General features: G+C 42.0%; 1 protein-coding gene across 4 annotated transcripts; it reads left to right on the forward strand.

Moving 5' to 3' along the window:
- Positions 1-76,953: 76,953 nt before the first annotated feature.
- RAPGEF5 (Rap guanine nucleotide exchange factor 5) lies at positions 76,954-218,009 on the forward strand. Of its 4 annotated transcripts, XM_061469194.1 has the most exons (25): positions 76,954-77,037; positions 79,899-80,020; positions 86,439-86,607; positions 91,808-91,874; positions 98,878-98,926; positions 124,565-124,641; positions 130,260-130,385; positions 151,653-151,759; positions 152,094-152,182; positions 179,497-179,590; positions 181,219-181,348; positions 183,187-183,284; positions 184,043-184,073; positions 184,996-185,074; positions 191,990-192,139; positions 194,722-194,819; positions 196,564-196,686; positions 197,272-197,450; positions 200,723-200,813; positions 203,496-203,546; positions 204,626-204,713; positions 208,464-208,528; positions 212,884-212,938; positions 214,333-214,413; positions 216,252-216,389. In XM_061469194.1, exons 2-24 carry the CDS (start codon positions 80,002-80,004, stop codon positions 214,404-214,406), a joined length of 2,109 nt encoding a protein of 702 aa, XP_061325178.1. In that variant the 5' UTR covers positions 76,954-77,037; positions 79,899-80,001; the 3' UTR covers positions 214,407-214,413; positions 216,252-216,389. The 4 variants fall into 4 exon arrangements, with proteins under 4 accessions (XP_061325178.1, XP_061325176.1, XP_061325177.1 ...); XM_061469192.1 differs by lacking the exon at positions 214,333-214,413 and having other exon boundaries at positions 179,497-179,575; positions 181,204-181,348; positions 216,252-218,009; XM_061469193.1 differs by lacking the exon at positions 214,333-214,413 and having other exon boundaries at positions 151,656-151,759; positions 216,252-218,009.
- The last annotated feature ends 39,192 nt before the right edge of the window (positions 218,010-257,201 follow it).

Genomic DNA, 257,201 nt, shown 5'->3' on the forward strand with positions numbered 1-257,201 from the left:
GGGACTCTGGAGGAGTGCCAGGAAGGGGAAAAGGGTCAAGCTGAATGATTTCTGTTAATTCTGCCTCTACAGAAGGAGTGCACATACATAAAGAAAGAGGAAAAACTGTGTCTGAAGAGATGAAAACTAACATAATTTTTGAAAGGAATCCATGTCTGAACTATATGTTGCTGTCTTGCTTTCTGGTCTCATATATTTTCTCCTATAGCTTCTGCTGATACACTGTACTTCCAGTCTTAAGGTACAGATATGCTAGGTCAAGTTGCTCAGCAGCCATTGCATGTGTACTCTGTTTATGGTCATGCATCCTGCAGATTGCAATTGCTGTGTAGTTTACCTGTGTGAGGCAAGCAACGAAGAGTACGAGCTCTTTCAGGCTGTCATGAAAACCAAACTGTAAACAGCATCTGAAAAACATCTTTAGAACATTGGGATCTTGCAGTAAAGTTATAAAAAGTCTGGTCTTGGAAAACTGAGACTTAACTTTGATTAGAATTAAATGAGCAATTTTATGCTGGTGGGGTATAGGCAATGGTTATTAATTATTCATTTGATCCCCTTCAAAATGCTTTGAAACTTGAAGAAGCAGAGTTGCAGCAGTAAGGCCTCAGCCATCTATGCGTTGGATATTTATAATATTCTGTTTTGTTGGGTAGTTCCGGTTGCACTACTGAATTCTGATTTCTTAGGAGTGTTGCTGCTTCAGCCGGGAAAGGAGGGACAGACTGCAGCCCTTTGTTTCTTGGTTCAAATTCCTTAATTGCCTCTCTTTACCTTTCAGAACAGTTAGCGCATGGATGGTGCTTTAGCTGAATGGCTCATATTTGAAACCTGTCTGTTATTTTGTTGTTAAAGAACATGAGAAGTTGCTGTATTGAAAACTGGCAGACTTACATTGCAGTCAGCAGGAGTAGCCACAAGGAGATCCGGCAGTTCCCAGGGCCTCATCCAAAATGTGTGATTTGTTTAACGCTGTAGTCATGCAAGCAGGCTAGTATAGAAGGAATATATATCGTCTTCCACCACAGCAACAATGAAGGGAAAACCAAAAACTTTTCCCTTAGTGAGGCAGTGGTTCATAAATGAAGATGGTTTCCTGTACCGCATCCACCAAACACAATGCTCATTGAAAGGAGCCGTCACAGATTTTTGGATGAGATTAATAGGCTCAGTGACAGCAATCTGGCTGCACGACTGGAAATACTGACACCAGGATGATGTGAACTCATAAATAAAATGTTCATGGGAACTTCATGCACTGAACTGACACTTGAGGAAACACTTACATGTAGGTTCCTTGACTTCCCACATGAGGAGCCAGCCCATGGAGAGTGTTACCTGTCAGGAGAACCAATTTTCCATTTTTAGGGTATCAATTTTCATTCCAAAGAAAGATACAAAAGAAGGTATGTTACCCTCTCTCACTCCTTCCACCTCCCTAAAATTATTTCTCATCACTTGCTGTTGGGAAGACAGACAGAAACAGAAAGAGAATTGTAATCCTCAAAGTGATGAATTAAAATTAAGGGAACGCTGTTATGAAGACTGGAGACATCACTGACATTGTTTATTTTAATTTTCTTTTAAAAATAAGATCTCACAATTTCAAGTGTGGGATTTCAAGGAAGGCATCAAGATGACCGCGTGTCATGTTAACATGTACAACAGGACCGTTGTCTGAACTGGAACTATGTGTTGGGGGGTTTCCGAGTTTTGAATGTGCCCACATTCTCTAGAGCTGAAATGTCCTCACTAGGCTACTCTTTTTGAAAAGTAACTCATTGCCTAGTCACAGATCCTGTGAACTTCTGTATGTCAGTCACTCCTTCATGATGCAAAAAGCAAGCAGGGCTTCCTCTCTGGAGCTATTCAGCAATAGCAATGGAGTTTCATCAGGTTTTCATGGAATTTTGGTAACTTTATGTTGTCTATAGTGGCAATGCACTGTGGGCTAAAATCTCTACTACAGTACATATTTGTCACCTAAACCAACTTCTAATATAGACCAGGAGAAAAAAAATGACGCAGATTTTGGAGGGAAAGTTAATATTTTTCTTAGATTGGTCAGTGAAGTTGAGAGGATTAAGAGCAAAAATTTCAGGCACATATACAAATGCTCCTTAATCTTGGCAGCATCTTGAGAGGAAGGAGAGATGAGAGCAGCATGGAGAATGGTGCAGAACTGGAGCCTACAGTGGAAACACACACTGCCCTATGATGAACAAAAAGGGATGAGGTACTCCAAAGGCAAAAAGCTATATTCAAATGCCATTTTGCTGAACAGGGGGCTGGACCAATTGTTTTAGTTAATTTTCAGCTGGATCAGTGTTTTAGCCTACTCCACTACAAACAGTAGTGCTGGCAGCATAAAGCGGACAGTGGCATCTGAGAGCAGGAGTGTCTGACTATCGTGGCTGTGCCAACTTATGTCATCCTAAGGAGATTGCAAGCCTGTGTCCTCGTTACAGCTGATGGCATGCTTCTGATGGCCACAGGCAAGCTAACCCTGTATAAGTGTTGCATATACCACAGTAAGTCATTTTAGTATCTAAGAGTATACAATGGGAAGCCCTTTCCACTATTACAACAGTATAACTATAACTTTAGCAAGGTAGTAATTGAAATGAAACATCAAAACATATAACCTTCTTTTCTAAACTTCTTTTTGACCTCTTGTGTAGAGGGGGTAATCACTTCAATCTGGTATTGTTTCTTGCAGTTTTAAAGGTGTCTGACAGGCTGGAAAATATTAATTTTCTCCCTATGCTTTGATAAACTCATTTATGTGGGAAAAACATTTGGAGGTCAAACATAAGACCTGGCTGATATTTTCTGACTGCCTCAGAAAATGCGAAATAAAAGTTCAGGGTTTGTTGTTTTTTTTTTTTCCTTTGGAAATATGTTCTGCAGAAACACTGAGAAACACCCATTATTCTATTTTGGAGGGCAAGGAAAAATGTCTGTTACTTTCAGTGCATTTTGCTTGTCTGTTAATTATTATTTATTATGCTCCTGTTGTAGTGCAGCATTTCCTACTGAATTCATTCTTGACTACAGAATTTATTTAACCACAGATTTTAGGAAAGTTTTTAGACATCATTAGTCTATACTAATGACTGCTTTCAAGGTAAACATAAAATTTTTGTAGCTGGCTGAATAGCCTTTAGGGAGTCAATTATAGAGAGGTTTTATGTTTAAGAAAGGTGTTCTGTGTTCTGTTAACCAGGGCAGGCTGATCTATAAGAGTATGGTTTTTTTTTTGCTGCTGGATGTTTCTTAAACCACAATTCTGACATAATTCATTATTTACTTGAGATGATATTAGAATGAATTAATATTAAAATATTTAAATGTAGAACAAAGAGTTTTAAAAGTTACAGAGATTACTTACCTGTGATGTACTGCTGGTGCTTCATTAGTTGTGACTCTGTGTGTTGTCAGGCTGAAGTACTTCTGTTTCACCTCATTAGCAAATTTTTTCTTTAGTGCCACCTGGACTGTATTCAGGCTGTTTTGTGTTCAATCTATTTACTAACGACTCCTATCAACAGCCTGATGTGCGTGGGTCAAGTTGGAATAGTCTTCACCTGCAAGCTATAGCAGTCTAAAAGTTTATAGAAATAACAATAAAATCTTTATGTGACTTGATTTTTCTCCTTGCTGGAAGTTTGCATTTCCAGATTTCAAGGTGTGTTGATGACATTGTTCATTCCAATAGAAGAGGTTTTTGCAAAAATTCAGATTTTTGTGATTAGCCTAAAATTCGGGAGTAGTGGTATCAATGGAGTGAGAGAGGAATGGCTTCCTCACTAACAAGGCCAATATTTTTTGCCATCATTGGTGTCAGCCTCATCTCATGCAAAGAGAGAAGGTTTCTTAGGTTCTCGAGAAACTTGGCCCATGCTAAAGCAATCCATAGTACAGCCAGCCCACCTTGTTCACAGGTCTGAAGCTGGGTAGAGAAATCCCTTCTCTCCTAGGGACACACTGCTCCCTGAGCAGCCTGCAGTGCTGGGGCCAGGGCAAAGGACTGGCAGGCCCAGCAGATGGCTGGAAATCCTTAATTCCAGTAATAATACTAACACAACCATATGGTCCAGAGCTGTAGCAGAAGCCATTTTTCTAATAGTAGGCAATATCCAGAGTTCACCTGGGGAGAGGGATGAGGGAGAACAGAGAAGCTTTAAGCAGTTAAGCCCTTTGCCATATTCAGCAGCGAAAAAGACCCCTGTAGCTACTCTGAATCATTTACATGTTGACATGTAGATATTAAGCAGCTCAGTTACAAATTATTGTGCTTTTTGTGCTGAAATCTTGTTCATCATCTAAACTAGGCAACGTTAATCCTGTGGACAGCTGTCGGAAGGGATGAGAGTTGGTGCAGGCCATGAAGGGAAGCGTTCTGCTTTTGGGACATGTGAGCTGGACATTGGCACATGGGGAGCGAGAGTCCCAGGGGGACCACAGTACCCTAATCCTTTCAAGACTGGTTTTACCTAAACTAGATATTAGCAGAAAGGGACAGAGGAGAACCAAAGCCCCTCCCTCAGCAGTGGCTAAGAGCTGCAGAGAAGGTGTCACCACAAAGATGACTTAACTATTCTGCAGTGTAGCAGGGATGCAGCGTGCTTACCTGGCAAATGTTGCTCTTACAGCGCTTAAAGATAAAGGGAAACTCCAACTTAGGACCACAGACATAAATCTGAGCCTGGCTTTCTTCCCAAAGGCTCTTTGTAGGGGCTTTCCTCTGGAAAGTCCTCTGCTTCCCATCACTGATCCCACCTGGCCCAGGGCCTGCAGGCACGATGCAACACAACCTTTCTGGGGCATCAGAGTTAAATCTGCCACGTCTACAGGCATGGAGCCAAATGCAGGACAGTAGCTAGCAAATGGCAGAGGGAACGGGGCAGGGAAAAGTGTCTGCCACTTCCACTTGAGGCCACCTGGTGTTTCTCCAGACCTGAACTGCCAAAGCTGTTTGTCCTTGCCTGTTTCTTTCCAGCAGTCAGAGGTGGTGGAGGGAAGTGGCAAAGGCAGTGGTGGCTCCTCACCTCTGAGAAGGTAAAATAGACATGCAGACATGTTACTTCGTGTTTCTTTGCCTCTCTTTCTAGAGGTTTCTTCCAGTTTTAGTTTGTGATTGCATGTGATTCTGGCTTCACCTCTGTTCTCTGTGTGCTTTTAAAAAATAGAAGTTATGAAAAATACACCTACTTGTGGTTCTAAAAAGTCCTTTCTGCTCGGAATTGTCACTCCCATTATAGTTGTTATGACATATTTACAGTCTTTAAATCTTCAGCAGAGAATCTGAAGGTTTTGCATTTGCAGCTGCATCATGCTAATTCAAAGATAGCTTTAAAATTAACCAAGTGGATTCAATGCAGGCAGAAGACTGAGTGACTTGTTTATGTGTAGGTACCCAAGGGATGTAGGTGTCAGTGACTAGGCCTGATTTTGATTGTGTGGGTATTGTGGGGGTCATCATATGCTAAGATACAGTGCATGCTGCAACTGAGTCCTATTTTAGCTTTTGCCTGAGGTGAGATATTGAGGATGCTCAATTCCATAAACATGACAGCACAGCCCGTGAAATGTGCCCACAGGCTTTCTAGTGTTCTGGAAAGTGCAATGTGCAGATGGGACAAGCACAGCAGGTCAGGGAAGTTAGTAGATTAGTGGTTTGAGTGGTATGAAGGGTTAAGATGAAGGTGAAGGCTCCCTTCTCTGCTTATAGGCATGTGGTCTCAGATCTCAGGCTGTAGGGAAATAAACTTTCCTGGGAAGTGGAGTCTCATGGGAAAAGCCTTCTGTTCCACAAAGCTCTCTGGTCTAAGGGGAACATAGCTGAGGCTTTGTTGTAAGCTACTGCATAAGAAAGACAGTTTGATGTTGTCTCAGTGGACTCTATCACCCAGAAATTACGAGAAACCAAATAATTTTTAAATGAGCTTTAATTTCTGTTATTCTCTCCCTTTTCCAGACATCACTTAAGCATATGCAGAATTATCTGGGGGGTTAATGACTGCAGAGAGAGCAGCAGGATTTAGAGAAGACACCCACGGGAGGAGGAGGACTGCTGAGTGTTTCCAGGAGACAGATTACGCAAACCTTTTTGCTTTCATGAGGCAAAGCTAGCACTGGTTGCACAGGCGTGGTGGTGGAGATCACAGGAGTAGGGGGAATGAAATGGGTTCAAAATGTGCAGCCAAAAGAAAGCTTGCTGGTGGGGAAGAGGGAGTGTTCAGATCCACCAAGTCTTCACATATGTTCCCTATCAACCCCCTGCATGAACATTATGTAGTTAATAGACTCTGCATGCACTTACCTATCTTAGGTACCCAGCAGGTTAACTTGATTAAAATACTCTGCTTTTCTCCACCCCTGCAGCACAGAAAAGGTTTTTTATCACTTAAATGCCGTAACAAATTTCAGAGCCATCTCCTATGTGCCCTTTCTGTACCACAGTTTTATCAAAAGCTCATGGTTTGTTTGGGAGGTGTGTTAAGAAAAATTGGCAGCCCATTACTGACTAATTGTTTAATTTAAAATGGTGAAACAATGAAGTTCCAATTCAAGGCTGGGGGGCTCCCGAAGAGCTGCAGGTGTTTCCCTCTGGTTGCTGGGTTTTTTTCTTCTTTAAATTTATGCTAGCTGGCAGAGCTAATATCTATAGAATAAAAATCCAGTTGGTTCCTACTTTTGTTTGTTCCTCAACCCTATACTATGCTTAATGCAGCTTTTCATAGGTCCACTGCACTGGACCCATGTTTCTTGAGCTGTGCAGAACATGCTATTAGAAGGAAGGAAGACCCTGGAAAAGCTGCAGCTGAATGTTCTTTTTGCCTCTTCTAGTCTTTCTGCCTTTTCTTCATAAGTGTATCTGAAGTATATTGTTATTTCCCTCTTGTCCTTACCTGAAATATGAGAAGAATTTTGGAATTTTTATGCAATGTCACATTAAAAACTTAGATACCCTATTCCACAACTTCTGTTGGAAAATGTGAGAGGGCTTCATGGTTACTTAGGATTGGAATGGTATCGTTCCAGCGCTTCTAGGGAGTATGGCAGGAAAACCAAACATGGTGTAGGATATAGAAAAGCAGGAGCATGTGGCTCATTGCATGAAGGTTGCAGCAGAGGAACAAACAGTGCTGATCTGCTCCTCCCCACCCAGAGAGGAACATTAAGCACAGCTCCCACTGGAGTGACAGTGGCACTTTTAACAGGCAGAGTCAGGTGCTTGTTAGTGGGGGTTATTATCTGTCGTGAAGAGGTGCCAGAATAGTTAATATAACTTAGTGGAGGAGGTAAGTATGCAGCTACTCTGAGCAGCGTACCCTTCTGTCTGCAGAGAGTATCTGTTCCATCAGGATGTTACCTATTTGTAGTAAACTGCTGTCTATGTTAAAGATTATACATTTGATGTTGGGCTTCAATACTAAAATAGCTGCTTTCTAGGTTACAAAACTGAAGTGTTGGCATAATAGAATGCTTAGTACTTCAGCCACAAGAAAACCTGGGAAGATTTCTTTTGTTTCATGCTGATGCTGTGAATGTAACACTTTTTTCTTGACTTTAATGGTTCCAATCTTGCCTAATGACAGACCAAATCCATGGGATGCCCTAGGGAGGCTGCTGCTTGGCAGGTGCCAGCATTGGTTGTGGGGGAACTTGGCTGCCTTCCTGTGTGGAAGCTGGAGGTCGGAAAAGCACTTATTTTGCTTAAGGGCTTGTTTGTTCTTCCCCATTTTCTTCTGAGGATGCTGAGTTCTGGGCCATTTTTAGGGTTTCTAAGTCTCCTCTCATCCAAGACAATTTCAGCACAGATGAAGTTTGTTTTTTATCTAAATCCCTCATGAAGTTTCAATGTACTTTATTTTTGCTTGGTTTGTTATCAATATAATTTTTAAGCCATACTAAAGGAAAATAATTGCTTTAATCTCTCTGTGAAAACCTTTGGGGCAGTCATGGGAACTTGGAATAAGTTCTGAAGGATCATGTTTGTAGAGTAAGTCCAATGGATCTGATATTGGGAAATAAAGGGTTAACATTGCGCCTGCTTGCTTAAGCAGTCGCTGTGCTTGGTGAAGCAGAACCGTAGGAGTCAAAGTTGCTAGAATGGTGAAGCAGAACTGTAGGAGTTACAGCTGCTAGGCAGAATTGTAGTAGATAAGATTCATAGCTTAATATTTAAGACATTCTTGTTTAAATAGTATCTTTAGAAACAAAAGGAACAAAACATAGCCAGAGTAACAAAATTTACAAACAAAAATTTACAAAGTTTCTACTTTAAGATACATAAAACCGGCTTGCACCAAACCTGACATTTGGATAGGAGCCGAAACCCTATTGAGTCTGTGTGAAAGCAAGAGGTTACTCGCAGTGATGAAGAGGAACTACAGGCCTTCATCCTCACAACCCCCTAACGACCACCACCAGGAGGCACTGCGCAGGCGCACCAATGGGACAAATGCCAGAAAACTAATTATAATACTAGACAGGAATAGGTTTTGCATACGTATTAGGTGTGAGGCAGTCTCATGTTTAGGTAATCATTATATGTAATATAAACGAACTGAGTGGCAAAGGGGGGGTGCGCATGCCTTTGGAGGAGAAAACCCCATGCGCCTCAGCTGAATAAAGCATAACTATTTTACAACTCTAACAAGTTGTGGAGTCAATCCACGTATCAGATCAAACAACATCTGCTTTTCATTTTTAACCACAGGCCTGAGATAGAATTAAGGATCTCTGAGCCTTGTGTCTGTTTTCATCTGAATCTCTAGGCTGAAAAGGACTGATACCTGGAAATAAGGGGTTAACATTGTGCCTGCTTGCTTAAGCAGTCTTTGTGCTTGGTGAAGCAGAATCGTAGAAGTCAAAGTTACTAGAATTGTGAAGCAAAATTGTAGGAGTTACAGCTACTAGGCAGAATTGTAGTAGATAAGATTCATAACTTGTGTGATGAACATTTAAGACATTCTTGTTTAAATAGTATCCATAGAAAGAAAAGGAACACAAGATAACCAGAGTAAAAAAATTTACAAACTTGACAAGTTTCTGCTTTAAGATACATAAGACTGGCTTGTACCAAACCTGAGGTCTGGATAGGAGCCAAAACCCTATTGAGTCTGTGTGAAAGCAAGAGGTTACTCGCGGTGATGAAGAGGAACTACAGGCCTTCATCCTCACGACCCCCTAACGACCACCACCAGGAGGCACTGCGCAGGCGCACCAATGGGACAAATGCCAGAAAACTAATTATAATATTAGACAGGAATAGGTTTTGCATACGTATTAGGTGTGAGGCACTCTCATGTTTATATAATCATTATACGTAATATAAACAAACTGAGTGACAAAGGAAAGGTGCGTATGCTTTTGGAGGAGTGATCCCCCATGTGCCTCAGCACTGAATAAAATATACCTAATTTACAACTTTAATGGGTTGTGGGGTCTATCCTTGTATCAGGACCTCTGTAACCATTGCTCTACCACAAGACATAGATCAGCATTTCAACCTTGGATTTACAGGGAATTGATTTATAATGGCATTGGCACTGCTGGGGACCCACCTGTTCATGACCTGGACGCTGTTTTCAGGCCCTCTGTCCATGGGGAAGAGCATGCTTTGATCTTCTGCTTTAAGCAGGTTAATGTACGTGTTTAAATAATTGATTTATTGTTTAATTATAATTTTCATTTCCTATTGTTACTTTTACAGTTTTACACGTAAAACCTGGACATTGTGAAGAAAGCATTGCACTGAGAATCTGCACAAGGTCAACAAGTGTGTTTGTGTGTGTGCTTTTAAAGGAGTTAAAGGTAAACTGAACTCTGTATGTTGAGAAAAAAGTAGAAAATGTGTATTCTGCAGTGTCTTTTCCTAAGACAGTATCTTTTTAACAGCAAACAACATCTCACTATGCAGAGGATGTAATACTACTATTTTCTCACCATGCAAAGAAAGCAATGAGAGCTGCCCATCAGAGTGTCTGGTATGGGCTCAGTGTTTGCTGGTATCCCCTGCCACCCTTGTCTCTGCTGGGAGCTCAGCTTGCATGTTCCTGGTGTGGGACCAGAGCTGGCCCAGGGCACGGAGGAAACAAGCAGCTCTCTGGGACTGCCAGGGGTAGTTCTGCACTTGCCTCTTGCTGCAGGAAAGGGTAGTGTGGAGGAGAAAGGCAGGTGTTTTTAACCTATGCTTTAGAGGTGTCCTGGGTTCAGCAGCAGCAGTCATTTTTTCTCCTTCTTAGTAGCTGGCGCAGTGCTGTGTTTTTGACTTGCAGCCTGGGAACAGCACTGATAACGCCAATGTTTTTAGTTGGTGCTCAGTAATGTTTACTCTGACCAAGGACTTTCTGAGTCTTATGATCTGCCAGGGAGGAGGGGAAGACAGGAGGAAGCAGAGACAGGGCACCTGACCCAAACTAACCAAAGAGGTGTTCCATACCACAGCACGTCATGCCCACTGTATAAACTGGGAGCAGTTACCCAAAAGGGCTAGATCACTGCTCGGTCGGGCTGGGTATTGGTCGGCGGGTGGTGAGAGGTTGTATTCTCTCCCCTTGTTATTTCCCTTATCATTATTATTATTGGTGGTAGCAGTAGTGGTTTGTGTTATACCTTAGTTACTGGACTGTTCTTATCTCAACCCATGGGAGTTACATTCTTTTGATTCTCCTCCCCATCCCTCCAGGAGTGGGGATGGATGAAGTGGGGGAGTAAGAGAGAGACTGTGTGGCTGAGTTTAAACCACAACAGGAGGTGAAAAGGGTCTGGGGTGTTTTGGTACCCTAGCTAGCCACTGCCTTCCTACAAGATGTGCATTGTCAAATACATTGTCAAATCTCTTTTTGCCATAGGAACAGCACAATTTTTTGCTGTTTTCTTTTTTTGTTGTTTTCTTTTTGTTGTTTTTTTTTTTCTTTTTTTTTTTTGAAGGGACCTTAAATCTCATCCAGTTCCAACCCCCGTGCCATGGGCAGGGACACGTTCCACTAGACCAGGTTGCTCAAGGCCCTGTCCAACCTGGCCTTGAACACTGCTGGGGATGGGACAGCCACAGCTTCCCTGAGCAACCTGTTTGAGGTCCTCACCATCCTCATAGTGAAGAATTTTTTCCTAATGTCTTATCTAATTCTCCCCCCTTTCAGTTTAAAGCCATCCCCCCTGTCTTATGACTACATGCCTTTGTAAAAATTTGACCTTCGGATTTCTTGTAGCCTCTTCAGGCACTGGAAGCTGCTCTAAGGTCTCCTTTGAGCCTTCTCTTCTCCAGGCTAAACAAGCCCAACTCTCTCAGTCTGCCTCCATAGGAGAGGTGCTCCAGCCCTTGGAACATCTTTGTGGACTCCTCTGAGCTTGTTCCAACAGCTCCAACTCCCTCTTATATTGGGATCCCAGTGCTGAAAACAGTACTTCAGGTGGGGTCTCTCAAGAGCAGAGTAGAGAGGAAGAATCACATCCCTCAGCCTGCTAGCCACATTCCTTTTGATGCAGCCCAGGATGTGGCTGGCTTTCTGGGTGCAAATGCATGCTGCTGGCTCATGTTTAGCTTCTCAGTAGCCAGTACTGTCGTGGTTTAAACCCAGTCAGGTAATTCGTTCACTCACTTCCCCCCCTTTCTTGCCCTCCCCCTGCTCCCGGAGGGACGGAGAGGAGAATCGAAAAGAATGCAACTCCCATGGGTTGAGATAAGAACAGTTTAGTAACTAGGGTATAACACAGATCACTACTGCTACCACCAATGATAATAATGATAAAGGAAATAACAAGGGAAGAGAATACAACACCTCACCACCCGCTGACCGATAACTCGCCCCCCAAGCCCGACCAAGCTCCGACCGATACCTCCTCCAACCCTGCAGTCTCCCAGCCCTCCCGGCTAACTCCCAGTTACATCCTGGGCATGACGTGCTGTGGTATGGAATACCTCTTTGGTCAGTTTGGGTCAGGTGTCCTGTCTCTGCTTCCTCCTGTCTTCCCCTCCTCCCTGGCAGAGCATGAGGCTCACAAAGTCCTTGGCCAAACCAAAACATCCTTGTTATCAGCTCTGTTCCCGAGCTGAAAGTCAAAACACAGCACTGCACCAGCTACCAAGAAGGAGAAAAATGACTGCTACTGCTGAACCTAGGACAAGTACCCAGAGCTTTTCTCCTGAGGGCTGCTGTCAATGCAGTCACTGCCCATCCTATATTTATGCTTGAGATTGCCCTGACCTCAGTGCAAGAACTTGTATTTGGCCCTGTCGAACTTCATGATGTTTGAGCTGGCCCAAATCTTGAGCCTGTCAAGAGACTCCTTGTGTCTAGTTATGAAGAGAAAGCTCCAGGGTATCAAGCCATACAGCAAAAAACCCCATGTTACAGATTAAATGAAAGTGTTTAACCCTACTTGAATGTGTTACTCTAAATTTCATAGGATGAGCTCCTTATTTGGGAAGAAAACTTACTGCATTTGGCTGAAGAAAATTATACGTTTTCTGGACTTTTGGGCTGTCCAAACAAAAACAGGAACTTTGATCCTGGATCACATACAGCAAGTAAATCTATGAAGACATTTCCATCACAGTTTTGATAGTTTTAATATCTGCTGGACCTATTTTATTGAACTGTGGTTAAAAATACATTTATCATAACTTGCTTATCAAGATGCATGTCACTTGCATTGTCATGCTTATCAGCCTGATATAGAGCAGTTTCTCAGCTGATAATCTGCTGTGTCACAAGAAGGGCAGGTTAGAAGTCAAGACTCCAGGGATGAAATTGTTGTTCCTTTGAAATAGATAGGTATCTTGCCAATCACTTTGGATTCTGCTCTGTTTTGCTGTTTCACATGGATTCTGTTCTTGATTCTTACCAGTGACTTGCTGTGGGATTTCAGCAAGTTATTTAATTCTTCTAGTCTTTTACCTTCTCCAGCAGTATTTCACAACTCTTTATATAATATATGACACAATATGAGCAACATGTAAGTACATTAGATAGATGTGGTTTTAAAACATTCATATGACCAAACATTCCTCTGCCATCACTCTCCTGACACTGATTTCCTGTTCAGGACTGTGGGTAGGAAAGGCCAAAGATATTTCCTACATGAAGAAATATGGCTTGTGTAGGAGAATATTTTCCATTCTGTGAGTAATTTTCTGAACGCTTGTTTGCATAGGTTCTGTGGGCAACCCCACTTTTGAGGTCTGTCAGGGTCCAATTGGAGAAAAATCCCAGGGCCAGACAGTGTTTCAGTTTATGATCCCAAGAGTGAAGTTAAGGCACAAACGAGGTCAAGTACTATAATCAGACAGTTTGTTTATTACAAATTGCAGAAAGAAAGTTATTATAAAAAAAGGAAATTATTGTAATAAAGGAGATAGTGATAGGACAGATTGGAAAAATGTTAGAAAATGAAGCAAGAATTTGGGATGCAGAGAGAGAGAGTCACCACCAGGGATTCAACAATGTCCTGGGGATCTGTTGTCATCGTCATTGGTGGTGGGAGTTCTTCAGGGTTCGTAGTCTTGTAGTATTGGAGCAGAGTGTCCCACAAGAGTCCGTCAGTGAGGGGTGTCCTTGTGGAGGCGTCCTTCTGGAGTCCCCTTGGAGGTAACCCGTGGAGGGTGTTTTGTGGAGTTGCCCTCATGGCGATGTCTTGTGTGTCCCTCAGGGTCTGTAGTAGTCACTGGTGGAGAGTGTCTGAGCTCTGTGAATAGAGCCTAAGGACTTCATTTGGCACTTGATGCACAGAGCAGGATGCTGATGGGAAAGGTGTGCAGATCAAGCTCTATAGCGTCATGTTTTCTCCAAGCATTGTAGGACACAGCAGGCACCATTGGCGCAGAGGACAGCAGCAGCCATGTTATTTCCCAGGAATTGCAAATCTCACTTATTTCTCCAATTGCACTTCTTGTAAGACAATTCATCTGCTGCCTGCTGTGGAAAGGAGCGTACCCTTTCTCCTTCACACCATCTTTGGCTGCATGTCACACTGCTTCCCTAACAAGACACCTAGTGATCATGCCCTTGTGATTGGTGTTTGGAGCCACCAAAACTGATGTGAGGGGGGTGGCAAGCAGAACCATCCCAGTGGAGCATAATGCTAATTTCATAATTATGAAATTATGTTCCCAGAATTATGGTAAAATTCAGTCTCTGTTTTTTAAAGTACTTGTGTGCCTGAAATCAAAGGAAGCTGAGTATTTGAATACCTTTGGCTACATCTATGCTGCTGGAGGCATCTGACCTTGTTCCCAGGTGAAGGCATGTGCAGTGGCTCACATTCAGAGAAGGGCACCCCACATAGTAACCCTGATAAGCAAGTAAAATGGGCCATGTCCTTGCCATCCTGAGGGGCTCCTGCACAGCTGATGGATGAGCTCTTTCACTGCACAACAAGGTGGCCTTGACCATCTTCTCTCTTATGAATGGTGACTACATTATGGTGTCCCCTGAAGTGAGCCTGGGCATTGCCTGGGAGACACAACTTAGAGAGCCTGTTGAGAATACAACAGTATGGGCAGTGCTCAAGTTCATGTCCTGGCCCTGTTTAGGTCCTTAGTATCTGCATTTTTTTCATGACCCAAGATGTCATTATTTTGTGGTATCTTTGAAGTTCAGAGTGCCTGAGTGCAGTATCACAGCCTGCCAGATGCTGTTTAAGTAGCACAGGTTGCACAGCTGTTTGTATCCTGTGAAGTGGCAAGCGGACATCTGTGGGGTGTTTTCAGGTTGCAAAGCCAGCTAGGGTAGTGTTGGAAGTTTGTTATAGGAGGAAGGACCACATTTGTAATTTGTTTCTTTTATGCTTTCAGACTGGGAGATGATTATAGTCATCTGGGCTGAGCCAGCTTTTGATGCAATTATGAGGTATATGATTGAGCAAGGTAGGAAACTACATTATGTGCAGCAGAGATGCCCCCAGATTTGTGTTGGTATGTCTTTCTGTGCCCTGGGATCCTGGAATGGATGGCAAGTGCTGTGTAAGTGCAACACAAGAAGGGGTGAGGACAGCAGGAATTTTGGGGAAGCTGGGGCTTGCCCTGTGTGCTGCTGTAAAGCTCCAGGTCTGCCTGTGTCTGGCTACTCGCCCATCTGAGCCATTTGGCTCTCTTTGTTTCAACTGAGCAAGAGCAGCAGCAGTGTCCCCCTGTCTTCCAGGCCCTACAGGTGCTGCTCCACAACCCAAACTGGAGAAAGAAGTGCACATTTACAGAAAGTCCTTTTCCCCTCCCTTTGCCTTTTAAGGCTCCTGGCTAAGCTGTGCAATTCTTATCTGGTCTCTGCAGAGCCTTTAAGTGAGGTCATTCAGGAAATTTAATTAATCCTGTACAATTGTTGCTACATCCTGCTAGGGCACAGCCCACTACTACAATGCATCTTACGACAACTGAACATCTGTTTAAAAACTGATTGCCAAGAAGTACTTGCTAAGCCCAGTTCTCCCTCTGGCTCTATGTATGCAGTTCAACACAATGTTGTATAACAGTGTTGAGAGAAAAAACAGAGTCCCCCCGTGCTCTTGGGATCAACTGGTAGAACAAACTAAAATTATCTGCGAAATGCTGGTTCTGAACTATTAGTGGCAATGAAATGGGCTGGCCTATACGTGTCCTGCTTGCTTTATTTGCCAGGCTGGTGCTGTCTGGGGCTCTGGGCTGTGAACTGACACAGCAGGACATGGGAATTGTTGGGATGCTGCAGTGGGTACCCCTTGGTTCACCAGGGGCTTCAGTCCCCAGCCACTGCTGCTCCCCTGCCTCAGATATGGGACTGCACATCCCCGTGGCTGTGCGCTCTTCCACTCCTTACCCTCTTGGTCTGCGGTGAAGGACAATGTGTTTCTTCTGCTTCTCCAGTGAGCAGAGTGATATTACACATGTGTACACATAGAGATACAGTCTTAGTTCATCCCAGCCTCCCAGGACAGGCTTTTAAAAAATAATGATGTGGAAGAGGAAGAGAAGAAGAAAGAAAATGATAATGAAGAAGCAGGGGGTGGGAAGTTGAGGGGAATTGCAAATCCTTTGCAGGGGAGAAAGAGAGTGATAGCTGCTGGGAGAAAAAGCGAGCAGGGGATGTGAGCACCAGCAGAAATATGAGCAAGCAACACCCAAGACCATAAGGACAGAGTAAGATGATGGGACATCTTGAAGGCATAGTGTCAGGATGTGCCTTTATCTGATAGGATGCTAGAGAATTCTTGGAGCCTTTTGTTCCTTCATTTGCTCCTATCCCTCTCTGATTTTTCCCCAAACATCTTAGTGGTGCAAGAATATGAGGAAGCCTAGGATAAAATTCTACAAGGAGTTGCTTTTTGTAATGGTAAGCAAGTATCAGGGCCTGAAATGGCACAACTTGTCTTTCAGGGAGAAGCAAAACGTGTCCCCGCTCCTTCATATTTAATGTGCTGTGCCCCAGAGCCCGCTCACCTGGGATAACCACTCCTGTTTGAGAAAGGTGAAGGTGGGCTGGTGCAGTGCCTCATCCCCAGCACTCACCTTTGTCCCACACCAGCCACGCTGGTCCCTGGCCACTTGCTGGCATGGTGGGTGGCTGTGGCTTGCTTAGGTATGATCTGACATGAAGACTGTTTAATTTGGCGTCTCTGGTGCATAATGGATGGGGAGAGAGAAAGTAGTAAAAGAAAGACCTTTTGTCTCCCAAGGCAATAGTCCATGCTTCCAATATCCTGAGTGGTGTTCTGCCTTTTGGTTCAGTAATGAAATCTATTTTTCATAGTATGGCCTTTTTGACTTCCTGATTGGTTTCACTCTTTGCATTTGTTAAAAAAAAAAAAAAAGAGAGAATTGCTTTCTTTGAGGCTTTGCAGAGTGATTGTGCAGCTGAATGGATAGGGAGACATGTTTATGTGCATGTAGAATCTTCAGGATTATTAATTCCAGGATACTCAGACTTAACTCTGTACAGGGGCAATCTTTTACTTTGGAATCAGCAATACTAGTTTATCTCTAAATTCCTCTGATATCAAGAGTGTCATTTCTTAGGGCTATAAAATAATAGAATTTAGCAGCATAAGAAAATTAAATTAATTAGTAAAATTTATGCACTTGGTTTGCAAATACAGACAAGTTCTAAGCAGTAAACAGCTGTCATAACCTGTAATATATAAAGGTATCTTCTATAATTATGATGAGAGAATATATATAATTTTATATATATATATAATTGGTAATCTCCAGAGAACTGAGATCTGTCCTGACTTTGCATGCAGAAAGATGCCTGCCATGCATTATCTGAACAGAAATGCCAGGGGGGGCTGATCTTTCCCATTGTTGTCTGTGTGCAGATGTTAAATGGATGGCTTAGGTGGTGTCCTCCTTAGAATGATTGCCGGTCTCACTACAGTGTAGAGGAATAATTGTGTGGCCAGAGACCACTATCATGACACAATGTTCACTGGCAGTTGTTTATCTGTTCTCACCCTTAAAGCACTTCTTTGTAGGACAAAACCATACTCAAAGTCACTCTAGGGATGCCTCACTTGTTTTGGGCATAAGGCTTCCTGCTTTATAGGTATACTGGAGAGCTTTACACTCAGCTTTTTGTTTAAGAAACAGGTGAAGGCCAACTCAAAGGAGGGTATAAATACTAAGAAGGACTAGAGGTGTTATTTTTCTGGGAGGATTTATATTTATTGACAGCTTTCTAGACAGTATTTTTCTGCCTTGACACTGTCCTCTCAAGTACACTTATGGGACTACCCAGCTTGCATTTTAGGGTGTTTATCTGTCTTACCTTTTGACATTGGCACAGATACGTCTAACTGATTTTTGTGCAGAACTGTTAGGAGCTAGTGTAATCTGGGCATGCATCTTTCATAGAGTAATGAGTCCCCTGTTATCCATACCACTATTCTATAGTACTTCAGCCATTTTCATCTTTTGCATGTCTTGGAGCTGCCTGAGCTTGTGCTTCCCTCTGAATATCTTGTACTGTTTTATGGCTTGTGTGGAAATTGTAGGTGAGAGAGAACTGCTTCCTGTGGGTGTAATACACCTCTTGTTTGTATAAGAAAAATTTGTTTTCTCTGCTTTGGCACCAAATTTAAAGTCAGGAGGAGACAGCGGATGGCAAAAGTAGCATTTTTAATGTTTAAAGGCCAAATTCTGTTCTGGTATTGCGTTCAGTCTTTATTCAGATCTCACACTGGTGCAGTCAAGTAGAGAATATGCCCCTGAAATAAATAACAGCTGGCACTGATATACACAATGCCACATTTCTTCAAAGGGCTTACCAGACATTGACTAATTAATCTGATAGTGCTTTTATTTAATGAAGTCTGAGCACTGGAAGCTCATGGAAGAAGTTTATTCTCCAAGTGCTGCTCTCTGAAGAACATTGCCTTTTAAGTGCCACACGTAGTAGTCTCTTATTGATTACTGGTTTTCTCCTACAGCACCGTAAGGCTTTTCTGTAGCAACATGCCATGCTGGAGAGCCAGCTTTACCTTTCATGGTGTTAGGTGTCATGACGTGGTTTGTTCGTACTTGACGTTTCCATTTAAATAGTGTTTAATGCTCCACAAATTCACAGAAGTGGAAGAAGGAAAGAAGTAACTAAGAAAACCATCAGTCTCAGGGAAATGTATCCTGTCTCCTGTCTCAGAATGGCTCAGTTTGCTGCAGCGTGTTGGGTATTTTTAGCATAGTGGTTTAGGCGCTTGAAATACAATCCGACTGAGCTGAGCTTTTGGCTCCAGGCTGAATCTTTTGTCCTTCCTGGGTGCTGCCTAGGCCTGTGAGGTTTGTTCCTCCCCCTAGCAGACAGCCCTTGCATGACATTAAAAACAACACCCCAAGGCTGCCTGCAGTATTTTGAGGCTCAGCAACATTGTTGCCTGCCTGTTGTCTGAACAATCCTTGGCCTTGGCAAGAATGATGCAGCTCTGAGGATGGGAAAACAGCCATGACCCATGGTGGGGTGCCTGTGGGTGTCTGTCTGACTTCTCTGGCTTCACATCCTGCTCCAGGCAGTGGTTTTGCAGCTAGGTGGGAGAGGCAGGCAAGCTGCATGCAGCAGGAAAGGTGGCTCTGTAAGCATCCGGATTGCTCAGAGTCACGCTTTTATCTGTGCACGCAGAGCTGTGGTTATCAAACATCCAAATAACTTGGGAACAAGACAGATTTCACCAGACAAGTTAAATTGTGTCAGATGGGTTGGGATTCTGCTCATTTACCAGCTGAGGTTTGGTTCATGTAGCTGCAGTGCCACTGACACACCTCATGATTTATAGTTACAAAAGACCACTGAATTCCCAAACTTTTCAGAAGCTTTATAAATATGTAACATGGGGAAGATCAGTTAAAAATATGTTTCTGGATGTAGGCAGCATCACATACTCTCATTATATGTTACCAAACATACTTTATCCTTATTTCTTCTTGCCTCTCCTAATCATAAATTCCCTAGCAGGCTTATTTCTGGAGTATCACATATATTGACAGGTTTTGTCTTGGATTGAGCAGTTATATTTTCACATGATGGTTTTAGTGTTTGTCCCAGGAGCCTTAGCACCGCTGTTCACAGGATGCAGCGGGTTCTACTTTCTCTCCCTAATCCCTACTCCTTTTTGCTAGCTTTATGCTGAACCTGTACTAGCTAAAGGTGGCCGGTTAACAGTCTTGTATACCAGAAATTTCTGTGTATCAATATCATAATTGCTGTCAGGTTCCTCAAACTTCCATTGTTCTCAAAGCCATAACTCAAAACAGAGACAAGGAAGCAAAGGGATTTCTGTCCATTTCTGTCTCTCTGAATTGTTCAGTCTGGGGTGTGTGTGGGACAGGAGTGAACCTATGAATTGAAGATGCCAGTGCTGGGACCCCTCCACCTCCACTGTACTGAAACTGCCCCTTTACTCCAAAACAGGATCAGGTTAATCTGGTTCTTCAAGTGAATGCCCCAGTCATTCAGGTGGGTTTCTGCATTCCCAGCAAGGATTAAGGTACATATTGCTCTCTGCACATCTAGATCACAGCAATTGTTTCAGCTTCTTCTGAAGGCTGATACGCAGATTGACTCCACAGCTCGTTAGAGTTGTAAAGTAGTTATGCTTTATTCAGCTGAGGCGCATGGGGGTTTCTCCTCCAAAAGCATGCACACCCTCCCTTTGTCACTCAGTTCGTTTATATTACATATAATGATTACCTAAACATGAGACTGCCTCACACCTAATACGTATGCAAAACCTATTCCTGTCTAGTATTATAATTAGTTTTCTGGCATTTGTCCCATTGGTGCGCCTGCGCAGTGCCTCCTGGTGGTGGTCGTTAGGGGGTCGTGAGGATGAAGGCCTGTAGTTCCTCTTCATCACCGCGAGTAACCTCTTGGTTTCACACAGACTCAATAGGGTTTTGGCTCCTATCCAAACGCCAGGTTTGGTACAAGCCGGTTTTATGTATCTTAAAGCAGAAACTTGTCAAGTTTGCAAATTTTTTGTTACTCTGGCTATCGTTTGTTCCTTTTCTTTCTAAAGATACTATTTAAACAAGAATGTCTTAAATGTTAAGCTATGAGTCTTTTCTATTACAATTCTGCCTAGCAGCTGTGACTCAGACCTGTACAATGTACCTCCCAGGCTCCCTCCCCACTGCTCCTTTTGCATGTGCTGGCATTGCCGGCCTTTGCTCGCACACGCCAGCCTTTGCTCCCCCTGCTGGTGTTCTGCCCATCTACTGTTCAGGGTGTCTCCCTGACTAGTTGTCTTGGGTATGACTGGACTAGTCGTGGGCCAATCTTTTTCATTAGAAAGTGGAAGCTATCTTGGGGAAGGGCTGGTATTACACAGTCTTTATCACACATTCGTTACTGCAGATAAGACAGCTCTCAAAGAATTGTGATGTTCTGTGCTCCCCCCCCTTTTTTTCTTTTTATTTGTCTACTGAGTAACGAATAAAAAGTAAGCTTAAAACATTCCCTTTTTAAAAACTTCCAAGCTCCTTTGATGTAGGCAAAAAAAAAAAAAAAAAAAAGGTAGGTAAAGACTTGGTTTTGGCAAGAATAATATAAGAATAATGCACATTACATCCAAAGGAATTTGAAGCAATAGGTCAGCTACAGACACATGTACATGCTTTAGCCATGAAGGAGAGCATCCCTTTGGGTATTTGCTGCCTATTTTATGCCCTTGGATTTCCCTGTTTCCTTGATTCTCTCAGCATGTATGAATTTTGGCGGCCTATCAAGTGTGTAAATACCAGAAGACGAGGCCAGTTTTAACTGGGAAAACTATGAGTGGGTAGTGATATTACTTTTTTTTTTTCTTTTTTTCTACAGTATTGAAAAGGTTTGGGTCTTATTTTGCTGGAACAAATTACTTTAGCTAATTAGTGGCTGGCTTTGGTTTGCCTTGCTTGTACATTAGTCATCTGATGTGAATAAGAGCAGAGAGCCAAGGGAGCAGAAAGACTTATCACATTCTTTTAAAATATCTCAATTGGCTTATCTTTAACACATGGTATGCAAAAATGTTTGACAGCAAATGTTTGAAGAAGTATGGTCAGTGATGTAAGACTCAGCAGTCATTTGCAAATTGCAGTTACTAAATCTTTTGTAGTAGACAGTTTGGCTTCTCTAAATACTAAGATGAATTCAAGTACAGTTTCCAAGATATTTTTATACTGTGAGATCAGCTACTGTAACTTGCAGTGTTACAGCTGGAGTGTTTTTCTCTTCCTCCATCCCTTCCTTACTGCAGAGGAAAATTCTTTTTGAAGTCTTAGGGCATGGTGCTTCAAAGCAAAATTATAACCTTAAACATAAAGTCCTGCAACTTGAATACCCCTGTGTCTCCTCAAGGTGATGAATTCTAATGCTATTATCTCTACGATGATGATAAAAATTAATAATGAGCTGTCAGTCTCATCAGCTTTTTTAGAGGAATGATGAGATAATTTGCAGAGTGAAGCAGTTAAAAGTTGGAGCAAAAAGACATATATTACCATTTTGAAATCAATGCATATTCCAGAAATGTTCAGCAATAGGCAGTGTGCTTTGAGCAGAGCACTGTGCTGATAGATTTCTGAGCCTACTGAATCAGAATTTAAATGTGAATGTGCACGTGTTGAACTCCAGTAGGTGCCTCTAATATCTAGAAGGGAATTGGTAAAATTAATCTGCAAACGTCACAAAAAATCTGTATTTTCCCAAACACCGATCCAGACCAGCTGTGTGGTTTGGTCCAGCATCAGGCGTCATGTAGGAAGTTAAAACAAGTATTGTAATGTATTCATTCATCAACAAAGCACCTACAAAAATATTCGGAGCACAAGAATTCTTTTCTAAACTAAACCTATTAGTATCAGTAAGTGCTTTGAGGCTGCTGTTTCTTGATTTGTGTTCCAGCTTCTCTGTTTAGATTGTGTCAAAAGATGGAATTTTATATGGCCTTTCTCCTGGCCGCTTCTCTTTCTCCTTCACCTCACCTAATTTTCATGTAAGAATAGATACACTGGGCACCAGAAAGCTATTATTTTGCTTCCAATTTCATTTAATCCTATGCTTATGATGTTGAAAATTCACAGAATCTCTAGAGAGCTCTTGGGTTACAGGGTTTACGTTTACTGTTGGCTTGGGAAATACTCAGGAAAATGAGGTATTTTCTCTGCCATAGAAAATACCTTCCTCTGACAGCTGCAGAATCCTTTCACATCCTTTTGGGGGTATGTTATCTGTGCCTGGGTGCTGTATTTGTAGCAGGCTCCAGTGAATGATTTATTTTGTACTGACTGTCAAAGAGGAAAGATTATATCAAGACCCTGATAGCTAAACTTTCCTGATGGCTTAGTTACTGGCATTTTGGAGAGAGGTGAGAGAGGAAGCATGGGTACTGGTAGCCTCAGAAGTACTCTCCAAACACATGGAAAAAGATAGGGGTGTGGGGTGAGAGAGATTTTCTTGCAGTGTGATAGGAACTGGGCAGTTCCCCTGGCAACGCTCTGCTGCTGAAGGTGAGTTTGCATCATCTGAAGGGTCTGTGTCCTTGAGACTGGGAGGCTAGAACTTGTTCCCAGCTCTGTCCTCAGACCAAGTTGTGTGGTGCTAGTGAAAGGCTTGGAGGACATGCAAAGCAGAAAACTCCCTTGGAAGTTCTGCTCTCTTCAGCCAACTGCATCCATACCTGTTTTCTTGCAAGCCAGGTGACTGTGGTCATCGTATTATAACTCAGGAGACCACAGTGCAATGGTCAGGTGTGTAGCACTATTGAGCTGCAGCTGAGTGCTGCAAAATATCTCTAGAGGCCTAAGTGTCCCTAGGAGAAGGCTGTCACCTGTGTAGCAGGCATAACTGGAGCTCTGCTACAACACTGCAGGCGGGGAGAGAGAATGGTTTTGTTGTGCCCACTGAAGGGTAAGGAGAGCGTCCCTGTTTATTGTCATCCTCAGTGAGCTCAATGGGTTTTTCACCTGCATTCTGCAGAATATGGGAATCTCTACTCTGTCAGCTCTGTGCTTAGTGGCTTAAAATCTGCTTCTCCATGTAGGGCTGAGTTTCTCCTCAGCAAGCCTGCCTGGAAATAAAAAAGCAGCCATATACCAGTTTTATTCTATACTTCTTTGCAAATTAATGACATGACTTTGTGGACACTCTCCAGGTCTAAATTCTCAAGCTAAACCCAGCCATTTTTGGGGACCAAGGAATGTGTGGGCAAGACTAAGAATGGGTTCAGAAGGCAAGGTCTCCTTCTTAGGCTGAGGAAGGCTAGAGAAGAACTGTCTAATGTCTGCAACAATGGTGGAATGGTTTCCATGACATGGCAATGATGGAGAGAAGAGGAGCCTGCTGGGCTTTTGACATCTATTTTGGGAACTGTCAGCAATTTCAACTGCCTTCAGTGCAGCCCAGGCTCCCATCATGCATGATCTGTTCCTTCACAACAGGAGGAAGGGATTACTCTGCCTGCTATAACATATCAGATACAAAATTTTTTCAGGGTAGCATTTTGATTAGAGGCAACCACAATGGATGTATTGGTTTAAAAATGAAAGTGGTGTAATTATTTTTCCTTTTCTTTCATGTGAAGATCTTTAAACGTACCTCTCATCTAACTAGAACTGAGCTGGGGTCATTCAGGTGACAGTTACTGTTGTGGTTTAAGCCCAGCCTGTTGCTCAGAAACCATGCAGCCATTCGCTCACTCCCCCCTTCCTCACCCCGCTCTCAGAGGGATGGGGAGGAGAATCAAAAGAATGTAACTCCCACGGGCTGAGATAAGAACAGTCCAGTAACTAAGGTATAACACAAACCACTACTGCTACCACCAATAATAATAATGATAAGGGAAATAACAAGGGGAAAGAATACAACCGCTCACCACCCATCGACCAATGCCCAGCCCGACCGAGCAGTGGTCTAGCCCTTCCGAGTAACTGCTCCCAGTTTATACAGTGGGCATGACGTGCTGTGGTATGGAATACCTCTTTGGTTAGTTTGGGTCAGGTGCCCTATCCCTGCTTCCTCCTGTCTTCCCCTCCTCCCTGGCAGAGCATGAGACTCAGAAAGTCCTTGGTCAGAGCAAACATTACTGAGCACCAACTAAAAACATTGGCGTTATCGGTGCTGTTCCCAGGCTGCAAGTCAAAAAACACAGCTACTCAGAAGGAGAAAAATGACTGCTACTTCTGGGCCCATGATAGTTGGTTGGCATTCAAGGATTGCTTTTTCTGAGCTCAAGATTGTAGCATCCCGACACCTAGGAAGTCAAGGAAGAGGGCCAGGAGACCTGCGTGGCTAAATAGGGAATTGCTGAGTATGCTCAAGTGGAAGAGGAGAGTTTACAGGTCATGGAAGGAGGGGCTGGCCACTTGGGAGGAATATAAGGCTGCTGCTAGAGGATGTAGGAAGGCAGCTAGGATGACTAAGGCCTCCTTAGAATTAAACCTGGCGAGAAGGGTCAAGGACAGCAAAAAGAGCTTTTTCAAATACATGGCAGACAAAACTAACACCAGAGGCAATGTAGGCCCACTGATGAACGGGATGGGTGCCCTGGTGACAGAAGATACAGAGATGGCAGAGTTAGTGAATGCCTTCTGTGTCTCTGTCTACTCTGCTGCAGGCAGTCCTGAAGAGCCCTGTACCCCTGAGACCTTAGATGAAGTCAGGTCAACGGAGCGGTTTGCCTTAGTTGATGAGGAATGGGTTAGAGACCAGTTGAGCAATCTGGACATCCATAAATCCATGGGTCCAGATGGGATGCACCCGCGGGTGCTGAGGGAACTGGCGGAAGTCATTGCTAGACCACTCTCCATCATCTTTACCAAGTCTTGGGAAACGGGAGAGGTGCCTGAGGACTGGAGGAAAGCAAATGTCACTCCAGTCTTCAAAAAGGGCAAGAAGGAGGACCCGGGTAACTATAGACCGGTCAGCCTCACCTCCATCCCTGGGAAAGTGATGGAACACCTTATCCTTGGTGCCATCTTAAGGCATATCAAGGATAAGAGGGTTATGAGGGGCAGTCAACATGGCTTCACCAAGGGGAAATCGTGCTTGACCAATCTCTTAGCCTTTTATGAGGAAATAACACGGTGGATGGATGATGGCAGAGCGGTGGATGTGGTCTACCTTGACTTCAGCAAAGCATTTGACACAGTCTCCCACAGCAACCTCACAGCTAAATTGAGGAAGTGTGGTCTGGATGATCAGGTAATGAGGTGGACTGTGAACTGGCTGAAGGAGAGAAGCCAGAGAGTTGTAGTCTATGGGGCTGAGTCTAGTTGGAGGCCTGTAACTAGTGGAGTGATTTAGATGAGGGAATTGAGTGTACTATCAGCAAGTTTGCTGATGACACTAAGCTGGGAGGAATGGCTGACACGCCAGAAGGCTGTGCTGCCATCCAGCGAGACCTGGACAGGCTGGAGAGTTGGGCAGGGAATAACTTGATGAAATATAACAAGGGAAGGTGTAGAGTCCTGCATCTGGGCAGGAACAACCCCATGTTCCAGTATAGGTTGGGGAACGACCTGTTAGAGAGCAGTGTAGGGGAGAGGGACCTGGGGGTCCTAGTGGACGACAGGATGACCATGAGCCAACACTGTGCCCTTGTGGCCAAGAAGGCCAATGGCATCCTGGGGTGTATTAGAAGGGGGGTGGTTAGTAGCTCGAGAGAGGTCCTCCTTCCCCTCTACTCTGCCCTGGTGAGACCGCATCTGGAATGCTGTGTCCGGTTCTGGGCCCCTCAGTTCAAGAAGGACAGGGACCTGCTGGAGAGAGTCCAGCGCAGGGCAACTAAGATGATTAAGGGAGTGGAGCATCTCCCTTATGAGGAAAGACTGAGGGAGCTGGGTCTCTATAGTTTAGAGAAGAGGAGGCTGAGAGGTGACCTTATTAGTGTCTATAAATATATAAAGGGGGAATGTCATGAGGATGGAGCCAGGCTCTACTCAGTGGCAAACAATGATAGGACAAGGGGTAATGGGTACAAACTGGAACACAAGAGGTTCCACTTAAACTTGAGAAGAAACTTCTTCTCAGTGAGGGTGACAGAACACTGGAACAGGCTGCCCAGGGAGGTTGTGGAGTCTCCTTCCCTGGAGACATTCAAAACTTGCCTGGACACATTCCTGTGTAACATTATCTAGGTGTTCCTGCTCCGGCAGGGGGATTGGACTAGATGATCTTTTGAGGTCCCTTCCAATCTCTAGCATACTGTGATACTGTGATACTGTGAACCCAGGACAGTATCCACCCCTTATTCCATACCATTCACATCATGGTCTGATCCCACATTTCTGATATACCATCAGTCTTATCTCATATATATACACATATATACATCCACAGAGAGAGAGAGAGAGAGAGAGAGATCATTTCTTAGTGCATGGACTATAAAGATGCTGAGTCCATCCTGTCCATGATGTTGGGCTCCATCTCTTGTAACGGTCTTTCAGAGCAGGAGAGGCTGTGTGCAGTGTTCACACTCATGAATAACCTGGGCAACAGTGTCCATTGCTACGTCCACCCCTCGATCATGAGTCCATCTTTATGTTGTATCTCTGCCCTGATGGCCTGAAGTGTCATGGGCCCACCAGGCTCAAAATAATTCACCCTCCCTTTCAGCAGTTTCTGCAGCTTGTTGCTGGGGACTCCATACAGCTGCCTTCCATCTCCGACACTTCCAAAGCACTGGAGGGGCCCAGTGGACTAGATACTTGTCCATACCGTCCCACACACCCTGCCACTCATGACTGTCCAGCCTTGGGGAAAATCTCTTGGTCCTCCTGTATCTAATAGTCTAATCCTAGAAAAGACCCAAACATGACTCCACTTATTTGCAACTTCCACACCATGTTGGAAGGAGCTTTTTTTTGATGGCAGTGCCATACATCTGTCAAAGAAATCCCACCACATTATTTAGTGTCTGTAATGCATGTGTACATTGCAGTACACCTCTACGACATATATTCATAAAGTATGCCCTTTGAGTACTGTTGCTGTAGGAATTATCTGCACTCATACCGATTGTGACAAGCTGCTCTGTGATGCTGTGGCTGTCTCCCCATCCCTCTAGCAGAGACTGCAGGGTGCCACAGAGATGGCCAGGAAATTTTCTCAGTGGTCAAAGTTCTGCTGTTTCAAAAGAATTGTGCTCAGGTTTGCCAGGATTCAGTTTGTGAAAGGCTGTAGTAAAACTAAATGTCATTGTGGCTATTTACCAATTAGTATGGAGAATGAGATAGTAAAAGCCATGCACACAAAGTGAGAAGGCTGTTGTGCAAACCTGTACACAGCAGCATATGTACTGTGTGATGGTTAGTGGCTTGGGTCAGTGAGCCTTCAGATTTCAGCTACCTGATCTCCCTCTCAAACACCTTCCTGCCAGAGTGATTTTTCACTGTCCAGTAGGAAGGATGTGTGTGGAGGAAAAGCTTATGTTTCTCTGTGCCCATATTCCCATTGCAGGGTGTCCTACTGGTTTCTTGGCTCCTGCTTCTTTGGAAAGTGTCATCTTTCTAGTGGCTGCCAGTTGCTAGTGATTGCTTCTCAAACAGCTGCTCTCCAACAACCCCCGTGACCAAGATTTCATTTTCATGCCTGTTCCTGCCCCATCTGCCTATAATTGTAGCTGAGCAGCCAATTAGAACATCAGAAAAGTCTGGGAATGCCAGTGCTGCCATATTCAATTGCCTGCATGAAATGAAACAACCATTTTGAATATGTGAACCTTCTCCTACAGTTTACATGACATGGCATCAGTGCTGGCGTGGTTCTGCTGTTGCCTCCTAATGTGATTCTGTGCCATATGAAATTATGTCGTCAGGTTCACAGAGTACAACAACAGCAGCAGACACTGGCAAGGCCAGGTCCAAGCTAAACCATAAAAATTATCTTTCTTTTCTTTTGCTTCCCTTTCATATGCCTTTTCCCCTACAACTTCTTGAATGTATCTTCAGTAAGACAGGCAATGTTCTGTTCAAAATATTTCTTTATTCTATTCTGGTTCTTATGCCACCCACATCAATATGGTGTCTATCTATCACATGCAGATTTGAGGGAAAAATGGGGAAAACAGCCCTGCTAATTAACATTCCTGTAGTGATGGAAGGGAGAGAAATTGTTCTGTTAGCATCTAATTTTTGAAAAGCACTCAATGTAAAGGTTTTGGGAGGAACTTTGTAAATACTTTGCTTAATAAAGCAGCAATTATATGAAAATGAGACTAGACAATGATTGCAAAGAGAATGGAATGTGATTTCCAGAAGAGAAGGCTCCAGGGACACCTTACAGCAGCCTTCCAGTGCCTAAAGGGGGCTGACAAGAAATCTGGAGAAGGACTTTTTACAAGGTCATGTAGTGATAGGACAAGGGGGAATGGCTGTAAGCTGAAAAAACAGGCAGATTTTCATTAGACGTCAGGAAGAAGTTCTTCTCTGTGAGGGTTTTGAGGCGCTGGTACAGGCTGACCAGAGAAGCTGTGGATGACCTATCCCTGGCAGTATTCAAGGCCAGGTTGGATGGGGCTTGGAGGGATCTGGTCTAGTGGAAGGTGTCCCTGCCTGTGGCAGGGGGGTTGGAACTAAATGATCTCTTAAGGTCCCTTCCAACCCAAACCAGTCTGTAACTCTATGATAGTCACTGCCATTTCTAACAGCTTTTCTTGTGTCTTATTTTAATATTCCAAATAAATACAGACTAAAAAAGAGAGAAAACATCTTTTCTCTCATTACAAATTTCTCCCACAATTATCAGTTGCAAACCAAATAACTTTGGTAGTACCTAAAAAGCATGAATTACCTTTGATCTTAGCTCTGTACTTCAGTACAAGCCTTCAAAAAACATCCAGTACTGATATATGTTACCAACTGCCAGAGAAACAGGCAGAAATAAACGAGGCTACAGAATGTAGGATGACATCACAGAAAGAGATGTAGCATATTGCAACATGATGTTAAAAGTATTTTTATCATAGCTGTACACCTACTTCTCAAAAAAAGCCCAACTCTCCTCTAGTGCAATTTCTTCTTAAATGTGTATTTAAAAAACTGATTACATTCAACAACTTCTGCTTCAGACTAAAGGAACTGGAGGAAAAAAACCAGCATAAAAGGATAAAGGGTATTACATGAAAGGATAAAAGGATACGGGGTATTACATTTTCAGTTTTAATAAACTCACTGGCAGCTTCAAGAAGCAACAATGAAAAACTATTCTCAGCACAATTTATGTCTTGTATCTGATGCCAGGTAAAAACAACAACTGAGACACTAAAATATGCTAGGTTAAAGTATAAGGAAATGAGGGCTTTTTCCAGCTCTACCCATAAGTCTAAAATTGGAGTTTATACCTAAATAATACAATGAAGGGTGCATTAGAGGTAGCATGTGTATTTACACAACTCAGAAACATGTAGTGAAGGATTTCACGCTGGAAGTGCATAGTAAAACAAGATCTGACTGAACAGAGCCAGGCTTGCCTGCACAGAGATAAAAACAAACATTTGGACAATGGTACTGCAGCTTTTGTATTATTAAACATACCTACAATTTAGAAAAAAGAAAACAATCCTCTTCCATGCTGGAGAAGTCTGTTCTTCCTAGGGAATCCAGCTGAGTTTACTTCAATGTCTTCCTTGAATCTTGTCAGGGCAGATTTTTCTGCTATTATTGTTTGCATCGAGCATGGGACGTTACATTGTGGAGGGGGTAGATGTATCCTTTGAAGCCTCCTTTTTTGTTGTTTTTGGGCTTGAGGGGGTTGCTTTGAAGGCTGGTGCTAATATGTCTGTGAGCATGTACCCTTGTGAGCTGCACTGATCTGAGTTAGTCTTGCTTGAGCTATGTGAATGTCAACATCTTGAGAAGAGAAAGAACCAATTCTTTCAACCCTCAGATGTGTGCACAAGGGTGAAGAGCTGCAGAGATGCCTCCTATAGTACAGAGGATATTGTGCAAGAAGGAGGATTTGGGGTAGTAGTACTCCTATATCCTCTGTCTCATGGTTAGTGGGGGGGACCTGTTCAGGCAACAAAGTTGCTGGAGAGAAGCAAGGGACCTGAGGAAGGAAGGAGCATGCCTGACACCAGAGAATCTACTTCTCCATGGCTGGGCAAATTGGTGCATGTCCACGTAGTATCTCATGTCAAAATCCCTGTGTGTCCTCAAGCCATAAGATGAGTAGATTGGACATTTGAGGGAATGCAGGAGCTATTCATCTGAGGAAGACAGTTGTACCTTCCCAGAGGGACTTCCATGTGCTGCCTGTGGGAGAGTGCTGGCATGCAGCTGTGTCCCTGGGCAATCCAGCAATGTTGACCTTTTCCACCCTTGCTGGCTTACTTCCCACCTTGGCTTGAGATTTAGATTGGTTAACTTTGGCCATGCTACCACACACCTGCTGCAGGACAGGTGATGTGGCAGGTCAGGCAACATAGCATGGGCAAAAGAACTATGCAAGGACTACATATCACTTGCAGATCTCAAGAACTACATGTTTTCTACCCTTACAGGACTGTAGGGTCTTGTGATCCATGAGGAGACAGCATAAAGGAACCAACCTCAAGTCTCTTTCCCTTCTGTATGTCTTCTACCCCATATCCAGCCCAAACAGCAGGTACAGCAGGCAGCAGTCTGCCCTAATTACCAAATCTAATGCACAGCAGACTCCACTGAAGAGCAAGTGAAGGGCCCATTTCAAAAAAAGATTTAGGCACCATCTTGGTGCATACTTTTGATTTGTACATCAGGGAGCTTGCACTTGGGAAGAAAAAAGGTGGGGAGGAGGGCTTTGCTTTAAGTGACAGCTTTTTCTCTTCTTCATTCTGCATTCAAAAGCCGAAATATATTTTCTCTCTCTCTAACCTTGATTTATGACCTTATAAAAATGACATAGAATCAACCCAGAAAAAAGGTTAGGGCTTCCCAGATCCCAAAGACTTTCTGTAAGTCCCTGAAGAACAGCTATGCAAATTACATTTGCTGCTATCAGATAAAGTGGAGACAGCAGTTTTTCTAGCAGGATTTGGACAAGATTCCATTTTATTTTGTCATTTGAATGCAGGTTTGATTTTGTTTGCTAGTAATCTCAGCCTTTAATGTCACCTTGCTAAAAATGGCTATTGCAGGATGAATTGCAACAATATGATATCTGTAAAGGCAGAAAGAGAAACATCCTGTTTATGTGAATGTCCCTAACAAAAGGAGTCAAGATCTAAACAGATAAAAGAGAATGCCAGTAACCATGAAACAAACTACATGCCAGATGTTAGTCATGTTGCTTAGAGCACTATGAGAAGTTGATCTGATACTGTGTTGATGAGTGCAGCTTATGAACCTGTAGAGAAGGGAAGCAGTAGTTGTCATTTGCGTGATTAAAGGCTTGTGTAGTACTCCTACATTAAATCATAAATAATTTCATTTGATTGTATGAATTAAAATGTATATCTTGAGGCATTCACTTTCCTTTCTTCACAAATTTATATAAAGTGCTTTAAAGCAGAAATTAGTTTTAATTTATAGATGAAAAGAGTCACAGAATCACAAAAAATATCAGGTTGAAAGGGACTTCTGGAGGTCATCTGGTCCTAGCCCAGGCAGAGAGCAGGGCCAGGTACAAAGTTACATCAGGCTACTCAGATCCTTGTCTAGTTAATTTGGAGTATCTCTATGGAAACCAGACAACCTCTTCCATTGCTAACCACCTTCACAGTGAAATTGTTTTCCTTCCACCCAGTCAGTTTCCGTTAATAAAACTTGTGTCTGTTGCCTCTCATCCCTTCACTGTGCACCTCTGAAAAGCGTCTGTTCCCATCTTCTCTGTAATCCCCCAAAGATGCTGTCATGCTGCTGTTAGCTTCCCCCTGAAGCCATCTCTGTTCCAGGCTGAACCAGCCCAGTTCCCTCAGCCTTTAGTCATGGGGCAAGTGCTCCAGCCCCAACTGTCTCAGTGGCCCTCTGCTGCGCTCACTCGTTATTTTGATCTCACTTCTGTTCTATGGGATGTAAAACTGAACACAATGGCTTCACAGAACAACAAGGAGAAAAACTGGTGTTTTCCTTCTGCATATTGACTACACTGGTCAGATCTGTGTGATTGCTGAGGGTGTACTCCATCCCACCATCCAGGATGCTAATGAAGATGTTTAACAGTGCCAGCATTGTATCACCATTCATAATGGATGCTAATTATATTGACTGTTGAACGTGGTCTTTTGAACCCAATGGCCTAGCTTCCCATTTATCTTGTAGTAGTTATTTCTGAACTGTGCATAAATTCTGCTACTGCTTCTCTCCTGTGATGGAAATAACTTGGAGCAGAATATTCAGCACTTGCTAAATTTAACCAGCTGTCTGAAAAAAATCAAATTCTGATTATTCAATCTGCTTTCCATTTTGAGACTCTCTTTGGAAAGTAGCTGTTTTCCTCAAAGACTAATAGGAGTTTATTTTTCTTGTTTAAATCTCCTTTGGGAAGCAATCTTTGAGGAAGCGGAGGGTGGGAAAGACTAAGGCCTAAAGTGAAGAGACTGAAGCCAAACCCAGCAAAGTATGGATTCGTACCTGTCTCATCACAAATATATCTGTAGCTAGCAGATGCTATAAGCACTCTTACTACTCACTTATATGACTTCACTGTTTGACTAAGGGAGAACACATTTCCCCTGCAGCGGTATATCCTTTTTTCAAATCAAAAATTTTCACAGAAGCCTTTGGATTTTGCTAGAACCTTCGATCAGGTTGAAAAGAATAACCTGACTTTGCTTGTTCTATCAATATAAGGCAGATTTTTCAGTAGTATGAAATAACTTGCTTTGCTAAATGAGTAAAGATTGTTTTGGATTCCATTAAAGGATACTAGGAAGAGTAGTAGCATTATTGTAATATAAAATAACAGTGTATCTGTTTGATAAACAGGCTGTGTAGTCGAAACCATTTTATAATGTGAACCCCAAATCTAAGAAAAAAATCCCCACAGTGTTACATTGGAGCTTTTGAAACATCAATTTTCTGTTTCAGGCAGTTTTATAACTGGCTAAAACTTCTGAGGGCTGAGGTAGACCATATGCTTCCAAGATTCACAATTCATAACACGTATGGTCCATGGTTTTGACCAGCCCAGTGTGGTGGACTCATTGTTCAAAGCAGCATTGGTGGGTAGCTAGCTATACCAAGGTTACAGTTAAGCCTGTCCTTAGACGTAATGCAGACTGTAAACTGTAATAGCCACGTTGAATCCTATAGACTGTTTGAGGGTGCGAGCACCTTCATGGTGGTTTAAACTAACATGTTTTATTTTGCAATTGGGGCATGCTAAGAACATGCAAATGGTCAATTATTGTGATTCAGCTGATGGACTGCTTGTGCCATGGGAGCTCTGTTGTTTTTAACTTAGTATCTCTATCCATACCATTTTTTTTGTATAAACCTTTGATTAGACTGCCTTTTGAGAAAGAAAAGGTTTATAATGGAGATTGATGTCAATTACATAATCCAGGTTGATGCATATATAAAAGGCAGGATGTTTATATATTCTGTAGACAATTTATAGAGGTAGTAACGGGTAGACTTCTCAATGACTTAGAGATACCACTGCAAAAGATGCTTTCTTAACACCATGGATATTTCTCAGTAACATGGACAGAGATGAACATAGGGAGTTTAAACATATATATAAATAAACATAAATAAAGGGTAACATGCCAAAAAAAGAAAAAGGTAAGAATAAATAAAATTTAACATGCGTACAAGGTGCATATGTTGTGTGAGTATATCTGTGCATGATCAGTGTGTTCATTGCACATTTTTCTCAGTAACTTCAGCCTCAAGAGCTGAAGGGTGAAAGGGAAGGTGACATTGTAGCGCGATGTACTTTTCTAGGTGCCTGTCAATGGGGGTTTAGATTTCAACTCTTCTCCCTATTGATACTGTCTTGAATATGAAACAGTTTCTGGTTGGGCTGTGTAAAAAATGCATAAGCAGAGTCAGATTCATGCTGATGATTCATTTGTAAAGCTTGAGGTGAGGGAAACAACAACCTGTAAAGAATTTCCAGCAGGAAAGTGTATGTGAACAAATATTGATACTATATGGATCAAAGCCTTCTGCATGGCTGAGTGTAAAAACTGCAGCAGTCAGCCTGCACTGACGCCAATGCTGGTATTTTATGAACTGCCCCTTTGTTCATTACAGCAGGCGAATGAAGAGCTCTGTGAACTGGGTTTTTGAAACCCAGGATGTAGAATTTAATCTTTCAGAAGTCAAATCATCAACAAAAGACAGTGATTGCGCTTTACACCACCTGGGAGCAGAAAGAGAACACATGCTTAATGGGCTGAAGTTCTAGCTCTGCTGATGATTGTGTGTTACAGTAGTATGATTCTCACTACATCCACAGATTTACTCCAATGTTTGTTTGCTGTACAAAAGTAATTATGTGAAGGTGACAAACCTGAACTGGAATATGGCTTCAGGTTATCTTAAACTAACAAAGGCAAACCATTTATTTCCATTGTGTGATCCTATGCATCTATTTAGGTGCTCTGAGCCACATGCTAGAATCCATATCTTTCCCTTTGGACATGCAGGGAAGTTGGGCTCTTGGGCTTCCTTGTTCTGAATCACATTTTAATTAGATGATTAAAATGCTTGTTATAAATATCTTTCTAAAAACACCAACGTTTTAACTGTGAACATAATTGAGTGTTGGAATGAATTTCAGAAGTAATTTCAATTTGTTATCACTTGCAGACTTTCAGCTGGGCATGGATGTTTATAAATATATGTTCCCCTCTGCTTGTGTGGGGTTCTTGCACTGGAGCTATATTGCACATTCTGGCAGTGTGCTGAGCAAATTCAGTCATGTCCATGGTGTGCTTTACTGTGTTTCTCCTGAGGAAAGAACAGTGTACAACAGGATGGCTTCTTGTGGCAGCAAAGTTTGGCACGATTATTATTGCCTGCATTTCTGAGAAGATACGGCAGTATTTTACAGCCATTTTACCTGCCAACATATACTGCGTGCTGTAGACAGATGATGGATGATCAAAGCATGATTTACTAAAAACAGATTATAATCTGCCATGGACAAGCTTTCTAGCCAGCCAGGAATGACTGTAGATGATGCTATTCAAGGTCTGATTTCAGAAAGGTGATACAAGTTACTTTCTAAGTAATAATATGGAACTTGAGTCCTGGTTTTCCAGCTGCTGCATCTAGTGATTGTTTGTACATGTTGAACAAGAGCATTGTGAAAGTTTGTGATAAAGCTGCAGTTTTCTCTTACTACTTTTTGAGTGCCCTGCTGCAGAAAGAGTTCATTTCATATTGTTACCCTATTGCCCTACCCTTGGACCTTGCCTTTTTCTCGGGAAAAGGAACTGAGTCTCTGAGACAGCATCAAATGCTTTAGGCAGTTCCAGGAGTGTGAGGAAGGATGTATACTGACTGTCCAGCCACTGACGAGAGGAGATTTTACATCTGCTAAAATGGCTTCACATCTGAGTCCCAGATCTGAATGTAGACATGAACCTTCAATTATACGAGGCTACACTTCATCTTTGGTTATTTTATTTGTGAGCTTGCTTACAACTAGAGTGGAGAAGAGTCCACCATAGCCAATAACAGGGTGTTACCCATGCACTCAGAACACTTTACATGCCAAACTGTGCTTTTGAAGAGAGCCTTCTCCTGTGGGTTCCATGTCAGCTACTTTTGTCAAGTGGTACCTGATTACCATGACAGAGGAAAAGCAACTCTTGTATCCAAAGTTGTTGGTTTATGCCCTCTTCTTAGTATGTAAAACTTTGTGCTCATTGAAGGGAATGGGTACTGGGATCTCTGATGGACTGCTGGGTATGGTGGTGTCCTTTTATGGTGCCTTGCATTTCTGATGCTTGTTTGATTATAAGATCTGTCTGTTCAGAACAAATTAAATCATCTCTGAATCACAGGAAGGCTTTGGCTGAGATTTGGCAGCATCAGGAGGTGGGCAGGAAGGTTTTGTGGGAGTGTGGAGCAGCCTCAGCTTTTATTTCTACTACTTGGCACTACGCCTCATGCCTTTGACAAGAGAACACATGCAATGCCAGAAAGGTAGAGGTGTATGTAGATGGTAGGAAGACAGAGCCATACGGCAGTTGGTATGCTGATTGTCCATGGTGTCAGTGGTAATGCCTTATGAGCATGTTTTCCTCTGGGGAAAAAGACATTTGCATTCTAGCAAACCTTGGTGGTTGTTGAAGTCTTTGTGACCAAGTCAGAGGCTTTGACTTAGGGCTGGTGTCCTAATAAAATGATGGTTGTGATATCCATAAACATGATATCTGGTCTGGTGAGCAGTGTCTGACTAGCTACCTGGCCAGAGATTATCTGTGGCAGTTCTAAAGAAGAAAGAGGGAAGAATTTTGTGGGTTTAATTCAGAAGCCTCACTGCAATGTTGTGGAAACTGCATGAGCTGTCTGAATTATTTCACTGTCTTCACAGTATCAGCGACTTATGCTTGCTGGAGTCCGTGGCAGCACGCAAATGTATGATTTTACTCCCCCTTCCTTTGCTGTTGTTCTTCTCCATTGTGCCTACCAGCTGGAGAATGCAATGAGTCCATATGGTGTCCTCAGACTAAGTGCTGTTTATTATTATAAAGACATAACAACACAGCCTTCAGAGAACAGGTTAAACAGCAAATGGCCTGTTTGTAATTGGCTTACCTTAAAGTTACTGTTTTCCCTATAGCTTAGATAGGACAAAGGTTTCAGACATGGAGTCTGTCTTGTGGATCCTATACTTGTAGTGTGTATATATATATATGTATAATTATATATATAAGTATTTATAATTTCCTTGTAATTTAACGAAAGTGAAGGACTACAGAGCCCTGGGAGAGGTGGTTAGGGGCTCTGGAGGTCAGATAATCTTTTCATCAATTCTCCAGGATAAAGGGGAGGACCTTAAAAAGGCTAGGTGGATTTGCCAGGTTAATAAATGGTTAGAACAGTGGTGCCATAGTCAGGGGTTTGGGTATTTAGAACATGGGACTCAATCTGGGAGGCCAGGTCTACCGGAGGCTGGTGGAGGCTGGCCTACTGGAGGCTTTGTTGGTTTTGGTAGGAAGCTTGCTAGGCTGGTCAAGAAAGCTTTAAACTAGATGGGTTGGTGAGGGGGGTATCATTCCATCCCAGCACTCCCAGTCAGTTGCCAGCACCTATAATAAATGCTCAGAGCAACATAGAGAGATTTCAGCTGCTCCAGCCAATGAGCTGGCTTCATTTGGAGCTCTGCTCAGATGACTCTACACAAATGCCCGTAGTATGGGGAACAAACAAGGAATTAGAGATGTGTGCATGTCTATGGGGATATGATATAATAGGTATCACAGAAACATGGTGGGATGGCTCCTATGACTGGAGTGTTGGAATGGAAGGTTACAGGCTCTTTAGAAAAGACAAGCCTGGCAGACGGGGAGGGGGAGTTGCTATTTTATGTTACAAATAGGCTGGAGAGTATGGAACTCTGTCTGGGGACAGGTGAGCAGTCAACAGAGAGTTTGTGGGTCAGGGTCAAAGGGAGAACGCTATGGGGAACATTACTGTGGGGATCTGTTACAGACCGCCTGATCAAGAGGACTCTGTGGATGAAGCGGTCTATAGACAGATAGGAACAGCCTCATGCTCGCAGGCCCTTGTCCTCATGGGAGACTTCAACCTCCCTGATGTCTATTGGAGGGATGGTATGGCCCGGCACAAGCAATGCAGGAGGTTCTTTGATTGTGTGGAAGACAACTTCCTACTGCAAGTAATAGATGAGCCAACAAGGAGAGGTGCCATGCTTGACTTTGTGCTCACCAACAGGGAAACAGTTGCAGCGACCCTGAGATGGTTGAGTTCAAGATCCTCACAAAAGTGAGGAGAGCGTGCAGCAAGCTCACTGCCCTGAACTTCAGGAGAGCAGACTTTGGCCTCTTCAGGAACCTGCTTAGTAAGGTTCCATGCAATATAGCCCTAGAAGGCAGGGGGACCCAAGACTGTTGGCTGATATTCACCTGCTACAGGCTCAGCAGGGTTTTGTCCTGACTAGAAGGAAGTGCAGCAGGAGGGCCAGGAGACCTCCTTGGATAGATAAGGAGCTGCTGAGGAAACTTCAAGGGAAAAAAGAGGGTTATAAAAGGTGGAAGCAAGGACAGGCAGCCTGGGAAGGATACAGAGATGTTGTCCGGGAAGGTAGGGACCAGGTTAGGAAAGCTAAGGCCCAGTTAGAATTAAACTTGGCTAGGGATGTGAAAGATTACACAAAGGGATTCTACAGGTTGATTGATTGATTGATGGCTTGGCTTCGCGAACGAAGATTTGGGAAGGGCTTTACCCATGCTTACTACAAGCACGATGACCAAGGGCATGTGGGATATACAAAACCAGTTGGAAAAAAGGCTGCTTAGGCAATCAGGAAGTGTCCAACCAGGACTGTCATCTCCTGGGCAATCGCAAGTGACCCATGCCCTGGTCCGCCCGCATGCAAGGTTGGATCTGCAGCTTCCCATGCACCTTGTCACCTGCCATTTTGGCACTGTGAAGAGACGCGAGAGGTGTAGAATAAGGGGGAGCCCGGGCACTCGCTCGGCAGTGCAGGCCGACCTGCCCGCAAGCATCCCGGCCATTGGTGAAATACCACTACTCTGATCGGTTTTTCACTTACCCAGTGAAGGGGGGAGGCGAGCCCCGAGGGGTGCTCTCGCTTCTGGTGCCAAGCGTCAGGCACATGGGAACAGTGACCCGCTCTGGGAACAGCGGCAGGTGGGGAGTTTGCCTGGAGCGGTACACTTGTCAAAGCATAACGCAGGTGTCCTAAGGCGGGCTCAGGGAGGATGGAAACCTCCTGTGGAGCAGAAGGGCAAAAGCTTGCTTGATCTTGATTTTCAGTGCAAATACAGACCATGAAAGCGGGGCCTCGTGATCCTTCTGGCTTTTTGGGTTTTAAGCAGGTTTCTATAGGTACATTGCAAATAAAAGACAGACTAGGGACAAGTGGGCCCTCTCTGGAAGCTATCAGGAGAATTGGCTACCCTAGATTTGGAGAAAGCTGAGGTTCTCAACAACTTCTTTGCTCAGTCTTCACTGGAAAATGCTCTGACCACACCACCCAAGTCTTGGAAGGCAGACGCAGGGACTGTGAGAATGAAGACTTTATGCCCACTGTAGGAGAGGATCTGGTTTGAGACCATCTTATAAACCTGAACGTACACAAGTCCATGGGACCTGATGAAATCCATCCGCGGGTCCTGAAGGAGCTGGCTAATGAAGTTGCTAAGCCACTGTCCATCGTATTTGAAAAATCATGGCAGGCAGGTGAAGTTCCCAATGACTGGGAAAAGGGAAATATAGCCCCCATTTTCAAGAAGGGGAGAATGGATGATCCAGGGAACTACAGAGCAGTCAGTCTCACCTCCGTGCCTGGCAAAATCTTGGAGCAGATTCTCCTGGAAGGCATGCTAAGGCACATGAAAATCAACAAGGTGCTTGCTGACAGCCAGCATGGCTTCACTAAGGGGAAATCCTGCCTGACCAATTTGGTGGCCTTCTATGATGGGGCTACGGACCTGATGGACAAGGGTAGAGCAGTTGACGTCAATCTACCTGGACTTGTGTAAAGCATTTGACACTGTCCCACACGACATCCTTGTCTCTAAATTGGAGAGACATCAATTTGATAGATGGACCACTCGGTGGATAAAGAACTGGGCTGGATGGCCGCATGCAAAGAGTTGTGGTCAATGGCTCAATGTTCAGCTGGAGACCAGTAACAAGTGGTGTCCCTCAGGGATGGGTGTTGGGACCAGTCTTGTTCAACATCTTTGTCAGTGACATGGACAGTGGGATTGAGTGTGCCCTCAGCAATTTTGCCTGGAGGGAAGGAATGTCATCCAGAGGGACCTCGACACACTTGTAAGGTGGGTGATGCCAACCTCATGAAGTTTAACCATGCCAAGTGCAAGGTCCTACACCTGGGTTGGAGCAATCCCAGGCACAGCTACAGGTTGGGCAAAGAAGAGATTCAGAGCAGCCCTGCAGAGAAGGACTTGGGGGTGCTGGTCAATGAGAAAATGAACATGAGCCTGCAGTGTGTGCTTGCAGCCCAGAAAGCCAACCGTATCCTGGGCTGCATCAAAAGGAGCTTGACCAGCAGGTCGAAGGAGGTGATCCTGCCCCTCTGCTCTGCTCTCATGAGACCTCACCTGGAGTATTGTGTGCAGTTCTGGTGTCCTCAGCATAAAAAGGACAGAACTGTTGGAACAAGTCCAGAGGAGGGCCACGAGGATGATCAGGGGACTGGAGCACCTCCTGTATGAAGACAGGCTGAGAAAGTTGGGGGTGTTGAGCCTGGAGAAGGCTGCGTGGAGACCTCATAGCATCCTTCCAGTATCTGAAGGGAGCCTGTAGGGATGCTGGGGATGGACTTTCATTAGGGACTGTTCTAATAGGACAAGGGGTAACGGGTTCAAACTTAAACAGGGGCAAGCCAAGCTGCTGCACACCCCCTTCCACCTGTCCTCTGACCAGTGCCATAATGCTGATTCAAACAATGGCAGTAACACACCCAGCAGCTCAGGATGCTCCTGAATTCTCTCACCTTTGAGTGCTGAAGACTCAATAAAAGGAACCATGTCCCAGTTCCCTGGATGGATCATGGGCAGGACACAGGGTGAGTTTTGAAGCCAGAAAGAAATGCTGGGGCATGTGCGGCTGGCGGCTGTTAGTGAGTCTGTAGTTATTCACCTGTTCTCCTGTCTTTCAAGTCAAACCCTGCAGTGATCTCTTGCTTCCTCGTCCCCTGTTCCCATTTTGGTATCTTTTCATTGGTATCTATTCAAGCATATATTACATCTTGCGGGCCTCTCATGTCTTGGAAATGCTGTAATCAGTGCTTCTGAGTTTAAGACACTGAATATTTGATGTATGTGATGATGTGGTACTGAGCCAGCTGGAAATTTTTCTTTCAAAAAAAACCCCAACAACCCAAGAAAACAAAAAAACCCTTGAGAAACTAAATCGATGGTTAACAAAAACAAAAAAAGCATGCATGGCCCACATACATGCCCCTGATGTATAAGGCTCTGATAATCGATTTATACTATTTATATTCACAGTAAGATGGTGATATCCATCATTTAAAACACCACTGAGGTCCAGTCTTTGATCAGGTGGAAGGGGCCTAATGATTCAGCCAAAAAAGGGATCCCTAGCAGCTCTGTGCATCAACAGGTAGTGGTTGTCTGAAGTTGGTTGAATCACTGAAGACTTACCAAAAAGATGAGAGGTGCCCAGACTTCAGCAGTGCATTTCCAGCCCACACTGTGTTGCCTGAATTGTCACCTGCCACACTTGTGCAGTGGGTGAAGTGATGAGGGGCACACATGTCCCTTTTTGGGATGGGGAGATGCACCCCAAAACTCTTGTGAGGCACCGAAAGTAAGAGGCAAAGCCTTCCCCAACCCTTCTCTTTTTACAGGGTCATTGCACATAGTGCATTTAAAGCCAGAAGTAAAAATCTGCAATGCCAGGCTATCCCATGTCAGGAGCTGGCTGGGTCTCAGAGCATGACAGAGGCAATCAGAGATTCACATGTGTTGGGCCTGCAGTAACATTTGGCTAATTAAAATTTGTAAGATAGGATTCTCATGAGAGCTCAGGACGAGTCCTGCAGAAAGGGACCTCCTTTGACATTCATCTGGATATGGTACAGAGAGGTGGGCAGTGCACAGCTTGCCTCCTTCTGCATTGAAAGAAGAGGTGCTATGAAGAAAAGCTGCTTGCTTGCTTTCTGAAGAGAGGGGAAGAAGAAAATCAACTCTGTTTCTGAAAGGGTAAAAAAGCATTGTCGTTCCCCCCCCATCATCCCCAGTCCAGCAGGACTGCCTGGGGAAGGGAAAGTGATGTTCCTGCTTTGGAAAAAAAACTTACTTTCATTTGAGTGCCTCCTGCTAGTTCAGGGAGAGCAAATAAAAAAGACTGCCAAAAGCAGCTGGCTCAGGATTGCTGCCTGTCAATGACTTCCTCACATATGGCACCCCAGTATTCTGAAGTTCTAACCCTGCACTCCCTATTTTCATGCAGAGAAAAACAAAAGTGCATTTATCAGTTATTCCAATAGACTCGAGAACTCCTAATACTTTAAGTTCAAAATGAGAGTTTATTATGCTTTGTCAGGAAATGCCTGATTCCAGGAAATTCTTTTTTGCAATGGTCTACTTAAAAAACAATATGAAACACATACAAACATGGAACAACTTGTGTTGTTTGTACTGCATTTCTTTTGATTGTGCTACATCATGAAAGAAAAACAAACACATTCAAAAAAGCAGACACTCCCAGGCCTCACATCTGTAAAGTTGCAGTACAGTTGCTTAGGTTTCCAGACTTCATCCTGTACCCTTTTAAACACAGACATTCCTATATTTATATGATGACTTTTGCAAGTGAGAGAACCATGTTCAGGCCCTACTCAGGGATGTACCTACATTTCTTGCCAGAAGCCCCAGAGAGAGTATCTCTTTGGTTTTGCTTTGTATCAGACCAAATTAAAAGTGCTCAATCTGTAGAACTGGAAGTTCCCCAGTGCCTGTACAAGGTCAGTGAATTTGATAACCCTTTCATGTTAATGCTGCTGCTCATGAGGGGCAGGAAATACAGTCATCCAGGGGCCAAACCTATTGAGAATAGGGACCACGTTCCCTTAGAGCCCTGCTCTCCCTTCACTGACAGTTCACTAGAAGCAAGATGCTCTGAAAGCATTTTGGGTGCAACAAACTGGTTTGGGTTTTGGTGGTGTTTTTTTTTTCCTGATGAAATCTATTTTTGCTCTCTCCCCCGTCCCCCAGCCCCTTTCCCTGTGAGGAAAAAGAACAAGTAGCAGTGAGTCTCACCAAGCTAAACTTTCTGTGACTTAGCAAAAAAAGCAATACAAAATCTAATTTTAAACAATTCCTATCACAATCTTCCTCCAGAACTGTAATGATCCAAACAAGGAATAGCAAGGCCTAACTACTATCCACTCAATTTTCCTGACAATTGTGAATCCAAATTATGCTATCTGGCAGCTGATTATTTTTAAATGCACTGCAGAGCATATTTATTTCTCTTTTGACACTGTTCACAAGTTATACTTATCTTGCTCAGTTAAAAAACAAACAAATTCTGAGCACTGGCATAAATTTACCCTCTCTTAACATAATCAAATTACTTCTGGTTATACCCTAGTCTGTCACAGTTAAGTCACACTTTAGTGGGTTGTCTTACTGTTGTTTGTATTGTAGCAGCTCCTAAAGACTTGGACAAAGAACATGGTCCTTTTGTGAAGCCTTTACACTAAGGATCCATTATTCTCTTGGGTGTAGATACATTTCTCCTCATAATTACATCCTGAGCTGTGACAAAGTGGCTGCCAGGCAAAACAGCTGTCAAAACTACATCACTGGGCAGTTGGAGAGCACAAATCAAGGGAAATAATAGAAATGTTTGGGACACAAGGCATCACACAGAACAGTGTGTGCTTGTTGTGTTCCTCATACCTGATGATGCAGCGATGCTTTGGCTACAGCATAATACCCTTGCAAAAGGGCTTGTGTTGATGAAACAACTGGGGCTCCCAGATACCTCTGGCATTTTGGAGTCTGCAGCACACTTTTCATCTAAGGGCTGGCACATTCCTGTCCCTTTTCCCTCTTTTGTGTCAGCAACAGGTATGATGCAATAGGCCATATCACTCCAGTAAAATAGCTGATTTTTTTTTACACTTAACCTTTCAGATTTGGCTCAGGCAATGGACAATGACTGACGATACCACAAGGAAGGAGGTGGTGGCAGAATGTGGCTGGAGCAAACCCTGTCCTTTTCATGAGTACCTGGGTTGGCCTGGTGTGCTCTGCTCTTGAAATCATTCACACAGGGTGTAGTTAAGCTGATTTAACAACAGACAGCTGCTAAAAGGAGCAGTTCCACCTTCCCTCACTTCCAGGTTTCTCCTTTCCTCGATCCAGCATCCCTGTGGTCACAAGGTGGATCAATTAAGCTCTCTGGCCAATGGAAAATTCATTATTTTTGAGGGTGTTATTATTTCACCAGATCGATTAGCTTACTTGAGTCAGGCACTTATCAGATCCCATGTAAGGGATGTAAAGGAAGTACACATCCATGAGTTGCAGGGAGGATCACCTTTTTGCACCATCCTGCTTTTAGGTGAGTGCAGCAAAAAGGCTAGGCTGCTGCTTCTTTATTCAGGTGACAGATAACCCAATGTCACACCGATGCTTGAAGGGACCATTCTGTATCTCAACACCCTGACACAGGTTGGGCACATCTGCCTTGTTCCTTCTACTATGGGTATCTCTGTGACCCAGTGGAGGTGCTTTAGGGAGCACATCAGTGAGGAAAAAAAATATTTCTTTTCTTTTTTTTGCAAGGTTAGTTTCATGGTTAAGTCAATTCCCTGCAGGGCTGGAGGATTACTAGGGTCAGGCCCAGAAACCAGTATGTCCCCTGAGTTGCAACAAGGCGATAGCTTTCTGTAATGTGTCTGTGAGATTGGGTTGACTATAATGTCATTTATTGATACATTTAGGCACTGGTGAATTTAACCTGGAAGAGCAGGTCAGATTTATTTTTTTGCAGTGAGGCAGAAGATATATGTAAGAACAGACCCACCTTACAATCACTTCTCTGACTGAAATAGGTGAGAATAGAGTCTGACAGAAAGGAAGTAACACCTGTACCACTGAGGTAGGAAAGGCAGACGTTGGAGACTAAGTAAAGCCCTTCTAACTCCAGGTATGGAATTTGAGTCAAGTACCTTGAATGTTTCTTTATTCCTTATACAAAGAGTAAAGGAACTGGTTTCTGGCATCGAGGGCTCCCTTCCAGGGTCCACCTGAATAACTGGAAGCAAGCCATTCACCTGGGATTGCTCATTTCTCCAGTATCAATGGTGACATGGTGGACAAAACACCTCACTGAGTCAAGAATCTACTGGGAAGGGAGCAGGGAAGATCTTCTTCCCTTGCAATCATAAACAAGCCGTGGGGATAACAGGGTGGCTCGGGCAGAGGGGGACCTAGGGCAGTCTCCAACCCATGCAGACTCAGCTCTGGGATCACACCGGGGGTTCGGGGTTCCCACCAGTCTGGCTTCACACCCTCCAGGAGGGATCCGTGGCCGCCCAGCCCCTAGGGGAGCCTGAACCCCTCTCGCCTCAGCTCGGACGCGAAGCCCCTGAGAGGGCTGGTCACTCTGCCCTTCGTCCTCACCGTGGGTAGGGAGTCCCTGCTGTGCGCAGGCCATTGGGAGAGATGGGGACAGAGCCCCGGCGGCTATCCCCGAGCGCAAAGGAGTTAACAGGACTTTCTGTCTCTTCCTGCCCTCGCTTCCTCCACCCCCTTCATTACCTGCACTTTATCACTGCCGTAGCCGCGGCTCGCGGTGGGAGAGGTGGAAGGGTGGCACGGCTCCCTGCGCCGCTCGGGGGAAAGTGTGAGACGAAGCTGCTGGGGGGTGGGAGTGGGGCTGGAGCGACGCGAGGGGCGGGCGGGCAGGCAGGCAGGCAGGCAGACAGGCAGGCAGACAGACAGACAGACAGACAGACACAGAGGAGGGTTGCACGCCGCCGCCCGGCAGGCAGGGATGCGGCATGGCCGTGGGCTCCGTGAAAATGCCGTCGCCGTGTGAGGGCGCGGAGCTGACCCACAGCTGGAGCCCTGGCGGCGGAGCTGAGGAAGCTTCGCCACCGGTGCAGCTGCGGCAGAAGCTGCGGGAGCTGCCGGCGCTGCTGCGGAGCGGGCTGACGCTGCGAAGGAAGAGCGCCGTCGCCGCCGGCCGGGTGAGTGACTGGCTGAGCCCGCGGGTGGTCCGGGGGTTGCCTACCCACCGGGGCCGCACCCCGCCGTGCCCTGCCGGCGGTGCCTAGGGCAAGGCGAGGCGGTGCCCGCAGCAGCCCTGGCCGGGCCGCGGGCTCTCGGTGATGGCTCTCCGCGGGGGGCTGCCGGCGGGCAGGAGAGAAGGAAGGAGGGTGACCCTGCGGCTGCGGTCTGGCGGGGCGGCATTTCGACAGCCTCCGGTCGCGATGGCCGCGGGCCGATCCCTAGCTCGTCCCACCTCTGGCCGCTCCGATATCCCCGTTCTGATATTTAAGAGTACGTGCCCCTACCCCATTCCCGGGTTCCTTGTGTGGCTCTTAACATCCTTTTCTCTTCCGTGTGGCAGAACGTGCGTGCTCCAGAGCATGCTCTCGTGTGACAGGAGGTACTGCGCAGGTGTGCTCAGACACTTGTGCAGACCTATGTTAAAGCAACGAGCTTGAGCGTGCCCTGGAGCTTTTGAGGCTGGAAAGCCTTCCTAGGTACACTCGGTCCGCAGTCTCGTATGCCTCCAGACACTGAGGCTGTGGGGTCAGGTGGGCATTGTGGAAATCCACAGCCAATTGTCACTCAGCTTTAGAAAGGCTGGTGGTACGGCTTTCCAGGGCAGGCAGTGCTCTGCTGAAGTACAGCAGGACACCACGGCTTATGCCTGTGAAATCTCTCAGTTGTGACTGGGACACAGCGGTGGCATTGCTGTCAGGTCATGGGAAACCTTACCTGCAGGCCAAAAACTGGACAGCAGCTCACCATCTGAGTAGCTGAAATGAAGGAGTGGGTTTGCCTGCATGGGGTTGGGTGTCTACGTGGGGAATCAAGTGAGCTGCTGCATGGTTTTGGTGCACTGATAAATGTGCCTGTGAAGGGAGTTAGTGGGGGAGAAGTCAGCACAGTCTGTGTTTGTACCCACATCGACTCTGTGGTACTTTACCCATGTAAATAAATGCTTTCTCTTTATGGGGAGGTTGTGAAATAGAGTGGGGTGTGAATTGAAGACCAGACTTCCTGGGTGAATGTTTTTGTATACAATTTTAAGAAATATACACACAAGGAAGATAAATAGGTTTGAGGCAGCATATAAATTTACAGCAGAGTAGGTATTTCTGAATAATATTTTTATTCAGATTCCTATTCTAGATTAATTTCTTTCCTCAAGAAGTTTAATCCACAGGGTAAAGAATGTGTACATCTCCAATGTGTGGGGATGCGTGGAGATGCCTAATGATTTTTATTGTTCAGGTGAAATAGTAATCCACTTGACAAATTGTCCATCTGAACACAGGGCTGAAGGGATTTGGTTAATTTGAAATAGCCAAGTCTTGCTCTGCCCTAACAGGGTGTTTATGACAGATATCTTCCAACAAAGATGAGTCCTTTTCTGAGCTGAGTTTAATTTGTTCCACATAAGGAGCATACTACCAAAGGAGTGGAGTAAGTGTGCAGTGAGGAGGTAAGAAGTGTGGAACTGCTGCTGGTAAGGGTGTTTGTGAGTGGGTCTGAAACACAGTTTTAGCACAACAAATTCATGAGGCTTCAGGGAGACACCATGCAGCGCAGGCTCTGTTTTATCCTCATGGCTGTTCGTCAGCATTCCTGAAAGCATTTGACAAGTGAATGGTGCAGCAGTTACTCTGTAAATACTGGGAGTTAACACCCTGGTGAGAAGCCTAGGTAGCTCCTGGGTCATGCAACTCCTCAGTTGTGCTTCCCAGAGCCTTGGCCTCTTCTTGCTTCATGCAGTCCCATTTGAGGCTTTGCCTGACTTTGCTGATGTGCCCATGTTATGGACCAGCAAACACAGAGTGACAGATTTAGTGGTGGTGACATCTGTGGCTTTGTCTCCTAGTATGCTGTGGGTCATCCTGCAGTTTTCTTGAACTGTCTGTCCTGGCAGTTAGCATGTTGGAGAGAGGATGGTGAGTTTGTAGGGTGATCTGGAGTCAACCCAGCAGATCTTAGATCAGTGGGTGATGCTGTGTGGAGATGTTGCATGGCTCCTGCAGGACCTTCTATCTGGTGGCTTGGTCTGGTGTGGAAAACCATACTCCTGTGCTCTGCCATCTCTGGGTTTGCAGGAGTTCTTCTAAAATAGAAATATTCAGCCTTACAGGTGCCTGGTGGGGTGTTCTGAGTTGCAGGTAGTGCTAGGAGCCCAATAGTGATGTCAATGTCGCTTGTTCCCTTTGAAAGAAAAGCGGAAGCCTGGGGTACATGGATGGTCTCTCCCACATGTACAGTTCTCCAGGGAGCAGTCTGGCTCTGTTGGTAGTGTCCTGTGCATATGCCTTTTCTCCCCAGAAATGGAATTTTAGGGGCAAGACACTTTTTACATATTTCTATTAATGCAGAGAAGAACTTTAACCCTGAAAATCACGGTACTTGGGAAAGGGAAAGGATATGTTAGAATAATAAAATGCATAATTTCTTTATACTTTCCCTTTTAAACATGATTCTTAAAAAAGGTCTTAAGGTTGTAGAAAGATTGAGTAACACAAATATGAAACAAAGTTTCCTTTTTTTTCCTCAGCAAAATATTTCAGCCTAATTCAAAGTTAATTTTTGAGGGTTTTGTTTGCTTAGGAAGTGTCTATTCCATCTAACCCTTTGAAAAACAACCACCTTGGTTTGATCTTCCTCTCCAGTGACTTTTTTTTGTGTTTTTTTGTTTGAACAAACACCAAGCTGAGAGTCTTATTTGTCCAGCTGGTTTCAACAGGAATGTTGCTTACTTAGGTGAGCTGTTTTCAAGTAAATGCTGACCAGCTGAAATTCTGGCTTAATTTCCTAGAAAAATATTATGACCCCTGAACAGGGGGTTTACCTCTGATGATGACTCGCTGAGGGACTGCCTGTGGTGCATTTTGCTTCCACATTTATAAAGTGGGGATAACCCATGTGTGTGCATGTTCAGGGACTATGGATGATATAATGGAAGTGTTAAGGGTGCTGTAACTGTTTTAAACATGTACCTCACTGCTTGCTGTTCAAATACTTCCTGTGGTGAAGGGGGAGGAAAGCATTGCTTTATATAGTAGAGGGCAGTATACAAAAAAAAAAAAAAGTGGAAATCAAATACATTTTGCAAAATAGTATGAGGTGGAATAAACTTATAAACTTTTGAAATCTGTTTGGGCCTCTCAGTCCTTGGCAGTAAACGATCTGAAAATTGTGACCAGAGATGGGGGTAATTGAAAAGGTAGTGTAACAAAATAAGCATTTCCCTCCTAGTTCAGAGAACCCAAAACTGGAGTACAAGTGGGTGTATTTGGCTTTCTGTTTTGGGATATGTCCAATTTTAATACATGTGAAGTACTTAGAGGTGGAAAAACACCTTGTAGGAAAGCTGTGGTAACTGTCCTGCTGCATATTTGTGTGCTGTGGAACCAGGTAAATGCAATGCACTCTACTGCTTCAGTCATTTAGATAGATAAAACCAACCTTGGCTAGCGAAGCCCATTAAAGCTTCTGAACTTTGAACTGGACGTTGGCCTTTTCCCTAATAGTTTTTTCATTAAATTCATTCTTGTGGCAGGTGCAGCACAGATACCTGAGAGAGCACTGGGTTAGGCTGCAGTTGCACAGTGAGCTGTGAGGTGTGCATTTTACTCCTCATCCTCTGTCTGGTGTGTCTTTATTTCTGTTGGACAAAACAGCAGAAATGATCCAATCTTTTGCTGTGGTAGTTGTGTATGTGCCCATGCCAGAGCTTGTGCAGAGGCAGAGGAGGGATCTGTTGCAGTGGGTCACTGTGCCCTGTGGCACCATTCCTCTTTGCCCTGTGTTTTCTCAGAATCTTTGAAAACTGGGACATTCCTGTTTCTTGCTTTGCCTCCTTGAGATATGTGTTAAGCTCACATGTAGTAAGCATGAGTATTTGGTCTTTGTTGTTCTTCCTGGTTCTTGCCAAAGATATCTTTCTCTGTTTCCCTTTTTCTTATAATTAGTGATGAAACATGGGTCCCTGGCCCTGGAAGCACCAGTGGTGAGGTCCCATAGGCACATCAGTGTCTCTGTCACTCTGTCTTGCCAAAGGTCCTTTTCACAACACTCAGTTGCACTCTCAATGGAGCTAATGCTGCTTCTGAGTGTGTCCTGAGAGAGCAGGGAAAAGCTCAGAAATCGGAGGGGAATTACCGTGCATGCACACATGCGTGCACAAACACACACACACACACACACACACACATACATGCTTTCCTCTGCTTTCCTCTGCTTTCTAGCTTCACATCTATTCACAACTGAAATACTGGTTTTGTATGTGAGCATGGATGTAGCTCTTTGTCACAGTAGTGGAGCTGGAAAACCTTTTGGATGTTCAAACCCTGTTACTCTGATATTGTGAAAGATCTTTTGGGTCCTCTTCAAACCATGTGACATGCCTTTTGGATTGCTGGAAGTTGAAGGGATACCATGACTATTTTCTCTTCTGAGACCCTGTAACGATTTCTGTGACGTTCCTAGAGGTCTTTGGGCAGGCAAATATTCTCAGACTGTCTTCACCTTAGCTCTGAGTGACAGCTCTGCTGTATATGTGTGTCAGGATGGAAACTGGCTGTAGGGTTACGGGTTGAAAATGAACCACAGGAGTTAAGAGTATGGAAGCTAAAAGTTTTCATGATTTCAGGGTGAGAGTGGAGAGGTTCAAGGAAGAGAAATTTATTAAATAATCATCATAAGGCACAGAAGGTTCCTGAGCTGAAAATAGCTGGAGGGTTGGAGCGTATTAGGGATATCTATCATATACTCTGGCAGTTGTCATGCTGTTGGAGGCAACTCTTCTTTGGCAGGGGCAAAAAAAAATCAAATTATATGCAATCTGTTTTAATTAAAAGAAGTATCCAAACCTCTCACCCTATGTTGCTGAACTTTTATTTGTCTCTTTTAAGAAGCTTTCAGTTGCTTATGTCATTCAAGTTACTTACCTCTAATTAATTCATCCTGAGATTGGAGAAACCATAATGTTGTAATGAAGGTTTGCCAGGACACTAGAAATTTCATGCTGGAAATACTCAGAATTTTCAGTCCTCCTTTCCATGGCTACTTCATGCTGATGGTTGATAGTTAAATTTTGATTGAGCCAAGCTCTGCCTTGAACTCCATATCCTTGTTAGCACCTTCTCAGCTTAGTAGTGCCCGAGTGACCTTGTTTTTCACATTGCTGATTCGTTGCTCTTTTCCTGATGTTCTTGAAGTCACCTGTTCTTCTTGTACTCTATTCTGCTTAAGTTAGTTTTGACAATGCCTCCAATTTTGTGCCATCAACATATTTCACTATCACTTTTATGCTCATTTGACCAGTGTTGCTAATGATAGGAAGAGAAAAAAAAAAAATCAGGAGAACAATTGCTGTTGTACTGTGTTTATATATACTATAGAGGCTTTAATTCTGGAATTTCTCCTGCATCAAAAAGATGAAGTGTTGCGTGTAGATGCTGTACTGGGTGAAATCAGTGCCACAACAAAAATACTGGATTGGCTCAGTGAACTGAAAATTTAACTCTCAGAAGTATTATCAAAGTAGGCTGATTGTTACTGGTAGCATTTTGCTTTAAAGCCTGCCATTGAGGTTCTACTTAGTAACTTAATGCCCCTATCACTTTGGTAGTTATTATGTGACTAAAAATAGTCATGGCAAGTAGTCTTGATTTTTTTCCTATTGGAATCAGGCTTATTGCATATTCCCCCTAAATGTATTTGATTAAGGTAATTGTCTTTCACAGTATTCTTTAACTTGTCAGGTCTGTGGCTGGTGGCACATAAAACGTTGAGTAATGAGTAAAATAGCTTAGCAACAGTGACCATGGTAGCTACGGGGAATTTCAGTGTCTCCTGTGTTTATTTGCATAATAATTTGTTTCATAGTCAGTGTTCAGTGAATTACTAAATTGAGAATACTTCTTAATTAGCCCTTGTGTTATGACATCTGAGAAGTTATGCCTGGGTTTGATTAACTACATTTGAGTGAAATGAAAGGCAAACCCCCTGTTCTGCCTTAGGAAGTACTAATAAGTTTTGCAGACTGTAGTTACTTTTCTCCCTGAGACCCAGGATTAGTCTGGTTGCCAAGATGATGCACACTGCCTGTGGTCTTACACTGGCACTGGGTGTGAGGCTGGCAATACCCAGGCTGACATCTCGACTGCGATCTAGCATCCCTGGGAGCGTCCATGTGCATCACTAGGAGGTGCTGCTGCGAAAGCATGAGGAAGATCATGTGGCTCTTGCTCATGGAAGGTGCCTAAAATTGACATCCACACAGAAAAAGTACAGCAGCTTGCTCTAAGCTATGGGACAGGTTCTGTTCCCTTTCTCTGTTTTGGCCAGAGCATATTCAGGTAAATCCATCTTTGACCCACAAAGTCAGCTGCTATAGCATCGGCAGCTGCTATGGTCCTATTGTTAACCCCTTGCCCACACTGCAAGTAGAGCTCAAGCTGAAAACACCTTGAGTTAATTTTGCCCATGCTCATGCTCCTTTTCTGGTGTTATCATTAACATCTTCAGTTAGGGACTTGAAAAGAAAATATCTATCAGTCCAGCTTGTTCTTTATACTTACACTATATAACTTCATACTTATACTGTATAAAGTATATGTTATACTGTATATTGTATAAACTTCATATTTATACTACATCAGTTGCTTATTCAGTTATAGCTGAAGTGCTCCTGTCCACCCATGGTTTCTGACTTTGCCCCAGGCAGGTGCTAGGTGTAACACCCAGTGTGCAAAGTGGTGGGGTTCAGTATGCAGTTTTTTTGGTCTGGCTCTGTTGAACTACTCAAGACCCTAGGTGGGTCTTGCCGTGTTTCTGTGCCTGAACACTGGGCACCCTGATATTGTAGGTCTGGTCATGCAGTCATTCCCTTGGGATGTGAGCCATCCTGTGTTGGAGGTTCCTATTAATGCTTAGAAAAAGAGCCTTAGTGTTGTCTGAGGCTCAGTATGGTGCTGTAGGACTGAAAATAAAATGGGACACCTCTTAGCTCTGAACAGAGTGGGAATGCCCCGTAGTCCCTCAGGGCTGACTTAGCTGGGCCATCTATGCATTGCTCTGCTCTTCATGCACAAACTCCTAAACCTCTTTTTTCCCCAGATCAGGCTGCCTTGCACATTCTGTAGGGTTCATATGCATGGTTCAATTTCAGAGGAATGTTTTAGGTTTGTTTTTAATATCTGCTGTATACACTCTATGTATGACACCTTTTGATTTAAACATTTCTCATTATATTTATGCTTTTGGCAAAAGTTTAAGGTTACAAATGAAGTCATTTGGCTCTCAAGTTAAAAGCCATGGAAGCAGGATCTGACTATTTTAAGGTTTCAGGTGTAAAAGGCAGTAGCTATTCATAATTGTCACTATGTCTTTTATCTCAGGTAACTTAGGGTTTAGCTTGGCTTATTCTGACCTTGTAAAATGATCTATTTATGGCTGTTGTATTAAGCTAGGGTCAATTATTAATATTTAAATGTTACATTATACACTTTCCTCTGATTAATTCCTTTTTCACAAGATACTTTCCTGGAGAGGACACAGCAGACTAACTGATTATAAATCAAAATATTTTTTTATAGTGCAAAAAGAAAATATTATTCTTATTGAGGTGGAAAAAAACCCTTGAGTCTATATAAATACCAGGAGAGCTGTATTCATAGCATCAGTAAGGATTTTTTTTTTTTTTGCCTTAAAATTTAGAACTGAATTAACCCATTAATGCTTAAAGTGCTGGATGGTTTCTAGTTTGGATTTTTTTAAAGATTGATTGTGAGGAGTGCAACTTTATTTTTTTTAGCTTGGTTTTGAGGGGCTACCTTAGGGCAGTAAGGAAAGAAATTGTTCAGAGCCTCTCCAGCAGTCCTGTGGATTAATTGTCGAGTGGAGTTTATAAAACCCACTCCATAATGTGTGCTTTACTGTGATCTGCTGGTAGCTTGTCCTGTGGCTGGCCCTTCTGAGCATCTCTGCAGGAAATGTGTCAGTATCATCACTGTGACTGTGAAACAAGCAGCACCAAGCAAGGGACAATGGCTGCTTGCAGTGATACCACTGTCAAAAGAAATGTATGTCAAACCAAGCCCTTTGTCATGCCATAGATGGTATGCAGTCTGCCAGTCAGTACTGAGGAACAGTAAACCAGAGAAAGTACTGCATTTTGGATTAAGAAAACCCCTATCCCCACCCGCAACAGAAAATTGAGATCCAGACCACTTGTGAGCATCAAGAATTTATGATATGGGCTTGGGGGAGGGAGAACAGGTGTTTGAGTTTTGATTATTTTTATTTTAGGATGATAAGCATTTAATTGTGGTGTCCGGCCAATTTGTGGCTGAGAGTTAGACCATGATCCTAAAACCCTTTGTAATTTCAGATGTATGGGGTAATCATTTGGTGTCATAGACTGCTACTGCACACTCTTAAGCAGATGCTTCATTTCATCCCATAGGTGAATACACTTTAGTGATGCATAAATTGATTTTTAAAATATGGAGAGGAGAAAAACAATGTACATGCATGGTTAGCTCCGAAAGTCACAAAGCTGTTGTTTACTGGACGGCTGAAGGAATGAGCTGAAAGAATCCCTTAGATCTGGTCTGGGTCCCAGCTTGTGTACAATCCAGTGCTTTGTTGCAGTTTGTCATTTCTGCAGTGCCTGAAGCCTCTTGGCAGCAAAAGCAAATCTGGGGTGTGGGCTGCGAGTCTGCAGCTGAATCTGTGTTGCAGGATGAACAGAGATTTGTGGTCTTTAAGGCAGGCTAAATATGGGAGATGCAAGTCCTAAGGGAACAAAAGCAGCATCTAGTGGTTAGCTGCCATGAAAGAAAGGTGAGGACACAGCGTATCCCAGGCTTAAGTGTGTTTCAACTTAAGGATAACATCTGTCCATACTGGCACTGATTTGTGCATGTGAATTCTACAAAGCTGTCTTCCCTAGAACTTTGTTGGAAAAAAAAAAATTGTTAAGAAACAAAATATCATCCTGCTAGATGTGTTATAAACACTTTTGAAAATGTAATCAGAATTTAACTTCTGTTCACAAAGGATGGCATAATTATGTCACAAAATGGAACTTTGATACTTTAAAAGCTTATACTGTGCATACTATCCTAAAGCTATACTTTGTCAGCTCAAAGTTTTTACAAAAGATTGAAAGACCTGTTCTCTTTATTCCTCTTTATTCCTCAGTATCCACTGAGGATATGTATGAAAGAGATGGATAAAACTGATCAGCCTGTTAGAGCTGTAATTCATAAATACTGTTTTCGCAATTGTCTTTGACAGCAATTGCTGGAATAAAACACACAAAATGCAAAAATAATAATGGCAGCTAAATGAATACCTCTTTATTTATATTTTTATTATGCGTGATACAAAGAGGAACAGTCAGCAGATATTTAATTTCTATTTTCTCTCATTAAACAGACAGTCCCAAAATAAATGAGTTTCAGATTAGTTTTACTAAACCTGTTTATCTAATTATGGCTTTCACTGCACTTGAATGAATGGCTGCGAATCAATAGGTCTCTTAGGTCACCAGGACATGCATTAAAACTGGTGAGTCTCCAAGCTGAACAGCAGGAGTGATGTCTCTTGTTTTTTTCCACTAAGATGTCTGTCCTCAGTATATAGAGAATGCATAAACTGAGAACGTATCTGAAGCTCTGTTTAAAAAAATCCCATTTTTAAGTTGACTATTTGCAATTCAATTTATCTATAAATATTTACATTACATTGGTAGAGGTACATTGCATACACACACACTCCCCTCCCTTGCCCCAGTTATCTCAGGGGAAGCTAGTGTAGATAGCTAGTGTAGATAGACCCCATTGTAGTGGGTCAAGATGATGGTTCATCTAGTCCTATATCCATAATTGTTAAGGTTAATCTAACAGGTAGCAGTTTTAGCCACAAATATGAAGTTTCTTGTGATTTCAAGAGAGTGTGTGGGCAAATGTGTTGTATAGTCTGCCTTTCACATTGATTTTTTTTTTTTTTTTTTTTTTCTGGTTTCAAAAAGTCAGAGATACCTTATACTCTTGACACTTGGGAATTGTTGCCTTTAATCATTCTAGTTACAGCTTTTCACACTGCACATATACAAATCCAGCCTTTTAATTAATCTGGCTAGTGTTTGGGCTTCAGACTCATCTTGGAATTCACATTTATAGAGCTTGTGTGTGGGATTTGGTGATAATGACTTTATAGGGGATGGAAAAATATGTTGTGTTTTATTCTGTTGTTAATGAAAGCATATCTTTTTATTAGTTTTGATTATCCCACCTTTAATTTCAGTGACCTTTCTGTTGTTCCTCTGAGGCAATAAACTTCCAACTTCTGTACAGTTAGCTTTTATATATTCTTTTTTACAGCTGTTTTTTTAAAGCAAGAAATCCCAGCCTCTCTAGATGCCTTTTCTCATGCTGTAATCATGTTTGTTACCTTGTTTTGAACTTTGTCTGGTTCTGCAGTGTCCCTTTGAACTTGTGGTGGCTTGTGCTGAATGTGATATTCTGGATGAGACTGCATCACTGATATATATAAATCATGCAGTTTCCTCCCTCTCTCGATTGTGTAGGCTTTTCATCCTAACAATTTGCTATCTTTTTAGAGTTCCTGGTGGCACCGATTAGTTTTTCACTGAAATGTTTTCACAGCCATCCAGGTTGCTTTCTTTAAGTTGATATAGTTAATTTAAAACCATGTAGGTTGTCAGCAGTTTTCCTTCCATGGATGTTACTTTGCATTTCATGTGGATAAACAATTTAACACACAGAGTTATCTACTCACCCACCAGATAGTGGACTTGAGGTCCATTTAAAGTTGTTAATAGAGTTCTGATTGTGACTAACTGAAATCATACAAGCAAAATTTGCTTATCTTGACACTGACATTGCAAATACATTTTATTTAACAGCATTAGACCTAGGTTATAATGTTGGGACATCTTTCAATTTTCCTTTTCTTAATGGAAACAGCATGTTTAATCCTGTTCTTGTCCTTCATTACTTCACTGTTACTTAATCAACTACAATGTTTTGTCTCTCCAGGAAAGACAATTTTAGCTTCTTTTGAGGAGTTCTGTGTGCTAGGGTGAATTTTTACTATCTTTGTTGAAGTTGGAGGTCCAGCTTTAGCGTATTACTGTTTAGAGGGTCTCTAAACGTACAAGAAAACCAGCTTAATATCATATCAGTCTTTGCTTTGTTACAATATACTGTGTCAAAGGCTTTCCTGCTCTTGTGGGGAATGTAAGAATGCTCATGACTGGTGAAGCTCCTGTTGGTGGGTGGACAACTGTTTGGAAGGCTCTACACAGATCAGTAACCAAGAACTTTGTTAAATCTTTGGATGAGAGTGTTAATTTGATGAAGGATAGGGGTGTTCTGCAGGGGGATCTGGACAGATTAGGTCGATGAGCTGTGGCCAATGATATGAGGTTCAACAAGTCAAAGTGCTGAGTCCTGCCCTTGTTTCACAACAATCCCGTGCAATGCTATAAGCTTGGGGATGTGTGGCTGGAAAGCTAGTTGGTGAAAAAGGACCTGGGCTTGCTGTTTACAACACTGATATTAAATCAAAGTTGTGGTCTTACTTAAAGCAATGCAAACATGTGCTCTTTGAGAATCCATTTGTTGTGGCTATAGAAAAGGGCCTACTTCAGTTGCTTATTAATAGCAAGACGTTACAGGAAAATTTATGGCAGGATGGTGGGAGTGGATAAGGAAACATATTCTTCCATTCTGTGAATAAAAATAATTCCAAAGAAGCCATCCAAAGCCAATAATTATGTCTGGTTTATAAACCAGAGTTAAAAGCTTTCCCCTGCCACTGAAGAGCTAATGGTAAATTTTGCGAGACTTCCAAAACTGAAAACCTGATTTTTTAGTCTTTTATTTGAGTAAAGCAAGAAAACAAAGTGAATCTTCATCCCTTGCTTTAGCAATTCTCCTTGTTATCTGACTTTTAGAAACAAAGCTAAATACTTTGGCTGTGTGAGTCATCTTTTCAGCCTCAGCCAACTCCAGTTTCAGTATGTGTATGCTTGTTTCTTTACATCCTGACTTTTTCCCTCCTAAGTCATTGTTATCTCTTGGCATAGTGGAGAAATTAAAAATGTCAACAAGCATGAGGCATGCTAAAAACATGCAAACACACCTTCTATGTAATCTTCCAAACCCCAGAGTGTTCCTGTTCCCATTACTTTGTTGTTCGTAAACTCATCTGATCTTTTGATCATATCCTGGTGGAGGGAGCAGGGAAGTGAATTCCAAGGCAAGGGTTTATTGACCAGGAATGGTTTCCCAGAAGCCCTCTGCAGCTAATTTCTGGTGTGTCCAGTGCCTACAACAAATATTATTGCATTGCATAGAGAAAATGCAGTGAATAGATTAGCAGTGAAGAAAAATATATTTTTGCAGGCTTTGCTTTTTGAAGAAATGTCTGTGTGTATTTACATACCAAGAAGATGCTGGAACTCCATTTAATTTTGCTAAAGTTATTTTTGGCACTTGAGAGGTGACTAAATAAATATGTTATCCCATCGGCTTAGGCTGGCTTAGATGAAATAGGTGAAGCCCATGTGGTTTGTGGTGGTGGTTCCAATGAGACAAGGACTGGTTTAAAGTCATCTCTAGAAAGCTGTCATGGGAAAGGATGGAGCAGTGAGCAAGTTGATCAGGGTGAGAATCAAACGGTTCTTGAAGACAGTGTATCTCAAAATGAAGGTCTCTTACAGTAAGTGGTGATTTGCCATCAATCTGCTCCACTGCAAGAGTTTAACTGATGGCTCAGGTGTCCTTGCTGCTATTGAGCTGGATGGGCCTTTGAGATTGTCATGGCGAAGGGGCTAGAAGAGTCTGAAGAGTTATTATCTACTTTGGTAGGGCATCCAGTCTTCCTTGGTTAATTGGTGAGGGCAGACTGAGCATCACAACAGCCTGTTAGAATGTCACTGACATCTTGCTTTTTGATAGTGTTTATAGAAACACAGGTAGAGCATCTCTGCTAGTCTGACAGTCAGTCACTGTAATGGGGAATACTGCAGTATATTAATCTTCTGGATCATTTTGCTTCCCTGTTTTCAGTCTAAATTCTCTAACAAATTAGCATCTTCCGTGGACATATTGCTTGAACCAACTTTTAAAGGCAGCAGTTCCCCATTTCTTCACCTCTCTTTCCCGCTTCCTGCTTTGCATAGGTCAAAAAACATTTGTTGACTTAAAGTAGTATTTATTACTGACTTTCAAATCTGGGTGGGCTGGTAGCCACAATACAGTGGGCAAGTGTAAGGAGGATAACAACATATTGAAGTGATCAATGTTGCAAATATCGGCTATGATGCAGAATATTAGAGAGAAAGAAGGTTAATTCTCTTTGCCCCTAGACCTGAAAAAACATGGTCAGTGTTTACCTCTGATTCTTTTATTTTGATAGGACAAAGCATACCTTCAAGAATCTTGGAGTGAAGACTCAATGTGGTGAAGCAGAAGGTGGTGGCTCAGTTCTGCTTTAAATGAATATGCTAAGGAGGATCCTGGAAGAATCCTGCACAGTGGTGTGTGTGGTAGAGCAAGGAGGGTGCCCCAAGTAGCACAGGGAATGTATGAGCTGCTGCTTCGTCTGGTGGTCAGAAGTTCCTCAGAGGTACTTTTTTCTAGTATTGGCTGCCAGGACTGACTGTCCTCAGGTGGTGGAAATGTGACCCTGTAGAAAAGGCAGTGATGCCTGAGTCTTTTCCTCTGATTGTACTATGGCATCAGCAGACCTATCTGCTGGCTTCTTTGAGGTTGCTTTGTTCAGGATAAGCTCCTATACTTTGGCTGTGAGTAATGCAGAGGCTGTTCTGCTTTTCTTTGATACACCCTAGTTCACACAACTGAAAAGCATTCGTGTATTCACATTGTGTCCCTCTGCTTCTCTCTTATGTGTTCTGATGAACATTTCTTTAAAAATAGTTATAATGCTATGACTGCTGTTTTCAGTGAGGGTTGAAGTACCCTTCTGAGTTATTTCAGGTTCTGCAGCTGCAGGCTGTGCTTACTGCATCATGCACGTTTTGAAACAGCCTAAAAAAGGTCATCTACAAATTTCAAGCCCAAAAGACTTCTGTTTTAAAACAAAGGCTTATGGTCAGTTGAGTAGGAAGGCTGCTTAACAGAGTTTCACTGAATCGTGCCAACTACAGTTAATCCCTTAGCATGATCTTCTGATACATATTTTCTGGACTATCCCCATATCTGGTGGACTCCTGTTCTATCATGAGATGGAACCCCAAACAGTCCCTCTGGAAAAGTAATATTAGTTACAGCATCTGATGTACAGAGATCTTGTTGAAATCACAGAGAATTCAATCTCTTTGCCAAGAGATATATTTTACACAAGCATGTATGTTCAACTTCATAACATACAATTCCCCTTGGATCCTCGCACTGCTGTAATATCATGAACTTGTTTTTTCCCACTGCATGCATGTTTTTCATGCTAATTTAGACTCTAGCACTCTTTTTTGTTTGTTTGTTTTGTTTTGTATATGACTGAATATGGGAATGAGATTGACTAGCGTACAGACATCATATGGTAGGACTTCTGCTGGGATACAAAACTAGTTAATAGTTGCAAATGCAATTAAAGGTTAATTAATTCAGATAATCGGATGTAAAATTAGAAAAATCTTACAGTTCTTTGTCTTTCAAATTGTGAGGTTTCTTTTCTGTTTAAGGAGTAGTACTTTTCTTGTAAAAGAAAATCAAAGTGGGCCTTTTTGATTGTTTAAAGACTTCCTAGCGTATACAAATGAAAGAAAGAAATGGGAACTATATGCTTTAAATACCAGGTCTAGTTTTCTGGAGGGTTTTTTTCTGAGGGCTGGGTAATTACCAGGATTCATGACTTATGTGGGACAAGAGGCTGATGTGGGACAAATTGAAGGAAGATTTATTTATATATTTGTTTATTTATTTAGGCTGCCCAAAACCATTTATTCATGTATACTTTCTCCATAAAGTGTTTAGTGCAACACAGTTTAATACTTCCTGTTTCTATGAATTTGACTGGAGTATTATCACAGAGGGTATTAATCTCATATGAGTAGCTTGTCAGATTCTGTGGCTTTTTGCTTAAATTGAGTTTGGTTTAACATCTGAACATATTCTAAGCCGGAGGTGCAGGGATCCCCTGTGCAGGCCTTGTCTTACCTCGCCCATGCTGTCTTGAAAAGAAATTATGAGCATGGAGAACCCTTATAAGGACCAGTTCTACTTGTGACATTTTTGAAGGCCTCTTGTTGAAGCGACGTCCTACCCTTCAAAACTGTAGATCAAAATGAGACAACTCCCTGGCACCAGTTGGAAAATCTCAAGACATAAAGAAACATCCAGCCCCACACAGAGGATTCAAACTTTCACATCAGTAGGAAGGAGGAGTTGTAGACTTCATGGAGTTTAGAGTGAGTAAATTTACAGTGTGTAAGTTCAGAATAATGCAGTATAGACATGATGTGACATATCCATATGCTTCTGTAAAATCAAGTGTGTGCAAACAATTTTTATATGAATAGAGAATTAAAATAAAGATGTATATCAGAAGAAAGGCAAGTAATTAAATTTAAGGGTAAAGAATATCAGTAAGGAAATCTGCCTCTTTAGAGTGGTAGCCCTGCCTAACTTCAAAGACTATCTTCTGTTCATGAAGGATGTTCCTATCTACAGATGTTTCTGTGACATTATGGGGGTGCTGAGCACATCTTTTACTTTCTTAATACCTTAATCTGCGTAAGGTATGTTATTTATATTATTTGGTTATGATCTTATCACAATAAATAAAACTTGTATCTGTTATGTACTTGGCACTTGATCTGTTTCTCCACGTCAAATAATAGACAAGACTCATTTTTGTTCTGCACCTATGATATTTTCTGGTTCTGTGAAGTGTCTAGTGAAATCTAAATTTACCTAAGCTGCTTTTTAGTGGTTGGTTGTATATTCTAAACTGTTTATGTTCTAATCCTATTCCATATCTACTGGTTACTGCACACTACTTTCCATGTTACTCCATGTGCTATGTAATCAGGATTGAATGATAGGGATGCAGTGGTTTCTGGCACATTGGCAGAGACTTTTGAACTGCTTTGTTTTTCAAGTCCCTCCCTATCTCAGAGGTAACAGGCATCCTTTGGGAGATGGAGTGCACTTGAGTTTTCATTTGTTCCTGCCGGTAGTGGAGCTCCAGGTGCTGCCGAGGCTCTATCAAGATCAGCTGAGGAGTTCCTGGATCTACTTTGCTGAGGAATTGTTTGTGTGATCCAAGGGAACAATTTTTTTTCCTTGCATATTGAATGCTTCTTAAGCTCTTTATACAGTGATGTCTTGACTGCTTCATGAAATTGAAATAGTTAAACTTTAATGGTTTTCTACAAGCAAAGTACAGCTGTTCTGGAAGTGGTTAAGAACTCCCACTATCCAGCCCATAGTAGCTTATGCCAAGAGCTACTGTCAGTGAAAATAATATTGTTCCCAAGAAGTCACATAACAAAATGCTGCCAATCCAAAGAACAGCACTGCAGGTTCTCAAACTGTTAAGGCTATAATGCAAGCTTCTTAAACCAGAGCTGGTTCATCCAGCCAGGAGGCCACTCCCGCTCTCTGAAAACCTCAGGAAAGCAAAAATGAGCAGTTTTATTCATGATTTCCTGTGTTTTGAATTTCCTATAGGTATTTGTATTTAGAGCGGGGCCACCGTGGCTACCCAGCAGGGAGCTTGGGTGTTTCTATAGCTATCTTCATCAGCAGGTCTGTAAGTGTTTTGCAGAGCAGAGTGGTCATTGGTTGTTCCCATTCCATGGGAAGGGAAATAACTTGCTGAAGGTTGTGACCACACCAGGTTCAGGAATAAAACCAAGGTATGCTGAATGGCCAGATGCTTTGTCCAGTGGGTCAGTTGGTCTCTGCAAAATCAGAATATCAGTTTATTGGAAAAAAAGAATGAAGAATTTCAACATCTTGTGTCTGAAAGGAGTAACTTTTCTCTACTTCTAGGAATAAGGTTTGGGAAATTACCTGGTGACCTGCCTTTTGTGCAGGCAGTGGTGAGATTGGAGCTCTCTGAGAGCAGGGACATTAAAAACATACCTTTGCACACTTGTAAAGCAATTCATGAACCGTTTGTCCATGTAAAAAAAAAACAACAACCCCATACCTAGAAATATAGGCATTTGTCAAATAGTAAACTAAAGTGATGCAATTTACTGTGAGGTATTTTCATAAATCATAATGAAGTCATTGAATTTTAATTTTGTTTTTTCATACATGAAACATTAGATGTACTGTAGTTATTGAAGTCTATTAAGCTGATTCTTTATTTGCAAATTGCTTTTGAAAAAACAGTTTTTAATGGATTTTGTTATTCAATAATATGTATACTTTGTATTGACATTTTTACCTATTATTGTCCACATCATTCACAGCTGATTTGCTGAATATTTGCTGATACGTGAAGTTTTGTTCCTGCATCTGTGTTCACTGAAATAGCTGGAGCACTATGGGATATTTTTTCCCTTCTGATGCTTGTTATAGTTCTCGCAGCAGAGGTGAGCATCCTTGCATCAGGGTCGTGGGGGCAGTTCACAAAAAGGCTCCTGAGCCTGTACTGGGAAAAATCAAGTACCTAACCATGCTGATTTTGCCTGACACCAGGGATGGAACATTTGAACTTGCATCTGCACAATGGATTGTCAGTAGTGATAGATGAGATGAATCACTTGTTTAATTGATAGTCTGCTTTAAAAATTTTATAGTATTTAATCTCTGACAAATGTGGATTGCTGAAGGCTGAGTTCTGGCACCAGTGTTATCTGCAGGAATGTTAACAGCATAAGTGCATTGGCTCCTCAGCAGTTGGTACCTGGTATACTGGGTATATGTGATGGGGAGAAGTTTTGGTGAAAGACTGGCATAAAAATATGTGGTTTTTTAAGAGCCTTTTTTAAACACAGGGTGCATCTAGAAAAGTGTTTCTGGTTGCTCTGCCGCTCCACAGACTTTCTCTCCCATGTATGATGCAGCTGGAGGTGCAGAATTAAGTTATTTCTGGGAGTGATGGAACAGGACAGGATTATGGAATACTTGGACTCGAAGGGACCTCCCGAAGGTTGTCTGATCCATTCCCTGGTCTGAGCAGGGATAACTTCAAAGCCAGAGCACTTGTGCAGGACATTGTCTGGTCAAGTTATGAAAACTCCAGGAAGAAGACTGCACAGCGTGGGCAGTTCATGTGTTTGACACATAATTTCCCCATGAAATTTCTTTTTTACTAATGTGTGCTTGTGACTTGCCGAATGTCTTTGCCAAGTTGCCATCCTTCTTTCTTTAATTTGGAAATGTGTTGTGAGAGGGCATTTTGCTGGCAACAAAATTAATATGCCAACAGAGGTACTTTGAAAAGCAGTGCAGACAATCCACATTTTCCTACTCCTGACCTCTCTTATTATTGTTTTGTTCATGTCTTCATTTAGATCTATCTGAAAAGTCATGTAACTTGTCAGTGGGGGGGCATCTTTTTAATTATAGAGTGAAATATCCAGTATGCATTCTTTGGAAAGCTCCAAAAAATGATTATTAAATTATAACTTGCATCATTAGAAATATTAATTGTTGCATAAAATATTACTGATCACTAAAACCCCCACCCATCTGCTCTTGTGTGCTACCCTTCAGATCAAAACCAAACCAGATGCTGATGACCAGGAAAACAATGGTAGATTACAACGATAATCTACTATATTTATTAGTTGAAGAGCTTTAAAGAAAAATAAATGCAGCAATATTGATAGATTTTTATGGTGACGGTCTGTATAGGGCCTATTTTGTACTGAAGAAAAGGGAGGATATTGCTTTGCTGTGAAATGTTACTGGCAACCAGGTGGAGTGAAATGCACTGGGAAGCTTTTAAGGTAGCATTAGGCAAGGTATAGCTGAAATAGCAAACTAAAGCACAAATATTGCAACAAAGTTGTGTTAATGAAGGAGCACGAATAGTCAAGTGTACTCTGCATATTTTAATGTTATGTAAAACATGATAAAAAGCAGTAAAATTCTTATTTCTCCTTCTTTTCATATTTAATGAACTCTCATTGCAAACACTGTATTAGCATATGAGTTGAAAATGTCCATAATTATTTTTGTAAGAAGGAGAAGAGAAAACTAGTTTAAGCTCTGTTTCTGTGTCGTAGACTATGGCTGTAGTCCATGCAGTCTGTAATTGATCTATGGAGTTAAACAAGATGGGATTTCTGTTTTACTTAAACTGATGCACTTCTGTGAACATGAAGGTGGGAAGTAAGGTTCCCTATTACTGAATTTTGTCATGTCAAACTTTGCATTTTGTCATGTCATTTTTTATGGGCATAGTTAACTTCCTTTTTATGTGGACAAAGAAGAGACACTGAGGATTTATTAGGCATGTTTTATACCATTGTTCCTTGGATAGTTTTAATTCAGCATAAACAAATGCTTCCTCTGAGCATAGCTGTACCTTCCTGCCTCTCTCAATGTCCCACTGCTTTCGCCTGTGCCCCTGCTGCCTGCTTGCTAGCAACGGTGTTTGTATGGCTCCGTAGTGACTGGTGGAGGGAAATGATCTGGCTTAAAATGAATCATTTTGTAAGCCAGTTCAAAGCTATTGGTCCTTCAGCTTGGTTCAGGACATGGCTTCACAAACACATGTGGAAGCACAAAGCAGAAGAGTGGTGGGATGGGAAGGTGAGGCAGGAGGTGGAGAGAGGACCCAAACAACTTGTCAACAGCCTCCTTTTATAGTACTTTAATCTGGTTGTGGAAAATACATCATTAGCAGGAGAGTGGCCATCTCTTTTTCAAGGAGTATGAAGTTTCTCTAATTCTGGCATCGGCCATTTCACCACTCCTCCCTTTCTCTCAAACTGAGTTGGCTTTTGTGTCAGGATGCCCCAGCTTTGTTTGAAGCACAGGATAAAGACGGAGAGGTTCAGGCCTGTCATGGTGCCTTTCTGAAGCTGGATTTAGGCAGAGCTTTCCTGCCATGGTAGGACTGCGGAAAGGAGGGAGGAGAGCAACCAGCCAGTCCTACCATATTGTCTTCTATGATATTCTTTCCTATTCTTAGCTTCTTTTGAATAAATAAAAGGGCATTGCAAACAAAATTTGCTCAAGTGCATTAGATTACACTCCTTGCAAGACTTTAAAAGTGGCTGGCTTATGCCAGATTAACTAAAAAAGAGCACTGTTCAAAGCATAAACCCATTCAACAATATTTAGTTTGGTATGTACTGGAAAATATCAAAATGCTTCTAAACCCATTGCTTTCCTGACTGTTGTCATCTTGGAAGTAAGTCTTTAAACCTGAGGAGCACTGCTTCTCTTTATAAAGAGCAGCCATTTTCTTTGCAGATACCTTTCTGTTTTGAGGGAGGTGGGAGTGAACCATGAATTATGGGCTTCTCTTTTGTGAAATAATTTTGCAGGTTCATTTTATACAGAAAGGATGTGAGAATATACTCTTTAGTTTCCTTTCAGTAAACTGAAACCCATTTGGTTTTCTCCAAAGACCTTTGCAAGCTTACCTGGGTATCCTACATTGGAAGCTCTGCTAAGTACAGATTTTTCTTTTTATAGGTTTTTTTTTACCTTTTTATGCTATACCTAAGTATATGAAATTTCACATTGTCAGGTGAAGATAACTTAAAAAGTTTTATATTTAATTTTCAAAAAATACTAATAAAGAGAACTGTTCCATTGGATGTTCTTCATTACATATGAATTCTGACAGTGGGTTTCAAGAGGAGCAGTGGAGGAAGGTTGTTTGTTACGAATATTATTCAGCAGAAAGTCAGTCATATTCTGTGTTTTCATATGAATGATAACTGCTGAAAGTCAACTACTTCCGACCCAACTCTGCTTGCTGTGCCTTAGCAACCATGAGGAAAAATCTGTTGCCACATGGAAACGGATTGGGGTTCATGACAACACTTTGTATACCCAACCACCCTCAAACAACAGTAGCATTTCATCTACCTAACACAGCACCCATGTAATTTCTGCTTAGAACTCCTGATTTAGACAGTAGCAAGCAATGTCAAATGCAGAAATTCAAGGTGACGAACTGATAAGCCAAATTGTTCATAATTCTATCTCCCTTCCCCCACTCATGCCTGGCATGAGTAAGCACTGGGAATAAATGAGCATTTACTCCTCCAGAAATCCTTCTTGCGTTGCAGGTTGAGGAAGGTGTGCTGGGCAGGTACAGCCCAGCTTTGTTCCAGGATTCATGTTCAGATTGGGGCAACTGGAGGGGAAACTGTAGTTATTACATCCGCTTGCTTTTAGCAACTCCAGCAGATCTTTTTGAAGACAAAACCCCAGAGGGTTACATTGGTTGCAACAGTGGCAGTAGTTTCTATCACTGTTTGGCGCTATCAGTGTCATGGTTTGTAGTGAGAGAAAGAAATCTGTCTAAGAAAATTTACTTACTTTTTGATTTGTGCATGGAGTGGGAGAGAAGCCTGAGGGAAATTAGGTAAATACCCTGGTGGTTTTCTTGAAGCACTGTATTGTTAGAGTTGAATGATTGGTGAAGAGCGAAAAGCATAAACAGGTGATTGTTTTTGAGAGTGAATTTGGATTCAGCCTTATTTGTGATTCTTTTCTGTATGTTGTCTCTCACGGTTGGAACATGAGAAGTTTCCATCATGAATAGTTGTGGAAGTGTATTTTGGGCTTGGATGCTAAGATGCTTGTTGAAAATCTGTCTGAATATATAATTTCCTTTGTGGTCACATTAGGCAATTTAGGATTTAGGTGTTCAGTGGTTGCAGAATCCCCGTCAGGGAACAGAAACAATCTCATTATCAGGTAGTCTGTGTTACACCATGTGCATTTCAAAATGAGATTATTTTTTTTTCAGGCTATTCATATTTAGGAAGTAAGCCCTGGTAGAGCACAACACTGAAGCATTTGGTTAATTTTAAATATATCAAGTAATCCAATTTGGAATGCACAAGTGCTATCCTGAATTTTTTAGGGACAAAGGGATGCTGCCCTGAAACTATGAATAATTCTTTTCTTATATTTGTACACTAGAACATTCCTAGAACTGTTCAGCAGTGTGGAGTTGAACATGGGCATGTTTGCAAATGAAACACTGATCAAACAGACAATATTGATGAGCCTGTTGTAAACTGGAAACAGGTGAAGTTTGAGTGCACATTTAGTGAACATTAAAATAATGTGGCATTATTTTAGTAATGCAACCAGATAGAAAAATTTGAAAAATTTGGAGTGGAAGTTTAAACAACTTGCTGGGGGCAGGGGGAAGAGCCCTGATCTTGCTTTTTCTTTCTTCTTTTATTTTTGAAACAAATTCCTCTATAAAAGATTTAGAAACAGGAATAATCTTGATTAATAATTATAAAAAAGTCTTATTTTTGCTGTTGTGTTTTTGTTTTTGTTTTTCCCCCCCTTGTGAACTGCACAGGGATGTCAAAAGCTCTTAGAAGAAAGGCAAAACATTTGTGGCCCATATTTGAAATTATTATTTTCCTACAATTTCCACACCTGCTTCTGTAGTGGTACAGTGTGACTTCTAGCATAGACAGGTTGCTGGCTGCTACCACTATACTAAATCCCAGCTGAGGAAAGCACTTGAAGTGGAGCTCCGAGCACTCTTGCTTTGTTTCTTTCTGAGCATGATGGTGATTAAATTGCTAGCAGATGTATGGAGCATTGCTGATGCTACTGTGACTGAAGTGCTGGCAATGGCAGAAATATCAGCAGTTGTTGGAACAGCTTGGGCAGGAGGCAGAGCACAGGCAGCTTGTAGGCAAGTCATCCTCTGAAGTTGAGATGAGGCCAAAGCAAAATCCCAGATCTAAAAATGAGGAGAAAACTCAAATGCATCTTCAAAAGTTATGGCTGAAAACATGCTCTATAGTTTCTTTAGCACTTGATTAGAACATTAACTAGGTTGTAGTAAATGCATAGGGAGTTGTTGTAGTGGAGCCAGTTCAGTATTCTGCTGAGTAAACAACTAAGTTAACATTTCCCAGTAAGATACAGCTTGATCTTTCAAATGGAGACTATTCGGAGAAAACTCCAGGAACAAACTTGCCAACAAAGTTTTCAAGCTGACAAGCAGGTATTCTTTATTGCAGCACTGGGTGACATGGGGGATAGCTCCTCCTAACGTGTGTCCCCCTATTGCTACACAAGGCGTCTTTATATAGTCCCTGGGCATACATACATATTCATGAGGCTACATATAGATTACATCATTTTCCAGAAAGATCCCTGCATGCGTACAGACTTGTGGTGGTGGTCTCTGAGGGTTGTTTACTTCTTCCAACAATCTTCATCACTTCTGGCATCCTTTGGAACATGCCCAGTAGATGCTTATACCAGCTTAATTGGTTTGTTAGCACCAGAGACATAATAATTCTCCTGTCCTCCTACTTATCAGTTAATTTAACTGTAGCCCATCCTGGACACCTGCCATTCCCAGATACTCCTTATCCCCGTGTCCTGTTCTTCTAGACTGTTTTTCTTAAAACTATGTCAACTATAATGATTTATCTTGTACAAGAATTCTCAGTGCGTTCTCTAGCTGTACTCTATTTTTTCTATGTATCATGCATCTCAGTAATTTTCCATTGCTACTGTTACAAAGCCATGAAACTTAACATTACTTAAAACTGATTCTAAAGGTTTATATATTCTGTTTTGTAATTTTGTGCCCCTCCTTGTCTCAAATCCCCCCTTTTTCCATCCTTTTGCAAATTCTTTTGCAACACTTTATATACTACCATTGCCATCTAAAGTCTTTTTGAAATAATTTCCCATTTCTACCTGATGCTTAATTTCATTCCTTTTCCAATCTTCATGATTTATCATAGATCATTTACAACACTAGAGGGAACATTGTATCATACCACAAGTAATCAATATTAAAATAATTAACGTCAATATTCCTGCAATCAAGACCAAAATATGCTTTCATTAGTGCACTTTGCTTGTGTAGCATGTTGTGGGGGAATACCTTTACAAACCTTTAAAAAGTGAGTTTGTGCTCATATATTAAGATATTATCATCAATGTCATTGCATGCTTAACTTTAAATAATGGCGGAGATTCTCAACTTGTTTAAAAGTAATTGTCCAGTTGACGAAATACCAATTTAAACCCAGATATAAACCTTGCATAGTAATATCAGCCATTGAATTAGCTACTGCTTTTAAAAGTCTGACTGGATTATTTGATTCTTCAGCTTCTAATTCCATGAGCTAGCTGTAAGAAATATTTTCTAATGGTTGTTTTAAATTACTTGCTGATCACTTTTTCTAATCCTCCTGTTCTTTTAACACCATTCTTCTACTCCCTGCATTTCCAGTAGTTTTATATACCACAGTGAACTCCTTTCTATTTTTTTTCCCAGTTTATCCGTGGTTTATTCAAATTTGAATCCTGGCAGTCCTATTCCAAAACTTCTTCCTGGGGCATCTCTTCTAACTGTCCTCTCCTGTCACATGCAAGTTATTACCACAAGCTAGGATGCCGTTCCTGTGCTACATTCATACTTCACCCTCCTGGTTCACCCAGCAGGGACCAGCTCCTTGCCTCTATCTTCCTGCATATCCAGTAGGGAAGCTAAAGTCACCTATGCACACCTACTCAGGTATGATGGGAAAGCCCTTCTGGGGAGGACACCCAGCTCTCTGGATCTGCTCCGCATATGGTTTCCTGTCCCAGCAGCATATGTGCTGCCACATCCTCATCTCCTCCCTGAAATATGGCTTAACAAAGCTTTTCCTCAAGCTGATGAAGAGGCACAGGGAGACACTGGGGTGGCAGTGCCTAGAAAGCAGCAGTTGGCATGGGCAGCAATAGCTGTTCCAAGGTAGTTTACGTGAGTGATGAGTTGTTTGCTTGATGACTCATTCTAAGAGTTATTTGCAAATGTATTTTGAATTAGTGTGTGCATTAAAATAATTTGGGAGGAGCAGTCTGTATTTACCAAATGTCTTCAGGGAGGAGTGGTGTTTCTCTCCTCATGGCAGCCTGAATTTTGGGGTTTTTAAACAAACCGGGGAGCCCTGATCCACTCCGTCTTCATTCTGTTTCTGGAAGGGAACTGCCCAGTTTGTCCCCAGCAGCCAGTCTGCTGAACAGAGGTGTGCTCAGTGGTTAAATATTTATTGAGGCAAGCTAAAAAAAAAAGCACAATCATACTGTTTTGGGATTCCACAGACAGAATTCATCCTGTCTTCTTTTTTCCCATTTCAGGGCTTACATTCCTTCTCTCTCCCCTGGACCAAAGCTGGCACTGTGTGGTTTGAAGGATAAACTAGCAAATTTTTTTCTGAACAACCCTGTTGTTCTCAGCCTGTTCTCACAGGGAGGTAGCTCCAGCCCTCTGATCATCTTTGTGGCCCTTCTCTGGACCCACTCAGGCAGGTCCATGTCTTCCTTATGTTGGAGGCCCCAGAGCTGAATGCAGTAGTGCAGGTGGTGTCCACAGGAGTGGAGGGGGAGAATTACCTCCCTTGACCTGCTAGCCATGCTCCTTTTGATGCAGCCCAAATGCAGTTTGCTTTCTGGGCTGTGAACACACATTGCTGGCTCATATTCAGTTTTTCATCAATCAATACCCCTAAGTCCTTCTCAGGCTGCTCTCAATCCACTCATCGCTTAACCTGTATTCATGTTTGGTATTGTCCAACCCAGGTGCAGGACCTTACACCTGGCCTTTTTGAACTTCATGAGTTTCATATGGGCCCACTTCTGTTGCCTTTCAAGGTCCCTCTGGATAGCATCCCTCCCCTCTAGAATGTTGATCACACCACAGTCATACCACTCAGCTTGGTGTCATCTGCAGACTTGCGGAGGGCACACTCAATCCCCAACAATGTTAATTAATACTAGTCCTGGACCCCTGAGGGACACCACTCATGATTGGTCTCCATCCTGATATCAAGCCATTGACCACAGCTCTTTGAGTGGGACTATCTAGGCAATTCCTTAATCCCCAAGTGGTCCACCTGGCAAATCCATGTCTCTCCATTTTAGAGACAAGGATGTGTGTGGGTCAGCAGTATGAAAAGCTTTGCTCAGGTCCAGGTAGATGACATCAGTTGCTCTTCCGTTATCCACCAAAGCTGTAACCTTCTGTAGAAGACCATCAAATTTGTCCTTTTTTGCTGAGTTTGGTTTTATATTGTGATATAACTGCAGCCTGCAGCAGCAGCATTTTCCCTGGCTGAGGCTCAGCCGTCATCTGAATGCCAGGGACCAGGACAATACAATGTCAGGATCTGTAGTTCCCACTGGCATCACTGGAATTAACTTGCTGATTACAAGTTAAATAACATCATTAGCACCATCTTGGGAACGGAGCAGAGAAGGGGGAAATCGATGTATAAGTTTTTACTGTACTGCTGCAGTGAGTGAGCCTTGTTGAATGAAAGACTTGGACAGAAACCAAGTGAAGTGCTGTTATTTAAGACTGCTGCAAAACCAAGGTGTTAAAGATGTGCCAGCTAGGAAAAGTAAATGGGATCTGAGGTAATGTTACGTGCTTACAGCATCTTTGTTGGGTACGAGAGGGGAATTAAGCTTTTATGTTATAGTATTTCTATATGGAGCTACTGTTATACATGTAACTACACTACCATCTGTGATGAGCGTGGAAGGGTAAACAGTTTTAGATGCTTCTGTGGTTCCTTGTCACTTCTCTTGCCTGTCTAAAAATACGGTAACAGGAATATAGAGGGGGAAAAAAAGACAGGTGGCACTACTGAAATACAAATTCTGTAATTCTTACAGGGTGTGAAGGGTGTTGAGTTGGGGTTTTTTTATGATTGCAATATACCAAGTGGGAATTGGATCCTTCTCAAAGTGAGGGATTAATTATGCTGCCTACAAGTTGGAATAATATGAGGGACCACCACACAATCCTCCTATTGTGCTGCCAGTACTCCCGCACAACGTCTTCTGTTCCATTTCCAAACTTCTTTTAGGCAATGTTTATTTGTGTCTTGTGTGACTTGTAGTAAGATAGAAGTTGCCAGCAAGCATCACAGTAGACAGTATCTTGTCTTTTAACACTGGCAAGATATGGAAGTATCATGTTGCGTAAAGTTGGAACAACCTGGCTCTAGAAGAGATGTTTATCCTAGCTCTGTTTGCCTTCCAGAATTTTAGGTTCACGGTTAATTTTATAACTTTAAATCCCCAGTCTTTATCAATCAGTGGTAAGGTTTTGGCATTTGTATTTCCCTGCTGTGAAGAATTATGTGTCATTTTCCTTTCTATCTCCTCAAACATGAATTCTCTCAAATTTCATTTGGTGGTCATTTATTCTCAGTTACATAAACCAGAGCACAACGTCTGCCTTTTCGTTGATTTGTATAATTGCATTATGTGTCTTGTAATCTCTCCTTTGTAAGTTAAATAGTTGCAGTCTTTTGTGTCTCTTCTCATATTAAAATTTATCCAGATCCTTTATTATTCCTACTACTGTTATTGTCTGAATCCCTTCTAACACTGGGGAGTCAATTTTTTGAGATGCTGCTATCAGTGCAGCATGTGGCGTGGTAGGGACAATGCTGTTCTACATTAAAGCAGTGTTACCTTCCCATTGGTCACTGCTTTATTCCTCATTTATCCTATGTTTTTTTAACTTCAGTTAAGAATTTCATTTGCGAGAGTTGTCTTCCTTGAGAAGTGTTCTGTGACCCTGGGGTGTTTTTAGTAAATTGATAGTTTGCTATAAGAGCTATTAGAGCATGTGTAATCACATTTACTCCCTCTAGTAGATGCTACTTTTAATGTTGAGCTCATGATGATACTGTCGTTTTAGCCAGCTTTTTCTAGGTTTATCTTGAAATTCTTCCCTGTCATTTTTGGTCTTTCTTGACCCAAATAATTGTGTGTGGTGTACACACTTTGCCACCTCATCTTTTTTTCCGTCTCAAGAATAAATGTAGCAAAACCCCACAGAGCTGAATTTGCCAGTCCTTTTTCCTGATGTGAGAAAAATTATTTGGAGACTTCAGTTAGACTGCACAGATGATTTGATAAATTCTTTTTATTTAGTTTTCAATAGCTAAAACAGCCTAGACTGCTGCTTCTTCACAAAAATCAGAGCAAAACTAAAGCTCTACCAAACTGTTTTACAGACCCTGTCCAGAAGAATTTCAAATCCCTACCTGGAAACTCCTTCAAACAAGGTATTTGTCAAGCTTCTTCTTAATTCTATTTCATCAAACAACATACTAGGAATCATTTTGCTTTGATTCAACCTCTTAATTGTAGCTTTGAAGACACTTTTGAACGTGGCCTGCCATTAAAGCCAGTTAACAAGTTATAATCTGTGTTAGAAACTGTCTTCTAATAGTGAATTTGCAAACTGAATTTTTGTGAATTCCAACATGCACTCACTTCCCAGCCATTTAAATGATTTCCACTGCTTAGCTTACCTTTATAATATTTGAGAGCTCTGCATTTGCATGTTACCATACTTCACTGTCTCAGGACTATTTTATATTCCTTGAAAAATTTCTAAACATAGGAAACAAAACAGAAACAAAAAAGGTGATACCGCAGCATTGTTTTTCTTTCAAGTTAGTTGTTTTTAGATGAAGCTAGATGTGTTTTACTGGGATAGTGAGGAAACATCACACATTCCTCAGAAGCCTGGGTTAAAGTGGTGTATAGAGTCCAGGTGGAGTATGGTTTTATGGAAGATAGAGTTGGGTCTCGTTTTGATAGACACATAGAATCATAGATAGTTTTGGTTGAAGGGACCTTAAAGATCATCTAGTTCCAACCCCACTGTCATGTGTAGGGACACCTTCCACTGCATCTACAGCCTAGAGAGAGAAGGTAGAAATCAGGTGTAGGGGAAGTCAGAGTGCATCCATTCTGAAAGACCACATCCTCCTGGCAAAATACAGATCAACTGACATGTAACTATCATAGGACACCTCCAAAGATTCTGAACAGTACCAAAAAGCTATGAAATGATGTCAATGTGTATTAGGGTTGTATTAAATTGTTTAACTCCAGTAAATATGGAATAATGTTTAATTTTGACTGTATTTGTGTGGTTTTAAAAATAATGTCTGTCTGCTTTGATAGAATACCACTTGTTCTCATTCAGATTTATCTGTTCAAAGGAAAACTGACATATAGTAAAACCCCTGCTTTCCTAAGGCAGCAAATGTACAAGTAGTCCACCCTATGGAGGGGATTTGCAATCCATGATACAACTGAGTATGGCAGAAGCTGGGGTGCATTTCCTATGAGGCTTTCATAGATCATAGAATGGTTTGTGTTGGAAGGGAACTGAAAGGTCATTTAGTTTAATTTGCCGATGACACCAAGCTGTGTGGTTTGGTTGATACGCTGGAGGGAAGGAATGCCATCCAGAGGGACTTTGACACACTTGTGAGGTGGGCTGATGCCAACCTCATGAAGTTTAACCATGCCAAGCGCAAGGTCCTACACCTGGGTCGGAGCAATCCCAGGCACAGCTACAGGTTGGGCAAAGAAGAGATTCAGAGCAGCCCTGCGGAGAAGGACTTGGGGGTGTTGGTTGATGAGAAAATGAACATGAGCTGGCAGTGTGCGCTCGCAGCCCAGAAAGCCAGCCGTATCCTGGGCTGCATCAAAAGGAGTGTGACCAGCAGGTCGAAGGAGGTGATCCTGCCCCTCTACTCTGCTCTCGTGAGACCTCAGCTGGAGTATTATGTGCAGTTCTGGTGTCCTCAACATAAAAAGGACATAGAACTGTTGGAACAAGTCCGGAGAAGGGCCATGAAGATGATCAGGGGACTGGAGCACCTCCCATATGAAGACAGGCTGAGGAAGTTGGGGTTGTTCAGCCTGGAGAAGAGAAGGCTGAGTGGAGACCTCATAGCATCCTTCCAGTATCTGAAGGGGGCCTATAGGGATGCTGGAGAGGGACTCTTCATTAGAGACTGTAGTGACAGGACAAGGGGTAACGGGTTAAAACTTAAACAGGGGAAGTTTATATTGGATATAAGAAGAAAATTCTTTCCTGTTAGGGTGGTGAGGCACTGGAATGGGTTGCCCAGGGAGGTTGTGAATGCTCCATCCCTGGCAGTGTTCAAGGCCAGGTTGGACGAGGCCTTGGGTGATATGATTTAGCGTAAGGTGTCCCTGCCCACGGCAGGGGGCATTGGAACTAGATGATCTTAAGGTCCTTTCCAACCCTAACGATTCTATGATTCTATTCCAACTAATGATCCAACTAAATGATGCCATGGGCAGGAATACCTTCCACCAAACCAGGTTGCTCCAAGCCCTGTCCAACTTGGCCTTGAACACTGCCAGGGATGGGGCAGCCACAACTTCTCTGGGCAACCTTTGCCAGTGTTTCACCACCCTCACAGAGAAGAGTTTCTTCCTAATATGTAATCTAAATCTACTTTTGACTGCTTGCTTATTATTTAGCTGGGGAGAAGGCATTGCTCAGAGAGAGGGATTGGACAGTGGCAAGGCAATTTACTACAGAAGGAGTAAATCTCTATTTGTCACAGTTTTCAATTTCTCTTTTCATTCAGATTTCCTGTGCTGGAAGAACTCTCAGGAATATTTTTATTCTACAAGCGTCTGACCTGATTAAAGACAGGGTGTACCTTACTGGCATTTGCAGGTAACCTGAGATCATTCATTCTAATCAACTGAATGGGTTTTAATTGCATTTGTCTATGCATCGATTTGACAAGAGAGTAAATTCTAAGAGCGAGATTTTGTGTGTTACTAAGAATTGAAACTATTTTCTAAAAAATTCTTTAGAAGCTCATGTGTTTTCATGCCTTTTCTTATGTTACTTCGTCAGTTGTCAGAAAGCAGCAGTGGCCCAATTGTATGTCCATTAATTTAATTGCTTATCGTTTCATATAAAATTGTGTCTGTTATTTTGCTGAAAAGAGAGAGTATTAAATTCAGCCCTATCTGGGAGTTATAAAAGAGATTAATTGGACTTCTAAGATTTAATTACATAGTGATTTTTGCATGTAATTCATGGAATATTTCTGTAATGAAGTGATTTGCCATTTATGTTGCATTACAATATCACAGTATCACAGTATGCTAGAGATTGGAAGGGACCTCAAAAGATCATCTAGTCCAATCCCCCTGCCGGAGCAGGAACACCTAGATAGTGTTACACAGGAATGTGTCCAGGCGGGTTTTGAATGTCTCCAGGGAAGGAGACTCCACAACCTCCCTGGGCAGCCTGTTCCAGTGTTCTGTCACCCTCACTGAGAAGAAGTTTCTTCTCAAGTTTAAGTGGAACCTCTTGTGTTCCAGTTTGTACCCATTACCCCTTGTCCTATCATTGTTTGCCACTGAGTAGAGCCTGGCTCCATCCTCGTGACATTCCCCCTTTATATATTTATAGACACTAATAAGGTCACCCCTCAGTCTCCTCTAAACTATAGAGACCCAGCTCCCTCAGTCTTTCCTCATAAGGAAGATGCTCCACTCCCTTAATCATCTTTGTTGCCCTGCACTGGACTCTCTCCAGCAGGTCCCTGTCCTTCTTGAACTGAGGGGCCCAGAACTGGACACAATATTCCAGATGCGGTCTCACCAGGGCAGAGTAGAGGGGAAGGAGGACCTCTCTCGACCTACTAACCACCGCCCTTCTAATACACCCCAGAATGCCATTGGCCTTCTTGGCCACAAGGGCACAGTGTTGGCTCATGGTCATCCTGTCGTCCACTAGGACCCCCAGGTCCCTCTCCCCTACAGTATCACAGTATCACAGTATGTTAGAGATTGGAAGGGACCTCGAAAGATCATCTAGTCCAATCCCCCTGCCGGAGCAGGAACACCTAGATAATGTTACACAGGAATGCGTCCAGGCGGGTTTTGAATGTCTCCAGGGAAGGAGACTCCACAACCTCCCTGGGCAGCCTGTTCCAGTGTTCCGTCACCCTCACTGAGAAGAAGTTTCTTCTCAAGTTTAAGTGGAACCTCTTGTGTTCCAGTTTGTACCCATTACCCCTTGTCCTATCATTGTTTGCCACTGAGTAGAGCCTGGCTCCGTCCTCGTGACACTCCCCCTTTATATATTTATAGACACTGATAAGGTCACCCCTCAGTCTCCTCTTCTCCAAACTATAGAGACCCAGCTCCCTCAGTCTTTCCTCATAAGGGAGATGCTCCACTCCCTTAATCATCTTAGTTGCCCTGCGCTGGACTCTCTCCAGCAGCTCCCTGTCCTTCTTGAACTGAGGGGCCCAGAACTGGACACAATACTCCAGATGCGGTCTCACCAGGGCAGAGTAGAGGGGAAGGAGGACCTCTCTCGACCTACTAACCACCGCCCTTCTAATACACCCCAGGATGCCATTGGCCTTCTTAGCCACAAGGGCACAGTGTTGGCTCATGGTCATCCTGTCGTCCACTAGGACCCCCAGGTCCCTCTCCCCTACACTGCTCTCTAACAGGTCATTCCCCAACCTATACTGGAACCTGGGGTTGTTCCTGCCCAGATGCAGGACTCTACACTTTCCCTTGTTATATTTCATCAAGTTACTCCCTGCCCAACTCTCCAGCCTATCCAGGTCTCGCTGGATGGCAGCACAGCCTTCTGGCGTATCAGCCACTCCTCCCAGCTTAGTGTCATCAGCAAACTTGCTGATAGTACACTCAATTCCCTCATCTAAATCATTGATGAATATATTAAATAATACCGGTCCCAGTACTGACCCCTGAGGCACTCCACTAGTTACAGGCCTCCAACTAGACTCAGCCCCATAGACTACAACTCTCTGGCTTCTCTCCTTCAGCCAGTTCACAGTCCACCTCACTACCTGATCATCCAAACCACACTTCCTCAATTTAGCTGTGAGGATGCTGTGGGAGACTGTGTCAAATGCTTTGCTGAAGTCAAGGTAGACCACATCCACCGCTCTGCCAATATAAATGCTTATTTCTGTTTTCAATTCTGCCAAAATGTGTAGGTCTCTGTTATAGCACTGTTCATTCATATCCATATTTAAGAAAAAGCCATAGCTTTGTTTTTAAAAATATAAGTTTACCAATAATATGTAAGATGACGTACATTCTAAAGCAACACTCAAGGTCTTACACATAGATTTTGTAGCTGTATTGCTTATGCCTGTGCTTGGAAAGGAAATAAAGTCCCAAGGTTAAAAGCTATATTTTATTTAGCTTTTTTCCATTTTTGCATGACTGTCTGTAAGCAGCACAAATTGATAAAAATATTACATATTGTTAAGTGTGCTGCATGAATTAGATATGTGAGGGAACTTGCTTATCTGACACTAGTTCCCTCGTAACTTGGAGCATCCCCTGAGGCTTGCCAAATTAATTTCTTGCCTTGAAATGAATAGGATTATAGAAATTAGTAATTGAGATAAAGGGTTTTTCCCTGCCGAACAAAATTATTCACTTTTAATAGCTTTAAAAAAGAGCTCTTTATTATAAAAGAGCAGTTTAACATTACTGTAGTATAAGAAGTGATGTTTTGCTTATTTTCAGGAGAAGCTGTGTTGGATCAGAACTGGTAGACTGGCTTTTGGAGCAGTGCCCATTTGTTAAGTGCAGATCTACAGCAGCTGGAGTGTGGCAGCTCCTCCTGGATATGGGCATTATATTATCAGGTCAGTTTTGGTAGTACTTCTAGCATGATGAAAGCTAAGAATTTCTCCTCTATAGGGTAAATAAGACTCATGTTTTTGATGGAAGAGAAAGGAGGGAAACGAAAAAAAAATGCAGATAGATCCAATTTTCTTGACAGTTTTTTATTTTACTATCTCTTAGGTAGGTTCACCTCTGTGGTCTTTCATTTCATAAATACCAAAGATGAATCTCTTTTAGCTAATTTCCTTCCTTTTTCTTTTGCAAATGTAATTGCTTATTACTAACCATGTGTGTCTTTTCCAGCCTATTTTTTTTTCTCTGCAAGCTCTTTTGGGGTTTTCACAAGACAAAAGCTGTTCAGTTGCTGCAGATCATGGCTTCACTGGATGACTTCCCTAGCTATTAGTGATTTTCCCTTTGTTCCAGGTTCTTAGGGTTCCCATGTACAAATACTCGACACCAAACATGATACAAACCATCAAATGCTCTAGTCTGTTGTTGATGCGGGAGTCACAGACAACGCAGAGACGATCAATGTGATCAAGCGATTGCCAAATTTATTACAAAGCTTTAATTCCTTATATACTATTTCTTACATGCAGTTACAGTGATTTGGCATATTATGATTGGATACATGTCTTGAAGACCCTTAGTGACTAACATATAATTGGTTAAGCACAGATGTGAGAGCTTGACCTCGAAAGCTTGCCAACAGTCCACAGTTCTCGTTAACTCAGTGAATTCCAGCTTCTTCTTATCTTGCTTGCTTAAGCTTCCTCGGGCCTCTCATGGCCTTGCTGTATCTTTCAGGATTATTCAGAGTTTATGTACCAATTATGCATTCTCCTGTGAGAACACTGTCTCCAAATCTCCCCCTTTTTGTTTTATATATGTTTTGGGTGACTCGAGCAGGGGATTTGGGCTAGATCATATCTCCAACATATGCCAACTACAGGCTGCTGGGCCTGCCCCTTTTTTCTGCTGTATAGCTCTCTGATAACAGGGGTGGCCATCCTTCACATCAAGGTCTGGCATGGCATGTGTCCCCACCGCTCCACGCCTGCTGGGTTGCAGCCAACAGCGGAGCTAAAGGTTCTTCTTGGTGGCAAACACAGAGGCCAATCCAGTCTTGCCCTTGACTGTGGTAGCAGGCATTTTGTCAGCCTCAGTCCTTGAACCTTGTTGTCAATGCAGAGTTTCACCTGCTTCATCCAGTGACAAGTCGCTACTACAGCAAGGCACACACAAATTTACATTAGCAGAGTAACTATTACATGGTGCAGCAGCATGTTGAAGATGCTGATGGCAGCGAGGGACTAGCCAAAGAAATTTCTTACCAGTGGAATTCTCCCACCCTCCTAATTTGTTCCATCACCTGCTTTATAACACTACCATTGTATTAGAATCTTTCCAGCTTTTGCCTTAGCATTTTCTAGCAGCTACTGCAAATTTCCATACTCTAACATCTCTTTTACAAGTGACAAATCTATACAAGGTGTAGTTCCTCATTAGCAACTGGCTAGTAAATACAGGTGGTTTTATACACAAAATCACAGCCTCTAATAATAGCTACTTTACAAGCACACATATATTCAAGCTGTTACTTTTCAGTGCCCCCAAGTGATGTTTTGCAATCATTCGTTTTTCTCTTCCTCTATCTCATTCTGCTTGGGGTATTCACGGTCAGCTCCTGTAGCTGAGGCACCAGGTTTTTCCATTCGTCTGTCCAGCTCATGGCAAGGCTTCACAAACTTTGCAGGCAGTCGCCATGGACCTGTAGGCAGGACACAAATATAGCCCCTCCTCCAGGTTATCAGTTCTTGAGAAGCAGACAGGTTAAACTGCACATTGTTAACAGTCGAAGAGTTTGCTGCATCATTGCCTCTTTTTTTTTTTTTTCTGCCACCCTGATGCTGCTTATGTGGCGGCTCATAAAGCTTGTGGTTATACTACCCCTCTCGCTTTTTTAGTTAGCAGTTCTTATTTCAACCGATCTATCTATTCCTCCAAGTCTTGGATTCACCCCCAGGTTACCTTAAACATACTAAACAAGGCTCCTACCATGCACCCACTGTGTTGCAGGTGCTCTTTAGGCTTTGTCTGTGGTGTCTCTACAAACTGCCTCAATACCTCAGTAGATTGAGAGGTGGGGTTTTGTTTTTTTTTTTTTTTTTTTTTGTTTGTTTGATTGTTTTTTGTTTGTTTGGTTGTTTTTTTTTCCCTTCACTCCTTGGCTCTGGCGTCCATCCTGGCCGTTCCGCCAGTGGAGCACCGGGAGCTGAATCGGAGGTCAGCTTTTTTTCTTTTTTTTTTTTTCCCAGAAGTCGCTCACCCTGCTTTGCACAGCTACAAATGCCGGCCTGCTCGACAGCAGCTATAAAAGCCAGCCTGCTGGGCAGCAGCTACAGCTGCCTGCCTGCTTCAGCAGCAACCATAAATACCTGCTGGCAACTGCACTTTTGCATTAACCCTTTCTTGCCCGAAATGTTAAACTATTACCTGTTAAAAACTTTTACATGAACCCAACAACAAAAAATACACAGAACACCGTCTGCCCTCAACACACACACATGCACACACACTTATGGGATCCCACAAGCACGCTCCACACAACTACAATATTTGAAACACAAAAAGACAATTATTACTCCCACTACAGTCCCATGTACAGAACGTGGCACAAGGACCCTGTGGAGACTAACAGGAAACCAGCTCCGAGAAGCATCATTGCCATGCGAGGTGGCAGGCTCATCCTTAGCGGCTGTCCCCACAGAGGCTCTGCCTCCCCCACATTGTATGAAGCTTGGGCTTTTATACTGACCAAAATGCACACTCATTCCGACACAAGTGGCCAGCCTATGGAAGAAGTGGCCAGCAATATCTTTAAAGGTCTCCAAAGGTCGATAGAAACCTGGACATACTTATATTTACCAACTTCTAGTACATGAGTATCACAGAGAAACTGTATTAAATGAGTTGTATATGGGCTCCCAAGTCCATGGTCCGTCACAGTATGCCCAATACCCCTGATAAGAGCATAAGAGAGACCTTCCCACCACCAGAAAATCACACAATACATCTGTATCCCAAGCTGGTCTCGCTTCCCTGGAGGTTCGGGGGAGGTGGTGGGTGGGGGTGGGGGTTGTTTTTTTCTGTTGTGTTTTGTTTTTGTGGTTTTTTTTTACTTTAATGTAAAAAAGGGTTGCTCGCTTCACTTTAAGAAAGGCTGAAAACATCCATAAAACGGATGTCCTGAGCTCAAATTTCAATTCATTCAATCACTGACAAAGGGGGTGTCCTGGGGTGATGCTGACTCTTTCCAGGGTTTCACCCATCGAGCTGGCACCCACCGCAAACCGGAATCTGTAATTTACACACATATAACCTCAACCTGTTAGTTTTACTTCCACAGGACCTTTCCAAATGCCGGTTTCCAAATCCTTGTACTGGACAAGAATACCCGGAGTTTTAGTCGTACAACCTGAACCTAATGCCTGACCATGTATTATAGCAGGGGAGTCATTAAAGTCTCCTGTCAATTGCAAAAAAAATCATAACATATACAGCTTGAGTATAAGAGGATTTTAACCCATATGTGGTCACTGATTGTCAGGCCTCCTTAACTATTTTGAGATCAAAAGCTTCCCACTCTTTAACCCCCTGCTGTGTAGTAAACACAGGATATGCAGAGAGGCCCATTGCAGAAAATTCACCAGTAATAATTGCATCTTTGATTAACCTGTGCCAACAGTGCGCAGGATTTGTGCCCCCCGATACCTCTCCCACCCCCTCCCCCTGTTTGCCTTCTTTAAGGAAGGGGTTTTGCGGAGGATAAGGTGGAGGCACTGATGGAGATGTCTCAATCCCAGTCTCAAGGGCTTCAAGCTTTTTCATCAATTATTGCAGCTGAGCGTCTCCAAGGCCAGTGAGTAGTTGCTGATGAGCTGAGCAGACTGACCCGGGAGACGAAGAGTCAGAGTCTGGAAGCAGAGGATATAAATGTGGCTCAGATTCAGGGGACTCGGAGTCTGATACTGGGTCGAACTCAGGGTCTCCGTTGTTCGCAGCTATGTCTTTCTTGTCAGGTGTCTCTCGTTCGGTATGTGGCCATCTGCGGACCTGGCTCTTGCTTTCATCAGCTCGGGGCGTTGATTTTTTCGGCGCCGTTCCAGGTACCACAGGAGGTGCAAAAGTCATAGCTGCAGCACTATGAAGGGGGTTAGGGGAGACAGTCCCTTCTGGAGCTGTGGCAGCAAATACAGAAGCTACCTCAGCCCTTTCCAATTTCATCTCTTTCAAAGTCTCAAACACCAGTCTCCAAAGTGTAGAGTGTTTCTGTGCATCTTTGGTGCCTTTACTAACCTCGCGATCATGGGACCACTTTAACAGCCTCTGTAAGGTGGCACTATCATATTGCAGTCCTCTCTTAGAGAGAATGTGTTGGAGGAGCTTCACCACCGCCTGTTCCTCTTTGGATAACAAGTGCCCCATCTCCTCCCTGGCCGCTCACCTGATCAGGGCGAGATTCCTGAAGTTTTGCAGACGTCTGACTTCCCAGCGCTGGGGCAGCGCTGAATTTTGGCCGGCTCTCCGCCCCCTCCTTTTCATCGGACCTTCAAACTCGTCTTTGTCGAGTTACCGATCGGAGGGTCCCTGTTTGGGCTATTGTTGACACGGGAGTCACGGACAACGCAGAGACGATCAATGTGATCAAGCGATTGCCAAATTTATTACAAAGCCTTAACTCCTTATATACTATTTCTTACATGCACTTACAGTGATTTGGCATATTATGATTGGATACATGTCTTGAAGACCCTTAGTGACTAACATATAATTGGTTAAGCACAGGTGTGAGAGCTTGACCTCGAAAGCTTGCCAGCAGTCCACAGTTCTCATTAACTCAGTGAATTCCAGCTTCTTCTTATCTTGCTTGCTTAAGCTTCCTCGGGCCTCTCATGGCCTTGCTGTATCTTTCAGGATTATTCAGAGTTTATGTACCAATTATGCATTCTCCTGTGAGAACACTGTCTCCACAGTCTATTTATTGAGTTATTAGTGCAAAGCAAGTACATATATTAATGCAAAACAGGTTACATACATTCCAACCCCTGGTTGCATGGGGTACCACCGAGGAGAAGAAGAAGATGGAACGTGTTGCCTGGTCAGAGGGGTGGTAGGCAGTGCATTGTCAGGGTGTCCCCCGAATCAAGATGTGCATCTGGCTTTCTCACCTGTCTGTCTCTGCACAGGTCCTTATATCCCCCCTTGGGCTGGAGTGGAAAATTACCAGTTGCAACATCAGCCCATATGTGGCCAGCATGTGAACAGAGGTTTACTGGTATAAGACTCCCTTTTGCTAACAGCGGTGTTTTAACTCCCTTATTTCCAAGGTTATGTTCCCACAACCTGTGCCAAAAAATACTTTTCTATTTTTGTGTTTCACCACGGACCATTATCTATTATCAGTGACACACCCTGCATCTCCCTGTTTTTCATAGTTTTAGATTGCAATGGATTGAGAGGGGACTCAGCTCCTTGAGACGGTGGTGATGCCAGGTTCTACCTGTATGCTCCCACCTTCCCAACCAAATTTATGGGTTTGGTGCAGCTAATGTGGTTGGCATTAATTGCACCAGTAACCAATCTCTGGAAATCTCATGGAATTGACTTTGTAGTTTTGTCGCTATAGCTACTGCGGTAGCTCAGCTCAGAGCATACCCCACCCTGGGATCTGTGCTAGGCACTTAACCTTTCTCCTTGTGAAAGGTGAGATGTTATGGAATATTTCCTCTTACGTTCACTTTAACCTTTTCTGCCATATGCTGATGGTATGGTGATCATGCAGCCTCAGCAAGGGCTGAATGACTCTCCCAGCAGGAGGTTGTGCTCTTGGCTTTGGACCTCATTCTTAGGTCCCAGCTCAATCCTGATTTTGCCGGGGAAGATGCTGTTGTAACAGCACATCATCTTACCTAGGTCTAGTTCACAAATCCAGCAGCCCTGAATTTGAGGAGAAGCTGGGATAATTAGTGGCTACATCTCCATTATTGAACTTTGTTTATTAGTGCCTGACCATTAATGAGGACAGACTAGGAACTAATGGAAATTGAGGCTCAGAAATCTGACGAATGGAAGGTTTTTGTCTTCTAATTCCGAACTGTTCCAAAATTGATTGAATACTCAGCAGTCTTAATGCTTGAATTTCAGGAGCCTGGAATTCTTCAAATTGAGTTTTTGGGGTTTTCCTGTTTGGGTGCACTGAAGTAATACTTCAGGGCAAGATTGCTTCTGTGCCAGGTTTATAATCCCTTTGCCCTGTATGGTGGCGCAACTCAGCATTAAGGTCAAGAGCAATACAGAATGAGGTGAGGACACAGAACCCTTACATGGTAAAGGTTTACAGGCTATCTAATGTTACCTTTTTTTCCCTAACAGTGGACAGACAACTCTGTTTTCAAGACACTCGCGCTTTCTACCAGTTCTCAGTGGATGAATGTACCTACCTATTCTGTGACTATGAGAAAGAGGAAGGATGGAAGAATGGAGTAAAGCTCCTACTTCAACTACTGCCGTTATCTCCTGCCAGGATTGACATGTGTAATCTGTAAGTGTTCATGTACAGCTGTTTGCAACTTTTGCTGACTGTTTTGTAAGTCGCTGTCTTATAATGACATTGTTTACCTCCAAACCACTGTGCAAATGAGACAGCTTTCTTTTCAGGGTTGGCAAGCTTTGTAGAGATGGGCTCTGTAATTGTGGGTAGATAAACTAAGGCCCTCAACTCGGGGTTTTTGGCATATTGTGGTTCTTATGCACTAGCTTGCTGACTCTAGCTTACTAGATTACCTGAGCAAATGGCTTTATTTTTTTTTTTTTTTCTCTCCTCTTACATCCAGAAGTTTGGCATGAATTAAGCAGCAGCCATGCTGTGGAGCTGACTGGTAGACCAGATTCCCTTGCGCTGTGTCAAGATCAGCCATCAGATGGAAAGAGGGAATAGGTAGAAATGTGATAGATGATTTTTGCTGGCTACTGCACGTTTGCCAGAGCTCTGTAATCTCACATCATTATTTCTTTTTCAGAATCCACCTTTTAAGAGTTTCACTTCCTACATGTCTCCTCTTCTGCCTGATGTTGGATACCTTCTGTGCTGATACAGATGCACTCTAATGTTACCTATTTAGATCAGCTAGAATGAAATCAAAGTTATCTCTGCCACAGTAAGAGGCCAAAATATAGGAAAAAGGTCTTGGTGAGAGGTCTGGAGGCTCATGATCTCTCATGCATTAAGAAATCTGTAGAAGCTGGCCTGGGTAGGCAAGTTGGGTTAAATTCCGTCTTTGTCCCTAGCATAATGAATCCTCAAACCCAGTACTTATACTGTGAAGAACTATTACTCTGCCAGTGCAGTGTCTGTCAAGACAAAACATTCCTCTATAAGTACTTTCCTTCTCTACAGGTTAGATTTTTAAAACACATTCTCTCAAATAAATGTCCAATGGAAATGGTTTAAAGGAGCACCAAAGTCCCTGTAAGCTATCTCAAGCCCAGCTTCTTAAATTCAGACATCTTGAGCTGGTGGAACAAAATCTCAGTAATTTCTCTGCATGGCTCAGGGTGGAAACTTGATTTTTTCTAAGCAGATGATGCATATGAGAGAAGAACTTTGAATATTTTTTTTTGCAAATTGTAATTCTTGTCTTCCAGCCTATGCTGGTGCTAAGCAGTCTGGCTGTCCCTTAAATGTGAAGGTGATTTTGTCCCTTAAATACGAGGGAATTGAGTTTTTCTCTTTATCACTGCAAATCAGTCCACTTTTCATGGTTTATGACTTCTCGTGCAAAGACTTTGAATCAAAAAGAGCAGATAGGTTATATTGATGTGATACGTGAAAGATGCTGGATAGGAAAATGCATTGAAAACTTTTTAGGTCTGAGTTTACAGTCTGCCTTGCAGTTTTATCATTCCAGTGCAACTGTCATTTCTACTGGAGGATGATCCCTGTCACATGAATTAAACAATTACTCATTAATGTACATTTCCGGCTCCTTCTGCTCACATTATTCAAATTTTCATAGAAGTTGTAATCCCTTTGGGAACATTATCACTGAAGAATTATTTTATGGAGGTTTTACCTGTCAGATTGTGAGGGTGCTTTTTTAAAAATATAATACATATATAAAATAAATATATATACATATCTATATTATACATATATAAAATATGCATATACAAAACCTGAATTTTAAATAATGGCATACTCTTGAGGGACAGTAATATTAAAGGGAAAGGAGGCTTTTCGGATTCAAAATTCTCCATTCTCAATGCAAATAATACACAATGCACAATCTGGAAGGGAATAGATGTGATGAGGTGTTTGTTGAAGTTATCTGTTATAAATAAACCTATATACTCTTTATATATATATGTATGAAGAAAGAGGGCAATTCTAAAACTCTTGTTGCAGTGAGTGTTTGTCCTTTCTCAAGTATATGAGCTGGTTTTCATATCAGTAGAATCATAGTGTTTCTTATGTGTTTTTTTTTGTATTTATTTTTCTGTCTTAGTTTTTCTCATAGTCTGTATTGAAGGCATTAATTTTGTGTATACATAGAGATGAAGAAATACTTACTTTGTTAATTAGATTGCCCGCTTTTGATGAAGTCAGAAGCGACTGCCTGCTTGTGCACCAAAAGGCAATGCTGAACATCTCCTGGTGGTCTCAGGAGCCAAATGAGCTCTGCCTCCTCCACAGCAGCCTTATGCTTGCCTGGACTGCTGGCTGCATCAGTGGATCTCTGTGGAGTACCATGGATCTGCTTTCCATGAAGGAGTCTGTAGGCCTGAGTAGGCAGTAGCAGCTCTGGGAAGTTCCTTCAGAATTCCTTCCAGAATTTCTTCTGGAAACCCTGTTAAATAAATGTGGCCTGGTCTCAACTTGCTGTACAGATCTGTGAGGTATTTGCATTTGCTTCTGGTCAGTATTAGCAGTGTTACTATATAGTAAGTTCTACAATGAAAATAGTCTTCTGAATCCTGAGACATGCTTGCAGTTCCTGAATAAATGTTGCCTTTTCACTTTGGCAAATTCCCCACACACTAAAGCTGCTCACACTAAACTGAAGGCTGATGTTGTTATGTGTATTCCACAGGACTGAACTGCTGTAAATGCCAAATGAGATGGGACTAATGCAAAGGCCTCTTGGGCCTGTTAATCACAGGGTTATTCTGTTATTCACAGAAAAGTATTGAATACTGCAGTAACCTGGAAACAAAACATCTGTATTGAAAGCTGTGCCACAGACTTCCTTACAAACTTGAGCAATTACTTAGGCTCTCATCCAGTGCCTCCTGAATTGTTTTCAAGTGACTGTAATGGCTTTGTATCAGGTGTCTAATCTTTGTATGCTTATGTATCCTCCTTTGTAAATGCGGGTGTTTATAACAACACCTAATTCCCAGAGCCACTGGTAGACTCAATGAACATTTCAAGAATGCATTGGGTACCCTAGACTATTGAAATGTATCCCATAACACTTTTTTTAATTATTTGAAGAGATATTAACGGGATTTTTTTTCTTTATCTCATGTTCTTTGTTATTTTCTTTTCTTTATATTTTGCACTAGATTCTGTATCTTCTGTCCTGCAATAATTTACATTTTATTAATTTCGGAAAAGTAATTTGGTTTTAAGATATATAGCCACAATGGGATATTCATTTAGTTATTGCCTTATGGAGTTTTTGGAAAGCTTTTGCTGAATGCAGACAACTCTCAGGTATCCATGGCTCTTTTATTGTCACTGTAGGTGGAGTGTAAAGCCAGCATAGAGACATATGCAGAGGCTCTGCATTGGAAAGTTGAGGTCCAAGACCAGGACCATCGCTGTATCACTGTTGCTTCCTCTGTCAGTGGGTTGGGAAGCACTGTAGTTGCCTTCACATGGTGCACTACTGTACACCAGTACAATTATGCCAGTACCAGAAAAAGTGTGCTGGGCCTGACTTGCCTCTAGAAGCTGTATAAGCCTAAGTCTTGTTTGCCAGGGCTTTGTAGCTTTGTACCAGCCTTACTAGCTCTTGGTCTGTCCCCTTTTGAAAAAATAGGGTGATATCTGAGCTGATTCCGTTCCTCAGCATCCATTCGTTCTTACTTTTTTTCCATTAGCCTGGGTATCACAATACACTCTTCCTCTTTGATTATGTACTATAATTTTTAGTATATTGATGGTTTCAGAAGTATTGAATTTCATATGTAGATGAATGCTGGGAGTATTTTTAAATACAAGATGAATTGATAAAGGCCCAAGATGGAAATAGCTATGCTATATGCTGTTTTGAGTTTACAGATTGCATCTGTGGCTGTGTCTACTATCTTCTGTCTGCAGTTTAGAAGAGCCAAGTCCTAGCCTGCTTCTGAGAGATCAGAAGCGATCAGATGTGCAGGGAAATATAAGCATCTAAAAAGGGCAGTTATTTTAATCTCATTCTGAGTTATAAAGTCTGAAAATCAGTATTTGTAAACGAAACTGCATTCATTTATTTCTTTTGGGTTGTTTATAACACTTAAAAATGTTAACTCACATTTTTCTTTGCATACGAAAGGCAGTTGTGAAAATAATCAATTTCTAATCTGATTTACCATTTTGGTCTGAATATACCTGTCCCAGAATGAATGCATGTGTTGTTCTGTGTTTCTGATTTTATTTTTTTATCAGGGAAAGAAATTTTTGGACATGGGATGTAAGAACCACAATATACCAGCTGCATATTCCAGACATACTGTCAACTCTCCCCTTAAACACATCAAGGCATATGAGCAGTTATTTAATTTAGTCAAAGATAGAAGCTTCTGCTAATACCTGAGATTTACAGCAGCTGCAGTTTTGTGTATCTGCTTGGTTTGCTGGCATGCCATGCATCTTGAATACCATGAAAAGTAAAGATCTCAAGGGCATTTTCTTTTTCTTCTCATAGTAATAACCCCATCATATTGGTATCTTTCTTATGATTGGCTTCTGAAAGGCTCATAGATGTTTTAATGATGGAATTAAACTGGTAAAGAAAGCACAGAAACACAGTCCTATCCCATGCACTGTCCACAGCAGCTTTTGTGTGGCTTTTTCCATATAGCCAGACTTCTGTGACAGTTTCCAGAAGGGTTCTTCTTGTACTGTCCCACTTCTGCAAAGACACATGAAGTCTGTCTTGTGAGTAACTGTCAAGATAACCTAATAGTGTTCTCAACCATTGCTCTAATTTGCTAATTTATGGCTTCTCAATGTGTTCTCATGTTCACATTGTTATTTATTTATTTATTTATTTACTATCAAACTTCATGTGTCATATAACGATTTTGATGTTGTCTGCTTTTATCTATGTGAGCTTACATTCCATAGGTGTTACTCCACACTAAAGTGTGTGTGTGGGGGGGCAGATGGAAAACTCTTTGGTCTGTTAATGGAGTGTTTTTTAGCAGAGCAAAATGCGCACTCAAATAAGCAACTCTGAGCTAAGAGTGTCCTGCAATCTTCAGTTATTCATCACATTTTTATAGCTGAAGAATTCTCTAATTGTTATATGTTAGTCCAGTCAAAAGAGTTCTTGACAGCAGAGGACAAAGGGTATACTCTTGTCGTTACTGACAATTAATTATTGTCATGTTGCAGTCAGCATTTTGATGTGGAATGTCAAAAAGCCCTTTTACCTTAGTGCCTGTGGCTACACAGTTCCTTGCTTTTCAGGAATCAAAAGATGTTGAAACAGAATGAAAGAAATAATAAAATCTTATTTTTATTTTTTAAGGCCTGATCACAGAATAGACGATACAGCAGAAACCAATGCCGAGATTCTTGCTCATCTCAGTTCTGCGGTAAGGTCACTGCATCAAAGTTTGTACTGTTCATGTTTGAAATATTGTCATGTTTTGGATCCTTTCAAATTAAAGACTTGGTCTTAGTGAGCAGGTGTTTGTAATGCAAACTACCTTTTTGTATCTGAAAGGGGGAAGCTTTATTGAGTTCTCACCGTACAATTCTAAAGCTATTATAATCAGTCCAAGCAAGGTCTGTTGCAGCCTGATCTCTTGTAAACTGTGCTATTCATGGCCCAGGAGATACCATTTTTGAAGATAGGTAGCTTACACTCAGATTCTCTTGGTCGACATCAGTGTAAAGACAATGATGGCATGGGGACAAAAGGAAGAGAAGGGGCCTCAGCAGTGCTGGCATAGATTATCATAAGATTCTGAGGAGACCCACCCAGGAAGGCTGGGTATCTGTCTTCTTAGCTATATTTAGCCTCAATGAACTCCCTCATAATAAACAACAGCTTATCCTGTCTGTGCTAGAATTTGATGCATCTTGTTTATCTTGTTGTAAGATCCTTGTTCTAATAAGCAGACAGAAATGACTTCAGAAGGTTAAGCTAGATTCATTCAATCTGAAGTAATCTGCATGATGGTACAGAATGCACCCTCAGCAAGTTTCCAGGTGATGCAGAACTGGGTGGAATGGTTGATATACCAGATTTGCCATTCAGAGGGTCCTTGACAGGCTGGAGAGATGGGCCAGCAGGAATCTCATTAATTTCAACTAAGGGCAATGCAATGCCCTGCATCTGGGAGAAATGACCTCATGCTCCTCTACAGGCTAGGGACTGACCATCTGAAAACAGCTTTGCAGGAAAGGACCTAGGGGTCTTGGTAGACACCAGGTTGAATGTGAGGCGGAAATGTGCCCTTGTGGCAAAGAAAACCAACTGCCTTCTGTAAGGCCATTGTCCTCTGGCTGGGGAAGGTGATTATTCTCCCCTGCTCAGAATTGGTGTGACACACCTGGAGTGTTGGGGCCAATTCTGAACTCCCAGTGCAAGAGACATGTGGAGGTACTGGGTTCTATGTGAGTAACCATGGAGATGGTTAAGGGAGTAGAGTATCTGACTTACAAGGAGAGGCTGAGAGAGCTGGGAACTAAATGTGGAGAGCAGAAGGCTATTGGAGGACCTCACCAGTGTGTATAAATACTGGATAGAAGGGAATAAAGAAGACAAAGCTGGGTTCTTGTTGGTGGCATCTTGTGATAGGACAAGAAACAGTGGCACAAACTGGAATTCAAGAAATTCTACTTAAACATGAGGAAAACCTTATTTATTGGGAGAGTGATTGAACAGTACAACAGGTTACCCAGAGAGGTAGTGGTCTCCCTCCTTGGAGGTATTCAGAACTCAACTGGACATGGTCCTGAGCAACATTCTCTAGCTGACCTTGCTTTTGAGCAGGGGTTTGGATCAGGTGACTTCCAGAGATGCCTTCCTACCTCAGCCGTTCTGGGATTGTATGGTTTGGCAAACATCATACCTAAATCATGCTATCATCAAAACATGGAATTAGTACAAGTTCTGCCTTGGATGTGTGAGAAGGTACAGAGATGAAATTGAACCAAGTGGGGTAATGCTGCCATGAAAAAGGCATGAGGGAGGATAAAAGCTATCTTAAGTGAAATAAGTATTACCTTGAAATAGCTGAAAAATGGAAGGGAAGGAGAATTTGTGCTCTCTCTTATCTCTCCCGAATATTGCTTTCCCTCCATATAGTAGACAGGAATCTAAAGTACTCACTGTGAGTTTGTGGAGAGGCTTTATGTGTTATATGTGTAAGGGAATTCGACCATTCAGCTTGCACCACTCAGCAAAGGGCTGAACTCACCAGGATACAGGTTCTCACTCTTATTTTTTCCTGTCAGATTCAGAGTTTGTATGAAAAAAAGGGTCCTGTGAACAAAGGCTGGAAACCAAAAGTGAAAGTATTAGCCTGCCGTGTTCACACTGTCTTGATTTTTGGCTCACATGTATTTTGTACAGAATCAAGCCAGTCTTCCTTGAAGAATTCAAAATTCAGAGTCCTGTTCACAATACTATTCAGGCTAGTTTTTCAGAAGTGAAAAAAAAACCACCCCAAACCTTATTTGCAGCCCAGCACTAAAACAGTCAGGGATTAGTATTGACTTTTTTGTGTTTTTCTAGGTTTGAATGTTCAAATCCTTTTGGTGTTGGTAACACCGCTGTATCTTTTACTTTTCTTGTTGCTTTCCTTGTAATTGAATAAAACATTCCATGGCAGGTTAGAAGGATTCTTCTGTGTCAGCTTTTCTTTTTTTGGAACTAAATTTTCAAACCTAAACTGATTGTGAAGGTCCAGCCCAAGCAGCACTGGAGGAATCTGTGTGCCTAAAAGAAAAATCACCATTTTAGTATTTGAAAGTGCAGGGAAAAACTGTAAGCAGACATGCACGTACGGTCTAATTATATATTTCTGTAACTCTATAAAATCTATTGCTGTTGTAAAGGGTAGAACTAACCTAAACGTAAGTAGCCATATGGCAAGCATATACATCTGAACTAGTTTCCCAGGCACTCCTTACAGGCAGGGAACAGTAATAGGGCCTTTTAGGATGCTGAATATATAATTCATTTTGAAAGTATACTTTAGGGAAAAAGCAGTTATACTTTAAATTCCATTTGTAAGGTATGCGCTTGCTATGAAGGAGTTATGGAATGACTAGCAGAGACAAGCATCTGTACAAGTTTGGTGAATTACTCTCTCCACCTTTTTTTCTTTACTGTAGCCTGGCTTTTGTTATTGGCCTTTCTTTTATTACTTATTTCCTACTGCTTTTTGTTACAAGGTGGTGTTTTCCTTGTTCTTTTCACATTCACTGCACAATTTGTGACTATTTTTTTTAATAATTTTTGTATTATTTTTATTATTTTTTATGATTTGGCCAGTCTACAACTGATTAGTTAGGGAAATGCACTCTTGGTTTTAGACAAAGGTTATGGAGATTGTAGAAGATAATAGCAATAGCTGCATGAATGATGCAAAGTCAAAAGGACAGCAGGGAAAAAACTACTGGTTTCTTTATCATCTTAACTTGTGCCTAATGTATGGAATGCACCTCTTTTAAGAGCAGAATCAGATATAGAAGATAAGTAGCTTGTTGAGGGTCTCGCTTTTCTTTTATGTTTTATTCTACAGTGGAAGAAGCAGAGTCAGCCAAGATAACTGAATGGAGGCTATTGAATTATATGCTCATATCATACGCTCCATTGCAATGAGGCACTGACAACACCATTAAACTTAAATTGCAAAGGTAGCTGACATGCAGGCAGTGCAAAGTGCCTTTTGAAATACGTTTGCGTTGGATAATCTTTTTGGTCGTGAAATTTTAAGAAAATGTAGTGATTACTCCTGTGTTTAAAGAAGCATTTCAGAGCTGTCATGCATCCAGTGTCATGTCCCAAAGAGAAGCTTCAGTGTCTTGTCTGTTAAAAGCAGAGCACAGTGGGATGGCTATGAGTGTTTACACTGCAAAGCTCTTAACTTACCTTGAGATGGGACAGAAGAAAATATCAGGATGCAGCGAATCTGGGAAATACAGTTTTCTGGTACTTTAAGAGGTCAGCCAATACCACTTTTGTTTTTTTTTGTTTTTTTTGAGTCCATCGAACTATCATTACTTGACATGCAAAAATGTGAACTAGACTTTCTTTTCTTAAACCCCTGCTGTTTAGACCTTTCTGTTGCGGGATTTAATTTTGAGCTTCTGTAGGGCTTACCACTTTGTTTCTACATCTGAAGTTCTATTTGGCATCTAGAATAGTCTCTAGAATACTGTTTCACAAAAGACTAGTATCAGCAGAAAAAAGAGAGGGGGAGAAAAGCAAAGGTGATATGAACTGTCTAATAGATGTAAAGCTATGCTTTCTATGATAAAATTACCAGATTCATGGATAAAAGAAAGAAGTTGTCATTTACTTTTGAAAAATCTTTCTCTGTCCTTTGAAGATGAGAAAATTCACTCTATAAATATGCCATTTGTATTTAATCTAGCAGAAGTATATGTGGGTACCAGTCTGTATGTACACTCTTGCTCTTTCATACTGAAAAAATAAAACTGATTAAGATGCGGTAATGTGCCAGCAACACACTCACAATATTCTCTTGTAAGACACATAATATTTCTGTAAATAACGTGGTAAGCAGGCCTTTAAAGTTTTGATATCTACAATGCTACTTAAAATGGGATACTATTTAGATAATGTAGCTTTGCAGTGACAAGCTATATGTATAAACCAATTTTTTGTATTTAATATCTCAATGTGGTAGGCATAGTTCCTCTTTGAATTTGTATTTTACTTTGAGTCCACATTATTATGTTCAATGTGATGTGCAACTATTGATTTTGTTAAACAGGCAGTAGCTGAAATCCTATTAGGAAGAAGTATGATAATGGGTAGCATGTGTGCAGTGAGGAATGAATGTTGTACATGGATTTCCAACGGTTTAATGATGCATAGGAATTGCATGTCCAGCTGAGATGTCAAGTGCATTTACGCTAAAGTAGACAAAAGCATATAGATTATGAAATCTAGGGACATTGGGAAGATCAAAAGGATGCGCAGCAGTACCAATTTATTGTGATTTCAGTGAGTCCTATGAGTGGGAGCTCAGAGCGTCACGATGAAACCCTAGGATGAAAGAACATCTGCTTAAAACTAGAGGAGCATGCTTTTCTCTTGCTTTAATTGAAGGATTTTCCTCAGATTAAGTAATATGCCGGTGCATTTCTGGCACATGGCAAAGAATTAGGTGTAGACAAAATACAGAAAAACATTCTTTTTATTGCCTGGAAAGTACTACCTAATAAGCAAAAGTAATACTGCAGATATAACCACAGGATGCCGCAATGCTGCTTTTTCTTCTGAGAAGATGGGCTTTTCTTTACAGTCACTGGGAGATTTGCATTTTTCAGTTGTTTGGGTTAATTGGTATAGTTTACAACTGTTGCAGATTGTAGTGTTTCTTCAGGATAATCTTGAAGAGAATGTATTTATTAAATGCTAAAAGAAAAATTTGAGACGTTAGTGCAGTAAGTGTTTCTTACTGTCATAACCTGTGAGAATAGACCAGGATCAGGGCATCGACATTGCTGAGGTTAATGAATACAGAGGGTCAGATCAATTTAGCCATGAAAAGTCATTCAGAAACAATTTGGGCTTTTATTGGAAATCCTGCTTTTACTCTGGGTTGCTTGTCTATGTTGTTATAGTGTGCATTAATTGCTGCAAGCAATCCGGCACGCAAGTTATTTTTCCACAGAACTGTTCTTTTCCATCTTACTTGTAGTTTATGCTTACATTAGCCATGATTAACAGTTCTCCAGACATGGGAATGAGTGTACAGGAAGGAAGGAAGGGAAGGTAATACTGCCAGCTTGCACAATTGTTCTGGAAATGGGGCAACATTTAAGAAAACTGTGGCACTGCGTTCATATTTTCCTGCTTGGAGTGGCAGAAAGCTCTCCCTCTCAGTGGGGCAGCATCAAGGAGTAGAAAAGATCCTTGTACCTTGCAAGGACAGCAAAAAAAACTCCTTCATCCTTTGCCACAAGGGAAGGAAGGATGTAAGCAGAGGAAGGGTATGGCCTGTGGTATGACTGCCTTCTGCTACATGTAGAGTGTACTGCTGTGTGGCTGTTGATCAGTGAATGCTGGAGTTACCACTGTAGTGAGATGACCTGGCTGATTTTGTCTGTCTTTCAGCTGAGACCAATATTATCTTAACTATCCTTCTTTCACATTTTCAAACTTTTCTTCAGAGTCATGAGAGTGAGATGTTGACAGTTGTTAGTAATTTTATTACTTTGAGGATCCTCCATGGGCTTTGTGCCTTATTGTGAACATACCACGTCTTGTGAATGATGTTTTGAATTTCACATGCTCTCAGAAACTGAATGCAAAACTTCCACTGTAAAGTAGCCTTGAGTTTTGTATAGGTCTGTTAGACAAGAGGGCTAGTATACCCTACAGGAGACTTTGTACAGAGAAGTAAGATAGAAAAATAGTTGGAATCTCCTATATTTGTTTTCAATACTAAAGACAGGCTGCCTTAGGAAAATGAAGGAAATTGAAAGGAGCTGTGAGGTATATGAAAGAGTCAGAACACGGATGGGGCAGAGGAAAGGAAGAACTGAGGTTTATGCAGGAGAGTGTCTGGGGTGCTGTAGGGTACAATGGGACAGGAGATGGCAGTGAGGAAATATGAAGCATAAAAATAATGCTTACTACAGAATTTTACTGTTAGAAAAAGGAATAGACCTGTGGAGAGAAGTGGGTGTTGAGTTGGCTACAGGTGATCATGCAGAGATTATAGGGAAAATATGATGAATGCAGAGACAAGAGGCTGCAGAAGGGAGCTGGCTAGCATGTCAGGGCTGTTTCATCACAGGCTAAGTAAAATAGCCTGTAAATCTGGAAATCAGATTACTTCTGCATGTTCATCTAAAGCTAAACTTCAGTCCTGAAATGCTCAGCCATGCTATTAGGAGGGGTTGTTTCCTCCTGAAAGCTCAAAAAACTGAATGTCACTTATAGATGTGAACCTCAGCCAAACCCCAGCATAGAGAACTCTTTTATCCTGGAGTCACACATAAATCCAGCCTTACAGGGTGCTCAGCAGAGGCAAAACAAACATTTAACAGGGAAAGGAAGAAGCTTCAAGTGTGTACTTGTGAAAGAGATATGCTATGCAAACAAGTTACAGGTTGGGCTACTGAATTACCCATTCTCTAATGTCATGGGAATTCAAGGAATGTGCAGTATTTACCTGAAATTAAAGTTGTCATAGAATTCCTAGCTGAAAAGAAAATAGACTTGCTAGGAAAAGTGACTGCAGTTTCAAAACCAAGTACCTACATAATTCCATATGCAGTGGACAGCTCCAAAGGTTTGATAGCCAGTATCTTACAAGTGTTGCATTTTGTTTCATTTGACTGTGCTAGTAACTATAATCATCCTTTCCTTTCCTGGTATTTTAGGTGCAGAGAGAACTGGCTGCTGTCATTGCCTTGAAAGCAAGGAAGTCAGGTATGTCAGGCTGGACCTGAGAGGGAGTTTTATAATGCCATTCCCTTATGTCATTTATTAAAGTATTTGAATTGTCACTGTTGTTTCATTAGCATGGGGAAGCAAAGGGAGCAGACCTTGTTCCTCTCTCCGTGAAGAATCTGTATATACATATATATATATAGCACAATGCAGTTACTGCCAAGCTTTGCTTCCCCTAGCTCATCAAATCTAATGGACTAGCTGATCAAATCAGAGTGTTACAGTTGAATGTCAACATGGGTCTCCTTCTTGCCCAAAACACTATTTTCTCTGGGCTTGCACTTTATAAAAGAAGGCTGTCTAACTTAGATTTAAGACAAGTAAGTTGATAATTTTCATATGTTTTCTTTTATGGCCCAATATCTTGTACCATCTTTGCTGTGTTTAACCTGCCCAGTCAGCAGGACAACCACAAAAGGACAACTTTGTGCATGAAGGCGCTCTTTCCTGAGGACTTGTCTGTATATCTGTATTGATGTGAGGGAAGTTTCTGTTATCATGGCAGTAAAATGGGAAAGGCAGATGGATGATTGTCCTGGGTTCAGCAGTAGCAGTCATGTTTTTTTCCTTTGTGTTAACTGGTGCAGTGCTGTGTTTTGACTTCTAGTTTGAGAACAGTGTTGGTGAAGCCGATGTTGTCGGTTGTTGCTAAGTGATGTTTACCCTGACCAAGGACTCTGTGAGGCTCATGCTCTGCCAGGGAGGAGGGGAAGCTGTGAGGAAGCAGAGACGGGGCGCCTGACCCGGGCTAGCCGGGGAGGTATTCCATACCACAGCACGTCATGCCCGGGGTGGGGGGTAACTGGGAGTTACCCGGAAGGACAGGAGCTTCCGGGTGGAACTCGTTTTCTTGGCCGGTGGTATCGTATTCTCTTCCCTTGTTATTTTCCCTTATCATTGTTTTAGCTGATAGTAGCGGTGGTGATTTGTTGCTGGACTGTTCTTGTCTCAACCCGTAGGAGTTGCACTCTCTCGATCCTCCTCCCCGTTCCTCCGGGAGTGGGGAAGGGGAGAGCCCCGGTGCAAGGGGGGGGGGGGAGACGGACACGGACTTTGATTGTTGTCAGCTCAGCACCACTCACTGGGAGTGAGTGAACAAGTTACCTGACTGGGTTTAAACCACGACAGTTCTTTTTGGCGCCCAACGTGGGGCACGAGGGGTTGAGATAAGAACAGATCTGACTGGATTGATAGTCACTCGTCACAATGCTGATTTATTGGCTCTCAAGGTTTTTCCTCTTGATCTCACAGTTTCAGTATACCATATCTTACGTCCATCCGGTATTGGCTGTATTAGTGTTTTTCAAGTGTGGGGCTTGGGCTAAGGTTTTTATCCCATTGTACTTTATGGTAATGACTTGTAATACAATAGAATCATTGATCATGAAACTGATCTGGTTTATGTTCCCAGTGTGGTCACCACCTTTATACTTTGGGAGGTATATGATGGAGGTGCTTAGCAATTACACATCTTTTTTCTCCTTCTCAGGTGCTCAACCTGTGAAGGAGACATCCTTTTACCCTCCTAGTCGTCCCCCCAGACCATTTACATTTGAGAGTTTTGAATTTTTTGAATGGCCTTTTAATGCTGTTGAGACTTGTTTGCTGATGGTGATGGGAATCACCATGCTAACACGCATACAGAGTGTGTTTTGCCCACTACTGATTTCAAGAGTTAAGCAGATTCAGGTTTGGGTCTTGTCTGGGGTCAAAAGACGATGTAGGAGGACCGAGAGATTTTCCCTGAGGCTGGACAGCCATGAGTGGCAGGGTGTGTGGGATAGTATGGGCAAGTATCTAGGTCAGTGGGCCCCTCCAGTATTTTGGAATTTCACTACCGAACAACTGCAAAATCCAGAAGAATTAGTAAAACACTTAAATGAGGTGTGTGGTCATTCTGGCCATACCAGAGATGGACAAATCACGGCAACGTGCTGGGGCTTGGCCTATGCTTACAGGGCCTTGTTCAACACTATCCAGCACCTTCAAAAGGAAAAGAATATCGGCGGATTTGAGGGCAAAGCGACAGTCGCTACTCAAACTTTGGCTGCAATGAACTGCGCAGCTACTCCAGTGGCAAGTACAGCAGCTGCTCAAACTTCAACTGCAACAGGCAGCGCGGTTACCCCAGCTCCAAGCACGGTAGCTACACCACCCCCAGCAACAAGTACAGTCGCTACTCAAACCACAGTGATAATCACTGCAGCCAAACCAGAGGACCAATTCATACCAATATCAGTTGCCCCTGTACGCAAGAGAACAAGCAAAAAGGAGGCAAAAAGGGTGAAGCGAGATGAAGAACCAATGAATTCACCACCCGGTCCAGAATCTGATCAGGAGTCATCATCACATGACGAAGAAGAGGTAACTTCTCGACCTCGGACTTCAACCGAGCTGCGGAATATGCGAAAAGATTTTACCCGTCAACCAGGGGAGCACATCATCACCTGGTTACTCCGATGCTGGGACAATGGGGCCGATGGTCACGAACTAGAAGGTACAGAAGCCAAGCAGCTGGGATCACTTGCTAGAGAAGGGGGAATTGACAAAGCAATTGCAAGAGAGAAAAAGTCCCTCAGCCTTTGGAGGAGGCTCTTGGCAGCTGTGAAAGAAAGGTTTCCGTACAAGGACGATGTTACGAGTTGTTCGGCCAAGTGGACTACTATAGACAAAGGCATCCAGTCTCTGAGGGAATCGGCCATCGTAGAGATGATCTATCACATCAAGCCGAATAACGGGGATACACCTATAGATCCAGATGAAGTTGAATGTACACGACCCATGTGGCGAAAACTTACACGGAATGCACCGTCATCATATGCCCATTCATTGGCAACAGTGACCTGGAATGACATAGTACCACTAACAGTGGATGAAATGGTTCATAAACTCCGAGAGTTCGAAGACAATCTCACTCCTTCCATCATCTCAGCTGTGAAAAAACTGTCCCAGGACCTCGACAAATTGAGGGACGATGTATCTGATTTATCCAGCTCCTCACGTGTACCAACACACGTCTCAGCTATTAACAAAAGACGTCCTATTATTCAAGAGAGGAGATACAGAAGGTATACGCCACGGGGTACCCTATGGTTTTACCTGCTGGATCACGGAGAAGACATGACAAAGTGGGATGGAAAACCTACTTCAGCTTTGGAGGAACGGGTGAGTGAACTGAAGAGGGGAGCAAGGGCCAAGACTGATCGTCCCATGAGAGCTACGGCTTCAGTCTCTGGTGAGCAGTTTCCCAGATGGAGTGGAAGAGCTGATTTTACTCCAGCTCCTGTGATAACGAAGAATAATCCCTTTCAACACGACTTAAGTGTCCAATGCTGTGACGACCATTAGAGGGGCCCTGCCTCCAGCCAGGTGGAGGTAGGGGACAATCGGATTTACTGGACTGTGTGGATCAGATGGCCTGGCACATCAGTCCCACAGAAGTATAAGGCTCTAGTAGATACCGGTGCACAGTGTACCCTGATGCCATCAAGCTGTCAAGGGGTGGAACCCATCTATATTTCTGGAGTAACAGGAGGATCCCAAGAGTTGACTGTGCTGGAGGCTGAAATCAGCCTGACTGGGAGGGAGTGGCAAAAGCACCCTATTGTGACTGGTCCAGAGGCTCCATGCATCCTCGGCATAGACTACCTCAAGAGAGGGTACTTCAAAGACCCAAAAGGGTACCGGTGGGCTTTTGGTATTGCTGCTTTGGAGACTGAGGAAATTGAGCAGCTGTCCACCTTGCCTGGTCTCTCAGAAGATCCCTCTGCTGTGGGGTTGCTGAAAGTTGAAGAACAACAAGTGCCAGTTGCGACCACAACAGTGCACCGGCGGCAATATCGCACCAACCGAGACTCCCTGATTCCCATCCATCAGCTGATCCGTAGACTGGAGAGTCAGGGGGTGATCAGCAGGACCCGCTCACCCTTCAATAGCCCCATATGGCCAGTGCGAAAGTCTAATGGAGAATGGAGACTAACAGTAGACTATCGTGGCCTGAATGAAGTCACACCACCATTGAGTGCTGCCGTACCGGACATGCTAGAACTTCAGTATGAACTAGAGTCAAAGGCAGCCAAGTGGTATGCCACGATTGATATTGCCAATGCATTTTTCTCCATTCCTTTGGCAGCAGAGTGCAGGCCACAGTTTGCTTTTACTTGGAGGGGTGTCCAGTTCACTTGGAACCGACTGCCGCAGGGGTGGAAACACAGCCCTACCATTTGCCATGGACTGATCCAGACTGCACTGGAACAGGGGCAAGCTCCAGAACACCTGCAATACATTGATGACATTATTGTGTGGGGCGATACAGCGGAAGAAGTCTTTGAGAAAGGGAGGAAAATAATCCAAATCCTGCTGAAAGCCGGTTTTGCCATAAAACGGAGTAAGGTCAAGGGACCTGCACAGGAGATTCAATTTTTGGGAATAAAATGGCAAGATGGACGTAGACAGATCCCCACAGATGTGATCAACAAGATAACAGCAATGTCTCCACCAACTAATAAGAAAGAAACGCAAGCTTTCTTGGGTGCAGTGGGGTTCTGGAGAATGCACATCCCAAATTACAGTTCGATTGTAAGCCCTCTCTATCATGTGACCCGGAAGAAGAATGATTTTAAATGGGGCCCTGAGCAGCAACAAGCCTTTGAGCAAATTAAACGCGAGATAGTTCATGCAGTAGCCCTTGGACCAGTCCGGACCGGGCCAGATGTAAAAAATGTGCTGTACACTGCAGCTGGGGAGAACGGTCCTACCTGGAGCCTCTGGCAGAAAGCTCCAGGGGAGACTCGAGGTCGACCCCTCGGCTTTTGGAGAAAAGTGGCCAGTACTTTATCTCTATACTGACTCATGGATGGTGGCAAATGCCCTGTGGGGGTGGTTGAAGCAATGGAAGCAGAGCAACTGGCAACGCAGAGGTAAACCCATCTGGGCTGCTGCACTGTGGAAAGATATTGCTGCCCGGGTGCAGAACCTGGTGGTGAAGGTACGTCATGTAGATGCCCATGTACCCAAGAGTCGGGCCACTGAGGAACACCAGAACAACCAACAAGTGGATAAAGCGGCTAAGATTGAAGTGGCTCAGATGGACTTAGATTGGCAACATAAAGGTGAATTATTTTTGGCCCGGTGGGCCCATGACACTTCAGGCCATCAGGGCAGAGATGCAACATATAGATGGGCCCGTGACCGAGGGGTGGACTTAACAATGGACACTATTGCCCAGGTTATTCATGAGTGTGAAACATGTGCTGCAATTAAACAAGCCAAGCGGTTAAAGCCTCTTTGGTATGGAGGACGATGGTTGAAGTATAAATATGGGGAGGCCTGGCAGATTGACTATATCACACTGCCACCAACCCGCCAAGGCAAGCGCCATGTGCTTACCATGGTGGAAGCAACCACCGGGTGGCTGGAAACATACGCTGTGCCCCATGCCACTGCCCGGAACACTATCCTGGGCCTTGAGAAACAGATTTTGTGGCGACACGGCACCCCAGAGAGAATTGAGTCAGACAATGGGACTCATTTCCGGAATAACCTTATAGATATTTGGGCCAAAGAGCATGGCATTGAGTGGGTATATCACATCCCCTACCATGCACCAGCCTCTGGGAAAATTGAACGGTACAATGGGCTGTTAAAAACTACACTGAGAGCGATGGGTGGGGGAACTTTCAAGCATTGGGATACACATTTACCAAAGGCCACCTGGTTGGTCAACACCAGAGGATCTGCCAACAGGGCTGGCCCAGCCCAGTCAGAACTTTTACATATTGTAGAGGGGGACAAAGTTCCCGTGGTGCATATGAAGAATTTGCTGGGGAAGACAGTCTGGGTTATTCCTGCTTCAGGTAAAGGCAAACCCACTCGTGGGATTGCTTTTGCTCAGGGACCTGGATATACTTGGTGGGTAATGCGGGAAGATGGGGAAGTCCGATGTATACCTCAAGGGGATTTGATTTTAGGGGAAAACAGCCAGTGAACTCAATTGTATGCTGTTGCCTCCTGTGTAATGCTTTTATAGCCCATCAACTAGATGTCTCCAGGTCACCAGTGACTGGCCCTGACTTCCCTCCAGCCATCATCCCAACAGAGAATGAACTTGGAACATCATGGACCGAATGGACTCGGCAGCATTATAGGGATTGGTCCATGCACTAAGAAAATGATTTTTTCCTCTTGGTCTGTATGTATATGGATGTATATATGTGGGAGAGCGATGGTGTATTGAAAATGTGGGATCTGAGCACGACGTGAATGGTATGGAATAAGGGGTGGATAATGTCCTGGGTTCAGCAGTAGCAGTCATGTTTTTTCCTTTGTGTTAACTGGTGCAGTGCTGTGTTTTGACTTCTAGTTTGAGAACAGTGTTGGTGAAGCCGATGTTGTCGGTTGTTGCTAAGTGATGTTTACCCTGACCAAGGACTCTGTGAGGCTCATGCTCTGCCAGGGAGGAGGGGAAGCTGTGAGGAAGCAGAGACGGGGCGCCTGACCCGGGCTAGCCGGGGAGGTATTCCATACCACAGCACGTCATGCCCGGGGTGGGGGGTAACTGGGAGTTACCCGGAAGGACAGGAGCTTCCGGGTGGAACTCGTTTTCTTGGCCGGTGGTATCGTATTCTCTTCCCTTGTTATTTTCCCTTATCATTGTTTTAGCTGATAGTAGCGGTGGTGATTTGTTGCTGGACTGTTCTTGTCTCAACCCGTAGGAGTTGCACTCTCTCGATCCTCCTCCCCGTTCCTCCGGGAGTGGGGAAGGGGAGAGCCCCGGTGCAAGGGGGGGGGGGGAGACGGACACGGACCTTGATTGTTGTCAGCTCAGCACCACTCACTGGGAGTGAGTGAACAAGTTACCTGACTGGGTTTAAACCACGACAATGATTGAAAATCTTTGGCAGTATAAGCATTTAGAGTAAATGCTGGTGATACAGTGCAAAGGCATTGGAATATGTGGTCATCTCAGCTCTATCAGTGTTTGATAGCACAGCCATTTTCAGAAGGTATCAGCATTCCTGAGCTGGAGTGGAAGCAAGAGACCTGTTTTCCAGGCACTGCAGGGGAACTAACAAGACCTACTTGGACAGACCTGAGTCTATGCAGAGTTAACTCTCTGATGTCTTCATGTACAGTACAGTTAATCTGCAGCAAGGTCAAACTGCATATGCTGAAGTGAGAGTTGAATGTATTTCTGGAGTAAAACAGAGGTGGAGTTTCCTGAAATTACTGGCATGTTCCCAAAGCCCCTGAGGTCTTTGGGAGCATTTTCACTGACCATCTTTTGTTATCTTTGGTGATTTTGCTGGGAATTGAGATCATCTATCCTGCATTTTTTGAGCTATTTTCTAACCTGCTAATAATATTGTGTCATAATATCTGTATCTGCCTGTCTGTGGCTTAAAAGTACAGCACAAAAGTTATTACAACATACACATGACACATAACATGATATTTTAAACTGGAGGTACCAAAAAGATGTGGCTGGCATAACTGCAGATACGTCCTTGTGAAAATGTGAGTATTACAGATATATTCTAGACACAGTTTGATGCATTTTTGTCTGCAAATAGATGTACCCTTAGGTCATATCCACAGTCATCCGTAAATGTAAATCTGCAGAAAGTAAACAAAAATCTAAGTGTGAATTCAGACCTAAATTGCTTCTGTGTAATAGCTTTGCATCTGAAACTGCTGTTGTATATGATGTCAAAACCCTTCAGCTGCTTGCCCTTACCTGATGTAATCCCTGTCACACCTGAATTATAATGGGTGAATATGGAAATGTTTCTGCTCTGGTTTAGTGCAGGAATACACAGGCAATTTTAAGGAAGAGCTCAAGGTAACCTTTTGTTTTTCTGTAAAATAAGAGTATGGTGCCGGGTACCTTTTTACCTAGTGCTTATACAGTTTTAGGAAATCTCCTTCCTTGCTTCTTGGCAGTTGTGTTGGCAAATATTACTACTGTTACTGGCAATAAATAAAACTCCATTCCCCAAAAGAATTGATTTTAACCTGAATTAGCCTCTCATTTCCTTTCAGTAGATGGCTACATAAATGGTTGTGTCAGTAGAAAATGGGAGGGGAGTTAGATTAGGAATGTGCTGCAGGAGGTGAAAATAGAAAGGAGGGTAGCTCTTGGAGCCTACTTTATACTAGTGTAATTGCAACCCATATTGAGCAGTTAGAAAGTTACAAATCATGTTTTAGTTAAAAATCACAGCTTTAAATAAACAAAGTTCCCTATAGAGCTTTGAAGTGCTGACCAGCCTTTCCAAATACTTTAAACACTGAAAATATCCATTTAGATCTGAACAAAATATACCTCTTTAGTCAGTTTAACTAGTGCATGCTTGTTGAAATTTGCATTTCTTTATGCCTCATCTTGGATGACTGTAAAAAATGTCTACATGATAAGGCAAAACTGTAAGGTCTAATTTAAGTTAATGCCTTTACTACAGTAGGAGCAGAGTAGATTAGGGTGGTTGATTATGCTGTTTTGTTTTATTGCTGACAGTTATAGCAGTTACTGACAGCAGTTACTGACAGCATAGCAGTTACTGTTAGCAATCAAGCTATGGTGCTGTGCCTGGTGAAGAGAGGTGTATTTCAGAGGAAGTACTTCTGGAGCTAAAAGCCACAGTATCTTTCGAATATACTGTTCTTCTAACTCTCTCCAGGACTCCTTATAATTCCAGGAAATAAAGATCAGACAAAGGGTTTATTTTGGCCTGAAAAGAGTGGAACATTAGGCCAGCTGCCCTGGGTGGCTTCTAGGCTGGTGGGAGGAGAGTGGGTGCCTGGCTTATTTGCCCTGAGATATGTGAGAGGGAAGTGCAGGTGATGGGCACAATCCTAACTTGCTGTCTGGAACCTGCCTGCAGTGGATAATTGATTCATTAACTGAAAGCTTTCCTAGAGATTGGCAGCCTGAAAACCAAAGCTGTCGTGTAGAACTTCCTGCACTGTTCTTGATTGGTGATTTTTAAATTAGAGTATTTCCTCTAGATAGCTGGTTAGCCCTGTGTCCTGGGTTCAGCAGGAGCAGTCATTTTTCTCCTTCTTAGTAGCTGGCAGTGCTGTGGTTTTGACTTTCAGCCTGGGAACAACACTGATAACACCAATGTTTTTAGTTGTTGCTTGGTTTACCCTGACCAAGGACTTTCTGAATTTCATGCTCTGCCAGGGAGGAGGGGAAGTCGGGGGGAAGCAGAGACAGGACACTTGACCCAAACTAGCCAAAGGGGTATTCCGTACCACAGCACGTCATGCCCAGTATATAAAGTGGGGGCAGTTACCCAGAAGGGTTAGATCACTGCTCTGGTCAGGCTGGGCTTCGGTCGGCAGGTGGTGAGTGGTTGTACTCTCTTCCCTTGTTATTTCCCTTTTCATTATTATTACTGGTGGTAGCAGTAGTGATTTGTGTTATACCTTAGTTGCTGGACTGTTCTTATCTCAACCCATGGGAGTTACATTCTTTTGATTCTGCTCCCCATCCCTCTGGGAAAGGGGGGAGGAAGGCGGGCGGGAGTGAGCGAGCTGCTGCGTGGTTCTGAGTTACCTGCTGGGCTTGAACCACGACAGTTCTTTGCTTTTAAGCATACAGAGGATTTTTATAGGTGACATAATATTTTTGGCACAGTATCACGTAACAATAATTTCCAAACGTCTGTTTTCAAAAGGCTTTCTCAGCATCACCAGTTTCTTTCAACTGTCAGCCACTTATCACAGAAAAGGTGAGCAAATTTGGAACACTTATCTTCTAGTGAAAAGAACCGTATAACTCATCTTTGAGTTTGAAAAATCCTTCAATGCACTTTGCCATGAGATAACTGGTGAACCTGTGTGTGGTATAAAATATTTTTATGGTTGCTCCCCACCTCATAGTACTACTTAAAGGTCATCTTGGTATAAAATTAACCTCACTGATGACAGCTTCTAGCACCTTGTACACTTCTGGCTCTAACGTGTTTGATTCAATAGCTTACCTATGAACAGCACAGCTTTTTAATTTAATTTGGTGCAATTTCTGCAAGCTTACCCATGAATCCTCTTGTTGCTGGGGTTGGTGTAGTTGCTGTACTTGGAGTTGGAGTAACTGCATTATCTGTTGCTGTCAGAGTTTGAGTAGCTGCTGTACTTGTCACTAGGGTTGGTGTAGCTGCTGTATTTGGAGTTGGAGTAGCTGCATTGTCTGTTCTGGTCGGAGTTTGAGTAGCTGCTGTACTTGTCACTTTTGCCACTTCCTCCCAGTCAGGCTGATTTCAGCCTTCAGTACAGTCAACTCTTGGGATCCTCCTGTCACTCCAGAAACATAAATGGGTTCCACCCCTTGACAGCTTGATGGCATAAGGGTACACTGTGCGCCGGTATCTACTAGAGCCTTATACTTCTGTGGGACCGATGTGCCAGGCCATCTGATCCACACAGAAGTGAGTGTATACTTATATGCATATATTTATAAGAAGTATAAGAAAGGGAGTGAGTGAGCTGCTGTGTGGTTTTGAGTTACTGGCTGGGCTTAAACCACAACATGCTACCAGTAAGAGCAAAATGTGGTTTTTTTGCTTAATGTGAAGACTCTATAACTTTTCCTGAATTACTTTAATTTCTGGATTTACCTCTGCCCTTAGAGAGGCACTTCGCAGTCATTTAGTTGTACTAGAAAAACTGGCTGATTAAAGCTTCCATATTACTTGTCTAGGACTGTTGTAGATCACTGGAAAAGTGATTCACATGGAAAGAGCTGTACAAGCACGTAAACGCCACAAGTACATAAACACCACAGCTCCTTTTACAAGAGGGGAAGAGGCTCCAGCTAGGAAGGTTTGCTATGCTTGGAGGGGGGGAAACATTGCCTTTGGTTACCTGGCTGAAACAGTTTTGTTTTGTTTACATGAAGCTTGGATCTGCTACCTAGTGTATACATATAAAGAGTAGTAATTACAACTATTTCAGTTCTTGGGTCAGAATTGATGTTAAAGAGATTTAAACACTGTTTCTACAAACAAAGTGCTTTGAAAACCAAGGCAGAGAGCTGAGTCTGCTGTGGGGTAGGGCTGAGTATCAAATTGTTGCTAGTGCAGGATCTGACTTGATGGAGAATATTGGCTGCCAGAAAATAAAAAGCCAGCAGGGTGAGAATGCCTTATCCCAAGATGTGTTCTTATGTTTTTATTGTCGGGTGGAAGAGTAGGAGAAACACATAAAACTGACCGGTGGCTGAAGGAAAAATGCAGAACCTGAAAACTGAAAAACTTCTGCACTGTCGAAAAAAAGCTCTATTTTCATATTTCAGATGTATATTGCAGGTATACCACTCTGATAGCAAGGCATAAGATAAAAGAGAGGTACTTTACAGCTGTCATGCAGAGTTTTCTTTGCAGATAAAACTACAAAAGAAAAAAGTTAAAATGAATGTCTGTAATCCTGAGGCTTTGATCGACGTCAGTAACACTGTTGACTAGAAAGCACATTTATATTTCATTAGAATAAAGCTCTCATTATAAAGGTGACCTAGGAGAGGGAAATGACCTTATGCACTTCTCTGTGGCTTATAAAAATGCATAAAGAAGTGTTCTTACTTAACCTTCCTTGGTTTGGTAAAAGGTCTTTGGGAAGCAAGTAACTGGAGCAGAAGAGAACTTTCCTTTTAATTGTAGGCACTTGGCATTAGAATTGTGTGTATTTATACCTTGCTGGCTTCTGATGGCTTCTGCAAATGTGCTCAAATGTATCAGAAATGCAGCCTCTCATATGGTTTACAAGGGGTGGCATTTTCTCAATTGCTTGTCATGGCTCATGGCATGTTTCTTATGAGTTAGAGATGATAGCTAAAACAAAGATAAAAAGCAGCAAATAGCCTAAGGCTGGAAGCTTTAGCCAGTAGCATAGCTACACAGGTACATCTGAACTGATCAAAATCTGTCAGGGAGATACTCTGAACTGGTGCTAATCCCCTCCCCTCCCATACAAAGCACTTTGGATTTCTGTGCATGAACCTAGCTGCACCCCATGGCATCACCCATTATATCTAAAGGAATTTCTATAACTTTATTTGTGCAAAGGGCCATTAGTAAGAGCATAGTTCTGTTCCTTGTGTTTCTGAATACAGGGCCTAATTAAGATAACAGCTGACATATCAATGAGGTAGGAAGAGGATGATTGCAATTTCTCTTCAGGCATTGCAGGAGCAGCAGCAGGGCTGTGGGTGCTTCTCCCTCCACCTGTGAAAGGCAGGGCAGCCAAAAAAGCCCTAGCACTTGTGTGGTTTTGCTCCCTCTTAAGAATGGTATTCAGTTTTCCACAATATAGTTAGATACTTTTTAGTCAGGCCATTTTTAAATTGCCAAGCTGTACTAATTTGTTTTAGAAAATGGGTCATTTACATTTTATTTATAATAATATAACTTCTGTAATGTATTAACTTTATATTTGAGACCTTCTGGATTACCTCCACCCTATTCTGACATCTATGTATGCATATCCACCCTTCCCCTTTTCTTTTGTATTGCTTCTGTCAGGACCTAACTACCTATGTGATTTGCTTAGTATTTCTATTTTAGATGATTCAATACAAAGCAGTCACTGGGGCTTGCACTTTGCTGACGTGAATGAAAATCAACCTGTGAACAGCTATTCCTTTCCCCAGCCACTGCACCACCTCTACAGCACTCTGTCAGAGCTGGTTGCATGACTCAACTCAAACACACCCCGGGCAATGTCAGCCCAGTTAAAAACATGAGAACAGCCAGGCTGAGTCCATCCAGCTGCAGTCCTACTGTGAGTGATGAGTACGGGATGCTTAGAATAGAGAAACAGAGCAAGTACAGTCCTTCTTACAGTCCTTCTTCTGATGTGCGTACTCAGCATCTACCAGTCTATGCTAGAGGGATTTTGCTGTACCCACACTGCTGTGTTATGTAGCCTTTCTGGACCTTTTCTCCATTAATTCATTGAACTGCTTTTTAAGCCTGCTTATACTCCTGACATTCATCATTTCTTGTGGTGGCAAGTCCCACAATTCATGTGTGTGGTATGTGAAAGCACATTTTTCACTTGTTTTAAATACATTCCCCACAACCCTCATTCTGTTGTGATACAGCTCTCTGTTGATGGAGAATGGTAAATAATCCATGCCCAGTTCGACATCGTACTGCTCTGGATTTTGTGCAGCTGAGTTGTCTCATTTCCAGGCTAAATCACTACTCATTCATCATACCAATTCTATTCCATTAAATCTGATCATCTTTGCCACATCTATTGTATTATTTTCGAGATGGGGCAGCAGCATGTGCTGGAGTCAGCACAAAATGAGGGTGGCAGCTTCTTATCAGGGTAGGGAGGTGATGGGATAAGGGAAGGAGTACAGTAAAACCCTTTTGGCAGCATTAAGCTCTTTTATCAGCTTAGTTAACTCAGGGAACTGCATCTTTACCATTCAGCCCTTTTCCTCAAGTAGCACAAATCGTTGTGAGACTTGTTGATAATTTTGCTTCACAATAATTAGCAAAATCTTTATCATTTGGAACAATATGAATGTTCTATGTTATGTCGTTACTTTTATTTACTTGTAGAGCAGAGTTGTTACATAGACAATGGAAATAATTAGGAATTTTAATTAGGTTTGTATGCATAGTTAAAAAATGATCAAAGATCATTCAAGAATGGAGCAATTCAATGTTGTGTTTAAATCTCAAACATATTAAGTAGCCTTTGAATGTACAGGTTTTGTAAACAAGCAGATATCTTTCTGGTGTACAATGTGCACAGTTTATTCTCATATATTTTCTGCTACTGCAAAAGGGCTTAAAGAGGGATGAAAAAACTTGACCCTTTCTACAGAATAAAGTGGCAATTATGTCAGAGAGGTGTGCATTTTCCTTTGTTGAAAAGCTGAAAGTTTGAAGAGTGGAGAAGGTTAATATCAGTAGGATCTCACTGTTTTCTGTGTCCCATTATGTCCCTTTAATGGGTATTTACTTAAGTAAGACCTTATTTCATTACAACTTCAATTCCTCCAAGCATCCCCTTCCTTAAAGCAAGATGTCCTGGGTTCAGCAGTAGCAGTCATTTTTCTCCTTCTTAGTAGCTGGTGCAGTGCTGTGGTTTTGACTTTCAGCCTGGGAACAACACTGATAACACCAATGTTTTTAGTTGTTGCTTGGTTTACTCTGACCAAGGGCTTTCTGAGTCCCATGCTCTGCCAGGGAGGAGGGGAAGTCGGGGGGAAGCAGAGACAGGACACCTGAGCCAAACTAACCAAAGGGGTATTCCATACCACAGCACGTCATGCCCAGTATATAAAGTGGGGGCAGTTACCCAGAAGGTGCTCCGGTCAGGCTGGGCATCGGTCGGCAGATGGTGAGCAGTTGTATTCTCTTCCCTTGTTATTTCCCTTTTCATTATTATTATTGGTGATAGCAGTAGTGATTTGTGTTATACCTTAGTTGCTGGACTGTTCTTATCTCAACCCATGGGAGTTACATTCTTTTGATCCTCCTTCCCATCCTTCTGGGAAAGGGGGGAAGAAGAAGGGGGTAGTGTGCGAGTGGCTGCATGGTTCTGAGTTACCAGACGGGCTTAAACCATGACACAAGACTAAAACTTAACAGAAGGTGTGGAATAAGAGTTCTTTTGCAAATGTTACTCATAGCATTCATTCTGGAGAAATAGCCAGTAAAGGTGCAGGAGTGTCATGCTGGTGGTAGGTCTCAGTAGCTTTATCTTTACTTTTCCTTTGCCCATTGAAATGTGGTTCAAAATAAAAGTTCCGTATGAAAACATAGCTAGGAATATTTTTAAAGTTATATTGTGCCTTAAGGATTTTGTACCTTGAAGTAAGGGAGGTACTTGTGTGTCTTCTTTAGGAGATCCTGCTTAAACATTTTATGCCTTATTGAAGAGAATGCCCACCAATGTCTTGCTTCATCCCATGAGACTCTTCCAAGATCAGGCATACCAGTAAACTAGCAATGCCTGAAAAGTATAAGATCAGACTGCTTCTAGCCCTGGGGAATGGTGCTCATTGTGTTGACCAGTCAGGAATACTATGTATGTCTCACACAAACACAGTTCTGCTGTTCTGTGACTGCATCGGCAACCACTCTCTTTGTGCCCACTCTGAGCAATGCTGGGATTAGGAAGTGCCCTGGACAACATCAGTGAACAGACTACACAGTTGTGCTCACCAGCTTTTGTGTATTCAACAGCTGATGTAAAGCAGAATGGACTCTGAGTCTTGGAAGAAGGAAAATAGCTCCCAAGAGCTCTCTGGTGGCAATTACACTGAGAGGGATTATGGCAGCATAAAGTCTGTTTTTTGCAGTTGTTGCAGAACTTCAGGCATAGTTCTTTCTGTGTAATCTATAAGGCACTTGCACAGAAGAAATGAACCATGCAGAATAGCTGTGTAGGTGACTTGATATTTTGCACAAAAAGTCAGAAAGACAGCAATTGTACCACAAAAACCCAATTCCCAGGTGAATGTTTTGTTTCCAATGCTTTGGGAGAGAGGCACTTCCAGACAGTTGAAATAATTTATTTGTTCAGTGTCCTCTTTGTTTCCTGCTCCTTTCCTGGCTGTGCCCAGAGGGCGTTTCTATGGAATAGAGCGGTCTTCTCCTTTGCACCAGCCTCCTCAGTGACTGTCTGTACCTCATTGTTTGATCAGTTCTCAGCAATCATTCTCCCTGTGCCTGCTGATCATATAATGGGCTCTTCTACACCCTTTCATCATCATGTTTCACGCAACACTGCTATAGATACATTCACTGCCACTTTATTTTTTTTTGTTGTTTTAATTTTAAATACCATGTGCATGAGAATGAATATCTAAAAGCACTGAGTAGCGGTGCTTTCTGCATTCAGCCATCAAATGGTTTTCCTTGAGCTGCTATTGCTACAAAAAACATTTATTTTTGTCTGTTCCTGTAGTAATCCTGTGGTGTTTGCAACTTGTTTTCCACTTTTTTCTGCATGATAAAAAATTATGTGAGTTTGCATGTTCATAGAGTGGGTGTAAAATGTAGCTTTTCCTTTGTATGTATCACAAGGTGCCAGGCACTGAAAATCAAACCTCCCCTGGCCACATGAATTGACAGTAGTTGATTATCTATTAAAAAATACCTCTCTTGTTTAGCCAGAGGTGTTTTACAAATTATATATTTCTAATGCACCACAACCTTGAATGAAATATGGGCCTTCAAACCCAGATGAAATGCTTCAATTCTGATAACAAAATAAACAGAACTTCCTAACAAAGCCAGTTGAACGATAATGTGAAAAGAATAGCAGCAAAAGCTCCTGACCATAATCTGAGTTGTGAAATATTGGTAGCTTTACTTGGTATGCTCATTTTTTAATTTACAATGGCTATATAATGTAGGTGGGCCTGAGTCTCATTTAAACTGAGGTTTGTCTTTCCTCTGGTCATTCAGATGCAGTGGAGAGGAACGCCACCATAATGGTGTGCGGATGAGGAAGATCAAATCTACATCTGTCAGCCTTCTTTTTTACCACACTGGTGCTGCTCTGTTTAGATTCCAGATTCCTACCCTTGCTGTTATCTGTTCCTTTTGATAAACTCTGCAATGAGAGGAAATGTCTTTGCATCATTTTTGGGAGTCTCATTTCCTATTTGAGATCTGAGAAGTGGCTTGGAGCACTAGGACCTTGGGAACTTATTTTTCTGTGTGGAAACTAGTCCAGCAAAATGAGTACCCTCTGTGCAAATTCAGTATTAGTTCTAGATCTAAGGTCAAGCAGAAGTTAATGACCATTTTTTACGTACAAATCACTTATGAAACCAACATTATATTTCATGCTTTTGTCATTTTAAACTGAAGTGAAATGTTGGATTAATTTATATTAAATTGATTTAAACTACAAAGCATAAATATCATGAATCCCAGATTCACGTTTGAGAGAAAATGGCATTGTCACTTGCGCCGTAGTTCATTCCCCAATTTACAAGCACCTTTATTCCACCCCATACTTGCTGTGGTTTTGTAGATACAGAGGTGCTGAACAATGCTGTAAGCAGGAGAGTCTGTCTTTAATAATTTTTGCATTTTCTTTGTTTCTTTAATTATCTGATTTACTCAGCTGATTGCACAGCTGTCTGGGCAACACCCCAGAGGGATCTGCCAACTGTTTCAGAGATGTGTAGTGCACTCAGTGAAGGGAAGTCTGTACAGTAATTTGCATATATATATATATATATGCAGAAATAGTCGGAATGAATGAGAAAGCTCAAAGGCAATTTTTGTATTGCTAATAAAAGGAAACATGTTAAGGATAAGCTTAAAAAGCTTTCTCTTTTCAGTAATCTCTGGGAAAAGATTACAGTTTTGTGGTAAATAAGGAACAAGTTCTCAGTTGGAGGGTTTTATTCTTGGGATTATCACTATCTCTTATATTGAGTTTTTGGGGGATTCAGAGATACTCAGTGCTGGTTGGTTTTCCCCCTTTAATTTGGAAATAGGACTTGGAAAACACAGGAGTACATATGAAGACCTCGTCTGGCTTAAAAAGGGTCCCCAAATCTGAGGTTGGTAAAGCATTTACTTGCCTTACATAACCTACAGGATCTGGCTTTTAGTTTCCCCAGTGGTATCAGCATGAGCTATTAAATGTTTTTCCACTCTCATAAATTAATAAGCATCATCAAATATTATAATGCTGTTAAACAGTTTAGACCTGCAATAGTAACCACCATCTCTAGAACTCTATGTATAATCTCCACAAAGAATGATAGGATACCACAAGCACTATTGCTCAAAATAACAAAAAAGTTTTCAAAAATCATGAAATTAGCTTAGAATTATGTGATTAAAAAAAAAAAAAAAAGCTTCTCTGCTATTTGTTTCTGAAAAGCTTCATGCTAGCAACTTCCTTTGGAAAAAAAGCCAGAAAAGAAACATGCATCTCAGAAAATTTGGGATGTAAGAAGAATGCTAGAAATTGTGAGCTTCCTGGCAGATGACAATAAATCAACTGGTGCAGGCTGTTGGCAATTCAGAGCACTAGAGCCTTCCTCAGGAGAATATTCTTGCAGATTCCTGAGGTCTTTTCAACAGTGATGGTTTGACAGGGACAGAAAAACAGGCTATAACCATCCAGCAGGGATGAGACATTGAAAATCTGTTGGCTTGTCAAATAAACAAAGTTCTTCTGTTCAGAAGTAGACTCTTTACTGCTTCCAGGGTGGTATGTGTCTTCTATCTATAGAGGGCATATAGGTGCCTTTTGCTGGCTAGCTAGAAAAAAAAAGAGATGCATGCATGAATTTCGGTCACATAGTACTGAAAGGATTGCATTCTTACAAAGGGCAGAGTAGTTTGATGTTCTAGGATGTCAGCAGGTTAAAGAACACCACTAAATAATAAATGAACATCCTCGTTTGAAATGAAGCAGCATTGATGAGAGCATAAGGGACTTAGCCTAAGGGCTGATGGAGCTTTGTACAGCAAATGGAGCTGCCTCTGGAGCAGCTGTGGGGACAGTGAAACCCTCATCCGGCCTACCTGGATAACAAGGCTGTGCCTGAGGCTTTGCAACATTGAAGCAAGTTCAGTCTTGGGAGCCGCCTAGGGCAGTGCAGAGATAAACTGCATGTTTGCCAAGGACAATGTTTATGGGCAGGAGCCCCCAAAAGGCAGGCAGTCCTGGTGCACAGTTGGATATCAAGAGCTAAAGCTGTGTGGCACAAGGAGTCTGGTAGCCATGCCTGCTTGTAGGATCCCCTGTCCCTTCCCCTGCCCTGCCTGTTGCCCGAGGCTCTGTTCTCAACCAGCTCAGCAAACTGAGGCAGATTAAAAGTAACCCTTTGCCAATCCACAAACCTCAAATGCTTTATGGTAGTACAGAGAGGGTATAGTAAGTACAGGAGGTGTGGGACAGCTAGCAGTGATGGGGAGCTAAATTGCTTTCTGTCCTTGCAATGACTGTAAAGACCTGATCACCATGTTCCAGTGTTCAGAGGGTGTCTACAATGAAGATGGAGATTCCCTTTTTACAAGGAGTCACATGGAAAAGATGAGGGGTAATGAACACAAGTTACTCCTGGGGAGATTCTGGTTGGACACTAGAGGAAAATTTTCCACAGTGAGAACAATCAGACATTGGAATAATCTCCTGGGGGAAGTGATGAACTTCCCAGTGTTGGGAACTTTAAGGATTCAGCTGGACAGGATGCTGGGACATCTAGTCTTCTAGTCTTGGTCATGCTTTGCCTAGAAAAGTTGGACCAGGTGATACTTGAGGTCCCTTCTAACCTGGTATTCTGTGATTCACCCAGAATAAGTTGCCTATGGATGGGCAGATGTCCCTGCCTGCTGTTCAGCAGCAAAGTGGTTAACTGTGATGGCAGTCCTCTTTTAAGATTAAATAATTAGCTTTCAAAGTTAACACCCTATTAAACCAAAGGGAGGAAGTTCACACCTCTCCTGGTGTTATTGTTCCAGTCTGGCTGGCTTCAGCAGCGGAATGATGTTAGTGCCTTGGTTTGTGTTGTGAACTTTATCTCTGTAGCCAGAGGAGTAGAAAGTAGAAACTTCATTTATAGAAAAGGAAGAAAGCACAATACAGCAAAGCCTCTGGGAAGACTGCAATGCTCTGGGTTCCAGGAGTTGCTTTGTGTGTGGATTTTACATATTTTTTGTTTCATAACTGTCCTTTCCACTTTCAGTTGGGTAAAAGATTCTTCTTTGTTGAGTAAGGCAAAGTATTAAACTGAAATAATGGGTATTGTATTATGTGACTTATGAAAATCTTACTCAGAAAATGTAATACATTTACTTTCATGTTTGGGGGCATACAGAACAGCAGATTGTGGAGACACAGCCCTGTGGGTAACCCTGACACCTTTGTCAGGATTCTTCCATGGGTAGGAGAAGGTCCATAGTGCTACAGGTGGCTGTTGTGACCCTCACTGCATGCCCATCTGTTTAGCTAAGGTGAGTCCTTTAGCATGCCTGTAATGATCATGCTGCTGAGGAAGACAAATCCCTTCCAATATCTTAAATCTATGTTAAAATTTGTAGCATGGCAGTAAAAGTAGGGGGAGCACTCTTGGTGGATAATGATAGCACAAAGGAAGTGGTGGATCCAGTGTGAGTGATGGTTATGTTCCCTTTCCCTTCAAACCCCCATGATTCTGCTGATTCTACTGTGGTAGCTGGTTGTTGTGGTTTAAACCCAGCCAGACAGCTTGTTCACTCACTTCCCCCCCTTCTTGTCCTCCCCCTAATCCTGGAGGGATGGAGAGGAGAATCGAAAAGAATGCAACTCCCACGCATTGAGATGAGAACAGTTTAGTAACTAAGGTATAACACAAATCACTACTGCTACCACCAATAATAATGATAAAGGAAATAACAAGGGAAGAGAATACATCACCTCACCACCAGCCAACCAATAACTTGTCTCCCCCCCCAGCCCGACCAAGCACCGACCGATACCTCCTCCAACCCTGCAGTATCCTAGCCCTTCCAGGTAACTCTCAGTTACATCCTGGGCATGACGTGCTGTGGTATGGAATACCTCTTTGGCTAGCTTGGGTTAGATGTCCTGACTCTGCTTCCTCCCAGCTTGCCCTCCTCCCTGGCAGAGCATGAGGCTCACAAAGTCCTTGGCCAAACCGAAACATCATTGTTATCAGCTCTGTTCCCAGGCCGAAAGTCAAAACACAGCACTGCACCAGCTACCAAGAAGGAGAAAAATGACTGCTACTGCTGAACCCAGGACACTGGTACAAAATTATTTACTTTTGTTTCTTATTTCTTTGTTATTTTTCTGCTAATTTAATGAACTGAAATGGGATTTCTAAAGGACAAGGCTCTCCCCCACAAGAATGCTCTGTTCCAACATTTGTTTATGGAAGCATCTGCTAGCAAAATCTCAGCTCTGGTCTATGGGGGCACAAGCAACTTGGATCAGATGATGGCCCTTGTGATCTTTAAGTGACCATAAAATGTCAACATCCTGAATCCCTAGGCTAATTTGCAAATGGGCACATTTGAACTGTAGTTATCAAACTCATTTAACATCTTTTTCTTTCATTCATGGTGACCTCCCCTCCAAAGGAGGAGGAAAGATGCAGGTAGGAAAGGGTCAGTTTATGTTTGTTTGCTTTTTTGTTTTTTAATTGTCTCTCATCTCAACCCTGAACCCAAACATGGAATCATAAAATGGTTTGAATTGGAAGGGACGTTAAAGCTCATCCAGTTCCAACCCCTGCTATGGTCAGGGACACCTTCCAGTAGACCAGGTTGCTCCAAGCCCCATCCAGCCTAGCCTTGAACTCTGCCAGGAATGGGACAGCCACATCTTTTCTGGGCAACTTGTGCCAGTGCCTCACAACCCTCTCAGGGAAGAATTTTTTCCTAATGTCTCATCTAAATCTTCTCTTTTAGTTTAAAGCATTCCCCCTTGTCCTGTGCCTACAGGCCCTTGTAAGAGATCCCTCTCCAGATTTCTTGTAGGCCCCCTTTAGGCACTGTAAGTTGCTCTAAGGTCTCCTCTGAACTTTCTGTTCCCCAGGCTGAATAAGTTCAACTCTCTCAGCCTGTCTTCATAGCAGAGGTGCTCGAGCCCTCTAAGCAGCTAAGCCCTCTAAGCCTCCTCTGGACTCATCCCGGCAGGTCCACATTCCTCTTGAGTTGGGAGCCCCAGAGCCAAACACAGTACTGCAGGTGAGGTCTCAGCATGACATTAAATAGATACATATAGATCAGGGTAAACCACCTTTGCCTTTCCCTGGTGTTGCTGCTTTGTAAGATGTGCTAGGGCATTTGTATCAAGGAGCAAAGCCAGTTTATGCTGGCAGAGGAAGAAGGGTTTGGCCCAGCTCCGAAGTTCACAACTGTTTTGTATGTACATGTAAAGGTTTTAGGGAACTGTCTCAGAATCAGCGCTTGCATGGGGAATAGTTTCCCATCCCACCCTAACCTTCTGTTCACTTTTCCTATGGTTGTATTTGCAATTTCAAGCTTTTTTATTAAGAAATAACCAGCCAACTGACTGTAAGTGTGAAATTTTCATTGAATTATTACATTTTGTGAAAGAATTGTACTGTGTGCACAAGAGCTCATGAGTGCCTGGGACAATTCTGACACACTGAGTATAGAAATACAACAGTTGTATTCTTATGTGTGTGTGATGATACCCTGTAACACAGATTTCTGAATATTATTCTGAAATATTTTAAGAAGTCCATATTTTTTTCTGTATTTTATGGACAAATATGTGGTAACTTTTTCATAGAGAAAACAAGAAATTGTAATTAAGGATTGTTATTCATCTGTGTGGCCACTTCAGCCTTCAAGGAACAATGTTCCTGTGATGAAAAAAATTGTTTGAGGTGGCGTGTTTCCTTGAGTAGGTTGTAGTTAAATTGTTCACCTGTGGTTGGTTCTTAGGGCTTTGGGTAAGAGGCAGAGAGGACACAAACCTCAAGTTTGTGATGGAAATTCGATGAAAAAGAGACCCACTGCTCCCTCTGTCCCAGGAGGGCTGCGAGAATGTCAGTGTGAGGTCTGGGACTTTTTTTCCTTTAAGAAATTATTTACTGGTTCTTTTCTACATTTCTTACATAGTCTAAACAACATTGAAGCCAAGGAGATCTGGGTTTGGATTATGAACTTTTTAATCTTTATTAGAGTTGAGCTGTGAAACTGCTGATAAAAATAGCTTTTCCATTTCTTTTTTTTTTTTGTCGTTGACAATATGTCTAAACTGAGATCATTTTCTCATGATCTTTAAAATTTCTCATGCTAAAATTGTTCAACACCCAAGGATACCTGTATCCATTGCATTGTGGACATATGCCCTCTTTCCCTTTGTGCCAGGTAAGAGATACTACAGTTTGTTTGCTGCTTGTCACTAGCTCCCCAGCTGGATACCATCCCCTCGATAATCTGCTAGCCCAGCCCAACAGCTCCTTGAAGGCCCATCTGTTTGATTTGTTTGAGGATGCTGTCAGGTGCTTGCCCTGGCACTGGGAAGTGAAGGGGACACTTGTAATAGGAGCCAGTGACAAGAAGCTGGTTGGCAGCTGCTAACCTTTTCCCCTGGTGCAGCTGTTTGCAGAGCATCCATCTGCTCAGGCTTGTTTGAAAAGGCTGGGTCAATGTAAATTGCTTAAACCTGGACCCCTGGTCTTGTTAGTAGCTAGGTGCCACTTCTTTAAATGCTGTGATTAATAGCCAGCGTCTGTGGGGATGTTTTGCCTATCAGTGGCTACAGCAAATTGATTTTAGAAGAAATCAGAAAATTGAAAGGAGAGTTGGGGAAATGTGTTTCTGCTAATGCAGCCACAGGCTTCAGAAATTTGCAATTGCTCAAACAACCATTTTTTACCATTCAGCCTTCTGGCATTGCAATGTTCCTATCTCATTCTGATCTGACTAGTGTTCAGCAAATGGATGTCCCAAATGCTTTCTGTTTCCTGCAGTGACAGTGGGTAGAATGCGGTCACGCACGTGTGAGAGTGTGCAGAAGATGAGGCAGCTCTTGAGGTGGAAGGCTGGGAGGTGGGTTACAAGGAAAGGGACTGCACAAAGCGCCCATCCTAGTTGGATGGAGTAAGTTGCTTTAGGAAACCCTAACCTACACTAGGAAAGCAGGGCCCACAGTGTTGAAGCAATCACTCTGGTTACTTCACTGGGTTGTTACTTCAAGCCTGGGGCAGAGGTATGCCACAATGTCCCAGGCATGTTCAGATTTCCCCTAGCTTTAAATGCTGCTGGGATATAACCCCCGTTACACATGCTTTCTGTTACAGCTATAGATTGACCCTGTGTTTTCAGCATTCACCTTGAATTTCAGAGGCTCACTGGTAAAGTGATGCCAGCAAAGACACTAGTGAAGGTTTATACCAGACCTCTGTTTTTGATAATGGATTTAAAAATATCCCTGAATGGAATAAACTGTATTGACAGAATGACTTTTTACCCCTTATAATTGCTTTTTTATTACTCATTTGTTTGTTTGGTTTGTTTTTTTTATAGCATAATTGGAGGGGAAGAAAGAAGAATTATACCTTACATGACATAGCAATATCAGCAGAAATTCTGCAGTAAAAGAAAAATAAATCCATATGCTTTATGTTAGAGAGCAAGGACAGTCTGAAGTTACTTTTATGTTTAGTTGCTGGATGCTGCCTAAGGTTAGGCTGTTTTTCATCTACAGCAGAGCCCAAGCAACCACACAGACACATGAAGCTAGACCTCATGGCTCACATTGCATGTAGTTCAGCTGTAATAACATGGTTGTATGCCTAAAGATTCAGGCTGAGGGCTGGGGAGAGCTTAGGTGAGGGTTCCACCTCAGGACTAGTTCCTGCCAGCCCTTCTCCTGCTCCTTCAACAGACTATCTATTCACCAGTCAAATCCTGGGCTGCCTCAGCTCGCAGAAATAGTTTTAAGGCAAAACGGGACTGGTGATCCTTGTCTAAAAACAGTGTGCTGTGGGCTGTGGCTGTTCAGATGCAGCCTGATGACCGGTCAGCTCCAGTACCCAGGGACGAAGGAGAGGAGGAAGCACAGAAACGGAACCCTCATGCCCGTCCATCAAAGCCGTGAGCCTGGTGTTCAGGAAATAGATTTGCCAGGTCTACTGCTTCAAGGATGCTTCTGTTGTCACAACTGCTGTGGCTACACTGGGAAATGATTTGATGTACACACAAAGTTGATGATATTTGAGTATAGTGCTTGTAAGTAAACAAGTACAGTATAAAGTCAAGTCACTCTGATTGTGTTTCATTTGGTCTGACCCTCCTAACCTGCTATGTCTCACATTTCAGAATGTATGAGGGCTTAATGTCCCACCAAAATATAGCAGGTGGGTGTGTTGACTGGAAGGGTATGTTTGGGCTTTAGCTAGTAAAAATACTTATAGATGTAGCTGTTCGCAATACAGAAGTCTGATGTGGCCCTTCAGAAGTGGTCCTTGTTTCTTTAGTTAGGTAAACTGACAACTCTAGTTTCAACCCTTCTGGAGATTACAAGTTTGATCCAAAACTTTTTTTCATTAAAGTCTGGCACAACTTACTGGTGTTAAGCAACGTTAATTGAGCTAAGTCACTGGTTTCTCTGATTGTGCCAACAGCAAATGGCCTTCAGTAGAGCATCTTCTGCTACCATTTATTTCTGGAGATGGCTTTCATGGATTGTGGTGGTGTTTGTTAAGATTGAGATCACTTTGCTTACGAAGAATTTTCCAAGTCTGAGATGAGGGCTAAATCTGTTTATTTTGTTTAGTCTGGATTGACCTTCTGCAATGTAATCAAAGTAAAGGGAAGTCTGATTTTCTTTATTCTCTATGACTTATCAGGTCTTGTTATAGTGTATGCAAAAGTGGCATTTCCTTAAGCATTAGATTTTTATCAGGACTAACAGTAGCAGGAATATAACTATTTACTACTGCATTTTACTGCCTGGGAAGAATAAGGTACACCTTATAGTATTTGTCCACTCAAGGAGTTAACTAGAAAGCTAAACTCAGAATGAGGCTTCTTGAATGGTCATCCTATCTGATCTAAACTGGGCCATGATGCTTTGCTGCTTCTTGTGATTTAAACTTCCTGTTTCCAATACATTCCCTCTTCCTTACTTTAGTAATTCATCAAAATGAAGAAAATGGTGGTCAAGACATAAGAGGACTAGAACAGCTCAAGGATACTTCTGATACTCAGGTAAATGTGTAAGATTAATGGTGTCTTGGGAACTTTTTTGGATTTAGAAGTTGAAGGATCTGCTTCCAGTAGCTCTGGAAAATGGATTTTCCTCAATGTTCTGTGCAGGGGGCTGTAGGAAGGAGAATGTCTGCTGGATCTTGTCTTGTGTGACTATTTAGAATAAGATTGATGATTACTCTGGGAATTAAACCCATGATGTTGCAATTGGACAGCATTTTTCAGCTATCTTTCTGCTCTTTTTAGAATATACATATAACGAGTACCAGATGTGAAAATAAAATGATGTATTTTAGAAAGCAAGAGCATGTGCCATTTTGACTGAATTTTAATCACTGTAAGTAGACATGCAATGAAATGAAGATACTTACTAGTCACTGAAGTGTAAGCAACAACCTTTTTCTTTCCTTCCCTAACTGGCCTCATTTACAACCAGATCGTTCTTCTAGATATTGCTCAGAAGAAACTTAACTGCCTTTTAGAGTGTTTTATTGTGGAATTGGTTACCCTTTTTAATTCTGTGAATCTTTTTTGATTACTCTCCAGTTCATTTAATCATTCCATTCATGCATTCAGACTGTGCAAGCGTAGCTATACTGCTCATTATAATGGTGCTGATTATTGCTTTTAATTTAAAATTGATTTTTCCTAGTCTTGGCTATTTTTTTTCTCTCTGTTTCTCTTGCAAATCTCATGTTTCCCACCAGTTGCCACCTTTTCTCCTTGCTGAATATGCGATTTGCAGTTCCTGTCACTGATTTATCTCCTAACACCTTGCCCCCCTAAAAGCTGTGTGCAAGAAAGACAGGATTTGTAGCACTGTCTGTGAGCAAACCTAGCAGAAGGGTGTACAAACCATGTAGCTATGTGAGCAGCACCTTTATCTTTCTAAAGGTAGGGGCTGTCTCAGCCACAGTGAGGCCAGGAGGAGCTGTAGCAGACCTGGGACATGGCAGACACCTGGAGAGTGCAGGCAGAAGTTGGGGACCATTCAGGTATGCCTACTGCATCAGTGTGTATCTGGCCTTTTCTAGCTCATGCTTTGGAGTAATGCTCAAGCAACATGTTTGGGAGTGGCCTGCTCTTTTCTTAACTGCACATAGTTTCAAATCTATTAAAAAAGAAAAAAAAAAGAAAAAGTAGTAGGAGCCCTAGTATGTGAAAATTTTGTTACCTGACTGATTCCTAATTCACATCAGCATGGGGTTGAGGAGCAGGCTTCTAGAGTTATAGAAAAAGACCCAGGGGAAAATACTGACTTCTGTTTCTTTTTTTCAGGTTTTATATTACTCAGTTCTACTTGATTATTGTTGTGATTATTATTTTTTGAAAATGTTTGTTCATGTTTATGTCACAGATGTAAAAAGGAAGGCTCTGATGTGTGTGCTCAAATCTCCTAGGTAGCCAGCTAATAAGATTACGTGGGCAGATTATAAAAACCCATGAGAATTTATTATTGGGATATTGATTTGCTCAGCTTTTATTTGCCTGGAAACCATCTTCTAAAATTTGAAAGTATCTGAAACACATTTAAAATTAAACATTCATTAAGTAAGCAGTTAAAAAAAAGGACCATGTGCCCAACTAGGAGGGGAGTGAGAGTGTTATCCAAGCAGCTGTTGCTCCAATTTGTTTGTTAATGCCATAAAAATGACATCCTGTGATCACCCAATACAGTTTGGTTTATGAGTGTGAATGATTTTATTTTTTCAATCTAGTGAGGCTGGGCATGTGACTGGAGCAAAGCAGCTGATCTTTCAAGGCAGTGACATATGTTTTTAAGTTGTCAGGTTGGTCAAAGGTGAAGCCCGTAATAATTACATTGTTTTCACCAGACACAGGAGACAGAGGTGCAGTGTTAAAAAGCCAAGCCACTGCAAACCTCTTGTGTTAGCAGAGCTGAAGGGTGTGCTGCCTGCTGTGAGCACCGCTTTGCAGGACAGAGGCTTTACTTACATTGGAATTAGTTACAAAACTGTTACAAGTGTGGAAAGAATTCAGTACAGGGTTTTTTAAAAGGAAGCATGCTGTAAACAATGTAAATAATGTAAATAAAAAATCCCATCCTGTCTGCCTAGGGATGTCTTAATTCACCTCCTTGTCACTGCTAGCATATTCATTTATGGCCTTTGCAGGGGGAATATTTTCCAATGGATGTGCTGAAACAGAAGATGTGTTGTCAGCATCTCTGCTTTTTCAACCTTAGTAGTGACTAATTTACTCCTTCTCATTAAACATTTTATTTCATTTCAAATATTGCATAAACATGTTTAATTATAGTAATTTGGGGCCAGGAATGGTAGTGAAACCTTGATATAAAGCTCCTACATAATTTTATCTTTCATTAAATTAAAGCCAGTTAAAATATGCAACTTCATTATTTTCACCTTCACATAAGTTAGTCCTTGGGTCTCTGTTGAGGTACATGAATTAGAGAACTAAGCATCAACATCTGGGCATATGGGACTTTGGAAGGTGTGTGCCCACACAAAATACGAATTGAAATTGTACTTTGCAAGTAGAGCAATTTGGCTTTATGCTTCTGTCTAATAGCTGCAAAGGTATTGCTTGCAAATTAAATTTATGGTGACAAGTGAAAATAACCAGTTATAGGAGACTCTGACAACATCTTCTCAGCCAGCTTTTGGAAGCTGTCATCAATTAATTTATTAGTTGACCCGCGTGCTTTCTTATAAATATTTAGCAGAAAGATTTCTCATGAAAAGTCAGCATAATTGAGGAAATCAGAATTAAAAGTGATTAATATTTTTCTTCTTAATTATGAAAAAACATTTGTATTTCAAGTGCATTCTTTACTGCCAGAGACAAGCATGTACAATTAACTTAGTAATACCTTAGCCCTCCCAGAAATGTTTTAGTTGACCTTTTGTCCTCTGAAAATGCAATAAAATAAATACATTTTTTATATTCTCTGCAGTTCTTTAAATTAAAAAATAGTTGGGGGAGGAGGGCATATGTTTAAATGTAAGATTTCTTTCTTATTTGAAATGGGACAATATGATTCTTTAATGTAATTGCCAGTTTGAATACAGACCATATTTGTGGCAAGGCTAATAGGTCTGTATCTAGGTAACTTCTTCCCTGGGGTGCTCATCCATGCAGGAAGAAATAATATGCTCTGTCTGTAGACAGGCAAAGGGCAAGGACTGAAAAAGAGTGAGGTCCATGTGTTCAAAAAATTGTCTTTCTCTGGTATGTTTCTTCTATTTGAACAAACTGAAGCCAGCTGTTATCCCAAAACTGAAGCCCCCTTCCTCATCTTAGCATAAGTGGTTTTAACCACTGGGCTTTGCTTCATACACTGAAGATCAATAAGTTATTTGTTCAACAGAGTGAACACTGCATTGTCGATGTCCATCTGACATTTGAAGTACAGGAACTCATAGCCATCTATGTCAATCATGGTCTGACTTGTCTGGGCACAAGAAGAAGGCGTGAAAAGTGCCTCTGCAGTACCAAGGTCCCATAACCAAAGAGATTATAAATCTTTATATTCCCAAAAATCCTAATAGGCTGTAACACTTTGAGTTGTCCTTAGCCTACGAGCCTGGGGCTTGTTATACTCTGTGCTACAAGCATCCCAAAGCCATGAAATAAGCAAGTTTGGCTGTAGTTAATATCCCCACCTAGGAAGTGCAGACATCAGACCTCAGCAAAGTCTGTGAGGATTACCTACATTCTGTGTATAAATTACTGGAGAAAAAGCAGAATGCTATGAAACAGCTCATCTGATAATTTTTAAATACCTACTGTAGAGTAAGATATTTTTCTGTTTACAAGTTTGGACAACTAGTTCAGTATATTCTTCCACATTTGATAAAACCAGTCTCACTCCTGATCTGCCGGTGATAATGGTGTGTCAGAACGGCTTTATAAATCTGTGTCTTTTATAGGGGGGTGCTTAGGGACATGCTTAATAGTAGACTTGGCAGTGCTAAGTTAATGGTGGGACTCGAGCTTAAAGGTCTTTTCCAACCTAAACAATTCCATGGTTCTATAATTTAAAGCTAAGGAGCTAATCTCATGGAAAATGTAAGGACTTTTGGGTTAGGCGCTGCAATTCCTTATTTTCTTGGTGGATTTCTGATCTTCAAACCAGTGTGTAGGTTACTTATGTGGGAAAGTTGAGTTCCTCAGGAATCTGGGCACTAAGCATAGGATATGCAAACCACAGACTGCATCTGAAATTATTCTTCAGAGCACAAGTGCCTGATGTAGGTTTGTGAGGGGATGACTTCATCTAGACTGGATCAATGTAGGCATGTAAAAATGTCATTCAAATAATTTGGTAAGGATAACTCTGGACTCAGTCATGGAACCTAATTTTTTTCCATCAGTGTTAAAGTGCTTATTTAGAAAGCAGATTTGTTCTCCTCCTCAGCTGAAGAGACCTTAACCCTCATTTCCTTCATCTTGGTAGAGAAACCAGCACACAGTAGGATGGTTCAGGTGAGCAGCCTCACACCTTCAGCTGTCATGAGCAGGAGTTTCTCAAGGCCAAAGGATTTGAGCCTGCATGGCACTAGGGGTTAGCAGTAAGGGTACCTCTGGCTTTTGGTCCTGACTCACTAGATGTTTTGTGAATTTTGGAGTAGATACTGGTTCAGGTGAACTCTGGATGAACAGTAGAAAGAAAAGGGTGGAGGAAGTGGGGAAAAAGGTTTATTTGCAGATTGCCTTTAAAGTAATTTAGCAATACCCTGGCCATGCCACATTGCCAGGCTCTCCCAAGGCATACACTGTCCCATCAGGAAACATCTGGTCTAATAAAAGCTGCTTGGCATCATTGAGCAGGGTCTTGGTTATGCAGAGGCTGTATACATGACCAGATCATGGAGGGTGATGTTAGCCACTCATCAACTAACTTTGTGATGTGTCTGGTATGCCCGTGTGCAAGTGTGAATCCATCTTTATATATATACGTGGTATTTTTATAAAAAAAACAGTGCTGAATGTTTTGATGAAACGCTGTCAGCATAGTTTGAATAACTTGGCAGAATATTAGCAAAAAAAACATAGTTCTAATGTGGATTTTAAAGCAAATCTAATTTTGTTCCCTAAACAAAATGAGGAGATACTGCTTTGTTATTTACAGAATAAATAAACATGGTGCAACTCTCTTCTAACTCTTGAGGCTTGCATACGCGAAAAATGTTTGGAGCTGGAGCAGATGGAGTTGTATGCTGTTATTTTTAGGTGTGACCTCATTTGTGCTTCATTCTTTTTCCAGGGCTGTTCCTGGCTAACTTTCCCATGAGTTTTTAACCTCTTGCTCTTGTTCTCTTACGTAACAGGAAACAGGCTGACAAGAATAAATAAAACACAGGGTATCTAATAGTCACACTCAGAGGAACGGTTGATTTAGTTAGCCCTGCCTTTGTTCCTCCAAAGTAGATACATTTAGAGATTCATATGTGCCTCAGCTCTTCTCCAGTTGTTTCCCAGGAAGCAGTGATTTGTCTGTGTTCAGCAAGTGTACCAAAGTACCAAAAATATGAGAAAACAGATGCATTTCTTTTAAGGTTGAAATCTGTAGCGGTGTCATGTCTTGGGACTGTGGATTTAAGTATCTCTTTGCTCTTTCTCCCACCCTTAAGGCAGGGGTTTTGTGCAAGCTCCAGGGAAGAGATGACATTGGACGGATTGAGCTGGTCCAGAAGCTGGCAAGAGAAAACTGCCAGTTTTTGCAGGCGGATAGAAAACAACTGAAGAAGGCAGAGCAAGTAAGACATTTCTTGTTTGGGTTTTTGGTTTCTTTCTGGTAGGGAAGGGAGATTCAGGTTACAAAACTGAAATAGCAAATCTGATGGTCAGAATCCAGGGCACACATTAGTCGTGAAGCTGTAGCTGTTGTCCTCTGGCATTTACATTTCTCTGAAGTCCGTTCAGTTCAATAATTGTCAACACACTTGAATTACTACATTGTCACTGTCAGTTACTGTTATTAATGTCATGTACACATAGGAAATAGTGGATGATTTCAGGATGCTTTCTACCAAATTGTTTTTAGTGATTATGAAATACTTGGGGTTTAGGATGTATTTAAATAATGTATAAGGTATATGAGTGCTTCAAGTACTTTGTCTTAAAATTACTTTGCTGCTGGTATATTTGGATGCAAATATTGGCTGGCACTTTTCAGTAGGAGTTAAAAAGAATGGTGTGGATAGGCAATTCAGCAGTTTCTTTTAAAAAATTGTGTTTTCAACCAAAAGTGACACTGAAGAAAGCAGCATTCTGTTTAATGCATCTGAAAGCACTCATTCAGATGTTAATAACTGGATTCAACATGCCGTAAAACTTCACGGGTCCGCTTATAGCACAATGTATTGTAATTTTGTTCTCCTAGTAAAGATTTCTGTTCTGATTGCATATTCATCTAAAGATGCCCAGGATAATAACTGAAAGAAACAACAAAAATCCCACGTAGTCCTCATATGTCTTGCTATTCTGCATATGTAATTTATTCCATTTGCTGCTCACTGGACAGTAGAAAAAAAGCATATATTTAGGAAAGATTTTTCAGCTCATCTGCAAGCTTGTTCCTACTGAAATAAGGTTGTGCAAAGGAAAATAGAAAGATGGAATCTTATTTCAGAACCTCATGCTGTTCTGTTTCGCAGAATTTAAGGTCTAGTCTGGTGTAATTAAATATGTAATTTTTTCAGTAGGTATGCAGGAGGGAGGAAGATAATTAGCTAGGCTCAGATCCCTGAGATTGAATTGTAGCTCAGCTGATCCACTAGCCATTGACATCTGGCAGAATTTCCATCTATCTTTAAACCGTATCTGCAAAGTGCAATTAAAAGTTTAGGTAATCTTCTTAAGTAAAGAAGATTTTAAGCCAGGGGAGGTTTCTATTGTGTTTCAGGATTTGGAAGCAAGATTACAGATGCTGCGGGCATAAGGGAGAGGGGAATGTTGGGACTGACAGTCTGAAAACTCAGTGGATACTTTTGCTGCTTACTTCAGTCATTGCAAATGGTGCTGAGGTGTCAGCTGCAGCTCTGTAGCTGCACAGATTACAGAACAATTCCAAAAATTGAAAGGAAAGAAGTGTTCAGCTTTTCTTCTTTGAAAAGTATGGTACTTAGCAATTGCTGCTATTTAGGAGATGAGTGACTTCAGTCTAGTGGGAGCTAGAGCAAGCTGCTCATATCCATACTGAGCAGTATTAACACAGCAGTTACTGCTCTTGGGCAAGGATGTGCCTTTATGCTTAGGAGGTGACAGAAAAGAGAAATGTCGCCTGAGACTGCAAAAGACCAGGTCATTCCTCATATGCCTCTTATTTCTGGGGGAGGAATATGTTACAGCTCAAGCTGGCAATTACAAATTATGGTTGCTTCCCTCCCTCTTCCCCCCCCATTCTATAAGGTGGGGGTGACATGGAATTTCCTGATGGTCCTGGAAGCTCATGCCTCGATGTAAGACAGACTTGCAGTCCTCAGTTAGCGTGTATTTGCTAAGCCCACAGTCAGTCTAGTGATTTCATTAGTCACCCAGAAGGCATTACTAAACATGGGAAAGGTCTGTCATAGGGTTCTGAGTTTAGCTGACTCAGGTAATTTACTTTCACTGGAAAAAAAATAGGCTTTACTGTGGTGGGGCAGTTCGCATACATTCAGGAAGCTGTGAGCTTCCATCCCTTCCTCCCCTCCCTCCCTTGTGGTCTAAGAGCTGCCCTGGTGGATGTGCAGGTGGCAGGATTTGGCTGGCTGAGCAGAGTTCACTGCTCCAGGGAGCTGTTCCATCTCTTCTCCAAGGAGAAAAGTAGCAGGCTGGGTTGTAGTAAGTACCACTCAAATGCAGGCTTTCAGACCTTCCAATCTCATCCTGCTGCTGTGAAAGTGGTGGCAGATTCATTGGCATCGACTTACCGCCCAGTCCCTTGTGCCTGCTGTAAATGTTAGAGGAACAGCATGTTCAGGGTGTGGTGTCCTTACAGAATTATGTGTATCATGCCCATCTTCCTTCTTCTTAAAAAAAAAAATAAAATAGTTAAAAGCATAGCTCACTCTTACATTACTTTCTTAGAGAGTAATGAGCACTTGATCTAGGCAGTAAAATGGAGCGGCTCTGTGTGTTCTCCACAGAACCCTCATTTCTCAGCAAGTATCCCTGCCCACCAGCTTTCCCTCCTGGGGCTCAAACTGTGCTTTCATGGTGGATCTGCCTCCCTCAAAGGGAATGGCATTTGGCCTGTAAATGTTATGCCTGAACATCCTGCCAGGCTCCTCTCCCTGCACTCGGAGAGCTGGCGATCTGGGCTGGCCTCTTGGCAGCCCATCTCAAGGCAGAAATGCTGCTGGTTTGCAGAGCTCTGTGTGTCAGTCAGCCCAGGGCGGTGTTGCTGTTTGGGGCTGGGGACATTGTAACCCGCTTGGAAGTGAAGCTGCTCTTTCCAAGATGGCCAAGGGGGAATTTTTGCTGAAAGCAGTGTTCTAGTTCTCCTTTAGGAATACGCAACTTCCCTCCCCAACTTGTGTGCACGATTATAATTGTGCATATGTATAATTCCTCTCTGCATGTACTGTATCCCATGCACATAATGGGAATTGGAGTTGGGGCTCCCCTGATGCTATCCACTGTGTTTCTAAAGCAGCTCTCTTCAGGTTAGTATAACATCACGTTTTCCAACATTAGCAGCAAACACAAGCATAGCATGATTGAGCTGTATATACAAGCATAGTATGACAGAGATCTAGGCTGTGAGGAAGACTGGTGAGCCCTCCTATCATTCAAGTGAAAAATCACCATCTTTGTCTGAGTTTGAGGACAGAACGTAGTGACTACTGTAGGAGATAGATGACATGGATGCACAAGTCTGGTCTTCCAGAGGTTTTTGGGCAGGTAATGTACCTAAAGGTGTTCTTCAGCATGTGGTGGTGGAGGTCTGTGGCCCTCAATGGGCAGGTGAAGCATGGATTGGTTTGGGTCGCTGGTTTGAAATGAGGTGAAATGTAATTATTATTTCTCAGAAAAAAAAAACAGATGATCTAGAAGAGGGAAAATACCTGACAGCTGGGTGGTTCACTGGAGGAAAGCTCTGTTTGGAACTGTGGTGGGAGAGAGAAGGGATTGCTTCAGTTTAGATGTGTTCTGGAGGGTGTAAAATTAGGGTATGTATATATGATGATTTTGTACATGGCTACATTTTTACTTGGTACTTTTAGTACCGAAGTCAGAAAGTCCATACTGCTTTTGTTTCAGGTTTCTAGTATGTTATCATTCTTTTCAGATTTATGGTCTGAATAAAAAAAGTGTCCCCAAAAGTCCTGTAATTTAGAAAGTTTTGTGCTCTGATTCTATGTGAGCTGCTTATTTGTTTTTGATACTGCAAGCTTGCTGTGACCGGGTTAGACTGGTATATTGGAATTGGTGTTCTGTGGCACGCTGCCAATTTCCTCTTTGGTGAATATAGTGTTTGCAGAATGCTCTAACTGTAATGTTGCTCACAGACTTGTAGAGGAAACAAAAACTAAATTAGAGTGATTTTTTTTCCCCAATCCCACTTGCTAATGTGTTAGAATGAGGTACTTAATTAAGGCATATGTGTTAGGTTTCCTAAAACTTCAGTTTTGCTAATGGGTAGAAAGTAAATAGTAATAAATAAGCTTCTAAATAGGCAGATAAGCTTCTTCTCTGTACTGTTGCATTCCTACAATTATATTCAATGTATTGATAAATAAATAAAATGAAATGGTTGTCTAAAATCCACAGAAATTATTTTGATATCAAACGTGGGCTAGTGTAAAAATAACTGTGAAAGCTTGCAGTTCTAATTTATCATTACATGCAAATCGCATTTATAAGCATAGGGAAATGTAAAACTGGATTTTTGTATTTTTATGTTATTTAAATGTTTCATACCCTTAAACCAATTGCTTTGACAGAAAACAGATGAACAATCTGTATTGAAATATTCAGTTATGAAATGAGCCTGCTGTTTTGAAAAGTTTGCTTAGTCTTAGTGTTAAGTAAAATGTAGAAAGCAACTTCTGTCTGTAATCATTTGAAGTAATTTGTCGTAGCTTTTTTTGCTGAAGCATGCATTTGAGATGCATTTGAGGCACATTTGCACTCAATTGCATTTTTTTAATTATTTTTAAGCAACTACAGCTTAATTAAATTAAGCCTTTGTAATAGCTGTGATAGTTTGTACAGTGTTTCCAGATATTATTTCAATGAAGCATTGCACTCATTAATTAAATCACATCTGTTTATAGTTTTATTGTCTTAGCAAACTTATAGAAGTGCCTTTCACCTCAGCAACAGAGGGAAAATATTCTTTAGATTATATATAGTACCACTTCCATAGTCAAATCAACTGAATAAGTTTCTACAAATTGACACTAATTTTCAAATAAAATTCAAGATTCTCTAATGTGTTCATTAGAGAGCAAAAGAATATAAATTTCTTTATTCAACTATACAAATAATATTCTAGGCTGGGGGTCTTCTGGTACTTTTGTGCACCAATGGGGAGGGAAATGTTTCCAAAATCCACCTTGTAATACCTTTACAGATTAATATATGTATTAGAGTTATGAACTGTTTAAAAGTATGTAAGTACATATAGCTTGAATGTACTGATTCTGTGATTTAGCTAGTTAAAAATGAAAGAGATACAGGGGTGTCAGGTATGTTTTCAGAAGGACAACAGACACTGAAGAACAGATCTGTTAATTTACTTTTGTAATCAGTGTTCTCATTAAGAAGACAGATGATTTGCTCATTGAAGCAGGTTAATGGTGGGGCTGAAGTTGTTAAAAGGCTTACAAAAGAAGATTAACAGTTTAGAGCCTTGGGTCCTATAGATTACTCACAACAGAGGAATTTCTTGAGGACATTCCAGCCATGACGCATCAAGGTTATTTTAGGGTACACCTACTTGTCCAGCTGGACACCTGCATGGAGACAAGAACTAACGTCGGGACATGTCCAGAGCTGTAGTTTTTGTAAGCTTGACAAAACTGTGGCCTTGCACCATTGTACTATTGAATTCATGGTCAGTAATTAGAGCTCTGGTAAAATGCTAACATCAAATGTCTGAAATCTGTGCTTTTCTTTTTAAGAAAATCTTCACTGCTTTTGTTGTATCTGCTCCGCCTGGGACAGATCTATTGGGTAGCTTGATGGCAGATTAACTGCTTTTGGCTTTTGGAGCCTATACTGCATCTCTTGCAGAATCAACATGAACCCAGCGACTATAATCAAGTGAACCTAACGACTATAGCACACTAAAATTTTTTGCAGATACTTTTGTGGCTTGAATAGCTATGAGGTGGAATAGATGTCTGAAGTCAGTGAAACAGAATGGATTTAGCACAACAGCGCAGGAGTTTGCTGTTTCCCTTCACACCTCTTAGATTGACCAGCATTAGCAGTTAGCTCTACCAGGATGCTGACAGTTTGCAATTTTTGACTTAGTCTTCCACTACAAGCCAAGAAAAAAAAGAGTCTATCAACGAGGTTGTTAGTTTATAGCTTCATGTTGAGTAAGAGCAAGTAATTAAGAGGTAGGTACATGGGTGCAGTAGAGGTAACCTGAAGTTCAAGTCTTTGGTCTGAATCAGTAGGAACAGGGACTTGAATCTAGTTCTGTCATGTTCTGAAGAGAGTATCCTATTCCAGACGGTTGATCTTTCATCTGCTGGAATGAATGCATAGCCCCAGGTGATCACCTGTTCTTCATAAGCCAACTTCTTTATCTTCTAAGGAAAAAAAGTCTTCTTCAGGTCCTAGAATTTTTTTTTCTTATTTTTATTTTTATTTTTTCAGTGCAGAACAGGCACAGGCATCTTTTTGAAATGGAAAATGTTTGCCAGAGATAAGGATTCTCTTGCTCAGATGTAGGGCTGGGATCATTTGGCTGCTAGGAAAAGCTTTGTTCCAGTCTCTTCTAATGGGTTTGTTAAAATAATAAGAAAAGTATGTTTATTTACTATGTACTTTTAAGAGGACTTACTATTCTTTTTGTTGAGTTTATTTAATGTGGCCAAAATTTTTGAGGTTTATGACCTCTTGCCAGGAGTGCAAAATAGCAGTGAAATTACATGATCTGTCCTTCTGTAAAAATAAAGCATTTGAGGAGAGTCATGCCTGTTCTCCCATGATTTGTTGTGAGCATAGTATAGGAACATGTCAAGCAGGAAGCTCACTAGTTTCCTTTGAGTTATGTTACATATTCCCATAATACTTCCTTTCCTCCAGATGTTTGGCCTAGAGTTTGAAAGAAAAGAAAGCCTAATTTGCCCCTCTTTGATTTATTCTGTAACACTAAACTACTTTGTATAGAAGGAAATTCCACATACACATTTTGCATGCTGGGCTTTCTTTAGCGTGGAACAGTGACTCATTCTTGTATGGGACAATACCTTAGCTACTGGGCTAAAAGGGGTAAAAAGGGCACATGGTACTTAGCAGGCTAAAAACTGGGAGCCAGAACACTGAATTTTTATTTTTGACTCCATCAGTTATTTAATAAGTAACCTCCAAATTATGTCACTTCCCTGCATCTTTGTCTACCCAGGTATAAAATGGGGTCTTAAACATGTAGGACCTTGAAGGGTGCTATAAAACTGCAGTGATTAATGAATGTTGATAAATTGCTTTGAGATCCTTGAGAGGTGATTTGAGGATCCCAGAAAGCTGGAAGTGGGCTGGACTTTGAACTGCTGGGGGCAAAGAGGTTATTTTATAAAAGCCAGCACATAGCTGAGGCCAGGCAGCCACTGCACAGCTTCTGGGTCCTTGGGAATCACTTTTCGTGGCTGTGCCATTCCCAGCATCTCTGCCCCAGCTGCTTATCCCCAGCCCTGGGCTGCTCTGAGAAGAGACACAGGGAATAATTCAGCTGAAAAATAAAATAAATACACATTTATCATGGGGTTGTTTTCCAATTGGATCAGTTTCTTTTCTGGTATGGGGATATAGATAGAGGGTGAGAATGAGACATGGTGTCAGAGACTCTTATTGGCAAAAGCTACTCTGCTGCTCATGGTGAAACACAGCCTTCCTCCTTCATTTGCCAAAACCTTGTGACTTAACCAAATCCAGAAACTAAACTGGGTCAAATTAAATGAACATGTGGTCAGCATCAGAGAGGAAGATGCTAATCTGAGCTGGCTGCAGTGAAGAGGCTAGAGTTTCAGTTTTCTCACATGTAAAACCTATTTGTTCAGGCTTTGAACTAAAAACCAGATACATTCAGGCCTGGGTTTCCTTGTGTGGATGGTAGATAGCTGGAAAGCGTACTGACAGTCCAGCTTTGTCTCATCATGTGTGAAACCTGAATCTTTTCAGTGGAATCCACGCATTGATTCAGTCTGTCTAAATTATCTGTCAGTCTGTACACAGTACCTACAGCGAGCTAATCATTGGGCTATATTGATCTCTTTTTTGTTTCATAGATTTGATGAACTTGAGTAAAAGAAGCATGTGGCTTCTAAACAAAACCTCCTTTGCAGTGAGTTCTTTACTTCTATTCCCGCAAAGGCAGAAGTAGTAAATTAAGCCTGGGTGGAGGATTGTCCTACCTGCTTTATTACTAGCACTGAAAGACTTTCCAGAGGAGTTTGAGCAGTTCCTAGTGTCCCACTTGGGGACTCATCAAATCCTGCACATTGCAGGTAATGGCATCTGATCCCCAAGGATATGGCAGAATCCCCTTCAACCAAAGAACTTGGGGTGCTCCTTCTTTAGAAGGAGCTCCTATGTGTGCATGTGCTGTGTGTATTTATTCATTAAACAGTCTGAAAACCTTGCTAAAAGCCAAGTTAATTTCTTACAGGGACTACTTATGAAACCTTTTTTCACCCCCTAGAAGTAACTACCCATTTGCATAGTTTTGGTAGCATAAAAAAGCTGATTTCTCCTGGTGACCCATTTGTTCTGGCACTCGTCTCATCCTCTTCAGATTGCATCGGGTTTTCATCTAGGAGTTTCTGAAATGTTTCAACCTCCTTTTCAGTTCTTCAGATGAAAACCTGAACCTCAGGTATTGCATTTGAGACCTGTACAAACTTCTGTGTCCCTACCTTGGGCACATCAAGGCTGTGAATATCAGTGAATTTCTACTGCTCACAGAAAAAAAAATATAGATCCAGGCTGTCTCTTCATTGGGTTATCTTGCAGATAACTCTTTGTAGGTACATGTTACCAAAGATGCCTCCCTGGAGAAGAAGGGGGATGGTGGAGTCAGGGTGTCAGATGGGGACTCAGGAGTTCCCTGTCCTATGCAGGCTTTCTCTGAGACCTTGGTGAATGACCAAACCTCTCAGATCCTTACTGGTATATGAAGTGCTGCTTACCTACTTTCAGGAGCATTGTGAACGGAGGCTCTCAGGATGCTCTTCCACACTGATGTGGTGTTTGTGTAGTTAGGATGTACTGGCTGGATGATGGATGCCATAGATAAGTTGAAGCAGTTTCCCTTTCAAAGTCTGAAAAGGTTGCTTCAGGTGATGAATTTTTGGTGGGGAACCCCAATATCAGGTACTTTCTTAAATGTTACCCATTTTATTTTATTTGTTTGTTTATTTATTTAAAGAGGGCTAGCTATAGCCTTCATTTCAGGAGACCCCTAAAAATGGTTTCATTTTAGACATCTTGTAGGAGCATACTCGGGAACCGAAGGAGCATACTGCAATTTTACAACAGAGTTGTGGGTGTCTGTGCTAATTTGTGGGGGATCTCAGCCATCCATAGAAATGAGTTGCTCTGTTCATGCACTGGGTGGCCAACTGCTCCCTGTGATTTGTCTGTTCTCATTCTCTCACCCTCAGCTGTCACACAGATGCACTACATATATATACAGCTACAACTATCTCTTCCCTGGTGCAAAACTTAGTTTTGTACTATGTAGGTAAAAAGACTACAATTCCACTATACCATTTTCCTTCTCGGCTGCTGTAGCAATGCACATAAATTCTGTATAATATTTACTAGTTAATCAATTGACACATACTGTTTTCATTGCAGTGACATGTAAATAGTAAATATTTGTATTAGACAAAAGCTATACAATAAATCATGTGTATAACTGCTGTTTTAACATGCTATTAGTTTTTAATTTGTGTGATATTCAATATGCATTAAAGGTCCCCTAAGAATAGAAACAGTAAAAAAATCAGCGATTTACTCATTTAATTATGATAGAAATTCAAGTCTTACCTGCTGCAAGAAGAAATAAAGGTTTAGCATTCCAGCAGAAATATCAAGATGTTGTGAAAGTTGCTTGACCATTATAATGTGAAAATTAACTATAAAATCATAGTAATTTGCAGTTTTACTTGTAATTCATTAACACTGCAGTTTCCAGTATTCCACTGCTCTCGTGCATGGAAAAGATCTGCATCAAATGGTTGGGTAAGCAGCCAGCTTGAAAAAAATCCTACTGATGACGATCTAATAATACTTCCCATTCTGGGGATTCTTCATTTGAGCAATTTTGCTAATGCAGCACAACATGTAATATCAATATGCCCCTATTACTTCTGTTTTTATGACAATTTGTTCCAATCTTTTTTACCTTTTTTTTTTCCCCTTCAGATTTGCCATGCACTCGTCAAGTGCTTACTACAGCAAAACTTCTTTTCTTTGCTACCTCAGAAAATCTGTTTAATTAACTTTATCTGTACTGCATTAAGGGCAAGGAGGTAGCAGCAAGCTCTAAATAGGCTAGGGCTTTTACGAAAATGAAAAGCCCCATAGAGTTGCTTCATCATGGGAAATCACTGCCAAATGTTGTGTGAGCTCTTTCTTTCCTGGCACACACAATGTAGAGAAGCATTTTCATTTTTAGCATCTTGACATTCAGCTTTTTCTATTGCTTTAACACTTTTTAGTATATGAATATTTTCCATTAAAATGGTTTGTTACGCATTTGCTTATATTGAAACAGCAACTGAGATAATATAGAGATACAGATAATTAGAAGCTTAGATCATGCTGTACAGAAACATCTTAATAAGATCATATTAAAAACTGCATTTTATTTTTAGCATCATCTAATGTTTAATAAGCTAAAGCTTAAAATCTGATGAATTTATAATGATTTTGTGATTTGATATTCAGAAAGACTATGTCCTGAATACCAAGTGAATTAAAGTTATTGTGGATTACCATTGCTGCATTTTTTATTTTGACTTTAGAAACTGTGTTTGTTTAGTGTTTTCCACATTGCTAACCTTGAAACACAGTAATTTGAAGAACAGTGCTGAAGGTTAGCAATGCTTTCACTTCAGTCATCAGGGGGCAACAGTCTGAAGTTTATGGGGGTTGAGAGGAATTGTCTCTAAGATCTTCAAATAGCCTGAAAGTTCTGGTGATGACACTTTATCATTATCCTAAAAATGTCCTTCTGTGATAGTGAAGTCTCACATAGCTAAAGGCAAAGGTGGCTGGGGAAGGGGGTTTAAGTGATGTCAGGAGGATGGAGATGCTTGAGAAGCTGCTAATCAAACCCTTCTGTTGCTTTGCGAACATATACACCTGTGTCTTCACAAAAATATCCTTTGGCACAGCATTGTTTTGATAGGTCAGGTGAGTAGTATGTGCAAAGGTTATACTTCTTATGTCAAGTAAATGCTCATGAGCCTAAGGTCTTGTCCCCCTCTTTTGCTGGTTGTTAACAGGTAGCCACTGCACCAGTACAGATTAAAGGTAGATGAAGAAACATGCTTTGCACAGGGAGAGTTTCCTCTGGAATAGGTAGCCATGTAAGACAAAGATGACAGGGTTTCTTTGTCTTTACAGAGTGGGTAGTTGCACTGTAAACTGCACATCATTACTTATACTGGAAAAAAATCCTAACAGAGATCTTTGGGAACATTAAATTGTCATCACTTGCCTTTTAAGGGAGCAAAGGAAAATGTAAGCAACTTCTGCTTAGAAACACCTGAAAATATCATTAATTTTATTAAAAATCTAGCAGAAGCCTAGTGTTTTAGATGCCTAGGATTTTAAAGACTTTGTCTTCCCCCCCGCCCCGCCACCTTCCCACCCCAGTCAAATCATTGTGCTCTTTCCTTGCAGTCTCCTAATCCTCCAATGCCTGTGTTAAAATTCAAGGTATCCATAAGGCACACATCCTCCTGACCTAGTGCTGTAGTTATGATGATGCATGAAATAAGTCATTACAATTACTGAGGCAGTCTTGAGCGCTTAGTAACTCAGGCAATTGCTTCTTGAAACATGACTGAACTGAAGGAAGGATCATTAGTTATTTCCCTGGAGTACTTGGGTATTGTGACTCTCTCCCCAGGATTCTGTTAGGGAGTTAAGACCTGGTCATTTGTTCATACTTCTCATTTTATCTTTCTTTTACTCAAATGCTCTGTGGCAGCTGATGAATTCCAGATTGTGTCTCTTCTTCAACCACAGCATCTCCTTACCTGTCAAAGTTCAGCTCAAATAGCAAATGACCAGGTGGGAAGGAAGAGCCCAGCAATGACAAAAGAAACAGATTTAAGAAGTCATTACTGGAAGGTCTTATAAGATAAAATAACTTTCTGAGACATATAACTCAAAAATGAATTTTCTGAATAAGGAGAAGGAAGTTGGTTAGATGAGATCCCAAAGTTCTACACAAAAAGAGTATCAACCTGTAGAAAGCTATATAACATGTATAAAGCTATGCAAGTCAGGCAGGAATTGAAGCCAGAAATGGGGTCTGGGTCAGAAATGGAGGTCAGGATCAGAGATACATGAGGATTTTGATATTTATTGGATGACATCATAGGTTTTGGGAGTGTCTGAGTAGTCTGTACTATGCTGTCTGATGGTAATGGGATGTGGTGTGAGGAAGAGAATGGGATCAGAAGAATATAGGTGTCAGTGGGCATTTTCATCCCCAGTTGAAGCCCTTGCTGGCTGAAGAAACGACTGTGCATACAGCGTGATACCAGAAGCTGTCAAGTCGTGTCACAGCGTGGCTCTCTCTCCTTATAGATAATATCACTCAGGTTGCTCAGGAGATGAAGGAGGAGATATTTTGAGGGAGGAGAAAGGGAGTGATCAAAGGGAGATTAACTCTGGAATCTGCTGTCAATGCTGCTCCTAAGGGTGAATTAAAAGGATAGGGAAGGAGCCTTGTGTGGGCATGATTGTGGCTGAAAAAGAAGAGCTAGAAAAGTGCTGCAGGGAAGTACAGTCGAAGCCTAGCAACTGATGGATATTTAATGCTTTATGAATGGGACTGGTAGTAGAGCAGTATGATTTGAGGGGATTGTTCTGGAGAGCTTTATATTGTTAAGAGCAGGGAAGAGAGGAGGCCCTCTTAGGGAGAGGTTATACATTAGCTGATGATAATACCAGAGCCCAGTAAGACATGCAGCAGCCTGGTTCAGGGCTGATTCAAGGATATATCAGATGTCCTTGTTTTGGCGGCGGCAGCAGCCATCAGAAGGGTGGGGAAGATGGCACCTCCAGCTGCCCCAGTGCGATGTGCTGCTGTACATGTGGCAGCTCTTCATACTGTCGGGAAGGTTTTTTTTATTCTACTACTGTTATGAACAGTCTTCTGATGCCAGGGTACAAAGTGAGTTTGAGAGCTACACTGTCATTTATAAGGTTTCTTTGACCTGACTGAGGCAAATCCTAGCAAAACATTTAGTGTTTGATCTTTTCTTTTCAATATTTCTTCTAACTCTAATGATAGATCACCCCATGCAAAAATAAGATACTGGGTTGCTTCTATCAAGTTTTTTAGAATAGACAGTGAAATCTGGACTGTGTCACACTCCTGTGCATGCTCCTCCACAAAGGAGGAACAAAATTCTGTGCAGAGGAGGCCATGCAAGCACACAGATGCATTTAGTAGAGATGACTTGTATCTCATTGCAGATATCATGTGATTTAACAGTTGCCATGGTAACAATGCATTTTTTCATTCCATAACTTGAATAAATGTTGAGATTGCCTTTGGTGTAACTAACTTACCTCCTTCCTGAAGTTGGGCATGATTGTATTATCTGAAGAAAGCAGAGAGGAATCTCTCAGTATTCATGCTGAAATAAATTTTTAAAGCATGTAGCTAGTCAAGAAGTAGGTAGATGATTCCATCTGGAATAAAATAAAATATGTGACTACTTAAAATCACAAAATGAAAGAAATATAAAAAGTTACTTCATAATGTGGTGACTGGCACTGTATAACTGTAATTTCTACTGTGTGTGACACTTTGGTTTTCTTCAGTACACGAAAATTTGATTAAATTTATAATTTTATAGAGGTATTCTTATGTAGGCATGCAAGAAAGCACTTCTTTTCCTTGTTGTAATATTGCAACAAAATTTCTTTATTTCTTGTGTTAATTTGTTCCCATGCATGTAACATTAGAAAATATCATTTTCTTCACTGACGTTAGTGAGCATTTTATCCTACACAGCAGACGCAGAGTCAAATCTCCTGCTATTAGGCAGAAGGAGTGGGTTTTATTTTTCTTTCTAACTCCTTTTCATTCTGGCAGCATTATTGCATGCTCTATGCATTTGTGTCTACTTAGGATACATTATCAAGTCTGCGAGTGATTAGTGGCTTATCTATTTTTGAGTGATTTAGATGCATGAATTAATTAGCAAGAAAAGAGCCATTAGGAAGCATTAGTAAAAAGGCTGGTCATTTCAGACTATTTTGGAGGGAATTAAAATCATCATTCAAACCCAATAAAATTGTATTCATAGTGATTTATGCTTTTCTCTAAAGAAAAATCACTGCATTATATCTAACTTAGTTGAAAACAGCCACCAAACCACAGGATATAAACTCTGTCATGTCTACTGTTGGTCTAGAAGTTAGATAAATTTGTTTTATTTTAAACATGAACTTTGGATTTTTTTATTTTTTTTTCCTCCTTTACTCAGTGCTTTTTCACACTTTCTGTTTAAAGAATTGGTTTAAATGTCAGTACATTTGAGGGAGTTTGATTCTGGAGTTCCTAAGCTTGGGCTTTGTATAGTATTCTCTGGTTTAGAGTTCATCTTAAACCTTTTGGGAGGCCAGAACCACCTCCTGCCTTTGCTGAGTACTCTCATGAAAAATGAGCTGCATTCTTCTGTGAGCATAATGCATCCACTAAAAGATATATGCCTTACAGTGATAAATGTAATGAACAGCACCTCAGTTTAATAGACAAGTTTTAGTCTTTCTAGTTGGAATTGTGGCTTGTAATGTGGATAAGTGTATATATTTAATTTAATTTTATTTTTATTAGAGTAATGGGATTGGCAGCATTCAGAGGTGTTATGGACATAAGGCAAGAGACAAAGGTTTCTTTGATAGACACTAAGTGGCTAAGCCAGGTTTTTTAAATAATATTTTACTTTGCACGAGGTATAAACTGGAATGAAAGGCAAAGAAAGGGATCAGCAATTTTGTCTGTTTGACTTAGAAGTTGTATGTGTTCAGCACTAGTAACTAGACCAATATAAGGCTGAGAGTATTGTATATTTACTGCCATCTCTCCTCCTTTCCTTCAGGAGACCTTATTTGTTGCTACTTCCATTATAACGGTTGTAAGGCTTTGGTAAACGTGTCTTTACCACGGTGAATATTAGTCTACATTAATAAATTAAATCCACTAACATTAGTGAGCTACCTTCTGCAGCTTTTATTCTTGTGTGAATGCTGTATGGAGGCTGCCATAGAAGCCAAGTTCCATCCCTGCTGAATGTTAATCGTCATCTAGTTCCCCTCGTATCCTAGTAATTTCTAGAATTTCCTCCTTCTGATGTTAAGATTATTCTCAAGTATAAATTCTGTATATCCAGTCAAACATCTTCCATTTTTCTTTTCCTGAGGCATATGGTAACAGTAGTATCTGTTATCAGGCATGGGCTATCTGGGTTAAGTGTGCAGTCCTCCTTGAATCCTTGGCATTCCTCCTCCCTTCATGGCTCAGACATAAGTCCTGCAGTTCTTATATCGTTTTCCTCATACTTTTCACTGCAGCTAAGGCTTGGTCTGCTTCCACTGATATCACTGGAAGACAGTCTTTGGTGGCTGAAGGGATTTAACTGTTGCTTCATCTACCTGTCCTGTCCTATCCTGTTTTTCTACAAATGCACATGCTCTAGGCCTGCAATTCTTCCATATCCCAGTATTTTTGAAGTGCTGCCCTGCCAGCTGTGAGAGAATGATAATAGTATTAATACCATCCTCACTTCTTTTGTCTCTCTCTCCACACTTCCCCCTCTCTTTCTTTTTCCCCTCCTCTTTTGTACAGTTACAGAGAGAAGTTCTCCTAAGTTGTCCTTGCCAAGGTGGGAGCTCTCTGTCAGGCTGTCACTCTTACCTCCTAATAGCTATGAAGAGTGTGTGCTCCGAGAAAAACAGAAATTCGTAGCCTACAGTTGCCTTAAAAAGACATTTTTTATTATCTGACAAAGAGTTGTGGAGTGTTAAGGTTATGATATCATTATATCAGTGGTTGTGACACCAGTAATGATTTTTTTTCATGTTATTTTAGAAGATGTGCCCTTTGCTGTGTGTTAGACCTGTCGCTTCTTTTCGTTAAAGCGCTATCCATGAAAGTGCTCTCAACTTAAATGATGGTATTTGGAGGTAACTGCGGGCCAATCAGGGGTATGGGCAATTTGATCTCGATATAGAGCATTTTGTGATACTAAACTGCTATGAAATGCCACATGAGGCTCCTCTTTTCCTGCTCCTTTTGCCTTTCTTGAACTACACAGATTTTTTCATGGTTTTTTTTTATGTGGCCTGTGTGATGAAACCCCAGCCTCATTTGCAATGGGATCACCATTTGGGAGTGTTGCACGACTGAGCTTTTTCTTTTTGCCCTAGGACTTAATCACAGCCTTTCTTGCTCATGTAAAGACTCTCGTTTAGCAATGCCCTATTCCCATGAGTGGTTTCTTTCTTCTTAGTAATAGGGAAAGCAGAAATAATCCTACTCTCAGCAGTTTGGGGATTACAGGCAGAAATTGAGTTCCTTGATATATGACTGTGTAGGGTTACTGATCTTTTCCTTGAAGCTTGTTGTCTGTCATCTCTTAGCAGCACTGTCCTTTTGACTCCTCTACAAGGATAACTTGGTATTAATGTTGCCTTTCTTGCAGATACTCGGTATGTAGATGAGAACCCCAACATTTTTTCTAAAAGGGCTTGTTCTGTGCATTATCAGATGTGATATTCGGAATTGGCTTCAGCAACAAAGGATTTTGATTTATTTTTTTCCCATTATGTGGCTCATGCTATTTTTACCACTATTTGTAAAGCTGACAAATTCAGAGGAGATTATTTTGAGCCAAATGTCGGCCCTTTGTTTTGCAACTCCAAGACAGATAGCTCAGTGTGAGACCACTGGGAAGTTTTGATGTGATCCCTGAGTGCCATTTGGTGGCAGATGTGGTGATTGAGTCATTTAAAGCATTTAATGGTTTTATAGACTGGTCAGAAGTCACTGAGAGCCAAAACATCACTGCATAAGGCATTTTAATAGCATTAATGGATTTATGTTTCTCACAGTATACTGTGAATTAGCACGTTTATGAAAGTAGATTGAATGACTGAAGAGAGAAATAGATAGAATAAGTGGAAAAAGTTCACGAGATGAGAAAAATAATGAATGTAATATGTATATGCTATGAGCTGTATTTTATAGTGAAATAAAATAATGCAGTCTTATGTAAGAAATTTTTGATTCTTAAGAATTGCCACATGAGAAGCTGCTGTTGATGTTCCTGCAGTCCTGTAAAGTAATTTTTCCCCTGAAATTTGGGAAAAGTGATGATCATGCAACTGACTGCAAAATAGGAAATCCCATTGAAAACGTTTTGTGCTGTGATACTTTAAATACAGGTAGAATAGTAGATATATTTATTTTCATCTTTCTAGAATAAAGAAGAGGGCAACCACTGCAGAAAAAAAAGACCAGTCTCCTTATATAGCTGGGTTAAGCTGTGCTGGTGACTTTGAAATGCTTTTTTCCGGCTGTAGTTGATAGTGAATCAAACCTGTTAATGTAGATTTTGGTCTTGCTCAACACTCTGTGAAACACAGCAACTTTTTCTGAGATGGATTATCCAGAGAGGTCAGAGATATTGTTGTCCATCTGCACTTTAATTTTCATGTGTTCATTTCCATTTCCTTGTCAAATAAAAAGGAATAACCTGTAAAGAATAGAGGGATTTTTGTACATCTGTTTGTACTTTGATGACTTTAAATCTAATTCTGCAGTCTGCACAATAGCAGATTCCAGGGAAAAACATAATGAAGTGTAAGCAGGCAATCATCATTAATCTTTGATAGATGCTGCCTGAAAGATTGTTTCTTACAGGAGGAGCTGTTAATAAAATGTTGGGGTTTTTTTCTGTACTTTGTTTCATGTTTGTGATATAAATATATTTCTGTTTTACAGCCAGGGCTCATCTCACTGTCTACTATTAGCACTGGCAAATGCATCATACTCTAAGACTGCTTTTTCTATTGTTTCTAAGAGTTGTTGTATCTTATCTACTTATTCTGAAAGGTGTCTGCCTCTGCCTATTTAATTTTTTAATGAAAGATACAGTCAACTTGGTTCAGAAGCTGCTAAGAGTAAGGTTAGGCATAAATACTGTTTTGCTATGTTAAAAAGAATTCTGGCAGTAGTTTTCTGGAAAGCTCTTGTGCCCTTGTACTTCTGAAGTGGGATCCGAAATCCCTTTGGGAAAGAGTCTTTGGGTTTTTGCCATCTTCATAAATATCTGCCCAAATCTGGCTCAAGTTAGAGGCCAAAAAATACAGTTTGTACATGCTCTGTGAAGAGTTTCTAGAGCTCTGCAGGTTAGTATTTGAAGGCTTGCTAAGCTTTGAGCATGCTACAGCATGAGCTGTGAAGGCTTTTCTTTATAGCTGTTATCTCCCAGCTGTTATGATGTAGGATGTAGTGAGCCTGGATGGAGCTCTGTGGTAAAGCAGCTGTACCTCTATAACTTTTGCTGTGTCCAGGCTGGCTCTCAGTGGGCAGGTTTGGGGATCTCAGTGTCCCACTGAGGAGGCAGGTGCTTCCAACCTTTGCAGTGGGTACAGCAGGGTCCCCACAGACAAGGACCTTTTGTCTCTGCCTGGACCCAGTCCTCAACATATGCTGAACTGAAGGTAGAGCTATATGCATTCATATGCATATGAAGGTAGAGCTGTAGGGATGGAGCTAAATTAAAGACTATCTGTCAGTGTTTCCCAGTGTTCAGCCTTGACCTTTCTGTCTTAATAGTGTCCTTCTAATTCTTTGTTTGCTAATATGTGCCTGGAATTGATTATAATAGCCAAGCAAAAAGATATCTGCCCAGGAAAACAATTATTCTTCTGAAATGAGGAACGTGTTATTTTGTGGCTTTTGTTCTGCCCTCTCACCTATTTGAGCGCATTCCATGTGCTGCAGTGGCAGCCCCTCCACACTTGCGCTTCTCAGCCCCTTCCTGTGTCAGTTTTATATTTCAGACCTCTTACATGGAAGTATTCCCATGTGTGAGGGAAAGCTCCAGGAATTCACTGAGGGGAGCAGTCTTGTCTCCAGAACACAGGGGCAGGAATCCTTCATATGTGCCTTTTCCCCTACCTCTCAAGGGCATGCCCTGGCACCAGCATCAGAAGACAGAGGCAGAAGTGATAGGCATTATCTGATTGTGCTGAGTTAGTTCTACCAAATTATGCTATGAAAACAAAATTTTCCTGCTCTCCATAACTCCTAGAGGAGGCAATTTCTTTGTTACTTGATGTGATTTCAGAGCAGCCTGTGTAAAGTTTGCTTTGTTGTGTGTTGCCCATAGAAGAGTCTCTTTGCCTTTGCTTGGTTGGCAGCAGGAAAATCTGTCTCCAGACTGGATTTTCTATGCTTTCTTAAGTCTATAGGTGCCTTATAGGTTATCTCTTAATAGCTGTATTGCTTCTTTACCCATAGAAACCATCAATGTGAGAGTCTCTGGATCTGGGTTTTTCTGGAGTAGCTCTGGGTCTGATCTCTTTATTAACAAAAAAGCAGGTGGGGAGATGTTGAAGAAGAGTTCTGTCATTGGGAAGTGCATAGTTGCATAGTTTGCATTGGTAGCTAGCAGTGTTCCAACCTAACAGGTGCTTTAGTACTGCAGAGGTGTCCTGTCCTGTGGAGGAATTATGTGAAAATGCAATTTCTATTCAGTGAAGCCGGCTTCTGAATATACTATGTCCATTGCAGAGCTTTTTTTTTTTTTTTTTTTTCCTGTTAGAAAGCAGAGCAGCTTTCCTATTTCTAGCAGCGGGAGGAGGCAGCAGATTCTGAGTGTTGGTTCCTCTTTTAATTAACTGGAAGTCCAAACTTTGTGTTTGAGAAGGGTTTTTGAGAATGTGTCTGCTTGGTGAGATGCTGAAGGGGGAACGCCATCTTCCAGAGTAGCCATTGTTAATGTCCTTTCAGTATGAGAGAGCTTTCGCACTCCCAGTGCTCCCAGTTGACTTGCTGCCAGCTGCTTGAGTATGTAATGTATGTATGGGTACACTTAAAATCCATTCTCATATATATGGAAAGAGATGGTTTGTACAAATACATCACATACATGCCCCATATGTGCTGCAGTTGGGAATCTCAGAGGGCACAGGGAAATGAGGATTTGAGCTATTTTAGAGGATAACAGAGGAAAGGCAGGGAAATGGAAAGATTTATTTGTTTTGATAAATCTCCCTGTTACTGAATTGCTTTAATGTGGCACCTCTTTCTTGTTCTTCCTCTCTTCTTTTGGTGCTACTCTCATTCCATCTTGTCTAATGCTTGGGCAAAAAAACCCCCCACATCCGATGAAATGGAAGATTACAATTATGCATCAGTATTCCTGTGGCTGCTCAGTAATGTCCCCTGGGAGTGTTACAATGAATATCTGACATTAATTGGCTCAGTACCTGTATGTCTGACCTTGCAGAAATTTAATAGATCAATTCTACATGTTGTTTACTGATAAAAGAAAACTTCTTCAGGGCAAGGGCTGCACGTTTGGACATACCTGTGCCCCTGTGACAACCAGAAGCAGCTATCAGACTCACTGGTTTTGGAATAAGAAATAAAATAATAGAAAGAGAGACCATAAAGTGGTTTCCCTCCCTTGTTTTGCCAAGCTCTGTTCCTCAGCAATTTCTACCCCTCTTAAAGTCTTTGTCACTGCCAGAGACTCTACATTTGATGCACAAATGCTGTTTTTTCTCCTTTGAGTATTACATGCCTTCATACGTGTGTTTAACATACTGAACAATATAACTAAACCAGGTCAGAATTAGAGGAACAGCAACTGGATGTACTTGCGTAGAAACACAACTCTTTTGTGTCGCTCACACTCTGGTGGACTGAAACTGCCGGGAGGGCAGATCTTTGGCGATCTCCATGTGCCCTGCTCAGCAGCAAACCCTCATCTCCTGTGGTGCCCAGTCAGCTGGTGTTAGCAGCTCTGTGGATGTGGGCTGCGTGTGCAGAAATGGATGATTGTTCAGCTCCCTTCATTTTCAGGAAGCCGAGGGGGAGAAAGTCAGTGTTCAAATCCCAGTTTAGCTGCGATTCACACACCGGGTGGTCACTGGGCTTAACTTTCTGTGGGGTGCTTGTTTTCCAAGTTTAAAAGTTGTTCGCAGGGATTCGTACACGGATTGAAGAGATGCTCACACATTGCATGCCTATTCCACTAGGTTTATTGCCTTTGTTGAAGTCCAGTAGAGATGCTTTACAGAATGTGTGTTCTGCCTCTGTATTACTGGAGTGCTGGGAGCTCTTGCCGCTTTTGACTGTTGCTGCTTGTCCCCCGCTTTATTTGATCGGCTGGGTATTAAATAAGCCATCACCTCGGGGACACGGAAACCCGCACCCCAAACCCGGCTCTTGCGAGTTAAAATCCAGCGCAAGCTGCCGAGTACCGCTTCCAAAGGGGAGCTCGTTCCTCCCCTCTGCCCCTCAGATATCTGAGGTGTGGGGCGGCCCTGGGCAATGACCGCGGGCTCTGTGTTGCTCTCCCCCCTGCGCACGGAAGGCGGACGATGGAGGCGGCGGTGAGCGGGCGCGGGAGGAGGCCGGCGCAGCGCTGGTGCTGAGGAAGGTGTGGTCACGCAGCCCAGCCCCCGAGCGGCGCGGGAGGTAAGGCTTCCGCGGCCCCGGGAGCGCGGAGCTTGGCCGGCCGGGCCGGCTTCCGCGGCGGCGGCGGTGGGGCTGGAGGGACTGCGGTCCCCGGCTGGGCAATGGCCCCCACCGGGCGCGCCTGAGGGGGAGGGTGCGGCGGGAGCGGGGCCATGGGGAGCGGCAGGGTGCGGGTGCCCGAGGCGCTGGCGGGCTGCTGCGGGGAGCGGTCGCTGCCCACCTTCGACGTGCCTTACTTCAAGTACATCGACGAAGAGGATGAGGAGGACGAGTGGAGCAGCCGCTCGCAGTCCTCCACCGAGGATGACTCCGGGGACTCTTTGCTTTCTGACAGATACGTGGTGGTGTCGGGGACGCCGGAGAAGATTTTGGAGCATCTGCTCAGCGACCTACACCTGGAAGCCGCCCAGGACAAAGAGACCGGTAAGGAGCCACCACACGGGGAGGCGGTGGCCGGGGAAGGGCCCGGTCCTGGGCGGGAGAGGGTAAGAGGACCCGGTCCCGATGCCGGCAGAGGGGGTCTGCGCGGGGGTCGCTTTCAGGCATCCTCTGCCGAGAGCCGGCTGCCAGCCTGATCAGCCTGGGGCAACGTGAGGAGGAAACCGCGAGCGTGCGGCAACCGGGAGGTGGCCAAGCGGGACTCCCGGGCAGGGATGTCGGCTGTGAGGAGGGCCGCTCCCCAGCCGCACACTTAGCGCAACTTGAGCCTCTTTTATCTCGGGCAGTCGTTGCCGCCTGCTGCGGCCTGCCTTGCACTGCACCAGTGTCTCCTCAGGCAGAGGCTGCCATTCCCCGCAGCCTGCAGCTATGATTATTTTGATCAGGATACTCTCTCTGCGCTTCAGTCTCCTGGCCAACTACTCGTTTTGCCACCACCCCAATACTTTGGCACACCTTCTGTTTCACAAGCCCGGCTTAGAAGTTCCCTTTTAACCCAGAGCACGGTGTATAGCTGTGTCTTCAGTCCTTCTGTGTCTTCAACCAGAGACTGTAGTTTGTTCCAGCCTAAAGCAATTATTATGATCCGTCTGCTTGACATGTGGTTTAATTTTCAGGTGGATCTCTTGGCTGTATGCACCAAGGTTTATGTGTGTATGTATTGTCGCCAAGAGCTCCTGGAGTTGTTTATCACAAGTGCCTGCAACATGCAGTTCGTATAAATAGTTTTAATAAAAGCGGCCAGGCTGGTGAGACTTTCAGAGCTCCCCAATACTGACAAGAAGAAGGCAGCTGGCTCTAAATGGTGCTGTGCATTTGATCGTTCCCAACAGGGTTAAAATGTATGCTGCTGCTGCCTGTATATCTCTCTCTCTACAAAAGAGATTACTGAGAATAAACACACTTTAATCCTTTTAAGTGACTGAAAATATAAATAACATCTGTGATTCCCAGAGGAACGTCTCAGAACAAGTTGTTTTATATGGGACAATAGGCATATTCGTAGTGCTGATGTGTGAATGCTCCGAAGAAACATATACGGTGTCTGTTGGTGGTATTATTATGGTATTCCTACTGCTGCTTTTGTCTGCCTAGACATTAATATTTAGTGCAGAGGGAAGGTGTGATGTTTTTTCTTCCACAGATGCCCTCAGAATAGCTCTGGGAGCAATTTACTTGAGCCAGATCTCAGGCAGTGTAGTGAGGGCCCTTTAAGGTCAAACGTTGTATCTAGAATAAGTTTCCTGTTAATGTTTATGAAATGCGGATTGAGGGACATTAGCTGCCTGCCTTCCTGGTCAGCTTCATCTTTTTTCTTTATAAGCTCAGAACCTTGCTGGAAAAAAATGTGATTTTCACTAGCGATATGCATTATATTTTAGTGTTCATAAATATAAAAGATTCCTTACATGAAGCATTAGATGCTGTATGCATCTGCAGGTGTACTACCTTTTCTTTCTTTTCTCTTTGCTGCCCTCCCTCTCATCACCAGGAGACTGTTCATAAGCCTGTTCTCATTGTTGCAGAGAGGGGCTGCTAAGCTGCCCTCAAAACAAATGCTAAGCCACTACTTGGAGTGGTTGTTAGCAGATGGTAATGTATTTGAAGGTTGATTGGCTTCCCTTCACCTCTTCTGCCTTATCCTAAGACCTTTTAGAGAGAAGCAATTAGCTCTGCCCTGTAGCCAGGGTTAACTGGATCCCAGAGGCAGAACAAAGTAGATGTGGCTTCAGTTTTTTGCCATCACAAAGAAGTGTGCCAAACCTTGCTCAGCAGCCTTCCACTTTCCTCACTTACTGGTATTTTTCTGACTTTATTAAGCTGGTAATATAGAACTTTGTCAGAATGGAAGATTTTGGGAATTCTGTTTCACAATGTTCTATGTGGTAGATGCCCCTGTAATATTTTTTTATCAGTCTGTTTCGCAGACCTAGTGGCATTTGGCATGAGGAAGTATGGGATATTGACTGTATACGTGTACTTTGTGTGTGCAGCTGAAGGCATCCTTCTGCTGATTGTGTGTTTGATTTTGCTCTTCTTTGCATTTTCTGTAGTTCCAGTCTGGCCCATCTCAGAGAACGGTTGTGTTGCAGAGTCCTGCAGACTTGTGTTTTAGCAGGCATAGCTTTGCAGAACATAAAAGGACAATGCTGTTGTACCCTACTGCTGCTCCTGTTGTCAGTCTGCCAGTTCCAGGATGAACTCCTTGGCCTCCTGCTTTTCCTCCAGTCCCCAACCTGTTTTTCTTATTTGTGTCTATAAAGAACATGAGAAGGAGCTGTTCTTATGTATGCTGGTGCATGGGAGGCTGTTGTTCTCTTTGACCCTTTGCACTGCTTCCCGAAGAGGGATTCTCTGTGTGTTTTCATTCCCACTCTTTGTATAATAAATCATAACTGCAACTCTCTATGGTCATTAAAAAAAAAAAATTAAAACCACTGTCTCGTGAGGCTAGTGTGGTAATGGAACACTGCTTCTTATAAATACTGACAGTGGCTGAATGATGCACCATGTATTATTACTTCCAGCCATCCACCATTTTCCAGCCCAAGTCAGCAGGTACCACTTGCAGCTGGAGAATGAAAGGGAAGTTTTGGATCTGGTCTAGAATAAATGTAGCTGGGGTCCAGCCCAGACCTCAAGGCTCCCTTCAGCTCTGCTAAACCTATAGCAAGATATCTTGAGAACTCTGCTGTGGCATCCTCTGCTATAATAAATAGATGGGGACCTGGACTGAAGAGTCGTCCCATTTTCTGTGGTGTTATAGCAATCAAGGGCACTAAAGAGGACACTGCAGTGTGCATAGCTAGACTAGTCTATTGCTCAGATGACTTCCTTAGGCAAGGATGTCTTGAAAGCCTGAGGTTTGTAAGACTTGGAACTTAACATGCTTGATACTGTTTAATTACTGAGGTTGGGTTGTTTTTTTTTTGGGTTGTGACTATGTCAGGGAGTATATGCGAGTTCTTGTGGCGCCATCTTAAATTTGGGCTTGCCAGTAACAAAGGCTTGCCAGCCATCCATCTCAGAGGGATAAAGTTTTAATCTCCTGAGTTATTACAACCTGCAGTGTCCCAGCCCCCAAGAAGATTGTTCCTGTTTCTTACCATGACATGGATGGAAATTTTAAATTTCTCTAACCAACAGCATTTTTGAGTCATGTCTTAAGGTTGTTGGAATCACTGGGGAATCTCTGCTGAGTGTGTACTTTAGAGGGCAGTTTGAAGTTTTACGAGTTGAACAGAGTAAGACACTTCAAATATGTCAGTATCCAGGCAGAAAATGCAAGGCAGACTTCCTGAGCTAATCTTCATCAAGGATGGGGATTTGAACAATTAAATCTCCAAGAAGCCAAATCTTAGTGTCTTAGAATCTCTGATCCCTTTCCACTGACTACAACATTTCTTTCAGAGTTGTTGTCCTTCTCTGAAAAAACTTTTATTTCTTGGGCATTAACACAATTTTCTTCTCTGGATATTATTCTGATCTAGTTTTTGTAATAACCTTGGACTGGCTTTTATTCAAGCATGCCATCTTGCCTTGTGGTGGTTACATTCAAAGTTTGGCAGCCTCTGGAATGACACAGTGGTTGTCACATCCACTTCCATTTCTATGGACTTGCCTGGATCCCTCAGACCACTTCCTTCAGGCCACTGAGCCACCTCTCTCAGGCAGCTTAAGCAGAATATCTCAGAAGCACAACATAATCTCCATCATCACATGTGATGACACTACCTGTCTTTTACCTCCCTACTGCGATATTAATTTTAGGGAATGAGTACGGAGAAGAGACTGATTTGTGAAGGTCTATGAGAGCAAGAAGTGGTGGAAAATGGAGATCTGGAGAAAGCATATAAGTGAGGAATGGTATGACTGGAACAATATGATGTTGTTGGTCTTAACTGATGTGTCTTGATGGGACCTTGACACACTTGTGGGCTGATGCTAACCTCATGACGTTTAACCATGATAAGTGCAAGGTCCTACACCTGGGTTGGAGCAATCCCAGGCACAGCTACAGGTTGGGCAAAGAAGAGATTCAGAGCAGCCCTGCGGAGAAGGACTTGGGGGTGCTGGTTGATGAGAAAATGAACATGAGCAGGCAGTGTGCACTTGCAGCCCAGAAAGCCGACTGTATCCTGGGCTGCATCAAAAGGAGCGTGACAGGCAGGCCGAAGGAGGTGATCCTGCCACTTTACTCTGCTCTTGTGAGACCTCACCTGGAGTATTGTGTGCAGTTCTGGTGTCCTCAACATAAAAAAAGGACATGGAACTGTTGGAACAAGTCCAGAGGAGGACCACGAGGATGATCAGGGGACTGGAGCACCTCCCGTATGAAGACAGGCTGAGGAAGTTGGGGCTGTTGAGCCTGGAGAAGAGAAGGCTGTGTGGAGACCTCATAGCATCCTTCCAGTATCTGAAGGGGGCCTGTAGGGATGCTGGGGATGGACTCTTCATTAGGGACTGTAGTGACAGGACAAGGGGTAACGGGTTAAAATTTAAACAGGGGAAGTTTAGACTGGATATAAGGAGGAAATTCTTTCCTGTAAGGTGGTGAGGCACTGAAATGGTTTGCCCAGGGAGGTTGTGAATGCTGTGTCACCTTACCTGGGACAGTGCATGGTCCTTGAATTAGTGGGAATTCTCCTCTCTTACACAGAAGCAGTTTTAGCTTTAGGATCTAGAAGGGGCCTTCAGACCATGTCTGTCCTAGAGGTGCTGTGGAGTGAGGGTTACTTTTGTTTAATCCTTTCAGTTTCCACCCTTGCACCAATGACACTACTTTGATGTTGGGTAATAGCATCCTCTGCAGAGCTTTATGTGACCTTTTAGAGGAATGGTACTGCCTCGCATCAGCTGACTGTAGTCAGCTGCTAAATGATATTGTGAAAAAGGGTTACAGCTTGGCCTTTTCTAGGTGTGTCTTTTGTTTAATAATCCAAAAAAAAAATCTGATTGCTTTTTGATATTTTGGTGGTTTTTTTTTTGTTTCATAGCTATATATGACATTGTTAGGAGTTTTGCTCACTGTGCTTTATTACTGATGAGTAAAAGGTGTTAAAAAATGTACTCCTGTGATTGCCACACAACCTGATGTGTGTGGACTGATGCCAAGAAGAATAAATATTTGCCCCACACTTTGTGATCCTATCTTCCAGCTTTTAGGATGGGGGGAATAAATGCCTGCTAGCCCTTCCTCTTACTAGTTCTTTATAATAAAATATTGCCTGTCATCATTTTGAGGGATTTTGTAAACTTTTCCCCAAAGTTTTAGGAAAACTAGGTGAACTGAGTAGGCTAAATGCTATGCCTATAGGAGAGGAATAATAGTTTAGCGGACTGCATGGAACAACATCATCTAAGAATAGCAGAAAAGCTGAAATAATCATTTATCTCAGTGTTCAGTGTGAGAGAACCTGGGAAGGTTCTTGTGCAGAGCCATTGCTTCATTAAGCATGAGTCTAAGCTCTCTCAAATTGCAGAGCCAGTAGAAGTAGGTTTAGAAACAATCAATAAAATGAATAGTAACAAATCACCAGGATCAGATGTTACTCCCCAAAGACTTCTAAAGTAGCTCAAATATGAAATTGATTAACTCCTAACAGTAGTTTGTAATCTGTCATAAAATCATCTTGAGCAGCAGAGGAAGGTGAAAAATGTGATGCCAATTAAAAGTAGTGGTTCTGTCTGGGGAACCATCTAAGCAATAAGGTTGTCATTTTACCAATACATTATTCCAGCATAAAGTGGCACTGTAGTCAAAAGAAGCAGCTCAGCCTTTGGTGAGCACTCATTCCTGTTGCTGCACTGGTCCCTTGGTGCAGTCCCCAGGTGACAGCCTGTCATGTGATTCTGTAGCAGAATGAGCAGGGAGCTGGTCCTAGTTGATACTAATGTAGGAAATGCCAAATTTTTAGTTTTAAGACAGATCAGTTTCCTGATCATCTCTATCTGTCAGTGTCACAAAGTTTGCCCTGATACAGGGAGAAGGTGGCAGGGAATGGGAGGTGCGCAGGTGAGGACAGCAGGAGAGAAGGGACTCTTGCCTTCAGAAGCTGGACTTGCTTGCAGGAGTTTGATTAAATGCAAAGCTGTAGTATAAAGCTACGCCTTTGTGCTAGTAAGTTGACTGGTGGTAGAGTAAAAGCAGAAGGAGGAAATGCATGCAGAAATATTGTACTAAGGGAAGGGAAATGTGGTGGGAAATGTGGTGTTTGTTTTTTTTTTTCAGAGATAAGCCAGATTTTGTGTAGCCTGTAGAGCTGTTAAAGATTTGAAGGAGTGTGAAGGTATATATAGTCTGGTGTGCCTGTATCTTATATTTGTATTTCCACATTGCTTTTGGTAAAGTTCCGTGCCAAAAATCCTGAAAGAAATTTAAGGATCCTTTTAATAAGGAAGAAGATGCTTTTCAGGACTGATGATGACTTAAAAGAGAGAAAATGAAAAGTAAGAGTAAATTGTCAGTGTTTAAAATGGAGCGAAGCCGCCATTGAAGACTGGGTGCTGTTGAGTGTGGGATGAAAACTGAGATAATGGCATCTGCCAATAATATTAAATGGCTAGGGGTCTTGTAGTAAGTGAAGCCATACTAAATTGGTGGCCATGCAAGAGTATGTTCTTGTACACCCTGTTATCCCACCTCTCACTGCCTGTTTGAGCTGTTGTGTTGTCCTGTTACCATACTGACAAACTTAGGTTGTCTCTTCAAGGTGAGTTAGATTAGGAAGCAGATCTAACTCAAAAGTATCCTCATGGAAGTAGTAAGAACAGGGCAGTCAAGGACTGGGAAGATACTTTAAGTGTTAGGAGCGGTCCCTCTCAAACCAGCCCTGTGCCTGAAGAAGGATGAAAGGAATAAAAATCTGCGTGATATACTTGCAGATGAGATCCAAATTTAAAAAATGCAAGTAATGCATTTTCTAACCCAGAGAAAGGAAATCCTTTCTCACCAAATCAGAGGTGCTGAATTGGCTAATATCACGCAGAAAAAAGGTCTTTGGAGATAGAGTAGATAGTTCTTGGAAATTTTTGATCATCATTGATTAAAAAGACAAAACTATTTGAGACAGGACAAGCAAGAACCACTGCTATACAATTGTATAACTGTGTAATATGGTATGTATAATATGGTTCCTTCTAATCCCCCTGCTCAAAAAGGTTGTAAATGAACTAAAGAAAGTTTGAAAAGGGCAGCAAGTGTAATTAGACGTATAGGTGAAATACATCTAAGAATGAATAGTGTAGGTTTTGTCATCTTAGAAATATAGTTTCTGTAAAGGAGGCATATAGTGATCTTTGGGACTATGGATTGCATGGGGCAGGTGAATATGGAAAAATATTCATTGTTTCTGGTAATGTGGAAAGTGTTTTTTTTAACACAGTGAAATTTCTGGGGTTATAACTAATAAAAAGGAGTTCTTTTCTGATATGGTGCACAGCTAAATTATGAAACTCATTACTGTGAGGATTTTGTGGTAACCAAAGATTGGAAGGGTTCAAAAACAAATCAGGCAAAATCCCTGCAGAAACTCCATTGTGCAGTGGTGTTGATACAGCTTCCTGTTTGGAAAGTCTCTGCTGCCAGTTGCTGGAAGCTAGAACAGTGTATCAGAATGATAACTCTGTATTTGTCTTTTTCTTATCTTATTTCTTCCCCTGGGCATCCTCTGTTGGCCTCTTACCAACCATCTGGTTCTATTGTATGGGGGATCTTTGAGCTGACCCAGTGTACTGGATGAAGCCCATTGCAATTTGGAAGCAATTAATCAGAATCTGAGGTTAAAATATGGTACTAGTTCCTTCCTGTGTGAGTTATCAGTTCAGTTGGCAGCAGAGAGCAGTTTTCTGCTGATTGGCTTTGCAAATGTCATGGTGGGGGCTGGAGCTAGGACAAGAGAAGCAGGAGCTTCTTTCTCTCACATTAGTGAGCTGAATCAGCTTGGGGACTGAGTGCCATGCCTGGGATTCACTGCAGGCAACATGTCACATGCTGTGGTGCCTAAGCTCATAGGAAACGCCAGCAAGGGGAATGTGTCTGAGATACTGTCTCCTGCCAGGCACTCAGGCAGTTATTTCTGAGAAATTAGGACTCAGAACCTGAAAAAGGAGTGGTTTTTTTTTTTTGCACTTGGGCATCAAGGCTTGTTAGGGCAAACTTCAGAAAGGCAGTTTGGGAATGCTGCTCCTGGCTTGTCTCACTGTTATATTAAGTGACTGGGAAACTAGAAGACAGCATGAGGAATGGTGAACATCCTAGTGATCAGGGCTCTGTCTTCATTATCAGGACTCTGTAGGTACTGAGGGTATTTTTTCAGTTCACCACCACAAATACTTCTCATGGTGTAAGAACGCCTAGCAGAGCAGGCCCTTTCAAGGAGGAAAAGGTACTGAGTTACCCATCAGACAAACACATGGTTTCAGTATGCCCAGGAATGCCCAGGCACCTTTGGGCACCTCAGGCACCTAAATAGATTTCTTTTATACCCTGTAGAAGAATGTCTTGAGGTGATGACCTAAGGGCCAAAGTGTTTAAAGTGGTTTGTGTTTGAGTCAAACTTGCAGAAGAAAAAGCTACCATTATAGTCAATTAGATCGTAGTATTCTTAGTTTCTCAATCTTTTCTTTGTAATTATGGGGATCATTATAGCTAGTTGTCACCTTTTGCTATGTGAGAAAGTGATAAGGAGCTGTCCTGAAAGCCTAGAGTGAAACCATTTATTATGAAGATGTGCACTGTAGACAATATGTGGGTGTTTGATGATCTTAGTGGCTTAAACAGGAAAGAATTGGGAAGCACAGTTCTAGCAAGAGAATGTTTTTAGGGGTGAATGAAGATCTGTAATTTTCTTTTGTCAATGAAAAAGGCTTTTAGTTTTATTATTTTTTTTAAGTAATAAAAGGCAGGATGTGTTCATTTGTTGTACTGCAAAATAGACTTGAGTGATATAAAAAAATTGATAAAACATTTGGAAGACAAGTTGTTTTGATTTGGTAAGGTTTCTGGAAAGCTAATGTGACCCTAAAGTATTATAATCAGTTATTTGTAAAATCACTTTTGCCCTAATGACATTGGAAGTCTAGGTGATACGAATTATCAAACCAATGGAGTTAAGTATTTCAAAAATATGAAAGGATATATGGTCATATATATCTCTAAATTAACAGATACAGTAAGTAGCTGAGATTATAAAGGCATGTGTTAGTGTATTTGAGAAATTTTCTGTGGAACTTTTTTCAGAATGTTGCTTTTGATATTTTTTGATTTTCCTATGGTGTTAAGCCAGGAATCAAGTACGGAAGGGATTAAAAAAAATGCTTCCAGGGTTTTGTTTTATAAAAATGCTTGTGTTTTGGAGATAAAAAGAGTAGCAGAGGTTGTCTTTTAGTGTCTGCCTTTTGCTTTTCTAATTGCTTGAGTGTGGCTGGTCAGTGTCAAATCTAGCAGAAATAACTCGTGTTCCAGGGTCAGAAGGCTAGGACTGAGGGCCATAGAGGCAACACGGAAAACTGAGTCACTGCACAGTGGTGATGCCAGAGGGATCTCTCTCACCAAAGGAGATGTTGTCTTAGAAGTACACCAGCAACTTGGATTGATTCCCTGTCTGGCTTAAGCACTACACTGGTGATTGAGTTAGTTCCATGGCTGCAGGTCTGGAGATGAAGCAGGCCAGGTCTGTTCTGTTGCAACCAATGAGATATTGGTTCCAGTGAGCCATAATAACGTCAAAGGCAAAGGCAGTCAACATCAGCTTAGCAAAAAGTCATAGCCAAATTCTGAAATATGTCTAAATAGTGGTAACTCTTACTGACTTCTGTCTCCAGGAGATCCATTCCTCTGCAGCAATGGGATCAAACCACAAAGTGTGAAGGTGACACAACTTTCTAGATCCTCTCAGCTCTGTTTTCGTGATTTCCCAGGATGTGGTTCATTGAAGCTGACTAATCATAAAACACAGAGTTACCTCAAAGCTGTTGTTTCTGATAGGGGAAAAGTGAGACCTGATTTGTAAGGGAGTAGTGTAAGAGGAACAGCAACAGATGGTGTGTGGGTTGGCAGGTCAGTTAACTGTAAGAGTAGGAACTGGAAATGAAAGACTGAAATATCAGTGTTGCCTGCTTCTTAGAAAGCCTCCACATGTCCTGTTCCTTCAGCATGAGCCACAGACCATCAGGAACCTCAACTGTGGTGCCCTTCACCATGCATCTCCCATATTACCTGGGTATTTCCTCATTCTCACTACTAAGCCTTGTGTTCCTTTCTTTCCTTCTTAAGGCTTTCTACTATCCTACCTTGAAAAACCGAATGTTGTCTTCAGTGCTCTCTTTTTTGGGTTGCTTTTCTGCAACATGAAGATTCACCACCTGCTGGCATAAATAGGGGTGTTTGTCCATTAATAACTTCTGTGTTGCTATTAGCACTTAATATGATGGTTATTAAGTTGAAAGCTTGTTCTTAGGATACAACAAAGCCCTCCTTCCCAAGAGCAGACTCTCTGTAATGTTATAAAACATGGAGATGGTGCTCTGAATTCAGACTTTTTTGGAAGGAAACTTTCGCAGAGTGGGGGAGTTTTTCTGTAAGAATGCTGAAAACATAAAAATTTATGTTCACATACTTGTTACATCTTTGAGTCCAAGAATACAGTTTGTGCACTGTCTTCAGGGTTTGAATTCCAGTGTTTCCAGTGCTCAAAATTTATATGGCTCAAAAATACAATGATTTTCTTGTGAGATTAACATTATCTGAGGAATATAAAGAGTGTGTTCATTCCCTGACTGCAGGGTGGTAGGATAGATTCTCTGAAGACTTGTGCTTTGAGGTTGTGTATTAAGAATCTGAAAGAAATGTGTTCTTCAAAGCTGCTTTTTTCTCCCTTGTGAACTAAATTTACTCTCCCCCATAATTCTTCTTAACATGCCCTGAGTTCAGATTGTTTCATGGTATTATGAAAGTAGCAGCCTTGGTCTTTTTGTGAACAAGAACGGGACTGTTTTGGCTATAGCCACACTATAGTTATCATTACTTTACTAAGCTCCCTGTCATGCTGTCTGTTACCCTTTGGTGACACTTCATTGTATAGTGTGCTGAGGCAGTTATTTTCTTCCTCCTCTTACCATTTTCTGTAAATCCTTGTACTCAGAGCACACCCATGGAAATTAAGAACAAAAAGCCACCACAGAAGACCTATTTGTGAACCATTAATTGGAATAGATTTGTGCCTGTTTCCCGATGTGTAGTGTTGATAACGCTTTCTGTGGGCTCTTAAGATCTCCCTTTTATCTGCGAACCCTGAGCTGCTTTACAGCACCAAACTCCTGTGCTTGCTATGTAGCTGAATAAACTCAATTGCTTGAGAAAGCCTGCTTGTGACGTTAGCAAACTGGTGCCAACACACTCTGGATTACCAAGTGCAGCAGAGCTCAGCTCTGCCTTGCCCTAGTGCTGGCTGGTGTCTTCTCTATTGTGTCTGAGGAAATAAGAAGGGAAGAAGCAGCTGTGGCAGCAGCTACTGAAGGCTGGGTTTGCTGTGTGCTGAATGAGGTTGGTAGGGGATTCTGCTGTGGTTTGTGTTAATCTTGCTAGGTTTCCATTCTAATGGGTGAGTCAGGAGATTGGCTGTTAGATATAGGAATATTTTTATGAGAGCAGAGGGAACCATCTAAAAAGGAGATAATGGAGCAGATTGTGCTTGGCATAAATTCAGAAGGTTCATGCATTAACTGCCATCAGTAAGCCTGTAATGCAGGCTTTAAATTGCTGTCACTTTTTTAGACAGGAAGGCTTAATCCAGTTTAGTTTCAGTTAGGGTATATAAGACCTTTTAGGAGAGTTGTTGTGCCAACATGTGGTTGGCATTGGAGACAATCCTGCTTGATTTTTTTAAAGTCAATTTTGATCCTTTCAGAGATTGAAATACGAGTAGAATTACAGCACTTTGACAGCCAGAGGTTTCTTGTGAGGTGTCAGTTACCTTCATGAAGTATAGCTGGTTCTGGCAGAAAGAGCTTTTTGGAATAGCATCAGTTACTGCAATAAAGTAAATTGCTTGTCCCATCGTTTAGACAAGGTGAAAAATACTGATGTGAGTTGTAGCTGTGGCAGCAGCTCACATCACTGGCTTCTGAGCCAGGCTAAGATCATGGGATGACCTTGTCTCAGTTCAGAAAAGCTTATGAGATCCGCCTGAAACCAAATCAGTACTCTCTGTGAAGTGAAAATATGATGGCTTGTTTTCAAGGACACTGAGCTCAAAAACATTCTGGGGTGGGAGGGCAGGGAAAACAGATCAATGTAAATAAAGTGACAGTGTTGATGGATCTAATTTTGATGAAAGCTAATAATAAAAACCTTTGACTTTCTTTTGACAGCAGTAGGGATTGAACTGTGATTTTATTCCTTTGCTTGAACTTGAGCTTTGATGGAAATATAAATTGCCAGAATCAGGAATGTAATCATAGAGAAATCATGCTGTCTGACCTGGGAGTGCTGGAGGCATTTATACTTCACCTTCCATTGCTTTTCAATTTATTTTCTTTTTTCTGCACCCTGAATCCCCCTCCTGCCATTATCCCTCCTCCCACCCACAAGGGTCTACCAATTACCCAAGCAGCCTTTCTTTAACCCTCCCCACCTCCACTTCTTAGGGCTGGTTGAACTCTCAAAGAACCACCACAGCTAAAATTAGAAAGCCAGATACTGCCTTTGTTCTTTCCCAGTTGTGAATTCAAAGCCCTGGAATCACTACAATAATGAAACCCTTATTGGCTTTCATTTCCCTCCCCACAGAAGCCTTGTCCATGAGGTTTTGTTTGTTGTTACTGTTAGTACATCATATGGGATGCAGCAACAAGCTGGAAGCAAACAAACAACAGTGAAAACAAACCACAAACAAATAGCATTTGTCAGATCCCTTTTGTCAAGAGGTTTTTCACTCAGTCTTAAAGCAGCAGTGAGCATGCAGCACTGCCCCAAAGCATGGAAACCACCAGTAACAAGCAAATGTAAACATTTTGCCTATTAAGGCAACTATAGATTCTTCTCTTATGACAGGCAAACAGATGCAGACCTCTGGCCTGCTCGAGCCCAGCCTGACTGTGAGGAAGCAGCCCTGGCAGTGCTGCAGTCTCCTTACTGTCCTCTTCCTCCAACCCAGAGAAGGAATGTCCACCCCGAGCAGAGCCTGGGAAACAAAGGGAAGTTGCCTGCTCACCTTGCTGTCTTTGTGAGAGCCATGTAGGGCTCTTGGGCCATACACAGGTTGCAAATGCTTTGAAGGTGGTGTCTATGCCTGCATTGCATGCTCCTCCCAGCAGGGCTTCTTGGTGATCAGGGAGTCCTTCCCCAGGGCAGTGTGAGACCTTGGGGGGCTCACACATCCATCACTTTGCCATTGTGGGGACCCCTGGACCTCTGAGGTTTGCTATGACAGAAGCCCCAAAGCACACACAAGATTTTGGGATGTGGGCAGTTGGGAAACCTTGGCGTGTTGGGCAAGCTAAGTCTAAACTTTTAGGCTGGGGAGGGTCTCTGCCAGCTGAAGCTTGGTCTCTCCCATATGTTCTCCAGACCTTCAGTACTCTCCCAGATATTTCTCTTCTGTTGCAAAGCAGCAAAAAAGCATTTTCCTGAGGTCTGGACCGGGGTGGTGTCAGTGGGTTGAGGCAATGTCTCCAGTGTGATGTGTTTTGGTACATCTTATGGGTTGCTTGTGCAGCTTATGTAAATGTTTTGAACATTTTATTTATTTTTCTTTGATGTGTACATACAGACTGTGTTAGTATTAATGGGAATCTGATCTCCTACTTCGGTGAGGGTTTTGACATGCAGATGGGCTACAGGGCATTTGATTTAACATCTCAGGTTAAAGGACTGAAAATTTGTTCAGGGAGTCAAAGTTAGTAAGACAGAGTTTTGGAAGTTACAACTATGTGATTACAAAGAACACTAAATCTTTCATAACAGATTTGTAAAAGTGTCTGAAAAACATGAAAATGCCATCAGCTTTGCAAGAAATGGCAGTATTGGGTTTTCTTGATAGATGGAGAGCATTGAGATCCTCCGAGAGGGGACAGTCATGTAGGTCTGTGATGAGAGATTTTACAGCAAAGGGCAGGAACAGTTGCCCAAAGTGCTGCTATTTGTAGTGTTAGCAAGAAGGCTAGCTCCTCTTCTGAATCCCTGTGACTGAGGAGAGCCCTAGATATGAAGGCAGAGAGATTACCAAAGTCTGTCATTAGGCTATACACAAGCTCTGCTGAGGTTCAGTATTTGACAGGATTAGGATCGTGTTCTCTACTGCAGAGAATGGCAGATCTGTATGACCAAGTTCCAAACTGAACAAAAAAGGGCAGGTTTTGAACTACCTTAAGATAATTAGAAGTTGTTAATAGTTTTCGGATGATCTCATTTCAAATGGGAAGTGAATGCACCACTTCTCATGGAAATCTGTGATTTATTTACATTTTAAAATGCAGATGTAGGCATATGTGTGATGATTTATTTCTTGTAATTGGATACAGTGATTAAATGAGCTTGAATATTATACTTCATTGTTCTTCTGGGATGTGGGCTGTTGTATCTTTAAAACAGCAGCTCCTAATGGAATCAATTGCAGCTTCTATATATTTGCTGTAATCAGTGATGTGTTTCTAAAAACTGATTTGTAAAATTGCTTTTAAATATATGTTCTTATATAGGGAATATCTAGCTAGCTGAAGGCTGGTATATTATCGTTGAAGTCTTCCTTTAAGATGCTTTTCTACCTTCTCTGACAGGCATTCTTTAGTAAAAATAAATACAGGCTTACAATTTTGTAACCTGAAAGAAGCTATAGGAAGTGTTGCACCAGCAGTAGTGTCTACCAGTCTGCAGCCATGGACTGCCAAGTGATTGCAGTTTGAGACTGACATCATGTAATTGATAATTTTCTATAGACTAGCCAGGGCTGATACAGAAAGGATAATGCTTCTTAGTCCGAAAAAAATTAAAAATGGGTTATTGTAGTTGGCCTTAATGACTTAATGAATAAGCAAAACAGTTTACTGAAAAAAAATCCAAACCCTTATTTGCAGAAACAAATGTGGAAGGATAATGAGTTATCATTTTACACATATAGAGGTGTTCAGAAGCCACAATGCGTGACTGGTGATACACAAACACAAAGTAAGAGACATTGCTCTGCCCTAGAATTTGAAGGGTCCACTAGGAGAAGACCCAGCAACCTGGAGCAACAGAGAGACAGGAGCAGCAGTGACAGGAAGGCCTTGTGAGAGAAATGGGGTATGGACAGAGTCTGCAGAATTTTAAATAAAGAGGCTATCTCAGTGATGCTAGTAGTTCCAGTGTTTCAGATTGTATCTTTTAATCAAAAAAACCCTATACCTACAAGTGGCAGCTTGAGGCACTGTCTCTGCATCTCCTTTGGCTAAGCTATTCTAGTTCTACAAACGTAGCTGTGCTTAATGGCAGCCTTTACTTCAGTGAGACAATAATTTCTCTCTCATCAGCTACAGATGCCCTTATTCCCATTACTTATAGGAATATAGTGTCTGAGAATTTGCTGCACTGCCTCAAATGTGCTTGGAATTTGTCAACAGATTCAAAGGTTACAGGGCTAAAGGGGAGGAAGATTGATGGACAGTTGGACAGATGGTTCAGTTGCAAAAGCCATTTTCCTTTGGGGAACAAGAAAAAAGAAGAAATTCTGAAGTAGAAGGTATGCTGCTGTTATTTAATTTGAAGAGGGTTTGGCAATTTGATAGGGAAGGGTGATTCACAGTAGGATCACCATCTGAATCTCATATTTGATGGTGTTTGCCTCACTGTCAGGAGGCCAAATGTACTGGTATTATCTGCATGGGGCTGTGAAGAGATGAGCAGAATGGAAGTGAGGACACTGAGTTTGTAGTCTCAGCCCTGGCAGGTACCTTCTGCCTCTGATGAGCCTGTGTCTCTTTCTCTGTACACTGGTAAAATAAAGCATGTATTATAAAAGCTGTGCTGGCACTTATGGCCTAAAAGACCTATAGAAATGAAAGATGGCAGCAAGTGCTAGTCACAGCTGGATGTTTTTATGTTTAGTGGTGAAACATCATCACGGAGTAGATGAGCCAAGAGGCCCAGTTCAATACAGTGTCCTGTTACTGCACTTTGTGATTTTTTTTTTTACCTTTATCCTAAATGCTGCATCAAATTCGTGTATGCTTGTGCAGAAAGGTAGGGTTTACATCTCAACCAAGGAGATTCCTCTGTACCTGCAAAACTGAACAAACGCTGTTTACAGGGTAGAGAATGCATCTCTTGCATTAGATGCTTTCCAGCGTGTGCATGAAAGATACAATATCTCGTAAGACTTGGGAAACAAAGATACAAATGAAGAAAGCTGGATTATGCCAGTCCAAAATTATACCTATCAGACAGTTCTATTCTGCATGTATTTTTGGTCATTAAATCAATAAATAACACTAAATAATGCCAAAGTGAATATATACCTTTAGAAAATTACCCCACTGGGCTTTCGGCCAGTAATTTCTTAATGCCTCCACTTTATTTAACTGAAATAAGCTAGGCCATCAAATAAAATCCCTGAGTAATTATGGTACAGCTGAATCAAGAATCTAATGCTGAGCTCCTCAATGAGAGAGAATGGTTTGAAAATTATCAAAATAAAGGTGTTCTTTCTCAAAAGCATGGTGTGGAAGTACTGTGTATTGCAAGCAGTCGAAGGCTCTTGCGCACGAATATGGTTCTGCTGCCACAGGGAAATATGCCCATGCAGATATTTTAATACTCACAAGGATTATCCAGGTCTGGATAATGTCTGTTCTTCATATTTTACCCGTGTATGATCTTTAAGCTGTGGAAGGAAGAACCTTTGTTATTTCTTTCATTCTGCTGTCAATGCAGGGTTTTACTGACAAACCTGATAGTTTGAAGTTGTTAAGATGTTCTTAATACATATACAGACTATGTATTGCTGTCTTCCATTAAGTTGTAATAATGAGAAAAGCTGCCTTTAATCAGTTTAATTACATGTTAACCTGTCATTGGATTTGGGTGTATAGCAAGTACAATTTTTGGCTCATAATTTAAGGACATATATCATGTAAATAAGTCTACAGTTAATGTAACATTGTGTTTTAACACCACCATCATGAAACTCAGCAGGTTTTTTTTTTTGGAACCCATTCACCACATGAGGAAGCAAAATGCAGCTGCCTTTCGAGTGCTCTGATGCCCGTTGTTCTGGTTTTATGCAATGAAGCTGTGCTTTTCTGTCCCAGCGAGCAGGGAGGAAGGCAAGTGTGGAAATGTCAAATGCAGATATGGCCCTATTTGGTTTTTGGGTTCTTTTGGGTGCTGTGTCTTTTCTGCCAGTACAAGAAGGTCTCTGCTCTGTGTGGTAGGTGTTCAGGTACTGCATAAATTAAATAGCTCAGAGAGGTCTGAGTAGCGTGTGCCCATCAGCTTCAAAGTACTATACACCCCTGGGCAACATACTGGAACTGGCATCCTTAAGCACTGCAGTGGCACTGAAGTATGCTAATGCCTGTCTGAGTCTCCTGTGGGGTTTGCAAGATGTATTCCCTCCTCTTCCTTGCCCCCTGGCCAGTGTAGCTTGTGACACGTTGCAGCCATGCAGCTCCTTTGCCTCCATATGTCAGAAGATGCTGGCAAGTGAGTCACTGCTTCTGTGGTTACATGGCAATGGACCACAGCTGCATATGCAAGACCCTAACCTAGTCTGTGCAACCAAATGCACCGAAGTGTCCTACCACTTGACCCAATGCATTTCTCTTCTGTGTGCTGGATGAAGTGCGTGGTCTGTATGTTAGTGTAGTGCATGTTATTCCCATCTTACACTGAGATTTGGACCATACCCAACAATTCTTGCTCAGATGAAAATGCCATCATTCCCTTTGTAGGCAGTTCTGCCAAATCTACAGAAGGCAGGAGCGTTTTGCCAGTGGATGCTTTGTTGTGCTAGGCTTCCCTGAAGAGCCTCTGGTGTTTACTGCACATGCTCCAGTGCTACATGTTGGGGAGCTTTCACTGCTTAGCATATTTATGATAATTTGGTTCCCAGGGGCAAGCAGTGTTCTTCTTGTATCTCCTTCCCTGGGCCAAAGCACAAAGAAATTTCCCCTTGCTGCTTTGTAGGGGGAAAATTATAAATCAAAGCTTCTTGCTAAACACTTTTAAAAATACACAGTGCAGATCTGTACATTTCTGTTCCCTTAAGGGAGCTATCCCTCTGGGTGGTATGGATAGCAGTTAGCAGCAGGTGATGGGGATAACACTGCACACTGCAGTCTAGGCATTGCACCTGAAAAGCTTTCAATGTGGCATTGCCACATGTAGTTTGACCTGTTCTTCATCCGTATTATGTACCAGTGTGGAATATATTCTGGTCACTGTACTGCAGTTGTCAAAATCTGCTGGACTGGATGTTGTCCAATTACAGTGGATTTTGGAGCCTGTCATTAGGTACCAAAGTTAAAACTTTTGTGGCTGGTAGTCTTGATTTATTTGAAAATAATGCCAATTAGGATTTATTTTATATATATATGTATATATATATATATGCATGGTATTTTGGGGTTGTAAACAGAAAATTTTAGTTCATGTTCTCAGAAATGTCTCTAAAAAGTAGGCTCAAGTTGAAGATACTCTAAAAAGTATCTCAAGTTGAAGACCCAGAAATTAATAACTCAAAATCTTGTTTTGAAGATACAATGATATTTTTATATTTAAATACAATATTAGATTTGATGATTATTGTTTCTTAGGGATAGATATTCCAATTCAGCATCGAGAAGGACATGCTAACTTGAAATTTGGTTCTTCTTCAGTGCCAGTTCCTGTCTAACAAGTGTTGGACAGCAAAGATGCAAAGAATGAAGATTCAGTACATCTTCCTTTACATTAACTTTCTGAAAGTCGAATGGCTAGTGTATTTTTAAAGACTCAAATTTATGCTGAGTTATGGACCTGGGAAAAGGCTTGAGCAGCTGTGAGCACTCAGTTGGTAGGACCAGGCTTGCAGTGGGAGAGGGGCAGGTGATGCAGCCCTTTTTTATGTGCTGCTGTCTGTTGCTGGAGGATGGCTGCATGACAACTGTGCTGCTACCAGGCAACAAAAGGTCTTACTGGTCCTGCTGAGGCAGTGGCAGCTCTTGGTGGCACCTGGAAGTCATGTCGTTGAGGGGTCCGGGCTGGAGAGCACTGCCTCTCTTTGGGTGCCTGAAAAGAGGGTGATGGCAGGGATGCAAAATAAGTCCATCCAGGTGCAAGGCAGAAGCAGAAAAGTAGAAACTTGCCTTGCACTTGCTCATACAGTTTTGACACACTAGTGACTGGAGTGCCACTGCATGCTCGAGGTGAAAACCCATGAGGTCAGACCAGCAGCAGACCCTTACTGCTGCATGGCCATGTTTTCTGCCCCATAACGCAGCTGGACCCCAGAGCAGAAGGATGAAAGGGAACCATTACATCTTTTTTGTCCTGCTGCTCCAGGCAATCCTGGCTTGGCTGGATTATTTTAAGCAATTAGTGGAAAGGGAGGATGGGTTTTTGTCCTGAAGTACTTTGACTGATGCCTGATGTGAACAAGGAGTGGCTGCCTCTTGTAGTGAGGCTTGTATGAGGACTTCACGTGTACGTTAAAATACCTCAGTTTACTGTCAAGCAAGGTTTCACTGCGTGGAAAGCTTGAGTGTTTTATTTGCATTAGTCAAGGGCTTTTTTTTAATACAAAAAGTCACAAAATCTTAGGGTGACTGCTATAGGCAGTATTTCTGATACTTCAAAATGTATAAGAAATAGGGGATTTGTCCAATAATTTCAAATAACCCCGACCATTATAGCTGCACATTAATCACCAGGGCTCCCTCATACCTTGAGGAAAAAAAAAAAGAGCTTCAAATTTCTGTGTGGAAAAATTAGTGCCTCATTAAAGCTTGAAAAGTTTGACATTTTCTCTCTGCCTGTGGTTTCTCAGGGCTTTCTGTCCCTCAAATGAAGTAAGGAACTGCTCCAATACATGTGATAGCAGCAACTGGAATGCACCTTCAGAAGGATCTTTGACCTTACCAGACAGAATGTGTTTGAGTCATTCTGCAGATGTTAAAATTCTGCCAGAAGTTTCTGGGAGATGCCCTTAGAAATTATTCCTAGTTTTGACTTTTATGCTCTAATAAGAAGTCTGGTTGTACAGGTTAAATATCTTGCCCTTATATTTTTCCCTTTTCTAGCCTAATGCCAGAAATAAATGACTTGCTCTTTATTCCTTTGTGCATTGATTTCTCAGTGCTTCAGTAGTTAGATGACAAAAGTACTGTAATTGTTTTAATACATTAGCAGCACATTATTTATCGATGTTCTTTTTTCCCTTGACCTTCTTTTTCAGTGTAATTTTTTTTTCTTTCTTTTTTTTCCTTCATGCTGTGTCCATAGTGGCATAGCATTATTATATGATTTGATATTGAATTAAGGGCTAATCCTGCAAGGTCCTCAGTGCCATTGCCATCTGCTGAATGCAAGGGAGATCTGGGGCCACTCAGCACTCTCAGACATGAGCTATACCTTGCTAAATCAGATAGTAATGACAGCAATTTGCATTTACTGTTTGTACTCAAAGACATCCTGACATTTTTAGTAAATGACTGTGGAATTACAGATTGTTGAGGAACTCCTATCTTAGAAAACAATTGCCCTCAAATCGTTTTTCCATTTCTGCAGAGCAAGCAGTTTTCCCATTACAGCTACAATTCTCTAGACCTACGTTTGCATTCCTGAAAGGTTTCAGAGCATTGCATAGTAATATGTGAATCAAAACATGCAAGAAATCTACATGTAGCATTGTCTGCCTTGAGGTGTGATTATAATTTTTCTCATTTTACAGAAAGGAGTAAGAAAGGTGACAAGAATTTATCAAGCTTAAGATCTTTCAGCACTGAGAGGCTGAAAAACTTGATAATGCTTTGCTTTAGCCCTCACTTAGTTTAATTTGAATGTGGTGAGTGAATATTTAAAATAGAAGAAAATGTCTGTTCCCTATAAAACAGTGAGTAATGAGCATCCGTTTTACTCAGGCACAGGGAGCTCATCTATCAGTTTACCCAGCTATAACCCCATCTCATAGGGCTGCTTTTCTTGATGACTGTGAGAAATGCAAATTTTAACTATTTCTGAGCAGTCAGTTGCTAACCCCATCAGTGAATATTGTCTTTAAAAAAATCATTTCCAGTATGTGCTTTGAAGTCACAAAGTATGTTAGCATTATTGACCCCAGTTTTTCAGTCATATGCAGGAAGATAAAAACCCCAAAGGATTCAGTTGGGTTTTGGGTATTTTTTTCTTCCTAAAATTGCTCTGGACAATGAGCCTCACTAAATATTAGAAGTGGCTGGTCCTGCAAGGTAGGGATGATGCAGTGAATGTAAATTAGAGCATATTTTGAAGTTGTTGGTGATTTTTAAATTTGGAATTCTAGCTAATGCTGGTAAGTGTATTAACATAAGGGGATGTCAGGAGCTGACCATGTGGTCACCATGTTGTTTTTGCCATAATCACAAAAGGGGAATGGTGTAGCTAAAGAATTTTAGAATTTGTTGAATGTTGTCTAAAATATGTCTATTTCTCAGACTTGTTCTTTCTCAACCCCTTCCCCTTCTTTAGTAACCCTAAAGAGATCTCAGTAAGACACAAACCTCAGGTTTTGCATTGATGTTTGAAAAATGTGTGTCTAACCCTTGTTCATATTTCATGCTGCTGGAGTTCCTACACGATGTAACAGGGTGATCAGAAAGCCAGGACAAACTGGAAGTTGTCTTCAGGTTATCTCTTCTTGTGGGTATAAAGGGATTAATGACTCAAAACTGGCATTAGGAATAATTATTTCTGGCTTAGCTGGACAGGGTATCTAATATTAGCAATAGAGCAATAGGTATGTTCAATTTGATCCACTGAACATCTTTGTAATGTAAATGTGTATCCAGTGTTGTTTAGGTGTGATGGTTTAAAGACACTGGTTGGTGCATGTGCTTACCAGTATATAGTATGGGGACATACAAATTGCCTGGTGGATAGTTAGAGAAGTATATCTGTCTGTAACATTGGAATATTTCCCTACTTTTCGTTCTTTGCTTGTTGTATGTGATAGCTAAACTGAAATATTTGTTTTTAAAAAACTGCCCTCAAATATATTTAATAAAAATAATTTTTTACTCCATTTGACAAAGGCCTTTTGTTTAGCTTAAGTCTCTTTTCATGTTTATGTAAGAAGTTATTAATGTGAAACTGCTACACTGATGCCTTTGTACCGCTGTGGTAGTTTAAGAAAATGCTTGAGAAGAGCTCACAGGTGTTAGACTTGGCAACACCATAAAAGTGTACTGCCTGTCCCAATTTGTTAAATGTGCATCACGGACAGTTTCTCTCTACAGATCTGTATTCATTTCTAACCCAAGGCTTGGTAATTGGTACCCATTTTAGAATCAAATTTGGTATCTAATTCCATGTAAGAAACCCATTCTACCCTCCTGGCGTTTACAATTGTGACATCATATTGAGCTAATATTTGCAGAGTTGCCCTCTCAGAGAAAGGGTATGAACTGGTTAGAGAGGTAAATGGGCACATGGAAAGCAGCAGGGAATCATCTGGATTTTATAAGTACGTGGACATATATGGTGTGTTGTTTATCCAAATATATGACCATTTACTGTCTCTGGGACTCTAGATCGCCCTTCCCCACCAAATACATGCATCGTTACTGTTTGCTATCGTCATCATTACCTTACACATGCAATACACTTACAACCTCTCATGCAGACAAATTGCTGGGTCATAGAATGGTCTGGGTTGGAAGAGACCTTAAAGACTGTCTAGTTCCAACCCCCCTGCCGTGGACAAGGACACCTTCCACTAGACCAGGTTGTTCAAAGCCCCATCCAACCTGACCTTAACACTTCCAGGGGTGGGGCAGCCACAGCTTCTCAGAGCAACCTGTTCCAGTGTCTCACCACTCTCATAGTGAAGAACTTCTTCCTGATATCTAATCTAAATCTATCCTCTTGTAGGGTCCTTTAGTTACCAGCTGAAACCAGATGTTTCCTGGGAAATTCATGTGTGTGAGAACATCCCATGTATATATATTCTTTTTCCATCCCTTAGCCACCCTGAATGTATCTTGCAGAAGGACTTGTACATGGAAGAAAAATGGGATGAGCTGTACTCAGCAGCTCCCAGTAAAGCTGGTGTCCATGCTGCCTTATTTCACGTGGTGAAAGGAGGGGACACACACAGCCCATGAGAAGCTGTCTCAGCAGAACCTGACGCAAATTGATTATTTAATGACAAACAAGCACAGTGCCTGCCTTTTAATTATTTTTATGCCTGTGGTACTTGTACACATTCAGTGTGGTGAGATTACTGCCTAGGGCTGCCCCCCAAATGCTGCAAGAACAAGAGCCCATTGGACTCATGATGGTTCCGTTGCATGTCCTTATGAAGCTTTAAAATGCTTGAAATTGTCTTTGATATTAAATATCCCATAGCTGCAAGCTAACTGCATACTTTGTAATAATTGCTTAGCCAAATAAAAGAAAATTGTGAGGAGCAAAGAAAAATTAGATTGATGGCTAGAAGAAAATTATTGAAGAAATTCATGAAGGAGAGGAATTAAAAATATAGCATAACTTCACAGGCTTTTGCAGACTTCCCTTCCAGTTTGAGCTTTTCTTTTCCAGCTATTACTAAGCATTTTATTCTCCCTGTGTACTACAAAAAGAAAAGAAAGTTTTTCTATGGGAATAACGGGGAAGATGGCTGCAAGTTAATGCAGAAACTGGGACACAGTGATATTTAAAAGCAGGGGTAGGTATGTATTTCACTGCCATTCTGGGGGTATGGTGCACTGTAAATAATGATGTGAGTGGAATTGTCTTTTTTTCTCCCTTAATTCTTAAATCAACTGTGACTAAACAGAAAAACCCTGTAAAGACATGTTCATAATTATCAGCCCAAATTGTACACTTAGAGCCCTTCATCTTTCAAATTTTCTGCTCTTAGTGGCCATTAGTAGCAGAATGAATAATCTGATGTGAATAAATTCTCTCACACTTTGTCTTTCTCTCTGTTTGCAGGTTAAAAACAGCAAATCACTATTTGTGGACATGTATTAATGTCCAAGCGTATCTGAGAAGTGTCCAATTGTTTGTTTTGAACAAATTCCTTTTGAAGAATCACTACACCCTCAGGTTTTGTGCCCTTTCTATGGCATAAAAAACCATTCTGGAATGATTTTAAATTACAATGCATTTAGGAAGAAAATGCAGAAGACAGTTACAGTGAACAGTAGGACTTCAGGGAAATACAAATACCTACAAGCTAGTGCAGGCATTTGAAAATATGAATATTATTGTAAAGTCTTTAGGTAAATTATATAAAAAATCATAATATATATATTATGTATATAAATATATAAGTCTCCTTGTAATAGATATTTAATCTAGCAAAAGCACTTTCATTGCTTACTTGTTAAAGTAATTTAACAGGTGAATGATACTATTAATGGACCATATGTAGAATTCAGACTTTTTTTTTTGTTCCAAACTTCCTTCAGGGTTTAAATTTCTAAGCAAGTTCAGAGACAATTTGAAGAGATCTAGCCCCATATACAAGCTACAGGAATCATAATTTATGAACTTTTCTTCTTAGAATTTCTTTTGCATTTAGAAGAAAAAAGAAATCAGTTGCAGAATTTCATTGATAAACATTGCAGTTTTGCTTCATCTGTACTCAGTTTCTTTTCTGAACACATGGCTATGTATTCCTGAAACTCAGATATCACCTATACAGAAAGCTGGGGAAATAATCTGTTGTAAATATCTCTGACTTCATGAGGATCACTGCACAGTGACATTTTAGTGAAGAACTAAAATGTGGTTGTTGACTCCAAGATCAGTGATTTCCAAATAAATGTTTGTGATACCTCGAACTTTAATAGCTGCACTGTATCATCCAAAAGATGTGCAACAGAATGAATAGATGACCTTTCAGATATAGAACAAGCTGTTCACAATGTCTTTTCATTTACTGAAACAAAATATAGTTGTTATGCAGAGCTAATACTTTCCACCATTTTTTAACAATGTTGGTGAAATATAAAGAATTTAATTGTTTTGATCCTGAATGTCAAGGGGTTTAGCTGCTTGTCTTTGGGTCAGGACTTTTTCTAGATCAGCTGGTTAAATACATTGATCTAGCTAGATTTATTTTTCTTTTAAGAACAGTGGAGGTATTTTGAATCCCATGCTCACAGGGTGGGATATCAGTAGCTATCCATCCATGTGATATCCCCATAATATCTGGTTTTGAATGATGTGCAGATGAATTCTTATTGCCATCCTACACTGCAGCTGTGAGGTCAATAATTCACTGACAAGGATGTACAAGGCAGCTGTAACTCAAATTGGTCTAAATTATTGTGAAATTGCAGCCTTGGCATGAAAAGCTTGTGGGATGCTCTCAGTTGCATGCTTGTACATGAGGACTAGCTTGGACTAGAACAGATTGCAAACAAATAGTGAGAAACTTGGGATACAGAAATCAGGGCTCAACCTTATCTTTCTCATTTGAGGTATTGTTTGTAGTTGTAGTTTTCACAGTTGTAAACCACCACTTAAATTACAACTGAGTAATTGATACTAACTACTAACAACTAGTTATACTGGTAAAGCATTTTTTTCTCTGCTATATAACTGGAATAAGTTACTGCTATTATTCAGCCTCTGTTCCTGTTCTTATCTGAGAAAGCAGGTGTTGCAAACCTGTTTTCTTGTTAAAGGGAACATAATATATCTGCTGGAATTCAAAGAAATACAGTGAGCAGGAACTCCACAAAACTTTGAGGAAAATATTACCATGTTGGGAAGAAAAAAATACAAACACAAACATTCTTGTTTTGGGGTTAAAAAGAACAATATAATTCTCTTGCCTGTTTGAAGAAAACTAAAGATTTTGTTGTTTGTGAACCAAATACAAATTTATTCCTAGATCATACATCATATGTGAATAGTTTAATAAAATTGGAAGCAAACTTGTTCAAGAACTGTAGAATAATTTCCTTGGAAGGGATCTGTGAAGTCATCTGGTTCAAACTCTGCTGAAAACGGGTCTGATAAGATCAAGATGCTCAGAGCTTTACCCAGGCAATCCCTGAATATACCTGATGTTGGAGATTTTGCAGTATGTCTAGGCAACCTGACCTGGTGGTTGACCCTCCTCACAGGAGGTGAACACCCCAAACCCTGTATTTAGACAAATTTTCCTTTGGTGTAATCTCTGGTGGGTGGCCCTTATCATTTTGCTGCACACCTCCAGGAAAAGTCTGTCTTATCTCTGCTCTGCCACTGGGTTGTTAAGATCACTGTAAGATTACCCAAGCCCTTCATCCTAGAGCAAACCTAGTCCTCCAGCCTCTTGCTATGTGCAGTAAAATCCCAAAACTGGTGTAGCAAAGGAATGAGGAATGAGAAAGTTACACAGGGTTCCAAATTGACAGTGCTGTTTCTCCTGACAGCCTGAGGTGCTACAATTGCAGTGAGTAGCAATGGTCTGTTCATGAATATCTTCAGCCCAGTTTTGTAACACTGATAGAAACTAGGTGGAGGAAAACACCTCGCATAAAGTAATTAAATAAATCTTAAAGAAAACTTATCAGCACTTTATAATGATTCCCACAAGACTAACCAGCTAAAGATTTCAGTCTATTTATTTCACGGTTCTCAGCTACTGTGTGTAGATGTTAATCTACATGTTAAGTACATGGCTATCACTGTGTGTAGATGTTAATCTACATGTTAAGTACATGGCTATCACAGTTTTCTCTCTTTCCTATTACTAAAAGCTTTTCTTCTGAATTTCCAGAACAACTTAGTTGGTGGCAAAGTTGCATTGCATTCAGCAGAGCCAAGTGGTGTTTGTGATAAGGACTCTTTCTCTGGAATCTGATTCCCAAACTCTGGGTTATTGTGTGCATAGTTGTGCTTGTTGGTTCTTTGAGAAGAGGGGATATGCTTGTTAAATCAAGGATCTGATCTCTCGAGTGGTAACATACTGCTGATTGTTTGAAACTTGAAGTTTGAGGTATTCTGTATGCTCTGGACCTTTTTGGTTTTGGGGGGAGGGAGAAATGGGTGTCCTATCACTCCCATGCATGCTAACAAGAGTAGATGCTCTGTTCTTCCCCTCACTAATTTACTGCCCCTTGGGCTTCTTTGTCTTCCTCTGCAGAAACTCTCCTGGATGACTTCCTTCTCACGTACACAGTCTTCATGACGACCGATGACTTGTGCCAGGCACTTCTGAGGCAATATCCTTTTATTAAGTGTTGCATTAACAGGGCACACGCTTAGAACTAGGCTTATCTATTGTCAAACCTTATATCAAATGTAAATTGCATGCCTTAGTTTTGCTCTTTGAATATTGATGTTATAGAAATACAACCCATTTAATTATTTTCGAGGTTGTGTGTAAAAGTGGTGAGAAAAGAGAACAATTGTCAAATATTTATTGTGGCATGCTTAGAAGTTGGACTGCACCTGAGATTTTGGCATCAAACCCCAAGAAATGCATGAATAGGAGACATTTCAGGAGAGCAATTCGAATTACCAGTATCCTAGAGAAAAAGACCTACAAAGAAGGATTGAAAGAATTGGGATTGTTTTACTGGGAAAAAAAAAAGAACTGTAAACTGGACAGTTTTCAGATACCTAAGGAGGAAAGAAAGGAAGGATCTGTTCCCATATTGATGTCATCACCACAAGAGGTGGTGAGATTAAATTGCTGTAAAACAGTTTTGTGTTAGATACGAGGAAACACAAAGCTAAAGGTGCCTCTGGATAAACCTGCATCTAAAACACACACATTTGTGTATGTACATACTTAACTTCACAAGAATGATTGAAAAATGTGTTGAAAGAGATACCTAACTCATAGCAACAATGCAATCTTGTGTCTGCTGTATTTGTTTAAAGATAAATAAACCTTTATAACTGTCAAAGAGTAACATTTGAAGTGGGGTTAAAACTTGTCCAGACATACATGTTGATTCTTAGAATGCCTATATTTGTGTAATACATTTCAGAATGTGAAGAAAAAAAATGGATTCTAAGTATTTTACAATCTCTGCTCCTTTCATCATGTGATGCAGTATATAATTCTTAAGGCATTCGGGGATAAAAGATTTTTTTTCTTGTCTTTCCAATTACTTCCATACGCTGGGGATCATTGTTTGAATGAACTTGTAGCTATAAAATGAATTTACTTTTTTTTTCTCTTTTCTTTTTTCAGCTTTACCTTTTGTAGTGAAAACATCATCTTTTGACCTAATAAAAGAAAGAATAGCAAAGGGACAGGAACAATGTACAAAGTGGGTATCTTCTGTCATTTGGTCCTACTGCTTTGTGAATAGAGAACAATGATAGAAATGGATTCTTTCACTTCTTCCTTTAAATTAATAGTGTCATTTCTTCAGATAGTATAATTTGTGCAGGGAAAAAGAAATTGACTTCTTCTGCCTGGGATTTTTGTTGTTGTTAATGATGCTCTCCTTCCCACAGACATTCACGTTGGCACCAGTCTGCAGGACAAAGGTTCATTCCCAGTTCTGCAGAAAAGATATGACTCAACGTTGTATACTTCCTGTTGAATTGATTTTACTTTTATAGGCTCGCCCCTCTAATCTATAAAGGAGAAAAATCCTGTTGGCACAGAAGATGAACTGACATTTCTATTACTGAGAATTTAATTCCAAAAAGTTGATGAAACTCCTAAAGCTCCAGATAAGATAAAACGTTTTAAACTGAAGAATGTAGTAAAAAAAAAAAGAAATCATAAAAAAAAACTTTCACTAGCAAGTGAGATGATTGCAAAGTCTTTTTACCACTTAATTCTTGACTTTCAGTGAGACCTTATTATTTGTTCCTTAACCTCCTGTACCTATTGTGCTAAGAGCCACCAAGGTAAAGAAGATGACTCTGATGTGTCCTGTAGGAAACGAAAAGTCTTGCATTTGGTGTCACAGTGGACTTCTCTCTACAAAGACTGGTTACATGAAGATGAGCATTTAAAACAATTTTTAAAGGTAATGAAATACTTTATGGTGCATTTTAGCACTGTTTAATTAACATACTGTGTCTAAAAAGCTGCAACAGCCAAATCTATAGTTTTTCATACTTAAATTTTATACACAATATCTAGAATATGAAATTATTTACCTGTGTCTTCCTTGAATGCCTTACAGATAGTCAGTTTGAACAGAAGACCTGTAAAGTCAATACACTCAATGTCAAAAACATTGCTTTCAGGTATGAAACTTATAGAACTCCATGCTTTCTAGAAAATTGGAAAAGTTAGAGAGTGAAGGTAAGAAATAAAACGACAAAGATGTGGAGGTTCCTTGGACACACTGTTTGTGTCTGCCAAAAGAGGGGCTACAGTCAGCATGCAGAGGATCGTGGATGAAGAGAAAGTTTTGAGGTCCTTGTAAGAGATGCTGCTTTGAGGAGTGAAATGCTATTCCACAGTGTTTTTCAGGTGTACGCGGAGTAAAGCTTTATGTATTTTTAATAAATGAAATTATGTCCTTCTTTCTGAATGAGCTCCAAAAGCTTTTATGATTCTGCTGTAAATTTACAAATAGCCATGTCATTGCTGACCCAGGATCCACCTGGTTGGGGTTTTTTGGTTGTTTTTTTTGGGTTGTTTGTTTTCCCCTTGCTGCTTGAAAGATGAAAGTATTTAAGGAGACTATGCAGGGTCTTCCACCTTTCCCAATGAGATTCTTTGTCTGAAACTGTTCTTTTCAATCTTTCACTCAAGACAAAGGGATGAAATATTGAACTGAATTTGGAGAAAGTCTTGAGCTTCATTTTTTTAGGTATTGTTTTGGTTTTGGAGTAGGACACACTGTATATGGAAGCAAAAATCCATTTTGCTATTTGGCACTAGTGTTATACTGGAAAGTGGACATCATTCCAGCCATCAGTTAAGGTTATGGGGCTTGTCTTTTCTGGCCATGTGTATTGTCACGCAGTTTCTCTGCTTGAGGCTTCTGTGCAATATTTAGCAGCAGTAATGTTAATGATAGTTGAAGTTAGACGTGCAAAAACAATATGTAGGATTGTAAGCCAGAATTGTTCATGCTGAACTTTATGAATGTAAGCATGTTAATTGGACCAAAAAAAACTGATGATTCAGCTCATACATATGATCCTCATTTTCTTGGAAGGGAAGGAGAAGGATCTATGCACAGATTCTGAAAAAGTATAGAGACAATACTTCCTACAATTTCAATCATAAAAACTTATTTATTTACCTTTTGTCTGAGGTAGTGCGTTTCATGTTTGAATGAGGTTCCTGATTGATGGCATTCAGACAATGCCTCCCCCTAAAATAAGTAGGGTTTATTTATTTATTTAATAGCTTACAATGAGGATTATATTGATAGTTGTTTCTGAGAGATATCACTAAATTTAAAATGCATGCAAACATGAAGAAAAGTGAATGAGAAAATTCTCCATTTTAAAAGTCGTAATAAAATTAACCTGTTTGTTATAATTTTGGATAGGTGATCATGGTGTGGTCTGTTCTCAAGCTTCAGAATGTTTTCTTCTGACCTAACCTAGATTTCCTGTAACAGCCACAAGTGTTGTTTTAAATCTTTGTGTGTGTAGTCAAAAATGTTAACATTTTGCCTTCTTGCTTGATGATCTTATAAAGATTGTTTCTCCAAAGGCAAGCTGAATATGGATCAGTCTAGAAGTTTTAACAGGAACATTCTGTCCTTATAGCCCTTGCCTAAATATAGTGATGAAATTAGCTTTAGCAAGCTAGTGACTGAATTGGTTTATACTGCTGATGTGGTGCCTTAGATTTATGTTTGAATTATCAGATGTTTACAGATACTGTTTTATTTTGTAGACAATATACAGGAATGTGTTAGATGATGTGTATGAATATCCAGTTCTTGAGAAGGACCTGAAAGAATTCCAGAAGATTCTGGGGGTGCATCGTCGGCAGTGAGTATTGATTATATTTGTGATCAAGTCTCCTTAGAGTGTAACTTATTTTTGTTGTCATCTTGCTATAATTCAGTAAAACTAGTACTATATTCATTTTTACAAACAATCTCTTCTTTAAACTAAAGCTAGATTATTCAATCTTCTCTGAAGTTTGTTGAGTGGTGTGTGTTTCAACAGTCACTTCTATCTGTTTTGGTTGTGATGACTTGCAAGTAGAGTGATATTTTGAGCAAAAGATGGCAAAATTTCCCTCAGAAGCTGAGTCTGTGACTTCAGATGGTACCTTAATTCTCATTTTCTCTCTGCAGTCTGTGGTACTGAGAAGCAAATCTCTTGCAGTAGTCATCTTGGGGTTATTATTTTACTAACAGTGGTGGGGTTTGTAAAATATATTTCCTTGGCAATTTTTGCAGACAAATGGAGTTGATTTCCATGGTTTGGCACTGGGGAAGTGGAAAGAGCCATGTCCCTGAGGGTGACCCTGATTGCTTACCCCAGGGCCCTGAGCTGCGCCCATGTTCTCCAGCAGCTCACAGGCTGGCAGCGTTGTTCTTCACTACATCCATTGTGCAAGTCACAGAAAAGTTTTCCGGCTAGGCCATACACCCTTAATTTTCCCTGAAGGAGCTCTGCAGCCAGTCTGTGGTGACTATTTAATAATAAAAGCTTTCTGATGTAAACTTTATAACAGCTAAAACTTAATTTTCCTAGGCTTTGGCTGGAGAGAATAATCTGGGTTTTCCTTTTTGTTTCAGCACTGTAGATGAGTATTCACCTCACCGAAAGGTAATGCAAACCTGATTGTTGCTGGTTGAAAGATAACTTACTATCGCACTTTCTTCCCCTCTGTCCACTTCCCTCTCTTTTCTTGGCTTCTCCACTGAAAATGACAGGTGGCCAAAAATATGACAGGATACATCAGTGAGGTTAGACCCTCAATATTACATAAGGAATGTTTATTTTCTGCCATTGGAGCCTGAATATCAGCTATATGAGCTAACCTATGACAGTTTAGCATCTTAACATGATGCTCGGAGATGTCAGAATTCAGGGGAGGCCTGCGAGTGAGTTCCCCACTGGGCTGGAGAGATGTAGTAATCTGGACAAACCAGGCTGAGCATAGGCATTGACATGGATATCAAGTAGACAGAGCAAAGGGGGGATTTGTTGTGACAGAGAAAGAGAAAGAAAGAGCGGAACATAAATCTGTCTATTTAACTGGAGGGAGAAAATGCAGAAGGAGAAAGCTGGTGTACAAACTGCACAGAAGTGAATTGCTGTGCTCATAAAATTTACAGGGCTGAAGCTGAAGTGTATAATAAGCTTAAAATGTTGCTACGGAAATGTGGAAGGCAGAACATGAGATTGTAGTGAAATTGCTAAATAGGCTGATTGGTACATAGAAAATGTATGTAAGTGTATATAAGAAATGGGCTTTGAACATGACTACAGAGAGCCTTGAATTATGCCTGCTGCTTAGGCTTGGCGTGTCCTGCTTCCTCCAAAACAAAATCCCACCTTGGCCATTATTTAGTAAGGCAACTCCTAGTTTACTGATCCAAAAAAGGGTGTGTGGATTTCCTATACAGAAACCTTTTAGGCCAGACATATAGGCTGAATACTGTGTTCTGTGAATTGTAAAGGGCAGGGATGCAAAGAGTCAGTGTTGTCTCTCTTTTTTTTTTTTCTCTCTTCCACTCCCTTACAGAATAAAACCTTTTTCCACCAGTTCAGTCTAAAGGAGAACTGGCTGCAGCACAGGGGAACCATGAATGAAACAGAAGAAAGTAAGTATGATTGAAAGAGTGGAGAAAAAACTCCAAAACTGGGAAATTGTTTCTCAAGGGCTGCCCATAATGTAATTTTTTTTTTCTTTAACTTCCATGCAACTTCTGAACAGCACCTTAAGGCTACAGAAGAAGATTTGACTGTGTAGAGTTAGCTTCCTGCTTCTTACTCTGCAGGGGTTTGACAATGATGTGGTATCTCAAGGGGGTTTTGTCCTGTCTGGTTGTTCCAGCAGTCCTATAGTTGAACTGTGTGCTCCCCAAGAGTGTTGGCAGCGCATCCAGTTGTTAAATATCCATGTTAAACAAAGGATATAAAGGAACATTGCTGCCATCATTCCCTCATAAATGACAGAGAGGATGAGATTTCAAACTCACTGTAAGCAAGTTGTGTTGCGCACTGAACATGGAGTCTGAATATTCCTGTGTCGTGGTTTAAACCCAGTCAGGCAATTCGTTCACTCACTTCCCCCCACTTCTTGCCCTCCCCCTGCTCCCGGAGGGACGGAGAGTCAAAAAGAATGCAACTCCCATGGGTTGAGATAAGAACAGTTTAGTAACTAAGGTATAACACAAATCACTACTGCTATCACCTGGTGCACCCGACAGACTATTACCCGCTGCTGGTCTTCCAGACAGGTGGGGAGGAAGCTGCTTCCCGCAATCTGAGGGGGATGAAGAAAGACTACAGGGCCTTGGGGCAGATGGTGAAAGAGTCTGGGGCTCAAGTGATCTTCTCCTCTCTCCTTCCATCTTCCACTGATGTGGGAAGGAATGGGAAGATTCAGTTCATGAACAATTGGCTTCGAGACTGGTGCTACAGGCAGGGCTTTGGATTCTTTGATAACGGCTGGTTTTATAGGGCACCAGTCTGGACAATGACAAGTGAGAAAGGTTTGTCTCACAGAGGGAAAAGGATGCTGGGGCACGAATTAGCAGGGCTCATTTGGAGAGCTTTAAACTAGATTCGAAGGGGGATGGGGTTGTAGCTGGGCTTGTCCCAGTGGGGCAGCACTCCAGAATTAATGAAGACTGGGAGGCCTCCTACAATCCTAGGGTGAAATCGGTGTGCTCAGCTCGCTCCCTGAAATGCCTGTACACCAATGCGCGCAGCATGGGAAATAAGCAGGAGGAGTTGGAAACCTGTGTTAAGTCAGGAGATTATGATCTGGTGGCAATTACAGAGACGTGGTGGGACAGCTCACATGACTGGAATATAGTCATGGAAGGCTATGTCCTTTTCAGGAAAGACAGGCCAGCCAGGCGGGGTGGTGGGGTTGCTCTTTATGTGCGGGAGGAACTACAGTGCACCGAGTTCTGTCCAGGGACAGATGATGAGCAAGTTGAGAGTCTGTGGGTGAGAACTAAGGGGCAGGCTGGCACGGGGGATACTGTTGTAGGTGTCTGTTACAGACCACCGGATCAGGGTGAGGAAGTTGACGAGGCCTTCTACAGGCAGCTGAGAGCGGCCTCACAGTCACAGGCCGTGGTCGTCGTGGGGGATTTTAACTTCCCTGATGTTTGCTGGAAGGACCACTCGGCAACCCAGCCACAGTCCAGGAGGTTCCTCCAGTGTATGGATGATAACTTCCTCCTGCAAATGGTGGATGAGCCGACCAGGAGAGGAGCGCTGCTGGATCTCATCCTCACTAACAAGGAGGATCTGGTTGAAGCAGTAAGGGTTGAGGGCTGCCTTGGTTGCAGCGACCACGAGATGGTGGAGTTCAGGATCTTGTGTCGTAGGACTAGTAGAATACCAAGTAGAATTGCAACCCTGGACTTTAGCAGGGCAAACTTTGGCCTTTTCAAGCAATTGCTAGGGGAAATCCCATGGGCAGGGCTGCTTGAAGGTAAAGGGACCCAAGATAGTTGGTTGACATTCAAGGACTGCTTTTTCCGTGCTCAAGATCGGAGCATCCCGACACGTAGGAAGTCAAGGAAGAGGGCCAAGAGACCTGCGTGGCTAAACAGGGAATTGCTGGGTATGCTCAAGTGGAAGAGGAGAGTTTACAGGTCATGGAAGGAGGGGCTGGCCACTTGGGAGGAATATAAGGCTGCTGCTAGAGGATGTAGGAAGGCAGCTAGGAGGACTAAGGCATCCTTAGAATTAAACCTGGCAAGAAGGGTCAAGGACAGCAAAAAGAGCTTTTTTAAATACATGGCAGACAAAACTAACACCAGAGGCAATGTAGGCCCACTGATGAACGGGATGGGTGCCCTGGTGACAGAAGATAAAGAGATGGCAGAATTACTGAATGCCTTCTTTGTCTCTGTCTACTCTGCTGCGGGCAGTCCTGAAGAGCCCTGTACCCCTGAGACCTTAGATGAAGTCAGGTCGACGGAGCGGTTTGCCTTAGTCGATGAGGAATGGGTTAGAGACCAGTTGAGCAATCTGGACATCCATAAATCCATGGGTCCAGATGGGATGCACCCGCGGGTGCTGAGGGAACTGGCGGAACTCATTGCTAGACCACTCTCCATCATCTTTACCAAGTCTTGGGAAACGGGAGAGGTGCCTGAGGACTGGAGGAAAGCAAATGTCACTCCAGTCTTCAAAAAGGGCAAGAAGGAGGACCCGGGTAACTATAGACCGGTCAGCCTCACCTCCATCCCTGGGAAAGTGATGGAACACCTTATCCTTGGTACCATCTTAAGGCATATCAAGGATAAGAAGGTTATGAGGGGCAGTCAACATGGCTTCACCAGGGGGAAATCATGTTTGACCAATCTCTTAGCCTTTTATGAGGAAATAACACGGTGGATGGATGATGGCAGAGCGGTGGATGTGGTCTACCTTGACTTCAGCAAAGCATTTGACACAGTCTCCCACAGCATCCTCACGGCTAAAATGAGGAAGTGTGGACTGGATGATCAGGTAGTGAGGTGGACTGCGAACTGGCTGAAGGAGAGAAGCCAGAGAGTTGTAGTCTATGGGGCTGAGTCTAGTTGGAGGCCTGTAACTAGTGGAGTGCCTCAAGGGTCAGTACTGGGACCGGTATTATTTAATATATTCATCAATGATTTAGATGAGGGAATTGAGTGTACTATCAGCAAGTTTGCTGATGACACTAAGCTGGGAGGAGTGGCTGACACGCCAGAAGGCTGTGCTGCCATCCAGCGAGACCTGGATAGGCTGGAGAGTTGGGCAGGGAGTAACTTGATGAAATATAACAAGGGAAAGTGTAGAGTCCTGCATCTGGGCAGGAACAACCCCAGGTTCCAGTATAGGTTGGGGAACGACCTGTTAGAGAGCAGTGTAGGGGAGAGGGACCTGGGGGTCCTAGTGGACGACAGGATGACCATGAGCCAACACTGTGCCCTTGTGGCTAAGAAGGCCAATGGCATCCTGGGGTGTATTAGAAGGGCGGTGGTTAGTAGGTCGAGAGAGGTCCTCCTTCCCCTCTACTCTGCCCTGGTGAGACCGCATCTGGAGTATTGTGTCCAGTTCTGGGCCCCTCAGTTCAAGAAGGACAGGGAGCTGCTGGAGAGAGTCCAGCGCAGGGCAGCGAAGATGATTAAGGGAGTGGAGCATCTCCCTTATGAGGAAAGACTGAGGGAGCTGGGTCTCTATAGTTTGGAGAAGAGGAGACTGAGGGGTGACCTTATCAGTGTCTATAAATATATAAAGGGGGAGTGTCACGAGGACGGAGCCAGGCTCTACTCAGTGGCAAACAATGATAGGACAAGGGGTAATGGGTACAAACTGGAACACAAGAGGTTCCACTTAAACTTGAGAAGAAACTTCTTCTCAGTGAGGGTGACGGAACACTGGAACAGGCTGCCCAGGGAGGTTGTGGAGTCTCCTTCCCTGGAGACATTCAAAACCCGCCTGGACGCATTCCTGTGTAACATTATCTAGGTGTTCCTGCTCCGGCAGGGGGATTGGACTAGATGATCTTTCGAGGTCCCTTCCAATCTCTAACATACTGTGATACTGTGATACTGTGATAATAATGATAAAGGAAATAACAAGGGAAGAGAATACAACACCTCACCGCCAGCCAACCGATAACTCACCCCCCAAGCCTGACCAAGCACTGACCCATACCTCCTCCAACCCTGCAGTCTCCCAGCCCTTCCGGCTAACTCCCAGTTACTTCCTGGGCATGACGTGCTGTGGTATGGAATACCTCTTTGGTCAGTTTGGGTCAGGTGTCCTGTCTCTGCTTCCTCCTGTCTTCCCCTCCTCCCTGACAGAGCATGAGGCTCACAAAGTCCTTGGCCAAGCCATCCTTGTTATCAGCTCTGTTCCCAGGCCGAAAGTCAAAACACTGCACTGCACCAGCTACCAAGAAGGAGAAACATGACTGCTACTGCTGAACCCAGGACATTCTGTCAGTGTTCTTAAAATTTGTTTTTCTACCTAATAATTTAGTGTGCAGTTTGATGTCTCTCTCTTTTCATGAGTTATAACCATTCTGAAGAGAGAATCTGCCATAGGATGAGCATCTGATTTACTGTCTGTCAGCAGAGGCAGGTTAAGAAAACATTATAAAATCAAATTACTTTTCTTCCCCAAGGCCATATGTTAAGTTCTTTCTTCCTTATCATCTGCATTTCTTCTTTACTACAATACAAAAAAAGAAAGATATTCTTGAGAATAGAGTTTTTAACTGCTTCTTGCATGGTCTCCATTAATGAAAGTGCCCTGAAGCCATGAAGATTTGTAGGACAAGCACAGAACTACATACATCTGTCAATAAAAATAAATTAAAACCCAGCACTTTTGGACAAGAGAAGTTTTGTCTTATACCTGTATGGTAGCAGCTTTATTGCAGTAAGAAGTGCTAGAGTAGAAAGAAATTTAAAGTTTAATTAAGCACTTAAGTAAGTATGAAATCAAAAGTTCTGGCAATTCTTATTATCAGGTATAATCATTGAAATATTTATGCAAGTCTGCAGCCCTGTTTCTTCCCTTTTAATTATGTGTCATGGTTTAAACCCAGTCAGCCACATAGTCTCTCTCTCATTCCCCCCCGGCCTTTTTCCCTCCCCCAGCTCACGGAGGGATGGGGAGGAGAATCAAAAGAATATAACTTCCACGGGTTGAGATAAGAACAGTCCAGTAACTAAGGTATAACACAAACCACTACTGCTGCCACCAATAATAATAATGATAAGGGAAATAACAAGGGAAGAGAATACAACCACTCACCACCTGCTGATACCCAACCCAACCGATAGCTCGCCCGACCTGAGCAGAGAGCTAGCCCTTCTGGGTAACTGCCCCCAGTTTATATATGGGGCATGACGTGCTGTGGTATGGAATACCTCTTTGGCTAGTCTGGGACAAGTTTCCTGTCTCTGCTTCCTCCTGGCTTCCCCTCCTCCCTGGCAGAGCATGAGATTCAGAAAGTCCTTGGTCAGACTAAACATTTGAGCAGTAACTAAAAACATGGGTATTGTCAGTGCTGTTCCCATGCCAAAAGTCAAAACCACAGCGCTGCACCAGCTACTAAGAAGGAGAAAAAAATAACTGCTACTGCTGAACCCAGCACAGTATTCACCCCTTATTCCATACCATTCACGTCATGCTCAGATGCCACATTTTCAATATACCATTGCTCTTACGTATATACATATATATATATATATACATCCACACACATACACATACACACAGGTATCATTCCTTAGTGCATGGACCAATCTCTGTAAAGCTGCTGAGTCCATTCGGCCCATGATGTCAGGTTCCATCTTTTGTAACAGTCTTTCAGAGCAGGAGAGGCTGTGTGCAGTGCTCATCCTCACGAATAACCTGGGCAGTAGTGTCCATTGCTAAGTCCACCCCTCGATCATGAGTCCATCTTTATGTTGTATCTCTGCCCTGGTGGCCTGAAGTGTCACGGGCCCACCAGGCTCAAAATAATTCACCCTCCCTTTCAGCAGTTTCTGCAACTTGTCGTTGGGGACTCCATACAGCTGCCTTCCATCTCCAACGCTTCCAAAGCACTGGAGGGGCCCAGTGGCCTAGATACTGGCCCATACTGTCCCACACACCCTGCCACTCATGACTGTCCAGCCTTGGGGAAAATCTCTTGGTCCTCCTATATCATCATCTAACCTCAGATAACCCAAACCTGACTCTGTTTAACTGCTTAACAAAGTCAAAACCACAGCACTGCAGCAGCTACTAAGAAGGAGAAAAAATAACTGCTACTGCTGAACCCGGGACATTATGGCAGCTGTATTTCAAAGAACTGGCTACAGCAAACTCAGTAAAAGGTGTAAACACAAAATTCTGGCAAGCAGAGAGCGCGTACATCCTTTTTGTAACAGAAACAAGGACTAGCTGAGCTGACCACAGCATTGCTGCTGGGAATCTTCCTTCCAGAGAGCCTAACCTACTCATGCTCTTCAGTGGAAGTGATGAACCCAGAGAATTTCTTCAAATCGGTTTCTTTTATATGTGCTGCAAGTGATTCATGGAAAGAGTTGTCAAAACTAATTGCATTGCTATTTGGGCAGCCTCTACTGGTGCTAAAATACACTGGCAATGAAAGTAGTTTAGACGGCTAGCCAGATAAGGTAGCAGGAGCAGTTGAAGATTGGGGAGGTTGAAAATCAGGGAGAGTGGTTCTTGTGAAGCCTCTTGTTCCAGGTGGAAGTGGAGGTCCAAAATAATTTCTGCAGCGGATATGAAATGTATTGAAAGGATGGTGATTTATCTGAACCTAAAAGGAAGGGAGAAAATATGGCAACAGCTGGGTTTGGAAAGATGATAGGCAGTAGAGCAGGGTGTCCATAATAGATCCTCATGGTGGGATCTCCATTTCCATTTACTTGCATTTCCCAGGGCGAGGAGCTGCAGTAGCCAGGCAGCCAAGGCATTGCCAGGGTTTGGTCTGCGAGATTCTCCCTGCTCTGTCAGATATCTCTGTCTAATGCTGAATGTGTCTTTCTTCCTTTTTGCAGTTTTCTGCCGTGTGTATATAACAGAACACTCCTATGTCAGTGTGAAAGCTCAAGTATCCACTTCAGCTCTAGACATACTGAAGATTGTAGCAGAAAAGATCCAGTACGTGGAGGAAGAGCTGGTGCTGGTGACAGTCACATTCTCTGGTGGTAAATAACCCCCCTTCATCTGATTACTTACCTTTTAGTGCATCATGTAGGGGAGGGGTGACACTTTCTGGTGCAAGAATACAGCTGTTCCTGTGCAGGCCCACAGCTGGGTGACCACAGGAACAATGAGGAGCTGCTTCCCAGAGAGTCGTTTCCATGGCAACAGCTTATTCTTTGGTACCATTGGATACGGCATCCCCTTGCTCAGAAAGGAGTGCAGACTTTCAATCTCCAGCAGTATTGCAAGATTTTATTTGTTCCCCACAGATAAATCTCCTACTTTCATATTTAAATTAATTTGGAAGGCAATGAGGCATGGTTTGCTTTAAAAATGCAAAAGGGAATAGCAAATACTATATGTGTGTCTGTTTACTCATTTACAACGTGAGTAATGAATATTCCTAGCAGAAAGGAGGGAGACATGTATTTGCACGGCTGAGATACCAAGAGCAATCTAAGCAATATTTTGTAAGCAGTTTTGCTTACAACTGGCATTTTTTGCTTATTATTTTAGTGCTTCTCATTGAACAGAAAAGCTTATTGTCTTTTTTAAGGAAAACCAGACTGACTGTAGGCTGATACTAAGGACCAGCCAAACCCCCAGGCATTTCCTTGGGGTCTGGCAGGTCTCAAGCTCTTTGAAATTGTTTTGCTCATTGTGGTATCTTTTGGCTCTTAGAGTATATAAAGAAAGCAATTTAACTAGGCACATAGAAATGAGAAGCTGAATCTACAAAAAGGGACTAAGAGTGTAGAATACTTGGCTGTGTTCTCAGATAATGGTGTCAATCCCCTGGGGCAAAAGATGCACCTTCGCTACTTCTTAGTCAGTCTAGTTAAATTAACTATACACAAATGCTGGATTGTACTGTGTATTTATTTGATTCAGAAGTGGAAGGTCACATTTTTCTCCCCTACACTGAGCTCAGTTAAATAACCATTTTTTTACAGGGCATCAGTGTGGGTGGCTGAAAAATGGTGCCCTACTCTGGCTATGGAAAGGCTGGGCACGGAGCAGTCACAGAGGAGCATTACATGTAGATGTCCTGGCCAGCTGAGCAATAATCTTTTACAGACATACCCATTTTACCTTTGTGTGTGCCCATTCCAGTGCATTTTACAGCACTGCAAAATCACTGGGCTGCTGTTGTTTTTCAGGTCTTGTGCTCCTGTTCAAGAGCAGAGCAAGTTTTGCTCTGATAGCAATAAATCTGGTGCTAACTGCCTACTTAGCTAAAGAAAACCAACAGTTCATAAATAATGAAACACACTATTATCTTTAGACCACACTGATTCCCAAGAAAGCTACAGAATAGAAGTGGTTGCCATGTGGCTGTTCAATAAGAAATAATTGTTAAAATAGAGGTACAATAGGATTGTCATTTGTTCATGAGCACTGTAACCCTTAAAATGCTAGTCATGTTGCCTGAATTAATTTGAGATAACACAATTTTGGTATCTTTGTTCTTAGCATTGTCAGTCCTGTGCTGCAAGCGATAATACATGAGCCTGCCATGCTTTTCTCTTTTTTTCCTTGGTATTTTTGTTGTGTTTGCATGACTCAGAACTGTCATCTGCCATCCACTTGGAGGGCAGCAGTGTGAGCACTGGAGAATACATTTTTATTGTACTCCTGAAATGAACAAGCAAGCTCTTTTTGTTCAAAATTACCTTGAAAAAGCATACTGGTAGTTCAGCATAAATGTATCTGGTGTCAGTGTGAACATGGATAAGAGGCAAAACAGTCTGAAATGATGTTTGGCTCTCAGACCCTTCCTGGTCCTACTCCTCTGTCATGGGCAATGTGAAGTCCAAGGTAGCTGTCAACATGACTGTAGTGATTTTGGGTCTCCATAATACAGTCACTGTAATCAAACCTCATGTGTCAGGTATTGGAGCCTGCAGGAAGAGGCAGTTTTCCTAGGGCAGATTTTAGCTGTGTTCTGCTTTACTTTTTTGCTTTATTTTTCCCAACACCTTTCTCTGGTGCATCCAAGATTGCCCAGAACTGAACCACTACTCTGAAGTGGAAGAGTCTTTTCTCTTTGCTTTTGTTTTGTAAATACTGTACTGTAAAGGACTCTTCAGCCCTGTTCTGTGGGATGAGTTTCATGGCGCTGAGATCCTTCAAACTTCTTTTCCCGTCGAATGACTGTAGCTACATCTTCACTCCTGCTCTTTTCTGCTAAACAGCTCAGTCTCTGGAGGCCGAAACAGTTTGTTCCGACAAAAGTCTGTACATGTACAGTAGCTACACTGGGTTGAAATTGAATGTTCTGTAATGTATAGGAGGTTAGAATGGGGGTTCAAGGGTTTCTTTCTCTTCTATCCGATATGAAGTACACTTTGAAAGCAGATGCTGGAAGGTTTTGTGCTCTAGTCCAGCATCAGAGACATCTTTCCTTTATTGTGCCTGAAATAGTGTGGAGATAATGGTCTCCACAGGGAGTGGATCTGATGCGTAGTTACATTTTAAGAACTTGATGTGGCTGCACAGATACATTTGTAATGTTTTTCTCATATTTATATACAGCTTTTACACCTTGTCTGTAGCTTTTGTGTTTTGTTTTCTGTTTTTACAGAAAAACATGAGCTACAGCCAAATGACTTGGCTATCTCAAAATCTTTGGATTCATCCAGTCGTATGTTTGTGTACCGGAAAGATCTGACTGATTCTTTGGTAAGAATCTGTATTGTTTACCTCCCAATTTTTATTTGTCTAACTCAAGAGGGCTTTTTCAATGCAGAATTTATTTTTTGCTTCCTTAGTAAAGCTTAGTGAGCTGCTCTATAAAAAGTATCATGCATTAACAGCACTTATTTGATTGAACAGTAATGGAATTTGTTTACCAATTTCATGTAGACCAAAGATTCTGTACGGCTTAAATCTTTCAATCTACATCAGCCTGGAAAAGCTGACTTGTGTTTGTGCAGAAATGGATGGGATGAGGGTTATTCAGGGCCTGTGTGAGTTTTTTTTCTTTCTTTCCTACCTCCCCTCCCCCCCAAGTCTCCCTTGTGCCTTTATAACACTTAAAGTGGCCAGTACATAATCATACAAGGTGATGGACAAACTCCATGGAATTGCTATTTGTAAATATGGTTGTTGTGTGAGTTCTACCAAAATTACTGGACATCAGTGCAACCCCAGTGCTGTGGCAGCCACATGGGCAGTCTGTGGCTGGCATGTATCACTGGTGGTATGTCCTCTTCCCTTCCTTCTGTCTGTATTGTCTTCCCATCCTCCCGCTGGTGCTGGGGAGGAGAGCAGATTGAAGGGAGCAGGTCTCTCTCATTCTCTCTGTCCTCAGAAACCAGGATTGCATATTCTCTCTGACCATGATTTCCCAAAACCTCAGTGAGGCAGGAGCAGTCAGGCACTCAAACAATTACTCTTTCAATAGTTTTCTGCTAGTTATGCAGATGTTCCAAGGAAAGTGCAGGGATGGTATTGCAGCTGACTTCTGTGTTGTCACTACCACCAAGATTATGTGCATTTATCCTAGGGATGAGAAATGTCTATTTACATTTTGTTGGATCAATGTGCACTGAAGAGCTGACATGCTGCTATCATTGTAATCTGTCATCCTCATTACCTCCGGCATTCTAGCCACCTCCAAAAATGAGGATATCAAGGGAAGGTTTCCAGCACAGATGGGTGACAGCCAATCTAGTTTCATTAGTTACATAATAAAATTCACAAAACTTGTAACTGTCAGACATACAGCATCAAAGTAATGGCTTAACTGGTAAGAGTAATCTTTTATCGTGGCAGATGGTTCATGTGCCAAGTTTCAGCCTAACAAGGTAAAAAAAAAGAAATGCAAGAGAAATGCAAACTTTTGAAAATCCAAGAAAATAAAGGAAATGTCAAATGATCCTTAACACCGGGAGTGCCAGTGCATTTCACAGTAATATGCTAAGTAACTTTAATGAATCTGGACCCACAGTACTTTACTGTTTGGTGATTATATTTGGAGAAGATTAATCATAAAATGTATGTATTTATGTTATTTGTAAAGGTGGATTGGCAGGCAAGTTATGTGTATTTATTCTAAATCCAGTGTGTTTGCAGAATGATTCCTTTATCTTACAATACAAAAATTTTCTGGTGTCTTAATTCAGATTTTGTTTTCTGAATGTTTTGGGGATTTGATTTTCGTTATGCTGGCTGCTTGGTCAGGTTTAGAGAGGGAGGGAGAAGGCCTAATCCACTAGCAAATCATTGATCCTATTGACCCATTTTCTGTTTCAAGCTATTTATTAAATAGGCTGTAACTCTTGATTTTGATTAGTTTGGGGAAAATCCCTCAGAGTGCACTTAGAGAAGATTACTTACTCAGCTCTGTTTTGTACCTTGGTCCTGTAGCTCTTTCACTGCAGAACTTTTAGAATCTGCTAAGGATTCTTTGCTCTTGATTTAGCACCCATTTGGTGAAAATGAGGAATTGCAGCAAAGGTCTGTAAGAATTTTGGGAATCAACACCTGGGATCTTGCCTTAGAACTAACAAACTTTGACTGGAGCCTCTTCAATGCAATTCATGAGGTAAGAAATGCCTCCAGGTATGTTACGGTCATGCAGCATTGTGGTGCATTTTAGAGCACTGGTATTCCTTGATGTTCAGTTCACCATCATGACAGAATGATTTGGCAGCTCTCAGTGGTGGTATTGAGTCAGGTCCAAGAGATGTGTTGCAATCCATGACACTGAAAAGGAAAAAAACTGTGAAAAGTTTGTAACTTCCCTGTACTGGGGCAACTCTTATGTTCCCTGTGTATCTGGTGGATTTTATTGAGATTTGCCTAAAGAGAGTAGAAGAGCATGGTTATTTTCTAAAACTGGCCTGTATGAATATGTTGTATATGCCAATTGTCTTTTGCACTGGATAATGTTCCAGTAAATATAGGACTCCACAAATAGGTGTACATGTCACTTAAAAATACCATTCACTGAAAAGCATATTGTCTTTCTGAGAAAATGAAGGGGAAATTCCCTTGCTTCTCATCATATGCTTTCCTTGATCACCATTTATACCCAAGTCTTGTTTCAAAAACACAGTTCTAAATAATTTGTAATTAATTTACATTTAATTATTTTTATATCCATAATAATGTTGTCAATGTCTTCCAGCAAGAGCTGATATACTTCACATTCAGCAGACAGGGCAGTACTGAAAACACTGAGAATCTCAGTCTTCTGCTTCAAAGATGCAACGAGGTCCAGCTTTGGGTTGCCACTGAGATACTCCTCTGCAGCCAGCTCTGCAAACGTGTACAGCTAGTCAAAAAGTTCATCAAGATTGCTGCCCAGTAAGTTGCTAACATTGCAAAGCAACAAAAATCCTTGAATTCACGTCCTTTGTTTGGTGGGAGTAGGTGCAAAAGCAAAGAAAGCAAACTGATTTGTCACCTTGTGTTTTAATAGTGTTGTAAGCACACCTAGATAAAACAGTCCATAAACAACAAATACTGGCCAAAACTAGACATGGCAGAATATATGCTGCTTAAGTCTTCCCCAGCAACTTAGCCACTGTATCTGCAGGATCAACTGCAAAATCCCTGGTGGTGCAGATACCTTCTTTCTTAGCAGAGATAACCTGAGGACCATGTTACATAACTATTTGAGCAGCAACACTGTTATTCACCAAAGACTACATGGAAACCAAAAATATTCTGTTAGAGGAAACTAGCTACAATAAGCTGTTGCCCTATGCAGTCTTCTCTGGACTACTCATTAATTTATTGGAGGTGAGGGTCTTTATTAATTAAGTTTGATAGTATATTCTTGTGCTGCTACTAAATAATGTTGGCATTTCTTCTATGCCTTGGAACAGAATAAAAATATATACTATACACAGAGAGTTCTTTTCTCTGTAATCACTCTTATTTTAGTAACCAGGGAAATGGAGCAGTTTAAATATGTGCAACCATTCTCCTTGCCTCTCTTTCCACTTGTAAGTCTTCTGCAATATTTGAATGTGCATGTTCATGGAAAATGTATAATTTGTTCTCTTCATCGACTGAATTGATTTAATTTGCAAGGCAGTTACATACAAAAGAGTGTTCTCTGCTGAAGCAGTGCCTTTGGTGAAATGAATTCTTCTAATCTAATCTAGTGTAACTCATAAATGTGATTTGATTTAGATTGCAAGTTGTATGGTATCCATATGGTTCATTTTCTGCCTTATCAATGGACAAGTTTGGTCAAATTACGTCAACATTGGTTAGTTCTGTGTGTCTTGCTTGCACCACAGTAGCATTAATTTGCATTCCAGGAAAAGCTTCATGTCTATTCCACATGAATAGAGATATATTCGTTACCAGGCTAAAATGTGGCTTTATTTGAATCCCATCTCTGTTAAGTGAAAAGCCAAAGCTATGGAGACTAAATACAGTTGTCAATAAACAGCAGACTGGCTTTCCCAATGCATTGCATCATTGTAGCCTATAGATGATGAAATAATCAATACACAAATAAGTGGGTATGTGGTTTGCTTGGGATCTTTTGTAATCAGAAAAGCAGCTTTCTAAAAGAAGACATTATCATATTTTACCAATTCTGGAAGAGCTGATAGAAGAGGAACAATTAGAGTAGAAGGAAGGTGTGCTTAGCACAGGACTGTCATCATGAGGCACAAGCTAAGAAGCCCTGCTATTTTGGTTTTGACTAAGGCAGAGAGGTAGGGAGCTGTGAGCAGCTCTCGCTGCTTCCTGTTCTCTGCTTCCAGATTTGGCCAGGAATTATTGCCTATGACTCTCAGCTTGTCAGGAAAGCACCAGGACTAACACCTCATGCTGAATGTTTGTGTACTTTACTGCTGAAGAATATGTAAAAAGATGAAGGCTTTTACACAAGTGTGTCAGTACATAAAAGGGAGATGGAGTTTGTGAAACACAGATGCATACTCTCCCATAGATGAGCTAGTCTAAAATAGAAAACAAGTGATTTAATAAAGAAAATAAATCAGCATGTTGTTAGAAATTAACATTTTGAGGAGTTACAGAAACAGGTCATGAAGGGTTAAAATAAATGGATTATAACAGCAGCCTTCTCTCTTGCCAAGCAGTGGCTGACTTGAAAAGACGTGCCTTCTCTCTACAGTTCTTTGTGTGAAATGGGCCCACCCAACAGACAGTTTATTTGAGCTGTGTTGGACACCTTTTTTGTTTTCAAATTAATTACATTTGGGACCTGTCTGACTTGAATGATAGAAGGGGTCTGAGCAACAACGTTATGATTAGGACAGCTGAAATGAGGTGAGAAATACAGTCTCGAGATAGTACACAGCAATGAGTGCAATTGTTATAAAACTTGTAAGAAGTGCTGGAAAATTTCCAGACTAACGCCTTGGCATGTGCTTTTCTCTGATAAATCCCAGTTAAGGCAGTGGATTCGTTTGTATGTAAAATTATCTTCAAAGAGGATTCTCACTCACACAGAGATGCACACATATGTTTATTGTGATCTTCAAGAACCTGCAAGAAAAAGGGGAATCTTGTTTGAAAAGGACTCAATATTTCAGGATTTCAAATATCCTAATTATCTAGAAATAACCAGGGTCTGATTGTATATAGTAAAATGTCACAACATAGAGGTATCAAGCAAATTCTGTAGGGACATATACTGGGACCAGTGCTAACTGCAACTGATTTATAGGGATATGTGAATTGAACATTAATCAAATTTTTAGACAATAGAAGTGATGAGGGTTTGCAAATGCTGTGGATAATAGGAAAAAAAAAGAATGATCTGAGGAGTCTAACGACATGTGCAAACAACAGTAGGATAAGATTTAATTTAGATAGATGCAAAGTAATTCAGCTAGGGAATGCTAATACTGAGCTGAAGAAATAAATGCATGATGGTAAAGAACAGTACTGTAACAGAGGTCCTTTTGTGATAGTAGATGACAAATTAAAGGCAAGGACAAAGTGTGATGCTGTTTCAAATAAATAATTTGCTATTTGTTTTACACTTGCACAGAAGAAAGGTGTGAGAACTTAGAGCCAAACCAGTAATTAGGTTTCTCCTTCTCTCCCCACTGTCTCACTACATCTCCTTGGTAAGAAGGAAACACATGGAAGAAAAGTTAAAATAAATTAGAAGAATTCAATGAAAGATAGTAACAATATGGAAAAGTAGATTGCAGGTCATGACCACAGAGAGAATTGAAGGAACTGATGATGTGCAATTTATAGAGAAGATGAAAAAGGGGATGAAAATATTTATAATACAACAGAATAGAGGTCAATTATTCTGTATGGTAAAGGATAGCTGAGAGTAACTTGAACATTGAAAAGGGAAAATTACTTTTGACAGCAAAGGGAAAAAAAACCAACTGCCAACAACAGGGTTGATGAGACAGTAGAACATTTGCTAAAAAACTTCTTAAAGACCCCCTCTCCTGGACTGCAGGTGGTCATGAGAGGACATTTAATGAGTTCATTATGTGGAAGAAGATTGTATGTTAGTGCTGAGGGTTGAAATGAGACTCAGTAACCTAGGATACCTGTGCTTTCCATTGATCTCTAATTCTGAGTACAAAAAATGAGAATACAACATTCATATTTTTATTCCACAGCTGTAAAGCCCAAAGAAATCTGAATTCATTCTTCGCTATTGTTATGGGTCTCAATACTTCATCTGTCAGCCGGCTGTCTCTGACCTGGGAGGTAAGATGCATCTTTGTATCTTTTAGACCCTGTCAAAACCACTTCTCACAAAGGTTGTATACTGGTGAAATACCCTTTCTGTCTAATTATTGGGGTTTTTCATGCTGAAATCAAACACAGAGTGAGTGTTAGCAGAGAAACTTCATTGTGACCTGAAACTTCAGATACGCAGTTATTCAAATAAAACTGTCCTTCCAGAGCTTTTAAGTAAGAACAAAGCAAGGAGATCTTACCCTCTGAAAGATGAAATAAAAATCCTAGCATTTTAAGTAGATGTCAGAACAGAAAGTCTCATAAAGGTGGCTACAAAAAAGGAATCATGGAATAATTTAATTTTAAACCTAAACCAACCAACCAACCGACCAAAACCCAGAAAATAGAAATAAACTCTCTTTAATTCTCCTTTATCAGCATTTTTGCAGCTGCTCATCTTGACAGCAAAGTTAGGAAATGGGCCATGAATAAGGAACGTACTGGAGCACAGACATTATCTGCTGAAGAAGCTACTGGTGCCTAGACAGAGCATGGGATATTTAGAGGAGGGTCCCACTGGGATCTGTGCTTATATTGTGTATTTAATTTTTTTCTATCCAAGTAAATTATTGAGTGTTAGTGTCTGCCATCTTGCTATATCTGCTGATGAACTGAAAATTAGGGAAGGAGCAATTAAGTGTGATGGGGTGAAGCCCTATTCCTCCCCCATGTCCCCAACACCACAGGTGGGCAATACTCAAAGAATACTAATCTGTAATACAAAGTGACAGAGAATGGCTGTGATCTCTTGCCTTGGAGATATTCGTGAGCACCAGCAGCTGAAGACAAATGGCATCAGAGACTTAAAAACCTGCTAACCACTGTCCAGGAAAAGCCTTCCCCCTTAGCTGAAATCATGCATATGGAAACATTGCTGTGTAGCTGTGTAAGTCAGTGGCTTTGGCACACAGAGAAACAAGGGCAGTGACTGCTTCTGCAGGGAGGATTTTACAGGGACTTAGATAGGCAAGGAGGAGTGAACTTTAAATAACAGGTGAAGCAAAAATGTTAGAGAAAATACACACCTGAGGACAACAAATGATACAGAAACCCCTTGTCTTTCCTATTTCTAAAATGCCCCTCTGGGGGACATCTGCCTTTGCCTGCTCTTACGGGTTGCCTTCATCCCATTTCTCTGGGCTTTGGTAGGAGAGTGGAAGGTTTTTAGTGTCTCAAAGGCAACTGGTGGCAATGGTGTAGATCTGTCCCGCAGAGAAACATGTAGAACTCTTCTGTGTGATGAGACCTCTGGATATCATGTGCTGCTGGTGGAGCTCTCCCAGAAAGAGTAGAATATATTGCTTGTCAGAACAAGGGGTGCATATGCATATGTATTGTTTAAAATATGTCATGGTTCTGTGTGTAAAATAGTTATGAAGACACATGCATTTAAAAAAAAAAACCAAACCACAACTTTATTGCACTGGAAATTTCAAAAGCAGAAGGTTATTTGCATTAGTAATGTGACTTCTAGGAAGTAGAGCAATGTTTATAAATTAATTATAATTACTTACACTTGTAAATGAAACAACCTAAATTTAAGCAACCATTTAGACAGGAAACTACATTGGCTCTCCACCTGAATTCTTAAACAAGTAGTATTCTCCCAAACTCCCTCTTCTACCTTTTTTTTTTCCCATGATATTATGCAGTGTTTTAATGAGCCTGAGTTTCCCTGATTGAAGATGTTAAAAAGTGCAATTGCAATTCCATGTTCTGTTATTTTAGCATTTTAATTGTACAGCACATCCATTTAATCTTCATTGTTCTAAAACTCTTTTCTCTTAGTTAAGTGTCACTGTGGCTGTCGGAGTCTAAGTACAAACAAGATAGGGGATATCTTTTACTAGACTAACTAGTATGGTTGGAAAAAAATGGGCTTGAAGGGTCCATGCACCCTACCTCAAATCTGAAATAACAGCAGCAAAATTCAAGTTGGAGAAGAACAATTGCTTTGAGTACAATGAGGTGAATCCATTAAAACATCTTAGAAATAAAGGAAGCGGATGCCTGTGGAGTAGAGCAGGTGTTAGCATATAAGGCAAGAAGGTAGTTTGTGTCTGAGCTCTCTTGGAAGGTGCTCTCTGCCCTCCCTGTAGGATTAGGATGAGATATCGAAGATGGATTAATTGTTTGTTAAGGAAATACCTCTCTCTGGCACAAACATGTGCCAGCACTAGCGCTGGTCAGCACTGGGGGTGGTGTATCAAACAGCACCAAGCGTGATGGCTGTTAATTTCTAGAACCCTTGTTTTAAGGAAAGATTGATAACAATAAATAATTTAACCTGGATGTGATCACACTATCTGAATTCTCAGCCTGTGTTACTGCTTCTCTCTTGATACGGATATTAAGGTAAACACAGCAGACGTAGAAGCTAAGGAAGAAAATGAAAACAGCTGCTAACAAGCAGTTTCCAAGAGAGAAGGATGCAGATACCTGAGGTGAGGTTGTAGGGGTAGCCTCACTGGCACTGAACATAACATGGTCTGTAATTAGGGCTCTTGGAACTGAGGAGTGGAGGTTAATTGCCTGTTGGTACTTTCAGCAGGCACTTCAACCACGGCAATCTCATGGCATAAAAATACATCAGCATTTTTCTGCCTAAATCAACTTTCCTTTTTTTCCTCTCTGTTTTCCCCACTTCAGAAAATTCCTGGGAAGTTCAAGAAACTTTTCACTGAGCTTGAAAGTTTGACAGTAAGTACAGTGTTGGGAGCAGAACAGCATTGCTTGCCTTTACCTGTCTTCCTTGTGCCTGATTTATTTGGCAAATCACAGCTCTGATGTGACAAGCTGCAGCTCCAGACAACAGACAGCCTCCAAAGGCCACGCAGCTCTCCAGAGCTCAGAGGTGGTCTCCAAACACACAAAAAGAAAGAAGCTGTATTCCTGACAGCTGGAAGAAGGGCAGAGAGGCGAATATAGTGTTGGTTCCCCAGCCTCAGTTTGGAAGCTGTTCTTTTACTCTGGTGGTTAATCAGCCTTTATCTGAAGCAACATGCTGCGGATCAGGAGAAACGGAGAACAGCTGACGTTGGGAAAAAAAAAAATAAATCAAAATCCAAGGCTAAGGGTCGTTGTCAGCATTATCAAAGCTGAATAAACAAGTGTTTCCTCTGGCTGTCATGACAGTGGGTGCCTGGTGAGATTGCTGCCTGGTGCGGGGAACATGAGACCTAGCCTTCCAATGGCTGTCCATGCTTCTGTACTTAAGAGTCTTTTATAAATTAATGTGTTTTCAAGATTGTGTGTGAGCTTGTATACAAAAATGGTTGTTTATACGGGAAATGGAGATGCCTTTTTGAATTACTTACACAACACCACTGAAACATACTTTCTTTTAAAATCTCTAATATGCTCTACTGATCTGAGATCAGTTTTTTGTTGGGATTTTCTTGTTGTTGTTCGGTGATGTTTGTTGTTGGTTTTGTCTTTTTTCCAAGATAAAATTGATCAGCAATACTTTCAGAGATACATTTTGTGCTAGATAGTAAGCACAAGACATAACAGGAATTTGTGGAACAGGAATCTATTCTACAGCATACTCCCATTTTAGCACTGCTTCATCTAGAGGAATGTAATTGTTTTTGTTCCTTTCACTGTTTATGTTTCCTGTTCAGTTTAGTAAGTCACCTACCTAGTCACTTTATCTACCTCGTTTCCAAAGAAACCTTTTGTATCTAAAACATGTTCAGATCATAAGCCCTTAATGGATTTAGAATTGCTTTTTTTATAGCATATTGATTTTTCTCTCTATTACCCAAATGGTTTTGTAGGACCCTTCTTTGAATCACAAAGCTTACAGAGATGCATTCAAGAAAATGAAATCACCGAAAATCCCCTTCATGCCCTTACTTCTGAAAGGTAATGTTAAAGCTTGGCTGCTCTTATTCGTTGTGGTTAATTAAAATAAGCACAAGGTAATCTTTCCTTCAGGTGGCCTTATGATAACCATGTGGCACATGTAGTGGTATCTACAAGGTAGCACTTGGTCTGGATAATAGACATCTGCCTTTTACTAATACAGGGGGAAGATGGCAATTTTCACACGTTTTCAGTATCTTCCTGTCAGTTGTGGATAGAGCAGTGTGCCATTGCTTTGGCCGCATCCTCTTCAGTGGAGAAGCGAGACCTTGCAACCCCATGGAAGCAGCCTCAGTCATGCTGCTGTTCTGTGATGCTTGCTCTGCCTCGACAGGGTGAACCTACCCTGTGTCTCCCTGAAGGCAGAACCTGTTGTGTCTTTTTGCCCTGAGAGCAAGGGTTTTTATAGTCTTTTATAGGTCTGAAAGAGATAAATAAAATCTTACTAGTATAAAAAATAGTTTTACAAAATTATTAAAACACAGCTATGTGTTTAATGCAGTGAGCTGGGCAGCTAGTTGAATGGCAGGCATTTCAAATATTCTGTTGTCTTGGAATCATGAATTATTAATTGCCTTGTCTTTGAACATGGCAAATCTATTTGATTATTCCTGTATTCCAAAAGTGTTCTCTTTAGGCTGTTTATTCCAGCCTGCTGCTGCTGCTATGAGTTTTAAATGTTTGAAGACAGTTCTCCAGATCAGTCAGTGACAGCTCAGGAGCCATCAGGCACTTCCCCTCTTTGCACATTTCAAAGGAGTTTGCATTAATTCAGATGGATACAATTATCAAGGCTTAAAAATCAATATTTTTTAAGTGCTGTCTTGCCTGCAAACAAAAGGCAGCAAACATAAACAAGTAACTTGTAGCAATGTTGTTTGCACAACAGTACAATGTGATGTATAAAAACATGCACATAAGCAGCATTTAAGTCTCTTAAAATATATTGGAAATAACAAGGAGACTTTGCAAATTAATACAGTAATTTTCTTCAGTACTGTCCTGGGTTCAGCAGTAGCAGTCATTTTTATTCCTTCTTAGTAGCTGGTGCAGCACTGTGTTTTTCTCAACCCGTGGGAGTGACATTCTTTCAGTTCTCCTCCTGGTCCCTCCGGAAGCAGAGTGGGGAGGAAGGGCGAGAGTGAGCGAACGGCTGCATGGGTCTGAGTTACTGACTGCACTTAAACCACAACAGTTCTTTTTGTCACCCAATGTGGGGCACGAAGGGTTGAGATAAGAACAGTTTAGTATAAGTTTAGTAAGGTATAACACAAACCACTACTGCTACCACCAATAATAATAATGATAAGGGAAAGAACAAGGGAAGAGAATACAACCGTTCACTACCTGCTGATACCCAGCTCAATCGATACCTCGCCCGACCCAGCAGTGCACTAGCCCTTCAGGGTAACTCTCAGTACCATCCTGGGCATGACATGCTGTGGTATGGAATACCTCTTTGGTTAGTTTGGCTCAGGTGTCCTGTCTCTGCTTCCTCCTGGCTTCCCCTCCTCCCTGGCAGAGCATGAGGCTCACAAAGTCCTTGGTCAGAGTAAACATTTGCGCAGTAACTAAAAACATCAGTGTTACCAGCGCTGTTCCCAGGCCGAAAGTCAAAAACCACAGCACTGCACCAGCTACTAAGAAGGGGAAAAAATGACTGCTACTGCTGAACCCAGTACAAGTACAGTGATCCATAAGGAGATACTGCCAAGATTGGTAGTTCCCAAAGTATCACATAGTACCTAGGACTTTATTCCATGTCGAGCATATTTGTATTATTTCCAAGACCAATAAAATAAGCATGGGTAGCAGAGAAATTATTATTAACTCAACAAATTACTGCATTTCAGCACAAGACAAACAAAAGTAGCTTCAAGAAAAAACTTAAAATCATGAGTAGCCTTTCTTTGATTATGAAAAATAACTTCAGAGTGTTCTTTTAAAGTTAATTAAATTTAAATGCAGAGCTCTCTCACAGCTTTGGAAAATCAGGCAGATTTTTCAAATTTGTAATAAAGGTACTGTGATGTACTCTTATAACCAAGCTCAGATGCAATTTTCTGCTCCACTGAATTTATCTAGACTGTCAGTTGTGGCTGCAAAGCAAATTTCTGTTCCTTCCACCCTCAGAGATATACACGTTGCTGTTACTGACTTAAAAAGCTCTGCGGAAATTTCTGCTTCTGGTGTAAGTTTTTTCTTAGAAGAGATGGACAGTTTTTAACTGCAGTGATACAGAGGCAAGTAATGCCTGTGTCCTGAATCTGTGTCCTTTCTCTGTCCCTTTCCCTGGCTGCCTCAAAGCAGCCCAGCAGAGTTGTTGTAGAGGGCCTCACTTCCTCCTTTTGTCCTGCTTAGTGCTTGCCCCACTTGGAGCTGGACTTGGGGTGCCCATGCTGGCATCCTGCCTGCCTGAGGCTGACCCCAGCCTGTCTGCCCTGGGGGCACAGGAACTCTCCATCACCTTTCACAGAGCTCTGCCTTATGAGTGCAAGCCCCTGGTTTCCACCAGCATATGAAGCCATTAACATTTCCATTCTGAGGAGTTACAAAATGCCCCTCAGACCCAGAGTGAGTCTTTGAAACAAAAGGAAATAAAGGCAGTTTGGCTGTTATGGGGGAGGATGAAGGTGGTTGGGGGGTTACAGAGCAAACCCCAGCATCAGCTGCAGGGGTGCTCTAAAGTCCCATGAAACTAGGAGGACCAAGTGGGTATCAGAGCGAGTCCTAGAGATGAGGGTGGCACCTCTGATAAGAAGGAGATGTTTCCTATTTACTCTGTGCCATTTGCCTGCTGGCAGACACAGCTGTGACTTTTAAGAAGCAATGGTATTAGAGTACTGTCGCATTACAGTAGTGCTCTCTCCTCCTGGAACTCCTGGAGACTTGCACATCCAGGAGAGAGCTGATAGGGACATGGGAGGCAATGCTCATAGTATGGAGTAGTACTTGAGTATTGATACTCCTAGTATCCAAGTATTTTCAGTAACCAGGAGGATGCATTACTGAAGTCAAAGCAGCTTCAGTCCCCATGGGGAGTCTATCCATGTCCCTGGTACTTCATGTCCAAGATAGGTCTCACTTTGTGTTTTAAGTGGAGAAAATGACCTCAAGCTACTGTTTTAATTATAATCTTAATTTAGCAACATTTGTTTTGTTTTGCCTGTTATTCCTTCCCCTCCCTGCCCTCCCCAGTTCATTACACTGTGTTCATTTCCCTTCCAGGAGCCAAACATAAACCTTTTCCTCTCACTGACCTTTTTGTTGCCTTTGCAAAATCTCTCCTACAACACTATGTAAAAGCGTTTCTTCCCCAGCTATAAAGCTTATTTCAAAGCTTTGAACTTCAGTTCAGTGGCTTGTGTTTAACCTCCCCAGCTGGCCGCTGCTGTAGCCCTTTGTCTCTGGGGAGGACTTCAGAATCACTGTGTCCCAGAGAGAGACATGAAGGGGTGTCAGAGTCTTCTCCAGCATCTGGTAGCTATGCCCCCATGGAGCTCTGGGCTCAGGGACTGTCCAGTCCCAGCTGGGGCTATACGTACATAGTGTTGTTATCTGATAATCTCTTCATGTCATCATTATACCAGGCTTTTGTTCCATTGTTATAAGACATTGTGTCAGTCCTTAACGGGATACTTTCCTTTTTTTTTCTTTTTTTTTTGTTGCTGTTTTTTAATTTTATTTCTTTGTATTAAACAACAAAGCCATGAAAAGTGATTCTTTCTCCCCCCTTTTTTTTTTTTCCAGATGTAACATTCATCCATGAAGGAAATAAAACTTTTCTGGATAACCTCGTTAACTTTGAGAAGCTGGTAAGAAAATTTTGTCTTTCCTGTTTTTCAAAGAGATTCATGTTCCTTTTTCCTTTTCCCTTCCTTATCTTGTAAGACTAAAAAGGCTTTCTTCTGGATGAATCAGGGATACAAAAGGACAATCAGGATATAACAGCCAGCACTATCTCCCTGCCCTTTTCCTCTGCTCTTCTCACTTCTCACTCCTTCCTCCCCTACTTTTGTGTGAATGGCTAAGCCAGTAATGGCCAGCACCACTGCCACACACTCCAACCGTTTATTTTCCCAGTGTTATCTACTCCTTTTCACCACCTCATAGACTATTTCTCCTCAGTTGAGCTCTCCTGCTTTAGCTTTCTCTGAATTGGGTTTCCCTTTTTTTCTCCTTCAAGGCACTGAAGAAAAGGTTTTTCTAGTTTAATCACTTGCTACTGGTACGATAATTCCAGGGATCTTAAATGAAAATAAAATTATTGATCTGGGTTAGTTGATGAAGAAAATAATGCCTAAAATATGAATTAAGCTGACTGTAAATACCATTATACTAACTTTATGTAGAAGGGCACTTACTGACATTGTATCTTTAACCACATTTCCTCTAGACATCAGGTGACACCTACTCTGGCATATTACAGATAGAGGTTTGATTTCTCTGGCTTTCATATTTCATTTCTTTGTTGATAACATTTTCATAGCACTGAAATCCACAGTTTGCATATCTGAACAGTAGAGAAGTGGAGAAATTTTGAAATTTTTTTTTTTTGTTGGCCTGGAGTATTTGAACAAGAAATGATCTTCCCAATTGCTCTATATGTGCCACGGGACTGTTAGTCCAGATGGCTATGCCTCATGAATCGTTCCCAACTATTGAACGTACAAACATGGGCTTATTCACAAGTCAGATGTTGAACTTGTTTTCACATCCTGTCATACTGTATGTTGTCTTTCAATTTGCAAATAGATGTAGACTTTGATTTTTGAACCCGAGCTTCTTTTTTTGTGTTTTCTATTTTATTTCTGTACCTTTTCTTGTTGTAGTTACCAAGAACAAGCATTTGCATTTAATGAAAGGTTTTCTGGTCCCAAGTCCATTAACTGTTTGACCTTTAGGTGTCTGCATAAAACGCATTAGCATATTATTCTTCATTGCCTCTTTGAAGTACGTCCAATTAACATGTAAATTAAACTAGCTGTTAATACACAGTAATTGTTACTAAAATCCCCCCACTGGCCCATATATTTATTTAGTGAATACATAGGATCTGATTCTTGTTGCACTCTTAGTCAGACCTTGTTTGTTTGTTTGGTTGTTGTTTAATCATTTGTGTGTTTAATGTATGCTGGGCTTGCTGGCTAAGATTCCTCATCCTTTCTGTCACCACTGTGTCTCCAGAGGCAGTGGCAGCTTTCCTAATTGACTTCAGTGAGCCAGGATTTCACCTTTTCCATGCAAATAGATAATGGGCATTTTAAATGGCAAAGGGGAGAGTCTGAGGTGATGGTGCTGGGATTAGGGTTGTTCAGATTGACATATTATTAGTCAGATCAGACCCTCAGGAACATGCTGTCTCATATAGCCCTGAATACGTATGAATGCAGGCAATAGTGCAAGCTTAGGAAGTAGGGGTTTAGGAGAGATTTAAATATGAGTGTAGTGGAAACTCAGGCAGTACATGTATTAAGCTGGCTCATCTGGATGCTAAGGCATTTAGTCAATGAGCATGAACTTACTAACAAGATGCATCACACATGGTCATGTATACATCAGTTTATGTTTCTTTTTCTCATTATAAGGGCTTTGCAGCAAGGAAGAATGTCTTCCTTGGTGTTCTGTACTGGGTGCTGTGCACTTTCTGGCCTCTGTTGAGAAAAGTTAGGATTGATATTGGCTCCTGCTTGGTTTGAATCAAGCCACTGACACTCACCTGCAAATTCCTGTTGCAGAAAAAGAGGAAAAGAATTATTCTACCATAGCAGGTTACTGCTTAGGGGCAGAAACTTACTGTCATAAATGCATATAATTTCTACTTACAAATTTCAAAGCAAAGATGGTTTTTTGTGTCTCTATTTGGATCAGTATTTGGAAATATTTAATTTCTCATTAAACATCTCACCCAAAGGACACTTTTTTAGTCCAAACCATTGTTTTTTCCAGCTGTATCAGCTGGTTTAATACAAGATATTCTCTCTCCCTACAATTCCTGCCTTTTTTTTTTTTTTTTATGGTTTTAGACCATCATGGCCTCAACAGTCCTACGTGACTAACTTGATTTGAAATTACATGGTTGCATTGAAGAGAAAGTTAATTCAAAATATAAAGAAGGGAATTTGCAAAGAGAAGAAAGTGAAACAATCTTTTGTCTTAGGAATATTGCCTAGTTTTAACTAAAGTTTAAGGAATTGCAATGGTTTATTTAACTCCATGTTGGGTAAACTCTAGTCTAGATAGTGTTAGATCAATATACAGTACCATACCCACTTCCTCAACTAAATCTGAAGGAATAAATGAAAATATGGTATTATACTGTTGCATCTCAAGGTATTTCCAGTATATTTACTGAGCTGATTCACTGAAATGTGGCTCCTTCAGGCTTTTTCTCCAGTCAGCCATCACCCATATCCTAGCAATGACATGTCTTAGCCACACTCCAGCAAACTTGAATACAGGTCAATGGGCATTAGTGGCTTAGATAACACCTTCTTACCTAGGACCTTCAGCTCTAAGGACTGTGTATATGCAGCTGAAGGTTCTCAACCACCATCCCTCAAATATCTGGGCAACTCCCAAGCCTGAGTTTTTACTCTCCTCAGTTAAAGGGGTGCTAATGACCGTAGGTAGCTGGTAGGCTGAAAGGCCACAAAAAATGTGTGTTACTCATCACACTAAAGGTATGCAAGCACCTGCTCAAACAGTCAGAAAGTAACATTTGTTTTGCAGTTGGAATTGGCTGATTTTCTGTATTACAGTTGGATCCCAGAGAGTTGAAAACACACAGAGAGAAATGCCTGATTAGGCTACTAAAGCCAGGGGATTTGGGGTTCTGCTTTAGGAGAGTGTTACACAAAGAGATTCTTCCATTGTCAGAGCATCACCTTCAGGTGATGTATCCCCACACTTACTACAATGGAGAAACAGCAAAGAATGACTGTGTGCAATACTGGGATCTCTCTTACTTCTAAAAGCCAAATGCAAAGCATAGCAGCTTAAAAACATCATAGCAGCAGCTCTGGTGGAAGTTTAGCTCTCCTAATACTCACAGCATTGATCGTGAAATCTAGATCTCATTAGAACTTTATTATAATCACTGCAAGGACATCAGCACAAAAGATTGCACGAAGTCATGGCAAGTGATGCACAGTGGGTAACAAGAAAAATTATTTTGATTCACTGATTAAAGTAATATGAAGTTTCTGGTAAACGTGATAAATTTTTCTGTGGAGGAGCCTTCTAAGCCACTTCCAGGGTGTTGAGAGAGCTGTTTTGTGTCATTCTGGTCTTAAGCATCCTCTGCTCAAGATATTTAATCCTTTCCTCCTCTGATTATTTTTGAAAAGAGCATCAGCTGTTTACGTGATCTATTAAATCATTCCTGCTAACTGCAAATTGCTTAAATTACTAGATTTAGTGAAGAGTTGCCACAGAAAACAGTCAAATAAAGAAAAAGTAATGCCTCATGAACTTCTGTGAGCGACATCTAGTGAAAATTAGCACACTGCACTGATTTATAGTGAGCAGTTCCAGTTCTCATAAGTTTAAGACCTGAGCCTAAACAAGAAACCAAACTTAAACCTTTTATTTCCCTTGCTTAATCTAGGTGAACATTCAGTATCTGTGTTAGCACCAGCTTTTTTTAACATAGTATACATACAGAATAGTCTTATGTGGTACATGCCTGTAGATGTGTCAGGGTACTTCCTCTGCAGTATTTAGGCTATGGGCTGGGGAATTTTTTGTGTTGGTTATCATACTGCAGAAAACTGCCTAGCTGGTACTGGTGCCTGATTGTGCAAGGCATTATACAAGTATGCTGCTGTAGGCTTTCAGTTTAATAAAAGTGACAAGAACAAAAATAGGCAATTGTTTGTTTGTCAGTTTTTCATAACCACTTTCTATGGGCTCTTAGGGAGTTGTTCTTATATAATCTGTAAGGATTATATAAGTAAGGACCTTCTAAACTAACCCTGTTGGATCATATATTATCGCTAAGACAAAGAGCAAAGTCTCTTTCCTGCTGTCTTCATTTTCTACCTCACTACTGGGTTGTTGTTTTTTTTTTTGCTGTACAGTGTAGGCAAGGAGATTTTTTTCCAGGTTTTTCTAGTGACAAAATCCATGTCAGATTTTTGCACTGATGTTTTATATCTTGTCTTTGCAGCACATGATTGCAGATACTGTTCGGTCATTGAGACATTGCAGAAACAACCAGCTTGGTGAGTAGGCAAAATTTGCTACTTAGTTTGCCTTTGTACAGCCTTGAGGTTTTGTATTTTTCTTCTCTGCTTCCTTTCCACTTGCTCAGATTTACTACAGCAGGAAAATGTGGTCAACAATTATTTAAAAAGTTGGCAAGAGGGGGCATCATTGTTGGAAGGTCCTCAGTTGGATGGAGTTTTACTTTACAAAATATTTGTTGAAACAGCTTCAAAATTCTTTACAAATTATTTTCCTGCAAGAATTATGACCTTTTCAAAATACCATGTTAAGATCTGTGACAGTTGCTCTTAATCACGAAGGTCTGTGGTTTATGCTTTGTTTTTTACTTTTCCAATCATAACTGAGTTACCTCAGTGCCCTGCTACTCTGTTTTGGTAATGGATTCATAGCTGTCTTGGCTTCCAGTAGCTAAAAGATGGTATTTGTCACCACAGCTTTTCACTTGGCTTTCCACCAAGAGCAATTGTTTGCTTAGTTTGGGTTCTCAAGGACATTTCACAAAATGGTAGAAGTCTTGAAGATACCAAGATCTTGTGGGTTTCATCAAAGTAGCTGACTAGGTAGAAAAGAGGGAGTCATGTTAGTACCTCTGCTAATAGAGCTCTGCTTCCTTTAGACACTGGAGGATCTACATTTTTAGGAATGGCCACAAGTGCATCAGCTGCACAAAAGAATCCTTCTTTTCTGTGTTTCCACCTGTTAAGCCACTAGAGAATCCAGTTCTAAGGTACCATGCCAGAAGACCCCAGCCCACTTTGTTCTGCTGCTTACAGAAGAGAAACCTTGTTTTTCTCCTTCTCAGCATTTCTTATTCTCTGCAGAGAGGTTAAACACAGGAAAGGGGCAAACACAGCACTGCTTTATTAAGTGGTTAGTTTTTGAGCTAAACCCACTAAACATGTCATTTATTGAGGCCACTAAAACTTCTTTTCCAAAGAGAAGTTCAGAACTGTGCTGTAACCTTGGGGGGAAATAAAAAGGGTTTGAATTGCTTCTTTTTTTTTTAACTGAATTTTCAGCAGCTCTCAACATAGACTCCCACAAAAAGAATAATGATAGTAATACTTTTGTATGTAAATTTATGCACCTTGGAGAATGACAGGCACTGTTAAGAGCTTTGCTGAACATTTGTTCAGAATTACCATATGTCTGTACAGTCTGTTTTTCAAAGGCTGCTCAGTATTATGGTTCTTGTGTTATTTTGAGATACATATGTATAAGAGAGGGAAAGGGAGAAGGACATACCTTTTGTTTTTATTCTGTGAAACAAGGTAGTGAAGGAAATAGTGACTAATTCAAACAATGCCTCTGTAAATTAGAATGTCTCTTATTTGGTGTTATAAAATGTAGCATTGGTTCCTTTTAATGATGTGAATTTTATTTTTTGCAGCTTCTCTGCAAATCCTTCATCCCATTTTTGCCTTTTTTTTTTCCCCAAGTGGTTTTGTAAGTGTTGCAGCATAAATCTAAGGTTAATACCTGAGATTTATCATATAATCTGATAGTTTGAAGTACCTGGTTGTTGTTTTACTTTACCAGAGACTTGATTTATTGTAAAGCTGGCATTTAAAAAGCAGCTTATACAGACATCCCTGTAGGCACTTTTTTTTCTGAAATTCATTTAGGCATGAAATGAATTCACTGAATATTTATTGAGACTTTATGGACAGTTGCCTTTTCTAGTGGGCTAATTTTGCCCTCAGGAATGTGAATCTTTCTACTGAATCAATTTCTAGATTGGTCTAAGAACAACAAATGTCTCACTGTAGGAAAGAATTCAAACAAAACTAAGCAAGGAATATTATTATTGTTTATGGACTGTATCATGTGTATTAAGCTTAAGAAACTGGTTTGGTCCTGAGCAAGAATGAAATGCCTTTTTAACAGAAATAACACTTTCATACCCTAAATCCTGAAAACAAATAATAGCGTTTCCAAAAACAGGCAAAGCAGCCTGAGAAAATAATGTAATTCAAGCTTTTGTTATTTCAGGTGTTAACGAGAAATACAAATGTTTTTCAGTACATTCAGCACAGCTGCTGGGATTCTATTCCCTCAAAACAAAAAGGTCATCTCTGTATCCCAACACAAATTCATCATGTCCTGTTCTCTCCTACATTTCTCAAGTTAGATAGCTGCTCAGAAATAACTCTTAAAAATAGCTGCCCAGGAGCCCCATTAGCAGCTGCACATAGAACTGACTGCATTGTCATCCCACATTACCCATGCAGCATCGTACAGCTCTCGTCAGAAACAAAACGGATGGTCAGTTTCTGGAAAGCTTCTTGTGTAGCTGGAGAGTGTGGAGAAAATGATGATAATATATAAAAGGAGAGGGAGGGAGTGTAGGAGTTAAGGTGATTGGTTTGGGAAATTTTGAGGGGTTTTCTTCTTTAATTTAGGATAATATTTAAAATTGCTTGAGGACATGGCCTAGGATGGAGCTCTCCAACCTTCACTTGTTTGTCAGCAGTCAGCAATGTGTGGGAAACATTGCTTTGTCTCCCTGTCTTGATGGGTCTGGTGGCCATGGTTTTAGCTTTTCCTTTTGCACTTCTGCTGGTCACCAGCCATGCTGGAGGGTTTCACAGCTGGCAAGTTCCCACAAGACAGTGTCAGGCATAAAGCTTATAACAGAAAACATCTGCTGTCCCAGCCACCATTCAATTTGTCTGTTACACAGCTAATTCCTCTTTCTGTGTAAACTCCCATGAAATGACAGCATGACTGTTATTGTTACATGATGTTGTAACATCGTCTCTGTTACTATATCAGAAATCACAAGTGGAATAGATCAAAAGGCAGGGGCCTGTCAGAGCAGCTTTGAACAGTTTTCGTATCTGTCTGCTCTATTGTCACCTTTCAGCTGCTCTGAAGGAAGTTATCCAGGGCCTGCTGTCTTGTGTACTTGTGCTAAGGTTGTTTAAAAGTTACAGGCTGGGCCACCCACTCCTGCTGAATGTCCTGTCGTGCTGCTAGAGCAGCACAAAGAAAACTTTCAACCACCCTTACAGGAGATGGGAGGATTAAATCTTCCACTTGGGAAGAGTCAGCTTCTTGCAGTCCACTTGTCCCTCCTTTGTGCACACTGGCTGGCCAGCATTGCTGCTTTCATTCTTTCTTCTCTCCTTCTCTGTATCCAGCTGTTTCCTCACAAATTGCACTTAAAACAGCAGGTACCTTGGATTACTGGCTGTCCTTCTTGTGACTGTCCAGCACCTGACAGGTTGGCATGCCAGGGATTTTGTAATGCACAGGACAGAGAAGTGGGCAAGGCATGGCTTTCTGATCCTTTCTCCTGTCTTGCAGGCAATGAAGTTCCTTCAAAAGAGCATCACGAGCTGAAGCCATACGTCCATCACCTGCATGTCATTGATAACCAGCAAGCTCTGTTTGATCTTTCTCACAGGATAGAGCCGAGAGCGTGAGCGTACATGGCTTCATATAACCTTGTAACTCCAGCACTTTGAATTAAGTGAATGTTTATGCCAAGCATGTTGCTTCCCTATATAAGAACAGTTTACTGAGTTTTATCAGTAGCTCACACAACATGCACAGGAAAATCAGGCAAGAGCCAGCAAAGGAGCTGCTCACAGAGTTGCAGGGTGAGATTGGTGCCATCCCTGCTGGACACTAGCACCCCAGGGAGGAGAGCAGCATCCTTTGAGCTCAGAAGCTTGGTTTCTGTGAAAATATTGTTTGGTCCAGTGTAGCTTTCAATGCAAATCCTGACAGTATCAGAATGAAAGGAATGGTCGTGTCGCAGCAGCAAAACATTTCAGCCAGCAACATGCCACAAGGGGATTGATTGTCAGTTCACCACAGTATGTACTTCACTAATTCAAGGCTGCCAAAGTATTGTTGCCAGAAATACTGGGCAATCCATGCAGCTCCCCAGAGTCCATTGGAGCATCTTCTTTAAGACAAGTGCTGACAACCAAGAATGAGAATATAAAAAGACAGCACACCAGATGAAACTCAAGAGTGCATTGTGAAGGTCAGCAATAAACAACAGTTCACACTGTTATGGCCCATTAAGAATCTGCTTTATAAAACACACTGAAAGAGCCAATCCACTTTTGCTGCAATTTATGGACACAATTGTTTGTACACTGAAAACATGTTATTTTCTTCCTTTTCAGTTATCTGAGATTTAGCACCAGCTCCTGCAGTTAATGTTTTGTAAATTATGATAGTGGGAGCTTTGTTTTCTGCTTGGATTACAGCCTTCTTGGTGTCTACTCAAAGGCAATGCCTAGATCCACCTACATTCCTAATTCACCTCCTGGAAATACTACTTCAGCGGGTAAAGCTTCACCTAACTTGCACATGCTTCTAGTATTTAAACAACTAAAGGGTACACCTTACAGGGTACCAGTGTAATTACCTGCATACACACTGGGCTCTCAGTTCAGAGTCCTTTTATTGCTTTTGTCCCTCTCACACCCCTCCCCATGCCAATTCTTCTATAGCTAAAAGTACTACTTCTGGGCATGTCCTGAGGCAGCATTTCTGAAGTCTTGTCTACAGCTGACCTACATCTAAGCACCACCATCACCGATCACGGTAGTTCTGGTTTTGAGCGCTAAGCTGCCCTGAAATAATCTAGTGAATACCACAGGCAATGTGTTACGCAGTCTGGCATGCATTTGTATACTGACTTACGGCAACAGTCCCTTTGCAGAGCAGGGAGAATACATTGCACAGCTTGCCCATCTCTATTGTATGTTTTCCACATGAGGAAGACTTTCAAGAAAATGCTCCTTTACTGAAATGTGGGAATACTGAAGCAGCATGCTCTTCATAATTGTGTTATCTCTGGTTTAAAGGGATTAAAAAAGAAACAGCTTTAACAAGTAGTCTCTGGGAATCTGTAGAATGCATTTGGTTTTCCCATCTGTGAAATACTGTATAAATCTGTTGTAAAGGAAACAGATGTTTCAGAAGTGTATTTGCTTGTACTTTGTTATTATCAAATACTATATGTTTTTTTTTTAGGAAAAAAAATATCTTTTTACCCAGTAAAAAGAAAAAAATAAACTCTTGCTGGCCATGGAGTAAAAATTTCCTATGTTTTTCTGTAGATGTGACTGCACATATTGTAAATAACTCTTTTGTGCAAACAGACCAAAACTGTTCAGATGAGTATACTAGCTGTGGTGGGCTCCTTTTTGCAGTGTAAGAACACAAACCAGATGCAATTTGCTGCTTGTGTTATTTCAGTTCTGGCTACAGCACTTGAGGAACTCCCACCCTAGCTGCATTACCTGGATGGTTTGCTTGTTTTTGAGCTCCCCCTTGTGAAATCCTTTTTTTTTTTTTTTTACTGCGGCATTATTTTTTCGAGCCTGTATGTAGACCGACCAGCCTGCATGCTTCAGCTCATGTGGTGTAACACTGTAGTCCACAAGTTGTTCTTCATCTAGCTGAAGATGTCCCTGCTCATTGCAGGGGGGTTGGACTAGATGAATTTTGAGATCATCCTTCCAACCTGAACTACCCTATGACTCTACGATTCCCTTGAAATCCGTAGGAGAGGTAGCATAGGAAGGGCATGCAGGGTGAGAAAGTGGGGCTGTTTCTTAGTTCATGCATTTGGCTTTGTCATAGTTTTGGTAGTGCCATTGATAAACCAGCAGCAATGGCGGAGAAGAATGAAAGACAGGAAAGTGAAAGAAGGGGAAAAAAAGAATGAAAAATGTAAGAAGAAAAATTACTTTGTGCTCTGGCTTTGATTTGAAAATATGCTAGAGGCCCCTTGAAGGCTCCTCATTGCCAGTTTGGATTAAGTGGTTTAAGTAATGGTATGGTAATGGTTTAAGTAACTGGATGGGTAGTTGTTCCAGTAGTCTTTGAACCAACTGAGGTACTGGCTATCTGCATTGCTGCAACTTTTATACTAAATCAGGTGTTGTCAGCCCCTTGCAGCTGGCATAAAACCAGTTTGAAGGCACATAGCTAGCATTAAGCTCGCTATATGTGTTGTGGCTACTTAGACTACTGTTTAAAACTTCAGAAACTAGTTTTTGTAGGGTCCTGTATAACTCCAGTATTAATTTCTGGTCTGAGGGGCTAACGTGGGTGCATCAGTTTCACATGGAAAATATGGACCTCATAATTGTTACTATAAAGGAAAGGCAAATAGCCCGAATCTGTAGCTATGTCTAATAGAAAAAAAAAGAAAAAAGCCCGTTGTTTAACAGGTGAAGAGTTGCAGAGCTGAGCTGCAGACTGACAAGCAGTTTGAAGATGTAGTTGGGAGGAAGACCAAAAGTAAGCCCTGTGAAAGGGAAGGAGGGCATTATACAGCCTCTGCCAGGGTCCAGCACTGGTGATATTGCGTGATTTTTTTTCAAACCTTCAATAGTGCAATCAGCTCACATAGGATAAAATCCATTAATCTTGTAAGTTCAGTTTATTGCAGTCACACCTGTGGTTAAACACTCTGCATATTTTATTTAGTAGCTAGGAGGAGTAATTAGACAGACAAAGGAAAAAAAGATTGGTCACTTAATACCTCTTTGATGTGGGATTTTTTTGGCATCAAATTTAGATGTTTTGATGACATAGCTTTTTGATTCCAGCACCATCTTGGATAGCAATAAATTGCATTTGCATGACAGTGGCAAAAAAGAAAAGGTGTTAGCAGAAATAATAAGACATGCTGCTATAAAATTACAGAGAAATATGTATATACTAAACATTTTAGCAGAGTAATATTTGTTTGCATAGCCTATATATTATCATTTTATACACTGTTAAATACTGGGATGAAGGCAATGAGCTGAGGTAACAACACCTGCCTGTTTGTTCTCTCTGACTGCCATAATGCTGTCAGCTTCCATTAAAAGTAATAAAATAGAAAAGCCCAAATCGAGGTATTTACCTAACTTCTCAGGGACTACAGCTAGTAGTTATCCACCATTATGAGATGTGGTATGTATGAAATAATCCGATTTACCAGAATCAATATTGCCAGTGTTTTCCTTTTCATATTTCATGCTTGTCTGCCTCTGTACGTATAATTGTGTTGTGCATTTATGAGAGCTAGTAAGCAATAATTTATATGTCAAAATGGCCAAGCAATACAAGGTTAAAACTTGTAGAAGCAACTGTTACATTTATCTTGCATTTCCCGGTGTTTTTTAATATTGCTTTTCAAAAATATAAAAACTACCTTAATGAAATCTGGGCTCTGTGCCTTCATGCCTATCACATGTACTAATTGTTCCTAATGAACTTATTGTTCCTAACTGGAATATTTTACTTCCAGTCATTCAATTCTGTGAACCCTTGCTGCACTTACAAGGTGGGTATAAACTCATGTGGAGGCTTAGGAGCCTGACCCCATTCAGAGCTGTCATCTGTCTCGTCAGTGGGACTTGCTGGTACCAATGTTTCAGAAGCAGGGATGATGTTAGCGGGGTCTCAGCTGTCCCCTATCATCGCAACGCAGTCTGAGAGTGGCCCAGAGCCACCATGAGAAGTCCCAGTGGGAGAGAGGAGGACTAAATCTATCTTACCTATCTTCATATACCCTGCAGTCTGCTTATCAGCACTTGATCCTCTTACTCAGGACAGCAAATGCTTTTGCCTGTCATCAGACATCCCTGCTGGTGTGGTTTCCTCTCTCTTCTCTCCACTTGTCTGCAGCAGGGAAGGCAGAGTTCACGATGTATCATGCTGTAATGCAGCTGAGGCTTGCCCTGTACTTCCACCCTTGCCACTTACAAACCCTGGGAACCACTAAGTCAAACTATCTGGCTATTTCACACAGGAATAACACTTGGTATTTACAGCCTGACATCTGATCAAAGTGCTTTACAAATAAGCAGTACTTAACCCTCTATGCACCCACACCCTCAATAGTTTTAAGGATGCCCTACAAAGCATTTGTGCCAGTGTTAATGTACAGGTAGGGTGAATTTTAACTGTAATAATAAAAACAGTAGAGGCTCAAATTATTGACACAGCTGTATAAGGATATTTAAAGATACCTTGCATCCAGGCGTCCTTTTCCAGGTCCAGCTGCGCAAGCTGAAGAACTTCCAGTCCCAGCTTTTCATCACTGGAGATCACTGCTCCCCACAGTGTAGCCCAGAAGCAGACCTGGGGAGTATCTCCTAACCTGTTGCAGTTAGCTGGATTACTTCCAGCCACATGTGGCTGAATGCAAGCAGCTCACTTTGCACCAGAGTCTATCACCTTTGCTGGGAGGTTGTCATGAGAAGCTAGGGTGATGATACCTTTAAGACAATTTGCAAATGGGAAGGCCAGAGCTGAGGATAGCTGTCTTACAGCTCTAGCTATGCTAGAGAGCCACAAGAAGAGGCTGCTGCACTGCAGAAGTTGTCCCTTCAGACCATCTTGATAAGCTATTCAGAGGACTCCTCTATTCAGTCAACCAGAAAGAGCTTTATTGGCAAAGACCTTCAATTTGAGCTGCTCAATGGACTTTAGCTTTAACTGAAGTGATTAGAGAGGCCTGTGAGGAGTAGCATGAAGGTGATTAGTAGCAGGTGGGTGCAGTTTGCTTTGGGGTTAGTATAGCTCTCTGTGCAGAGTGGGACTCACCTGTATGGGAATAACTGCTTTACTCTACATAGAGGTGATTCCCTCTTTTCAGTGGGAAAAACCCTGCTCAACCTTGAAAAACGAGCTTCACATCCTAGCAGGCTTTTACTGATGCCCTGCAGTCCTGCTCTTTTCTGCCATGGGGGTGGCAGCTGAGTTATGCAACAAAATCCAAAGAAGGTAAGTCTTTCTCTGGCTTTAAGTGCTGTCTACCTCTACACCTACAATAACCACTATTCCACAATGGAGAGTTGTGTGATGGCACCCTACATACATGGCTACAGTAATACCATGAAATACTTCTGGTTGTATCAGAGTTAAAAGAATCATGCAGTGCAGTTAATATGATCTGGAGAACTATGAAGGCCTGCAAAAGTGGGCCAAATGAATTATTTTTGGAACAAGGAGAGAAATTTTCTCCTCTGTATTCCCTCTTGTCTGGAAGGAGATCAGTGGAATTTCTAAGATCCTTGTATAGGTCCAGAAAGCCTAGCAGAAGTGAGATTGAGAAGCAGCCTCAGAGCCTTTAAGAGGTTAAAGAATGGCAATGATTCAGCCTGGACAATTTTCATTTTCACTGTCCATGCAGTGCTAAGCAGTTAGAGCTAGTTTTGTCCCCAGAAGCTCTATACTGCCACTTACTTGCAGTCTGGGCTTCAGTATGTTGTTTTTTTTTCTCATCACTTTCTTATCCCAGGTAGACTATGGGAGGAGGGAAAGGGGCATCATCTTGAAATTCTTGGAATCTTCTGCTCTGTCCTGGGTTCAGCAGTAGCAGTCACTTTTCTCCTTCTTAGTAGCTGGTGCAGTGCTGTGGTTTTGACTTTCAGCCTGGGAACAATGCTGATAACACCAATGTTTTTAGTTGTTGCTAAGTAATGTTTACGCTGACCAAGGACTTTCTGAATCTCATGGTCTGCCAGGGAGGAGGGGAAGCCGGGAGGAAGCAGAGACAGGAAACCTGTCCCAAACTAGCCAAAGAGGTATTCCATACCACAGCACGTCATGCCCACTGTATAAACTGGGGGCAGTTACGTGGAAGGGCCAGATCGCTGCTCTGGTCAGGCTGGGTATTGGTCAGTGGGTGGTGAACAGTTGTATTCTCTTCCCTTGTTATTTCCCTTATCATTATTATTATTGGTGGTAGCAGTAGTGGTTTTGTGTTATACCTTAGTTACTGGACTGTTCTTATCTCAACCCATGGGAGTTACATTCTTTTGATTCTCCTTCCATCCCTCTGGGAGCTGGGGGAAAAAAAGGGAAGGGGGGGGGGGAGGGGAGTGAGCGAGTGGCTGCATGGTTCTGAGTGTCCAGCTGGGCTTAAACCATGACAGCTCAAAGAGTGCTGCTGACCATTTTCAGGTCCCACTTCCGCAGGCGTAACCCACTTCCGTAGAGGCAATCTTTTCCTTGCCTCCCCATTGAGAAAAACAGAGGCAGTTAAAACCAAGGAGAAAACCTCATTTGGGGGTCAGGAAAGAGAAGATCCATACAGGGGGTCATATAAACCCAGCAGCTGAAAAGGAAACTCTTCCTTTGGGTTCTCTCTGGGTCTGATCGATTGCACTTGGATATTTAGCTGTTCAATTTGCTACTTTGCACAAAGAGGTGGATAGTGCTCTTTATGGTCCTGGTGCCATTAGTTCCTCTTCGTAAGTTTTCTCCTCTCATTGCTGTAATAAGAAGTCAGAGCAATCCTTTGGGGTGATAAGAAGCAGTGCATCAGTATAATTTAGAATAAAATTCAATTGGAAAACCAAACTTACTTTATGCTTTTTAGCATGAAAATGTGGATTCAGTGGTCTTAAGTTTAGAGAAGCACATGGGCAAGACAGGAAGATGTCTTTAAGAAGAACCACATGAGCTAAACCACACTGAAGGACCGTTCACTGGAGTAGCCTGCCTTGAATAGATAGATCTTAAATGATGGTTTATGCAAGGAGGTGGGTTATAGGTTGCCTGGTTTTCAAACAGATTGTCCTGTAGAAGTTGTCAGCACTTCTAAAACTTGCAGCTTTTTAGTTTTGTTTCCTGCTGTCATTGTCACCAGTGCAAGTCATCTCCTGTCTGTAGCGGCAGGAAGAGCTGTTTCAGGGCAACTGTTAGTGTTCCAGCTAAGGTTATAAGTTAAAAATGGTTAGGAGTGGCAAACAGCCTCTTTATAAGCTGCAATAGTAGATATGAGGTAAATGGCACTGCAACAACAGCAACAAAACCAAAAACAAACAAAACCAAACCAAAAACCAAAAATGGGTTAGACAGGGGCGTTACTTAGCATGGGGAAGTAGCATTGGCAGAACTAGCCCAATAACCTAAGTGGTCAACAGGCTGTGAGAAAGCTGGGGCTGTTCAGCCTGGAGAAGAGAAGGCTGCGTGGAGATCTCATAGCAGCCTTCCAGTATCTGCAGGGGGCCTATAAGGATGCTGGGGACAGACTCTTCATTAGGGACTGTAGTGATAGCACAAGGGATAATGGGTTCAAATTTAAACGGGAAGTTCAGGTTAGATATAAGGAGGAAGTTCTTTACTGTAAGGGTGGTGAGGCACTGGAATGGGTTGCCCAGGGAAGTTGTGAATGCTCCATCCCTGGTGGTGTTCAAGGCCAGGTTGGGCAAAGCCTTGGGTGACATGGTTTAGTGTGTGGGGTCTCTGCCCATGGCATGGGAGTTGGAATTAGATGATCTTAAAGTCCTTTCCAACCCCGACCATTCTAGAATTCCAAGTACCCTTCCACAGAGGCACTGCCAGCTGGGACAGATGGCTTGAAAACACAGAGCTGTGCTCTGCTGGAGAAGAATTTGCCAAGGGTTGTAAACAAGGGTGATTCACTCCTAAAAATGACAAAGAATGGTGCAGCTCCAACCCCAGATCAAGCATCTCCCTAGTAAGTTATACAGACTTTGACAAATGCTTGTGAGAGCTCACCGTAATGCTACGGGAAGGTTTGTGCTGCTTCATAAGCAATGAAGCTGCTGCTGAGGCCAGCCTAATTACTGTTTGGGCTTGACCCCAGCCAAGTGTGCCTGTTGGAAGCACTGACTGTGGTACAGAAAAGTGTCTACTGAGGAACTCAGCTCAGCAGCTCCAGATGACTATCCTTCAGCCATAAATCCCTCAAAAGTTTGAAGTCTTCAAGTTATGGAAAAAATTCCATCAAAACAAGGCCAGCTTCTGTCATAAGGGTGTCTCTCATTCAGAAAGTCTCTGTGAAGTCAAGTTGACCTACTGATTCCTGAAGGGTTTTAAAAACTCTGGATGCTAAAACATCTGCTGTAAGGCTGAGTGAGCCCTTGGCTATGATACAAAACCAAATGTACTCTCTGAATCCAATCTGAAACACTTCAAAGCAGCAAATAACTGCAAACTGCTTTATGTGCTACTGATGCTGCCTTTCATACAAGGCCAGCACATCTGGTCATCATGTAGTTCAGGAAGGGGACCAGGCAGAGCTGCTGGGTGTTGGGTGTCCTGTCACACACAGATGAAAACTGTTGTGGCTGATGTCAGTTTTCAGCACTGACCTTAGCTCAAGGCTTATAGCTACATGCTCCAGCTTCAGAGTGTGCTGTTGGTTGGAGGACAGTTTTCAGTCCAAGTAGATGATGATGTGCTCATAGGAGCTAGCAGAGAGGTGCAAGACAGGACTAGGAATGAACTGAACAAATCCAGCATAGCAGAGGCAGAACAGGGGAGGACTGTTAGGGAAAAATAACATCCAAATCTGAAGAAAACTCATGTGTGTCTGAAATTTATTTAGACACTCTTTTTTAGGGCTTATTTGATGAGGTTTGCTTCATTTTAAGTGAGGTAATTTGCTTTTAAATAAGTTTCTTCTGAAAAGTATAACATCGTTTAGCAAATCAAATTTAATTTTTTGCTTTTCGCTAACTTGATTTATTCTCAGAGCAATTTGAGTGACTCCAGGGAACTTGGTCTGGCTTTGTACAAATGCAAATGAGGAAAAACTTAGGTTAAATGTTAAGGGTTTCAGAGGACGCTGAGAGATGTGGCAAAACTAGGTATCATTTTCCAGAAATAACTGGACAAGAAACTGCTGGAGCCATGTGTTACTAAAAGGCAGGGTTCTTATGGGGGGTGTCTCTGCAAAGACCACACCACCATTTTGACCAAGTAAAAGGCTTGGTGGACTATGATAGATTGCAGCAAAAGCTGCTACTAGAACAAACTCTACTAGCAGTTTAACCTGCACTTAGCAATATCTTCCTTTTCGAAAGCTTAGACATCACTGACATCTAGTGGTAAAATCCTGTGCCCAAGGAGCCAGTTTATTGCATCAAACCTGCCTGTTTGGTGCAGGTCAAACAAACCTCAGGGGACTGCAGGACATAATGCAGCAGTGAGAGGCTCCTCTATCATCTGAGTGGTTCACTGACCGCAGTTGATTAGATTTGTTGACTCAGATTCCCATTTAAGTGAACTGATGGGATTGTCTGTTCAGCCTTTTTGTGCACATTTCCCCATGGATTTAGTTTTCAGGCATTATGATGAGCATGCACTTTCACTTAGGGCAGATGCTAATGGGAATAAAGACTGCTGCCTTCTCATCTGTCATAAGCCCCTGGAGTCAGCGTCTCTTTCAAAGCTGTCTGCAGTGTGAGCATTTGGTCAGGGGTAGCTTCTCCAAATGCACTGCAGAGTTGTCTGGGTGTGTTTGACAAAAGCAAGCAAATCCCCTGCCTGCTGAGTTAATGGTGTGAGGTAGAATTCACTGTTTAATCAAAGGAGTGGTTTTGTGAGGCCAAGGAGTAAGTTTTTTTTCTGAAAGGTGCTGTGGTTCACATGGTCCTTACAGTCTTGGTGATAGTCTGTGGCTGTGTTCACCCAACCTTTGATAAAGAGGAAAGCTGAGCAACTGAAACTGCTTTGCATAGTGGTGCTGGGTTTTGATCCCAAATCCCATGTGCTGCAAATGAATTGCATTATAAAAGGTTGCTCCTGACTTCAGAAGTCTTAAATGCTGCTGTCACCAAGGTGTGTGGTGAGGCTGTGCTGGCCTGTGTATCCTGGAGTAGGTGCAGGGCACTTTGCTGCAACTGGGAAAAGGATTTGGGCGCCGCTCTGCTCTCTCTGTGCCATCATGGGTCACATCCTCTTTACCCTGGGCAAACCACAGCAAATTATCCATGTCTGCAGTATTCCCATGAGCACAGCTGGGGCCAGACAGCTGGGATTGCCACATAGTGTCACATGGAAGCTGCATATAGGTGACAAGGGAGCATCTGGGAGTCAGTTGTGTTGTAAGTTGCAGGTTGATAGGCCAGAGACTGCTAAAATGGAAACAATTCAGAAAGCCTAAACATGGAATCACAGAATTGTTAGGGTTGGAAAGGACCTTAAGATCACCTACTTCCAACCCCCTGCCATGGGCAGGGACACCTTCCACTAGACCAGGTTGCTTCAAGCCCTGTCCAACCTGGCCTTGAACACTGCCAGCGATGGGGCAGCCACAGCTTCTCTGGGTGACCTGTGCCAGGGCCTTACCATCCTCACAGTGAAAAATTTCTTCTCAACACCTAATCTAATCCTACTCTCTGTCAGTTTAAAGCCATTCTCCCTGTCCTATCCCTACATAGCCTTGTAAAAAGCCCTCTCCAACTTCTGACATGCCCTGTTGCTGGCCAGGGACAGCTGCAGGCAGTAGGGACTCCAGTAAAAGTAAAGACTAATCAGATTTTGACATGACTTGGCAAGTATGAGGACTATAAAATTGTTACACATACAGTTGTGAAGAAACATTCAAAAGAGTAAATTATTTGTTTAAGCTGTAGCTGTTTGATAAATTGTGCAAAGGGCTCCAAACAACTAATACAGAAGTACTTTAGGAAATACACACATGATGAGCTGACTTCAGCTGTGAGGTGGGACTAGGATGATCCCCAGTCAGTCATTCCCACTGTTGCATAGATGCAGCTGTTCCTAAGCCTTCTCATCAAGCCAAATCATGAACCTGGGAAATTATAGTATCTAAGGCAAAACTCCTCTATGTCATAAACCTCATATCTGAGATACAGACACAACTTGGTAACTGTACTTCACCCCTGGGCCTAATATGTGCAACTCTAGGGGACTCTCCAGAGACTAGTTGCTCTGATGTGGTGACTATGGTCACAGTGACAGTCACTTGTCAGTCTGGGGTGATAACAGGGACTGTTAACAGTTCCCTGGACTCAGGAATAAGAGTGCTTATGAACAGCAGCTAAAAGAAATGTCAATAAAACTTGTTCCTTTAGTGCCACTCAGAAGGATCTGAAGGCAAACGGAAATGCTGACCTGTTAAAGTCAGCACGAGGCAGACAGAAGTTGCTGTTCCTTTTTCACAGATGAAAAAAAGTGAGAGAAAGAGGCAGAGAGGCTTCACAGGGGTCACACATAGCTGGGACACTGTCCAGATTGCTTTTCACCCACCTTTGAGCGCTTCCAGACCATTGGCACTTCTGTGCTTGCTCACTAAACCAATTATACACCGAAAAAAAATTCAATGAAGACAAAAGAGGTAAGAACCCTGTGGAGACAACTGGGAGCTTAAGCATGGCACAGCACTGCCTCCTCCCAGCTGGCAGCACACAGCCTCCCCATTTCCAGACAATTGCCCAATTTTCTGCTAGGAACAGCAGCCCTGTAGTTGCTTGTGCAGGCCGTTTGTTCACTTAGAGGCTTTTTGTGCTTTCTTTTGAGGAAACTGGTGTGATTTGGAAAATCTTCCCCTCTGGATTAGAAACCCCTTTCCTAGCCAGTGACCTTTCCATGGCTTCTGCTCTGCAGCCTTTTCTATTCCCCATGGCTGGCTGATGGCCGCTTGGGATGCGAGCAAAACTGAAGTTGGTTTATGAGTAGGGAAGGTGACTTGCATGGAGCTAGATGATACAGTCCACAATTGCAGGCATGGAGAGGGTGTTTTAGAAGGTGGAGAAAGGTGCAATCACCTTTCTCAGGCTCCTTGGGTCAAACTGCTTTGGTTGGAACAGGGTCTGCTCTTTATGGTGGCTGTTCCCACTGTGGGAGCCTTTTTGATCCCTGCAGGTATGCATGTCTCCAGTCAGACCCTTGATATCTTTCTCTACGGCTTGCATTAGCAGTCGTTATTCTCTGGGTCTCTTACCCTGCCAAAATAGCAACCAGCTCTTAATGTTTTGGACTTTAGCAATATTTTGCATATTGTTTTATTTTTTCAATTAATACCTTCATTGAAAAGGGGGATTACTTTTGTATTCCTAGCCTGCAGTATCTAAAGCTGAATGCCTGAGAACAAGAGCATACTGTGACAAAAGACCAGGTAACTTGACCTAGAAAATTGTGCCTTGTCTTGTGCACAGGTTTGCACCATCTGTTGATTGACAGATGAGGGAATTACAAGACTAAATTCTGCTCCTGAGCTTTGTTCTCCTTTATGCCAGCAGTCGCTTCTGGTGTAACAGGCAGTTCTTGCGGGAGCAAGAATTTGCTGCTGATAGAATTGAGGGGAAAGAAGAAGTGGTTTTAACACAGATTCTAAAGAAAAATGTCTCATTTGCTACCCTGTCTTACCCCTTTTTAGCTTTTCCTCCAAATGCGGAAGAGTTGTGAAAGGCTCAGAAATAATTATATGTCTATGAGGCAATTCAGAGGGCAGCTGGGAGAGATGAGAGGGGGTCAAACAGGAGGGTGCAGCACTGTTCTTCATGCCTGTGGTGCTATGTGGCCAGCAGCAAGCCAGCTCTTGTCTGATGTACTTTGACTCTTGCCCAGCAGAAATTTTACTGGTTGTAAGAATCAGCATGTGGGCCCATTTGAGCAAGGCACCATTTGTACACTTTGTTTTGCATCCTGAAGATTAATATCTGGTAGTGCTAGCAAGGCATCGATCCAACGTCATAATCTTGCTCCTGCTTTTACCACCCTAGGCAAGTAATTTCTGCTGATGTTCCTTTGTTTCACATCATAGTCCTTTCCTCCTGCCTTTTTCCAGTCCTGCTTTTTTGTTCACCCTGCAAAAAAGGTGAATTGTCTCCTACTGTCACTGGCAGGAGACTCTGACCATTTCAGAGCTCTGTACATGACACTGATATCCTAGTGTTACTGCTGCCTTGCTCCTCACTGATTACTACCAGTGAAACAGAATCATCATTTTTAATATTTAATTGGGGGTGGGAGAGGGAGTAATTTTTGCTTTCTTCCTTGCTTGTTATGTCTTCAGCCATAGTATGAAGACAGCAGGAAAACACAAGTTGAGTATTAGTCCTATTTCTATCTTGGATATTTTCCAAAATGCTTGACTACCTTACGGCTTCTTTTCTGAAGCTCACCTAAGGAGTATAAGCAAAGTGCGTTAGGACTCTCAAAAAGAAGAAGCCATGGAGGTCCTAAATGGTATTTGGCCAAGCAAGACATTTTGAATATACCAGAATGGCACCAACTTGAGAAAGAACTGCTGTTACACAAAGTACATAATAGTACCAGCATTCTTCATGGCAAAGACATATTGGCCTGGCTTCTAGCGATAAAGAGATGTTCCTAGCTGGAGCAAGTTGGGAAGAAATTGGATTAAGTCTCCTATTTTGATTTCAAACACATAACATGGAAGTGAGCTCAAGTAACGTTTGGGATGTGCTTTCTTTTGTACAAAATAAAAAAAAAAACAGGCAGAAAATACACTCAGGTCAGCATTGGCGAGTGGAAGAGGAGTCTCGCAGTGCCATCTAGGGGCTTCTGTGCTTGAGAGAGGACTACATACACTGAAGTTCTCACTAGCTGGGAGCCGACAATGCATTTTAACTGGTCTTACGTTGGCAAGAGAAGTCCCCAGAAATGGAGGATACCTGTTCATTGTTGCAGAATGACTCTAAGAGCAGGACCATAGAGTTCTGGAGGACTGTGCAAGCAAGGCAGGGGGTGGCCCCCACAGGTAGCCGGAGACCGGACCTGGGAGGAGAATGTGGAGGAAGCTGTGGGGGCTAACCAATACTGTTATGCCAAGAAGGAGTGGCTGAATACCACTCCTATATATGTGTGAACTGCGTCACAAATAAAGTAGAAGTTGCTTATCACCCATATTGGGTTGGCCTGTCTGCTTCTCCTCGCCTCTTACAAATGGCGCCCGAACAGGGACGCGGACTACAGGGCCCTGGTCGCTGGGGACCCGGGATACAGGGCCCCGACTAGCGGGGACCCGGGATACAGGGCCCCGACTAGCGGGGACCCGGGATACAGGGCCCCGACTAGCGGGGACCCGGGATACAGGGCCCCGGTCGACGGGGACCCGGATTACAGGGCCCCGGTCGACGGGGACCCGGGATACAGGGCCCCGACTAGCGGGGACCCGGATACAGGGCCCCGGTTTAACGGGGACCCGGATACAGGGCCCCGGTCGACGGGGACCCGGAATACAGGGCCCCGACTAGCGGGGACCCGGGATACAGGGCCCCGGTCGACGGGGACCCGGAACGGCGAGTGAGCGGCGCCGGCGGCAGCGGCCGGGAAGCGCGGCCAATGCTGCTGCGGTGGCGTGACGGACCCGGGTGCTTGGACTAACCGAAAGAATCCGCCGCTGGGGCGAACCAGACACTGCTGCGTCGGGAGGCCGATCCGGAGACCGAGGTTACAGGACGACCCAGAAGAAGACGATCCGGAAAAGGCTGGCCATGAAAATGGACCGAGAGGTAGCCCTGGACTTATTACAGTGCTTCTTATAAAAGCGGGGAACTGAGCCCTGAACTTCTTACAGTGCTTTTTATAAAAGCGGGGAATTGAGCCTGAGACTCTAAAGCAGCTAGCAGGTCTACTGGCTAGGGAAGGCTAAGAGATTTTTTTTTTGCAGATCCTAATACAATATTTGAGGAGAGTGAGTGGCGAAAGTTTGGTGATGAACTATTTGACTCAGTGCTTGATGATTATAAAAAGGCAAAGAAACTCGGTAAACCACGGAGGGAAGTAATGAACTGTATAAAAAGATACAAGGCAGAAAACTGCCGCGGTAGCAACGGAGAAACTAGGAACAGACGTCCCCGGTCGGTTGAAACCGGGGGAAGATTACAACTCGTTCCCCCCAACTCGCGGGAGCACAGGGTTTCCCACCCCGCACCCCCCCCTTCCTTTTCTCCCCCTCCATCAGAAGGTGCCGCGGAGGAGGTGTAACCCCCTGCTCCCCCACCACCCCAGTTCCGAAAGTAGGGACTTTGAAAAGGACGGAGAAAGTATATTAGAAGGGATACGCATGATAAATGTCGAGAAATCCGAAAGAAAGAGGGCGGTGCCTCGGCGCCGGATCGATTGCGGCGCCACTTTGAAGCACGCAGTAGAAAATAGGGATCATGCGCGAGCGGGAGATTTAAAGGAACCGCGAGCCTTTCCAACCCACTATGCCTTAGAGTGGAGTCACGGAGGAGCCAGGTCTGCAGATGGCTACATACCGAACGAGATACATCTGATAAGAAAGACAGCTGCAAGCAACGGAGACCCCGAGTTCGGCGCAGGATCAGCCCCCGAATCCCCTGAATCCGAGCCAGATTTATATCCTCTGCTTCCAGACCCTGACTCTTTGTCTCCCGGGTCTGTCTGCTCAGACTTACTGACCCTGGAGACGCTCAGTTGTAACAATGGGTAACCAAATATGTGATCATTACTGGGGAATTTTCTGCAATGGGCATTTCTCCATATCCTGTGTTTACTACACAGCAGGGGGCTAAAGAGTGGGAAGCTCTCGATCTCAAAATAGTTAAGGAGGCCTGACAAACAGTGACCACGTATGCGTTAAAATTCTCTTATACTCAAGCTGTATATGTTATGATTTTTTCTTGCAATTGACAGGGAGAGCCCATACAGTTTCTCTGTGATACTCATGTACTAGAAGTTGGTAAATATAAGTATGTCCAGGTTTCTATAACCCTTGGAGACCTCTGTAGATACTGCTGGCCACTTCTTCCAGCACAGGCTGGCCACCTGTGTCAGAATGAGTGTGCATTTTGGTCAGTATAAAAGCCCAAGCCTCATACGATGTGGGGGAGGCAGAGTCTCTGTGGGGACGCCCGCTAAGGTTGAGCCTGCCACCTCGCACTGCAATGATGCTTCTCGGAGCTGGTTTGCAGTTAGTCTCCACAGGGTCCTTGTGCCACGTTCTGTACGTGGGACTGTAGTGGGAGAGTGGGAGTAATGACGGCTTTTGCAGGGACTAAAAAAAAAAAAAAGGGGGGAGAGAGAGAGTAATGATGTTACATTTAACTTTAACCTGTCTACTTCTGAAGAACTGGTAACCTGGGGGAGGGGGTATATTTGTGTCCTCCTGCCTACATGTCCATGGTGACTGCCTGCAAAGTTTGTCAAGCCTTGCCATGAGCTGGACAGACGAATGGATAAACCTGATGCCTCAGCTACAGGAGCTGACCGTGATTACCCCAAGCAGAATGAGATGAAGGAAGAGAAAGAACAAATAACTGCAAAACATCACTTGGGGGCAACTGAAAAGTAACATCCTGAATATGTGTGCTTGTAAAATAGCTATTATTAGAGGTTGTGATTTTGTGTATAAAACCACCTGTAATTACTAGCTAGTTGCTAATAAGAAACTGCACCTTGTATTGTATAGATCTGTCACTTGTAAAAGAGATGTTAAGAGTATGGAAATTTGCAGTAGCTGCTAGAAAATGCTAAGGCAAAAGCTAGAAAAATTTTAATACAATGGTAGTGTTATAAAGCAGGTGACGGAACAAATTAAGAGGGGGGGAGAATTCCACTGGTAAGAAATTTCTTTGGCTAGTCCTTCACTGCCATCAGCATCTTCAGCGTGCTGCTGCACCCTGTAATAGTTACTCTGCTAATGTAAATGTGTGTGTGCCTTGCTGTAGTAGTGACTTGTTACTGGATAAAACAAAAGGGGGGAGATGTGGAGACAGTGTTCTCACAGGAGAATGCATAATTGGTACATAAACTTTGAATAGTCCTGAAAGATAGAGCAAGGCCATGAGAGGCCTGAAGAAGCTTAAGCAAGCAAGATAAGAGGCTGGAATTCACCAAGTTAATGAGAACTGTGGACTGTTGGCAAGCTTTCAAGGTTGAGTTCTCACACCTGTGTTTAACCAATTATATGTTAGTCACTAAGGGTCTTCAAAACATGTATCCAATCATAATATGCCAAATCACTGTAAGTGCTTCAGCCGGGGCCTTGGCTCAACTAAGCATACTGGGTTGCTGAGTTGCTAAGCAGACAGTTCTACATCGAAGGCAATTTCTGATTTGTTTTAATGTTGACTCTGTAAGACATGCAACACTGCAGAACCTTTTGTTGTTGGAACAGGGACATGGATGTGAAGAGTTTGATGGAATGTGTTGTATGAGTCTCTCTGATTATGCTAATTCGATGCACGCACAGCTGAGAACCCTGGCTCAGCTTACCCAGCAATAGTAAATGAGCAATATCCTAAGAATAATTAGATGGTTGTCTTCATGGGGCATTACAGGTTGAGTCAAACACTGTTGTTTGAAGTATTGCACTTATGTATCATTGTTAGGTTAATCATCGTAGCTATTAGACTTTCTTATAGTTGTGTGATAAAACAGGTGAACAGAATAACCCATAATGCCTTGCTTGCACAAAGAAAAAGGGGGGAATTGTTGCAGAATGACTCTAAGAGCAGGACCATAGAGTTCTGGAGGACTGTGCAAGCAAGGCAGGGGGTGGCCCCCACAGGTGGCCGGAGACCGGACCTGGGAGGAGAATGTGGAGGAAGCTGTGGGGGCTAACCAATACTGTTATGCCAAGAAGGAGTGGCTGGATACCACTCCTATATATGTGTGAACTGCGTCACAAATAAAGTAGAAGTTGCTTATCACCCATATTGGGTTGGCCTGTCTGCTTCTCCTCGCCGCTTACAGTTCATTATCCAGCCTCTTTCATATGGGACATACAATATTATAGAGAAAGCTGTCAAAAGGTATAGGCACATATGTCTAGTCCCTGAGACATCTCAGGTGAGTTCCGTATCTGAAAACCATGTGGATTCATATTTACTGTTTCCTTAATCTGGCTGCAAAGAAGAAAAGAGTAATCTTAGTTCTGGCAATGAACTGGATCAGGCTTTTCTCTTTCTCCACTCAATTGCAAGGTCTTGTTATTGAATGGTCCATTTCTCTCCAGGAAAGGCGATTCTTGCTTCATTCTGATCATGTTTCTATAGCCTGGCTTCATATTTGCTTTGCACATGGGGAGTCAAGAATAATTTGTGGGTAAGGTGAGTGTCTATGGCAGGATTCGATTTGGGGAAGTGTCCTCATGATAATCCTTGTTTGAAGCAAAAGTGCTGAAACAAAGGTGTCGTATCAAATACAGTTACAGCAATACTAGTGGCAGGGATGACTCTGGGTTGTGATGATTTAACCAGAAATGTTTAATGTCACAGTAAGACACAGGCATTTGGCATCCTGGGTCATTCCCCAGCAACCATAGCAGAAGCTATTTTAGGCTTTTGCTATTTTTATGCAGTAATGATTTTCCCTGCTCTAATACTGTGAGCAAAAAGTAGGGCGTTCTTCAGAGAGATGTGGTATGTGGAGTATTTGTGACAATGTGGTGTGATGTGTCTGAATAGGGGGAGTCCAGCAGGTTCCTTATTGCTACTAGAAGCATTCCTGGGATCATGTTTGTTTTCAAGACCTCCCAGTGCCTGTGTCATGATTAAATCATTTCCAAGCACAGGCGTGCTGGACATGGCAATAGTTCAGATAACATGATATAATGAGTGTTGCACTCTTTCCAACATGCTTTTATTGACACCTGGTTAAACCAGGAATTTCCTTTTATTATGAGAAATGCATTCGATTCTGTGAGATTACACATGCCTGATTCATTTTCTTTACAAGGAAATGGAGAAGTCATCTGTCATATTTGTCTATATGTATAGTTAAATTCTGTGAGAGGAAATATTTGATCTTGAGCTTAACATGGGATAAACTGTAGCTGAATGAGAAAAAAGATTCATTTTCTGAAGTGACTTGTACCATGCTGAATGCTGGTGGGGAATTTGTCTAACAGAGCAATGCAACAATGACACCTTCTGTAAAACACTAGAAATGTCATGTCTTATTTCAGCTTCTACTCTTGGAAATTTCTAATCTGTATGCTGTCAGAAAGCTGAAGCAGTCATCTCTGCAGAGAATTGGTTTCCCTACTGGGCTGTGCAAATGCATCCTAGGCTGAGAGGTCCCAGGCTTGACAGTAATAGGAAGCCTTCTGCAAAAAGATTAGGAATGTAAAAATCCTTTCAGCAATCCTAATCCACCTGTTTTTTCCTGTCTAAAATCATGCTTAGCCAAATGAGTGGGAAGCTGAGTTCCTTATCAGAACAGCTTCAAGTTCATAGCAGCATGCATGAGGGCCCCAGCCCTATGTTTGTGGCACTTTCAGGCTATCTTTTAATAATATTCCACTGAATCGTATTTCCTAAATTAATTTGTTTTAAAGAGAGAGCACAAGAGGGAGCCAGACTCTGCATCCTGGTAAGGCTGTTGGCTGTATGTTGGGAAGCAAGGGGAGCCTGGTCCCCGCACTCTGGGCTCTTTCTGCGTTTCTTCAGTGACTCTGGCCTGAGGTGCACAAAGTCCTGCGGGCCCCAGGTTAAACCTCTAAGGCTCCCCAGTCCCCATTGGTGCCCCGGGACTTGGATGGCAAAGTCACATCTCTTATCATTTCTTCTGACATTAACGGAAGTGGCAAAGGAGCGTCCCACTTAGTCCAGTCAAGCTGAAAGGAGGTGGCAGATATGGCTTTGATATCCTTCCTCCTGAGGGGGAAACACAGCCCAGATTTCCTATTTTGTCCTTCCATCACTATATTCTCATGGTGGAGATGCAAGGTGGAGAGCACTGGCAGGATCAGCTTGATTAATTTGAAAGAAGATCTGAGATGCCAGGGGCGCTTGTTCTTTAGCAGGGTGCCTGAGAGCTGTTGGTGTGACTCCTCTGCCTCCTGGTCTGCATATGGTCAGCATCCACACTGCTGAGGAGCTGCCCTTCCCAGTGTCTGGTGCTCCCAGTCAGTCCTTTGACTGCGATGCTGCATCCTGACATAATCCTCTGCAGCCTATGTTGTCTGGAAAGGCATAAAGCAAGCTCTTATCTGCCACTTAGGCACTTGCTGGCTTACTAAAAACAGCATGAGACTGAAAAATCATCCAGATTCCTTCATATCTAATGTAGCAGTTATCAGATAACATGAGGTTAAATCAATGTTTTAATACTTTAACAGCTACCTACAGGGTGTTACAGGTGAACACACCCCTTGGTACAATATGGGTTGGTAGTATAATGGGAACACAGGGTGTATAATTCTGTGTACACAACCCTTACCATGCGGCAATTCCAGCTCACAGGCTGGGTAGGCATCAAGAGAGGCAAGGACAACTCTGCTGTTAGCAACATTTTCTCCACCTAAAACTTGTCAGGTTTAGACAAGTCTCTAAAACTTCTTGCAAGTCACTCACTGCTTTCTTATTTTTAAGAGAATAAAACTAAGAACTTGAACTCTGCTCCACATCATACATCCTCAGGATTTTGGTTTGGTTTTTTGGTTTTTTTTTGGTGTAATTTGACAGGCTACAGCAGTGCTAGTTCAGCTTTTTTTTGTGTTTGCTTTCCAGACAACACTTCTGCAACTGACAAGCTTGCACAATTATAGTGTAGATTATTTAATTTGTATGTATTAGAACTCTTCAAGACTCTACACCATTGTGTGCCAGGTAAACAAGTGTCATTTTACACATCAGGCAGCATTAGCTGGATTTTATCTCCATCTCCGTGACCTGCCTTCCCTTGAGTGTACCAGGTATAATGAGGACAAAGCTGGAAGAAAGCTGAGAAGAAAACATTATTTGAATGGTATGTCATGTTTAGCATATCAGATGGAATGTCAGGAGAAAGTTACTGTGGTGGCTGCTATCTGAAATTCAATATTGTGTTAGCTTTAAGTACCAATCTATATAGATTTGTGTAGGTGAGTTAAGCTGCTGGCCAAGTCTCTGTTGACATCAGTGACATATTTGCATTTCAGTGCTTTTTGGATTTTATCCTTTCATTGCAGAAATTTAGTTTTTCAAACTTAGCCTCTTCCCACCCCCTGGATACACAGCCTATGCATCACCAGACTGTTGCTTCATTTCCTATGAGGTGCCTAGTTTCCCATGGCCAGCAGTGGATGCCAAACTAGCCCTGAGAGCAGGCAAAGTGCTGGGCAGCAGGTCTCACACCCACTTGACCTCAGGCAGCAGTCTGAAGGCTTTACCAGCACCTTCTGTTCATTTTGTTTTGGTGTGGGGGTGACCCTTGTTGAGAAACATTGGCAACATTGCATGCTGCCTTGCAGACAAGAATTGAATCCTGTTTGGGGCTGAGCAATGTCTATCGCATTCTGAAATTTCCTTGAGACATACTGTATTTAAACCTAGATGTATATCTCCTCCCACTCCTAATCTGGCACACACAGGCGCTTGCACATCTTTTATCCTAATAAAGAAAGGGTGAGTTATTCATAGAGGCCCAGCTGGGTCAGACACTGGTGCTTTTTGTTGGTGCTCTGTGGGGTGCCTCATTGCTTGGCAGGGGTAGGCATCCACTCAGCCATGCAACCGTGCACTGTCACCTAAAAAAGAGCATTAATTGAAGGGTGTCAGAACAGGGGAAAAAAATAAACAGTGGGTTTGTTTTTTGTGTTTTGTTTTTTTTTTAGAAGAGGGAGAGAACAAGAGAAATATATGTTTTTAAGGAGAAGGAAATAAAAAATATTTTTCTGACAGCTCTTATTTTTGGAGGGAATTTTCCTTTCAGAACTGTATGTCAAACTTTCTGCCCATTTCCATGCAATTTGGCAGGGCAGTGTGTGTAGACAGCACTGAAAATTGAACTGTTTCTTCTGGTTTATTTTCCATACTTAATAAAGCACAAAGTTACATGCTTTCAGATCCAACCTGCTGCCCTCTACAAATGTCGTGCATCAGCAGTAGATGCTACATTATTTTAGGTAAAATTATGGCTGTTTTTAGTAGAGACATTTGGGGTTTTTGTTGTTTGTTTTTTTTTTTAATTAGATGCTATGAATCAAAAAATCTGAATTTCATATATGTGCACATATATGTGCAATATATACAGATGTATATATCTTCAAGGGAAAAAAAGAACAAAATTAAACAAGTGCTTGTTCTTTTGGAAGTGCCAGGAACTGATTTGTTACATAACACAGCAAGTTTGCTAGAGAACAGTATAAATTCTATAAATTAGATTATCTACTAGTAAACCAGAGAGTTGAAATTCCTGGGATTTGAGGAGTGACAGGTAAACAGTAGCACAGCCGCTAACTTTACCTGTAGCTTCTGCATGATGATACAGTTTCCTTAATAAATGTGACTGCACATTTCAGTGCTGCCAACAAGGCTAAATTAAGGTTTACTTTAGCAAAATAATTTTTTTTTGTAAAATTCACTTCTTTCTGTTTCCACTCAACCCCTCTTTATAAAAACACTGAGATGTTGAATACTAATTTCTTTGTTAAACACATTGTTCTGTGAACAGTGAAATTAATGAAACCTGATTTTTTAGTTAATTAAATTGGCAGTTTCCATGTTAATTTCTACACTTTCAATCCTTTCATGTCCACTACAACAGAGCCTGCTGCTTCCCCCATGTCCCATTTTATTGTCAACCTCCCTTCCCTCTCTCCTTGGCCTAAATTCTCCCTCCCAAGGCCTCAGCAACCTCAGCTCTTTGCTGATTGCCATCAGACTACAACCATCACAACTCATCCCTATGTGGGCATGTGCTGGCCTGGCTGGACTCTGGCAAGTACAAAATTAATGGACAATGGGGTGCACCTCACTCGAGGTTTTTAGGGAAAGAGGGAAGGTTGCTAACCTGGGTCTCTAGTTTCTTCAGCTGCAACTTTTAAGAAAATTTCTAAAAGCATGCTCGGAGCCTTTCAATTTCATGTAGTGCTGCACAAGGAAACTGTAAAATTATAATGTTCCATATAAGCCTCATGGAAGTGCATTTGTGTGGCCATTCCTTTTTTTCTCCTCAAACAGCAGCCGTGGTGAAATCGTCTCTCTCGGATGTAGCACTGAGCTTTTTGTTAGTGGTTTAGAAACACGACAGTGAAGCAACTGGCACAGCAAGAGAATGGAAGAAATGAGAGCTGTAAGTTAGACTATGACAGGCTCTTCCTGGGATTTGAGTCTGTGCTAAATTATTTCTGCCTTTCCATTTTGTTGCTTTCCTTGTGAGGTGTCTGAGATCAGGAGGCTCCTTGGGTGGGAATTTCGTCTGTGACAGCTGTCTGAGAGGTATTCACACAAAGAGATGGCCCTTCAGAGCTCTGCTAGGAAAATCCCAGCTTTTCAGTGTTTTTGTTGGTTAGTTGTTTTTTTTTGTTTTTTTTTTTGTGTGAAATAGCCCCAAACAGGAGTGTAAACAAAGCAGAATGCATGGTGCTATCATGGTGGGAAACATAAATGAAGATGGGCTGTGTTAGATAGTTGACAGACTCGTGTTCAAGGTCCACTGGCCTCAAAACTGGAGCCTATGATCAAAGTGAGGAATTGGGTAGAACTAATGCAGGTTTTCATAGAATCATATAATCGTAGAATAGTTAGGGTTGGAAAAGACTTTCAGACCATCTAGTTCCAACCCTGTGCCACAGGCAGGACACCTCACACTAAACCATGTCACCCAAGGCTTTGCCCAACCTGGCCTTGAACACCACCAGGGATGGAGCATTCACAGCTTCCCTGGGCAACCCATTCCAGTGCCTCACCACCCTTACAGTAAAGAACTTCCTCCTTATATCCAATATAAACTTCCCCTGTTTAAGTTTGAACCCGTTACCCCTTGTCCTATCACTACAGTCTCTAATGATGAGTCCCTCCCCAGCATCCTTATAGGCCCCCTTCAGATATTGGAAGGCTGCTATGAGGTCTCCACACAGCCTTCTCTTCTCCAGGCTCAATAGCCCCAACTTTCTCAGTCTGTCTTCATATGGGAAGTGCTCCAGCCCCCTGATCATCCTCGTGACCCTCCTCTGGACTTGTTCCAACAGTTCCATGCCCTTTTTATGTTGAGGACACCAGAACTGCACACAATACTCCAGGTGAGATCTCACGAGAGCAGAACAGGGGGGCAGGATCACTTCCTTCGCCCTGCTGGTCACACTGCTTTTGATGCAGTCCAGGATAAGGTTGGCTTTCTGGGCTGTGAGCGCACACTGAAGACGGCTCATATTAAGTTTCTCATTGACCAACACCCCCAAGTCCTTCTCTGCAGGGCTGCTCTGAATCTCTTCTCTGCCCAACCTGTAGCTGTGCCTGGGATTGCTCTGACCCAGGTGTAGGACCTTGCACATGGCATGGTTAAACTTCATAAAGTTGGTATCTTCCATTTGCACTGACAATTTCGGGACATTTTTGTAAAATCCTTCCTAGCATTGCTTGCATGTCCTGTTTATGATGGTTCTCAGGAAGACACATTTTTGTCCAAGCACTTTTTTTGGCTGTTTTTTTTGAGGAGGCATATGACAAGTTCCCTATTGAACTCACCATAATAGGAAGATGGATTTATGTTGACCAAGCTAACTTTTATCCTTGAACCTGCTTGCATAGATAGACAGCATATAGTAAAAGAGGTGAAACAACCTGGGACTTCCGCTTTTATCCTGTTTTGCAGGATTAGTGCATTAGTAACGCTATGACAAACTCTATGACTTTGAAAACTATTAGCAATTCAAAATGGACAGGAGTGGTGCAACTGGAAAGGCTGAAAGCTTTACTATTAAAAGGTCCATTTATTATTTACCTACACAAATTGATGTTACTAGGGCTTTCCCAGAAAATATTTCTTTAAATCCTAAACCCCCTAAATATTTCATATGATGTGTGTTTGTTAGTAATTAAGAAACCAAGAAAGTGTGGCAGACATCTTTATACAGTTAATTATGTAGCAAGTTTCCTTAATTTCCAAATCTAATCTGCATAGATACAAAGATCACAGAACAATCTGAAGACCTATTCTTTAACCAGAGAGGGAAAAAACAACAAAGGGAGTAATTAAACTGCAAAAGTCTATACAAATAAGATAGTATCTGACAGAAAGCCATGGGGAGCATCTTCCTTTGTAATTCTTCTTTTTTTTTTTAATGGCAGTGTTTAAAAGCAAAGAGAGAAAGAAACAAAAGTCAGTAAGAAATATTTGAGCATTGAATTTTAGTTTGCAATATCTAGAGAGGGGTTTAAAATTTTTTTTACCTTGTGTTGTCCATTTTACCGTTCTCTGTTTTTTAGCTGTACTCTATAAAAGACTAAAAAGATTATTCAGAGCTTTTCAATATGGAAAAGGTACATAATTAATGTGTCCTTCAACTTCTGGCATACTCTGTAAATCTGTACTAGGTATCAATAAGTGCCAGGATAGACATGTACTCATAAGTACTAAATTATATTGAATGGCAAGTGGCTCCCTGTGAAATCCCATGTTTGTTGAAACTGGGATATTCACACCTTTATTTTCTCTGTAGAGAAAGGACCTCAGTGAGGCATCCTGTGCCAGAAGTTTCTGGGTTATGGCATAACAAGATAAAAAAAAACAAACAAAAACAAAAACAGAAGAAACAGGTAATATATTTTTTCCCTTTTGTTGCAATGACTTAAGCAATGAACAGCAACCCTGGGGGAAAAAATATTGCATAAATGTTTGATTCTTGAAAGGCATTTTTGCCAACTGTAGCACTAGCTAGACAACATATGGAAATTGAAGTACTAGAGTGACATTAAAAAACAGGACCAAATCAGTACATCTTTAGCTCATGTGGAGACTACTGATGTAATAATAATGCAGTAAACTACAATATGATACACACAAAGAAGTCTTTTCCTACTCATAGGCATGCAATAATTTATGCTACTGAAAGCATAGTCTTTTAAATTTCTGTATAATAGTAGAAAGGTATCTCACAACTATAAAATTAATGAAAACATCATTGGCTGGATTTTGCATTGTTTCTATCAGACATCTGGAACAGGACATGGCGTACTGGTTGCCTAAACAGCCCTTTGAACTAGAATGAGTTTTTGCAGAATCAGTTACTCAAATTGATGTAAGATTTGTTAGTGGTCCACAATTCTCATTTCATCATTCCAATTGTTCGTTATCCCAACTGCTGTGTCCATACTCTAAATGTGTTGAGCTTCCACTTTCAGCTTTTAGATCCCATTATTGTCTTTGACTGCTAGTTTATTACCACTGTTCTACAGGGCACAGGCCATGTTTGTGAGAGAGAAAACCATGGATGATTGTTAAATGCATAGAAACAACATGAGACCCAGAAAACAACTTGAACCAAAATTTTTTTTTGGGGGGTAGGAGATTTTAGAGGGAGGTATAAATTTGCTCTGTCCTCATACATTCTTTCCAGACATCCACATCTGGTGCTGTGGAGAGGCGATATCTAGCTGAACTGACATTCGTTTTGATCTGTTCTGGCTCTTCTTGTAGTTCTATAGGTACTTATAAGTCTTGTTAAGTAATATTATGTTTTTATCTGTTTTGCTCTTTGAATATGTAGGTGGTACTGACAGATTTGACTGTAGGGCACTTTTTTGACCATTGTGAATGCATCAATGCAGCTCTCAAACTGTAAAAGAACTGTAGGAAGTGTTTCAATAAGAAAAACAGATTATAACTTCTCTACAGCTACGTGGTAGCCCTTTCTCGGTATACACAGAAGTCACATTAACCTTTTGTCAAAAGTAGTATGCTGAGAAGACATGTACATTTTCACTGTCCACCAGGACTGTGAGCTTTTACCCTAAGTTACCTTTTTGCCAGAGCAGATCCCCATTCAATAAAGATACGCTGCATATTTTGTTTCCAGATTTGTAAATACAAATGCATATTCCTTGGTCATGCCCATTTTGAAACCCCTCAAACTGTGCTATCTCCATGAGCACAACTTTGTTCTGTCTTTGTCACAGAAGGATGCTGTGGAAGGTGGTGACTATGACATGCAAAAAGCACTACCTGCTCCTGCATGTGTTTTTGTCTGTTAGGTGATTGATCTATAAGTAATCATGATCCTCTGCCTCTGAATTGTCAACGACTCAGAAACCTGTAAATCTACTTTGACACGGAAGGGCAAAAAAGGGTTCCCTTTGACTGTTTGATCCTCATTAAGAATTGGTTTTCACATTCTAATTATGCAAATATTTCCCCAAGGTTTAAGAAATACCTGTGGGGTGACATTTAGGCTGGGAGAAGAATTAGTTCAGCTCTTTCTTATCTAGGCTTCTAACATTGATGCGTGAGCAAATGAAGGCATTCTTCTTATGTCTCCTTATTAACTATGATTGTAACTTCTCAAAATTTCAACTGTGGCAAGTTACTGCATCTATCTTTTACTTTTTGTCATGTTTTTGGTTTTTCTTCTTCATTTATTTACTTTATAAAAAATTAGACTGGTTTGAGATCTTTTTATTCTTGTGGGGTTTCTGGCTCCAAAAAATAGTTTTGAGCAAAGACAGAAAGAACACCATCTTTTAGGATAGAGGCCTTTTCATTCCCATGCTGAAGAAATTAACTTCATTTCTGAGCTCAGAAGTTTGTTGGGGCTTTTTTTGTTTGTTTTTTTTTTTGGGGGGTTGTTTTTGTTTTTTTTTTTACCTTCTCAATGAGATACAAGCAGTATGGAAATCTGAGCTATCATATAAGCAGAAAAAACTGAAACAGTGAAACTAGCCAGTTAGGAAATGGCTATAGCTGCTTGGGGCCTTTTATTTACTACTAGCAAAATTCTAGTGATAACAGATGAAATTATTTTGTACCTTTGACTTTACTGAGGATAGGCAGCTAATTTTTATAATATTTTTTAATGCAAGTAGGAGATATTTTAAATATTAATGTTAGTATTACTGAGAAAAATGTCTCATCAAAATCAAGGAAAGAGATTTGGGGCACAGATTAAAAGACAGATTTAAGTTCTACTTTTCATATGTATGTCTTCCCACTATAGCTATTAGAAATAATTTTGCTTAGATTTACATAAAATATTTATCTTTGGAGAACTTGAGTTAAAGAGCTATGTATTCTGTCTTGAAAAGCATTGTGTATGCTATGCATGTTTTGGGCTTAGTAATGCAGCAGTCATTTCAGTGATACAAACAAAATATCCAAACCAATAAGGTAACTAAACCTATAATTACTGTAATGTATGTATGGAGCATTTCTCCTCCTCCCTACTTCCCTTCGCCCAAACCATTCTTAGTTCCCTTGGGCATCGTCTACCAGCTAAAGCATCGAATCAGTCACAGCACACTTAAACGGCTGCAGGAAATTTGTTTTACAAGGCTGGTTTTAACTGAACTACCTGCTGCGCACCACATTGCTACTGTTTGTGAAATGAATGATGGGAAAAGCAAGTCTGTGATTTCATTTGTTCAGACCGATTAGTCACACGTTGCATATGGTATCATTTGCTTGTCACTTAATGACTGACCATCCTGCCTGAATCATTAGTGTGGCAGTGCAATGAAAGGAAGACATAAACATAATGATGAGCTCAAGCAAGTGGAGTGCTGTTTTACCTAAACGAAATGGTGTGCAGAAATCCAGAACAGCTGCAGGTGCTCTGACGACAATGTGGGAAGCAGTTAGCTTCCAATTTAGCAGAAAATTAAGAGTGAAAAAACTGTTATTTGTGAGAGAAGATACTCATGGCAAGCAATCATCTATGCTCTATGTCCACAAGATGAGCATTCAGCTGTCTTTGTCGTGACTTAAAACAATTGGTATCTTGGGCTGCATTCAACACCAGATTGGTGCTTATTATCTGCAGTTTATTCTTTCTTGGGATATTTTGTAAACACCACCACCCCACCCCCCTTTATTTTATGGTTAATTTGCTTGCTTGAATGTAAAGCCATTTAAACTGAAAAATCTGGATTGTGGTTCATCATTGTGCCAGTGCTCTGAGCTGTGTGATGCAACATAATTGGCAATTTTCAAATTCAGAATCCATTTTGTTTCATGCATCCACACACGCGCACACACCCCCAGCCACCCCATCTCTTCAAACTGGTAAAAAAGCAAGATCAGAGCATGTGGATTCCTTCAGTCAAATAACAGGAATCAACAAGAGGCAACTTTTTATAAAGTTAAATAATGAAATTCCATGGGGCAAGAGAACATAATTCCCAAAGAAGTACTACTTTTATCTTCCAAAATCTTAGAAGAATTCATGGATCCAGAGTATCCTTATTCTTAGCTAACCAAAGCTTCTGCCAGCTTCAGCAGATCTTCACATTGCCCAAAAATACTGGAAAATCTGAAGTTTTTTATTATGTCATATTAAGTGATTTTGGTAGTAGGCTATTGAGAAAAAACATGTTGGAGGGAGGGACAGGAACTTTGCATTGAAAAGGAAAATACAATCATTTCTTAAATGAGCGTTTAAACCTTTAATTACTGTGCCTATGTACACTGCTATTTGTTCAGTAGACTTTAAAATCCACTTTTTGTAGCTGGTGATAAAATGCAAACCAGGGAAAATTCAGGCTCAGTGTCCTTCTGTAAAAGCATTTTGGTTTTCCTCTGATGTTTCATGTCTGGCATTTGTTCCTGGAGAAGTTTTCACTTCTCTGCTCTTGCTTACAGGACTTGGAGGCCAAGGGAGTTTCTGTGTCTTACCATCTTACCATAATGTACGACACTGGCAGGGTTGCTTATTTTTTTAAAGTTTTATTGCTTCAAAAGTGACTTGTGTTTATACAACAACCTCTGTCCTGCCTGAGCTTATGATTTTACTACTTCCTTGTGCTCCCTTTCTGTTCTCACCAGCTGGCCACAGCCAATACTCAGCTCCACTCTATTTCCCCCTGGCTAATGGCCAGCTGCCTTGCCTGCCAACTCCATCTGCTATCTGCTGATTCCTCTCCACCCATTTCCAATGCTCCTGTTACTTCCAGCCTCTACTTCATTAAGTATACCCTCTGGTTTTTCAGTAATGGACGATTCTTTACAATGCTGGGACAGAAACGGTCTTGGTCCACCAACCCCAGAGCAGTAGACAGCAGATTTCCAGTATCTGCCAGGTTTCATGTGCTTGGGAGAAGATCCCACTGAACAATTTTCCTAGTAGATCTCTGCATGTTCACCGCAGTATGCAAACCTTTATATCTGAGGACGTTAATTTCATCTGCAATTGATAATGGCATTGTAAACTTTGAGTAAAAGTTATTCAGTGTGTAATTGTAGATCCCTTGTTTGAAGACTTACGGGATCTCTCTGTTCCACTCAGTTCAAATTCACTAGGCCTGTGTACTCTGAATTTCTCTGTTTTCTGTCAATCCACAAATCTGTTCACACAGTACCACACACAGTATCCTAGAGATTGGAAGGGACCTCAAAAGATCATCTAGTCCAATCCCCCTGCCGGAGCAGGAACACCTAGATAATGTTACACAGGAATGTGTCCAGGCAGGTTTTGAATGTCTCCAGGGAAGGAGACTCCACAACCTCCCTGGGCAGCCTGTTCCAGTGTTCCGTCACCCTCACTGAGAAGAAGTTTCTTCTCAAGTTTAAGTGGAACCTCTTGTGTTCCAGTTTGTACCCATTACCCCTTGTCCTATCATTGTTTGCCACTGAGTAGAGCCTGGCTCCATCCTCGTGACATTCCCCCTTTATATATTTATAGACACTAATAAGGTCACCTCTCAGCCTCCTCTTCTCCAAACTATAGAGACCCAGCTCCCTCAGTCTTTCCTCATAAGGGAGATGCTCCACTCCCTTAATCATCTGCGCTGGACTCTCTCCAGCAGGTCCCTGTCAATCTTGAACTGAGGGGCCCAGAACTGGACACAATATTCCAGATGCGGTCTCACCAGGGCAGAGTAGAGGGGAAGGAGGACCTCTCTCGACCTACTAACCACCCCCCTTCTAATACACCCCAGGATGCCATTGGCCTTCTTAGCCACAAGGGCACAGTGTTGGCCCATGGTCATCCTGTCGTCCACTAGGACCCCCAGGTCCCTCTCCCCTACACTGCTCTCTAACAGGTCGTTCCCCAACCTATACTGGAACCTGGGGTTGTTCCTGCCCAGATGCAGGACTCTACACTTTCCCTTGTTATATTTCATCAAGTTATTCCCTGCCCAACTCTCCAGCCTGTCCAGGTCTCGCTGGATGGCAGCACAGCCTTCTGGCGTATCAGCCACTCCTCCCAGCTTAGTGTCATCAGCAAACTTGCTGATAGTACACTCAATTCCCTCATCTAAATCGTTGATGAATATACTAAATAATACCGGTCCCAGTACTGACCCTTGAGGCACTCCACTAGTTACAGGCCTCCAACTAGGCTCCGCCCCATAGACTACAACTCTCTGGCTTCTCTCCTTCAGCCAGTTCGCAGTCCACCTCACTACCTGATCATCCAGACCACACTTCCTCAATTTAGCTGTGAGGTTGCTGTGGGAGACTGTGTCAAATGCTTTGCTGAAGTCAAGGTAGACCACATCCACCGCTCTGCCATCATCCATCCACCGTGTTATTTCCTCATAAAAGGCTAAGAGATTGGTCAAACATGATTTCCCCTTGGTGAAGCCATGTTGACTGCCCCTCATAACCCTCTTATCCTCGATATGCCTTAAGATGGCACCAAGGATAAGGTGTTCCATCACTTTCCCAGGGATGGAGGTGAGGCTGACCGGTCTATAGTTACCCGGGTCCTCCTTCTTGCCCTTTTTGAAGACTGGAGTGACATTTGCTTTCCTCCAGTCCTCAGGCACCTCTCCCGTTTCCCAAGACTTGGTAAAGATGATGGAGAGTGGTCTAGCAATGACTTCCGCCAGTTCCCTCAGCACCCGTGGGTGCATCCCATCTGGACCCATGGATTTATGGATGTCCAGATTGCTCAACTGGTCTCTAACCCATTCCTTATCGACTAAGGCAAACTGCTCCGTTGACCTGACTTCATCTAAGGTCTCAGGGGTACAGGGCTCTTCAGGACTGCCTGCAGCAGAGTAGACAGAGACAAAGAAGGCATTCAGTAACTCTGCCATCTCTGTATCTTCTGTCACCAGGGCACCCATCCCGTTCATCAGTGGGCCTACATTGCCTCTGGTGTTAGTTTTGTCTGCCATGTATTTGAAAAAGCTCTTTTTGCTGTCCTTGACCCTTCTCGCCAGGTTTAATTCTAAGGAGGCCTTAGTCTTCCTAGCTGCCTTCCTACATCCTCTAGCAGCAGCCTTATATTCCTCCCAAGTGGCCAGCCCCTCCTTCCATGACCTGTAAACTCTCCTCTTCCACTTGAGCATACCCAGCAATTCCCTATTTAGCCACGCAGGTCTCCTGGCCCTCTTCCTTGACTTCCTACGTGTCGGGATGCTCCGATCTTGAGCTCGGAAAAAGCAATCCTTGACTGCCAACCAACTATCTTGGGCCCCTTTACCTTCAAGCAGCCTTGCCCATGGGATTTCCCCTAGCAATTGCTTGAAAAGGCCAAAGTTTGCCCTGCTAAAGTCCAGGGTTGCAATTCTACTTGGTATTCTACTAGTCCTATGACACAAGATCCTGAATTCCACCATCTCGTGGTCGCTGCAACCAAGGCAGCCCTCAACCCTTACTGCTTCAACCAGATCCTCCTTGTTAGTGAGGATGAGATCCAGCAGCGCTCCTCTCCTGGTCAGCTCATCCACCATTTGCAGGAGGAAGTTATCATCCATACACTGGAGGAACCTCCTGGACTGCGGCTGGGTTGCCGAGTGGTCCTTCCAGCAAACATCAGAGAAGTTAAAATCCCCCATGACGACCACGGCCTGTGACTGTGAGGCCGCTCTCAGCTGCCTGTAGAAGGCCTCGTCAACTTCCTCACCCTGATCCGGTGGTCTGTAACAGACACCTACAACAGTATCCCCCGTGCCAGCCTGCCCCTTAATTCTCACCCACAGACTCTCAACTCACTCGTCATCTGTCCCTGGACAGAACTCGGTGCATTGTAGTTGCTCCCACACATAAAGAGCAACCCCACCACCCTGCCTGGCTGGCCTGTCTTTCCTGAAAAGGACATAGCCCTCCATGACTATATTCCAGTCATGTGAGCTGTCCCACCATGTCTCTGTAATTGCCACCAGATCATAGTCTCCTGACTTAACACAGGTTTCCAACTCCTCCTGCCTATTTCCCATGCTGCGTGCATTGGTGTACAGACATTCCAGGGAGCGAGCTGAGCACACCGATTTCACCCTAGGATTATAGGAGGCCTCCCAGTCTTCATTAATTCTGGAGTGCTGCCCCACTGGGGCAAGCCCAGCTACAACCCCATCCCCCTTCGAATCTAGTTTAAAGCTCTCCAAATGAGCCCTGCTAATGTGTGCCCCAGCATCCTTTTGCCCCTGTGAGATAAACCTTTCCCACTTGTCATTGTCCAGACTGGTGCCCTATAAAACCAGTTGTTATCAAAGAATCCAAAGCCCTGCCTGTAGCACCAGTCTCGAAGCCAATTGTTTATGAACTGAATCTTCCCATTCCTTCCCACATCATCAGTGGAAGATGGAAGGAGTGAGGAGAAGATCACTTGAGCCCCAGACTCTTTCACCATCCGCCCCAAGGCCCTGTAGTCTTTCTTCATCCCCCTCAGACTGCAGGAACCAGCTTCCCCCCCACCTGTCTGGAAGACCAGCAGCCGGTAGTAGTCTGTCGGGTGCACCAGGTTGGGGAGCGCCCTAGTGATATCCCTGATCCGGGCTCCAGGCAGACTACACATTTCCCTATGATGAGGGTCAACTCTGCATATTGGGCCCTCTGTTCCTCTCAGAAGGGAATCCCCTACTACAATGACCCTTCTTTCTTTCTTATCAGAGGCAGACTTGAGGTGCAAAGTTGACCCCATTTTCCTATGTGGCCTTGTGGGCTGGCCTTGCCCCACATTCTCACCTACCTCTCCTTCAAGATCCAGGGCCTCGAACCTATTACGGAGGGACACCTGGGGAAGCAGGGCAGGAAGGGGGGAGGGTTTCCCACGACGCCGAACTGGAACTTGCTTCCAACCCTTGTCGTCTTTTTGGTCCCCTACCTCTGCACAACAGCTACAGGGCAGGGGGTGTCTCTGGCCATCCCCCTCTGTGTGAGAAGGCAGGGGGTCCTTCCCCTTTTGGGGGGGTATCTCCCTGGAACCGTTCCGACTGGCACGCCAGGGAGTTACTGCACCAGTCGATCTCCCTTTCACACTCCCTGATGGTCCTCAGTGTCTCAACCTCCTCCTTAAGTCTTGCCACCAGGCTAAGCAGATCTTCTACCTGCTCACACATCACGCAGGTGGAATGCTGTCCTCCCTCCCCCGGCAGCAGCAGGCTCTGGCACTCCCTGCACCCAGAGATCTGAACAGCCACGGTTTGGGACAGGGTCTCTGTCTGAGTTGCTGCAGTCATCTTACTGCAAGCTCTCTTTCTGGAGGCAACCATATTGGCCAGCAGTCTGGAACACCAGCAACAGGGTCAGCAACACGCCCTGCTTGTTCCTCCCTGCGCCTGGCGGGCAGTGTCACTGCGCTGCCCTCGCAAAGGCTCTTTCAAGGCAAGCGGCAGGGGAGTGGTCACCGTCACCGTGGGAACGCCCCCCGCCACGTCAGCCGCTCTCTCGCAAGGGCTGCTGGGGCTTCGGGGATCGGGAGAGGTCGGGAGTCGCGATGTCTCTGCGCTATCCCCTCTGATTTTCCTTATCTCCGTTGACCCTCGCGGTCGCTGAAGCGTGCCGGCTGTGGCTCTAGCTAGGCTAGCTCCGATCAGCTGACTGAATTCAGCTGGAAGGTGCTGCAACCTCTAGATGAGTGACCTTATGTGAAAGAAGGTTACAGTTACTAGTTTAACAGATGAGTACTTGGAAAACAAATGGAAATTTGGCAATTACTAGGAAAGGGACTGCAAACAAGATGGAAACCACCAGGTGGTGGCTAGTCTCTTTTCCCAAAGAACAAGCGATAGGACAAGAGGTAATGGCCCTAAGCTGTACAAGGGAAGGTTTAGACTATTAGGAAAAACACCTTCACTGAAAGATTGGTCAAGCATTGGAACATGCTGCCCAGGGCAGTGGTGGAGTCATCATCCCTGGAAGTATTCAAAAACCATGTAGATGAGGCCTTTAGTGGAATGATTTTGTGGTGAACTTGGCAGTCCTGGGGTAATGGTTGGACTTGATGACCTTAAAGGTCTTTTCCAACCTAGATGATTCTATGATTTTGCTGCTCTATAAACTAGAGACGTGCTTGTGCCTTGTCCAGTGTTTGGCTATCTAGTTGGTCCACCATAGACATGTCAATAGAAGGTGTATGTAGAAAAGGGCTGCAGAAATCCCAGACTTAGGACCAGGATTTCCATATGAGAAAAGAGATACCAGGGTGGAAAACAAGAGACTCATATGTTCATAGACAGTGCAGGTTACTCTGAATTCCTCATCATACAGAAGCAATGTCAGACAGCACTTTCGAAAAATAAATAAATGAATAAAAGGCAGTGCATCATGGCTCTCCTACTGTATTTCAGCTTCTTGCTTTAAGAGGTTTTACATAACCTTCTGCATATGCTTGTAACTGTTTGTGTCTCTGACTAGCAGTGGAGCAGCATCTCAGCAGCACAGTGTTATGACAGGAAAAGTTCAGTTATCCAAATTTAATGGAAAAAATCACATTACAACAATATTGAAAGTCTGTCTCTGAGACAGGCATTCATTAGTACTGCAAGGTGAATTCTGTAAAGTCTGGCTCACTGAGCAGTTGTTTAGCCCAAATGTTATAATTGTAAAAGTTGTAAAATATTTAATAGGAGGTAAAATATTTAATAGGAGCTGGCTCGTGTTGCGTTTGCGTGATTTATGTATTCAGATGGTGAGGTGCAGTCTCTGCACCCTAATTGACAGCAACAAAGTCATGCTGACAGCTGCCTGTGTATAATGACTTATATTTAAGAAGTGTTTTTACAGTTGATTTATTTACTCATTGAATTTAGAATATCTGCAGTGGTAGAGTTCTTTTTAAAAAAATAGTTTCTTAAAAAGAAGAGTTCTTAACTCACTTTTTAACTCACCAGTTTCTTAAAAAGGAGTAGACTAAACAAAGGAAACATTGCAGGATTTACAGAGCATCTTCAAAATCCTTGCAAGAGACCTGTCTGGCCTCCCCCACCACTTTTTATGGTCACCTAAATTCAAGTAGAAAACAACCAAAGCTATCTGCAAACTCACCACAAAAAAAAAAAAAAAAAAAAAAAAGAAATGGAATCAAAGAGGAAAAAAAAATACTCAACAGTTCAAGCAAAAGCATTTTGATATTCTTGTTTGTAACTTTATTCAGAAATGAATCTGAATTTAATTCACAGTATGTCAGTCCACCATCCCTATCTTTCAAGATTAACTGTACTCAAAATATTCCTGGTTTGTTTTTTGTTCAGTTTGAACTGTCCAGTATTCAAATTGGAATTTCTTTTTCTAAATATTTCTGTATCAGTCTCTGGTTCAGCCTACAGAGTCCATATCTATATCATTAAAACTATTTATAACCAACACGTGAGGAACTGTTTGCTTCCCTCAAGTGCTCAAGCCCTAGCTTTCCAGGTATACTAGACTCAAAATCAAACATCTGCCATGCCATACAGCTCCACATGGATACAAAAAATAGTCAGAAGTCCTAATGATGATCAAATACTGTTCATATATCAGTCAGCCATGGCTGTTTGGTTTCCTATAATCCAAGAGTATTTACAAGTGAATCTCCTCCCCTCATCCCTGTCTTCAACCTCATATGTGTGGCACTGGGGCAGCCAGCAAAATAGAGTGACCACACATATGACAGTTTTACATCTAATAGTCTATAAAATGCTGCAATCATAATTTTTTAAGGGCTTGCTATTTTAATTACCTTTAATTATTCTGCTTTTAAAAGAAAGTAATTAAGACTTGCTAATAATGTAAGACTTGAAGAGTGTGTCAAGGGAAGTAAATTATTGGTGTTAGACACACCACCTTCTGGTTAGATAGGCTAGCTCCAATGTAAGCTGTAAAATTCGGACATATATTTCTGGAGTTGGATTACAGGACAGAGCTTCTGGAATTGACACATATTAATGTAGACACAGGCACAGACACATAGACACAGCTCAGTTTCTCAGGAATTGTAAAGAAGAGAAAACCTACATATATTAAATTTAAACTGATAAAAAATGGTTAATTAGATTTTGAGGTTCATGATAAATAGGACAGAAAAAGGGTTTTTGAAAAGAAAGATTGGAGTGGAAGACGAAATGGAAAGCAAGAGATGGGTGAAGGAAAAAACACACCTCTAACTAAATAGTGAAACATCATAATTTCTCTTGATTTCAGTTGCTGTGAATAGAATCATAGAATCATAGAATCATAGAATAATTAGAGTTGGAAAGGACCTTAAGATCATCTAGTTCCAACCCCCCTGCCATGGGCAGGGACACCTAACGATAAATCATATCACCCAAGGCCTCGCCCAACCTGGTCTTGAACACTGCCAGGGATGGAGCATTCACAGCCTCCCTGGGCAACCCATTCCAGTGCCTCACCACCCTAACAGGAAAGAATTTCCTCCTTATATCCAATACAAACTTCCCCTGTTTAAGTTTGAACCCGTTACCCCTTGCCCTATCACTACAGTCCCTAATGATGAGTCCCTCCCCAGCATCCTTATAGGCCCCCTTCAGATACTGGAAGGCTGCTATGAGGTCTCCATGCAGCCTTCTCTTCTCCAGGCTCAACAGCCCCAACTTCCTCAGCCTGTCTTCATACGGGAGGTGCTCCAGTCCCCTGATCATCCTCGTGGCCCTCCTCTGGACTTGTTCCAACAGTTCCATGCCCTTTTTATGTTGAGGACACCAGAACTGCACACAATACTCCAAGTGAGGTCTCACGAGAGCAGAACAGGGGGGCAGGATCACTTCCTTCGCCCTGCTGGTCACACTGCTTTTGATGCAGCCCAGGATACGGTTGGCTTTCTGGGCTATGAGCGCACACTGAAGACAGCTCATATTAAGTTTCTCATCGACCAACACCCCCAAGTCCTTCTCTGCAGGGCTGCTCTGAATCTCTTCTCTGCCCAACCTGTAGTTGTGCCTGGGATTGCTCTGACCCAGGTGTAGGACCTTGCACATGGCATGGTTAAACTTCATGAGGTTGGCATCAGCCCACCTCACAAGCATGTCAAGGTCCCTCTGGACCTTCCCTCCCAGGTATCAACTGAACCACACAGCTTGCTGTCATCGGCAAACTTGCTGAGGGCGCACTCAATCCCACTGTCCATGTCAGTGACGAAGATGTTAAACAAGACTGGTCCCAACACCGATCCCTGAGGGGCGCCACTCTTTACTGAATGAAACAGTGAAAAGCCATACTCTTGTTTACCAAAATGAAATGATGTCAGCCCAGGTTTTGCTGAATGCTATCTGTTATAAAAGAAAATATTCTTTTAATATGGTTTTAAACTTGGTTTTATTTTTCTAACCAAGGAACTGTCAATGATGTTCTTTTTCCATACTAGCAAGTAGTAGCAAAATAGCTTCAGATCAGCTTTCAGTATATTACATATCACTCCATAACCCATCCTCCTCTCACATTTACACAAAGAAACAAGTAAACCTAGTGTGTCCATTCAGAGCCTTGTTTTTCTTTTATTTACTTGAATTCAGAAAAAAGTCATACAGAAATTAACACTGTGAGCCAGCATGGGGACCAAACAGAAACTAGAAAAAAACAATAATACTGCTGCTGTTGCAGGCACTCCTGTACAGTGCTCAAATTGCATAGTTGTCAGTGCTTCCTGCCACATTTTGTTTTGTATAAGCCACTTTTGTCTTCAGCTAAAAGCATTAGTATATTTTGCATCTCTTCTGTATTCTGTACCTTTGTAATCAAAATCTTTTTCTAAAAAAAATTTAAAATATTTTATTTGAATAAAACTCCTAAGCATTGAAAGTATAATACAATAGGAACTCGTTACCACTTTATTTCTATATCCAGTCCAATTCTATAGCTACATGGGTATATTCTACTGGGTAGGTCAGGAAATTCTGAGTCTACTAGACACTGGGTAAAACGCCAGCACTGCTGAAGCTACTCACTCTATAAGGCTGCCGAGAGAAACTGTGGATGCCCTATCCCTGTAAGTGTTCAAGGCTGGGTTGGATGGGGTTTTGAACAAAAAACAGCCACAAAACAGCAGAGGTGTGTGGTGCTCTGCCCCAGTGTCCTTTCCTGTGTGATCGGACAACTATATCTCAGTGCCTGCTCTCCATCAGGCAGGTGGCAAGAAAGACTGACTACACCTCTGTTACAGGTCACAGTAAAATATGCCTTCATGTTCCTGGTAATAACATGAAACAACCACAACCTTCTGAAAAAATATCAACCCCAAGCCACAAATTCCCTTCTCCTTTAAACTATGCAGCCTTAGGCCACCCATAATGGAACTGGAAGCCAAATCAACTGTTGCCATTGTTTTCTACATACAATTTTTTTTTTTAAGTTAATTTTTTAAATTTAAAAATAGAACTGTATTTTTAGAAAATAGTACAAAATGTGGGGAAGTTTGAATGCTTCCAGAATACCCTATGGCACAGTTGTTAAGGCACAAAGATGAGAGAGGAGGGGGAAAATCCCAGAGAGATGAGAAGGGATGTAAACTCCAGTTTCCTTTATTCTTGGGTTAGTGCACCAGTGACTGAACTCCTGAGAAAACAGGAGATAATGTTTCCTCTTCTTTTGTGAATCCAGCTCTTCTTTTTCTCAGGAACACCAAAGGTGTTTCATTAAGTGCTGAAAGGAATGTTTGCAGGCAAGTGAATTTTTGGTTTGTTTGTTTCAGTGAACGGAAAAGAAGAAAGTTTAATCCAAGCAGAAATAATCTATTTGCACAGCCTCAATCCTGCATTTTTTTTTTCAGATGAATTAGTTTACCTTTCTTCTCTTCCCAGTGTCTCCAGGAGTCAGCCTATACATCCACCACGGTGAAAAACAATTTTTAGTTTGGTTTAGTGGCAGAAAGAAAAAAATCAGTACAAGAACATTTTCTGTGCTGCAGAGTAAGAGCATCTCTATGGCCTCCTCTGCAGGCACATTCAGTTTTCACAGAGTTTCAGTGAAGAAACTGAGAGGAAAAAAGTTGCTCCTGCTGAGGCAATGAAAAGTTAAAAAAGGCTCTGGGAAAGAACAGTAGGTCCAAGAGGAGGATTTTCCCACAGAGTAAATTGTTCGCAGGAATCCCATGGCTTCATTGTAACAGTCCCCAAGGCAGCACTCTTCCTGTTGGATTGCTGTTGTGGTAAGCCTAGCAGGAAAGTGAGCCTTGCAAGGAGCTAAGCAGTCATTAAACTTCTTAACTTTCATTCATTAGTTAGAGCTGTGCTGATTTGACAAGGCCTTCTTCTGTAGCTGTCTAAATTCTCACCTCTAAGAATCTGTTGAAAGAAAACCCTCCCTCCTTCTTCCTAAGGCGGCTTTAAAGTCACAAAATATCAAAAAAACCCACAGTCTTTATGCTGCTCTAATAGAGCCGTCTTGTGTAGTGCCAGTATTGATTTTAATACCAGAGTGTATATATATCGCACTTGGAAAGAGTCTGATTCTACCTGCATTTAGGAATATAAATTCAAACTAGCTTTTACACCTGTG

The sequence above is a fragment of the Pezoporus flaviventris genome, unplaced genomic scaffold (genome assembly GCF_033815535.1).
Source record: "Pezoporus flaviventris isolate CSIRO_AGI_PZ_B2104156 unplaced genomic scaffold, CSIRO_AGI_Pfla_v1 ptg000055l, whole genome shotgun sequence".
Classification (NCBI taxonomy): Eukaryota; Metazoa; Chordata; class Aves; order Psittaciformes; family Psittacidae; genus Pezoporus; species Pezoporus flaviventris.

Excerpts from the sequence above, each read along its gene's own strand:
- RAPGEF5 (XM_061469192.1), top strand. Across the intron at positions 192,140-194,721 it reads GACAGTCACATTCTCTGGTG|AAAAACATGAGCTACAGCCA; the intron begins GTAAATAACCCC and ends CTGTTTTTACAG. Across the intron at positions 204,714-208,463 it reads CATGCCCTTACTTCTGAAAG|ATGTAACATTCATCCATGAA; the intron begins GTAATGTTAAAG and ends TTTTTTTTCCAG.